Raw genomic sequence first — 288,358 nt, 5'->3', positions numbered from 1 at the left:
TCATTTTTCGTGTCGCTGCATATAATTCACTTTATCAGTAGCAGCATATTTATACATTAGCAACCTTTGGGATTATCACTGTCCACCACTGCACTACTTTGTATTTATTTTTACTTTTATTGCACACTTGCCTTTAGTTATGTTGGACTGCTTTGCTTCTATGTGTATTTGCTGAATTCCCTTCCACTTGAACAGATTAATCAGTAAGCCTCTTCCCTCAGAAGAACAGAGAAACATTTTAATTCCAATTTACTGTCCGAAATGTTTGTTTTATTCAGTCTTGTTCCAACCCTCCCATCTCCTACCTTTCCTTCAGCTATTCACCCCTTTATAAGGTAATCATTGCCTTTTTCTAGACATACACTTCAAAAGATTCAAACCCTAACTGTAATGATCACTTTTTCACTTATTACACTTATTTTTTGTCATAAATCAATTGGATACAAAAATGGGTTTTGGACAAATCTCTCATACGTGGTTTCGTAGACAATGAAGAAGGTTCAGGGCAATCTTGATCAGCTAGGTAAGTGGGTCGAGAGATGGCAAATGGTTTTCATTTCAGATTCGTGCACAATGTTGCATTTTGGGAAGTCAAATCAGGGTAGGACTTTCACAGTGAACGGTAGGGCCCTGGAGTATGTGGTAGAACAGAAGGACCTAGGAGTACAAGTACATAGTTCCCAGAAAGTGCCTTCACAGGTGAACAGGGTACTGAAGAATGCATTTACCACACTGGCCTTCATCAGTCAGGGCATTGAGTATAAGAGTTGGGACATTATGTTGCAGTTGTACGAGATGTTGGTGAGGCCACACTTAGTGTATAGTGTGCAGTTTTGATTACCCTGTTATAGGAAAGACATTATTAAGCCGGTAAGAGTGCAAAGAAGATTTATGAGAATGTTGCCAGGACTCAAGGGCCTGAAATATAGGGAGAGGTTGGATAGACTGGGACTTTATTCCTTGGAGCGTAGGAGACTGAAGGTGACCTTATGGAGGTACATAAAATTATGAGGGCCATCGATAGGGTGAATGCACAGCCTTTTTCCCAGGAAAAGGGAATCAAAACCAGAGGGCACAGTTATAAAGTGAGGGGAAAAGATTTAAAAGAGATCTGAGTGACAACTTCTTCACGCAGAGGGTAGTGTGTATATGGAAGGAGCTGCCAGAAGAAGTGGTTGAGGCAGGTGCAATAACAACATTTAAAAGACATTTGGACAGGTACGTGGATCCACAGTGACTTGATAGTTTGGGTTCAGAATTGGCTTGCCCATAGAAGACAGTGGGTAGTGGTGGAAGAGTATTATTCTGTTTGGAGGTCCGTGACCAGTAGTGCTCTGCAGGATTCAGTGCTGGGACCTCTGTTTGTGATATATATAAATGACTAGGATGAAAATGTAAATGGGTGGGTTACTAAGTTTCCAGATGACACAATGTTTGGTAGATTTGTGCACAGTGTAGAGGGCTGTCAAACAATACAGCAAAATATAGATCAGTTACAGATCTGGGTGGAGAAATGGCAGATGGAGCTTAATCCAAGCAAGTGTGAGGTGTTTTACTTTGGGAGGTCAAATGTAAGGGGAAAGTACACAGTTAATGGCAGGACCCTTAACAGCACTGATATACAGAGGGATCTTGGGGTCCAAGTCCATAGGTCCCTGAAAGTGACCATGCAAGTAGATAGAGTTGTAAAGGCATATTGCATGCTTGCCTTCATTGAGTATAAGAGTAAGGAAGTCATGTTGTAGCTACATAAAGCTTTGGTCAGACTACGCAGAGTATTGTGTGCAATTCTAGTCACCCCATTACAGGAAGGATGTGGAGGCTTTGGAAAGGGTGCAGAAGAAGTTTACCAGGATGCTGCTTGGATTAAAGGGTAAAAGCTATAAGGAGAGGTTGGATGAACTAGTGTCATTTTCCCTGAAGCGTTGGCGGCTGAGAGGAGAACTGATAGAATTTTATTAAATTAAGAGAGCCATAGATAAGGTGGACAGATTGAATCTTTTTTTCCAGGGTAGAAATGTGAAGTACTAGAGGACATGCATTTAAAGTGAGAGGGGGAAAGTTTAAAGGAGGTGTGCGGGGAAGATTTTTTTATACTGAGAATAGTAGGTGCCTGGAACGTGCTGCTGTGAGTGGTGATGGAAGCAGATACGATAGTGGCATTTAAGAGGCTGTTGGGTAGACACTTGAATATGCAGGGAATGGAGGGACGTGGATCATGTGCAGGCAGAAGAGATTTCATCTAATTCAGCTTTGTGTTTGACGCAGACATCATGGGCTGAAGGGCCTGTTCCTGTCCTGCCATGTTCTATGTTCTATGTATGGATAGGAAGGGTTTAGAGGGATATTGGCCAAATGCAAGCAAATGGGACTAGCTTGAATGGGCATCTTGGTCAGCATGGACGAGTTGGGCTGAAAGGCCGTATTGCACGCTGTATTGCTCTATGACTCTAGGACTCATTCCTGCAAAGCTTTAGTCAGCATCTGTGCAAATACATTTTGTGCTTTGGCAGATGTACTTATGAAAGGAAAAGAAGCTACATTTATACCTTACTTATCACATCCCATTACAGTGAATGTGAAGTGTTGTACCCTGGTAATGTAGGAAAGGTAGCAGCAAGTTTGCACACAAATTTCCTACAGCAGCAAAGTGATCATGAATTGTTAATCTCACTTAGTAATATTGAGTGAGATGCATTAACTATCGGTCAGTGTAAGGACCTAGGTCCTATCCTGGTCGGAACGTTATGCAAAAGCTAAGAATTTTAGCATCCTTTCAGTGCTGACCTCCAGTGCAAGAATAGATATTTTGACAAATGGAAAACTATACAATCTCCATCACTTCCACTCTGGAACCAAGTTCACTCCAGCCTCTGACATCGAGTTGCAGCATGGAGATGATACTTGAGTATGCACATGTTTGGAGACTGAGTTGCACGACATTGTTGACTTGTTCTCTGAAGCACACAAGTGGATGGGCATCACACTCAACATAAAACATAATCCTCTACCAACCTGCACCCACTGCAGTTTAATGCCCCCTGTCAATAAAGGTCCATAATGAGACCCTGGAAAAAGAGGATTAATTTCCCTGTCTCTGGGGCTACCTTTCAGTGAAGGCAGACAACAATGATGAAATTCACCATCACCTTTGGAGAATTAGCACAGACTTTAGCTGTCTGTAGAAATGAATGTTTGAAGATCAAGATCTCAAATCCAGCACAAAGCTCAAGCTCTGTCCTTTGGTACGCTCCTGAGACATGCACTGCCGACTGTAGGCACCTCAAAGCACCAGAGACTTACCTCCAACATTGTGCCCACATAATTTTCCAAATCTGCTGGCAGAATAAGCATACGAAGTTCAGCTTCCTGATCCAGGGTTACATCCTCAGCATTGAGGTTCAATTGCACTGCTGAGCAGGACATGTTATTTGCATGCCTGGCATGAGACACCTGAAATGGATAAATCTATTCAAATCTTTCCTACGGCAAGACTTTATCACATGGACAGAGGAAAAGATCAAGGATGTTTGCAAAGTCTCCTTGAAAAATTGCAACAGGTCCATCGACCTTGGGAATATTTGGCCCATAACAGCTCAAGATGTAGAAGGAGCATTTGAGAACTTTGAGTTCCTTTGTCGGGAGCACACAGAAGCCCAGTATAAATGGCTGAAGATTGGCATCACCTTGGATTTGCATCCCACACCACCCCATCAAGCAATTCTTGACATACCTATGGTAAAAATCTGCCACCTCAAAAGTCACAGAACTGGGTTGGAAGCAATTCACCCTCAAACCTAAGAGACTGCTTAAGAAGAAAAAGATTTGTTTTCATTGGGACTTGAACCCAAAATATTCTTATTTAGAGGCAAGAGTAAAGTTAGTTAATCCGTAACAAGTAGTGGTAAATGCTCAGGCTGTGACTATACTAAAGATACTGCAATATGAAAACTAACTATATATCCAAGTTAAAAATAAATGTTTGCTGCACGACTTAATGTGGGAGTATTAGTATAATGCCGGTTTTGCAAGACAATGGTCAATGCTTTAAACTGAATTGTTCTGAAAAGCCTTTCCTCACTTCTTAGAACATAGAACATAGAACAGTACAGCACAGAACAGGCCCTTCGGCCCACAATGTTTTGCCGACATAGCTAATCACTCCTACCTGCAGAATGCCTATAACCCTCCATTTTCCTCTCATTCATGTGCCCATCCAAGCCCCTCTTAAAAGCCCCCAATGAATTTGCCTCCACCACCCTATCAGGCAATGCATTCCAGGCGTCCACCACTCTCTGAGTGAAAAACGTACTGCTCTCGTCTGTTCTGAACCTACCCCCCTCACCTTAAATGCATGCTTTCTGGTATTGGATCACTCAGTAATGGGAAAAAGATATTGCTTGTCCACCCTATCTATGCCCCTCATAATTTTATACACTTCCTACTGTCACGAACCAGCAACAAAAGAAACACACTGAGCATGATTTAGTGTTAAAAACTATTTTATTAATCACTACTTATGATAATACGTAAAATAAAAGTAAAAATGTTAGTATGTTAGAATTCAAAAATGTTAAACCTCGAACGTTAACCCCAAAACTAAACTCGTCGTGTGTGTGTGTGACAAAGTCCAAAACTCCCAGTTCCTGAATGGTTCTTAAAGTTCAGTTCCGCAAGCCATAAGGTGAAACATGAGCAAGGGCTTCTTCAACAACCACCGTTGTCTGAAGATAAGATGTAGATGTAGAAAAATATAGAGAGAGTACATACGAAATCCAAATGTTCCACGATGGAACCCAAACGACACTTTAGTGTTTACTTGGTAGTGACTTCCTCACCCCGAAAAGCATCCGAACCGTGGTCGTCCACACACAAATACCTGTTTCCTTCTACAGGTCAGCAACAAAGTGAACTCCACCGGATTACTTCCAACTTCCATACATGGATTTCAGTGGCAAACACAGTTATTGTTTCTCATCCATCGATAGAGACAACAAGCAGGCTGGTGTCTCTCTCCCTTCTCTCTCTCTCTCCTTCTTCTTCTTCTTACTTCTTCAACAACGTCATTACGTCCTTTATCTTCTATTGACGTAAGCACGCCCCACACACACATACACACACACTCTCTATCTTAAAGGGACTTTCACTGAGTCCATAACACTACAGATCACCCCTCAGCCTCCGCCGCTCAATAGAAAAGAGCCCAAGTTTGTCTAGCCCCTTCTGATAGCACATGCCCTCTAATCCAGGCAGCATCCTAGTAAACTTCCTCTGCACCCTCTCTAAAGGCTCGACATCCTTCCTATAGTGAGGTGACCAGAAATGCACGCAATAGTCTAAATGCGGCCTAACCAGAGTTCTATAGAGATGCATCATAACTTCTTGACTCCTATACTCAATACCTCCCTTCTTCTTTCTAAACATCTGGTAGTGGAACTGTTTTGGAGAAATATGCTCTTCCAGCCCTTAATATAACATTCATTTAAAAGAATGAACAGAATCTTGTGAGTCAGAATATACTGACTTCAGGAGTCTTAATTTTCCATAATCCATTTGAATTTGCTTTTTCACCTTCTCAGTAGGAACAACCTTTCCTAAAAAATCATTGCCTATTGATAGTGGTAATAGAACAAATTTTGGAAGCAAAGCAGATGTTTAGTGTTAAAACCAGAGATGAATTTCTTTGGACCACTTGAAGGGGAAGATCATTAAATTAATACAGGAAATTAGGTGAGATCTATGTAAAAACAAGGTGCACAGCACATTGGTGCAGCAGTTAGTGTTGCTGTTATACAGCTCTAGAGACCCAAGTTTGATCCTGACCTCAGTTGCTGTATATGTGGAGTTTGCACATTCTCCCTGTGACCACGTGGGTTCCCTTATTCCATTGCTCCAGTTTCCTCCCAATTCCAAAGGCATGCTGGAAGGCTAATTGCCCACTGTGTTTATCTTAGTGTGTGGTGGCAGGAGACATGCTTGTGAGAGGGAATAGGTCACAGGGAAATACCATGGTTTGAAACTGATAAGAGTACTCTGAATTCGGCAAAGACTCCAAGGGCTGAACAGCCTCCTCCCAGTCATAAGAAAATATGAGTATAGGGAAACTGCAAGAAAATGAGAATAGAACCAGGAGGACACAATTCAATTCCATATGCCTGTACCATCATGCAATTATATTGTGACTGATATATACTTCAACTCCATTTGCTTGTTTTTGCTGCATGCTGTTTAATACACTCACCTGACAAATACTTACCAATCTCAGTTGAGTCATCAGCTGTACCCTTTTAGGAAGAAATTTATGATAATGGGAGATCAAGGGAGTGAGCCTAATCGGGTGACTCTTTCAAAGAGCTGGCACAGGTATGATGAGCCAAATGGCTTTCTTTAGTATGGTATGATTTTATGATTTTGTTAAATACTGGTAGGCAGGGCAGGATTGATGATCACTGTATGGCAAAAAATATCCAGAAATCCCAGGATCCTGAAAGTTCTTCTGAATTTAATACTAATTCATCAACTGTTTTTTTACATTCCCACCCAGCAGTTTGCCTGATTGGTAAGGAAAGCAGATATCAGAGCAGGAAGGCCAGCAGGACATAACTATAACAGGGAAATAGTCGATGATAATCAGGAATGACTGAGATACAGGTGGGGATGTTTGGAACCTGGGTATCAGAACCCTGATTTAAATATCAAATTGATGAGTCCTTCCCCTTTACAATGGGACAATAACACAGCATGCAACGTCCCATCTTAAAAATGGTAACGGGCATTTCGCAATTTTTAAATTTTAATTTCCTTTCTCCTTAACATGGGAGTGGGTGCAGATTTTGACCTTGATGCTTCTACAGTTCTGCGCTGACTATTTTTGATCAGCTTATGTTTGTTCAAGTGTTCCATCAGTTGGTTCTGGTTTATAATATTCAAAAACTCTGGCACACAAAGTTGTGAGAAACCTAGAGTTATGTGACACACAACTGTCGGATTATTTTTAACATAGTCAGTGCATTAACATACCATCTTCAGTTTCCTGTCAACATCTAACAAGAGGGCATGATATTAAAATTTGCCAATGATGGAAGCTGAAGCAGCTAGAGATGGGATAAAAAAAAGACTTGCCATAGCAGGCAGATAGTCAAAAGCTGCCTCCTACTTCAGAAACACCACACCATATATGGTCCTGGGCCTGGAGAGACAGAGGTGGATACTCTTTCTTGCTGGTGGTAGGATGAAAATAGGTGACATAAAGAAGGCCTGATTAAGAATAACCCAGGTGGCAAGCAGCAGGATAGTGATGTCACAGTCCTAGATTCAATGTCAGAAAGTGTTTCAATGGCCTAATCAGGGGAGTGTTAACCCATGTTCTGATGGACATTTAACCCTCTCATTCTGCCTTCCACTGCCAACTGCAGTACTTCACTTATTGCACTAAATTATCACGCAGGTAAACCCACCTTTCTGTCCTTGCACTTACTCACAAACCACATGCATCCATCCACCTCTAATACACTTTTGTCATGTTTGTCCCTCAACCAATGCTCTCCATTCATTGGCTGAAAGCAAGCTGTTCTTCTCATTCAGAGATCTCCTCTTTCCCCGCTTGCAGAAAGAGAATGCTGTTCACCAAGAGAGGCAGAGAACCAGAGGTGGCCCTAGCCAACCCTCAGTTGACAGCTGGAGACTGGCAAAGGTTATTACTGCCTGGCTATTGCAGTAAAGGGATACAGACTCCTTACTGAATTAAACATCAGCCAGCCACATGGCATAAAATGGTCAGCCATATAGGCATTGCCAGCAGCCACTGGAATATGCTTAATGATATCTTCAATTATTCTTATCTTTAAAACAGACAACCATGTTTTTTATATGCCATAAGGTCTTCAAAAGTACATGAAGGCCTCACCATAGATATTATGGTGGGAACTTCTGGCCAGTTACAACGATGGCAACTCCTCAGATAAGCTGCCTTCTTCTGAGTGTGCCCCAATTAAGGACTGGTGACAAACATGGGAATCACATGCATAGATGCAAGCCTTCTCCATGGATGAATAGTTTGAATGAATGAATTGAATAATATGACTAACACCCTCCCACCTTGGGTTTTCATTGCCTTTTGCATCCCCAGCAGAATCAGAATACCTCATGTTCCAATAGCTGACTGGAAGTGGAGATGTGAGTGGTGGGGCCTTCATGTACTCCCAACCCAACGTTGTGTGCAAGCATTTCAGCATGTATAGTAGTGTCCTGATTAGTAGCCCGTGACTCTGCTGATATAACAGTGATTGTACCATTTAGTAGTGATATGATAACAAAGACTAATGAATTATTGTTGCATTAAGATACACATGGTTGTGTTACACATTGATAGAACGTCAAGTGTCTGATTTGTATAGGAACTTTAATGTCTTGAGCCACTTTTAAGTCTTGTACATCATTGGCCTGGCAAATACCATTGACATACGTATGATGATGAATGAACATTCAGCTGGTTTCAGACACAAAGACATCTGGGAAGTTGTCTTGTTACAGGAGCAAAGCATCATGACATTAGTTGTTAAGTTATATTTTAGACATAAAGGTTATATTTTATGTTTGCACACCAGCTGTGTGTTGATGGAGTCGAAGTCCTTGCCATTAACAAACACCCTTGGCTGATCCAGGGTGCCTTAATTGCCACATATATTCAGCTAATGATTTCCTGTGTCTGTGGGAAATCAGAGTCCTAAATCAACTATTTGCTCATTCCAACCAATGCCATTGCAGAAACAGTTGGCACTATTACCAGCCTTGGCAAAGAAACCATCAATTATCTGTTTTGCACAGCTGTGTTCTGATGACTGTGAGATCCTACTGTCTTTAAGCAGAGCCATGCAAAGTTTCAGAGATAAAAATGTTGATGCTGGTGGTGCCTTTGACAACTATTGGAAGGGTGTGGCTATCAGGATCGGTTACCAGCAGGACTTGATCCAATAAGCTGCAAACCTCTGCCTAATTTGCAACCTTGAGCCACTTCAGACAGCTGTATTCCAATGAATTTGGACTGCTTATCCTCTGGGTGCAGAGCCTTTATGTTGCGTAAGACCTCTTGCAATTCCCACTTCTCACCTGGTCAGTGAACAGCAAACTGTTACTTGTGTAGTTCCTGCTCCTTCTGCTGCTAAAGTAGATCCTGCTGCCTCTGGTAGTCTTCTTGATTCATTTGAAGCTCAGAGGAAAGCACTTAATAAGCAGCATCCTTGCTGATCTGAAAACTTGAGACCACTGAACCTCCAAACTGTAGATGACGCCGGCAATGTGTAAAACATCCACTTGGCTTAGCACTGCAAACAAATCCTTGTATACAAACAGGTAATAAAATAGCTATGAGTACCAACCTATCATATCTTCAATTGCTTCAATTTCCACTGTTTATGGGTCTTGTTTTCCCAAGAAAATTTCCTGAAAGGCTTGAGAAACATGGACACAAATTTATATTGCAAGTAGCCTCCTAACTGAGTGATTAACAGGATATGCATTCGGAAGATGTGTAATGTGGAAGTCAGCAGGTTGAAATCAGCTTCTCCCTCTCTCCCTAAAGCATCCTAACTCGCTGTCTCATTCATATTAGATTTCCACTCTCTTTATCAGATCCCCACAACAGATCCCCACACATTAACATCCCCACAACTGATGTTAAAATGACAGATCTGTTATATGGCTCTCTTTACCTCCCTTTCCATATAAGAGAGTGGCATTTTCAAATTCCCAAACCAATCAAATAATCTGTGAACCTGGAGATGTTTGTAAAATTACAACTAATGTAGTTACTAATGTACCTATTTCATCTTTTAATAATCTGAGGGAACACATCAGGTCTTGCAAATTTATATATCTTATGTCTTATCATTTTTCCATCAAACTAAGCAACCTAGACTTAAGTGATCATGAACTGGAAGAAGTTAATCAGAGATAAGAACTGGAGGTAACATGAAAAAAACTCAGTAATTTGTTACAATCAGACTTCGATGATTATTGTTTCCCAGCAAAGCAATGCCTTCATTTTAAAATTCTCGGTTTCATTACTAATGGGCCAATGTGATGTTGAATCTTCCACACCAGGATGCTTTAAATGTCATTGTCCAGTCTATCTTGCATGAGATGTCTAGACATACTTTCTGTAATACATTTATACTCCTCCATTTCTGTCCTCTTGGCATCTGCAAGATTGATTGCTCTACCACCTACAGCTACAATTTCATCTTCCAAGGGTGCTGGAATTCCCAAATCTCTCTGCTTGGCCAACTGCATTGCTGCCCTTTAAGTTGCTCTTTGGCCCTGTTCTTGGTCATCTGGTCTGACATCTTGTCATCTGCCTCAAATGTTGCTTGATTTTGCTTCCTGGAAGCAGTGGGGGCCATTTTATTATGTTAATTTTGTCAAATAACTACAAGTTCCTAATGTTGTTGGTCCAGAAATCACAGTATGAAAGGGAATTGGATATGAATTACATAATGACTTAAGAGGGAACTGGGTAGAAACTGTATTTGAAAGGAGAAATATTTTAGAGTTGTGGAGAAATAAAAACATAATTGGAGTATTTTGATATGGCTTTTAAAAAGCTGGCCAGACAAAATAGGCCAAAGGGCTTCCTTCCATGCTACTCCATGCTGTGATTCCACAAACTATTCTGCTAAAACATGGAGTGACCTTGGCAATGCAAGCCTTTATCACTCTGATTAATGGGGCATTTATTTTAAGTGGAGGTCTAACTCATATGCAAGGGTGACTTATTCATCATTGTTTACATTAAGCAGCTTGATCGATATGTTCCATAGCCCTTGCAAATTGTAAATGTATAAAATTAAAACATGGCTCAATGTTGCATTTAGAACTAATATTGCAGTGTAACTTAGGCAGAAGAAAGGATGAGAGACTTTCTAATGTGTGACGTGTGCTTGAGTGGTTTTATCAATGTTAGGTCTTTACAATGTAATGAGTGAGCCACTTGTAGGCAGGTTCTCTGTGCAAGTACTTTTTGGAAACCAAGGATGGACCAGCAGTGACAAATCTCATGGTGCCAGCTCCCTAATGGTGAGTAGGTGCAGGCACTATTCACTATTTCTCTGAACCTACAAAGCAAAATGCTCCAGGTTTGATGGAGACACAAAAAACTGCAGATGCTGGAATCTGCAGCAACAAACAATCTGTGGAGGATCCTGAAATATCTTCAATTCCTTTCCTCCCATAGATGCTGCTCGAGCTGGTGAGTTCCTCCAGTAGATTGTTTGTTGCTCCAGTTTGATCACTGGTCTGTGCTCAGTTAGCTGGTTTAATGATTGAGGTTCTGTTTGGGCTCATTGTTTGTGAATAAGATAAGGGAAAACAAAATTACCAAGTATTCTCTCTCCTGACCACCATCCCTGCCAGAAAGCATGAAGACCTCATAGACAGAATTGGATTTGACTCTGATGCTTTCTATGGCCGATCAAGATTATCTAATTATACCTTGGATAAGAGTTGCCAAATCCTGGCCCAGGAAAGGTCAGAAGGATTAAATGTTTGAAATCCTGGCACAGAGTCTTCACCCATTGAAAATGCACATCAGGAATCTGGGAGGTTTCCAGAATCCCCACTGTGTGCTCCCAGTGGATGAAACATCATGCAATTAGAAAGGGAAAATAAAAACTGAATCCAGAAAAGCCCTTATGCTTTGCTGCCCTCAGTCCTCATGTGCCTGTTACAAAAATGCAGGCTTTTATCAGTCTTTAATACTGCATCCAATTGCACTGGTTACAAATTCAGGACACAATGAATATCAAGTATATTTGGATAAAATGTTCCAACATGTGGCTGGACTCAGCCAGTCACTCTCAGGGATTCTGGTAAAATTCTCCACTTAAAAAAATATATTTTAGGGATAAACTTTTTTCCCAACTATATTCAGACTTCAGTATAAATTATTAACCATTGCAAAGGTGAAGGGAAATTAGACTGTGCATGAATGTACAGCAGAATTATGGCTGCAGCAATATCAGGCTGTTTACAAAGATAAGTATGGCTGCAAATACCAATCTTATCTTGAAGCTCAAGTTTCCATAGATACTACAGCACCCCCTCCCCCCACCTATCACAACGTTAAATTATTGTGTTCAAAAGGACAGTGGATTGGAGAATCAGTTTTGCATTTCCGTAGTAGAGACAGAATTGTGTTCGGCTGTGTTACTCTCCATGGCCCAACATCCTCTGAATGTGGCATTTGAAATTTATGAATTTCCCTTCACGTTTTTCAATACCATGCATTAGTTAGGGTTGGACTCTTGCCCTCTCTGCTTCAATAGCCTTGCAGATAATTTACTTTCACCTTTGGATGAAGGATTGGTCAAGAGCATTACTTACTAGATGTTCTGGTATTACCAAGGCTACCAGGACCGCTCCCGAATCCAAGGCCTCAAGGAGAGAAAGGTACCAGGTGACACCTGCACTTAACGCGTTCCCTCAGGTATCATCCTGACTTGGTCGTATATCATCATTCCGCCATAGTTATGGAGTCAAAATCTTGGAATTTGCGGCAAGTCTTCACCACTTGGATTGCTGCAGTTCAAGAAGTCAGCTCATTATCAGCTTGTCAAATGCAACTATGGCAAGGAAATGATAACAATTGATTAAACAAAAGAAGACGTGTAAAAGTTTATCAAAAAGATTATCCCTGTGACTATGAAGTATTCCATTAAACTATTCATCTAGACAATGTACTAATGTAGGCATTGAACTTATAACTTTTGGACAGTGACAGAGAATCACTAAATGAACCAACTGGCCCATAGTGCTTGCGGATAATAAATTCTTAATGTGGATTCTGAAAGCCTAGTCACTATGGATGTGGAAGGTGACTCAACTATTTAGCATAGCACTTGAAATGTTGCCCCCATTTCAATATCATTGTTCAGTTTAGTTTATGTTCTTGACTGAGAATCTTAGAATTATTTAGAATAGAGGGAGGCCATTTGGCCCATTGCGTTTGGGCTGATTCAAAGAAAGGTTTATCCAACTAATCAAAGGCATATCCTACCCTTGCTCCGACTCAACTCGTAGACCTAAATTCTTTTCCTTTTCAAGAATATCTCAAATATCCTTTTAAGATGTTGATATTGAATCAGTTTTTACTGCATTCTCAGTCTGGATCATACAACCTGCTACATTAAAGAATATTTCCATTTCTTATCTAGTTCCTTTGTTAATTATCTAAATGTATGTCCTTTGTTATAAACTCTGCTTATTTACTTGATCAAAACTCTGCATAATTTTGAATAGCTGTATTCACCTTACACCTAACCATCTCTGTTCTAAAGAAAATAATTTATCTTTTTCACTGTCATTTTTATCTTAGGAGGGCTCTTCTCATACAACCCTACCTTTTTTCACTAGCATAGATAGGTCTTATCACTGTAGTTTTCCATTGTGTCTCAGTGACCAGAAATGGACACATCAGTCATTGTAGTCAACTTCATTGTCAAATGGTTTGGACCCTGATATCTGGCACTGGTTATACTTCTAAAGTCTTTCTAATACCTGCTTACTGCAGCTCTCTGAGAGCAGTGAGAATTAATAGCAAAAATAATTAACGTGGGATAGTATTTTAGCAGACTTTGCAAGGAAAATTACAAAAGCATAAAGCATGCAATCTATTAAAATGATTATTTTAATTTCAAGACCTCATGAGTCATTCCTGCTTTTGTGTGTTTAATGGGATGTAGTGCCTACACAGAATATTCACATCTATCTCCCTTAATTGTCCCTACCATTATACAATAACACGAGCCATACTTTGCATTTTGTTAAGCTGAGGGTTCAGGTAAGTGCTCTTTTGTTTTGCTGTTTAATTATCTTTAGCAAAGGATGTGCTGTGGTGCTACGTTTTGCTTGAACACGTAAGAATGATACTTCCACTGGAAACAACATTGAAATGAGGTGCAGAAAAACACTTGCAGTAAACTCCAAGGAAAGAATAGTGAAGAAAGAAAGGAAGTAACAGCACTTTCAAGGATTGGCACAGGCATGTTAGGTTGAAAGGCCTTCTCCTGTGCCTTAGTATTCCATGATTCCAGCTCTTCCAAATGTTAATATTTACCTGAGGCGATATTTTCACAAATAGATTATAACCTGTTTGTTGCTCCAGATTATAATATTCTATTTTTTCACTATCCATCTGTCTATTGTAACAAAATTGCTCGAGTATGAATGGAGAGCTTTAAATACGGGGGAATATATATTGTGAATTTATGGTTGTTTTGGTATGCAAAACGCTTGTCATGGAATCATATAAATAACGGTGCAGGTCACTGTTTATTCCATCCTACTAGTGTTGTTTCCATAAAAGGGTTGCCTATTGTAATTCCACTTTCTCACTCATTCACTCAGTGTTTTCCAACAAGTCCTCTCTTAGTTCCATATTTATTTTTTTAAAAATGTGGCATTGTTGGTATGACCAACATTTATGGACATGACCAGTTGAGCCAAGAAGGGATGGTGAACCATTGTAGCAAACTGTGGGATCTTGTTACTTGAGGAATTTGAGACAATTTAAATGTCTTGCTAGGTCACAGGTAAGAAGCAACTACATGGATTTGCAACTGAAGTCACACAGACTAGGTAAGGATGATAAGCTGGTAAGTAACATTTGTACCATACAAGTGACCGTTTCATGAAATAGAGATGGTCTATGTTCACCATGGTTTTCAATAGGGTTGTTATTTAATATATTACAGTTCTTACACCATATCTGGGCCTTAATCCTGAAAACTCTACCCAACAACCAGTACCTTCACCAGAAAGACTGCGGGGGTTCAAGAAGGTAGTTCATCACCTACTTCCCAAGGGCAATTATAAGCAGGCAATAAACAAAGAAATACTTCTCTCACAGGGTAGGTTCTTAATACCTAAGTTTTTTTTCAATACGGAGGGTGGTAGGTATATGGAATGATCTGCCAGAGGAAGCTGTTGAGGTGGGTGTTTAAAAGACATTTAGTCAGGTGCATGAATAGAAAACATTCAGAGGGATAAGGGCCAAACGCAGGCAAACGGGACTAGCTCAGATAGACATCTTGGTTGGCATGGACAAGTTCAGCCAAAGGGACTGTTTCTGTGCTTTATAACTCCATGATTATGACTTGACATGTTGAGATTTACATGATCTCTTTTTAAAACCAACTTTTTACTTTTAAATACGTTAAAGATGATTTTTTTTTGTAAACATAACTATTGTGCTAGGATATGATCTCACAATCTATGAATTATTGGTCTGGAAGCATAATTACTGCACTACTACACATTTGATTGACATGGAAAATTTGGTTTTAGTACAGATCTGTGTAAATTATTTCATATCCCAATAACTTCTTGCAAGCAAGGTCATTGTTCCAACCAACCCATGATTATTTTTTGGTGCTAATGCTTTAAGCTCTTTTGTTGAATAAAGGATGATGAAGCCAAATTTCCTTAGCTATAGAAATTCCCAATTATAATATTTTGTAATTTTTGTTTCCATAATGATTGCCTTCTCTGATAAAGTTCAGGCATGCCCCAATCATAAAACTGAAATCCAAAGAGGTTTAGATAAGAAAACAACAAATCCTTGTGGTATTGCTTTTCATAACTATTTATTGATTTTGCACTTATGTAATATGTTTTATTCACAAGAAAGGAACTGAAGTAGTTGTCAATTTCTCTTAATGTCCATTCTGTGAATTGTGCACATAAAATTAGAGGGCTATATCAATAGATCATTACCAAAACTACCAAATGCTGAGAACGATTCATTTGTTTATCATTCATTTAAAGGGCAATTAGTCCATTACAACAAAAGTTGGAGATGGCAGTTCTTAATATTTAGAGAGTGCAATCCTTTGACAAACTAGAACTGAGTGGTAGTGGCAAATCATCGTGTTGTATGAGAAAGGTTAATTGGTTATATTGGTAGACCAAAACTATTGGGTGAATAATTTACGAAATGAGTCTCAAACTCTTCTTGATAGGTTGAATTTTAAAAGCTTTCAAGCTGAGACTCTGATACTGATAACATTAGTGTAAAGCTGGTTTGATTGATTAAAAAGGATGGTGTTCTGGTATGTTTCAAGGAAAACCTGCCTCACTTGGTCTGACCCACTTTGACTTTTGCCAGACGTCACTGTTGTTAACTGGCAGGGACCATAGGATTAACTGGATTGTTCCTAAATAAAGCAGAAAAAGACTTGATGGGCCAAATGGCCTCTTTCAGTGCAGATTCTCACTACTGCTTCCTGAAGTAGCTTAGCAAGCTATAGTTGTTCTTTCAAGTTGGAAACATTGTCCACATCTTTCGGCATCTAGGAATGTCAACATGCATCAACTTTGCAGGGAAGCCAAGAAGTGGCCCTGTGTGAAACTGAACTGAGCATGCATGTTGGATTGTGTTACATACTGTTATTAAGAGACTCCCAAGACCTGGCAGATTTCTGGCACTGTTGCAATACTGTAAGTACCCTGCTGGTTTAGATACTGTACATAAATCTCATTAGTTATTTCACAACCTGAACCCAGCTCAAGTATGTTATTGATAGCAAATTCTAGTCTGCATTGTAGAATGGTGAAATGCATGGACATAGATATCAGAGATGATGTGAGTTTCTAGTTGCAGACGGATTTTGTAAAGGGCAAGAACAACCACAATTACAAGTTACTGGGAATGAAAGGACCACTCATGAGAGATATTGAGAGATTATAACATCTGTAAACTGGTTGCAACAAATTTAAACAGAATTACTGTTGATCAAGGGTAAATGATGCAAAAGGAAAAACCAAATATCCTAGAAATATGAAATAGAAGTGCACCATTGACAAAATGTAGGGTGGGTCATTCAGCATCTGAAAGGGGAATATTGAAGATCTTTCAGCCTGTGAACTCATTTTACAAATTCCAATCAGTTTCTCCAATATCATGAAGGCTTTTCTCCCTGATGGTGTTAATATTGACACAGCCAAATTTAAATAGGATTCTCACTGCTGTATCCAAAGTCTGAGGATTCAAGCCCTTGTTTAAACTTGACCTCCTCAATTAGGTTGATACATTAGTTCAGCAGTGCTGTGCTTTTTGAGATGCTGTTTCAAGTTATACCTTCATCTACCTGGATAATAAAGCTTGCATACACATTTTGGGGGGAAGAAAAGCACAAAGAGCTTTCCAAATGTCATCGGCAACATTCCTCCAGCAAACAGAAAACACGCTGATGATGGGGTCTTGCTTTGTAAAGATTGACTGAAACATTTTCTTGCATAATAAGAATGACTACTGTTCAAGATGTAACTGAGTGCTGTGAAGGTTTTTTGGAATGATTTAAAGTTGTTAAAGAAAAATTGGAGTGTTCTTTCCTGAACTCTTTGGCAGATTTTCTTAATGAGCTCTCCTGTTCCCTTCCAAATGCTAGCCCACCTCTTCTCTTTCAGATGCTGGCTAACCTGCAAAAATATAATCTCCTTCACATTTTTTCTATTATGTGATGTAGTGAAAAATCTTACCAGCTGAGGATGAAGTTTTACTTACCCACAAAGAGAATTGAATTGGTTTAACAGGACAACATTTACTGCCGCAAGCAGTGACACATGAATATCCCATAAATGTCCTAGTAGAAAAATTGAAAGAGTGCAGAGATAATAAATGATATATGGTTCTTTTTATGCATTTTCACTGAAATCCAATATACTATGTATTATATCATATTAAATCATGGATATTCATTATTTTTACCTCTTATGTTTTTCTTTTACTGAGTTAGTGGTTTGAATGGAACTGCAAATCTTAGAATCATAGAAAACTGATCACCCACAAAAGGAGGCCATTTGATTCATCGTCACTGTACCACATTGAAAAAGATCTATCCAACCTAATTCCCCCTTTCCAGCACTACATCTGCAGCCTACATCTTGATGTATAAACATGCGTGGTTGTATGTGATAGCTGAGTGGAACTATATGATTCTACTGCATCATTTATTGATGTGTGCCCTTGCATCTCTGCATTTGCCATGAATTTTTATTTTTAATAAAACATATGGAGCTGTAATTGTATATTAGAGTGGGAGCTCTTATTGATTAAATAAGGGCATATTGCTGCTTTCAATCATTTTCAATATGTTCAGACTAGGTTGTATTTTACGTAAATTAGGTCAAATGGTATCCAAGGTTGAGGAATCCTCCTTAATCTGTCATACTTCTATCATCAATCTCCACTTAACCTGATTATATGCAGATGCAACACACTTAAAAAATTGGATACCATCTAAGACAAATCAGTTCACTTGATTGACATTGAATACCACATCTGCAGCTTATACTGACTACAGGATGCACTGCAGAAACTTTAGCAGCATATCCTAAACCTTGAATCTTTACCACAATGACTGCAGAATGAAGCAAAGAGGGCAACTAAAAGTTGGCAATGTTTGCCAATCTGGCCAGCAATGTACACATCCAAAGAATAAAAAAAATTGGGTCGGTTTCCCCATTCCAGCATCCAGCTCATCTTTAATTTACATCTCCATCATTCTGGCTGACGTCCATTTCGATAGTTGTTCATAAGATGATCCTTCTGAAATCAGTTCCAAATATGTAGTTTAGAACTGACATCCCTCTTCTTCTTCCACAGTTTAACTTTCACATCAAACCCAGCTTTTTTTTAATATCTGGACTCAATTTTTCCAGCACTGCCTTGGCCTGTCTCCTACCTTCTATTCTTTGTAAACTTCAACTCATCCAAAACTCCCCTGCTCTAACTCCTTTGATACCCCATCCAATTCATTCCTGTGCTCCCTGATCTACATGATCTTCCAGTCCCATGGTGCCTCAACTTACTTACTGCAGGAGGCCATTCAAACTCATTGTACACGCTGGCTCTGAGCAGTGCAATCCCATCAGTCCCATTCCTCTTTAGTTTATTCTCTCTCACATGTTCATTAACTCCCTTTCCTTCTTTTGCCATTTAGCTTATCTCCCAGCATATCCATGGAACATGATAGGAAACCAGCAGAAGACACATAGTTAGGGGGAGAATGTGTAAACTCCACATGGTTAGCATGCATGTTCATGATTGAAGCTAAGTCCCTGTGAGAGACCAGTGCTATGCCATCATACTACTCTCATCCTTGTGTTCAAATCACTACATGGCCTTATTTCTCCCTATTTCTATAATGTCCACCAGACTTCTGAGATCAACAATCTTCCCTGCTTTTAGTGCATCCTCAGTTTCCACTTCCTCAATATTATTGGTTGTATTGACACCTGTGCAAGCTGTATGTTTTCTAATTTTTTTTTCTTGAACTTCTCTGGCTATCTACTTAAACCTTATTCTTTGAGACTTTAAGGACACTTAGGCACATCCTGTTGGGTTTAAACAAACTTACCATTTGCTGGCAGTTCCACAGAGAACCACCAGCAAGAACTTCCTCGCTGGTCAATTCACCTCAGGCTCCCGTGTCTGCATGTTGTAATGAGAAAGTCAGAAATGAGTTGGATTTCAGACACTTTACCACTCGACTTAAAACAAACGTTCTGAGTTGAGGGTCCAGATGCACTTCACATGTAATTCCCCCAGTTTTATGCCTGACGTATGTTACACAGCTCCATTCATTTGAAGTAAAGACAGAAAATGCTGGAAACACTCAGCAGGTCAGGTAGCATCTGTAGCAAAGAAACATCTCGGGTCTAGGACTCTTCATCAGAACTCAGCCCTACAATTTATTTGAATGCAGTCATCGACCTTGATTAAAAGAAAAATGCTTTCTTATATTTCATTATGTGTTTACTATGAGTTTTTCGCTATGTATTTAATTGATTTCAAGCATGATAAGGTACCTTCAAAAAAATTCATTACTTTTTACTGGTTATCTTTTCAAATCAATTATTTAAAAAAATTACTTAAATCTATTTAAATAGTTTTAAAATCCACTACTTATCAGACACATTTAAAAATAGTTCAAAGATCCTTTATAACAGCAAGCTGTTCAAAGGCCTTGCGAACAGTATGGGAATGAGACCATAATATTGACTGCCCACTCTTCATGGAAAGGTTAGGGTTAAGTGTACAAGATCTTGATGGATTTCGATGAGTTAAGTAGAGAGGAACTTCTCCCATTTGCAAAGATCTGGGATATGGACTCAAAGTTATGGAGTAAAGATACAGAGGGGATATGAAGAAAAGCTCTTTTTATGAATAATAGAAGGCATAAGAAATAGAAGCAAGAGTAGGCGAATTGGCTTTTCAAGCCTGCTTTGACATCTAATCTTGGCCATAATACTACTTTCCCATGCTATTTCCATATCTCTTGACTTCTTTGAAAGTGAATAAAATTGCAGATGCTGGAAACCTGAAATAAAAACTGAAAATGCTGGAAGCACTCAATTGTAGCATCTGTGGAAAGAGTTAACATTTCAGGTCAAAGGCCTTTTGTCAGAAGAGTGAAGGAGAGAAAATAAACTAGTATTAAGTTGTGGGCAAGATGAGAGATAGGTAGGACAAAATGAATATTTCTGGAAGATTAGGAATACTTGTGGCAGAGTGCCACAGCTAACAGAGCTGCTGCTTCACAGTGCCAGAGACCTGAGTTCAATCCTTAACTCTGTGTGGAGTTTTCACATTCTCTGTAGCTGTATAGGTCTTCCTGGGTGCTCTGGTTTCCTCCTATGAGATGGGTGTTGGTAGATTAATTGGCCACTGTAAATTGCCCCTGGTGTGGAGGTGAGTGGTGGAATCTGGAGGGAGTTGATGAGAATGTGGGAGGAATAAAATAAAAAATGGAATTAACATGGGAAATGGTTGGTTATTGTTCAGCATGGACTCGGTGGGCCGAAAGGCCTGTTTCCCTGTTGTATGTCTCTATAGTTCTATAAGTATAAATTAGATCATCTGGTCAATAGGTTAATGAGGACAGTTAGGAGAACAACAGAGAAAGGAATGTAAAAATTGAAAGATGCAGGGCTGCAAGATATGTTCAGCAGGTCAGGTTGTACTAATGCAGTGAGAAAAGTGGAGATTTTGTTGGATACAGACAGAGAAAGCAAGTTATATGAAGTAGAACTTCCTTGTAGTTCAAATATCTGTCAATCTCCTACTAAATACATTCAATGGTTCTGCCTTCATCTAGGTAAAGAACTCTGAATATTCATGACCCTCTGACGGAAGAAATTCCTCATCATTACTGTCTTAAATGTGCAACCCATTATTTTGAAACTTTGTCCCCTAGTTCCAGATATCCCCACTAGGAAATACATTCTCTCAGCATCCATCCTGTCAATCTCCCTCACGATCTTATATGCAGAGAGTTCTGATCATTTGAAACTCACTGCCTGTAATGGTGGTAGAAACAGAAAAGTGCTTGGAAAAGATAATTGGAGAGTGAGGGAAAATAATATCTAGGGCTATGGGAAAAGACTGGGGAAATGGGATTGACTGGATTCCTCTACAATGGTACAAACCCCAAGGTAGAGTCATCAAAAACAAGAGGGTGCAGGTTTAAGGTGAGAGGAGGGAGTTTTAAACCGGATTTGAGGGGTGAGTTTTTTTACAGAGGGTGGTTGATACCTGGAACTTACTGTCAGTGGAGGTGGTGGAATCAGATACAATCACCATTCTTAAGAGACATTTAGGTAGGTACTTCAATAGGCGAAGGCATATAAGAGTATGGACCAAATGCAGGCAAGTGGGATTAGTGTAGATAGTCAAAAAGGTCAGTATGGATGTGCTGGGTTGGATGGCTTGTATAGCTCTATGACTCTATGATAGCTGGCATTGACTTGAATGGCTGTATGTCTTCCTTCTTTATAATAATGATTTTTTTGATTGTGTAAATTTTCAAGCTTGAAACATCAGCTCTTTCTTCTCCACAAACATTTTCTGATCCACTGAATAATTCCAGAACTTTTTATTTCATATTTTTAAAATTCTGTTTTGGCTTTGAACTCTTCTAGTATATTTAGTTTGAATCTTGGCTCTTCTGGATTCATGTCAATTTAATGAATGTTAGATAATATCCATTTATTTTCATCTGCAATATTAATTCATCCATTTTGTTATGACTGTCTTGTGCTGGGCTATGATTGAGCTGAGAGTTGCCAATAGTTCTGCAGAGAGCTGCTGGCTGGCCGCTGTGTGCATGCCAGTGTATTTCAGATATCCACACCAGTGCATTGCAGCATAGAACACACTGCAGGTTGCATGGCAGAGCATCTGACCTTCTGCCCTGCTGCTGGTCTCAGCATTAGAGATCTGGCTCTCCAGCTTTTCCGGTGCCCTATTCATTTGAAAGGAGTCACTGATGTTCATTAAAAAGCTAACAGAAGGTAAATGTTCATTATTTTAAGTAATAATAATGTCATTAATTAATTTCTATAGCAGTACTTCTGAAGTTATTTTAAATTATTAACTCTTACTATGTTTTTATGTTGTAATTCTTTGCATTTTTTCTATTTCCTGTGGCCACAAAAGATAACAGCAACCACAGGTATCCTGCTAGAGGGAAACTCAAGAAGCCAGCCAGGTCCAGTAAGGTGTGGCCTAATACCTTCATTTTTAACTTTTTGGTTCCTATTTGCCTCCAATGTCATCTTAGTTGCCAATGTCCTATTATCTTATTGAAATCTCTGTCCTCTCCAGACCAAATCATTAAGCTGCTCAGTGTTGTTCTTTTTTACGTCTTTTGAATTTAATCCATAAACATCCATTTCCTCCACTGTCACAGCGAGGCTGTGCTGTGTACAATTGGTGAAGTGCACTGCAGTTATCCATCTGAGCTTCTCCAACAGCATCTCAAAAACCTGGGACCTCTATGACGAAGGAGAAGGTACCAGATGATGAAAACAGAACCACCTACAGATTTCCCTCCAATTCGTATGTTGGCCTGCTTTGGAAATGTATTTATGTTCCTTTATTATCATTAAGTCTAAATTCTGGAATTTCCTACTTAACAGCAATGTGGGTATACCTTCACAAGAGGGATGGCAAAGTTTCAAGAAAGTGGCTTGCCATCACCTTTTCAAGGACTTGGGTAATGAATGCTGACTCAGTCAGTGATATATTCATCCCAAAAAAAGAATAAATAAGTATTCTCCTAATAAGTTCCATCTTTCAACACTCTCACCTATTTCTTTTGTTTAAAGCCCTATCCAACATTCTAGTTATTCACCATTTTATTGGTATATCACCTCCATCTTAACATTCACTTCCTCCACCAGTGGCTCATTGTGGCTGCATTGTAAATGATCTACAAGATGCACGGAAACCATTTGCCAACTTTTCTTTTATAGAACCTCCCAAGCCTGCAACCTTAACCATTTGGAAGGACAAAGGCCAGTGACACATCAAAACATCACTTGCAAGTTCCTTGCCAAGTCACAGACCATTCTGGAAACGTATCATCGTTCCTTCATCACTATGGTGTCAAAATCCTGTAACTCTTTACCAATTAGTGCTGAGAGAGGACCTTCACAAGAAGATGGGCTCGACTCATGCCTCACAAGAACAATTTGCAATGGACACTGTACGCAATCTTGCAAATGAATAAAGAAGTGGTCAAAATTACTGCATCAGCATCTGATCATAATGAAATCAATAGGCATTTGTATCCTGGAACTTCTATTGAAAAAAACCATTAGCACAAACATGTACCCTGGCCTGCTGAGTATTTCCAGCATTTTCAGTTTTCATTATGCTCTGCTAGCTGCCTCCTGGTCAGGGGTCAGCAAAGCCATTAAACACAGCTAGAAAATATCAGTTTGGGTGCTTGCCTAATACAACAAAAATATCAGAAACTGATTCAACTAAAAACTCATACAGCTGCTACTCAGCAGTGTAAATGTTTTTCTCCCATGATATTTCCTCACAGAAAGGGCAAATATACAGTCCATCAAAGCCAGTTTTTCATTGACCATTAGAATATTAACTTGAAGGCTGGTGATTCACTCATATATTTGGCTTCTTGAGCCTTTGTATGTAACAATCTGTTTTTTTTCTTACATCAGAATTAAAAAACAAAAATTACTCTTGGCAATTTATTTCATTATTTTGTTAAATATATTTCTCAGAAGGCTGTATTCTGATCCAAATGTTTTGACAAGTGAATACTTTACTTTAGGGGGCATTAAATCTACCAGGTATGTAGGATTTGAGTTACATAAAGGCAATGCTAACTAAGGATCATTGCATTTCAGAGGGAGAATACTCAACAATTGGGCTTTTTAACATGTACAAAGATATAGGAGCAGAACTACTTAGCTGGGCTGCTAAAGAAAACCTTGGGGTCTCTGTTGATTCCTCACTACAGCCCCTTTTGTGATCTCCTCGTCCCCCTTCATCATTTATATGACAACTGGGATCCATCCCTGTGAATCCTTAGCAAATGCCTCCTGCTGTTGAAATTCCCACAGCAGCCTCTAGGTCAAGGTAGTGATTGCTAATGGCTTGGACCTTGATCTGTGAGTCTTCCAATTCATTGTTCCCCACCCTGCATTAAATAACGATTGCATGAGTTAAAATTGGAGCCTGTGATTACTCGGTGTAAGCTCTGTTATTTGTATTCCATGGTCCAACCTATATATTCTGCTTTCATTTTACTTCCTTTGACTGCAAAAGAATTGCCATTTTAATGTTAAAATTCAAGAAAAGTAAAGCCCGTTGAACAAAAAGCAACCCGGACATGCAGAAATAAATTACAGCACTTAGGCTTCTGCTGAGTAGTGGTTGAGAGGCTCATTTGTGGGATTGAAATGATAAGGGGGACAGACTTTTAGCATTTTCATACATCATCTGATTAATTACTACAATTATGCTAAAGGGTACTAAAGAAGTTACGCCGTGGGAGGAAAGCCCAGGGTTAACAGGAATCATGCTATAGATGCTAACTGAAACTATATTCAGAATCCTTCCATTGTGACTAACTTGGGAGCAGGAGCATGTAGTGGGGAGGAGGGAGAGAGACCAAGCAAGCCATTTGATGTTTAATTGGTATAATAAAGATCATTAGTTCAAACAGCACCATATCTCATTGGAGAGTAACTTATGCAGCTTTTATAAACCGACTGAACTCTGTGATTGTGCCAATGGCTTTAATTCCAGCATATTTGTGGGATGCATTGCAATTTCCCTTTAACCATACTCATTTTCCAGTATGAATGCTGGCTGATTTTATTCATTAAAAAAACTGTGGCCTACTGTGACATTCTGCCAGCAGCTCAGCGAGGAGCAGGGACAGAATCTGGCAATGTTCTAGACTTGGAATGTTCCTTATAGAATCAAGTTATTTTGTGCGCTAGGATACGGGTACAGTGGTCATAGTACTGGTTAAGTACTCCTGGCCCACTCCAGCGGACTATGAAATAGAAATTGTTGAATATTATTGCAATACCAGACCAAAGATAGGAATCATGAAGTTACTATAATAAACCAACCTACACAGAACAGTTGCCTCTTAGTGTCTCCATTGTAACAAGGGAAACTAATAAATGTGAGTTTCCATCAGTGTTACCCATATCAAAATAGTTAATATGTTGAAAATGTGAACAAAGGGAAACAGCCCCAATATCCTAATCTTTTTAATTGAACCGTGGTCCATTTTTCTCTATACTGTTCCATCAGTACAATCCTAATCACCAGCAAAGTGATAGCAGGTGTTGTTAGCAGTACTGGCTGGCAGGACAATGATCTTCTTATTGATGCTCAGTTTTGGTTTAGACAGGATACACTTAGTTCCAGGAGTCACTACAGCCTTGAACCAACCAAGGAAGAAGAGGTGATTTCCAGACATCTACCTAGACTACACCACTTCCCATCCTGTTTCTTGTAAGGATGCTATTCCTCCCTCGCAGTTTTTCCGCCTTTGTCTTACCATGCCTCAAGATGAGGCATTCCATTCCAGGTCATCTGAAGTGTCCTCCTTTTTCAGGAAATGTGGCTTCCCTTTCACTGTGGTTGATGAAGCCCTCACTCACATTTCCTTCGCTTCTTGGGCCTCTACTCTCACCCCACCTCCTTCTGAACTTTCACCCTACTAGCCTTCACATCCACCACATCATTCTTTGCAAATTCTGCCAGTGCAACAAGATCCCACCATTGGCCACATCTTTTCCTCCCTACCTCTTTCTGCCTTCTGAATGGACCACACTCTTCTTGAGTCCCTGGTCCACTCATCCCTCCCCACCCACCTACCACTCCCTGACCCCTGACGCTTTCCTTTGTCCAGAATGGCCGTCCCGAGTTCCCGGTTTCTTCCCAATTCCCACATCTATCTGTCCACCCTCAGCCTTCTCCACTGCCTGGGTGAGGCCCGATGTAAATTAGAGGAAAAACACCTTATATTGTGCCTGGGCAGTCTGCAACCCAATGGTATGAACATTGGATTTTCCAGTTTCAGATAACCCTTACCTCCTGTGTTTCTCTCTCCCCACCCCCACCGCCACCCCGCTCTCCTTCCGATCCACTTTTAGTCTTCCCATTTTGTCCCCTTTCCCATAACCCCCCCCAGCAACCCGTCACCCATTTTCAACCCCCTCCCCCTTCCGGTTCCATTTCACCCACCAGATCCATTCTCCATTTGGTTTCATCTGTCCTTCACATTCCCATTATCACCTTCCTTACTTATCAGATTCCAGCACAGGTAGCCTTTGTGTTCCCACTTATCACCCTCCTAACTGCCTCCACCTTCACCCCTCCACTCCCCCTACCTGGCTCCATCTGCCTTTTTCTGTCTGCTTCCACCCATCATCCACCTGCCTCTGTCTCCCAACTCCACCCCTTCCCCCCCACCCCACTCCATCTGTCCATCATCCTTCACCCCTCCCCAGTCCATTAATCACCTACTGGCCCTTGCCTCACACCTCCCCCTCTCCTCTTTATACTGGCTATCTTCCAGCTCCACTCTCTGACCCACTGCAGGGTCTTGACTCAAAACCCATCACCAATTCCTTCCTCCGCCCCAGAGATGTTGATCGACCCTTTGAGTTTCTCCAGTATATTGTTTGTTGCTCCAGACTTGGAATTATATCACCATATCTCCCTGGTCAAAATCAGGGAACTCCCAGCCATACACACCATTAATAAGTAAACTGCAAATGTTCAAAAAGGCAGCTCAAGATCACTTTCTCAAGAATGGACATTAAGTGCAGATCTTGCCATTAATGTTCAAATGCCATGAATAAATTTTTAAAAATCTAATTTTCCTGCCTTTTACAATTCTATATCTCACTCAATCTTACCCTACTTCTTGCCTTATGCCATGCATTTCAATAGCCCATCCAGTCTAATCACGCTAGCTAGACTGCACAATGTCCACACCATTTTAGATCTCACCCAGTCTAATCCCACTCTACTGCACCATTTTGCTGCCATTCTTTATCACATCCATTCAAATCCCACTCCTGTGTATGCTTCCCATTTCTTTTTCTATTTCAGAAAGCTTAATCCCACTATCTGGTAGAATCTTTGTATTTATTTATTAATCTTGCGGATATGGGCATTGCTGGCAAAGCTGGCACTTATTACCCATCCCTTGGGAAGATAATGATTAGCCACCTTCTTGAATCACTGCAGTTCTTCTGGTGAAGGTACTCCCATTGTACTTTTTGGGCAAGGAGTTCCAGGATTTTGACTCAGTGATAATGAAGGACCAGTGATATATCTCCAAGTCAGGATGGTATGCGACTTTGTGGGGAATCTACAGATGGCTGTGTACCCATGTACTTGCTGCCTTTATCTTGGTAGAGGTTTGGGCTTGGGAGGTGCTGTCAGAGTAGCCTTGTTGAACAGTTCCAATGCATTTTGAAGATAGTATACATAGAACCAACATGCACCAGTGATGGAGGGGGTATATGTTTAGGATGATGGATGGTGTCAAGCTTCTTGAGAGTTACTGGAGCTGCACTCATCCAGACAAATAGAAAATATTCCATCAAGCTCCTGACTTGCGGCTTTTGGTGGTAGAATGGCATTGTGGTGTAAGGAAGTGAATTATTCATCACAGGATATTCAGGTCTGATCTGCTCTTGTATTTATGTGACTGGATCAGTTATGGTCAATGGTAAACTCTTCACCAGGATGTTAATGATGAGGTACTGAATGACTGTAATACCTTGGAATATTAAAAGTAGATGGTTGGACTTTCTCATGTTAGAGATGGCCATTGCCTGGCACACTCTTTAACTTTTTTTCCTTTTAAACAATTAATGCAACCCTTTTAAAAGAGCCTTTGGACTTTGATTCCACGGTTTGTAAAAGTGCCCATATTCGTACAAAAAAGAATCTTTATATGATTACCACAAATTAATGCCTTCTCATTACCATGCCACAGACCAGGTGAAAATGTGCACTGCATTGGCCTTCTAACCCAATAAAGTCTTGAAGTTCTGATGCAGGGTCTCAACCTGAAATGGCAACTATCCCTTTGTATCCACAGATGCTGCCTGACCCACTGAGTTCTGCTGGCAGTTTGTTTTATCCTGTACAACCATCAAAGATGCCTTCTGAGCCATCCCTCGCCCTCACTTTGGTAAATCAGACCACCAGGCTCTGCTCCTTCTTCCTGATTGGAAACCATGGATGAACCAGAAGATCCACTTCCCACTGAAGTTGAGGACAGCTGCATTCCAATCAGGTGACCCTGATCTTTACAAGAAATCGAGATACGACCTTCGTAAACTATCAGAGATGTCAAGAGACAATACCAGTCCAAAATAGAGTTCCAGAGCAGCTGTCAGTTGTAGCAGGGCTTACATGCTATAACAGGCTACTAAACGGTGACAGGCAGCATTGCCAACACCAGCACATCCCTTCCCGATGAGCTTAATGCATTCTATGCACATTTTGAGCAAAAGAGGATTGGTTTGTCACCTCCCACCCTGAGAGCCTCCAATGCAACTGAACTCATGGTCATCGTCGAGGACGTAAGATCAGTCTTCCGGAGAGTGAACCCATGGAAAGCATCTGGCCTGGATGGTGTCCCTGGCCGTGTCCTCAGATATTGTGCTGCTCAGCTAGTGAGGATATTTGCAGACATATTTAACCTCTCCCTGCTTCAATCTGAGGTTCCCACCTGTTTTAAGAAGACCACTATTATCCCGGTACCAAAGGAAAACAATGTAATGTGCCTTAATGACTACCGACTGGTGGCTCTGACATCCACCATTATGAAGTGCTTCGAAAGGCTGGTCATGGCATCAAGGCTGATGCATCAATTCCAGTCTCTCAGACAACCTCAACCCACTGCAATTTGCCTGACATCAAGAAACTGTGGAGGGTTGTGGACACAGTTCAACATATGTTGGAAACCAGCCTCCCCTCTGTAGACTCTGTCTATACTCCTCACTGCCTCAATAAAGCAGCCAGCATAATCAAAGACCACACCCACCCCAGACATTTTCTCTTCTCCCTCTCCCATCAGGCAGAAGATACTGGAGCCTGAGGACGCATACCACCAGCCTCAAGGACAGCTTCTATCCCATGGTGATAAGACGATTGAACAGTTCCCTTATACGCTGAGATGGTCTCTTGACCTCACAATCTACCTTGTTATGACCTTGCACCTTACTGTCTACCTGCACTGCACTTCCTCTGTAAATGTGACACTTTACTTTGTATTCTGTTATTGTTTTTACCCTGTACTGCCTCAATGAATTGATCTGTACGAATGGTATGCAAGACAAGTTTTTCACTGTACAAGTGATAATAATAAACCAATATCAATACCAAAGCTTATAACATCTGTAGTATCTTCCAGTCCAGATAGATCCACTCCAGGTCTTCCAGGTCTGTCCTAAAGCAGTCACTTACCTTCCGGTCCAGGTGGCTCCACTCCAGGACTTCTAGGACCGACCGGATACAGTCATTTACCTCAGAAGCATGGTAAGAGGGCTGGGCTACAGGCGAGGCTGAAACAACATGGGTTCAAGACTGCCTCCCCAACATACTTCTAGCTAACATCCAGGCCATTGAGAACAAAGTTGATGAACTAAGGGCAAGACTGACCTACCAAAGAGAACTGAGGAACTGCTGTGTGTTGTGTCTCACCGAAACGTGGCTTACACCTGCTTCACCTGACTGTGTCATTCAACCTGAGGGCTCCTCAATCCACTGAATGGACCATACAGCGTCCTCGGGCAGAGGACGGGTATGGTGGAGAGGTCTGCTACTTAATCAAGAACTCGTGGTGCTCGGATCTGATGGTCCTCGTGAGTTCCTGCTCACCCAGCCTGGAATATCTAACGGTGAAGTGTCGACCATACTACTGCCATGGGAGTTCACTTCAGCTATCCTGATGGCAGTCTACATCCCACCCCAGACGGACGTGAAGCCTGCACTCAATGAACTGTACTCTGTGGTCAACAGCCTTGAAACAGGATACCATGAGGCCCTCTTCATCATTGCTGGGGACTTCAACCAGACCAACTTCAGGAGTGTGTTACCAAAGTACTACCAGCATGTCTCCTGTCTCACCAGGGGCCAACCACCCTTGACCATTGCTACACAACCATAAAAGATGACTACTGATCCACCCCCCTGTCCTCACTCTGCTAAATCTGATCACCAGGCTGTGATCCTTCTCCCTGCATACAAACAGAAGCTGAAACAGGCCGATCCAGTACAGAAAGTCATACAGTGCTGGTCTGAGGAAATAGATGAGCTTCTACGCGACTGCTTAGAGTCAGTGGACTGGTCCATGTTCAAAGACTCAGCTGCCAGCCTAGATGAATATGTCACCACCGTCACAGACTTTTATCAGCAAGTGTGTTGAGGACTGTGTACCAAAGAGGACAATATGGGCGTTCCCAAACCGGAAACCATGGATAGATTGTGTGCAGATCAGCTGGCAGGCTGATTTGCAGACATTTTTAACCTCTCCCTGCTTCAGTCTAGGTTTCCACCTGCTTCAGGAAGACCACTATCATCCTGGTACCTAAAAGTGACAATAATAAACCAATTCCAATTCTAATTTGCTATCTCCAAAATGGCTTTGAAACAGTATTTCAGTTTTCACATCTTTGAGCGGCTGCCTGTATTTGATTTCCAGCCCATGTGATTGATTTATTCTGAGCTGTAAAGTCTCTTTGAATATGTCTTGCAGCTGTTATTTTTTTTGCCTTTTAATATAACAGTTAATTACCATTTTACCTCAATCAGTGACACTTATTAATGGAACTAATGATCTGCTTTCATAAGCATATCCTTCATAATACCATTTTTTCAAGCAGTGTATACTCTGCTTTAAACAACTTCACAGCATGAATGGGGCATAAATTTGGATATGTGCCATTCTAAGGACAAACTCAAAAAAGGTCAGTTTGAATTTACCTCTTGAGCTCTGAACTTCTTTGGACTGTTTAAATGTTCTGAATCAGCCAAGACTGAAAAATAGTATGATTAAATACATAGTCAGATAATAATATAAAAGTCAGATGAAGTCACAGTCACACTCTAAACAGTGCCCATATCATTTGTTGTTTCCAAAGTTGTATATAATCAATATTACTAAAACAGTACTCAAACTTGGAACATAAGAACATTGGCCATTCATATCGACAGACCTATGTCTCAATTCATAATAGTTTAATGGTTTTTTCATACAGATTACAGATAACTTCCTCTCGCACCTATCCTCTGAGCTTGGCCTAAACAAGTCCAGTAGGGTAAAGCTAGTCAAGACTGACAGACCATCACAATCCAGAACACTTTAAAAAAAAACAAGGGTCAGGTCCTGATGCAGGATCTCGATCTGAAATGTTGACATACACCTTTTGCCTCTGAGGATGCTGTTTGACCTGCTGATTTCTTCCAGTATTTGCATTCTCTTTTGTCCTCTTAGGCCAAAGGTATTTTGTGCTTTGATATAGTTGAGTGAGACATTTCTACCCTTATATTCATTGCAAGACCATTTGGGTGTAACAGTAGCGATGTCTTGCTCAAATACATAGGCCTCGGCTGAGATCACACCTGGAGTACTGTTGTACAATTGTAATCTCCTTCCCTAAAGATGGATGTACATGCTACAGAGAGAGAGATTCACTACACTGGTTCCTGGGATGGCAAGTCTGGCATATGAGGAGAGATTGAGTAGATGATGCCTCTGTTCTCCAGAATTTAGAAGAATGAGATGTTACCTCATTGCAGCCTATAGGGTCGATGCAGGGATAATATTTTTCCTGGCTAAGTTGTCTAAAACTAGGGGGCATGTTATCAGAAAAGTGATTGGTCATTTAGGTCTGAAATAAGGAGAAATTTCTTTGCTCAGTGGGTGGTGAAACATTGGAATTCTTTAGAACAGAGGTCTGTGGAGGTCTAGTCATTGATTGCATTCAAAACAGAGATTGATAGATTTTTAGATTTTAGAGGAATACAGGGAAAGTAGAGTTGCTGACCTTGACCTTGTTGAATGGCAGTGCACATACAAGGGAATGAATGGCCTACTTCTCTTAATTCTCATATTCTTATGTTCTTATGTCAGTGATATCCACATCGCACAAGTGACCTTTTTTTACAAAATTCTGTTCATTACATTAGCCACTCCTTCAAATAAATCATTTTTGTCAGGATGGGCCCACAATGGATTCAATACATCTTGTTTGACAGTGCAAAATCGCATGACCATTTGTTTTTCTTAGCATTTTGTTCTTCCCAAATGAAAGTGTTTATTCACACTTAAGTAGTACGGAATTCTTGTTGGTGTTATTTGTTCATTTGTCCAATGTAAAATGAAACATTGTTGTTTTGAACTTTCAACTTTTGATCTATTTTAGTTCCAGCATATTTGATTACCTATTCTTCCACAAATGATATGTTCTCTTGCTCTTCTTACTCCTTCCTAAGACTTAACCTTCCTGATTTCTTTGTATCTTACCGTGTAATGTATGTTAAAATCCAAAGGGCCAGATAACCATTATTGCTTAATTTATGTTATCTTCTCCCCACGTCTTTTCATGGACTATTGCTCTTTGGAGACATTGATTCATTGCCAAGTCTTATCAAAACTAGGAAGAAACAAGAAAGTCATGGGAATTACAGTCAAAAATAACAAGAAGTTGCTGTATTGCTTTAATTGTAAAGTAAAAGGCTGCAAGAATTTAATGTTAGGACGTCATATTGCGCTTAGTTTATCTGCACTATCAAAGCAGCTCTGTCCTCTTAATTATTTGGAACATTGACCAAGTTTAGTGCCATAAGTAAATCTGTTATAAATTAACAATAAAGACACATATATTCTAATATTATGCAAATCTTTCAGGCATCCTGAGAATACATTATAGAGTTAGACCCTGGTGAATCATCGTTTGGTATCAAGAGAGACCAAGGTTGAGTATGCTTGATGAAGCACATTAGTGAATTTGTCCCTGGTACTGAATAATAAAATATTTTTCAAGACAACATTACTGTAATCAAATACTTCATCATTGCTAATTTTCTCCATAGATATAGTTGCTAAATAGATCCTTGTACATATGCTAACACATTAACAGATTCAATTGTGTTCTTTTTCTAGAGACTGCAGTAGAACATTTTCACATTCGAAACAGCAATTGAATAAAATACAGAGCCTGTTTATGTTTCCTGGAAATCCATACCATGACTAAATTAATCTAATTTGCCGCATTCCTTGAATGATTTGTATCTTTAATTTCTTGATTAAGATTGCCAAATGCCAATTATGTTGCTTTTAAAAGAACCCTTGTATTGTAGATATACATACATTTCAGTTGAGTTGAAATGAAGTAAATTCATTTCTTTCAAGATTCTTTTCGTCTCTCAAAGTTAAATATGTTCTATCTTTACTGTCGTACTGGATTTCACCCTGATGGCTCAAGAGAGCAGAAGAGAGTTACTGTGCCTAGATTAACCAGAGATGTGAGAAGACCTTGCCATCAAGTTTCCTCTTCTGCCAACTTGTACAGCTACCCATTGCCAATCTTTCATTCAGATCCTCTTACACCATCTTACCTTCTGTAATGTAGCCTCTCACTTGCTCCTTTCCGTGACTGGCCAAGTATGTGATGTATATGCTTTGTCCATAGCAATTTCACTATAACAAACCATTAATTTGCCACACACTCCTTTTCTTTTACACCTTTTTTCTATGAAAGTGTGTCAGACACTTGCTCACCATTAAGTTAGAAACAGAGGGGTTATGATATAGAAAAGACAAAACTTAAAGCAACTGAGGTGTGGATTCAGATCAAGTATTAGTCCTATTGTTCTTAAGAACTGATGAATGGACTAGTTGCCTTGCCTTCTTCTGGAAGGATGGCATTGGTTTTCTGAAATGTCAGAATGATTAATCACTCCCTGTATAAATGCCATCCATATCCCTTGGATCCTCTTTGTTCCTTTGTGAATTTATGATCCTTGCTGCTAGCTGAATATTAACCAACTGGTTCAAATTTTTCCTTCAATGCCCTCAGGGATTCTAAGTGGCAGAAATACCTGCTTACTTGTTGTTTAATTTTTGTAGGATATTTCTCCCTCTGCGGGGATGCACCTTATAATTTTACAGTCACCACAGTTGAAACATACACAAACTGCTAAAAGGATGATAAATTAGCTGAAAATTAAGACCTATGGACAACTGAGTGCACTTACATATAAAAGCAGCACTTATGCTACTTTAAGTATCCTTAATTACTAAAGAAACTTTTTCAATTCCACTGAATAACTTCAGTGATAAATATGCTAAAGAAGTTAAGCCCCTTTGAAACAATCACCTCTCAAAGCCCTGCTTTTATGATTAATGCCCTGTCAGTCAATGCAGCTGCAGCACCTAGATATATTAAGTGGCCTGATTGCTTCTCACCTTATCAGGTCTTTAGGTGACTGTGTCTGTGCTCACTAACTTATCCTCTATTCTTGGTCAGAATTGCTTTATTTGACTAACCTATATCGTTTAATTAGCATTAGACCTTTTCTTTACAACTATTCCTTGATTTGCATAAGGGACATTCTCCTGCAAAACACCTCATTAAGCAAAATTTCATAAATTGAACAGGCCGTTAAGGGAATTTTGATGAATTTTAAAACTCTTATAATCTGGCACACTCATGGCTTAGGTAGTGGATGACTAGCAGATTTTCTGGACTTTTGGGTTATTCCTATTGAAACTCAAACACATTTCTTAATTCAGTTTTTTAGATGTTACACTGTATTATAATAAATTTCCTAGTGAATTCAGAAGGTTTAAAAGGATCATGGGAAACAGGGCTGCAGTGAGTTGAAAGGAAGCATGGGAACTGGGGTTCCCATGAATGGAAAAGAAAGCAGGAACTGGGGCCCCAGTGAATCAGAAGAGAGTGTGGAAACTAAGGCCTTGGCAAGTCAAAAAGGTGCATGGAAACTAAGCCCCAGTGAGTCCAAAGGAAACGTGGGATCTGGTGCCCCAGTGAGTCAGATGTGAATGCAGCAAATGTTACCTGGTAAGTCAGATGACAAACCATATGGATTTCTGAATAATTGGATAGCAGATTATCAGAGATTGGATGTATTCCTATGGCTGGCATATTATTCACTATTGTGAAACACATTTGTTAAGCAAAGGCACACACTCCAAAGAGTTGATGGTGTTACAGCAAAAATTGATAGACCAAGCACTTATAAGTTACTGAATAACTGAACTTTCTTAGCATTCAGCCTTTAGGGAACCTTGGCTGATGAGAGATATTGATGCTCTGGTCAAGAAAAAGAAGGAAGCATACAGTGGGTTTAGGAGGTTGGGGACAAATGAATCCCTTGATGACTATAAAAAAGATTACTAATACTCTTAAGAGGGAAATCAGGAGGGCAAAGAGAGGGTATGGGATGGATCTGGCAGGTAAAGTTAAGGAAAATCCTAAGAGGTTCTATAGGTATATTAGGACTAAAGGGGTGGCTAGGGAGAGAGTGGGTCCCCTTAGAGATCAGCAGGGTTGCCTATGTCTTGAGCCACAAGAGATGGTTGGGATTTTTAACGAATATTTCTCCTCGGTGTTTACTCAGGAGAAAATCATGGTTGGTCAAGAGATAAGGAAAACAAGTGGAAGTGTTTTGGAGAACAATCATATTACCATGGAGGAGGTATTTGCAGCCTTACAGTGCATTAAAGTGGATAAATCCCCAGGGCCTGACCAAGAGCATCCTTGGACTTTGTGGGAGGCTAGAGAAGAAATTGTAGAGGCCCTTGCAGATTTTTCATTCATCATTAGCCCCTGGTGAAGTTCCCGAAGACTAGAAGGTGGCTAATGTGGTTCCGTTGTTTAAGAAGAGTAGCAAGGGAAAACTAGGGAACTATGGGCCGGTCAGCCTGATGTCAGTAGTAGGGAAGTTACTGCAGGGAATTCTGGGGGACAGGATCTACCAGCATTGGAATAGACAGAGTCTGATTAGGAGGAGTCAGCATAGCTTTGTGCATGAAAGTCATGTTTGATGAACTTTTTAGAGTTTTTTGAAGAGGTAAGCAAAAGGTAGATGAGGGTAGGGCAGTGGATGTTGTCTGTTTGGACTTTAGCAATGCCTTTGACAAGGTCCCGCATGGTAGGCTGGTCTGGAAGGTGAGGTCCCATGGAATCCAGGGAGAGCTAGTCAGGTGGATTAAAAATTGGCTTGGAGGTAGGAAGCGGAGGGTGGTGGCTGAAGGTTGTTTCTTGGAATGGAGGCCTGTGCCTAGTGATGTGTCGCAGGGGTCGGTGCTGGGACCCTTGTTATTCATGATTTATATAAATGATTTGTATGTGAATGCAGAAGGCTTGATTAGTAAATTTGCAGATAACATGAAATTAGGAGGTGTTGTTGATAGTGAAGAAGGTTATCATAGATTAGAGGGGGATCTTGATCAGTTAGGGAAGTGGGCAGAGGGGTGGCAAATGGATTTCAATACAGACAAGTGTGAGGTGATGCATTTTGGAAAGTCAAACCAGCGTAGTACTTGTACTATGAATGGCAGGGCAGCAGGGAGTGTAATGGAACAGAGGGACCCAGGAGTACAAGTGCACAGTTCTTTGAAAGCCATGCCTCAAGTCGACAGGGTGGTAAAAAAGGCAGTTAACATGCTGGCAGTCAGGGCATTGAGTACAGGAGTTGGGACGTTATGTTGCAGTTGTATAAGTCATTTGGTGAGGCCACACTTGGAGTACTGTGTACAGTTTTGGTCATCCTGTTATGAAAGATGTGGTTAAACTGGAAAGAGTGCAGAAAAGATTTGAGGATGTTGCCAGGACTAGAGGGCCTGAGTTATAGGGAGAAGTTGACCAGGCTAGGTCTTTATTCCTTGGTGCATAGGACAATGAGGGGCAACCTTGTAGAAATATGTAAAATCATGAGGAGCATAGATAAGGTGGACGGTAGCATTCCTTTCCCCAGGGCAGTGGAGTCCAAAACTTGGGGACATAGATTTAGGGTGAGAGGGAAAAGATTTAAAAGGGACTTGAGGGGCAACTTTATCATGCAGAGGGTGGTGAGTATATGGAACGAGTTGCCAGAGGAAATGATTGAGGCAGGTACAATAGTATCATGTAAGAAGCACTTTGATAGGTACATGTAGGAACGAGGCTTATAGGGATATGGGCCAAATGCAAGAATTTGGGACTAGCTGGGTGGACACCATGGACGGCAAGGACTCATTGGGCCAAAGGGCCTGTATCTGTGCTGTATTGCTCTACGACTATGACTCTATGATTAAGTTCTGCCTTAAGAACACATTTACAGCCATTTGTAAGGCGTGGTCTTACAAGTGGTCATTAAGGAGCGCTGGGGCAACATTCTATTGGGTGAGTAGTAAGTACAGGGCCATTTTGCACTCAATGGTAAATTGACTCTATTGGATAATCATAGAGTCATAGAGTTATACAGCACATAAGAAGGCCATTCGGCCCAGCATGCCCACACTTACAATCAAGCACCTATCTCTACTAATCCCATTTACCAACATTCGTCTACTTTGCCTTGGTGATTCACATGCTCATCCAGATGCATCCTAAGTGTTCTAGGAGTACCACTTTCTCATGTTGTGCATTCCAGATTGCAACCACCTTCTGGGCAAAAAAATTCTTTCCCAGATCCCCTCAAAATCTTCAACTCTTCACCTTACGCATACACCTTCTGGTCTTTGACACCTCTGATGTGGGGGAAAAGGTTCTTACTATGCCTCTCATAATTTTTTATACCTCTATCAGCCTCCTCTGACCCTAGAAAACAAACCCAGCTATCCCAGTCTCTCCACATAACTGAAACATTTCAACTCAGGCAACATTTTGGTGACATTTGGATAAGTACGTGGATAGGAATGGTTTAGAGGGATATGGGCCAAATGCAGGCAAGTGGGACTAACTTGGTGGGCACCATGGGCGAGTTGGACTGATAGGCCTGTTTCCGGGCTGCATTACTCTATGACTCTCCTCTGCACCTTCTCCAGTGCAGTCACATCCTTTCTATAATGTGGCAATCAGAATTGCACACAATCTTCCAGCTGAGGCTGAACCATTACTTTATAAAACTGAACCAAGACCTTCCTGCTTTTATATTCTATGTCCCAGGTAAAGTAAGCGAGCATACCGTATGTTTTGTTCAGTACCCTATCTACTTGTGCTGCCACCTCCAGGGATTCAGGGATTTTTGGATTTGTAATCAGTTAACTTACTTTTGGTGATGCTGACTAAGCCAAAATAACAGGAAAATCTCAAATTCAGAAAGGTCCATTGGATTATTAACAGATATTTTGTTGAAAGCTGGGCCCCTGTTTAATATGCTCAAAAGCTCAAACTCACAGCTTTCTGATAAGGAGGATACAGTGAGCTGACATTGAGATGACATCATGATGGGATTTTATACAGGAGGCTGCAGGATAATACTAGATGCTTTCTCCTAGATTGCCCCCTGCTTCAATCCTGAGCTTTTTGCCCTTTACCTCCATTGGTCTTTCAAAGCAGTTGCTAAGTTACAAGCCTTATTGATTTTCTATGAAATGGTTGAAGTTAAAGAGCAACCAACAACTGGTCAGTAGTTGTTGATTCTTGAGATCCCATCACCTGATCCTAATGTCAGTCTCAGTATGTCTCACATTGCCAGGACCACTGTAGGATTTAGCCTGAAAACCTTGTGTTAAATAGCAAGGGTCAGTTGAGTTGAGTGCAGATATGTACATGCCTGGTTGTAGCAGACCAATAGTTATGAGCCAAGCCTGATGCTCCTCAGGCATTGAGTATATTCTCACCAGAGTGCACCCTCCACCATGAATTAACTCATCAAGTAGCTAAAGTGATCAGTTATTTAATTTTGTTACCAAGGGCATCAGACCCCCAATAATACTTTACCATAGAGAATGGTTGTTTTGTGTAGGCTATGGAGAAGTGTGGGTGTAATTATAAAATAAATATGAATATTAAACAAGGATTCCACCATTTTTTAAATTGCTAACAATGTGTGCTGAATACTTCTGCAGTTTTTTGTATCATCTTTTTTAATTTCCAACTAATGATAATGTAAAAGCAAGCTGACCCTGGGGAATAAATGCCAGGGCACATTGTGTCTTCGCCTGATGCATGCAAAGATGGATATAATAGGAGAGGGAAACAGCTCTGATTTTTGTTTTCACTCCCTAATTCTCTGTTTTGTCAGGCATGGGTCAAAAACCCATCACGAGATCATTGCTGAACTAAGCTACTGGGAAAACTCAGCCGGCGGAGCTTTTGTTTACAATACGAGATACTGGGATGTAACAACAGGTTGATGGAAGCTAAGGGTTAGGGATGTTGATCTGTGTTTTGAGGCACTAATTATATTTAATCAGCTAAGTATTTGCAGCTTACTTGAACAGGGCGTGATTTCATGTCAGGAGATAAATTAAGAGAAAGCTATTCCCATGTGAAAGGTCCAGCGCTCCTGATTTCAATAATGGGCCAGTCAAAGTTGGGAATCTCAACAGTACCCTGCCTTAGTAAGGAATTCCTTACTCAGATACTAAGTCTGAACCTCTCACAAACACCTGGTGTGTTATTATGGAGTTAGCTGACTCCCGGTTTATTTCCCTCTTTCATTTGCTAAAACAGAAGTCACTGAGACTAACAACAGGATCACAAAGATTATTGTAACTGAGAGAAACTATTTTTAACTATATCATATAGTTTCTATGAACTAACTGTATACTCCCTGGCATGTTTGATAAATTTTAACAGTTAACAGGCCTCTAGTTACTGGGGTCAAGCTCTGAGTCACTCACTTTTGATAAGTAGCATGTCAATCTCCAGACTCTGGTTATTATTCCTTGCCTGGTGACTTACTCCATTTTTCAGGTTAAAACACCAACATGTTAAAGCCCTACCTCCATAACAATTGACCAGGAAGTGATAGTGGGTCACAGTCCTCATAGATGCTGGGCCCAGTGTCACACGAGGCAGCAGTGCATCTTGAACCAAGAACAATATCTGCATGAAATATGGTGTGTCTAAGGGGTCAGAGTCTCAGTATGTTTATAAACACCTGTACATTGCCCCCAGGTGATGCAGATCCAAGATATTGCTACTTACTATTTTGCTGTGATTATTGAAGCCAACATACTACTGATTGAAAGTAAAAGTCATTACCAGCATTACCAGTATATTTATCTACTGAAACAAGTTATAAAACTTTCCAATGGGTGAAAAAAAATTCCTTTCTCCCTGCATTATATTCCCTGCAAGTTATCTTTCAATTTGTTTACTTAAACTTTCCAACAGATGTTTAAAATTCAAGCATTTAATTTGTTCATAATGCTCTTTTTGGAAAATATGCTCTAGGTCATATGCAATTATAAATTATATTCTAATCCTTAGTTTCACTCTCAGAAACCCTCCAGCTTTGCCCAGAAATCTCCAGTAATTTCTGAAAATTACTGGTGCTCTTACGAGGGACACAAGGCTATTTAATTTTAGTAGGTAGTGTTCCAGCCGACCTCTTGCCAAAGATCCCCAGCATGGAAAGACAGAAGAACATATGTTCTCTCAAGTATACAGGTCCCCTCTGGTGTGGGAGTTTTACAACGCAGGCCTCTCTTCCCTGTCCTGGTATTCTTTACACGTGTTTCATATTTTCTTGAGAAGGCTGTTCAGCACATCAAGTCAATGCCAGCTCTCAGAGCAATCCCATTAATCCCATTCCTTCAATTATTTACTTGTGATTTATTCTCTCAAACATGCTCACTAACACAAACCACTTCCCCCTCCTGATTCTCCAACCAGAACCCTAACTCAGGATAATTTAGAGTAGGCAGTTGATCTATTAATGAGCATATCTTTAGAATGAGGGAGGAAACTAGGGCACTCAGAGGAAACCTACTTGTCCATGGGGTGAATGTGCAAATTCAACACAGAAAGCACTAGAGGACACAATTAAGCCCAGATTGTTGAAACTGTGAGAATGTTGCACTAGCTGCAGTGCCATTGTGCCAGATTCTGGAATTAGATGGTGGTTCTGGCAATTTAGGAAGAACTGAAATTCCAGCATAGCACATCTTAAATGAGGAAAATAGTGCAGAGAATTGAGGAAATTTTAATTTTTTTTTCAATTTTCCCAAGGGCACCCAAAATTCAGGAGTTCCCAAACACACTCATCACAGGTAGTACTGAGCCAGCTGTTGAGGTAAGACAAGAATGGGAGGACATGATTTTATACTTGCATACATAATGCATTCAGCTATTTAGGCCCTACACTTTACATTTTTGTTGCTCCATCTTCCTCTCCTCCTGTTGGATCCTTTTAGTAACTGAGACTAAAGTCTCATTTGGGCCAAGTGTCATTTTATGACTTTATGCAAGTGTGGATATTTTTTTCTAAAATAACTATATAAAGCGATGGATAAATCTATGTTTCCGGATGGCTTTGCTCACGTATATATTCCATGGAATAAATCATTTAGACCAAACAGACTTCAAGTCTTGACTCTGGTCTTCACTGGGTTAGTTGAACTCAGTGGTGGTAACCACATTGTTGAGTATACAGTACATCTGATCTGGATTATCATCCCTGGAAATATCAACACTCACACAAGGTACAGTCTGAGTTGAATTCACATGCTGTATATTTTTTTCTTATGGTTTAAAAAAATATCATTTGCAGTGATTTTGCTCATGGTTTTCAAGATAACAGGAGGACCCTATAATTGGCTTCAAAATCTCTGATCAGAGAGGTTCACTCCTGACACCTTGGATGAGTTATTGGTGCCAAGTTGTGCCAGTGTGTCCTTTTTCCAGTGTGAGTGACCTGACAAGAAGAGAATAAAAGAAGGTGGGAGGCAGGAAAAGTTGATGTGTAAAAAATATTGTCACCTGCTGAGTGAGCTTTGTCAAACATTAGTCTAACAGTCATGAAACCAACCACACAGAAATAAAATAGATGTCATTGAATAAAATAAAAGTTACAATTTTTTTCAAAAACAAGAGATGGAAGACAAGCAGTAATGAACTAATAATCATATTCAGATTCTTTCACTGAGTGAATATAATGCAGAACATTTCATGGGCAACTATTTCCAGAGATGAAAATTCAGACCTGATGTGCTGTGTTTTTCAATCTATTCATAGAATGTTTGCATCAGAGATGAGAGCAGCATTTATTGCCTGCTCCCAATTGCTTTGGAGAGCATGATGCTTGGCCTCCTTCTGAACAGCTGAAGTCGATATGTGTTTCAAGCCAGACAAAATCAAGTCAACTGTCAACTGCCATTTATACTTGTGTCCCTGAAGCAAAGGCGCTTCATTTCTTTTTGCAAGTCCAAATGAAATTTAAGTTTCTCAAAAGATCTCAAGTCAGAAATTGTGTCTTGTCTTCAGACTGCTGGGAGCTGGGCATCTGTGTGTTCTGGGAATATAGGAGGCTTGTAGAGGGGAGTACTCTGTGGCTGGAAGAGGGAAAGCTGGTCTCCAGGATGGGAATAATTGGTGGTTGGGGAAATATCACAGGCCTTAACAACAGGAGTATCTTGGGGAATGGGTTAACATCTTATAAGATTGAAAATGAAACAATCTATGTCCAGAAAGAAATAGACTTCGGATATGGGAGGAATCGCTGAGCAGTGGAGAATAGGAAGGTGAATTTTAGAGGTATCCAGTATGAGAGAAACTGGTAGTAGGAAGGAATGGCATCTTAAAGGTAAATGAAACTTTTACTTTGCAGGATACCTTTAGGGCTCCCAGTATAAAGGTCCCACAACTACACATATCTCCTGTCAGTGAAGTCCACAATATGCCCTTGCACCACCCCGATTACTTCCTATCCTGAGGCTCATAAGATCCCTTCAACCACAGATTGTGGTCATTCACTGTAATATCTGAACACCATTTGCTCACATCCCGAGGGCTCCACATATCTTTTTTAAGCATTTGTGTTATACTGGCTGCCAGTGGTCCTGACCACTGGTCACTGACCTGTGTGCTGCAACAGGTGAGCAGTGGCCTGAATCTGCAGCACCTTTGTACCTGGGCTGCTCTTGTCATCAGACCGCACCTTTGGTTGGGTTGGGACAACAAATGCTGCTCACAGTTTCTTTGAGTACAGTCAGTGCTGACACTGGATCCTAAATCAGATTTTGATATATATCTTGTAAAACCTGAATAAGACCTAGTTTCTACCCATTACTTTAACTTGTGTATATCCTTCCGTTTGGCTGTCTTCTCTCAAAATACAATATTCAACCAATTATAACCCTGAGCAGTCAATTAGCACAGTCAAATCATATATTTATAACACTCAGTAGATGTAAATAAGCAGGTAGATTTTTCAAGTTCCACACGGGTTGCCAGTGTAACCCATTTATTCAGATAAGTTTATTGTTCCATCTTTTGTATGAATGTTTAATAGGCTTTGTGCACACTTGGCTTGCCTCTTGCATGGCCACATAACTATGGCAAACACTTTACAGTGGAAACACAATGTGTGACAATACAAGAGATTTCCTTGAAGTCTTAATTGCTGATTTTACTCTTTGTATAACTGGGGGAATATAATTTGTTCAGTTAATAGCCTGTCAACTTTTCACAGTCCTTTTGTTTTTTTTTTCCCTGGCATCCGCCCTTTTCCCCATAATTGCTTAAAAACTGATCATTTCCAAAATATTCTAGTTCTGATAAAAGGTGACCAAAGTTTGTCCCTGATATTACTGGAGAGAGCTGGAGAGCAGAGTCAGAGGTGTGTGTGTGATGGGAGGGCAGAATTGTTGGGGTATGTGATGTGCAGGGACTGGTGGGGAGTGGGCTGATGTGCAGGGACCAGACATGAGTCGGGTGATGTGCAGGGAATGGTATGATAGCCTGGGATTGGAGATTAGCAATGGAGAAGATAAAGGACATCTGCCATTCCTTTTTCTCACTTTCCCAGTTGATCCATATCCTATTGTAGTCTTAGACAACCTTCTTCACTGTCCACTATACCACCAGTTTTGGTGTCATATACCAACTTACTAACCATGCCCCCTACATTCTCATCCCAATCGTTAATATGTATGACGAATACCAGTGCACCCAGCACCGATCCCTGTGGCACACCACCGTGGCCTGCAATCTGGAAAACAACCGTCCACTACCACTCTCTGACTCCTACCATCAAGTCAATTTCATTTCCAATTGGGTAGTTCAGCCCTGGATCCCATGTGATCTAACCTTCCAGACTAGCCTACCATGCGGGACCTTGTCAAAATTGACAATGTCAACCACCCTGTCCTTGTCAATCCTCTTTGTCACCTCTTCAAAAAACTCAGTCAAATTCATGAGACATGATTTCCCATGCAAAAAGCCATGCTGACTGTCCTAATTAGTTCTTGCTTTTCCAAATGTAGACAGATCCTGTCTCTCAGAATTGCCTCCAGTAAATTTCACACCACTGATGTTAGGTTTACTGGGCTGTAGTTCCCTGGTTTGTACTTGCAGCCTTTCTTAAGTAAAGGCACAATGTTAGCCACCCTCCAGTATTCCAGTACCTCGCCCATGGATTAGGAAGATACAAAAATCTCTGACAGTCCCCCAGCAATTTCTTCCCAGGCTTCCCACAATGTCATAGGTACACTTGGTCAGGCATGGAGTTTTTGAATCATAGAGATGTACAACACAGAAATGGACCCTTTGGCCCACCACATTCATGCTGACCTTTAGTCCGTATTGGCCCACCACATTCATGCTGACCTTTAGTCCGCATTAGGTCTGAATGCTTCTATGTCTTGCCTAATTAAGTGCCCGTTTAAATGTGTCTTAGGCATAGTGATTGTATCTGACTCCACCACCTCCTCTGGCAGCAAGTTCCAGATATCAACCATTCTCTTTGTAAAAAGCTTCCCCCTCAAATCCCTTTTAAAACAACTTCCTTTCACCTTAAACCTGTGACCTCTTGTTTTTGAAACCACTACCATGGGAAAAAGATTCTGACTATATGCTATGTCTATGCATCTTCTTATATACCTCTATCGGGTCGCCCCTCAGCCTCCTATGCTCCAGGGAAAACAAACCAAACCTATCCAATCTTTCCCCAGAACTAAAGTCCTCTGATGCAGGCAACATCACCAGAGAAAGCTCACCAGCGCCTCTACTTCCTCAGGAGGCTAAAGAAATTTGGCATCTCCCTTTTGGCACTCACTAACTTTTACTGATGCACCATAGAAAGCATCCTATCTGGATGCATCATGGCTTGGTATGGCAACTGCTCTGCCCAGGACTGCAAGATACTGCAGAGAGTTGTGGACACAGCCCAGCGCATTATGGACACCAGCCTCTCCTCCTTGGACTCTGTCTTTACCTCTCCCTGTCTTGGTGAAGCAGCCAGCATAATCAAAGACCCCACCCACCCAGGACATTCTCTCTTCTCTCCTCTCCCATCAGGTAGAAGGTACAGGAGCCTGAAGATACATGCCACCAGGCCCAAGGACAGCCTCTATCCCACAGTGATAAGACTATACAACAGTTCCCTTATATGATGAGATGGACCCTTGACCTCACAAATTACCTTGTTGTGACCTTGCACCTTATTGTCTACCTGCAATGCACTTCCCTGTAGCTGTGACACTTTACTCTGTACTCTGTTATTGTTTTTACCTGTACTACCTCAATGCACTCTGTACTAACTCAATGTAACTGCACTGTGTAATTAATTGACTTGTACGATCGGTATTCAAGACAAGTTTTTCACTGTACCTCAGTACAAGTGACAATAATATACCAATACCAATACATCCTGGTGAATCTCCTCTGTACTGTCTCCCACACAACCACAGCCTTCCTATAGTGTGGTGACCAGAAATGCACACAATACTCCATGTGCAGTCTAACCAGCATTTTGTAAAGTTACAACATGATGTTCCAAGTTTTATAATCTGTGCCCTGACCTATGAAGGCAAGCATGCCATATGCCTTCTTCACCACCCTTTTGACCTGTGTTGCCACTTTTGGGAACTATGTACTTAAACCCCAAACTTCCTCTGTTCACCAACATTGCTTGTGTCCTACCATTTACTGTACATGCCCTACCCCTATTTCACTTCCCAAAATGCATCGCCTTGCATTTGTCAGGATTACACTTCATCTGCAAAAGCTCTGCCCAACTTTTGATCTGACCTATATCCTGCTGTAGCCTTAGACAACATTTTCGCCATCCATATTACCACTAACATTTGTATCATCAGCAAATTTACTAATCATACCTTCTACAAATTCAAAGTTGTTAATATATATTAAAAACACCAAGGGACCAGAACAAATCCTTGCAGTACACTTCTACACCACTCTCTGCTTCCTATCACCGAGCCAATTTTGGGTCAATTCATCCTGCTCACTTTGGATAGTGTGCATGTGCATTAGCCTTCTGGATCAGCCTACCCTATGAACCCTTTTCAAATGCTTTACTAAAGTCCATAAAGACAATGTCTAATGACCTGCGTTCATCAATTTTCTTGGTTACTTCCCCAAAAAATCACAATCAAATTTGTGAGGCAGGAATCTCCTGTTCAGCCCCTGCTTTTACAAATGTATGTAAATCCTATCCCTTAGGATTTTCTCCAGTAATTTCGCTATCACTGATGTAAGGTTCACCAGCCTGTAGTTAGCCAGTGCCCTTCTTAAATAAAGGAGCAGCAATTAGTTATCCTACAGTCTTCTGGCACCTCACTTGTGGCAAAATCTCCATCAGGGCCCTAGCTATCTCCTCCCTTGCTTCCTATAGATCTCATGCAATGCTGGGGATTTATTAACCCTTATGCATCCTATGTTATTTAACACCTCCTCCTTCTTAATACTGACCTGATGTAGATTACTCACCTACTTCTCCTTGAAGTCATCATCCTCCACATCTTTCTCCTTCGTGAATACAGATGAGAAGTGTCTCATCTGCATTCATCAAGGAGAAAGATGTGGAGCCAGGCAATGTGGGCGAGGTCCTAAGATGACCTCGTCCACATTGCCTGGCTCCACACATAGATTATCTCTTTGGTCCCTAAGGGGACCCACTCTTTCCCTGGCTACCCTCTTTCTCCTGATATATTTATGGAATGTTTTGGGATTCTTCTTAATCTTACCTGCCAAGGATACTTCATGGCCCCTTTCTTACCCTCTTATTTTCTTTCTTAAGTTCTCTCCTACACTATATTCCTCAAGAGACTCAATCAATCTCGGTTGTCTATATCTGCCATATAATGCTTTATTTTCCTGATCAAACCTTCAATATCCTTTGTCATCCAAGGTTCCCCTAATGTTGCCATCTTTGCCTTTCACCCTTAGCGGAAAATGTTGGCCCTGCTAACTCTCTCTTAAAAGACTCCCACTTGCCAACTTTTGTTTTACTTGCAAGCACAATCTACATCTCAATCTACTTTCGCCAGGTCCTCTCTTACACTATTGAAATTAGCCTTCCCAGGTTCAAGACCTTAACTTAAGGACCAACCTCATCTTTTTTCATAACTACCTTGAAACTTACAGAGTTATAATCACTGTTCCCAAGTGCCTCCATCATCTCCCCCTCTCCCCATTCCCCACCACCAACACTTCCACCATCTGCCTCATGTCTTGTAAGATTCTCTGCATATGGTCTCAAAAAATCTTTTTTGGATACACTTAGCAAATCCCCTTACACTAAGGTGACCCCAGTTAATATTGGGGAAAGTTAAAATACCCCACTGCTATAACCCTATTGCTCTTGCACCTTTCTGCAATGTAGTAAAATGTGATAAAATGCACATTTTTAAGCTGGTAAATTTTATGTTAACTATACTCTCAACGTTGCATTGGGAGTTCCAAAACTTTGCATCAATGGTGATGGAGGAACAGCCATACATGTCCAAGTCCAGGTGATATGGACGTCCAAGAGACTGTCGAAGTTTTTGAATTTCAGAGCTGCACTCATCCAATCAAATGACGACTATTCCATCACATTGTTGTTTTGTGCCTGGTAGAAGACTTTGTAGATTTAGGAGGTGAGTCACTCAACACAGAATAATCAGAATGAATTTTCTGTAATTGAATTCAGGTGAAAAATTAAACTGTTGAACACATTATTTCAATAATGATCATCTGGTATTATCACTCATATTCAGTGTGAAATTAATTCTTACTGATCATTATGGCCTGTAGAACAGAGCTGACAGTAATTTGTAGGTACTAGAATAATCAGAAGCTTTATTTATAAGAATCAATTGCATTAAAATCTATAATTAAAAATGAAATTAAATGTCATATTTTGTATGGTTGCTAGGTTTGTGGTGTGGAGTAGTCTACGAGAAGCACATTTTCCTTTTGAATAGGAAAGAAAAAAAATCAGATATCACAATGATGATTCATGGAAGCAATAGGCTTCACGTTTGAATGTCTGCTGAACGTACAGTGATGCGGCAGGAAATGCTCTAGAAAAATGACCAGCTCCAGCGGGTTCAGCGGAGAAAGGAGTCGGTTGCTGTTGTGTGCCTGTGCTAACGATAGATCCACATCAGGATCCCAAAAGCATAAAGTTGGGCTACTGTTGGGAAACCTGAAATAAAAACAGAAAATGATGGAAATGTTCAGCAGATCTGGTAGTAGATCTGTTGAGAGAAGAACAGAATTAAAATTTCATCAGGTTTGCTGAATACTTCCAGCATTTCCTGTTTTATTTCCACATTGGTGTTTTCCACTGATATCCCATTTCCTTGTGGGTTGCTGCTGTGCTCATTTTTTTAATTTTTAAGGTGTATTCTTTTAAACAGCGTTATAGGCTTAGGTTATCTGAAGGCATGAGATTCCTGTGACTATTTTGGTATGAACCCTTCCATAAAGGTTGGAATGAAGTCTCAGCTTTTCAAGAAATATCAGAAACCTGAATTATTTTGAGAGGAGAAACTAATTTCAATTCCATCCAACATGTCAAGAAATCTATGCCACTATTCAAGGAAGAGCATGGGTGTTCTCCCTAATGTTCTGACCAATATTTATCCTGCAAATAACCTCACTAATGAAGATTACATGGTCTTTTCATTCCTTCTTGTTTATGAGATCTTTCTATGTTTAAAATTGGATTTCCTATGTTGCAGCTGGTTCTACATGTAATTATAGAAGCCACTGTAATTTATTGACTGTAGAGTGCTTTGAATCAGAATGAGAATCAGGTTTATTATCACTGACTTATACGTTTTGAAATTTGTTATTTTGCAGCAGCAGTACAGTGCAAACACATAAAATTATGATAAATTAGAAAATAAATAATTAGTGCAAAAAATAGGAATAATGAGGTAATGTTCATGGGTTCATGGACCGTTCAGGAATCTGATGGTGGAGGGGAAGAAGCTGTTCCTGAAATGTGTGGGTCTTCAGGCTCCTGTACCTCCTCCCCGATGATAGTAACAAGAAAAGGGCATGTCCCAGATGGTGCAGCTCATTAGTGATGGATGCCACCTTCTTGAGGCACCACCACTTGAAAAAGTTCTCGATGGTAGGCAAAGTTGTGCCTGCGATGTAGCTGGTTGAGACTACAACCCTCTGCAGCCTCTTGCAATCCTGTGCATTGGAGCTTCCATACCTGGCTGTGATGCAACCTGTCAGAATGCTCTCCACCATACATCTATAGAAATTTGCAGGAGTCTTTGGTAACATACCAAATCTCCTCAAACTCCTAACGAGGCTTCTTTGTGATTGCATCAATGTGTTGGGTCCAGGATAGATCCTCCGAGATGTTGATGCCCAAGAACTTGAAGCTGCTCACCTCTTCCACCACTGACCCCTCAATGAGGACTGGTGTGTGTTCTCCCAATTTCGCCTTCCTGAAGTCCACAATCAATTCCTTGGTCTTGCTGACATTGAGCGCGAGATTATTGTTGCAACACCACTCAACCAGCCGATCTATCTCACTCATGTATGCCTCCTCATCGCCATCTGAGATTCTACCAACAGCACTGGTGTCATCGGCGAGTTGAGATTGCAAATGATGTTGTACAAATTTAGGTTCTTTCTTCTTAGTAGATTGTCTAAAATACAAACATATTTAGCCAACCTGTTTCTTCTCCCACAGCCTGAAGACATAATAGGAACACTAAAGAGTCATTCATAATAACATCTTATTATATCCTTCTGAGAGAGATGATTGTGGCTTTAAACCATATTGCTGTGGAATGAAAAGTTGCAAAGGTTTAAGAACCTGAGTTGTTCTTAGCAAATCAGCTAAGTGGTTAAACAGCTAAATGATAAAAGATAATTGCCTGGATGAGGTGGAAGCAGACACTGTGCTGCTGACATTTGTTTCCGGCAATGATACTGCATTGACCATCTGTTACATTCCCCATTCGACATTTGAAGTTGCTAAAGTCAATGGTACCAATATGGAGTGTGGAATTGAATGGGTGGGAGGTACAATACCACCCACTTTATGCGACCACACAAAATATGTTTCGTCAAGTACCTATTTTCAAATCCTCAATCCTGTTTTCCCAGGACATTTAACATGTTTACTTCACTGTAAAGATATTCAAAGTTTTGGGAGTTGACTGGGAAAATCCTAAAGCAAACAATATTTGACTCATCCCAATCAGGTGATCTCCTTCAGTTTGCTCCTTGTGATAGTTTTCGAGCAGACCATCCATTTTGATACTTCAGCATTGAGGGAATGTTGGCTGTATTGTCTTTCATGTATAATGGTAAACTGAAACTCTGCCTGCACTGTAAGATAAGTATAAAAGATTCCATGGCTCTTGAAAGAAGAACTGGAGAATTCACCCCAATTTTTCTCTTCTTTCTTTCTTTCTAGACTATCTTTACTCCTACAATCTGATAAGCACACCAAGATAGATTTATAATAACGTCCTCATATCTTTCAACTATATGTTTTCAACACTTTCTATACTTATTTAATGCTCCATTAAAATTGCTCCCAACCTTAAACCACTCTGGACCACTAGAAAGATTTTAGTATTGGGATGGCTTAGTTAACTGTCATTCAGCTAAGAACTTTAGTTTGACTGTTAGATTAAAAATCCTTGCTTGACTCTCTGTGTGGTTCTTGTAAGAAATTTGCTTCATGTAACCTTTAAGATGAGTTGTCAGGAAGAGGTAGATAGAAGGGTGAGATTGATGGGGCAGGGAGGGGGAGATACCTACCAAGAATTTATCCTTTACAAAATGCCATGGTTTTTTAGATAAAAATGTCACTGCCATAAAGTATGACACTGACTGTAATTACAGAGGTTAGTGACTTCAGAATAAGTTTAGGTTCATGTTTTAAAGATAGTTATTTGAGGTCTGCAAAGTGAATGGTCATGGTGTTACATGAAGCCCTACAGTTGCTACTGTATTCTACAGAAGGTTAGTCACTTTGGTTGAGTGCTTTGATTTCAAGATAAGGAACAAATCTACCTCTTATAGCAACAAAAGATTAAACTTTTGGTGGAGTTGCTCTTTATTTAACTAAAGGAATCACTTTTTTATGCAGCCATTTCATTTTGCAAAAGATGTATTTGTTTTCAGTTTTTTGTTAAAAGTTCTGTTCAGGAGCAATAAAAAAATTCCTTTATTAAATGCCCATCACTTTACAAATTCCTGCTGTTGATTTTTATTGTCTTTGTTCATTCTCAGACACACCCACCTTCCACTCCTGTCTTCTTCCTTTTTACAGGGATAATTTCATAATACATTTATTTTCTTCTTCCTTCCTTCAACCTATTTAAATTTAGGACACAGCAGATAGAAGAAACAACAAAAGCAGAGGCAGACAAGCAGTTAAGTGGAACATCTATTCCCCGTACGTTCCCTCTCTCTCCCTCTCTCTCCCTCTTCCCCCCCCCCCTCCTTTTTGGCTGGCCTTATTTTATCTGTGAGATTATCTAGCTATGGACTATTTTTGTTTGGTTTTAGTCTGACACTCATGGCGCCATCACAGCATTTAAAGATTTTGATCAACCACTAAGTGAAATTTAGTGATTGATGGGAAAAACTGAAACACAAGCAGGAAATGCTGGATGTAGTCAAATGTGGAGAGAGAAACCAAGCGAATGTTTCAGCTTTATAATGTTATGTGGTTTCTCAGTCTGTGGTGAAGGAATGTGCAGATTGTGCAGAGTAACATGTGGAAAACACCAAGAGCTCCAAACGGTGTGTTTGGTTCTTCTCAGACTTCACGCACACACACAATGATAGATACGTGACCAAGTATGTCATACAGCAGCATCATACTTAATTACATATTTGACACTGTTCCCCTCTTTAAAAATGCAAAATTGAAATTAGAGTAACAACATCTACAAATTGTATGTTTAACTGATTCACTGGATTTTATATTCTTAATTGTTGTAATTGGAGACTCCATCTCTGTCCTTACAAACATGTCACTTCTTAAATCACATCAGTCATGTCTTATTATATTGGCACTGTTCAATGTATTCAAATATCAAGTAAAAACAGCACCTATGGTTAAGCAATTAAAATACATGCCAGTTTATGTTAGAAACCATTTTTATTTTGTGCGTTCATCCACTAGAGGGCATTGATAACAATAGGATTACACAAAAGAGTATGCTCTCCGTCAACTCCTTTTTAACAATATTAGCAACTTCAGTGGTAGATTCAAATTCGCAATCTTCCTCTATATTCTCTTATGAATCTTGCCCCTGGATCAAGTGGTCCATGTAAAGTTTTCTGAATTTCTCACCTGCTTTTATGCAATAATTGTTGGAATTGTGCATTTCAACATAATTGAAATTGTGTTGAAATACACAATTCACATGGCAGGCATGGTAGTGTAGCGGTTAGCGTAACGCTATTACAGCGCCAGCGACCCGGGTTCAGTTCCAGCCACTGTCTGTAAGGGGTTTGTACATTCTCCCCGTGTCTGCGTGGGTTTCCTCCGGGTGCTCCGGTTTCCTCCCACATCCCAAAAACTTACGGGTTAGGAGGTTGTGGGCATGATATGTTGGTGCTGGAAGTGCGGCGACACCTGCGGGCTGCCCCCCAGAACACTCTATGCAAAAGATGCATTTCACTGTGTGTTTTGATGTACATGTGACTAATAAAGATATACCTCTCACTCTAATCTCCAAGCAGCTTCAATATGCCATTTTTTCATTTCCAACCTGCCTGATGGTCTCAACTCACAAACCTTATTGTGTGATTTGAACCTGTTCTCTTTATAGCATGTGTTATGATATGTTCTTTGCCTTTCTTTAAGCTTTATTTCCAGATCTGGCTGAATCAGAATTAGTCACATTTCAGCAGGAGCGTAACTGCTCACAGAGAACACCGTTGATCTGTAGCTCAGAAGAAACTGAGAGTTGATGCTTTAAAATGAGATCTGGTCTGCCTTGCATGATTTGCTTCTTCAGTGCCTCTTTCACTGTACACAATATGTGTTCATCTTCTCTCTTTCAGGCTAGATGATAAGGAGATGTAAAGATCCAATTTAATTCCACAACTCAATCGAGTAGAAACGACTGAAATTGTGAACCAATTTTTGATACAATCTCCTCAGGAAGACCATTTGTCATGAAAATTGATCTGAGTTCTTCTAAAGTGCAATCTGTGGTGGTTCTTGGCTCCAAATACTTTAACTCAATTCATTTTGAATGAGTGTCCACTAACACCAGGAAGTTTTCAGTTGACCACATGGACATGTTGGAATGGTCTTGTAAGCAGGTTGCACCTTGAGAAAGGCATCTGTGGAGATTGCAATCTGCATTCTTGGCAGCCTATGCACTTGCTAGCTAGCTCTTCCAGATACCTACCTGCACCAAGCCAACTGAAAAAGTTGCAAAATATTACTTTCATGTTAATAATATTCAAAACAAGTGACCTATTCTTGCTCCAGTTTGATATTGGTTCAATTTGAGTTGAGTTCCTCTTTCATTCTGTTTCATAGTCTTTGTTTTGTGGACAGCTAATGTCCAGGATAAAAAGGCTTTATATTCTCATGCAATCATGAACCTAATTAAGTCCAGCCACACAAAGTGTGTTCATAAACTTACTTGATCCTTCAACATCAATTTTGCAACCTCCACCTGTGTTTTATGAAAATTTTACTCTACTTACTTTAGGATGAATATTTCATTTTCTAGGTTTGTCATGCAGTGCTGATAATGCATTCAATGTTATATTCTGATTGAACACAGAACATAGAACACTACAGCACAGTACAGGCCCTTCGGCCCACAATATTGTGCCGACATTTTATCCTGCTCTAAGATCTATCTAACCTTTCCCTCCCACATAGCCCCGTATTTTTCTATCATTCATATTGGATGCACAATAGCCAATATCATAATCACGTTAGGACACAGGGATTGTCCAGCACTGCATTTGGTGCGAATTGCGGACTTGGATCCAAGAATGTTCAATGAGGATTTGTGGTCAGTGACCAATATCATATTGGAGCAAGAATAGGTCACTTGTTCCTTCAAGCCTGCTCTGCATTTAATAAAATCATGGCTGATTTGATTGTAGTATCAACTCCACATTCCAATCTATCTGCAATAACCTTTACCATAAAATATTTGAGGATTCCACATTTGCCATTCATTGAGGGAGAGTGTTCCAAAGACCCTCTCAGAGAGAAAAAAAAAATTCTGACCTCTTATTTTTAAACTATGATGCCCTAGTTCTAGATTCTTTCACATGAGGAAACATTTTCTCCACATTGACCCTGTCAAGATCCCTCATGGTCATTTGTGTTTCAGTCATGTCCCTTCTCACTCTTCTGAAGTCCAGTGGATATAGGCCAAGGCTGTCCTACCTTTTGTCATAAGGCAAACCATCTATTCTAGGTATTAACCTAGAAAACCTTCCTTGAATTGCTTCCAAAGCATTACCATCCTTTCCTAAGTAAAGAGACTAATTCTGTAGACAATGCTGCAGATGCAGTTTTATCAGTGCTTCATATTGTCGAACCATACCCTCCTTACATTTCTATTCAATTTCCTTCACAATAAGCAATAACATTCTATTAGCTTTCCAAATAACTCGCTGTACCTGCATATAAATCCTCTGTAAATCAAGTACTTGGACATCTAGATCCCTTTGCATCACAGAAATCTGGAATTGCTCACCATATATGGAATGAGCTACCAGGGGAAATGGTTAAGGCAGGTACAATAACAACATTTAAAAGACATTTGGATCGGAAAGGTATAGAGAGATATGGGCCAAACTCGGGCAAATAGGATTAACTTGTATGGGCACCTTAGTCAGAATGGATGAGTTGGGCTGAAGGGTCTGTTTCTGTACTGTATTACTCTATGACTCTATATAAAACGCTTCTTTTTATTCTCATGAAACCTCTGGAATATGGTTTGAAGTATTTGTGGATATTTCTCTTCTGTGCCAGTTACAATCAAAACATTAGTTACTTATACAACTTTGGACTCCATTTAGAATCTTGTCCACTATCGGTTGAAATATTTTGTGAGATGACTTCACCCCAAATGACTGTTGATTATTAGATAACATTGGCTTTCTTTATCCATGTTTAATTATGCAAATGTATATGACCTGTTCAACTTGGTAAGGACCTTGGCCCCTGACAATACAGGGTCGGCAATGGTTATTGTTCATTGTCCATGATTCAGCTGACTGTTACCTTATAGTCCCTACAAAGCTGGATGGTCTAGTTTGCTACCTACTCACTCTGCGGAGATTTTACTGATGCGCCAACTCTCTCCTTGAGTCTTCTGTGCATATGATAATGGTCTATACTTGCAGTAAATTGGCTTGGAGCCTGGCTTAATACTTTGAACATAGATGCATATTGTTCCAGAAGGTTACCTAAATTATTATTTGGTGGTCACATATTCCTAAACACACTTTACCAATCTACTTATAATATTTTTAGCTAATCTTTTCCAAATATAGTAGGTCTTCTTGTGTAGTCGGCTACTGTGAATGATGCTTTCAGTTACTGAACTTAATGAGAAACTACACACTGCATCTGACAGAGCGTTTTCAGTATCTAGGCGGAATCTGTCTTCCACTTCAGCATGCTTTTGATGATAGCCCTTTCCCTTTGTTGAACTTCTTGATGTACTTACTTCTACCATAGGTGAGCAGTCAGTAGCTGTATTGACATTCATAAGGATATTCTGCTCTTTGACTATCAGTTTAATTTTAAAATTGTTGTACTTCCTATTATTACTGTTGGCGGCACATTTGCTGTTTAAGGTTTGCTCTTCACAATGATGATTAACTTCAATATTATACAAGCCTTATCTCTGTGGTTTCCTAATGTAATCATTGCTCTGGGACTGAGAAATTACTTGGCTGACATTATTCTGGCTTGCCACTCTGAGTCTAGTTTCACATATTGAAGACATATGACCTTTCTTTTTGCAACTGAAGAATCGCACTGCTCCAAATTATGATGGAAGATCTCCGCCACACTGATAGCAGTTTTCCCATTGGTGTCAGCTTTCATACTATACTAGTCATGTGACTCAGGCTCGGTATCATAGCTCCTGCTGTAGCTACTGCCATTTGATCTTATATCAGATTAACACTAATAATGGGAACTGACCAAAATTCTTTTGTGCACCAATGTGATGATTTCCCATGCACACTCATATGTTAAATCTTGAATATTTAATAATTTGGATTAAATATGCTGGTCTGTTAAAGTGCACACAAACTTGTCCCACTGCAGCTGGTTCAGGAAGGCACCGAGATTGATGTCGAGACAGAATTTTCACCACCTTGTAATCACTATTAGTCATGCCTGGTCCCAGGTATATAATTTTCTGAAAATGGCAGATTAAAGTGATTCTGAGATCTCTCTTTCACTTCATCGAATCAAACTTTTTTAATCTTGCATGATATCAGGAAGTCCACTAGAGTGAAATTGTCACAATTTCAATGCTATTGTTCACCCTGAAGAACATCTTTATCCATTCGTTATAAGAACTGAAGGGTTCATGCACCTTAGCACAAGTATCCAGGTTCCTGACATAACTGGTTTAGGTCTGAGCTGCCCTCTTGCACTACCTCTGCTTTAATTGTCACAATACTTTATTTCCAAAAATACACTTTATTCATAATATTTACAGCAAATACATTTGAGACATGTCATCATCCACATTCATTGTGCCAAGCAATTCAATACCCTCCCCTTCAATGTCAGTAATGTTTCATCCTTAAACAATGCATCAGTGAAGCATTTGAGGGGCTGTTACATAAGGCCCAGCTTCTCTGTATCCAGTGGCAGCAGGCCCTTATTCTATGGTTCTTCCTCATAAAGCTTTTGTGGTCATTGCACCAAGTTTCAGTGCATCCATTAGCATGTAGTCCTGTATCGTGGAACATACCAGTCAGCAGCATTCATTTGCAGACAGCCATCCATTGTAAGGTCATAACAAGCTTCAGGCAGACCAAAATGCATATTTCACAGAGTAGATGTTCAATGTTTACCTCAGTATTTGTCTCAGTAGGCAGCACGTTAGTGTAGCAGTCAGCATAATGCTATTACAGCATCAGTAACCTGAGTTCAATTCCTGCCGCTGTCTGTAAGGAGTTTGTACGTTCTCCCCATGTGAATGCGTCGGTTTCCTCTGGGTGCTCTGGTTTCCTCCCACATTCCAAAGATGTACAGGTTAGGAGTTGTGGGCATGCTATGTTGGCGCCAGAAGAGTGGCGAAACTTGCGGGCTGTCCCCAGCACATTCTTAGTTACACAAAAAGATGCATTTCACCGTGTGTTTCGATGTACATGTGACTAACAAACAAATAAATAAATAGTAAATATTTGTCCCTGGGATAAACTGGTAGATCAGAGTCCTCTTTTACGCAGCTGCTTGGGGTGACCCCTGACAAAGACCACTGCCTTCCCTTTCAGACCTTCTTGACAAACACGCAGTCTACAAGGAGGTGGACCACCATCTCATCTGCTACACAGCCATCTCAAGGGCCGTGTGCAGTGGGATTGAGACTCTGGCTGTGCATGAACAATCTGATAGGGAGACCCACTCTTACCAGTAACCAAATGAGGCCTTGGTGCTGGTGATGAGGCATTCTGCAAAATAACTTAGATAGTCCACTCGGGAGATCAGCCCACAGAATCCACTGCCTCCTTCTCCCTCAGGGCTTCCAGGACATTCTGTCCTGACCATTTCCTGATGAACTTCTAATGAAAGGTATTTTCCACAGAAACTTTTCTACGAAGGGCAGGTGGCGCCATAATGTCCAACTGAAGGCAACATTGCACTGCAACGAGGCCAAGCCCATTCTTCACAACACCAGGGACCGGTAGAACATCAGTGTACAGTGTCACTTGTTTGTGTACTCAGCCTCTACATACAAATAGATGCATGACACACAAAGCTGGCCATCAGAATGAGAGCTACATTGGGAATGATTTTCTCCCCTTTCCCCAAGGGGCATGATCCATGTCTGTATGTTCGCCATGGCATAGGAGACAGATGTTGGAGCAACAAGCATTCTGCTGGAGGAAGTGTGCCCACATGTTGTGAAGCCATATTGATCCTAAATGACCGCTGAATCACCAAATGAATGAACACAAGTCATCTGTATTTCCATGCCATCAGTCATTAAATTAAGGAAGGAGGAAGATGAATTTCAGAATGCCAAAGGGATCAAAAGATTGAGGGAGAAGGGGGCAGGAATAGGATACTGAAGTGGATGATCCATCATGATTGAGCTGAATGTTAGGCAGGTCCGAAAGATGAATAGCCTATCCCTGTTCCTATTTTCTATGTTTCTATGTTACCCAAATAAAACTAACCATCTGTAAGAAAAATAGGTCTCAGACTTGAAATATTAACTTTGTTTCTCTTTCCTCAGATGCTGCCTGGCCTGCTGAGTATTTCCAACATTTTCTATTTTTATTTCAGTTTTCCAGCATCTGCATTTTTTGTTTATCTTCATCATACCATTGTTGCTGTTATGAGCCATCTGGGGGTAGGTGGAATGGATCTCCCCACTCATACCCCACACCAATTCCACCCATCTGGAATGAGTTGACTTAAAAACTTAGTTGCATTGTGACATGGGGTATGAACTTGTTTCTTTCCTCTTCCATGTTAAGGGTAGATTAAACTTAATCAGGTCTCTGTAGTCCTTCAGCAACTATGCTAAATGCAATAAACAACCTCCATGTTGGGTATAGATGAACAAAGAGGAATTGTTTATCATGTGGGTGACCTGGGCCTCTGGACAACACTAATGCTGTTACTACTATATTATTTCTGACAAGAAAAGGTAAAGGGGTAAATCTTTGATAAGACTGCAGTTAGGAAATAGCATTCATTATGAAGGTTTTACATTTAGGAAGAATGTCAAGGTCATGTGAAGGATACACTAAGGTAATAACTGGGCTGAGAAGCATCAGTTATCGGGGAAAAATGAAAATAAATTCTTTTCATTTGAACAGAGAAAATTCAGAGGGCATCTGACGAAGGTGTTCAAATTATGGGTGTTTTGATAAGGTAAAATGAGAAAAAGTAATGTAAGTGAAACTCTGATAATCCAGCACCCTGGAGAATTCAGTTGTGCCACATCGGCAGATTTTCTGGATTACTGGAACGTTGTTCCCAATCCACTTTTAATTCACTTTTTGTTTAAAGATATTATACAGTAATATAATAAATAAAATAAAATAAAAACCTGGGAGGAGGGAGCTGCAGGCTGGATTGGAGAGAGCAAGTTATTGAAGAAAGGGTTGAAAAGGGAAGAAACAGAGGCTGGAGAAACAGAAGAGAGAGATCAGAGCCATGAGAGAAGTAAGTGGGAATGGAGCCTGAAATAGAATGAGGTGTAAGTCTTTAAACTTGGGTCTAAAACACATTCTGTAGCAACCTAAAATCTGGTCTAAAATTCTTTGATGGTCATACAAACAAGCAGAGGCAGGTGTGCCCACATGTTGTGATGTCACATTGGTTCTAGATGACCGCTGAAGCACCAAATGAATAGACACTTGTAATCTGTATCTCCGTGCCACCAGTCATTTAGTTAAGTACGCTTGGTTAATATTTTTTCCAAGGGAAGGGCAGATACAGGATAAAGTGAAATGAGGCTGTGTAAGATAAAGCATCCTTCAATGAGAAGTGGAAGGGACTGCTTTAAAAGCATGTTGACATTTTTAAATATTCCAAATTGGAAACTTTCTCTTAATTCCTAAAGAGTAAAAATGGGTTACAAACATTTTTTCAATATGCACCAATCAAAATTGGAGTATTGCCTCTGATGAAGAAAAAGGTATCCAAAGCAATGTCTAGTTGGAAATTACTAATGGTTTCTGCTGAGGGACTGGTTGTGCTATTGACACATAGACAACCTCCCAAGTCACACTTTCAGGATAAGGTTTGCAATATAACAACAAAGTAAGATGTAATTTGTACGTTACACCTATGAAAGTTACAACTTTCAAAAGTTTTCATTGGCTGAAGTGCCGATGATGTCCATTCTATTTCAGAACAGATCCCACTACTTGTACCCAGATTCACTTGGTATATCCATTCTTCTTTTTAAGTATGCATCCACAATCACCTCAGACAGTGCATTCCAGATCACTTAAAATCTTTCCTCTGGTTCGGTTGCCAATGCTCTTAAATTTGTGTCCTTTTTCAATGGAACAGTGGGCATAGTTTGTTCTGATTTTCTCCTATCAAAACACCTTATCATTTTGAATATCTCCATTTAATGCCTTAACTTTCTTTGTTCAACTGGAAATAGAATATAAAATATATGATAAGCAGCCTCAGTAATATGATGGAAATATGTTCAAACAGTGCTAATATGCAAGGTTTTCAAGCACAAGTAGATCTGATACCTGTGGAAATTTATTTGTTTACTCTGAAAGTAGAACATCTATGGAACACAAAGAAGAAAGCTTTTCTGTAACATCTTTTACAGTCTCCTAGGAACGTAAGAAGCAGGAGCAGGCCATTCATACCTCACTTGTTCTGTTATTAAAATTGTCCTAAGTGCTTTATGAGTAATATTCTAGAACATACCATATCAATTGTGAGTAACTTGCACCATTGTACTGTTAAAATGTAAGAAATACAGTGGCCAATTTGCACAAAACAGACTTGCACAAATGCTGACCTGATTATCTATTCTTATGATCATAACCAAAAGACAAATATTGATAAGGACATTGGGACACTCCTGCTCTTTGCAAAGCACCATGGGGGCTTTTAATCTAACGGTGAGGGCAAACAAAACTTCGGTATCATGTTCACCTCTAATACTACTGCAGTCCTTTAGTACTGCTCTGTGACTTCAAATTATATTCTGCTTTGAAGTCTCTCTAGTAAGAATCAAACCCACAACCTGAGATGAGTGCTATCAACTGAGCCACAGATGCTACCGAACTGGTAACAAGACACTAGAGTATTCAGGCAAGATACAAGCATGTACAATGGTGCAAATTATTCACAATTGATACATTGTATTCTAGCGATAGCTATTTCCCAGTATATTTGTCCAGAGGCAATGATGTTGGCAATGATGTTAGCAATGAGCCTATCCTGCATTTTGCATTCCTTTGTTTGTCTGGCTGGATTTTTGCATGATTCATTGACTTATCACATGCTAATTATCATCATAATCATTGTTGTAAGGATCCCATCACTGTTACGAAGGAAACAATGATGCCTAGAAAGTTTACATAGGCATGTCTTCCTTATGAATGTATAGTTCCAGCTCTCAGAGAGAGTGGTAATATGAGAAAATACAACATCAAAAACATGCATTTTTCAAGCTAAATTGCACTAAGAATTTTAACAACTGGATTTGATGATCTATTTTGATCATCAACAGTTCAAACACCCTGACAAGTAACAGTCTGCAGTTGGAGATCAGTTGATTGAGCTATAATTCTATTACTGATGCCAATAGTTGCGAACAGAATGCTGGCCAGTTCATTGCTAAACCGTACTGCTGCCGCAAAACAACAAGTTTCATGTCATTTAAGTTAGTGATAATAAATCTGATTCTGATTCAGGTTATGCTGGTTGGTTCAAGAATGAATGATTGAAGGGAAGTAGCTATTCTTGAAGCTGGTGGTGTGGGACTTCAGGCTTCTGTACCTCCTGCCCAATGGTAGCTGTGAGAACTTGGAGTACTTGGAGAGTTCTGAACTGTGGAGTGAATGTAATGACCACATATCACTAATTTGTGAAAGTGGATAGCTTTGCCCAGTGTGATCATTAATATTTAGCCCTCAAACCTCATCAGTAAAATATTGTTATCTAGTCGCACATTTCATTGCTGTGTGTGGAATCTTGTACAATTGTCAGTTGGGTTTCATACACCACAACAGTGGTTATGGTTCAAAATGTCTTGTGATGGTTGTAAAGTGTTTAGGGATTCCTTAAGAATCACAAAAGCGCAAGTGTTTTCTTTAAAGTGACTGTTTCTGTGTAAATACAATTAGGAGCCAATTTACAGCAGGATCTGACAAACAATAATCAAATTGCTAACTAGCTAGTAGCTAATGCATTTCATTTTGGAAATGTGGTACTTGGTTGTGATTGAACCATAGAACAATACGGCACAATACAGGCCCTTCGGCCCACCATGTTGTTCCACCCTTCAAACCACACCTATGACTATCTAACCCCTTCCTCCCACATATCCCTCTATTTTAAATTCCTCCATATGCTTATCTAACAATCTCCTGAACTTGACCAACGTATCCACCTCCACCACCACCCCAGGCAGCGCATTCCATGCACCAACCACTCTCTGGGTGAAAAACCTCCCTCTGACATCTCCCTTGAACTTCCCGCCCATTACCTTAAAGTCATGCCCGCTTGTATTGAGCATTGGTGCCCTGGGAAAGAGGCGCTGGCTGTCCACTCTAAATATTCCTCAATATTTTGTACACCTCTATCATGTCTCCTCTCATCCCCCTTCTCTCCAAAGAGTAAAGCCCTAGCTCCCTTAATCTCTCCTCATAATGCACACTCTCTAAACCAGGCAGCATCCTGGTAAATCTCCTCTGCAACCTTTCCAACGCTTCCACATCCTTCCTATAATGAGGCGACCACAACTGGACACAGTACTCCAAGTGTGGCCTAATCAGAGTTTTGTAAAGCTGCATCATCACTTCACGGCTCTTAAACTCGATCCCCTGACTTATGAAAGCTAACATCCCATAAGCTTTCTTAACTACCCTATCCACCTGCAAGGTAACTTTCAGTGATCTGTGGATATGAGCCCCCAGATCCCTCTGCTCCTCTACACTGTCCAGAATCCTGCCATTTACCTTGTACTCCGCCTTGGAGTTTGTCCTTCCAAAGTGTACCACCTCACACTTCTCTGGATTGAACTCCATCTGCCACTTGTCAGCACAGCTCTGCATCCTATCAATATCCCTCTGCAAACTTCTACAGCCCTCCACACTATCTACAACACCACCGATCTTTGTGTCATCTGCAAACTTGTTAACCCACCCTTCCACCCCCTCATCTAAGTCGTTAATAAATATCACAAAAAGCAGAGGTCCCAGAACCGATCCCTGCAGGACACCACTAGTCACAGCCCTCCAATCTGAATGCACTCCCTCCACCACAACCCTTTGCTTTCTACAGGCTAGCCAATTTTGAATCCACACGGCCAAGCTTCCCCAGATCCCTTGGCCTCTGACCTTCTGAAGAAGCCTACTATGTGGAACCTTGTCAAACGCTTTACTAAAATCCATGTAGACCACATCCACTGCACTACCCTCATCAATCTTCCTGGTCACCACCTCAAAGAACCCTATCAGGTTTGTGAGGCAAGATCTTCCCTTCACAAAACCATGCTGGCTGTCCCTAATCAGTCCATGTTTCTCCAAGTACTTATAGATCCTATCTCTTAGAATTCTTTCCAACAGCTTACCCACCACAGACGTAAGGCTCACTGGTCTGTAATTCCCTGGACTATCCCTACTACCTCTTTTGAATAAGGGGACAACATTTGCCACCTTCCAATCCTCCGGTACCATCCCTGTTGACAACAAGGACTCAAAGATCCTAACCAATGGTTCAGCAATCTCCTCCCTTGCCGCACGAGGCAGCCTGGGGAATATTCCGTCAGGCCCCGGGGACTTATCTGTCCTAATATTTTCTAACAACTCCAACACATCCTCTCTCTTGATATCTACATACTCTAGAACATTACCCTCACCTACACTGTTCTCAGCATCATCAAGACCCCTCTCCTTGGTGAATACTGAAGAGAAGTATTCATTGAGAACCTCACCCACTTCCACAGCTTCCAGGCTCATCCTCCCACCTTTGTCTTTAATTGGACCTACCTTTACCCTAGCCATCCTTCTGCTCTTTACATATGAGAAAAAAGCCTTGGGATTCTCCTTAACCCTATTTGCCAAAGCCTTTTCATGTCCCCTTCTCGCTTTCCTCAGCCCTTTCTTAAGCTCCTTCCTTGCTACTCTACATTCCTCATGAGCCCTGTCAGATCCTTTCTGCTTAAACCTTATGTATGCTACCCTCTTCTTCCTAACTAGTTGTTCCACCTCTCTCGTCACCCATGGTTCCTTCACCCTACCATTCCTTCTCTGCCTCACCGGGATAAATTTATCCCTAACATTCTGCGAAAGATCCCTGAACATCGACCACATCTCCATAGTACATCTCCCTTCAAAAATGTTACCCCAATTTACCCTCCCAAGTTCTTGCCTTATAGCCTCACAATTCGCCTTCCCCCAATCAAATATCTTCCCATCCTCTTTGCTCCTATCCCTGTCCATGACAATTCTAAAGGTTATGGAGCAATGGTCACTGCCCCCCAAATGCTCACCCACCGATAGATCTGTCACCTGACCCAGTTCATTACCTAAAACTAGATCTAATATGGCATTCCCTCTAGTCGGCCTGTCAACATACTGCATCAGGAATCCATCCTGGACACACTTAACAAACTGTGCCCCATCTAACCCCTTGGCACTAAGTAGGTGCCAATCAATATTTGGATAGTTGAAGTCTCCCATTATAATCACCCTGTTATTTTCACATCTCTCCAAAAACTGCCTCCCTATCTGCTCCTCAGTATCCCTACTGCTACTGGGGGGGGGTGCTTATAGAATACTCCCAGAAGGGTAACTGCCCCTTTCTTATTCCTAACTTCAACCCATATTGACTCTGGAGAGGATCCTTCTACATTATCTACCTTTTCTGCAGCTGTAACTGTGTCCCGGACCAGTATCGCCACCCCTCCTCTTCTCCCCCCCTCCCTATCCATTTTAAAACACTGAAAACCAGGAATATTCAATATCCATTCCTGCCCTGATGTCAGCCATGTCTCTGTGATAGCCACTATATCGTAGTCCCACGTACTTATCTAAGCTCTCAGTTCATCGCCCTTATTCCTGATGCTTCTCGCATTCAAGTACATGCACTTTAGCCCATCCACCCTACTACTTTTATAGCCTGTACTCTGCTTCTCCTTCCTCAAAGCCTCTCTACCTGTCAGATCTGACTTTTCCCCATCCCTTTCTTCCTCTGACCTACTCCTTTGGTTCCCTTCCCCCTCGCGATCTAGTTTAAACCCTCCTGAACCACCCTAGCAAACCTGGCCGCAAGGATATTGGCCCCCCTCAAGTTCGGGTGTAACCCGTCCTCTCTGTGGAGGTCCCACATTCCCCAGAAGAGATCCCAATGATCCAAAAGTCTAAAACCCTCCCTCCTGCACCAACTTCTCAGCCACGCATTTATCTGCCATCTCCTCCTATTCCTGCCTTCACTATTGCGTGGCACTGGCAGCAATCCCAAGATCGCTACCCTCAAGGTCCTGTCCTTCAGCCTTCTGTCTAGCTCGCTAAACTCCCTTTTCAGGACCTCCTCCCTCTTCCCACCTATGTTGTTGGTACCAACATGAACCACGACTTCTGGCTGTTCTCCCTCCCGCCCTAGAATCCTGTGGACCTGATCAGTGACATCCCGGACCCTGACACCTGGGAGGCAACATACCATCCGGGATTCACGTTCACTGCCACAGAACCTCCTATCTGTTTCCATGACTATCGAGTCCCCTATCACTACCGCCTTCCTCTTCTCCTTTCCCTTCTGAGCAGCAGGACTGGTCCCAGTGCCACAGAGCTGGCTACTGCTGCTAGGCCCCGCCAGGTCATCTTCCTCAACAGTCTTCAAAGCGGAAAACCTGTTATTGAGGGGAACAGCCTCCGAGGTCCTCTGCTCTATCTGACTGTTCGTTTTCTTTTCCCTTTTCCCTCCCCTGATAGTCACCATTCTATCTACTTCTTGGACTCCAGAAGTACCTGCTCTAAGGGGGGTGACCGTCTCCTGATGAACAGAATCTATAAAACTCTCCCCCTCCCTGATGCTGCACAGTGTTTGAAGCTGCAACTCCAGCTCATCGATTTTGAGCCGAAGTTCTTCCAGCCTCAAGCACTTACTGCAGATGTGGCCATCGTGGACCGCAGCAAGGTCCAAGAGTTCCCACATCAAGCAGCTGCAGCACACCACCATGTCCTCCATCTGAACTAATACCTTGTTTTTTCCTAGCTTTTCTACTTAAATATTTATCACAGATAACAGGTAACCTTACCTTTGCCTACCTACCAGCTGCTCACCTGCCTTATCCCTTTACACTGAAGCCCCTTGAGCCAAAGCCCAGAACACTCTGCTCCCACTCACTCTGCTGCCCACTCCGACGCTGCCTGCTGTATAGGCGGTTTGCTTTTTAAACTGCCTGCGCCGCGCCTGCGCAGTGCAGCCCCCACTCGACCACTAAAAACTTTTAAAACACTTATAAAAATACTAACCCTACTAAATTATAACCCTATTAACCCTATTGAATGTACTTTCACCACCCACTCCCCAGCCTTAAACATGAAGAGGCATCAATTCAGTTGGGTTCTAGCAGTCAGAAGACACCAAAATAACTTTACGTTAGCTTGCATTCTTTTTGGAAAGAATTTAGATACAAGCATTCCTTGCATTTTGCCTATTTCCATCAATTAGAACAATTCTTAAAAATGAGATGCTTGAGGTGTGTTGATGGAGATAAACTAAGGAGAGCTTGTGAGAGAAATACAGCAAGAAACTTTAATAATTAACTGTAAAGAAATTCATTCACCCGACTGCTTCATTGATCATAAATAAGAAACATAAAATGCTGCCAACACAAAGCAGGTTGAGAGGGAAATAAAGTTAATGTTTCAAGTCTAAGATACAAACAGAAAATGCTGGAAACATTCAGCAGGTCAGGCAGCATCTGTGGAAAGAGAAACAGAGTTAGTGTTTCAGGTTGAAGATTCTTTGTTGATCTGAAACGTTAACTCTTTTTCTCTTTCCACAGTTGTTGCCTGACCAGCTCAGTGTCCTTAGCATTTTTATTAAAGAATATCCAAAATGTATAGTTTTTTTTAACTCTTCAAGTGAACTTCTCAGAATCAGTACAATTTTATATCTTTGCAGCAGCAGTACAGTGCAAAGATATAAAATTGCTATAAATTACAAAAATAAATAAACTGCAAAGAAAAGGAATAATGAGGTAATGTTCTTGGGTTTCTTTCAGGGTTTTTTTTTGATTTTCATTAACTTTTCAGGTTGATAATTGTTATGAACTGCTTCAACCATCGAGTTACTTTAACAGTGAGTCCTAATTCAGTTCCTCAAATTTCGGATTCAACTATATTTACAAAATAACCCCAGGAAAATATAGTGCTGGTGTGTTTTCTACTTTTCCCTGTGATTAAACCTCATCTCTTTCTTCCACTAAGACTAGACAAAGTGAATGTCTACTGACAGAGGATAGGCATTCAGTGACCTAATTCTGTAAAGGTGGTTATCCTCAGCTCAAAGAGAATGCAACAATTTTTTTCAATCTTTTTCACCACATCCTCAGGAAGACCTTGCATATGTTCTCATGAATACATAAATCTGAGAGTGATCAGCTGGATTTCAAGTCAGAAGGCATTCCTTAATGGAGCAGGTATAGACGTTAGAAATGAACTATTTATGCATGACTGGTGCTAGTCTTCATGTTCAGCTTTCAATAAATCAGGGCTTATAAGAGAAGTGGATGTGACAGATATGGGGTACTTTGGATGCAAAGTTAAGAAGTTACATGTGATATTCCTTACAGTGACGTTTAGGTGGCCGCACTTGGGAAACACACTTATTACACAAGTGTTGTAAGATACAACACAAGTGTTGTAAGATAAAAAGACAACATATTGTGCTTTTCATTTCCTTGATCTCCCACAAGATCTACAAAGAAGCATCAGTACCAGATAATTTTCATTTATAATTTCTGTTTTCTTCCTCAAGATCATTGATTTTCAAATATTGAGCTAAAGGGATCATAGAAGGACATAGATCTAATGTGAACAAATGGGAATTGTGTAGATGGCAAAATGATCACCATGGACATGGTAGGCCAAAGGGCCCATTTCTGTGCTGTGCAGCACTATGATTCTAGATCCTATGAGAATATTGATAATTCAAGGACCACCTGTAAACATCAATTATCACGTATCAACATTTAGATTCACCTGGTGATCCTTTTCAAGAATTCCTTCCCTTCCAGGACTCTACAACATACAAGCACTTATGTCAGATTAAACTTAATGCAGGAGAAGCATCCTCATTCTTTGAATGAAGAGGAATAGCTGTGGGGATCTAATTTAAATATTTAATAATTTTCCTATTTTTGAATTGTTTGAGTTTACTTAAATGTTTTTGATTATTTTCAAGTGCATTGAATAACTTCTGATAGTTTTGAATGTTATTGAGATGTTCTGAATCATTCAAAGTCATTGCCAGATTTGTTGAGGTTCTGGTGTAGTTTGCTGTCACCAATTTTTCAGCTAATTGAAGAGTTATAGCTTGTTTTGACCAACACATGCAATATAAGTACATTGTAGAAGGCCCCACTGTGACTGATAGAGCCGCCATTGTAAAACTCTGGATAACCAAACCAAGTAAGTAGAGATCTAGTGCATAGGACTCTAGTGAGGGCAGGAAACTCACCACTCTTCACAAAATTTGGAGTTATACACTTCTAAGATGGTTCTTTATTGCCATTTAGTGATGCCAACAGAATTAATGAAAATTCACATGCACTATTTGATCATATTGTTATTCACTATTTGATCATATTCAGTTATTGTATATCCAACATATTCAATTTGTGGCATAGAAAGTACAAGTCTTATAAGTAGAAATTAGACTTTACCCAATTTGGTGTGCTAACTGAGTCCTGGAATGTTTCATCATGCCAAATAGAGGGTCATGAAAACTTTTGTGAAATTAGCATATCCTTACTTTACATTTTTGACATAACTCAGTTTATCTCTCTCCATCTGCTTGGCTTCCCCAGTATCCTACTTTAATTCAGATTTCCAGCAGCTTCTGTGTATTGTGCCTTTATAGATGCAGTTATAGTTTTTCTTTGTTTCAATCTCCCCTGTTCTCCCTCTATTTACACCTCTTCAAGACAATTTAGCTACCATTTACAAGCCGCCTTCACCATCTCTCAATTCTCACTAATCTGTGTCAGCCATTTTCTCTTGGTCTGTGCCCCTCACAGACATTCCCTTTGTTCTTCCCATTCCTCCCTCTTCTTTGGACCTTATAGCATGCTTGCTTTCTAAATTTTCCCAGTTCTAATGAAAAGTCATCTATCTGAAACATTAATTCTTTCATAGCCATTTACGCCCCACTTCTCCTGCCATCCACCTACACAAGGGGGAATTTAGAGTGGCCAACTACCAGCGTGTCTTTGGAATATGGGAGGAAACCAGAGTACGTGGAGGAAGCTCACACGGTCACAAGGAGAGGGTTCAAACTCTACACAGTCAACACCAAAGTCAGAATCGAACCCCGGTCACTGGAGCTTTGCAGCAGCAGCACTACTTGGTGTATCAATATCAACAATAGTCCACAGCTTTTCAAAATTTACTAGGATAGTACCAAGGGTCCAAGATGAAATTTATTCACAGAAGGATAAACAGAACATTTTATCAATGAAGCAGGTGTTTTTCCACTTGTGTGCAAGCCAAAAACAATCTTGTTCTTTGTTTGCCCTTCACATTTGAGAAAGAACTATCATTAATCACTTGTCATATCTAAGTATTCGCTATTCTCTAAATCATTGTTTCATCTTCAGGTTGAAGAATTTCAATGCATTATCTAATGATCCATTGACCACTACATCATTGAAATGTTTTTGATAACATGCAAAATTTCAAGAGAATGCAAAATAAGTTTTAAAAATTATTAACGAGGGGCAGAATACTGGTTAGAACTAGGAAGAGCTGTGGAGGAGCTGAAAATGTGAAGGTCCACATATGTAATGAAATGGAATACTTGTCATTTTCTCAGGGAGACTGGATATAAGAATAGGAGTTCACTGCTTAGATTGTACCTGGAGTATTGCATTCAATTTTGGGGCTTGACATAGGATATATTGATTTTACAGGGAATTGGGCACAGATTTACTGAAATGGCTCTGGGCTGAGTGATGAGGACAGATTGCTTTGACTAGGTTTGTATTTCCTTTAGTATAGAATGTGATAGTGCCTGAACTGATTGAAACTTTTGCCAAAATACCTGGAGAAAGACTGTTGAAGGAGTTTGGTATAAAGAATATTACTTGAAAATTAGAGCTTAGCTATTTCGGTGTGATGTCAGGAAGAACTTTTTCAGATTTCATATTTTTCTCATATTTCCTCATGGCTTGGAAAGAGGCCATTTAGCCCATGGAGTCTGTGCTGCCTCTCAGAGCAATCTATCACTCCCATTCTCCTGCTTATTTCCTATAACCTATTGACTCTCCATACCCACTCATCTCATCCCTAATTCTATTACCACCCACCTACACTAGTAGTAACTTATCAAAAGAAAATTAACCAACCAAACGGCACATCTTTTAGGATGTGGGTGGAAACCAAGGCATCTGAAGGAAAACCGTATGTGGTCAAGTAGGCAAATGCACAAATTCAATACCAACAACATCAGGGAATAAGATTAAACCCAGGGCACTGCAGTTATGAGATGGCAACACTACCTGCTGCACCACAGTGGAACTCTACCTGCAAGTTAACACCTGAAACTTCCAACTCTAAAGGTCATTGAGGCGATGTCAATTGTAAATTTCAAAACAGGAATTGATAGGCTCTTTTAAGTAGTTATACCAAGGAATATGGACACAGATGGGTAAATAGAATTGAGCTGCAGATCAATTATCATCTGAGTGGCAGAACAACTCTGAGGAGTTGATTATGTTAGGATATGTTGGAATGTGTGTAATAGATCTAAATCTGTGCCCAATTCCTATCAATGGATATTATGGTTTGATATTTCAGTTCAGTGATTGTCTTGGTAAAATTCATGTTTTCTGATGTATAAAAGAGGCTTACCTTTGAGTGGTTTCTTTGTGTGCAGTTTATAATCTTGTAGTTTACAAATTTCTCTCCCTCATCAGCAGGCAAAATTTTACAGGACTGTATTTTTCAATGTTAACAAAGTTGACAAACAAGCCTGTTTCTGTCTGCTTGTGAGTTTATTTGCAGGAACGGTAACTTTTGTTAAAGTTAATGTAACATGTTTGTAGATGCTTCAAAAGACAGAATCAGACAAAATTGAGTTTACCAGATTGATGAAAACTTTTTTAAAAAATGCAGATGTTGGATATCTGAAATAAAACCACAAAATGCTGGAAACAATCAGCAGGTCAGGCAACATCTGTGGAAAGAGAAACAGTTAATGTTCAGGTCAGAAACTAAGTTCTGACAAAGGACATTTGACTGAAACATTAACTGTTTCTCTTTCTGCAAATGCTGCCTGACCTGCTGAATGTTTCCTGTATTTTCTGTTCATAAAATGTTATCTGGGATGTGGGTGGATTGATGCCTGGGATAGCAGGTTTGTTGTAGGAGGAGAGCTTCTACAAATTGAGCCTGTGTTCTGTTGAGTTTAGAAGAATGAGAGCTGATCTCATGGAAATGTATAAAATTCTTACTGAACTTGACATGGTAGATGTCCTTGGCTGGGTGTCCAGAATTAGAGGTCATAGACTCAAAGTATGAGGTCACCCATTCATGGCAGAAATAGAAGAAATAGAAGCATCACCGCCTGGTACAGAGGCTCCAATGTGCAGGATCGAAAGAGGCTGCAGAGGCTTGTAGACTCAGCCAGCTCCATCACAGGCACCACCCTCCCCAACATCAAGGACATCTTCAAGAAGTGGTGCCTCAAGAAGGCAACATCCATCATTAAGGACCCTCACTACCCAGGACATGTCCTCTTCGTGTTATTACCATCGAGGAGGAGGTACAGGATCCTGAAGACTCACACTCAATGTTTCAGGAACAGCTTCTTCCCCTCCACCATCAGATTTCTGAACAGTCCGTGAAAATGTGAACACTACCTCTTTTGCATTATTTACTTATTTTTGTAACTTCTAGTACTTTTATGTCTTTGTGTCTTGCACTGTACTTTAGAATTCTTTACCTAAGAGGGCTGTGGAAGCTCAGTCACTGAATATATTCATAATAGAAATCAATAAATGTTCAGATATTAATGAAGGGGATATACAATTAGGGTAGGAAAGAAGCATTGAGGTAAGAGATCAACTATGACCTTATTGAAGGACAGAGGAGGCAAGAGTGGCTAAACTATCCAATCCTACTTTTATTTATTGCTCTTATGTTTTTAAAAATTGCCACTAAGCCAATGATTAAAGCACTAGGATAGGCAACCATAAGCAAATAGGTAGGTTCTGGGAAATGCAGAGGGCACAGGGGTAGAGGACCTGTGAGTTTAGGATACAAATCTAAGTGTATAATAGTTTTCACTATTAACTCACAAGCTCCCCAGATGTTTGGTTGGATCAAGTAAACTGGACATGCCTTTTATATATCTAAATCCAGCAAGCTCAACCATCTGCTCTAGTGGCTGAAGAGTTGTTCTCCAAACTGAAGCATGCATTCCACCCAAGGACATTGGACAGTATCACTGTGTGACAACTCAAGAGCAATGCAGGAGCTGTGTCGGCCAATACACATGACCTCTTTGGATGCCTTAAAGCCTTTAATTTCAACAATTAAGAGGGAATGTGGAGTATACTTGCTAAATCTGGCTGCCTGCAGAAATTCATCTCCATCATTTTTCTGCTGCTGACAGCAAGCAAGTCATGATTTTAACCACTGGGTCCACAATAGAGCCAATCTCAGTCCCCATTGGCATCAAGCAAGGCTACACTATTGCACCAATGATTTTCTCATCTTTTTATCACAACAGTACTGTTCAACTCCTCCCACCAGCTTCCCTCTTGAAGGAAACTAGTCTACAGGATAAATGGGAATCTATTCAACCTCTATCATGTCCACAAAGTTCACTTCAATATTAGTCATCAAACTGCAGCATGCAAATGATGCTTGTGCACGTGTCACATTTAGAGGCCTGAAGCATAAGAGAGAATGGGACTTCCACAAAATTCCACAAAGCAAAAGTCTTCCAGCAACCTTTCTCCACTGCACAATATCTCACAAAACAATAAAGGTCCATTATGAGACCATGGGCCATTTTCCATTTCTTGGGAGCTACCTCTCAGCAAAGGCAGTCTTTGAGGATCAAATTCACCAGACATTGGCCATTTGAGGAAAAAAAATCTGGTACAAAACTCATGGCTTCTTGGGCAGCAGTGGTCACTACCCTCTTGTACATTGCTGAGGCAAGTATGATCTACAACAGACATGTGTTGGCCTCTGGTGGGTGTGGTTGTATGAAGCTGTGCCTAGATCTTTAGTAGACAAATATCAAGAGGTCTGAAGATTGAGAATGGCCATGGAATTGCAGAATGTTCCTTTTGGCTGGATAGTGCCAAGCCACCTGCCCATTGTATAAAAGTTTGTGCTGAGGAACATCTCTGACCATAAATTCAATAAGGCACTGGTCAACAATAAATGTCCTTACAGCCCTTCAGGAAAATCTGATGGTGAATCCAGCCAGACAGTTCCCCAAGGAGACCGTCAAGATCATTTGCCAGAATACATCACAACCTAATTTTTCAAGCAAGCACCAAGACCTTACCTGGCTGGTTCTGGGAAGAACTGGCTATGTCAGATTCTTCATGCAGAACCAGAGCTTCAGCGCCAGTGCAAATTGTTCTCAAGACCATCATCCACCTAATTATGAAATGCACATTTGCCAAGAGGGTCTGGAAAGGGGTATGTCATCTGATTGTAGATTATAGTTTCTTACAACGATTTGATACAACTGCCTGGCTTACTAGGCTTTGTCAGAAGTAAGAGTTGATCACATATAAAACAAACCAGGTAGGAACAGCAGATTCCCTTCTCTAAAACATATTAATGAACAAGATTTTTTTAAGACAGTCTGCAAGTTTCATTGTCATTATCACTGATACTGGATTATTATTTAATCAGAAATTAAATTCTGCAGCTGAATTATGGTCCAGGAATGTTATTTCTTCTCCAGTCACACAGTCACTATGCCACCATTCCATTGAACTAAGACAAAGCTATTAATTCCATGTTATTTTTTACTTTTTCTGCCAATAGTATTGGCTTTTAAACATACCGTGTCTTGTGTACATCTTTTATTTGACTCCCTCTGCCTCCTGTTATTTTCCTTCCATTTAATCAACTTCTTTCCTTCATTTTGCAGATAATTCTACTCCTTTTCCTGTGTGCCTGTATGATTTCTTTTTCCCAGTGTGCTCCTTTGAATTAACATCCACCATTGTGGAAGGACCAAAGGCTTGAAAGATAAATTATTGCCTTTGGTACATTTATACATAATAATCAGTTTATACTCTGGTGAAGTACTGGGGTGGTACTATGTGGGAAGTGCCATCTTTCAGACTAGATGTTAAACAAAGACCCCTTCTGCTCTCTTAGGTAAAAGTCCCCATGTTCCTATTTGGAAGAAGAGCAGGGGAGTTATCTCCTAGCCAATTTTTATTCCTTATTCAATATTACTAAATTAACAGATTGCTTGGCTATTATCTCATTGTTGTTTGTAGGAGCACATAGCGTTCAGGTTGGCAGCCTCAGTTCCTATAAAATAGTGACTTGCACATCATTACTTCTTCATTGGCTGCAAATCACATTGGGAGTTCCTGAAATGGAGTTGAAATATGCTACATTAATATAATTTTTTTTAAATCTATGCTACCTTCAGCACTTTCCGCTTATTTCTCATTGATCCTTTGCTTTGTTTTGCTGCCACAAAGCAACAAAATTCACCTCATATATGTCATTGATAATAAACCTGATTGTGATTCTTTGTAAAATAAGTAAATATCCCTTTCTTGATCTTTCTGATTTGTCTGTAATTCACTGATTGACTAATGCGTCACTCTCTCAGTCAGTTATCTATTGATTCACATGAAGTTAACAGGAATAGATATTTGCTCATACAGACACCATTACAATCACCTAAACCATCATCTATACTCTTGCAATCATGAACACTGTCACTTAGGGTTGAACTCTCTCTCTGTATGATTCGAAATTAACAGATTAACCTTTCTATTAAAATAGTGTGGTCAACGTCTTTGCAAGCACACCAAAGGATGCACTGAAAATAGCACGCAACAAAAATAAATTGCTTTGGTATTTAATCACCACTGCATTCATGCATATAGACACTTACAGTTAAACATGGTTACCTATTGACTCACTTACATGGTTGATAGTATCATGTTTCACATCAGCTACAATGACCCACCTAGCCAGCTACTCAAACCCACACAATCCTCCACACTTAATTTGGTACCCATAGAGTTTCTTGTCCATTCATTCACCCACATCCATAATTCAAGTACTACGAGTCATATCAATTTTAGTCCACTTTAGTGTTGTTAGTCTTACTGTTGAAAATGAATCAGTCCAGAAAGGCGATCCATAAACTTAATCTATAAATTTGATAATGCCTAAGCACTTGTTATGATGGTTTGCTCATTATGCGATACATTTGTGCTGTTAGTCCTACTGGTAAAAGCAGAGGAAAAGGCATTTAGCCTCTATGCGAAATAGGTGTTCAGGCCCTTTGCAAAGACAAATATAAATATTTATTTGTGAACCCCTTGGTAAAGTTGGGCTGATTTGAAATAGAGTTATAGAGTCATGTAGAACATTGAAACAGGCTTTTTGGCCCAGCATATCCATGTTAACCAATGAACTTATCTATATCAATTCCATTAAACTGCACTTGGTTTGTAGCCTTCTGGTACTTTGAGAAAATGTGGCTTATGCAGTATATGGCCTAACCAGTGGCCCATAAATCCTGTTTGCTGAAAAAATATCTTGACAACCCCTAGTTAGTGTCTGCAGCTCACCACTCTTGTGTAGGTAAGTCCCAACTTCAGGTGTGCTTCCGGACGACTGTTTCAGCCATGGATGCTGGGCGAATCGGAACTTCCAGTACTGAAGATGACAGATTTTTGTTAGGTGTCAAAGGATATGGAGCAGTTACCAGATGAATGAAGTGGGGTGCAGAGCAGCCATGATTTAGCAGAAGGGCTGAACGATCTATATCTATCTCTACGTTCCCATGAAGAAAGTAATGTCCAAGCTAGGAACATGGGAGCAATTACATTTTATAAGTTGTTAGGTATGAGGACCAATATTCTACAGGATGCATATCATCAAGTATTCAAATACCTTTTACTTTTCTAATGCTGGAAAATTACTTAAGATAAGTCCATAAAAAAAGCTCACATTAATAAGAGATTGCCAGCATCAATTTGTTGAAGACAAATCATGTCTAACTAATTGAATAATTCTTTGCAAAGGAAATGAAAGTATTGATACTTTCAAAATGCATTTGAAAAGGTGCTGCTAAACAGGAAATTGAAACACATGGAATGTAAGGAATGTTGGTGACAGTTACATAACTTGCAGAGAGTATTGGCGAACTGTTGTTTCCTTCTATAGAGAGACATTGGGCTCCATGAGGGTCTTTATCACAAACAATTTTTTTCCTTGTTATATATAATGACGTAATCATGCTTATTAGGAGTACAATTTCAAAGTTTGCAGGTGATACAAATTTGGTAATATGGTAAACAGTAAGTAAGATAGAAGCAGATTTCAGGCGGACAGAGGTAGGCTGGTGAAATGGGCAGACACATGGCAGATTGACCTCAATGCATAATGTGCTGTATTTGGGGAAAAAAACATGAGGGGAGGGGTGGGGAGGTTGTTATATATTTTAAATGGTGCTGTCTTGAGGGAGTTGGTTGAGCACAGGGACCTCAGAATCAGGTTTATTATCACTGACATATGTTGTGAAATTTGTTGTTTTGTGGCAGCAGTACGGTGCAAGACATAAAGACATAAAAATTACTGTAAGTTACAAAAATAAATAAATAGTGCAAAAGAGGAATAACGAGGTAGTGTTCATGGGTTCATGGACTGTTCAGAAAGCTGATGGTGGAGGGGAAGAAGCTATTCCTGAAATGTTGAGTGTGGGTCTTCAGGCTCCTGTACCTCCTCCCCTGATGGTAATAACGTGAAGAGGGCATGTCCCGGGTGGTGAGGGTCCTTAATGACGGATGCTGCCTTCTTGAGGCACCGCCTCTTAGGGATGCTCTTGATGGTAGGGAGTTGAGCTGGAGATGAATATGAACAAATCTTTGAATGTAACAAGGCAATTTCAAAAGGATGTTAAGAAAATATATAGGATATTTAGCTTTGTAAATGATGACATTGAATACAAAACACAAGGAAGTCATGCAAAACCTTTACAAATGAAACAATGCACAGATGCCTATCAGGTGAATGATTTAATGTGATTTAATGTGCTCAGAAGTAAATGGCAGATGGCACATTTGAAATCCGTGTGGGGTCTCTGTAATCATTCTTCAGCAAGCTCAGAGAAGAGCAACGGCCATTTGGAAAGTAAATTCATAGAGTCTTTGTATTTTACAGCACAGAAGGAGATCATGCTGCCCATCATGTTTGTGCCAACTCTTTGAATGAGCTATTCAATTCAGCCTGAGCTTTCTTCTGCAAACTCATCCTCCTTTATTGCATGCCTTTAAAAAATGCTACAGGAACTGGTTTCACTACCCCTTCAAGTAACATCTTCCAGGTATTAATAACCATTCTTCAAAAAAGCTTTCCTCAATTTTACTCTAGTCTTTTTTTCTAATTACCTAAAGGCCAAGACCTTTGATTACTGAACCACTCTCCAGAGGAATTAGCTCTAACAAAAATCTATAACATTTTGAATACCTCTAATAGGTTTCTCCTGAATCTTCTCTGTTTAAAGAGGAAGATACTACCTCCATAAACCTTGCCGTGTAACTTAAGTTCCTCATCCTTGGTATCATTTTCAAGATCCTTCTTCAAATGCACTACTCAGAACTGTACACAATATTCCAATTGAGATCTAACTTGTTTTTACACTATACCGTCCAGCAGGATTGCAAGGGTACTGAGGCAAACTGTAGACTCCAAATGCTCATTTACTGCAACAGGAAATTTACATGATGTGGTTCCTCACGACAAAATCCTTTGGAAAGGGCATTTTTTAGTTAGAAACATTTAGAATTAAGATAATGCATTTGCCTGCAAGAGATATTATTTCTTTCAAACTTGTTTTCATGTGAGCACATGCAAAAGTTGTTATCTTCTCCTTTGAGAAATGACTGAGTGCTGTGTTGCCTCTCATCTTTAGTCTGTAACTGCTTCCAACCACTGACTTAATATGCTTTGTAGTATTTACCGCTGTTCATTTCACTGTTTGGCTCTGAGATTAGCTGATCTGAATGATCCTGCTGCCTCCTCACATCAGAGTCAGACACATTGCCTTCTTGCTGAGAAATAATCCCCTGATGTTCCCTTAGCAACTCAAAGAGTTGGATGTTGTGCTGAGTGTATTCCTTGACTGTTTATTGCAGGTTCTGTCAGGCAAGTCTCCAGAAAAAATGGATGTTAGCTCAGTTAGTTTTTGCTTGAAGCAACGTACTAGTTATTTTCCATTTTAGAACAAATTTAGATGGGTGTTTCTTCTCTCCTACCTCTGTCACCTGCAAAATATCCAGTTCAATTATTTGAAGGTGATTAGGGAGGTCTACAGAGGGACTTATGCTGTGGACCTCAATTTTAACACACTCTCAAATATGGGGAATGGTTTAAAGGAGGTTAAAATATTATAATTAAGCAATCCAACTTCATTCCCACCCATTAAAATTTAACAATGAAATTACGCAATCCACAAAGCAGATGGGGCATAATTTGCATTGAATAGCATCAAGCCAGTGATGCAAATTCAACAGAAGGCGATAGGAGTGCCCAGACTGCGTGACTCACAGCAGCAGGTTCAAGAGGGGGACATTCTCACTTGGCAAATGTAGGTGCCTTGTCTGTAAGGGATAGTATACCTCTAAGAAATGAATGTATTATGTGGTATGACTTTTGATATATCTTTGTACCAGCCATTATTGTGAGGTGGCTGTCTCAATAAATAATGATTTATTGGTATCTCTCCCTTTGTTGCTTGTCTTAGTAAGCACAGCAACAAAGTATCAAGAAACACCACACCAGCAATGAGTTTGAGATATATTTGAGTAATTACTAGGGCAGTAATCCAGTGTGACATTAGCGGAGTAGAGTGGTGATGATGGCAGGCAGTGGACTTGTGAGCAAAAGATAAACTGCTGGAAGTGGGTCAAGCAGCATCTTTGGAGGCAAAGGGATGGCATTTTTCAGGTCAAGACCCTGCACCAGGACTGGGTGGAGAGAGGAGGTAGCAGGTATCTAGAAGTGAGGGGTAGCTCTGAGACAAGAAGCTGGAGGTGAAAGGTGGACAGAGGGGGTGGATGATGGGCAGATGGAATCAGATGGGGGAGGGGCTAAGGAAGGTGAGGCAAAGGAGATGGAACCCAGGTAAATAGGTATTTGAGTGATGGGCAGATGGAACCTAGGTGGGTGAGGGTATCGAGTCTAGATAATGAGGTGGGGCAGGATGGAAAGGATGAACAAAGATAGAGAGAGAGAGAGAGACAGAGTATGGACTCGGGAGTGAGAAAGGAACACAGGGGGAGTGGATAAACTGAAACTTGAAAATTCATTGTTTACACCATTGATACGGAGACTACCCAAGCAGAATATGAGGTGGTGTTCTCCTAGTTCCTGTTTATCCTCAACCTCTATATATTAACGTATATAATTTATACATTAAAAATTTGACTCTACTAAAAGAGGTCTTTTATCTCCCAACAGTTGATTGCTATCCAAATATTGTAATTTTAAAATATTTTTATTCATAGCCATTTATTTGAAATTCATAATATGCAAATTATGTGAAATTTGCATTCTAGCTGACTAAATGAAAGGCATTAACGTTGCTGGGTATATCCAGTTTTTAAATTTATTTTAGAAGAAATCATGTTAATATATATTTTTTCCATTTATATCATGCTCCTTTGAGAATATAAACAAATAAATTCATTATGCCTGCATTCATGTATCCTGGCACTTGATAACCAGCTTTTAATACTGCTGACTTGGGAGGTGTGCTCCTGCAGAACCATATTATACCTGAATGCTGAAACCACTGCTAAGATTGCATAATCCCTTTTCATATTTCCTTTCTATGAATCTTGGAAGTAAATTTCTAACAGCTAGTTCAGATGAACTAATTTGGGATTACATCTCTTCTGTTGATTTCACTGAGCTCTGATGCTTAATGCAAAATCACAATCTGGGACTGAGAGTTTACAGATAATTTCATTGCAGAAGCCATCAAAGCTTTCCTGATCACAGTATTCCTAGAGAAATTTCACCAGACTAGATTTGAAGCTTTGCCTGCTCCAGGAAACTAAATAAATATGGAATGTAATGATATAACAATAAGAAAATGCTTGCCTATTAAACTGTTCATTTTGTTTTATTAATTTACATTAATAATAGCTTTATTATGTAACATCTTTTCTGCCACATTTTTATGTAATTTAAGAATTTTTCTCTCTGTTCCTTTGTTCTCCAATAATGACTGCCAGACTCAGGGCTCGATGATACAGGTTAAGGATGAAATCCTGGGAAACATGGATCACTTCCCATATCTTGGGAGCCACATTTTGACGTAGGCAGACATTGACGATGAAATTCCCCATTGCCTTCAAAGTGCTAGCACAGCCCTTGGTCAAAAAGAGCGTTTGAAGGTGAAGACCTCATTCCTAGTACAAAACCTGTGGTCTATTGGGCAGCAGTGATCCCTGCCCTAATACACTTTTGAGACCTGGGCTACCTATTCTACTTCTCTTTTCCTAGAAACGTGATTCACCACTCTAACGTTGTACCAATCCTTGCAAATAAGGGTGCCTTCTCATTATTTTGAATGGATCCATTGACGTTCTTGACCTTATGGATACTCAAATAAGCCATCACACTTTTTATTTGAACTTACAAGGATGTATTTACTTTTCTCCCCACCTACCACAAGAAAACCATAATGAGCCCTCTTGGGCTGTGGCAATCTTTGCATTGCAAATAGTTTCATGATGGCCTTGGGTGACAACATTCAACTATCTTCACCGAAAGCACTCAGTGGATAATATAGCTCAGTCTCATCCTGTTGACCTTTGCAAAAACTAGTATTCAGCCAAAGTCATTCACTTCATGTGATGTCAAGAAATAGCCAAATGCATTGGCTACCTGATCTGAGGACGTGGGCTCCAGAATTAACCATTAGTGCGGCTTCAGTATAAATGCTTCTTCCAATCACCTATAGTTCCTTCAGTTTTAACCTTTTTAAATTTTTTGGCTGACAGATATTCTGAGCTTTTGCTGATGAAGAAACAGGAATATTTGTATATGCCATTGTGTTGAGTGTGAGTTGGAAGGAAACATGAAGGTGATGGTATTGCCAGATATAGTTGTTCTTTTTCTTTCTGGCAGTGGTTGGAGGGCTGGGAGATACTGCTGAAGCAGCCTAAACTTAAGGCTGTACATAATTGCAATAAGACTTCTTTACTCTTTTTAATCCCTTTGCAATAAAAATTAACATATCACTTTTTTCCCTAATTTCTTGCCATACCTGCATGCTACATTTCCATTTCCTATGTGTTTGAACACATGGATCCTTTAGGAAACCAGCACTTCATAGTCTCTCATAACTAAACTGAAAATCCTAAAAGTATAATCATTTTCTTGTAGCAGCTGCAGAGGAAAATAAATATTTCCTTGTAATATCAAACTAAAACTGTGATGACTTATTTGAAAATCAAATGATGATTTAAACAGCATCTGTGAAGAAAGAAGCAGTTAACAATACTTCTGGTTCAACTTCACTTGCTTAACCTACTGAATATTATCGTCACCACTTTCAGTTTTTGTTTTGAAATTCCCAGCATCCACAAAATTTTGCTCTTGTTATCCAGTCACTCACCTTTCAAAGAATATTCTGATTTATCCTACCAAAGTGGATATACAGTAAATTATAAATAGCTGAGGCACAAGCAGTGATCTTCTTTTACAATGTGAAAACCTGTCAATGAACCATTTATTCCTACATTCAGTCTTCTACCCATTAACAAATCTTTAATGAATATTATGATATCACCCCCAATTTCATAAGCATTAATTTATCCAATAACTTTTTGAGTGGCAGCTTATCAAATGCATTAGATCTGATGCACTTAGCTTGATATAATTTGAAATATGGTTGTTTCCCTTCATGTGCTCCATTAGTTCCAACTTTATAAAAATGCTAGCAGATTTTTCAAACACATTATCCTTTTATAACTCTGTCTTGTCACAGCTGTATTATGATTTTCATCTTGTAACCGTGACCATAACAGCATATTCTGGCAATTTCCCTCCCACTGATGTCAATGGTAGTGCAAATGGTAGTGATATGGACAATAATAACCAGAATGTGGGAGGGGTTGGAAGGGACAGAGCATACAATGACAAGATGCAGCAGGAAATAGGATCAAAGTAATGGTAAAAGTCAAACTTAAAACACAACTGAATGCACAAAGCATCCATAACAAGGATGCATTAAAGGCACAAATAAATATTAAATGGGTACGATTTGATACTGACTATAGAGATGTTGTTGAGTTACCAAGGCTGGGAACAGAATATTCCAGGTTAATTAACATTTTAGAAGAACAGTACAATGTAAAAGAAGATGAAATACCTTTGATTAGAAGGGATGAAATTACGGCAGTGATGAGAAATGATTTTGGCTTTAAAAATCAAGAAATTGAATCAATTTAGCTGAAAATAGGAAAGACCAAAGGAAAGAAATCAATATTGGTTAATCCTATAGGCCACCTAACAATCAAGAAATAATGAGGTCTTGCATCCAAGATAATTTGGTAATCATGGGTGATATTAATATTCATATACATTGAAGTAATCATTTTGGCAGAGGTAATCTGGTGGATAAGTTCATAGAAAGCACTCAAGACTGCTGACAATGTATGATTCGTAATCTCTTAGAAAATTTTCCTCTGAGAAAGAATGATGATAACATGATAGAATTTCACATCCACTTTGAGAGTAACAAATATGAGTCCAAAACTAAGGTCTTGAACTTAAATAAAGGCTGAGATGGAGATATAAAGTGTGAGCTGGCTAAAATGAATTGGTAAACAAGATGAGCAGTGTCAGACATGTAAAGAAATATTTAATAATTATCAACAAAAATATATACCATTATGAAAAAGGAAAAGGGATCCATTGGGTAAATTTTGAAATTCAATATTAAGGAACTGGTGACAAAACAATTAGGATATCATAAAATGGTTCAGCAGAGGCAAAGGAGATCCAAAAGTGAGGGGATGACACCGTTTACAGGAAGAGGTGATCACTTGTACTGAGGACACATAAAGTGGACACTTCAGGATGACCAACAGATCTTTGCAGTTGATGTGATCTCAGAGATTAAGAAAACTACAGATTGATTGACCTTATAACTGATTGAATTGTTAACTGTGTGTACAATGTAAGAATTTGATATATTGTGTAAATTTATATTTGTAAAAGATATGCAGAAGATACAGGAGCCTGAGGGCACATACGACCAGGCTCAAGGATAGCTTCTATCCCACTGTGATAAGACTATTGAACGGTTCCCTTATATGATGAGATGGACTCTGACCTCTCAATCTACCTTGTTATGACCTTGCACCTTATTATCTACCTGCACTGCACTTCCTCTGTAACTGTGACACTTTACTCTGTACTGTTATTGTTTTTACTTGTACTACCTCAATGCACTCTGTACTAACTCAATGTACCTATGTAATGAATTGACCTGTACGATCAGTATGCAAGGCAAGTTTTTCACTGTACCTCGGTACAAGTGACAATAATAAACCAATGCCAATAAATAGGTGATGACTTGTATGAGTTTATTTCCTTTTTAAAGTAGAAGAGTAGGGTATATAAATGTCAGCATATATTTGGAAATGAGTTAACTACATGGTATGATTTTGATGCATTGTTATATCTGCCACTGCTGTTAGTAAAGAGTTTACTGCCTTCCATAAATGATGTTCTCTTGGTAAGTCTTTCTCATTCGTCTTCCTCAGTAAGCTGTTGCAGTAAAGAGCCTAGAGATGCTTAACCATTTATTAAAAGCTCTTTAGGGGAATCAAAACTTATGTGATCAGGCAGGAAAGCACAATTCAGAGCAATGATTAAATCAGTTACAATTTTATTGAGTGGTGGAGCAAGCTCGAGGTGTTGTCTATCCTTCTACTGCTTCTAATTCTTATGTTCTTACATTTTGTGAAACAACTAAACATGCTGAGACAGCTGAGCAGGCAGTTAAGAATTAACTATGCTAGTAGTGAACTAGAGCGATATATGGGCCAGACTGGGGAGAATTGCCAGAGCTAATAAAGAGCTAGTAAACCAGTTAAGATTTTAGGACAATCCACCACTCTTTTGCCACTTTTACCAGCCTTTTATTTCCAGATTTTGAAACATATGCAAATTCTCAAATTGCTCTGGTGGGGAGAATTTACCTCTTCAGGATTACTAGTCCAGAAACATAACAAATGCGCTCTAGGTCACATCATTCAGAGAATTCTCAAAGCACATATGTGATATAAATGACTTTGCTGTACAGTGAGGTTACAGGACATTTATTAACACTGATGGTTGTTATTGCCTTACCCAGAAACAGGAGTATGGGCAGAATTTTTATTTGCATGTTAAGGAGAAATTGATTGATATTTGAAAAAGCGAAAAGGAAAATACTGTGAGGAGAGAGCTGCCATGGGCCAAATATTCCCTTTTGTTAGTGTAAAGTTGCATATCCTTTAACTAAAGGGCCAGATTTCACTGGACTGGAACTAGTTTATGGAATTGCTGACTGTGGTACTTTCTCATTTGCGGTTGCTTATTCAGAATGTGGTATTAAATCCTGAACCAAGACTAGACTGTGGGTGTACACTGCAGAAGTCCAATCCCTGAAACACCCCGGCAGAAGGCAAAGCCAGGTGGAGTTAAAATAATTTTGAGAGATCACTTAAATTTCCCATTGCCTCCGAAACTTCAGGCCTAGAACATCCATTGATATCAAGAGGCTCCTGTAATGTAAATAAGCATAAGAGTACCTTTAAAAAACAAGTGCCCTATGTGGTATGCCTTTGATAGGCAATTATATTTGGTTGAGCGTGCCACTTGGTTGAGCAAGCCGCAATACGTTGTAGCCTATAGTCACTGTACTGGAGTGGGGTTTGGGATCTTTCTGCCTGAAAGAGTAGTTGTACAGTGATGCCACATGAGGGAAATAGAGAAAGGGAACCTCCAGGTAGAACAATAGTTATGGCAGGCAGTGGATTTTTGGGTTTTGTTGGTGAACTTGAGAGATATGGTTGAACTCAGCCATTTGGCCTAGATAATAGAATGAGTGGAATATTCCAGAGAATGAATGATAGAGATTTTCAAGAAATGCAAGTTTTTTCATGTGAAACCAGAGACCAAGATGAGATAGTTGGTGAATGTGAAGTCAGGCTAAAAGCTATAGTCAGACTTTTTCAAACTGGGTGCTGCATAAACATCTGATTAAACCACCTTATACAGTAAATCTCACATCCGAGGGAGGTATAAGCCGAGAGCATGATTGCGAAGTATAAGCAGAGAACAAGCCCACTGAAACAGCAATGATAATCTGGTCTTCTTTGTGGTTTAAACACTTGATTGATAGGTTTGTTAAGAAGCCACAAGGTCACATGAATGCCAAACACAGAGATCTGCGAATGCCAAACACAGAGATCACCAAAAGGTGGGAGGCCTTGTAATAGATGAGATGGGAGTGACTGGTCTTGGAATGTCTGTTTAAGATAACATGGTTCGATAATTGTCCTGGGGAAAGGTCAAGGAAGATTTCCTCTGGGCTATTGTACACATGGTAGAATCAGAAAGTGAAGAGGTTGAAACAAGAATGCTAAATGCTATTGAGCACACAAGGAAAGTGATAAGTATGGTATATTGTGATTGAGGACACAACTTTAAATATGCACATTGATACTGCATCATGACACTATTGTTGGCAAGGGTGTGCACCTGAAATACCTCTCCAATTTTCTATTCAGATAAAGCAAAATGTTATTGGGCTCTTATGCAGGAGGTGTTCTATAAGTTAGGGGGAAGTGAAGTGTTGGATCTCTGGAGGAGACATATGGGACCAGTTGTCTTTCATAGTAATGAACTATGAACATTCGGAAATTGTGAAGATACACTGCATTGAGTCACAACTGCATTTTTGAAAGGGACATAGCCATGGATCAAGGAGCCATTTGGTGGCAAGCCAATTGCTACCGGGGTAGCAATGGCCCCATCCTTGTAAACCATGTAGACTGCAGCTCCAACAAGGTAAGTATGAGAAATAGTAGATTGATGGCTGCTAAGCAACTACCTGAGACACTGAGAGAAATCTGGGATGAAAGTACAGTGAATACAATCAGCTCTTTCCAAGAGGGCAGGTATGGTGAGTGAGGTACAGGTAGTAATACACCAGCATCATTGCCAATGGAATTTGATGACGATCCTCTGTTGAGCAATGTGAAGAGAGGCAAGCCATTAAACTTGAGACCTTCCTGAGTGGAGGTAAGGCAAAAGCTTGGCTGAAGCATGTGTACATTGTATACTAAGAAATTCAAAGGAAATACTCAAAGTCGATCGAAAGGCTGTGGTAAATCAGTATGACTGTGAGTAGGAATGTGATATCTCTGGAAGTAGGTTTTGCAATGACAGTGGATAATATTGTCCACTATTATTGTGCAATATTATAAACGTTTAGGAATATAAAGGGTGTATTTTATGAGACTCATGGATTTACAGAGCTGACTGTTTGGGTGTCTGATGGCAGGGCATATGTCTACTTCAGATCAACAATCAAAGCAGGATTCGCAACATCATGGCAGTGGGATACTCAGGCAGAAAGTACCCACAGATGCCACCATGAATTTATGAAACAGATCTGCAAAGCACATTACCAAGCTGGCCAGACAATAAAATCAGGATAGGCTGTCCCAGACAAAAAGACAGTCTGCATCTAATTCCAGTGGAAGACGATCCATAATAAATAACCCAAATCATGCCAGCATTTGGACAATGATTTGACAATGTCAGAACAGTAGGAGTACTGAAAGATATTCATAGGCAAGCACTTCATAGGGAGAGTCCATTATCTGTTTGAACCATAAAAGGAAGCCAGTTTGCCAAAGTTTTAGAACAACAGATGTGCCTTTGTAATAGTTCACAAACAAAGTGTGAAGCAAAAGGCTCAGCACTAGGTGCTTTAGCAAGCCGAGTCTGGCACAGACTATGCTGATGGAAATGAGACTCCCTGTTATTTACAGGATTGCTAAATGGACTGAATCAAGTATATATTGAGTTGGATACTTTATGAGAGAACTCCACTGCAATATAATGCAGTTCCAAATGTGTGAAAATCCTATAATGGATGTCACGGCAGGCATGGGCTTTCTGGTCAGAGTGTGATAAGACACAGCAAAAGCCATCTGAGTTAAAAACCTTGGAGAAAATACAGAAAAATAAAAAGAAACAACTTTGCAGAAGTTGTTGCCACTGGATTTATAGTATCCAATAATATACAACTGTAATTACAATTACTAGGTGATAAAATTTTTTCATTGCTATGTTAAGTTTTTGTTCTGTGAACAATTTGTTTCATATGTTTGTTTCATTGGCACAAAGAAGATGATGGTCAAGAACACATTATATGATATATCTGCAGTTACGAAAACAATTATGTTGAAATTATAATTGCAGAACAAGATGTGGGGCTAGGTATGTGTGAGGCCTACATGGAGAAGTGACCCACTGGAATTAATAGTGTCAGGAGCGGATATTTCAGAGATGTCAAGTGCAGTTTGCAGTGATGAGTTCAGTGAATGAAAAGACTGAGTGATAGAGTGAATTTATAGTTGGTTGAATCTGCAATTGTATGTTGATGTAAATAGTTAATGATTTGAATGGGATTCTTTACTTAAAAGGGGAAGTGATGTAGTGTATATATCTGTAAAATCACCATTAAGAACTAGTGTATCAGACTTTGATATATTGTTGTACCAGATGCTATCATTTAATTCAGAATTACTGCCTTCAATAAAGGATGGTCTGTTTTTTTGGCTTAGCAATCCGTAACAGCTTAGAGACAGCCTAGGTCTCAGATCATGGGCCAGTTCTGACTGCACGTGTGCATTAGGTCCAGGATTTACTTCATGTTAAATGGCTGAATGCCAGCGGTTGCCATCGGTTTTGGTTTGTATTGTATGGGCAAGCACGGCGGTCAATCTTCACTTCCTCCAACAAATTCATCATGCCACATGCCATCAACTGTTCTTTTTGAAAAGGAAGAATAATATATTCCCATGCAACTAAAAATAGACATTTGGAGCCAGAACTCGTTCGTCAGCTCAACTGATTTGCTGTCTTGTAAAATATTTTCTCACACTCAGATAATCTACAGATAAAATCTGTCATTTATCTCATCCTCAAGTATTAGAAGTAGATGCAGGAAAACAGCAGCACTGATGCTCTGGAACGAGTAAAGGCGGTGAAAAGAAATGATTCATCAGCAGGAAGGACTTTCTTTACATTGTCATAGAAGCGTAGAGTCAGAGAGTTGTATCGTCCAGAAACAGGCCCTTCGGCTCTCCTTGTCCATGCTGACACGTTGCCCATCTACACTAATCCCATTTGCCTGCACTTAGACTTTATTCTTCTATGTCTTGATAATTTAAGGTCTCTCTCTAAATGACTCCTAACTATAGCAATGGTATCTGATTTCACCACCTCCTCAGACAACGATTTCCAGATAACCATTCTCTGTGTAAACAAACTTGCCCCTCAGATCTCCTTTAAAACTCTTCCTTTCACCTTAAACCTATGCCTTCTTGCCCTCAAAAAAGATTTTGACTATTTACCATACCTACGCCTCTTATAAACCTATAAAATTCTATTAGGTCACCCCTCAACCTCCTTCATTCCAGGGAAAAAGAGCTCAGTTTATACAATCTCTGCCCATGACTAATGGCCTCCAATCTTGGAGTTTGACAAAGAATTTCACTTACAACACCTAAGGAAGAGCCATAACTGTTTCATAAATATGTAGCAACCATTTTCACAGAGCAAGATTCTCAAAACCCGCAACAAAATAGATGACTGCTATGTTATTTTAGTGGTATTGCTTAAGAAAAGTATCAGCCAGGACAGTGAGAGAACTTTCAGCTCTTCCTCAGGTTAGATCTGCCATGTCCACATAAATTGAGGGCATTGGCTTGACAACAAATCTATTAGATGGCATTTTAAGAAATTTGCAGTGCATTTGACTGCTTCAGACCATTTAGAAGGTTATGGAAGTTTACTCCTGTGGAGATGTGGAGGCTTTTTAAAGATATTTCAGCTGTTTCTCCAAGACAAACATTTGTGGGAAATGGCTGTATCAGATGTTGCACCACTAGTTTCTCTGAACCGTGGGAAAAAGTGAGTAGAAAAGCTACCCCGCTTCCATTTGCCAACAAGAATAGTCTGAAACAACCTTTCTAAAGTGAAAGGAGGAGACTGACCATGAAAAGGATCAGAAGAACATCACACAGGATGAAAACAGAACATTAACCCCTCATTTCCCCAAAACAGAAGAATTTGACCATTCTGAACTTTGGTTATACTATCTACAAGCTTGTATGGACTGAAAACTTGTTTATACTTTAATTTTAATATAATCATTTCTGTGAAAATATTAAAAAGTAGGTTGATTTGTACTTCTGATTAACCTAAACAGCAATAAGCATTAAAAAGAAGACAAATCTAAATAGAGATACAAGAGAGACTGCAGATGCTGGAAATCTGGAGCAACACACACAAAATGCTGGACGAACTCAGCAGGTCAGGCAGCATCTAATGGAGGGAAATGAACAATCTCCATAGACACTGCCTGACCTGTTGAGTTCCTCCAGCATCTTGAGTGTGTTGTTATAAACAGAAGCTACTGGAAACACTCAATTGGTCAGGTAAGATCCATGGAAACAGAAACAGAGGTAACGTTTCAGGTGTTTAAGATGGCTAAAGACGTTTGATTTCCACTGATATGGTGGTGTTAGTAATGACAGGGTTAAGTATCGGTCAGGACAGCAGGGTTATGTCTTCTTCCAAATGATGCTATGAGGTATTTTACATTTACCTGAGTGGTTTAATTACTCATCTGAAAGAAAGTTGCCTAAAAATTCATTTTCAAAACACCGCATTATTTCAGCATAATACAAGTAAAAATAATCTTTCTATTAGGGAGTGAAATGTGATAATCAGCATTTCCAGGTCATCAAATTGAATCAGGCACATCCAGGTGAGAGTTACCCTTGAAGTGATTTCCGTGCAGGTTTGACCATATTGGCACCATTGTTGGGCACACCTGGGATAACATGTTCCCATGTCAAGACTGGGCTATTGTCCAGCTGAGTAAATGACTTACCTTCATCCTTTGTCTCCTCACCTCCACACCATACCAAGCTGCCTACTACCCCTAGTCTCACTCTTAACCCATTTCAACACATTGATGTCAGGCCCTTGCACCCTGATCTGCTGCACCTCATCTTCATGTTTACCTCCCATTCACACTGCCAGTTTTCGATTCTCCCCACTATCTTCTCCTGAACTGACAGAACCTACTTCTTCCCACCTCCTTCCAAATGACCAGACTCAGATTTATTGCCCAGTATCTTCTTTTGAACTGCAAGTTTCCCATATCCACCACACTGCCTTCTCCTGAACTGCTAGTTCCCGATTCCCTCCAATCTCCTTCTGAACCAGCAGACCCCAATTCCCTGCTCCTCCACTGATTTCTTCCTAACTTCCACTTTCTGATCCTTCTCACCTTCTTCCAAACTGTTGGTCACTGATTCCGAACTGTTGGTTTTTGATTCACGCTTTCCACCTTCTGTTGAACTGCCAGATTCCAATTCCCCTTCCAAATTACTGGTGTCCATTCCCACCCACTGAATTATCAGACCCCCATTTCCCACACCACCTACCACTCAGTCCTTTTTCTAAAGTACTGGTCCCTGCTTTGGCCCCCATCATCTTCTTCTGATCTGTCTCTTCTTGGTTTTCATCTCTCACCTTCCAATATTTGGTTCTTTACTTTCCTACCTTGTCTTCCTCCAAACTGTTAGAACCCAGTTCCTTCTCATCACTTCTTTCAAACAGTTATTCCTCATGTTTTATCCCTCACTTTCCTCTGAACTGCCAGCCCTTAATTCCCCTCAACTGCCTTCTTCCAGTCCTTGACTCACAAGATCACAAGACAAAGGAGCAGAAGTAGGCCATCCGGCCCATCGAGTCTGCTCCATGAGCTAAACTAACACTATTCCTATCTAGCCCCAATTTCCGGCCTTATCCCCATATCCCTTGATACCTTGACTAATTAGATACCTATCAATCTCCTCCTTAAATGCCCCCAATGATTGGGCCTCTACAGCTGTATGTGGCAAAGAATTCTATAATTTCACTACCCTCTGGCTAAAGAAATTTCTCCTCATTTCTGTTTTAAACCGGTACCCTCTAATTCTAAGATCGCACCCTCTAGTCCTGGACTCACCCGCCAGGAAAAACAGCTTAACCACATCTACTCTGTCCAGTCCTTTCAACATATGAGGTCCCCTCTCATTCTTCTGTTCTCCAATGAATACAGTTCAAGAGCCGACAAACGCTCACCATAAGTAAGCCCTTTCATTCCCGGAATCATCCCCGTAAATCTTTTCTGAACCTTCTCCAACTTCAGTACATCCTTCCTAAGATAAGTGGCCCAAAACTGTGCACAGTACTCCAAATGAGGCCTCACCAGTGCTGCATAGAACCTCATCAACACTTCCTTACTTTTATACTTTATACCTCTTGAAATGAATGGTAACATAGCATTCATTTTCTTTACCGCCGACTCCTCCATGCCATCCTTTTCCAATCCACCTGCTTCAAATTTCTCTCTTCTCCATGTTCTTTCAAACTGCCCTCCCAGATTTTCACCCCTCACCTTCTATTGGTGACCTGTCTGTCCCTTATTTCCCGATTGCAAGTTCCTATCCGCTGTTTTCTGATTCCGCTCCCCCCCAACCCCCCACCCCCTACCCGATACTCTCTTTTGAATTGGTGGCTTTCTGCTCCACTCATCAGCTTCTGAAGTGCCAGTGTCTGACACCAGCCCCTGCTTTCTTACAAATTATTGGGCTCCCACCCACATTGCCTTCTCTGAACTGCTATTCCTTGGTTTCCTGCAATCATCTTCTTCTGAACTGTTGGTCCCCAGTGTCCTTCCAAATTTCCATTTCCTTGTTCCGTTCTTCCATTTGCTTGTCCCAACCCATCCTTCTGCCTCCAATCTTCCAAACAACAGGATGCTCATGTTCCATAGTCCCAAACCAATGCTGAGCATGAGCTCATTTGGATCCTGTGCCTGCTGATCATCTTCATCCCAGCTTCTGAAAGGAGTACTATGTGGCATATTTTCAGTATCACTAAGTGCAAAGCCCACTCAATTGTGTCTGTGGCCTTTGACCTTGGATACATTGAGCCTTTCCAACAGACAACCAGCAATTGAAACAGTCCTCGTTGTCCCTACAGCATTGTCTATTAGGGCACACTGCAATGTCACAGGACTCTGAGAATGCATTATTCCTTTGGTACTTGAACTGGAATGTTAATTTACTTTCTGTATTTATGTTTTATTTTGGCTTGACTGGAACCCACAGCCTTCCAAACAACAAGCAAGTGTTATGGCTCCAGTGAGCAATGGTTAATGTGTGGCAAATGTGTGGGGTAGAATTCATAATGGAGAAGGCATAAAAGGAGTTGAATGGGCAGGGTAGAAAATATTATGGGGAAATGGGTGCACAGAATCCAGCAAAGGGTAGGTGGTGAGTAGAATGGGGAAATGTGACAGTGGCCAATTCAAACTTGATATTTTCTTGAGTTCAGATGGACTAAAATAACCCTTTGTAGCGGTTGCTACCGCGGAATAAAACAAGACTCTACTCGGAGGATTGCCAAACAGAACTGGTTTATTTTCCCGCCTTGTGCGGGCCCTTTAAGGGAGAAAAACTCCCGCCCAAAAAAACCGGCAATGACGTAAGTCCTACGTCATCAGGACTTTCCCGCGCGCGGGTTCTCCCCGTCGCTTGGAAAGACGAGGCTCGCCGCCATCTTGGGCCTCGTCGCTCCGACACCGCGCGACCCAACTGCCGAGCCGGTTCGCCCGACTAGACGGTGAGTCGCCACACCTTTCTGGTTTTGTGTGGTCTTATATTCCAAATGTTCACTTCACTTCATTGCTGTACTTTTTCTTTATTTACACTGTTACAATATTATATAATAGTGATCTTGATCATTCTCCTGCAAGTCAGACCATGTGGTGCTATAAGTAAAAAATGATTGCTCCGCCATTCTTACTGAAATTGTATGTGCAAATTTAATTTCTATTGTACTCATAACCACTCACACCCCCTTGGCCTTTGGCTTTTAAAGGTGTTTGATTTATTTGGAATTGTTACAGGTCATTACATTAATGTCCTTTGCTGCTGAGCTTCAAATGCTAGGAATGCATGTCAACAATTTGGGTAAACACTTCCAATGATTTCCTCTTCAGTGGCACCTGAAGGACTGGCCAAGAATCCACCCTTCCAGGTTGAGCACATTCAGCATGTGGTGAAGAAATGAGCTTCATTACCAATGTCTTCTTTTCCCTGCATAAAATGAACTTTACCAGTTCTGGAATCTGGCTGGCCCTTTGTTTATTTGGCATATGGGGTGTTCTGCATAGAAATGAGCCCCGTAGATTAGGAAGGCACAAACGTGGTGCTCAATGCATTCTCAGCCTGTTGATTTTAACTATGATGGTTGTGGCATGCCACAATTGGCCTCAATACTACTGACTAAAGACAGTAAAGATTGGCCATAATCAGACTTCCCAAGTCTATACAATCTTAGGCATAATGGGAAAATGTGGATGTCAGGTGTGTGTAGGAGCAGGCTTTGTTGTGATTCCTCACTTTCTTGGTGGCTGAGTTAAGAAACACTATTTTGATGTGCTGCCTGGAGGAAATTAGAATAGCCTGAGTTAAATAAAGGTAAAAGGAATGTTTCCAATTATAATGGCGATATTTGTCACAAGTATTAACAAAAGATAAATTGATAAGGCTTTTGGCATCCTGGCATTCATAAATCAAAGTATTGAGTATAGGAGTTGGGATGTTATGGTGAGGTTGTATAAGTCATTGGTGAGGCCAAATTTGGAGTATTGTGTGCAGTTCTGGTCACCTAACAAAAGGAAGGATATCAGTAAGATTGAAAGAGTACAGAGGAGATTTACAAGAATGTTGCCGGGTCTTCAGGAGTTGAGTTACAGGGAAAGATTGAACAGGTTAGGACTTTATTCCTTGGAGCGTAGAAGAATGAGGGGAGATTTGATGGAGGTTTACAAAATTATGAGGGGCATAGACAGAGTTAATGCCAGTAGGCTCTTTCCACCTGGATTAGGAGAGATAAGTACGAGAGGACATGGCTTTAGGGTGAAAGAGGAAAGGTTTAGGGGGAACATTAGGGGGAACTTCTTCACTCAGAGAGTGGTGGGAGTGTGGAACGGGCTGCCATCTGATGTAGTAAATGTGGGCTCACTCTTAAGTTTTAAAGAATAAATTGGATAGGTACATGGACGGGAGAGGTCTGGAGGGTTATGGACTGGGTGCAGGTAAGTGGGACTAGCGGAATAACGTTTCGGCACAGACTAGAAGGGTCAAATGGCCTGTTTTCTGTGCTGTAGTGTTCTATGGTTCTATGGTTCTATGATAATAACATGTTCATTGCTTTCAATTCAATGAGAAAATTCTAGTCAGAGGAGTCAACAGAATGTTATGCTTTCACTTCTATTGATTAGAATGCAATCTGTTCAGATAGAATGGCAAAATCAGGGTCGGGTTTGATTTACATTGAAGAGATACAAAATTGATGGTCCAAAATAAGCTGTTTTTACTTTGTAATAATCTGTAGCTTTTAATTCTATCTACTTGGCATCTTGTAAAAAGAGTTTGGGCAGCCTTTGGCACTATTCCTATTTGTGAATATTCAACTTTGAAAATTATTCAATGATTGAGCTAGCTAAATCTCACTGCAAAACCAGGGTGTAAATAAATTAGAAAAAGTGCAGTAGCTGGTACCTTTCTGGCCTTGGAGGGATTGCAATAATAATTAATTATTAAATTGAAATTATCATTAATATTTAGGCAAAACGATATGAACTTTGGCCAGAGACTTGGTTAATTTGGGGCTGCTTAAGTTGCATAATATTGTGGGGTTGAAGATTGTCCTTGGCAACACTTCATCCGACTTTGATGTGCTGTATCATAACACTGGATTGAAAACTGTGATTTCTGGATATGGCTTCTACATTGGATGCATGCGTTCATTCATACAATCCCAATTAGTTCACTGATGTCCTCAACCGGCCTGCCTACGTCTGCCTCCAGTCCACACCATTGTGATTAATTCTTAATTTCTCTCTGAAGTGGAGTAGTGAACTATTCAGTTGCATCAAATGTTAAAGAAGCAGCATTTCTTCAGTACAATAGGGGAATGTGAAACAAATGCCAGCTTTGCAAGTGATACTCACTTGTTTATTGTAGTAATAATATTGTATTAATAACATTAAGTATGAATCAACAACATCTTGGATTTTTTTTATAAAGCAATGAAAACAAAAGTCACACAGAGATAGTTCAGTGCTGCATCAAGGCAAGTTGTAAATAAGAACATAAGAAATAAGAACAGGAGTAGGCCATCTGGCCCGTCGAGCTTGCTCTGCCATTCAATAAGATCATGGCTGATCTGGCCCTGGACTCAGCTCCACCTACCTGCTTTTTCCTCATAACCCTTAATTCCCCGACTATGCAAACATCTATCTAACTGTGTCTTAAATACATTTAGTGAGGTAGCCTCTACTGCTTCTCTGGGCAGAGAATTCCACAGATTCACTACTCTCTGGGAAAAGCAGTTTCTCCTCATCTCCGTCCTAAATCTATTCCCCCAAATCTTGAGGCTATGTCCCCTAGTTCTAGTATCACCTACCAGTGGAAACAACCTTTCTGCCTCTATTTTATCTATCCCTTTCATAATTTTATGTGTTTCTATAAGACCCCCTCTCATTCTTCTGAATTCCAGAAAGTACAGTCCCAGGCGAATCATAGGCTAACACCTTGTCATGGAAGAATGTCGTGGAAGAATGACTTAGATAACCTTTAGTGAATAAGTTCGCTGGGAAATCAGCCTATTTGGTCAAAGCTATTCTTAGGTCATCCAACTATTTTGTTATAAATAATTTTGAAACTCAACAAAATATTGGCATGAACTTTCAAATAATGGTAATAGAACAAATTAATGGAAAGACATTCACAACATAAAATTAAATTGTGATCCATGTGTCGAAAATTGTGAGGATCTGAAACTTGAATACTTGTGTATTTATTGGAATTGAAACCAATCCAGACATAATTGGTATATAAATGAGAAAAGTTGCAATCCGCTAAAGGAATATTTTTCAAATTTCCTCTCTTTCATTGCTGAAGGCATTAGGTTATTGAGCGAGAGAGACCTAAAACCACAGCCAGATCGTGGGTTATTCACTCAAACTGCCATTCCCTATCACTGAACCTTGACAAGGCCAGTTGTCTTGTTCTTGAGCATAATAGGAGAGGAGAGATAGGGGGTGGGCAAGAGCTAACAGAAGCAAGTCCAATCAGAAATTTAGTTGATACCCTTAATCAGCAGAGAACACTAAAAAATACAGGATAATAATTTAAAAAAAACAAAAATTCTGTGCCCCAATGCCAATTATCTGGACAATATTTTGTTTCCAAAATGTGTTTCACTTTGGTGGTAGCAGACAACATCAAATGTCATGTGACTGAGAATTTCAGCCTTGCTCAGATAACTGCTAGAAATTTGCAATGTTAATTTTATCTCAGCTCTGTCATTTTGGAGCTCAATGCCCCGGCTATCACTTGCACTTGGCCCTACACAGCTGGGCATACATGGACTACCCCCCAGTGCTATTTTAATGGAATTAGTTGGAATTGCAATTGGTTTATTATTGTCATGTGTACCAAGATACAGTGAAAAATTTTGTTTGTGTGCATTCCAGGCAGATCATTCCTGCCATGCATAAGTACACTGAGGTTGTAAAAAAAAACAGAATGCAAAATATAGTGTTGCAGCTACAGAGAGAGTACAGCGCAAGTAAACAGAGATTAAGAGATTTTAAGAGATTATCCACTGTTTACAGGTTAATTAATGGTTAGTTTCTTTTGCTTTCCGGCAATCTGCAGGGAACAGTGTTGAAGGACTGCACTGAACTCAAGGGTTCTGCACAGATCAGTTGTTCCTAGTTATATAAATACAGAAAGCCTTTGGGAAAAGAAACATGACTGGAAGAATGAGCAGAGGTTATATGATCTAGGACAAGCTCAGGGCAGAGGTTGCAGTGGGCATTATGGCTTCTACCCTGAGGCCATATCCACCCTATGATTAAATTCTGGTCCCTGAACCTCAGTGAAAGATATTGTATGTGACATTCCTGTCTTTCCGTAAGAAAGTCCTTACTAAAATCTGCAGAAATATAACCTCAGAACAAGGCATATCCTCTTTACCAGTGGTTGTCAAGGTCTAAATGCCACGGATGTTTTAGGTATTTAGTACCACCTAGTCTAGATGTGGGGGCTCATACAGCACAGAAACAGGTCTGTTGGCCCATTACGTCCATGTCAACCATCCAGTCCTGGCTATACTAATCCCATTTATCAGAATTCGGTCAGTAGCCTACTGTGACTTAGTGATTCAAGTGCTCATCCAAATGCTTCTTAGATGTTCTAAGAGTACCTGCCTCCACCACCCTCTCAGTGTGAATTGGGTGAAAAAGATTTCTCCCTCAGATCCCCTCTAAACCACTTACTCCTCGCCTTAAACCTGTGACCTCTGCTTACAGACACTTCTGCTATAGGGATAAGTTTCTTACTATGTTCCCTATCCATGCCTCTCAAAATTTACTATACCTCTATCAGGTTCCCCCCTCAGCCTCTTCTGCTCCAAGGAAAACAAGTCCAGCCTATCCAGTCTCTCCTTATATCAGAAACATTCCATCCCAGGCAACATCCTGGTGATTGTCCTCTGCACCCTCTCTGGTGCATGCACGTCCTTCCTACAAGTGGGGCAACCAGAAACTCACACAATATTCCAGCTGTACCAAGACCTCCCACCATTCTGTGCCCTGACTAATGAAGGCAAATATCCCTTATGCCTTCTTCACCACCCTATCTACCTGTGCTGCTATCTTATTCAAAGGTACACCAAGGTCCTTTTATTCCTCAATATTCCCTAGGATTCTACCATTTTTTCTCCTACTCTTATTTGCAACTCCTCCCCCCACCACCCCAAGATGCATCACCTCACATTTATCAGGATTAAGTTCTATCTGCCAATGCCTTACCCAATTCAAAAACTTAACAATTTCATTTAGACTAAGACTACCCTTCTCACTATCAACAACAACACTAATTTCTGTGTCATCTGCTGTGTTTTGCAGTTTGGCACCTACCCTTGCATAAGGGAGGTCACCAGCACCCTTTTTGCAAAGAGAGATGACTTTTCATTCTTTCTTGCCGGTGGTGTAAGGAGAGCAGGCTTCTGCATAGTGCAGGGCGCCATTGACTGTGCTCCCAGAATAGGGTCATAGAGTCATAGAGTTATCCAACACGGAAACAGGCCTTTCAGCCCAACTCATCCATGCTGTTCAAGTTGCCCAACAGAGTTAGTCTCATCTGCCTGCATTTGGCCCATATCCCTCTAAACTTTTCCAATCCATGTTACCTTCCAAATGCCTTTTAAATGATATAATTGCACCCATCTCTCCCATTTCCTCTAGCAGCTTGTTCCATATACTCACCACCCTCTGTGTGAAAAAGTTGCCCCTCGGGTCCTTTTTAGATCTTTCCCGTCTCATTTTAAACCTATAAGCTCTCTGGTTTTGGACTCCCTACCTTGGGGAAAAGACTTTGGCTGTTCACCTTATCCATGCCCCTTATGATTTTATACCTTCTTAACCACCCTGCCTACCTGTGTCCCATATTCAAGCGACTATGTACCTGCACCCCTTCATCTCTCTGTTCTACAACACTCCCCAGGGCCCTACCATTTACTGTATAAGTTCTGCCCTGGTTTGTCTTACCAAAATGAAACACCTCAAATTTATCTAAATTAAATTCCATCTGCCATTCCTCGGTCCACTAGTCCAGTTGATCAAGATCCTATTGTCATCTTAGACAACCTTCTTCACTGTCCAGTATACCACCAATTTTATTGTCATCCACAAACTTTACTAATCATTGCCACCTACATTCTCATTCAAATCATTAATATAAAGGATGAAAACAGTGGACCCAGCACCGATCCCTGTGGCACACCACTGGCCATCAGCCTCCAGTCTGAAAAACAACCCTGCACCACAAACCTCTGTTCCCTACCCTCAAGTCAATTTTGTATCCAATTGACCAGCTCGCCCAAGATCCCAAGTGACCTAACCTTCTGGACTAGCCTACCCTGCAGGAGTTAGTTGACCATGAAGCTACTGTACCATTACAAAAATTCAACCGGTATTAATTCCCTTTGTGGAAGAAGATTGGCACCCTCACTGGGACCAGCCTGTCAACCTGAGACCACAACAATGAGGCTGGTGCTAAACTGCCCTCTGAAACGGCCTAACAAGGCATTTAGTTCTTGGGCAATTAAGGACTGGCAATAAGTCCTGGCCTTGCCAGCAACAACAATATCCTGTGAATTAGAGAATATTTCACTCTGTGAACCTCACAGAGATTCCACACGCCCTCAGTGCCCAGTGACCATGCACTACACAACATGCAGATGAATGGCCATAAACCTGGCAGCAGTCATGATACTCTCACATTGTATCAATTCACTGTACCTTCTGTATTTCACCATGAAAGTGAATGCGTTGGTAGGTGTAAAAGTCTCTTCCATGTTCTTTGACACTCCATGCAAGGTTGCTTCTAGGCTTGCCAATGTCCCAAGAATTTCATTGTGCAGAACCAACAGCCTTCTTCCACAGCTGAACACATCAAAGAGTTCACCTTTTGCATTTAATTTCAGCCTTTTCCTCTGGTGCTATTTGTCTTCTGCCAGGGCTGCAGGTCACTCATAAATTATTCCTCACCACGTTTAGATTTCACTTTTAACCTAACCTCTAAATTATGCACACAGCCAACATCTGAGGTGGTGACTACAAGTTTGAAACCAAAAGATGGGACTTCTTTGTCTTCACTGTCTTCTTGTTCTGAAGAAACATATAAGGAAAGGGCTATATGGAGGGGAGGGAAGTGTCTGCTTATACCATCTGCAGTTTCTAAATCTAGATGGGAGAGGAAAATCTGTGATATAAAAGGATTAGGTATGAGGATCCACCTTGTTACTGGCCACTGACCCAGTAATCCCTGCTTCAATGATAGTGAGCACTCCCTCTTGCAAAAGGACATGGTGATGCAGCTGTCCCTGTTGATTGGTCACTGTCTTCTGCAATCATGGTTACCCTGTCCTTCAAGAACGAAGGATGTCAGTTGTAGGTTGCAATACATCTGTGCGATGTGGCTGTTGTATTTGAATCGTTAATACCTCATTCAAATTATGAAGTGTGAGATTAAAGTTTACAATAGCAGACTTGTAAACTGTAGCAGACAAATGTTAGGTAAGAGCCTCGCACCATTTCCTTGTGAGAGGAGTTCTCAAGGGTTTCCTGCCCTTAACAGAAAATTGAACATGTATCCTTCCCTCCATCTTCTGCATTAGGTACTCAAATGCAGCAACGGAAGATTCCAGAGCATGTACTTTACTGTGTTGTGTCTTTCATGAATGCACATCAGACTAACCACAGCTATTAAACAGAAGACACTTACAATATTTACCAGGTCGCGCAGCATCTACATAGAGAAGAAAACTGGTTTCTCCCTCCACAGGAGCTGACTGACCTGTTGAGTACTTCCAGTATTCTCTGTTTTATTTCAGATTGTCAGCATCTATAGCACTTTATTTTCAGCTTTAAAATACCTGTCTACTCCTGAAGCATTGGCCACAGTGTACTTCTCCTTTAAACCTAATCTGGTTTTAAGTAGCTTTAACAGCTTCATGACATAAACAAATACTGGGGTTAGCTCCTACACCATGCTGAAATATAATGAAAATGCAGCTCATATTTGGTGTGCTGTCTGCATTGGAAGCAAAAGGCGAAGGTTAATCATGCAGAGCATTACATGCATCTATTTTTGATGGCTGTGCCATTTAACTCCCTGATGTTTTATTGATGTCTAAATGAAATAATCCCTATTGGGAATCCACTAATTGATGACTGATCTGGGGCAAACTATTTTACACTCTGCCTGATGCAAGTGCATTAAAATATAGCAAATTGGCAAATCGAAACACTGAAATTCTTAGGAAAGAAAAGTGATGATTAAACTGTGTTCAAAGCCTACTATAAAGCATGAACCCACTGGATGAAATTTCCTTCCTTGTTTGTTAGAAATTCATAATACAACTCGGTATAATTTAAATATTTCCACATTAGTTTTGCAAAGAATATTCAAATCCTTCTATTCTGAATTTTCAAATACTTTATACTTTTATATGATTTACATATAAATTTTGCACATATATTACAACCAAAAATATACATCTGTTTCATAAGATTGCCAACCTTCTTTCTTCCCCAATCTCATATAATTAGGATAAAATCAAAATTACACAACGAATGGTTTGTACAAATCATATCTCTCAGAAACACAACTGCACTGAGTAACTTGACTTTATCGACATAGAACCACAGGATACAGTTTTAAAATAAGCAAGGTTCAAAGAAACTGTCTGGGAATTTCCATGGAGCTGCTTTCACTCTTTTGCCTTAACTCCTCTTGAAGTGGGATCAAAACTCCACATTCCTGTGTAAATGGGCTTCTGGCAAAGACAGAATAGGAGGCTGGGAGAAGCTCCGAGGAAATCTGGCCTTCTTTTGCGCAAAGTAGCAGCTTTTTTGAATCAGACTCACAGTCAGAAGCATTTGAGGTTGTGTTATTAACTCCTTTCAAAGGAAGCTGGATAAAGATTTCTCTGGGAATGTAACTGGAGGTGATATGGATAGGGACAGATGGCAGTGATGAGATGCACTGTGGGACACAATGAGTCCTGTGTTACTTGGCCAGGACTGAAACACAATATAGGTGATTCGTATGAAGAGGATTTGAGAGGCAGAATGGGGTAGTGGGATGGCGGAGCTGGAGGTGAACATTGCGAAATTGCATTTGATTTTCTTGGAGGATCATGGATTAATACAGGAATTGCCTTCAGGAGATTAACTTGCTGAGATACAATCCATAAAATGTTAATTTCATGTGGCTGGGTGAAGATACTGATCTGAGGTACAAACGACCTTTATCCATCTCATAACCTAGTCAGGGGTACCGAATAATATTTCAGGGGATATAACTTTGTGCTTTTATGACTTGGTGCTGGAGAATGAAACTATTTCCCACTTAATTGATGATCAATTAATCACTCTCTGGTCAGGTACACCATGGTCATATGTATTGGAATGGTGGCCCAGAAATTTGGACACATTTTCAGTACTATGTGTTTAAATGTCACTTATTTCTACAGTGGAATGTGATCAGTTACATTGTGCCACACTGGGAATTTGCCTGTGCATTCCTGGCCACAAATCACCTTGTGGGTCTGACACAATTCCCCATTGGTTACACACAGGGTGACATCAGATTGCTTTGAGGTGTGCAAGTCATTGGAACAATGAGGTTTTCAGAATGCAATCCTTTACAGCAATGCAGCTTGGCGGAGGCCTCTTAGGGCAGGTACAAGCCCAGAGCTGGGAACCCAACCTAAATGGGGCCCTTGGTTTGAAAAACTAATCTGTTCTCTCCAGGCCCTATCACCCCCATGATCTCCCAACCACCCCACCAAAGTTCACAATCATTTGGCACCAATTACATAATCCTTGTTTTGCTCCTGGCTCTTAATCTTCATGCATTTCATTTGATCTCCCAATTCCCCATGCATTCCTCATGCATCTCCCCATTTTCAAATCTCCCCCAGGTCTGGACTGCAACCCACTCTAACCCACTGAAAGCCAAACAATGGAAGATGCTGGAATGCTGATACAAAAATAGAACATGCTGGAAATACATGGCAGGTCTGGGAGCATCTCTGGAAAAGGAAACAGATGAAGGGTCTTTGCCCTGAAATGTTAACTCTGTTTCTTTCCACAGATGCTGCCTGACCTGCTGACTGTTTCCGCCACTTTCTGTTTTATTCCTCCCCCACAACTTGGCTTTGGTCTCAGAATCAACATATTTTCATTTGTGCACCGTACAACTACCTTTCAGTGTGGGTTTAAAGATGTTGATGAATTTCCAGGCCAATGTCCCTCATCTACCCTGGAAGGAAACTACATTTCAAAGTAGAAAGAACAACTAAATTCAGATTAATTTGCCCTTAGGCTGGAGGAACATGGGAAGGCTAAGTGAACGTGATTTCATAACTTGAAATCCTGTGAGAGTTAGGAGAAAAGTTGGAGTTCTAATCTGAACACAGTCAGGATGCAGCAAGATAGCACTTGCAGTTTCAAAGTCACACTTTGTCTTAAATTAGCTTCAATAGGAATTGCTGATTTCCATGTGGATTACTGGATTTGTAAAGTGTGGATGGCAGTGGAGCATGCCTTAATGTGCCGTGATCCTAGTGCACTCCATCTTAAACTTAGGAACATACATGAAAATATAAATTTATATGCCTAAATGTCATGGCATGTTTTGATATAAATATTGTTACAATTGTTAACTTTGTATATAACAAGCCACTTTTAACATGTAGCACTGCTTAACTGCATGGGGTCTACTTCATTAAAAGAGCGTGACACTAAACCTCAAATGTAAAAAAAAGCATCTCACGTTAAATGTTCTGTAAGGCGTGAACTGCCTCTATCACAGTCACCTTGTTTGGGGAATGGCTGTACAGCAGGTACCCTTTATACCTAGGTGATTCATGTATCTTTTTGTATCTAGTTAGCTGCCAATAACAGGTATCCCCTTTGATGTGGTTGCTCCATGCTGCTGGTAATCAGGGTCTAGACATTCTGGTTAGGTCTGAACACCAATTACACAGACTCTGGATGGGTTCCACATAGTCAACGATTTCTGTTTCAGCATTGACCATAGTGTTAAATAAAGGGTTGTAGTTAGGTATTCCAAGAGCCTGGGTCTCTGAACAGAGGGAAATATCAATACAGCAACTCCCCATATGACCTCAAGGTGGTTAATTGAATAGTAACCAGCCATGGTCTGCAATAATTCATTAATCAAAATAATACCAATGAAATAGCATAGAAATTGTCTTCTTTCAGTAAAATTGTTTGAGCAAGATGTTGCCGCTCACACTGTTCATGCATTGCTCCCTCTAGTTCATGGAAATGATTAACTCTTCCATTTTCAGTTTCTTCTGTCTTTAACACAAATTCTTTGACAAACAGATCTCTCTCTCATATCATTTGACAGATGTGGTGTCCTTTTTCCACTTGGTATGCACTGTCCAGCAGACAGCATTGCATGGGCTTTAGAAAAGATAGTCATTCTTTCAGTGCTTTTTCTCAGTGGTTTAATATTAACAAGCTTCAGCATTCTTCTCGGTGCCATCAGGAATTAAGATTTCCTCCCTTTCCTCCCTGCACTATAGATTCCCAGTTGCCCAATCAAGGTGATGTTTCAGTGGGGAACCAGATTTCAGCACGTGAGATCAGTGATGCAAAATAAAACCTGGTAGAATAAAACTTTCAAATGGACTTCATTCTTGCCCTGAGATTGTGACAAGCTCTTTTAGAGCCGGACCATGGAATACGTTAAGTGGGCTGCCCTATTAATGCAGCCTCAATCGCTGTCCTGGGTCATTTCTGAGCTGCATGCTAGAACGAAAATTACAGACTGCTCCACTCTGACTCCCCAGCTTTGATTACTTGCAGTGAGACGTGGATTGTTAGTTTCTCTTATTCACCATCACGTGTTTTAAATGTGCACAACAATCCACAAACAAACAAATCACTTCAGGGTTGAAGGAAAACAATGAAAAATTCAAAAAGAAGGCTTCTCAGTATTGTCGGGTCAGACACCTGTTTGCTTTATGCTCTGAAAGCTGATTCTTGTGGGTGAGGTTGGTATGGACATAGCCCGTGCAACTCGTACTCTTAGAGTGTGGTTGTCTTGCCATCGATGCCACCTCTTTCTAGCAGCCGTGCGCACCTGAAAGCAAACAGATGGTTTAATTTCCATGATATCACTATTTGATACTTTAGCTACTAAAGCAGTTACTGGATCCTTAAAGGAACATTGACAGTTTGGGTCTGGAGATCAATGCATTTCATGCATAAAATGCATGATGTTCAGTCTCGGCAAAGTATTGTGGTGGAAAATTGAAGTTGTACTATTTATCCTTTGCGTTTTATGCTCTTCTCACTTTTCTTTCACGGAGAATTCTGTCTTAACATATCCTTCTTCACGCTTGATAATTGGACTTAGTGAGCCTGGTAACTTCACCCCAATACTTACAGAAAGAAGTTCATCCTCTTCTTTTGCATAGCCTTTAGTCGATTGAGGAGAAGGGTATTTTAAGATCAAGACCTTGAACCAGGCACAAAGCTCATAGTCAGTAATCCTTTCCCTCTTATATGCTTCTGAGACCTGAACTACCTTCAGTTGGCATCTCAAAGCACTGGAAAAATACCACCAACACTGTCTCTGCAACATCCGCCAAATTCACTGGAAGGATAAGTGGACCAATGTCAGTGTCCTCTCCCAGGCCAACGTCCCCAGTATTGAGGCCTTAGTTACACTCAGTCAGCTCTGTTGGGTAAGTCACATTGGTCTCATGACTAACACAAAACTTCTGAAACAGGCACTCTTTCCTGAGCTCTGTCACAGGAAGAGATTACCAAGTAGACAGAGGAAAAGATTCAAGGGTGTGCTCAAAACATCCTTGACTAAGCCAGAGACAGGGGTTGAAGTTGGGTTGCTGACAACATTTAAGAAGTATATCCAGATGTGCACTTGAATTACTTAGGCATAGAAGGCTATGGGCCAAGTGCTGGGAGATGGGATTAACATGGAAGGGCACCCACTGGTCAGTGTGGACAAGTTGGGCCAAATGGCCTGTTTACATGCTGTATGATTCTATGACTCAAAGTCAAAATGCAACATCCCTATGGACCTTTGGGAATCTCTGGATCAAAGTGGCAAAGAAGCATTCAGAATGGTACTGAGAACCTTAGGTCCATGGATCAGAAGCACAGAGAAACCTGCATAAATGGCAAAACAAGTGCTCCACCTCGCAAACTGTACACCACATTAAGAAACTTCTAACCCATTTATGAGAGTCATTAAAGCACACTGGCAAGGACCAAATTTGCACAGGTTAATGAGACTGCTGCTGTTCCAGATGGGAATGGTGGGCAATTCCCAGCACATTTCAAAATCATGGTGGGCCTAATGTCAGTGGGATCAAGAGTGCAGATACAATTAATTGTCTAGGCCAATAACTTTTGAATTCTCTCTCCAATCCAACTGGTCTCTCTACTTCTCTCTTCTCCTTAAAATCACTCCTTAAAATCTAACAGCCAATTTCAGGTAACCTGTCAGGCTCTGTGTCAAACTTTGTCTGATAAAGCTTCTGTGAAGTACTTTGAGGCACTCTTGTGTTACGGACTCAGTGAAAGTCCCTTTAAGATAGAGAGTGTGTGTGTATGTGTGTGTGGGGCGTGCTTACGTCAATAGAAGATAAAGGACGTAATGACGTTGTTGAAGAAGTCAGAAGAAGAAGAAAGAGAGAGAGAGAAGGGAGAGAGACACCAGCCTGCTTGTTTTCTCTATCGATGGATGAGAAACAATAACTGTGTTTGCCACTGAAATCCATGTATGGAAGTTGGAAGTAATCCGGTGGAGTTCACTTTGTTGCTGACCTGTAGAAAGAAACAGGTATTTGTATGTGGACGACCACGGTTCGGATGCTTTTTGGGGTGAGGAAGTCACTACCGAGTAAACACTGAAGTGTCGTTTGGGTTCCATCGTGGAACATTTGGATTTCGTATGTACTCTCTCTATGTTTTTCTACATCTACATCTTATCTTCAGACAACGGTGGTTGTTGAAGAAGCCCTTGCTCATGTTTCACCTTATGGCTTGCGGAACTGAACTTTAAGAACCATTCCGGAACTGGGAGTTTTGGACTTTGTCACACACACACACGAAGAGTTTAGTTTTGGGGTTAACGTTCGAGGTTTAACATTCTTGAATTCTAACATACTAACATTTTTTACTTTTATTTTACGTATTATCATAAGTAGTGATTAATAAAATAGTTTTTAACACTGAATCATGCTCAGTGTGTTTCTTTTGTTGCTGGTTTGTGACACTTGTAATATCAAAGTTGCTATATCAATTCAAATGGTTGTAGTCTTGGCAAAGGAGGTGAATCCTCATAGTGAAAGAGTTATAATGAAACTGAAATCAATCCTTTAATCAATTCAGTCAGAGCTAGTAGATAAGATAAGGTATCTTTATTAGTCACATGTACATTGAAACACACAGTGATATGCATCTTTGCATAGAGTGTTCTGGGGACAGCCCACAAGTGTCGCCACGTTTCTAACCCATATGTCTTTGGAATGTGGGAGAAAACTGGAGCACCCGGAGGAAACCCATGCAGACACGGGGAGAATGGACAAACTCCTTGCAGACAGTGGCCGGAATTGAACCCAGGTTGCTGTCACTGTTAAGCGTTACACTAACCGCTACACTGCCGTGCCTGCCTGGTATGAATTAGAAATAGAAAATGGTGGAAATATTTAGTAATACCTAGTGTGAATTAAGCTTGGACTGTCTCATTTCAGTTCTAGTAAATAAAGACCCATGCATCAGCTCAATATTGTGCCAGCCTGTGCTCACCTGTACAGGCATTGATACCACTGCTAAATCTGTAGGACCTTTTATTGTCATGGGAAGATGTCCAAAACAGATACAAGGAAATGTATGATTTAGGTTAAGGGCCAAATGTCCATTGATGGACTCCATTCAGAAACTAGTTGATGATGAACAGGGCAGGCCTGCACCTTCTTCTTGAGGGATTCTTCAGCAACTCTCACTGAATAATGAGGTCATATTTTACTTTAAACAAAAGTTACTCTGGAGCAGAGGAGCAGAGGTGATGTGCAGTAAGAACAAGGCTTGTTCTTTCAGGGGTGTGAAGCAATTATAGTCAGTTAATGGCCTTTATACCCATTATTAGATCTGGGAGCAAATAGATCAAAAATATATTACATTTCCCATTGGAAACTCAGACACCTAAGCTAGCAACTCGTCTATGACTGCATACATAATTAATATCCCTTTAACCAGCAAGAAGCTCTATATAGGTCAGGATATTCTGTTTCCTAGACTGTACAAAGCATTGGTGCAGAACACTGGTTAATGTGAAATATTGGTTTTGAACCAATGTGCAGGATTGGTTATACAGCTTGAACAATAAAGAGCATCCTAAACAATGACAATAGGATTAGAGGTCATAGGTACAACATTCACAGGCTTTATTCTATGTTGGAGAATAGGAAAGAAGCTACTTGTGCCACTAGACATTAGCCATATGGAAGTTTCCATCATCTCTTTAAAATGTAGTGATGCAGAACTCTGAATTCTAGATATGTTTCATGGATTGAAAATTAGAAAATTTTTAATTACTCTGCTAGCTTTCCAGTGGAGGAGACCTGAATCTATCTTAAAGCAGTGGGCAACTGTTTTGGTGGAGTGTATCTTTGATGATTATAATAACCTTATGGATCTCTAGTTGGAATGAGGACCTGGTAAAGGCTTGTCTCATCTTATTCTGATGTTCATTAACTCCTTTTTCTTCTCATCATCAATAGGCAGGCACGGTAGTGTAGCAGTTAGCATAACGCTATTCCAGCACCAGCGATCCGGGTTCAATTCTGGCCACTGTCTGTAAGGAGTTTGTACATTCTCCCTGTGCCTGCGTGGGTTTCCTCTGGGTGCGCTGGCTTCCTCCTACATTCCAAAGACGTAGGGGTTAGGAAGTCTTGGGCATGCTATGTTGGTGCCGGAAGCGTGGTGACACTTGCAGGCTGCCCCCAGAACACTCTTATGCAAAAGGTGCATTTCACTGTGTGTTTCGATGTACATGTGACTAATAAAGATATCTTATATTAGTTAAAGCATAGTCCTTACCTTAAAATTATTGTGTTCTGCATGAAAATATAGTTTAATATAAGAGTAGAAGTGAGGACAGTTGTTTGTTTTTTATGACATTTTGTGATGTTTTGTTACTTTTGTCATTGCTATGAATGGAAAATGATGGAAAATGAAAGAATGTTCTACTTTGAATAAGTCTACTAACTCATCCAGATCAAGCAGGATACAAAATGAAAGCCCTTCTGTTCTTCCCCTGTAGTATTCAGAAAGATAAAAGCTTCATTCCATCATAAAGGATTTGACTGAAAAACATGTTTCATAGCTTCAAGTTTGATGATAATGAATCCAAGACTGAATATTATTGGGATTAATCCTACACCATAATTGGTCATGCTTGATTTTCTAGATCTGTTTGTCTATCCAACATTAAACCTTCTATGTGTGCTGTACAGAAGATGCCTTTCAGAGATACAGTTTTCAGATATTCATACTTTAGCTTTGTTAAGGATTGAGAGTTGTTGGTGAGAAAATAAAAGATTGGTTGAGTTTGGATTAGTTTTGAAGCAAATTGATTTGGCACAAATGGTGTGTAAAAAGGCAATGTATGCCGTAATCAATCCAATCTCAAAATCAGAGGTCAAAACAGCACAGAAGTAGATAACTTGACCCTTTATACTCATTCCATCTCTTTGAAAGAGCTATCCAACTAATCCTATTTCCTCAATTTTTCCTCAAAGTCTTTACATTTTTTCCCTTCATGCATTGACCCACAAGTGTTGTACCTGATTCAGCTTACCTATCATTTCAGGCAGTTTAATCCATGTCACAACAACATTTATCGAAGAATTTTTAGTTGCTTTCTTTTGCTAGACCATCTTGGTTATGAATCTTGCTGCTAGTAGAAATAATTTCTCCTTATTTACTTCATCAAAATCCTTCATGATTTTGAACACATCTTCAAAATCTTCTCCTAATCCTCTCTGCTGAAGGATGAATAATTCTAGCTTATTTGTATATCTGCAGTCCTACTCTAAGGTATGATTCTGGTAAATTCTTTCATGCCCTCTGTAAGTCCTTGACACTGCTCTTAAAGTGTGGTGCCTAGAATTTCAGCTGAGACTTAACCAGTGTTTTATAAATGGATTAGGATGATATTTTTGCTTGTGTACACTGGACCCATTTTTTATGAAGCCAAGGATATTGTATGTTTATTTTTACAAATTGGCTTATCACTCTGCCCTGCTACTTTCAAAAGTTTGTGTACAAATACTCTCAGGTCTCTCAGCACTGGCATGCCCTTGGATTTCTCTGGGCTAGCATGCCTTTTGGATTATTTTGTTTAGTCAATATTGCCATATACTTCTGATCAAAATGATTCACTTGTCAATTCTCTGCATTAAATCTCAACTGCCAAATGGCTGCGTGACACCAGGTGCCTATGTACCTGGCATGCATCACTTTTTGCCATATTAACTGGGTACACAAATAGGAACAAAATAAATTTTGCCCCATGTACTAATACAAAATTTGCTAAGGAGGTCAGCTGGTGTGGGTTGAAAACAGACTCCAGCACAATAAATTTTGTAATGGGGCAGCATCTAGATAAATGGCATAGAAAGGGTAAATCATCAAAGTCTTTTTGCCATGTTAAGGATATCAAAAGTAAATGGGCATAGGGATCAGATGAGAGAAAAGAAATTTAAAGGGACTCTAAGAGGTAAATTTTTTTTTATATACAGAGAGTGGTTGATATCTGGAACTCACTGCCAGAGGAGGTGGTGGAATCAGATAAAATTGCTACAGTTAAGAGGCATTTAGAAAGACACTTAAATGGGCAAGGAACAGACATACAGTCTTGATGTGGGCAAATAAGGTTAGCATAAACAGGCCTAAAGTTTGGCATAAATGCGATGGGAAGAAGGGCCCATTTCTCTGTTGTATGGCTCTATGATTCTAAACAATATATTAATTATTCACCAATACACGTAAATACTATCAAAGGTGGTTTCCACTTGTTTTCTTATTTTGCATAATACTGAACTAGAAGCTCTGATTTTAAAGCAATATGACTAAAGTAAGTGGGATAGCTTCAAATCACATTACGTTTTTCACACTGCCAAGTATTACATCCTGTTGAAGCAAATGGAGGTAAAATTGGGAGTGTTATTAAAAGGCATTCAACATGAAAGCAGATGGGTTAGGTTGGGATCATGATCTCTGAATATCTGTGGGCAGTCAGTGGGAATGATACCTTGTATCTGTTTGGAACCTGAAATTACCTGAAGCAACAAGTAGTACAGTAACACTCCATTAATTCAGCACACTTGGGACTTCGGTGATAATGGACAAGCAGATTTTCTGGACTGTCGGATATTATTTTAATTATACTTCAACACTTTTAATTTCCTTTTTTTTAAAAGATGTTACACAGTAACATTTCAGTGGTATGTTTCAAGGGAGCACAGCCAACAGAACCAGGTGAGCTGAAAGGGAGTGCAGGAACTGGGCTCTGACGAGTAGAAGGAAGGGCTGGAAGTGGGGCCCCGGTGTGTGATTGCGGAGCACTGGAACCCAAACCCTAGCTAGTGGAAGTGAATGCAGGAACCAGGGCCCTAGCAAGTGGACAGGGTGTGTGGAACTGGGGGTCAGGTGAGTGCAGCCCTGGAATCTGAACCCTAGTGAGTGGAAGTGAGTGCAGGAACCAGAGCCCCTGGCGAGTGGAAGGGGAGAGTGGGAAGTAGGGACCCACTGAATAGGAAGGGGATGTGTAACCAGAAACCTGAGAGTTGCAATTGCAAACATCACTTAGTGAGCCAGATGCCTACCAGTGGGATTTCCAAATGGTTGGATATGCAGATTATTTGAGTTTTACTTATGTATGAATAGAAATGTTTGTGGACTAATTGTCAGTTGGTGGTGCTTCAACAATAGCAAGTTACACTCTAAAGATTTGTTCTGTCATTATGTTTTGATCACTTCTTATGAGTGTTCGGTAGTGTGATTTGAAAAATCACAGTAAAATGTCACATATAATTGTTTTTCCCCTTTATGCAATTAAAGTTCTCATCCACTCACTGAGATCATTTAGGTCTATGAAACCTGTAATATAGATCACTATATAATAATGAACCACATAACAGCAGGAGCACATTCATCTCTGCTTCTGAAAATCAGTTCCTTTGGAGTCATGGAACTGAATTTCAGTGGCAGAGTGCAATGTGCTTGAGGGACTATGTAATATGTTTATTCCTACTGGCCAAGGATGAACTTCTTTTCATTTTTATTTCACCATTTTTCTAATTGCACTTATAATAATACAATTTTTTTCTCTCTATTTAGGAACTGAGCATTAAGAATAAACACATATTTAACCTCCTGTGAATGCAAGTACACTTTCCCACATGCTTGCCTCTTCCCAGCACATTGAATCTTCTTCATACTACTCTCACTTTTTCCAGAGGTTTTAAAAACATACATATTACAATAACTAACTACAACCTGCTTTTTTTCCCTCACCTTCTCACAAGTATCATCATCATTTGTTTATGTTTCATAATCATTCCAAAAATATTGTTCTTTTATAGCAAGAAAATTTTTGAGTCCACTATGACAGAAACGTTTGGAGTGTGTTGGTGTTCAGTGCTCCTTTGCTCTTTCATTGAAGGTCTTTATTTCTTTATTCTGTGTTAACTTCCCTGCTTAGTTACTAATGATTAGAAAGAATAAAACATGATACTGCTTCAAAATTATTTATACCCAATACTCCAACCAGATTGTTTTCGATGAGAGTAGATTCAACTTACCTCTCCATTCAGGAAGCAGTAAAACACTGACACAAAGAAACCCTGTAAAACACAAGAGTGTTTGGTTGAGTTCTGAAGCATAGTGTAATAGTAACTCTTAGCTAAGCATCTAAATTGCACAATGCTTCAGGGAAAGATCCAATTTGAATTGCAAATTAAGGTGACAAATTGCATTTGGGCTCAGGTTATGAGATGTCAGACCATCTTGCCAGATTACCCACCTGAAAGGACTGCAGAAATGAATTGAAGTAGAGGAAAGCAACATATGAGATGTCATCCTTGCCTGGATCAATGAAGAACAGTATGTAGGTGATGCCGAGAAGGGGTAACAGAACTAAAATTGCCTTCACTGCCTTCCTGTAGGACAGATGGTGAAAAGAGAGAGACACAATTTTTTTATTAACATTGAAGGTGAAACTTATTGCATTAATCATGAAACATATTTCTGAACAGGCTTTAGCTTGAACCAGATGACGATGTACAAGACTGTCAATTACACTGTGTTGCTGCTGCAGTTGAGGTGTAAATGGCTCCTGTTCTGTACTTTCCGATCATGGCACGACAACAGAGCCAAGCTGTGTGATTCCATCTGCAGAAGAGAAGCATCTGATTTCGCAGGGAAATTCTGGCATTTACCCACATGACTACTGACATACCTCCTGTAATCATAAGCAACTTTACAATTTTTACACTTTGGTGATCATATCTGGGTGAAATTGAATAAATTAGACGGAGCCCGTCAGATGCAATAAATCATATCAGACCCCTATGCAGTGTTAAACTGCATCCCATTATTGGCTTCAATTTTTGGACCATCCTTCAAAAGAAATTAAACCTTCCATATTGGTGGAACAACCGTCATATGACAGTAATAAGAAAAGGAACACAAGCTACCAAAGTTCCCAGAGATGCAAATTAAAGAGTCTCCATTCTAACTGCAATAACATCCGACTGATTAACATTTGATTAATATTTGATTGTAGCACCAGTCAGGAAATGCTTTTTTGGGGACTTGCTGCCTTTTTCAGCTGTAGGAACATTGAGAGTGTGAGTTCAATTGTTCTACAACAAATTTTGCAATTTTTCAAGAGTATCCAATGCAGGGCAAGTGTGGTAAGTGCACCTAATTGAATTGGGTTCAATTTTCAGGCAACTGTTTCGAAAATAACAGTGTGTAGCAGTTGCTACCGCGGAATAAAACAAGACTCTACTCGGAGGATTGCCAAAGAGAACTGGTTTATTTTCCCGCCTTGCGCGGGCCCTTTAAGGGAGAATGTTCCCGCCCAAAACAACCGGCAATGACGTAAGTCCTACGTCATCAGGACTTTCCTGCGCGCGAGTTCTCCCCGTCGCTCGGAAAGACGAGGCCCGCCGCCATCTTGGGCCTCGTCGCTCCGACGCCGCGCGACCCGACTGCCGAGCCGGTTCGCCCGACTAGACGGTGAGTCGCCACACAACCCCCCCCAGAACCGGCAAGACAGTCCCCAAGGTCCGTGGGCTGTGCCAGCTGCTGCTTAGGGGGGCGGCCTCTGCGTCGCGGCGTGGCAACCTCGACAGGCTGTTGCAGATCCAAATGGGCCGGTTTGAGGCGGTCCGCCGTGAAAACCTGTTCCCTGCCTCCAATGTCCAAAATAAAAGTGGATCCGTTATTCCGTATGACTCGGAACGGTCCCTCATATGGCCGTTGCAATGGCGCCCGAGGTGTGCCCCTACGAACAAAAACAAACTTACAGTCTCGTAGTTCCTTGGGCTGGCAGGATAGGGCTTGACCGTGCCGTGAGGTGGGAATCGGGGCCAAGGCGCCGAGCTTCTCGCACAGTCTTTGTAGGACTGCTGGGGGTTGTTCCCCTTGGTCCCGAAGGGCAGGTATGAAATCCCCGGGGACAACTAGTGGCGCCCCGTATACAAGCTCAGCTGACGAAGTGCGGAGGTCTTCTTTGGGGGCAGTGCGTATGCCGAGCAGGACCCAAGGCAGCTCGTCAACCCAGTTAGGACCCTTCAGGCGGGCCATCAAGGCCGATTTCAGATGGCGGTGAAAACGTTCCACCAACCCGTTTGATTGAGGATGGTTGGTCTGGAAAGTGCATCAGCAACGACATTATCCTTTCCGGAGACATGTTGGATGTCAGTTGTGAACTCGGAAATGTAGGATAAATGTCTCTGCTAATGAGCTGACCAGGGATCGGAGACTTTGGAGAAGGCAAAGGACAGAGGCTTATGATCGGTGAAAGTGGTGAAAGGCCTGCCTTCTAGAAAGTATCGGAAATGCCGGACCGCCAGATACAGCGCTAGAAGTTCCCGATCAAAAGCGCTGTACTTCAGTTCGGGCGGTCTAAGGTGCTTGCTGAAAAATGCCAAGGGTTGCCAGCGGCCTTCGAGTAGCTGTTCCAGTACCCCACCCACCGCGGTGTTGGACGCGTCTACCATGAGGGCAGTCAGGACGTCAGTCCTGGGGTGTACCAGCATCGTGGCGTCTGCCAGGGCGTCTTTGGCCTTAACGAAAGCAGCCGCAGCCTCGTCAGTCCAGGTGATGTCCTTGCCCTTACCAGCCAGCAGCGAGAACAGAGGGCGCATGATATGGGCTGCTGCAGGGATGAAACGATGGTAAAAGTTGACCATCCCAAGGAATTCCTGTAGGCCTTTGACTGTGTCGGGGCGGGCAAAATGGCGGATAGCATCCACCTTGGCGGGTAGGGGTGTTGCCCCGTCGCTGGTGATTTTGTGGCCGAGGAAATCGATAGAGTCAAGTCCGAATTGGCACTTGGACGGGTTAATCGTGAGGCCGAAATCGCGGAGGTGGGAATACAGCTGGCGGAGGTGGGAAAGGTGTTCCTGGCGGTTACGGCTGGCGATCAGTATGTCGTCCAAGTAAATGAACACGAAGTCCAGGTCTCGGCCTACCGCGTCCATCAGCCGCTGGAAGGTCTGCGCGGCGTTCTTAAGGCCGAACGGCATCCGAAGGAATTCGAACAGGCCGAATGGGGTGATAATCGCAGTTTTGGGGACGTCATCCGGATGGACCGGGATTTGGCAGTATCCCCTAACGAGGTCCACTTTGGAAAAGATGCGGGCCCCGTGTAAGTTCGCTGCGAAGTCCTGGATGTGAGGGATGGGACAGCGGTCCGGGGTGGTGGCGTCATTCAGCCTGCGGTAGTCACCGCAGGGCCTCCACCCTCCGGTGGCTTTGGGGACCATGTGCAGGGGGGAGGCCCAGGGGCTGTCTGACCTGCGAACAATCCCCAGCTCCTCCATGTGACGGAACTCTTCCTTTGCCAGGCGGAGCTTGTCTGGAGGTAATTGTCGTGCTCGGGCATGAAGGGGTGGCCCTGTGTAATGATGTGGTGTCGTACCCCGTGTGTGGGCCGAGAATTTGTAAACGAAGGTGCCAAAATCGATGGGAATTCGGCTAGGAGCTTGGCGAAATCGTCGCCAGAAAGGGAAATGGAGTCCAGGCGCGGGGCTGGTGGGCTGATTTCTCCCAGGGGATAGGTCCGGAGAGTGCTAGAGTGGACTAACCGCTTCCTTCGCAGGTCGACTAACAGGTTGTGGGCCCGAAGGAAATCGGCCCCTAGGAGTGGTCGGGCGACGGTGGCAAGGGTAAAGGTCCAGGTAAAACGGCTGCCGCCAAAGTGTAATTGAAGCATACGGGTGCCGAAAGACCGTTTCGTTGTACCGTTGGCGGCATTGAGTAGAGGACCTGGTGGCCTGTCACGAGTGTCGCGGCCTGTCGGGGGCAAAATACTGACCTCCGCTCCAGTATCAACGAGGAAACGCCGTCCAGATTTCCTGTCCTGAACAAAGAGGAGGCTCTGTCGGCGGCCAGCCGCCGTAGCCATCAGCGGCGGCTGGCCCTGGCGTTTCCCTGAAACTTGCAGGGTGGGCGGCATCGACGGGCCTCCGCACCCCAGCTCTGATGGTAGAAGCACAGCTGGTCACCCGTGTCGTCGTCTGTGTTCCTGGGGCGTGGCTGCTCGGTTGCCGGGGCCGGGCGAGGCGGGCGTTGGGCTCGCGGCCTGGTGACTTGACTGACGGATGAACCGCTCTCGCGCTTGGCCCTCCACAGGACATCTGCCCGGGCGGCCACCTCACGGGGGTTGCTGAAGTCGGCGTCAGCTAACAACAAGTGGATGTCATCGGGGAGCTGTTCGAGGAAGGCCTGTTCGAACATCAGGCATGGCTTGTGTCCCTCGGCCAATGCCAGCATCTCATTCATTAGGGAAGATGGGGATCTGTCCCCCAGGCCATCCAGATGAAGCAGGCGGGCGGAGCGCTCACGACGGGAGAGGCCGAAGGTCCGGATCAAAAGGTCTTTGAAAGCCGGGTACTTATCTTCCTCCGGAGGCGACTGGATGAAGTCTCCAACCTGGGCGGCTGTCTCCTGGTCCAGAGAGCTAACCACATGGTAGTACTTCGTGGAGTCGGAGGTGATCTGCCGAAGGTGGAATTGCGCTTCGGCCTGGTCAAACCAGACGCTGGGCCGAAGTGTCCAAAAGGTGGGCAGCTTGAGGGCCACTGCGTTGGCTGCTGCGCTGTCGTCCATTTCGCGGGTCCAAAAGCCGTTTGGACCATCGGGGTCACCAATGTAGCGGTTGCTACCGCGGAATAAAACAAGACTCTACTCGGAGGATTGCCAAACAGAACTGGTTTATTTTCCCGCCTTGCGCGGGCCCTTTAAGGGAGAATGTTCCCGCCCAAAACAACCGGCAATGACATAAGTCCTACGTCATCAGGACTTTCCCGCGCGCGGGTTCTCCCCGTCGCTCGGAAAGACGAGGCCCGCCGCCATCTTGGGCCTCGTCGCTCCGACGCCGCGCGACCCAACTGCTGAGCCGGTTCGCCCGACTAGTGAGTCGCCACAAGTGAAACATTTGCTCTTTCCTCCCTTGTTTTTTTTTAAAATGCTGGGATACATTTCATCCAGACCTGCTGATGTATCTACTTTCAAAGATGCTAAATCCTTTAATATTTCCTTCCTCATTATGCTTATCTCATCTAGTATTTCACATAAACCTTTCTTAATTACATTGCATGCATCATCCCTCTCCTTGGTGAGACTCAATATTTATTAAGAAATGTACCTACGCCTTCTTCCTCCACACAATAAAACCCTACTAGAATTCTAGCCCTTCCTTGCCACTTATGTATGCACAAAACATCTTTCAGTTTTCTGTAATATCATTTACCAATATTTTTACACCATTTCTTTGCTTTCCTAATTCCCCTCATAATTCCAACCCTGCTTTTCTGTAATTTTCTATCACTTTCCAGTGTTGAGCTCTGTACATGTCATTAACATAGAAAACAGAAAAACTACAGCACAATTCAGGCCCTTCAGCCCACAAAGCTGTGCAGAACATGTCCCTACCCTAGAAATTACTAGGCTTAACCATAGCCCTCTTTTTCTCAGCTCCATGTATCTATCCAACAGTCTCTTAAAAGACCCTATCGTATCCGCCTCCACCACCGTTTCCGGCAGCCCATTCCATGCACTCACCACTCTCTGAGTAAAAAACTTACCTGACATCTCCTCTATACCTACTCCCCAGCACCTTAAACCTATGTCCTCTTGTGGCCAACATTTCAGCCCTGGGGAAAAGCCTCTGACTATCTACCCGATCAATACCTCTCATCATCTTATATACCTGTTAGGTTCCCCCTCATCCTCCGTCGCTCCAAGGAGAAAAGGCCGAGTTCCCTCAAACTGCTTTCATAAGGCATGCTCCGCATTCCAGGCAGCATCCTTGTAAGTCTCCTCTGCACCCTTTCTATGGCTTCCACATCCTTCCTGTAGTGAGGTGACCAGAACTGAGCACAGTACTCCAAGTGGGGTCTGACCAGGGACCTATATAGCTGCAACAATACCTCTCGGCTCCTAAATTCAATTCCCCGATTGATGAAGGATAGTACACCATATGCCTTCTTAGCCACGGAGTCAACCTGCTCAGCCGCTTTGAGTGTCCTATGGACTCGGACCCCAAGATCCCTCTGATCTTCCACACTGCCAAGAGTCCTACCATTAATACTATATCCTGCCAACATATTTGACCTACCAAAATGAACCACTTCACACTTATCTGGGTTGAACTGCATCTGCCACTTCTCAGCCCAACTTTACATCCTATCTATGTTCCTCTGTAACCTCTGACAGCCCTCCAAACTATCCACAACACCCCCAACCTTTGTGTCATCCGCAAACTTACTAAACCACCCCTCCACTTCCTCATCCAGGTCGTTTATAAAAATCACAAAGAGCAAGGGTCCCACTACAGATCCCTGAGGTACACCACTGGTCACTGACCTCCGCGCAGAATACGACCCTTCAACAACCACTCTTTGCCTTCTGTGAGCCAGCCAGTTCTGGATCCACACTGCAATGTCCCCTTGGATCCCATGTCTCCTTACTTTCTCAATAAGCCTTGCATGGGGTACCTTATCAAATGCCTTGCTGAAATCCATATACACTACATCTACTGCTCTCCCTTCATCGATGTGTTTAGTCACATCCTCAAAAAATTCAATCAGGCTTGTAAGGCAGGACCTGCCCTTGACAAAGCCATGCTGACTATCCCTAATCATATTATACCTCTCCAAATGTTCATAAATCCTGTCTCTCAGGATCTTCTCCATTAGTTTACCAATCACCGAGGTAGGACTCACTGGTCTATAATTCCCTGGGCTATCCCTACTCCCTTTCTTGAATAAGGGAAAAACATCTGCAACCCTCCAATCTTCCAGAACCTCTCCCGTCTCCATCGACGATGCAAAGATCATCATCAGAGTCTCCGCAATCTCTTCCCTCGCCTCCCACAGCAGCCTGGGGTACAGCTCATCCGGTCCCAGTGACTTATCCAACTTGATGCTTTCCAAAAGTTTCAGCACCTCCTCTTTCCTAATATCCACATGCTCAAGCTTTTCAGCCTGCTGCAAGTCCCCACTACAATCCCCCAGATCTTTTTCTGTAGTGAATACTGACGTAAAGTATTCATTAAGTACCTCCGCTATTTCTTCCGGATCCATACACACTTTCCCACTGCTGCACTTGATAGGCCCTATTCTTTCGCATCTTATCCTCTTGGTCTTCACATACTTGTAGAATGCCTTGGGATTTTCTTTAATCCTGCCCGCCAAGGCCTTCTCATGCCCCCTTCTGGCTATCCTAATCTCCTTCTTAAACTCCTTCCTATTAGCCTTATACTCTTCCAGATCTCTAATATTACCTAGCTCTGTACCTTTTGTAAGCTTTTCTTTTCCTTTTGACTAGATTTACTATAGCCTTTGTACACCACAGTTCTTGTATCCTCTCGTGACTCCCGTCTCATTGGAACATGTCTGTGCAGAACTCCACACAAATATCCCCTGAATATTTGCCACATTTCTTCCGTACTTTTCCCTGAGAATATCTGTTCCCAATTTAATTTTCCAATTTCCTGCCTGAGCCTCATAATTCCCTTTACTCCAAGTAAATACCTTTCTAGTCTGTCTGTTCCTATCTCTCTCCAGTGCTAACGTAAAGGAGATAGAATTATGATCACTATCACCAAAATGTTCACCCACAGAGATCTGACACCTGACCAGGTTCATTTCCCAATACCAAATCAAGCATAGCCTCTCCTCTTGTAGGCCTATCTACATATTGTGTCAAGAATCCTTCCTGAACACACTTAAACTCCTCCCCATCTAAACCCCTCACTGTCTGGAGATGCCAGTCGATGTTTGGGAAATTAAAATCCCCCATCACAACAACTCTGTTATTCTCACACCTTTCTAGGATCTGCTTCCCTATCTGCTCCTCAATATCCCTGTTACTATTGGGCGGCCTATAAAAAACACCCAGTAAAGTTATTGACCCCCTTCCTGTTCCTAACCTCCACCCACAGAGACTCCATAGACAGTCCCTCCACGACGTCCACCTTTTCCGCATCAGTGACACTATCTCTGATCAACAGTGCCATTCCCCCACCTCTTTTGCCTCCCTCCCTGTCCCTTCTGAAACATCCAAAACCCGGCACTTGAAGCAACCATTCCAGTCCCTGAGCCATCCAAGTCTCCGTAATGGCCACCATGTCATAGCTCCAAGTATTGATCCAAGCTCTAAGCTCATCCGCCTTGTTCACAATACTCCTTGCGTTAAAATAGACACATCTCAAACCTGTCTGAGCACGTCCCTTCTCTATCACCTGCCTATCGTACCTACTACTAGCTTTCTCTATTTGAGAGCCAAACGCCTCTTCCCCAGTCTCTCCAGTTCGGATCCTTTTTGCCTTTTTTTTTACCTTTCCTAAAGGGACTCTAGATTTGAGAGTTCCATGCTTTTTCTTAGTGGTACCATATTTAATACACTTTATTATCTCCTCCTTGAATATCTCTCCCACTCCCCTGATGCTAATTTATTGTCAAGTGGCCACTTCAAGTCCACTTTTTCCAAGTCATGTCTCAAGCTCAACAAAACTGTCCTTTTTCCATTTGATATCTTCTGACCTTTGTCCATTTCAACAGCCTCATCTAACTGAATTATGATCACTTCCAGCAAATTGCTCTCTAACTTATATCCTCACTGTCAAGTTTAATTTGCCAAATCTTCTCCAAAATTGTCCTCTCCTGTTGAACTTGTAAGAAACGAGGTAAAAAAATGTTTTCTTGCAGATATCTTAAAAAATATCCGCCACCTATCTTTTTTCTATGCCAGGTAACATCAGTGCCGTTGAACTCTCTCAGGTACTGCAGCAAAGCACCAGGTTAAATTTTGTGAATGTCATACAGAAGTACTTGAACCCATAACATTCTAACTCAGGGCAAAAGTGTTATCATAAAAGAATTTTTCAAAGTCCATTACAATGGTGAAAACAAGTTAACTGGATTTAGCCCATGATGACTGAGTCATGATTTGAAAGACTTTTGAAAGAGACGATAGAGGTAGCAGAATCAGAAGATTTCTGATAGAAAACTGAACTGAAGCCTGAATGGCGGCCTCTATAAAAACAGAAAATGTCAGAAACACTCTACAAATACCCAAGTCACTAACTTTGTTTCTCTTTTCAGAGGCTGTCTGACCTGCTCAGTGTTTCCAGCATTTATATGTTTTAATTTCAGATTTTCAGCATCTGCTTTTTTTTTATTTTCAATTGCTATGAAGGAAGATTTGAGAGCAGGGGAAATGAGTAGCAATTTAGAATCAAGCTGCATAGTTTGCAAAGATATCTTATGTGCAGCAGAACAAATTGTCAACAGGTTTGAAAATATGTACAATGATCTCGAGGTTGATTAATGTCAGTGAGCCAGCAGAGATTGGATGATTGAATGAGTTAAAATTCAGTGAGAGGAGTCAGACAGCACTGTTCTGTGTGAAGGGTTAAAGAGAAAAATTGGAATTATTGAATTCCGGAGATCAATCCCTGATGCAGTCAAGGATTGTATACATTTTTTTGCCAAAAGAGAGGTGAAAGCAATGCTCCAAAAATGAAGAAAGAATCTTAATGACTGAGGAGATTGTAATGATAAAGTCCAGGGGACATTGCATGATCTGTGTCTCAGCATGTTTCGTCTAAAGGGCTACCGTAGATGCCTTTAAAAAAAGTTCTCACAAGATGAGCTTCACTTTAGAGCCAATCCCTTGCTGTCCCATTGAAAAGTGAGGCATTAAGAAACAATGATGTAGTATTGAAATCAGCCACTGGCTGTTCACCACCTCTAGTGAAGAGTCAGGTTATGAAAATAAAAAAAATGCAGATATTGGGAATCTGAAACAAAAACAGAAACTGCTAGAAACACTCAACAAATCAGGAAACATCTGTGGAAAGAAAAACAAAGTTAGGGTTTCATGTCCAAGACACTTTATCAGTTTACTTGGTGCAGGTTATTGCAATACCATTCTATATCTGGTTCCATGTGAGCAGCGTAAGATAAGGGTATGACTCCCATGTTCCTTTTTACTGAGAATCAGAGCTATTATAGCACATTCCAATGCAAAAACAGTATGCTTTACAGATCAAAGTTGATCAGGTATTTTTCTTCTTATGAAGTAAATAGTCTAATCTTGCTCTTTTCAAATGGTTACCTATTCATTATGAATCACTTTAGGCATTTCCCTACATCACCATGCCAAAGCTGGCAATTCAGCAGAGGCAGGGAATCACGTTCCATCTGTGAAACATGGGCAGAATGAACTTGTAGTTTCTCTACATCCACATATGGGTGGCACAGTGGTGTGGTAGGAGAATTGTAAGGGCAGGGGAGGGGAGGGTGTAATGGGTATGTGAGAGAATAGATTACAGGAAAATAAGTAGAGGAATGGGATTAATGAGAATGCTCTGAGAACCTGCAATAGACTTGATGGAACAAATGGCTTCTTTCAATGGAAATTGCTGGTTGAAAATTTGATTTAAATCTCTTATCTCCCTGTGTAGAGAATCACAGGGGAAGGATTACTGAACATATTACCAAGAAAGTCCAATTCTGTCTTGTCTCTTCTGCAAAAAATTACATGGAGGTTAGGAGAAACTATCCACTAAACTTAGATTGTATAGAAAAGAAATAGGCATAAAGTAAGCCCATGTTAACCAAAATTCATTGTGTATTATTTGAATGTTGAACGAATAGGCAATACTTTAGGAGCTCAATGATAGAAACTATATCTTTTTTGGTTTAGATCACTCCCTTAAAATATTTGTGCCTTCAAAATATTAGGCAGAGGTCACCATATCCAGATCACAAGTTTTTAGAAAAGTTAAAATTTCAGTAGTTAATTCTAAACTATGACGTATGAATTTTGAATGTCAATCAACTGATGATTTTGCTCATTCAGCTGCAGACCAGCATGTGTTAAACCTGACACCATTAGACTCATGAATATTTTTCATTAAAGTTAATCTGCTGAGTACCGAATATGAATTGCAGTTCTGACATAATGCGCATGTTTTCTATAAACTGAAGATGTAAGTGTCTGATACCCATCACAACTAAAAAAGAGGGAGGTCAAAGCCAGGTCAATGTATGCATATGATGTTCCAAAGTAAGGGATGGTTTGAAATCCCCAATAACATTTCTCAGGATCATTGCCAGCACTGATCGCCGATCCCACGATGTGCAAGAACAGCTTTTGTTTATACAATAAAGCAAAATACCGCAGATGCTAAAAGGACATTAACTGGAAAACTTAACATTGTTTGATCTCTCCATAATGTTTGATCTGTGAAGTATTTCCAACAATTTTTGGTAATATTTTCACTGAGGACCTTTAATATGATTAACATTCAAGATGCTTCATGCTAAATTATCAAACAGAAGTTGACATTGAATCCCAATAGGTATCAGAATGGCAGGTGACCTAATGTTATGTGTTAAGGAGGTTCTGAAAAGTAGAACGGTAGAGTAGGAAAGAGATTCAGTGAGAGAACACGGTAGCATAGCGGTGTGGGCGGCATGGTAACATAGCGGTTAGCGCGACACTATTACAGCGCCAGCGATCGGGGTTTGATTCCCGTCGCTGTCTGTAAGGAGTTTGTATGTTCTCTCATGTCTGCGTGGGTTTCCTCCAGGTGCTCTGGTTTCGTCCCACATTGCAAAGACGTACGATTAGGTTAATTGGGTTTTAAATAGGCGGCGCGGACTACTTGGGCCGGAAAGGCCTGTTACCACGCTGTAAATAAAATTTTTTTAAAAATTAAATTTTAAAAAAACATTTGGTAAAACCATTTAAAGCCTAGAAGGGCAGCTACCTTTAATTAGTTTGGCACATCATATGCTGAAGAGCCTGTTCCTGTGCTGTTCTATGTCCTATGTTCTATTTCAGAGGTTTGCAGGACTAGAGGAGACTAAAGTGGGCCTGGACCAGGGAGGAACTGAAAGCAACAATGAAAATTTTTAATTCAAGATTTTCCTTTACTGGGAGCCTAACATGGATCCACGGGAGGTCGGTTAATTGGACTCGGTTAGAGTTTTTGTTGACTTCAAGCTTAGGGAGGCTAGAACAAAGGAAGCTGTCTAGCAGTGCATTAGCATTATCATGCCCAGAATAAAACTGAATAGAGGTGACAACAGCAGGGAGGTTGAGATAGGTGGAGGCCTGTGACGTTACAGAGTGGAAATAATTTGCTTTGGTGATAGCACACATATACAATGTGAAATTAATCCTGGGGTCAGAAACATAACACAGTCTGATTCAAACTTAAACAGCTGTTAAGGTGAAGATGGAGTCAATGGCTAAGGAATGAAGTTCATGGCGTGGAAAAAAGACAAAGACTTCCATCTTCCCAAAATTCATGAGCCAATTTTGAGGTGGTGGAGAGGTCAGGCAAGATGGTTATGAGGCAGAGCTAGTGTTGACAGTGCAATTGATGCTCTGTTTCCAGATGAGGTGCTTTGAAATGGCAATTACTATCACATGGAAGTGGACTCTTGTAAAGACCCTATCAAGTAAAGACAATATATTTCTGAATGTTGAGTTTTTAAGACAAGTTTGGTGGTTTCATTTTTGCTGAATTTTAACTGAACTTAAATTCTCAAATAGTTTGGTCTAATATGAATTCACCTTCTCTGGATCATGAATCTAGGATCATAAATACAATTTTATATGATGTCACAATATTTCTCCATTGGATTTGGCCTCACAACTGGTTTCAAGTTCCAGAACCACTCTCAGTTCTGATGAAGCATCAACCTTGTTAGTTTCCCCCTCTGCAGATGCTGCTCAACCTGCTGAGTATTTCCAGCATTTTCTTTTTTATTTCAAATCTAGTTCACTGTGGAGGGATGAAATTTTTTTTTCTTGACTAGATGTAAGCATTTCCTCTGGAAGGAGAATCTTGAACAATGATACAACATTTTAATCATTAGAGCTAAGCCATTCAGGATGGATAACAAGAAGCACAAATTTCACACAAAGGGCACTGAAATATGGAAATCTCTGACATCAACTGAAATTTTCAAGATAGAGATAGATTTTTGTTCAGTCACAATATCAAGAAATCTGGATTAAATGCTGCTGAAATATTGATCAAATATGACCAAATTGAATAGCAGAACAGAGTAACTGAATAGCCAAGCAAGTCTTGTTTCTATATTCCAGGGGATTCTTCAGGAAACTAGATCGTAATCCACCCCTTAACATGGACAACACAAGATAACCCTCAACCCAATACATGACATGAAAATCTATGGCTGGACATGTTACATGGATAGGTTGCTTTTTTGAGGCTTTGATTGGGGAACAGAACTTTACAAAGTAACCCACACCTTGAATATTTATACTGTATACTTGATGACATTATAAACCTGAATTTTCAGGAGGCATTTGGCTAGGTTTCATGTCTGTGGTTAATGGATAAGGTAAAGTGTTACAAGTAGACACCAGATTTGATGCATTATACCAGCTGGTTTAAAAACAACAAACAGTCAAATCACAAGCAGTAACTTTTCAAGGACAGAGATTGAGTGGGACATTTATTAATGTAAGGAGAAAGGAAGTATCATAGATAGATATGATGGATTATGAGAGCTAGAAATAAAGGATGTATTCAGCTTCAGCAGAGATCTCCTTGATTTTCACTTTGATTAGTACAAACAGATGGTGATTCTAATCATTAATGATTCATTTTGTCAGCACAAAATGAGTTTAAGCTCAGTACGTATATAATGGATGGTTTGTATTCATTTACCTATACTGCATTGTCTCAGATGTGGTTGATGCCCTCAATTTTGTCATCAGGATCCTCACAATGTTGAAGAGAAAGATAAAATTCACCTGTTCAAAAAACAAAGGGGTATAAGTATATCTTATACTGGAAAAAATTTAAGACCTTGCTATTACAGAATGTAAATTATAGTACATGAAAAAGGCTTTCTTTGAAATTCCATTCCTTTTGCATTCTAAAATTCCCTGATTATAATCTTAGGACATCCTAAAATCCTTTACTGCTAAATGATTTAGTGATGTTATTTCATGGGGAAAATGGTATTGTCCTGGCTTTATATTAAAAAAACTTGGTAAATTATCAGCAGTGGTGGCATTACAATAGACAACACTAAATTTCAGGTCACCTACTTTACCAATAGTGGTGCGTACACAGTGAGAGGGGAGGGTGGGTAGTGTTCATCATAAGTGATTGGAGTCTTGCAGAACTGTCAAAATCATTCCCGGTCGCATACCACAATATAATTTTTCTTTTATTTGTCTTTTTGATGCCTGCCATTCAGGGCAAATAAAATTCCCTGAACATCTGAAAAGTTGGCTAATCCAATGACAAACTTCTGGTCATTTGGTAAAGACATAAGTATGTTTCTGAAGAGCACGCCTGGTCAGTAGCATTAAATGTGCTAAATAATACCAAAAATCTGAAGTTCAGTTCTCTCAAGGTCTTACTGCCTATTAACAGAACCCCATAATGTCCCATGAGGGACAAGAAATCAGCAAGGCTCTAAACCCAATTTTGAGTTTATGCAGCATTAACTCAGTTACAATGACAATAGGATCCTTCTCATTTTCATGCTTGCACAGTTTCTTTATTTTGTGCTCCCTCCATGGGTGCTGTGGGCTCCACAAAATGGATCCAGATCAGGATTGTGAGTTATAGTCCTGCTCCAACCCTTTTGAGGTAAGATGGGTAAAACCTAAGCCCAAAAATGAAACCTGGGATCATTTGATTTGTACTATTTTACTGGGTGTGAAATTCAAATCCTATATTGTACTTATCATATTCTTTCACTAGGAAGTTAATTCTCACTGTTGATTTCCTTACACTAGTAACCTCCCCAAGCAGTTTGTTCAGACTAAACTGTGTTCAGCTTTACTCCTGTTATTAATGCGTTACTAGGTGAGAGCTTCACTGCTGGTGTTCTAGATTATTGGATGAGATATTAAACTGTGACTATGGCTCCTCTCCTATGTGGAAGTAAAAGACCTCGTGACACAGGGTCTCCTGCAGTGTCTCTACCAATACCCTAACCAACATTAAGTTACAAATTATTAGGTGATTTATTCTCAAATTTACCGCCATATTTGCCTATTTTTCAAAGTGATAACAATTTAAAAGTGCTTCAATAATTGCATAGCTTTCAAGGACAACACAAAAACACCCACAATGGGCTAATTCTCCACTGCCACAAAATCAATGACCCCTGCAGCACATTGCTGTTGCAGAACAGTGCCAGCACGGTCTTCCACTGAGTGCCTGGTTCCCAGCACTTTGGTGTGACGCACAGGCAACCAACTGGACTCATGGAACAACATCGACAGCTGGTGAGGCCCCACCCCCAACACAGGCTCACCGGCTGCCAGTGTCGTCAGGGCCTCTCAGTGTGTGTGTGTGTGAAGGTCTCTGACATATATAAACATTCATGCCTGGGGCATGTAAAAAATTAAAATATTGTTAAAATATTAAAAGTGGTAATTTGTTCATACTTAAATGTACATTCACCTTTAATTATTTTCAAACAATTAAACCAGTAATAAAAACACAACTCCTTACTTTGTTTTTGGGAGCTGAATGTCTCCCAATCATTTGAATGGGGATTGCTGTGCTTGTAACGGGTTTAACCTAGCACATGATAAGTGGGCAGATTCCCTGAGCTGGGAGGCTTGTAGAGGATCAGGCCACCCATGAGGAATCCTCCATAGTCTGTGTGGAAGAAGCCACCATTGATTTAGGTTAACAGCAGCTCATGTAAACAGGTACCCAGCTGAGTTCCAGCATTAGTATTGCCATTGGTGTGGGAGATCTCTCCCAATGAGTTCCATCCCGCTATTAGGATTTGACCGATATTCCTTGGGAACTTGTAAATTTAGATAACTTTTCCTGGTGTGGCTTTTATTTCAGTCTAAGTTCCCAGCCTGCTTTCTGGTGGTCATTCTCCAGTTGCAGTTTAGTAGCCCTCTATAGACTCTTATCCACTCAGTGAAATGATGACAAGAACTATAAACTGCATTAGTTGAAGTCCAAGCAAATTGCTCCTTGTTTATTTTGTTTCATCTATGCAGACAAACTGAATATTGCTGATGCTGAAGAAAAAGGGATCTTATTTGCAAGTTACATTATCATCATATTTATTAAAGGCACTCTTTGTGCAAATTAACATTTAGTAGCTAGCTAAATGAAAAGAGTTCTAAAAATGTGCCTTCACAAATCTCATTCACAATTTCCCTCAATCGATAGCTGGCCATACCTTCAACTGCTTCAGACCTGAGCTCTGGAAGTTCCAACTTAGATTTTCACTTCTCTATATCTTTCTCCAGTCAGTTTTAAAACTGATTTTTTTCAATCAAATCTCTGGTCTAATGCCTTGAGGTAACTTGGTGTCAAATTTGTCTGAGGATATCTCAGAGAAACACTTTGGGTTGATGAGTCACTAACTTAAAATAACATTTGTCAAATTAAATATATTTTACATGTTAAAGCAAATGCAGTTTCTGTTATCTATATCTCATTTCAGGTTCAACGATTTCTGTCAACCTTTTGCGAAGGTTAATCTGGAAAGTTTTATTGTCAATAGGTCTCAACTGACTAAATCCAAAAATATGGAATTTAAAAGAAATTATGCTGGAATTACAAGTATTTTATCAATCGTCATGTAAAAGAAAATAGGAACAATGTGGACTCTTGCCTTTTAAATCAAAGTGATTTGCAGTTCAGACTAGAAGCACTAAGTTTTAACTCGTTAGTTTATCTGTGAGTCTTCATTAAATACCTGGATGGCCAAGGTATCAATCAATGCATACCAGTGATGTCAACAAATTAAGTCCATCATTGTAAGTACATGCACTGACATAAAGCACAGATTGCTACTTTGTTCCATTCCATTAACTCAATGGTTTGTTCTATTCTACCTTTCATACTGCTGTAATAAATCACGATGAAGAACCAGCTAAAACCTCTCTTAGAGACTTTCTATCACTGATTATATACCCAGATTGGGAACTAAGTGGGATGGCCTTTTCTTTACAGAGACTAAGATTCATATGTAGTTTCTAACTTGAAGCGTCCTCCTGAAATTGGCATAGACAAGTAAAGGTATGTTTTAACACATACATTTAAAAATGAATTGGAGAGACATTTTAGAATTGCTAGTAGAATAATAACCAAGGGCTATCTTCTTCACCTCTAATCACTCTGGTTGTCACATGGTAAACGATATTAGAACTAATTAATCATAGCGATCACTCACTGTTTATTAATGTACAACAGACCCAAAACTAATACAAGGCAAATCTCAGCAGTGTATCTGCATGGAAGGAATTGGTAAAAATGATCTTCTCCCCCAACCTTGTTTGCCTAGAAATTTGATTGGATATCCTTACATTATTTTGATTAAAAATTAATTTAGCCCAGAACAAGCAGATCATCACACCTATAGGGAAATTTGACTGGGTGCTTCTGGTCATCAGTCACAAGTTCCACATCAGGGACGCAAATGATAAGATGGTTCCGCACGCAATGTTCTTTAATCCACAATGCTAGTCTGGGAGATTTGCAGGTAAATGGAAAACTGGCCTAAATCCTCATTGCACCCACATCACTGAATGGGCTACCCTAATGACCCCAATTTTTTTCCTACTCTTGACACCCCCCCCCCCCCATTCTGTAATCCATTCACATTCCCCTCTCTTATGTTATTGCTACTGACACCAGTCATTGTGCTGATCTCCCAAATCCCCTTCCCTTGACACTGGCCCTGATACCTCATCCCTGAAGATAGCTGCAATACAACCCTCCCCTGATGCTAGAGAAACAGAGATCACTGACATAGGTGGGAAGGGGTTGGACCAGGATAGTTTCCAGGTCGGACACTATCCTGTCCCCCCTGATGCTTCTGGCTATCCTGTCTCCCCCAGTATCCATAGCTGGCCCAATCCCAACCAACCTACTTACATGATATGTTCCAACACCAAATATACCGCTGCCCCCCCCCCCCACCCCCTGCCCACTCTCCCCTCCAAATACTGCAGATCAAGCAAGAATCTTGGCTGCCACTTGAACACAGCCTTGGAAGAATAACACTTGTGAATGAAACTGTGCAACACCCAGAAACTTGGAGCCAAAACAAAACACTCACTGTTCCAATGTATTAACCCAATGTCAATGCATCCTTTACAGAACCTCTAAGCAGTTATACCTGCAAAAAGTCAAATTACTCATGTACTGTACTCACAATTTTAGTTTTCTAGTCTGTACCTTGTCATATTAATAAGCTGATCCATGAAATGCAAGCAACATTCAAATGGATTAACATGTGTTTGCAAACTTTGAGGCATGATTTACATCACTAGAGGAAACTCAGCCATGTCTACCTCATGTGAAAAGGCTCTGTTCCCTAAATATCTCATCATGATGAGCACCAAGGCTTCAGAATACAAATCCAACCAGAATTCATTTGGGTTACAGATCAAAAACAAATCACATGGAACAGACCAGTGATTTCCCTATGTAGAGAGATGATACCCCTAATTGACCATAATTCAATCAAATTGGCACCACTGCATTCACACACTTACCAGCAGTACCAGTACAACTGGGCCCTGAACGATGTAGTCCATACGATGTCCCGCTACTTCTCCAAACCAACATCTGTAAACATCAAGACTCATGTAAATTGCCACTCGGCTTTGTTCCAATGCAATCTTGTGGTGGCAATCTGAGTTACTTAGCTGCAGCAGTTTTATAACAAAAAATGACAAAGTTGAAGGCAAAGTGGGAGGAGGGTGTTAATTACATTCAGTACTGTAACTTATGTAAATATCTTGTTAATTACTGAAGTGGGAATTTCTATAGTCATTTTGTTAATACAGCAAATAAATCCTCTTCACCATCTAACAATGATGGTTGGTGGCTCAGTTACAAACCACTGTTGCTACTCAATAAACATTATGCAGAGCTCACTAATAACTGGCAAAGGCATCACGTACTTTCTATGCAGAGCCAGAAGATAAAGGTCTGTGCTGTTAACTAATGTTAGTTAGTTATGTTTGACCTATGGTAAATCTGGGTTGAACAGCAAAGAAATCAGCCAGGGATGCTACTTCTGGTCCCTGTTGGAAGGGTCACATGTAGGCCTTGCAGGAAGAGAACAAGGAGCAGGGATATTTGTGATAACGACCACAGTCACTTAACCTGACAGTCTTTATCTGGGTTTACATGGGAAGAAGCTGGGTGCTATATCAAGGAAGTAAGAATAAGCAACAGGAGGAAAACTGCAGAAGAAAGAAAAAACTTGATGGAAGAACCAATTGTCACTTGTTTAATAAACAGTTAGTATCAAATCACATCTTCAATTTGTTTCCTTTTTCTAATATTTGGTCTATCTTACTGGAAAGATCCCATCCCAATCAGACTTCTTGAAGCATCTTTATCATCTTAGTCAGGTTTGGATGGTGTTGACTATTTGATTTGAAACAAAAAATAACCATGCCTCAGTTTAATCTTTGTTATGCTAGACGTTTGAGGAACTAAGAAAGTGTGTCATTCTTTCACAAGTCATTGATGAATAATTGCCATTTTAACACTGGATTCACTAACTTCTTCACCTGTACCATCAAAGGAGAGGAATCTAAGATCTGAAACCATTCAATGCTTTGTTCACCACCCACCTCACCTTTTCTGAAGGCTCCGATTCCTTGCTAGTTATGGGTCTATGGGCATGGGTTGTCCTCACTGTTACTCACAGTATCTTCAGGTGGATAAAGTGACCATTATATTTGCCTATGTGACAATAATGTTTACATTTCAAAAATACCTCGAAATGCTTTAGAACTTAAAAGATCTGTGAGTTGCAAGCAAGCAATAATTCCTTCTTAGTGTCAAATGGATATCTATCTAAATTTTTATCATCAACTTTCCTTCTCCTGTGCCAAAATCTTACACCCATAAGTTTATCAGAAGATCAGTAGATTTATGTGCGTAAACAGGGTTTCTATTGCATGTGGCAATGCTAAGGTGGGAAGCAGAGGAAAAACAGAGCTCTTGGTAGGACAAAGGGTATTTTTCAATCAGATTATACATATAGTTCCAGTTAAGGAAGTAGTAATGAAGTACAAAGTCTTTCTTCTATTGTGGGAGCTAGTTATGTTTCTAACTAAATGATAAATACTGAAGGATTCTAGGGTAGGGGATTTCAGTATTTTACCTTCCATCCACATCTTTTCAAATAATATTTAAGGCATTAATAAGCATTTTCTTGTGAAAGCAGAGGCTGGTAGGCAACTGGAGAACCATGTTGCATCAATGGAATCTATGCTTTAAATCCTTACAAATCCCAACAACTATCAATTTATCCTCATCCACAATAATACAACCTCTGGAGCAGTATTTTTTTATTCACCCATTCTCTGCACAGCTTCACCCTTTGCTCTTTTGAAACCTTCCCAAGTGTGTTCTTGTCTCCTGCAGTTCTCTTTCCAAAATACTTTACCTTTAAATATATTTCCAGTTAAAGGAACTAATTAAATAGAAATCTGCACTGCTGCTATTACCACTTTAATTGTCCTTTGCATCTCTCTTTGGTCAGCCAGCTCTTGTTTTAAGACTTGGCAAGACATGGGAAAACTAGAATATCCATGTCTATGAAAAGAGAGAGTTTTAACAGAACATCGGGTTTTTCCTTTGTGCATTAAAAAAACAAAAAGAGTATTATAAAACACACAAATACCCTTGACTTCTTGGTATAGTACTTACTCTTCATTTTCGTAATAAAGTTTGCCTATAACCCAGGCTACAATGATGGGACAAGGGATACCTATAGAAGAAAAATACCTCTGAGTTCAACTGAATGCAAGCAGTTTTTGACAGAATGGATCTCAGCTGTAAAATGATACCACATAAGCATACCGAACAGAGGATAGATTGTTAATTGATGTTGACAACAACGTATGACATGGAAGGTGTGACTGGAACTAAGTGTGACATTTTAGAACTGCATGTTATCAGCAAACTTTATAATATACAGTGCTGGATCATGCTTCACAGTGGGCAATGTTTCCACAGGGAATCATCATACAGACCCTCTGCTTTTCAGTGCATCTTCAGCTCCCCTCATCTGCCACTGCATCATGCAAGTATGGTGCACACTGGGGGGTGAAATATCATCACACTTCACCTCCTGCTTTGCTGTCCAGTGGGTCCAGCATCAGCTCTAGAATGTGCTGAGCTGAGTGGCTTTTCAACTTTACACCAGCTATGGCTGATTTACAATGTGACCATTTATTCAAATAGGGTCACCAATCTTCTTTGAAAATGTGCATTTAGCTAAGACTTTTTTGTTTGATATATGTACATTTTTAATTCATTAACTGTAATGCAATGTTTTAACTAAATGCAATTTTCAAAAAAAACTTTTAAATTATGCTCTTAATTATACTTATAATCCATTTCAACATAGTTAAATGTCCCTGGAAGTTCATTCATTAGGACTGTGCTGGGAGCAGGGGTTCAGGATCCACTGATTGAGGCCTGGTTGCCATTTCATAGATAGGCAGTGGAATGGAGACCTCCCACATGGCCCACCTGCAGGATAAGTAAGTGCATCTGTAGAACAAGCACGGGGGCTGAGTACAATAAACTGGATTGATCCTAATCTGGCCCACAATTCATGTGCACGCTTCTGTGTACAGTATGTTTATCTTACATCAACTATATCTATGTGCCTCAATCAGACCATCAAAAGATCCCTTACTTACACCATCCAATGAACAGAAATTTCCACTTGCGCATTTTGTCTGTGGAGTAGGTCATCACTATAGCTGTATGGAGATAGCACCCCTCCACAAACATCCAGAAGAAATTAGTCACCACAAAGTAGTTGTAGATTGTTGTGACAAGACGGCACCAGGGCTGAAAAATAAATTAAACAATTCATTTTACACACAGGGACACACGCACATGGCGTGGAGGCCCAGCAAATAAGCTGTGGATTGGTGATTTGGGGGCAGAGCTCAACAAGCCCGGTTTGAGACTCCTGCCACTGTGCTGAACTCCACACCCCATTCTCATATCGGCACTCCTGCCATGTGAGCTTCAAATGCCCAGAGTGAAAACTGGCATCAGGCATAGTTACACTGAGATACATATTTATGCTTATTTCTTAACACCCGTTTACTTCTCCAAATTCTCTTTTCTACTTCTTATGTCCTTCTTCCTCACTATTCATTTTCCTTTCCACTGCTGCATTTGTCAAGCGCCAGCTGATCTTCTGATAACCTCCCAAAGTGTTCTTTAATTATAGGTTGTCCAGATTGTAACCATTGACATGCCTTTCAACCATGGAGGGCATTCTAACTAAGTTGCTGAAGATTTGCCTGTGAATCTCACTGTAGAGCTTTTGTGCAACTTCACCATAGCCAAGGGATTGTTAATCCATTCACATGCACCCACAGTACCCTGGTTGAGACCGAATAACTCAATATAAAATGGGGAACTGAGGTTGGTGTCCTCCTGGCCTGCAGAGGCCTGTACTTCAATAGATAGTGAAATTGATTGTTATATCCCTAGAGAAGCATTTTAAAATATTCCAGGAAAGCAGGGCATGAATCCTGAGAGATCACCCGTTCACTTTCCTAATCCAAGGACAATTGTGGTACTTGGTACTGGTGACCCTTGCTGACATCTGCTAACTCAGTACAGAGCAGCAATGGGCCAAAAGAGAGTCTAACCTGTAATGCCCAGTTACACATTAGCCAGGCATTTACCAATCTGAGCTATGTTGCAAGAGCTTACCTCATTTCTCTCATGTATTTCTTCATCAATCATTTGCATCAGGAACCACAGAATATTCCTCAAAATGAAAGTGGTTATCAGATTCCAATGAATGATATTCCGAAGGCATCTAATACTCCTGTTCCAGCCAACACAAAGAAAGACTGATCAATTAAAACTGTACTAGGCTTCCTCAAGCATGTGGTGTAAAGACTAGGCATAGTTATTTATAAGAAGGTTTACAAAACAATGGAAGGTTTAACAAGGAAATAAAAATTGATGGATATAGTAAAAGTTAAACTGCTGTGAACTCTCAGTGAGGTAGGTTTGTTACATTCTCAGGCCATTTCCAATTTGCAAATAGAAAATAAAAACAGAAAATGCTGGAAATTCTCAGCAGGGGCATGCAACATATGTGAAGGGGAAAAAGAGTCACTGCTTCAGGTCAATGACCTTTCATAGTTTCTCATTTTCTGCACAAGCCATTTTTTATTTGATGGTTCTTCTATCCACATTTTTTTCTTTCAACAATCTGCTGTAATTATCAGGAGACACAAGAGACTGCAGATGCTGAAATATGGAGCAGCAAACAATCTGCTAGGGGAACTCAACAGATCGAGCAGCATCTGTGGAGGGAAAGGAATTGTCAATGTCTTGGGTCAACACTGAGGTCATGATGCAGGGATTCAACCCAAAATATTGACAAATGATTCCCTCCACAGATGCTGCTCGACCCACTGGGCTCCTCCAACAGATTTGTTTGTTACTGTAATTGTCAACCTTACATATTGATCATTGAGGGATTAGATAGTAGAATGGGGGAGATAATGGGCTCCACATTCAAACTCAAACTGATTGGATCCTAGTCCCATCTTTGATAGCTGCTAGAGAGACCTGGGGTAGGGCACATGAACTGGGAAATGAGTTACATGGGCCAGACTGGGGGATGGGAGGAGAGCATTCTGTAATTGTCTTTCTGTTCAGTCCAAAACAGCTGACTGAAGTTATTCCAGTGGCTTCTGAAAACTACATGAGGCAGTGGAGACTTCTGGCATCTTCAATTGGTTTATGCATTTAACATGAGATCAGGCCATTCTCTGACACAGTGACTTGGTCCTGATTGAAATTCTGCAGCTATGATAATGTAATGTGTGCAGTTGATTGATGCAAGGACTTTAAAGAAATAGGAAAATATACAAAGCGGGTATGTTTTCCTAGTTCTGATATTCTGATGTAATATCCAGAGATCGCAGTAAAGAGGAATAGGAAGGGGGGGGGGTGAAGGGGGAGCTCAGGAAAATTACAATCACCACGGCAGTGGTACTGAGCAATTGTCGGAGCTGTGGGTTGACAAGTCCCCAGGTCCTGATGGACTTTGTCCAAAGGTCTTAACACAAAAGCTCATAGTGTAGAAGATAAGATACTGCTGCAGATGGAAGGTTTGCTGGTTAACATGAAGCAGAGCAGAGCCTCATAAATGGGTCTTTTTTCTGGTTGGCTAGAAGTAAAGAGTGATGTACTACAGGGATCGCTGCTGGGGCCTCAACATTTGATAATTTATAGAAATGACTTGGGTAAAGGTACCAAAGGCATGGGTGCTAAGTTTACTGATGACAAAAACAAAGGTAAGAAAATAGGTTCTGAAGAAGACATGAGGAAGTTACAAAAGATTGAAGAATAGACTAAGTGAAAGGGCAAAGACATGGCAAATGATGTATAACATGGGATAATGTGTAATTGTCCATCATGGCAATAAAAATAAAAAGCTGAGAGACCATGGAGTTCTGAGATGTAGAGGGTTTTCCTGGTGCATCATTTATAAAAGGCTACAACGCAGGTACTGCAAGTACTTACAAAAGCTAATAGAATGCAATTGTATATTGCTAGAGAAACTGAATGCAAAAGTAGGGAGGTTACACTTCAATTATATAAGGACCATTGATGGGACCACACCTGGAGTACTCTGACAGTATTGGTCTTCCTGATTCAAGCAAGGACATTTATGCATTGGAAGCAGTTCAGAGAAGGTTTACTAGACTAATACCTGGAATGAATAGGTTGTCCCGTGATGAAAGATTGGACAGACTGCTAAGGTTCAGAAAATATGAAGGGTGACTTGATTGAAAAATAACATTCTGAAGGATCTTGACAGGATGATGTAGGGGAGATTGTTCCACTTAAGAGAATCCGTAATAGGAATCATTGTTTAATAGTAATGGCTTGGACATTTAAAATGGAGATAAGACTGAGGCGAGTTGTTTTCTCTAAGTTGGCTGTGAGTCTTTGGAAGTCTTCTTCAAAGAGCAGTTGAAGCATAGTTATTAAATATCATTAAGGCAGAGATAGGTAGATCCTTTGTGTCTCCTAGGTAGATCATTGATAGGTGAGGGGGGGGGGTGAAAAACTATCATGGATGAACGGGAATGTGGGAGTTGAGATTGCAATCCATGATGTTATTGGATGGCAGATTTGAGGGGCCAAGTGGCCTGCTGGTACTCCTAATTTGTATATTCACATGTTATCAACCTGGAATATTAACTGTTTCTCTATCCACAGATGCTGCCTGAGCTGCCAAGTATCTCTAGCACTTTGTGTTTATACTTTGGATTTCCAGGATCAGCAGCTTTTTGCTTTTCTAATTAAACAATAAAATAGCCTTCACGATTTATTTGCTTTAAAGCAATGCCATTGCAGTGGACACCACCGCAGTGGTTACCTATATTGCTAACCACTTGTCTTCACCAAAGGTGTCTGCTGTAATGGCATTTTGGACATTATAAGAAAGAGGTTGTAATGGTGCAGATTGTAATTGCATTGGGGTTAATATGAGAGAAGAATCCATCTCATTTCGGTTTGGGGTAATGATAGTCAAGGGCAACATTCATGAAATTACGTGTTTGTGTCCAACTGCACAGTGAACACTGTTGTAACAGCTCAGTCTCTCTCAGTAGGTTCTTTGGTTCAGTTTGCCACATGAATGCAGCTGGTATCTGAATAACATCAATTTAGAAATGTCAGATTTCATAACAGCGCAGCAACACATTTCCCTCAAGAATAGAAAATGCATGAATGAAACGATGCAGGAGTACACTTAATCACCATGGATGAGGCTTATAGCTACCATCACACAAGAGACTCCTTCTGTCCAATATGCAGAAAACCCTCTTCCGGGTCTCAGAAGGACATCTTTGCACAATTAGTTAAGCGACAAGTTCAGTAGAAGTTGATTATTTCCTCCAGAAGAGTTATGAAGAATAAAGGAACAAAGGCTGACATTTTCAACTCAGTCGGTTACAAACAAATCCAGAAGACAATCTCCACACTGAGTTATATGGTTTGCAATAACATAGAAAACTTTGGATACAGAATCAGTTGGGTTGCTTAGAGGAGAAATGGTTACGAATGGGAAATGAGAACATTAATGCATGCAGAGAAAGCAAGGGGGAATTTTACAGTAGACAATATAAAGCAAGACATGCTGAATAAGAGGAATTTGCACATTTGTGTTCTATGTTCTAATGATGTTGCTAGTCAGTTAAATCAGGGTGGTTGGCCAGTGGCAAAATTCCAGCATACTTTGTTAGTTACCAAATAAAATAATGTTAAGTTCACAGTGAATGTTACATACCTTAAACAGAGGAAGAGTACAAAGGCGATTATTAGGACTCCAGTAGAGATAGAATGACCCAGATAGTTGATGATGAGGACAATCTTATAGTGGACTTCATAGACTTCATATGTTTTCTGAAATAAAATGTGAATAAAATACAATGTTTTTATTTAAATGAAGCTCTTGCCCACTTTGTAATTACTTGATAACCAAATTCATCAGGTCAATTAGGTAGAATTGGTCATTGAACAAATTTAGGCAAGCAAGAAACCAGCATACTAAAGCCCAGGATTTGACTCTAGGTCATCAAATATTTAGACTCTGAATTTTGCCGATCTTGCCGATCTCCTGATGGAATTTGGGAGATTGGCAGTCTCTCCCGTCAATGAATCTCATGCCACACTGGTGTCATGGGCATGGTCATACGACTTGCCATCAAGCATGCTGGTAATATTAGCATTAAAAGGTACCCTCACAAGAAACTGTTTCTTTCAAGTGTAGGAAGAGCAAAAAGGTGTATCATCGTACTACCAACCTGTTCATGTTTATCATTTCAATGGGCAAAACTTATATTTATTCCATGTTGGAAGTGAACATAATCTGACATAAACATGTCTTAAACGGAATCATATTGTATTTCAAGCAACAACAAATAATTTGACCAGCCTTTTAGTGTTACTTGAACATTTACACTAGAATATAATAGAACCCTGACAACGTATATCTGTTGTTCATGGTGAGGAACAGTTAAAGAAAGAGGGGCCTGCTGAACATTTATCAAAGCATCTGATATCATTATGTTTAATATTATAATAAAAGCAAGATACAACTTGGTCATATTATTTTGTTAATACATATATTTTTTTCAAGCAGCAGTGGCAGCTAGTTCATTGATGATTAATGACCAGGGGCCAATCAAAGTCTTTTATAATCTTGGTCAGTTCCACACTGCAGGAATCCTGATCCCATCCTGACATATGACATTAGATGTCCCAGTGCTCCTGTCAACTGCTGGTTCTCTGTGGCTAAATGTGAGATCTCTACCTGATGCCCACATACTAGGCATGAATAGGAATAAAAGATTACAGGACACTGGTACAAAATGGTTGGTGTTATTGTCAATCGGTGGTCTTAAGGTATGACTTGTGCATTATGCAAGGGTTCAATAAAGTGGATGGGGTTTCAGCGGAAAAGGCCAGATCTCTGTTAACATTCACCTTCTTTCCCTCCTAGATGCAGCTCTTGGGTTAGGCAGACTCTAGTCCACAGGTGACAGATAGGGCACCAGAAAAAGCCAAGGTCAGGGTAGAAGACAATGATTATTTCACTTACTGAATAAACATACACATCTCATGCTTTGTAGGTGGACAAATGTTGGATACCAATCTCTATGATAGAAACCACAAAATAAACTACATAATTAACAGCATTTCCCCCCATCTCCTACCATCCCTGTCCCAGAATGAGCCTGTTTGTACCTGGGATTTCACTCATTCAGAGGCTTCAAGTCACTCAGCAGTGCAGATGTGCTGAAAAATCTTGTCAGAGCCTGGATTCCTACATTGGAGGTTGCCTAATGAGGTAAAGGCCAGGGGATTCCTGCCCAATGCTGGAGCAAGTGGTCTGCTTTGTGACAAGTAGTTTGTTGGCTCAGCAATCAGATCTTGCACTTTTTAACCTACAGTGAGCTAACTGACTGGCAGTAAGTGTGGACAGGATAGATGGAGGTCAGGAAAACCTCAAGAAAACTTATAAAGAGAGCTTACATTTAATTTGCTAGACCAGATTCCTTCTCAAATTACTTTTTATCCTCTGTTGAGTCCTCACTACCTGAGCCCAAAGGCATTATTCAACTTTAGTACTGCAGTTACTCAGAATGAGGTAGAACAGAAGTCCAAATCCCCACTCCATCTTTGCTGCCCATTGTCTTGTTTCTGCCAGACTTTGCACTGGCCTCTGCCAGTGTTTCTCCTATGCATCCCCAGCTATGTTTATTTCTAAGTTCACTCATTTTTTGGATGGTGACATTACTGTCAAGATTGGCACTCGTCTGTCTCTAGTTTCTCTTAAAAGTTGCTGGTCAGCCATCTTCTTGATTAATTCCTTCAGTGTGTGTTAACATTACATTGTTTGAAATTGATTCTACTATGATGGGTTCACTTGGAATTCATTTTTCCATTCTTTTAAACAAGGAAATTTACTGGGTTTTCTAACACACTAAGGAACAGTGATCAAACAATGAAAATGTTTAACAGAACATGGGAATAAAAGAAATTCAAGACAAGGCCCCAGACACATAAATTTAAGAGGCTAGATAAAAAAAGCAACCAGAACAATATATTTGAAGAAGATTGCAACACCATTTCAGTAGAAGACAACTGAAATATCTTTAAAGGTATAATGCTAATTCTGCAAAAGAAATACAATCCCATAACCAATAATCTGATAATAAGCAAATGTTAACCCATATGTTTAACAAATTATAAGTAAAACATCTAAACAAAAAATGGTTGTATAAATTCCACAGGAAGATGAAGGAACACATTGATATAAATAAGCAAATCAAGAAATATTTTAAGAGTGCCAAGAGAGAAGTGCAGTCCGAGACAACAATTACAAATGAGGCAAAGCATAACAGCAAAACATTATTTCATCATGGGAACAGTCACAAAAGGCCACCTGAAAATAGTAATTACTCAGAACTACCACTTTCTCCAAGTATTCACAAAATGAGACATAAGGAAAAAGCCCCATTTAAAGGCAGGCTCGATCTATTCAATCATCGCACTTGACAAGTTGGAAGACATTGACAGGGTAAAAGGCTCAGACTAAATCTGGCCCAATGAGAAGGAATATCTCTCTATCAGCGCTGTGCAAGACTAAGAAGGAAGCTTTGTGAGGCCCTGATAAATATTAGGCAAGAGTCAATACTCTGAGTGTAGTGCTTGTTTTTAAAAAAGAGTGACATAATGGACACCAGCCCAATTATCTTACTTTCATTCAGTGTAAAATAATAATCAACATTATTTTAACATTTAAAGTGAGTGTTTCAATGGAGTCTCATAAATAAAATAAAATGACTGGGCTCTCATGATAAGCATGCAACTACTAGTTGAACATCAGTGGATCCTGAGATAGAAGGCTATTTTTCTGCAAGTCTGAGCAAGCTGGATTAATTCTCCATGATGATCTGCAAATCCCCTTTTGCTCTACAATCTTGGGAGCAATGAATTGAAGGACTTCAGCAGTCATTTCACTAAAGTTTCATTTTATTGGTTGAAGTAGATTAATGTCAGGCATGTTCTGAGCAGCCATTTTCACTTTACAGCAGCATCTTGGGGGGGGGGGTGGTGGGGGAGGTGGTGGTGTCCTGCTTTAGAACTTGATTCATCGAATAATTAGATATTACAGTGCAGAGGCATCTCAGGCAGGTTATCAAGTCAGCACTGAATATCGCACATGTTAATGAACCTCTGGAATTCTCTCCCATGGAGGGTTCTGGAGACTAAATCACTGGTGGTATTTAAAGGGGCAGTAGATAAATTTTTGAAAGACGGTGGAATTCAGGGCTATGAAGCCTGTGCAGATCAACCATGGTGGGGCAGGCTTAAAGGGTCAGGTGTCCTATTTCCCTGTGTTCTTGTATAACAAATGCACACTTGTTAATAAATGCACACCTTTATTATGCAGCTTTGATTAGCAAATATGTACAACAGATACTAAATGCACCCTCCTCCCACAATCTGTCAGATAGTGTGCATTTGGACATTCAGACCAGAATGTTGAAATTCATAAAATTATGATTTACTTCAAAAATAAGAATATAGTATCATGATGTTCTTTTAAGTACAAATAAACAGAAATACATATTAGGTGTGTGTTTTTCCTAGTTAAATCCAATATAGTTCCTCAAAAATGGATATTTTGCACTTATTGTGACTTTAAGACTACTGAACTACCTACACGTATATTTGTATATTTACAGCTGTGTATGTATGTCTGTATGCATATATATATATATATATATATATATATATATATGCATTTTTGCTTCTGTATGTATTGTAATAAGAGTGAAGAGCTTACAGAGTTCTTTACACTTGGATTATTTGTACAGCTACCTCTAACACTAGCCCATCAAGCTTATTTTATCCTAAGGAATTCCCTAGCTAAGACCCAGCTTTCATCTTTCTCCTGTTTGTCTCTTATTTCCCCTTTGCTGTTTTTAGAAATGACCTAGATGATGGGATAGGAAGCCATGTGCTCCAGGCTTGCCAATAACACAAAGATAAGCAATGTTGTAAATAGTGTAAATAGAAGTATTAAATTACAAAGGGATATCGATAAATTGAGTTAATGGACAGGACTATAAAATGTGGATTTTAATGTAAGCATGCATGTGAGTGAGAGAGAGAGCAAGTGATTGAGAAACAAGAGTACTCATTTACCCAGCACACAGACACTAAAAGTGTTGCTTCCTCTATTATTGTGATCTTGTCATCTCTGGGCTTGCTATGCTGCTACATGACAGAAATTGGTCAAGCACTGTGAAATCTATTAACAGTTCTCTTATTGATTTCTGCCAACTGATTGTGTTGTCATTGCTATTGAGCCAATAATTAGGCTTCCATTTTTTGTGGAAAGATTTTAACCCTTATATTTTAAAGATGGAAACTCATGTTAGGTTAGAAATGATAGAACCTGTGGAAATATGTAATAAGATGGCACTGAGCAGTGGTGTCATGCCAGTTTCTTCCAGAGCTTGTGGGGAAGCCATTTTTGAATGTACTGGAGAAGGAATTTGTGGATCATCCAAAATAATGATGTTGTAGCACTCCTTCTGAACCATGCCAGACTATCAGCCCTTAAGTCTGGAGTGGACTAGATCTTACAACTATTAGACTCAGATAGAAGAGTGTTAAGGATGGACAAAAGATGTAGCACAATTAGTCATATAATTTCAATGTTCACTTCAAATTCTGAAAATGCTCTTTCTCTAGCACACTAATACGACATGTACATTTACCATTCTAAGCAGGGTCAGTAATTTGGAACAATCTTGCAATAAGTCAAGTGGTTTCAAACTCACATGGCACTTTCACCATTTGTTCTACCGGCGCAATGTGCTACTCGTTGGAAGTGTATAATGGTTACCATGGTCATCGTTTTCAAGCCAGTTAGTCAAAGAGTCATACAGCATAGAAATAGGCCCTCAGGCTCGCCATGTCCATGCTAGCCGCTCTAATTTCTGACATGTACTTCTGACTACATCTCCACTGCTGATGTGACAATTCATAAAATTCCATTGTATGCTGCTGCCATCACATCATTGGTTAATTTAGGATCCTTGCAGCACTTCTAGCTCTGCAAAGATTGGCAGTCCATGCTTGCAAGCAGCAAGACCTAAGCAACATTTGGACATAAGTGGCCAGAAAGGTGCCAAGAAATGAACTTCTCCAACAAAGTGGGCCTAACCAGCTAATCTTAATACATACAGTTCTTGTTATCCGTTGACATGCTATCCCTGGATCTGTGTACTTGTAAGGTCAGCCTCAGGCCCCATTTTGATTTTTTCAAACAAATATATTTAAATGCATGTCTGTCAAATATGATTCTGAGTGCCCAGCTAACATGCGTCAAGTAGCTCCCTACTGCGCAATGTTCTCATAAATAGTGGTCTTTATTTACATAGCTGCACTTGTGATTTTAAAACCTATCACTGCTTGTAAGTTTCAATACATTCAATGGAAGTAGATTGTCAATGTCATTTCCTTTTAGAGATTTAAACATTTTGATGTACTCATCGATGTTTATTAATGTGTGTTAATGCTCTTAGAACATTATAGGGTATATGTTTATTTGGGGGTTGCATTAGCTACAAAGTGGAGAACTATAGTGCTATCCATGTTTTTTGGTATCCTTGGAAAGTTCATGCCCCAATCTCGCTCAGATAATGAGGACTTGTGTATTCAATGACATTAGCATTGCTGTGACCCCACCATCAACATTCTGGGACAATATTGGCCAGTAACTCACCTCCTCACACTTCAAAGCCATCCACGAGGATAAAATAAGGAGACTGATAGAATTATGTCTTCTTGCCTGGATGAATGTGGCTCAAAGAAACTTGGCACCATTGTAAGCAAACCAGCTCATTTGATTGGCATCCCATCCACCATCCTAAACATTGGGTCCCTCCAGCAGTAGAATAGAGTGGCTGCAGTGTTTACCATAACAAAATGCACTGCAGTTGCATGCTTGGGCTACTGTCACTCCTGTGACCTACAGCACCAAGAAATACAAGGGCAACAGGTGCATGGGAAACTCACCACCCTCAGGCTTTCATCCAAGCTGCATGACATTTGACTTGGAAGGGCACTGTTGTCCATTGATGATTTCAGCATTTAAATCCTGGAACTCAGTGCAACAGTATTGTGGGGAGTCCTTTCACCTAAAGGCCTGCCGCAGTATAAGAAGGTAGCTCACCTCATGGGCATTTGGGCATGGACAATAAAAGTTGGCCAAAGTAGTTATGCACATATTGTAAAAAAAATTATTGCCGACTCAACTGAGTTTGCTTCAAATAAGGAGCAGAAAAGACATAGAACCACGTTATTTGCCCAACTCGTCCATGCTGACCAGTAGACACCCTTCCTGATACTTCAGTTGAACTCTGTAACCAAGATCATCACAGTGACAGTGCCAGTAGAGCAGCTGCTTCACAGCTCCAGTGACCTGGGTTCAATCCCGACCTCTGGTTCTGTCTGTGTGGAGGTTGTTTATTCTCTCTATGTCTTCATAAATTTCCTCTGGGAGCTCCAATTTCCTCCCACATCCCAAAGCCATGCAGGTTTGTAGGTTAGCATGGACTTGAAGGGCTGAAGGACCAATTTGTGAGCTGAATGACTCTGAAATGCAACACTAAAATTACATCAACCTTACAGATAAAACCGACTTTTTTTATCTTTTTGCTTCAGGGTATTCCTTGTTGGGACAAGTTTGAACATATCCTTGGGTTGATTCAAATCACAAACAATTTATGAAAAAAATATAATGTCTGTCAGAGGAAATTACTTTCATGTTGAGACTAATTCTGTCATCCTTTGAGATGGACTGTGAAGTACTACTTCTGCTCAGGCTGTCCCTTGGGGTGAGGGATCACATGCTTCTGCTCCAGTTCTGTGGTTTCTCCTCATGTGACTGCTGGGGCAAACATGGAATCCACAGACCCTGCCAGGATGGAGCAGGAGGTACTTGATAGGGTGGGTGGATGGGTAGTTTTGAAGGTGGTGCGGATCTTCTGTCATCTGTGCTGGGCTTCGGTATGCTCCCAAAGCTACCTTAGATTTTTAATGTCAGTCCGAATGCCCCTTCTCCATTTTAAGAGGTCATTGGCCAGGGATTCCTAAAGTCAGATGGGAAAGTTTCACTTTTTCAAGGAGACTTGGAGAATAACCTTGAACTGTTTCTTCTGTCCACCTGGTGATCTCGTGCTGTGATGTTGTTTTTGGCGTCTAATATCAGACATGCAAACAATGTGACCCGCCTATAAGGGTTGACTGATTGTTATTGAATATAGAACATAGAATACTACAGCACAGTACAGGCTCTTCGGCCCACAATGTTGTGCCAACATTTTATCCTGCTCTTAGATCCATTTAATTGGGGCATCAATGCTGGGGATGTTGGCTAGAGAGGACACTGGTTCATTTATCCTGCCAGCTGATTTTGAGGATTTTATGGAGATGGTGTTGGTGGTACCATCCAGTGCATTGAGGTGCCTGATATGGGTAGCCCAAGTCTCAAAAAGATCTAAGAGGCCAGGGTCACTGCTACCTATGAACTCCATGCTATTACTTCCCACTGATCTTCTGAAGGCTTCTTTTGCAGCAAGGCCAACATCATGTGTGTCACACCAGCTCTGATAATGGTCCAGTTTGCTGATGCTTTCAATTCCCATAACACTTTCTATAATGTGAAGATTTCTGCAAAAGGCATCTGAATATACAAGGAGATGAATTAGGAACAGTAGCAGGCCACCATTTAACAAGATCACAGCTGATCTGAATGTAACTTCAACTCCAGATTCCCACCTACCACATAGTCTTTCACCCACCTGCTTATGAAGAATCTATCTACCTCTGCCTTAAAAATATTCAAAGACTACTTCCATTGCCATTTGAAGAAGAAAGTGCCATCTTAGGGAAAATAATTCACCTCTGTTTTATCTCTGTGAAACTTGTATTAAACAGTGACCCACTAGTTCCAGATTCTCCCAAGCAGAAACATCCTCTTCACATCATCAATCCAGACCACACAGTTCTCTAGTCATGTTGTAACAACTTGCCATTGGACTAACACCTTGGTCTGTCAAGCCTGTGAGGTGGATAGCGTGCAATCAACCTCTCATATTAAAAGAAATCATGCACAGGTAACATGCACTCCTCAATATGAGACAAGGGTATTGCATATTAAGCTCCTTAAGAACATCTTTCTGTTATCATTGTCTGAGAGCTCAATGTTTTGATGTTGACATTGCTAGCCTCAGTGAGCAATGAAGGGCAAGAGATGGCCAGCTCAAAGAATACTATGGTGGGTACATTTTCCTCTGGTAGAGCAAACTAGAAGCGGAATGTTGTAGTCATGGGATGGGTTTGGTGTCAAGAATGAGCCAGTTTGGCATCTCATCGATTCCCCTTGTGCGATAAGTAAATGTCCCAGGACCCTCTGGCTCACTGCAAAGTAGAAGTAGCACACTAGAATAATCAGCACATACACCCCAGTTCTAGATGCTACTCTGACTTTGAAAAAGCCTTAGCCCCCCATCTGAGAAAGACATAAAGTGATCCTCCTGGGAGATTTCAATATCTGGGTCTGAAAGGATGTAATCCTCTGGAAAGGCTTAAGTAAGGAAAGTTAATTCCAATGGTCCTCCTCCTGACAGTGTCAGAGCTTGGCAAGAGCAGAGCAAAGAGCATGGTTTTGTCATAACCAACACTCTCTTTTGCTGTAGATTCCATGGCAACATCCACAGTTCAGGCATTGGTACCTGTTAGATTATGTCATCATCCAAGCAAGAGACCACAAGAATGTCCACATCACCTGCACCATGACAGGTGCAGGTAACTATTGGACTGACCACTGCCTAATATTCTTTTCTCTCCATCAATTTGACCCCCAAACAAAGAAATGCTGCTTCAAGAAAATCAACATCGAAGATCTCAAGGACCTTGCATAAGTGGCTCATCTCAAATAGAACCACAGCCTGACAACCCCCAATCAACAGGAGCTGCAGAATGTTGACAATATCTGGACTCTCTTGAACTCCACCTGTGAAGAAACTCTTGATTCCCTTACCAGAAAACACTAGGACTGGTTTGATGAGAATGACCAGGAGATCCAGGAGCTAATTAACCACAAACACAAGACACTCTTGGATTGAGAATTCCGGCCACACTTCTAGGGGAAAAAAAAACATCTCTGCAGATATTTGAAGACTAAAGTCATAAGAAAACCCTTGACCTAAAGAATAGATGATGGATGGAAAGAGAGCAGAAAGTGTAGCAACCTGATGATAATCATGATATTCATGAATTCTTCAGTGCTGTCAAGACCATCTATGTCATGGCATGAATGTTCTTAACTCTGTCCTACAGCAAAATCTCTGGTCCAGCCATGCCACCACTCAAGACTGACAGGTAGTCCAAAAGGCCACATGCTACATGCCAAACAAGGAACAGCAAAGCCTTGGGAGCAGACTGCCTTCCTGCTGAACTTCTAAAACTTTCTGCTACACAAATTGCATCATGTATAGTTTTATTCACAAAGATGAAGTTAATATTATGGAACATAAAACACAGAACATTACAGCACAGTACAGGCCCTTTGGCCCATGATGTTGTGCCAACATTTTATCCTGCTCTAAGATCTATCTAACCCTTCCCTCCCACATAACCCTCCATCTTTCTATCATTCATGTGGCTATCTAAGAGTCTCTTAAATGTCCCTAATGTATCTGCCCCCACAACATCTGCCAGCAGTGTGTTCCACACACCCATCACTCTCTGTGTAAAAACCTTACCACTGACATCCCCCTTGTACCTTTCTCCAATCACCTTAAGATTATGGCCCCTCATGTTAGCCATTTTTGCGCTGGGAAAAAGTCTCTGACTGTCCACTTGATCTATGCCTCTTATCATCTTGTACACTTCTATCAAGTCACCTCTCATCCTCCTTTTCTCCAAAGAGGAAAGTCCTAGCTCACTCAACCTATCCTCATAAGACATGCTCTCCAATCCAGGCAGCATCCTGGTAAATCTCCTCTGCACCCTCTCTAAAGCTCCACATACTTTCTATAATGGGCAATCAGAACTGAACACAATACTCCAAGTGCGATCTAACCAGAGTTCTACAGAACTGCAACATTACCTCACGGCTTTTGAACGCAATACCATGTTGTGAGAAAAGGTTCTTTTGAGTCTCAAAGGCAGTGGACTCTGGACACAGTTTTTGGATTTTGAAAAAAGGTTTATTCACAAAGACAAACGCGGGAACAGAATAAACAGGAACGGATGCACACGCACACACACAGGTGATCACGGAATGTGAGGGTAGTCGCAACAGGGGTGAAGTGCACACACACACACACACACACACACACACACACACAGAGTGAATTAGTTACAAATGATCAAGGAAAATGCAATACGGTGACTGAACCCCCTGACTCTGGACAAGCATCGACTCTTTGGTCCCAGGAATCCTTAACTAATTACCCTTAAGTAGTGCACAGCTTACCTCCACATCCCTCAGAGACAAAGAGGCAGCATGCCAGCATGCGGCACTTTTTATACTGCTGAAGGGCTGGGGGTGGAGCCAGCCCAGGTGATTCACAAGCCAATCGCTCAGGGCCAGGTGCAAAGGTGTTTTACAAAAGCCAAGGTGTGCCCAGAGGGGCAGGGGTGGAGCCAAACCTTGATTGACAGTGGTGTCACTTCCGACCCGATAAGCAATGCCGTCATCCAACCAGAGGGGTCAGTGTTGTCACTGTCACATGACAGCCATGATCTTTCACACTTCACATGACAGCCATGACCTTTCACACTACAATACCCCAACTAATAAAGGCCAACACACCATACGCTTTCTTAACAACCCTATCAACCTGCGCGGCAACCTTGAGGGCTCTATGGACGTGGACCCCAAGATCCCTCTGTTCCTCAACACTGCTAAGAGTCCTGCCATTAACCTTGTATTCTGCCTTCAAATTCGATCTTTCAAAGTGTATCACTTCACACTTTTCTGGGTTGAACTCCGTCTGCCACTTCTCAGCCCAGCTCTACATCCTATCAATTTCCTGTTGTAATCTGCAGCAACCTTCTACACTATCCACAACACCACCAACTTTCGTGTCATCAGCAAACTTACTAACCCACCCTTCCACATCCTCATCCAAGTCATTTATCAAAATCACAAAGAGCAGGGGTCCCAGAACAGATCCCTGTAGAACACCACTGGTCACCGACCTCCAGGCAGAATATGCTCCATCTACTGCCACCCTCTGTCTTCTATGGGCGAGCCAATTCTGAATCCATACAGCCAAGTTTCCCTGGATCCCATACCTCCTGACTTTCTGAATGAGCCTTCCATGAGGAGCCTTATCAAATGCCTTACTAAAATCCATGTACACCACATCCACTGCTCTTACCTTCATCAATGTGCTTTGTCACAAATCAAAGAATTCAACCAGGCTCATGAGGCATGACCTGCCCCTCACAAACCATGCTGACTGTCCCTAATCAGCCTATGCTTCTCCAAATGCCCATAAATCTTGTCTCTAAGAATCTTCTCCAGTAATTTGCCCACCATTGAAGTAAGACTCACTGGTCTGTAATTCCGAGCGTTGTCCCTGCTCCCTTTCTTAAACAAAGGAACAACACTTGCCACCCTCCAATCATCTGGCACTACTCCTGTGGCCAGTGATGACGCAAAGATCATCGCCAAAGGCACAGCAATCTCTTCCCTTGCTTCTCGTAATAACCTTGGATATATCCCGTCTGGCCCTGGTGACTTATCTATCCTAATATTTTTTAAAAGTTCCAGCACATCCTCTTTCCTCATATCGACATGTCCCAGCATATCAGCCTGTTGTATGCCATCCTCACAAACATCAAGGTCTCTCTCACTGGTGAATACTAAAGCAAAATATTGGCTTCTTCCTGTATTTTACAGAGAAGCAAAGAATAGTCAACTTATGAATGCCATGACAAGTGTTTTCAATTATCCCACATGCTTCAGCTCTTCAGGACAGATATAATAAAACAGCCACTACATCTACAACTGATACCTTGAGATCATTTGGACATTTCTGGTTATGCCAGACTGGTGGGGAAATTACGAGCAAGGAGGCAAACTTTAAAATTAAAGTCTAGATCTTTGTATGTGATATCTGGAAACACTTCTTTATTCAATGGGTGGTGGAAACCTGACACTGCTCTCTAGAGAGCCATTGCAACTTTACAACTGATATTTTCAAACTGACATTGATAGATATTTTATTAAGTACATTAAAGTTATGGAGTTAAGGTGGTAAATAGAGTTGCTTTGCAGATCAGCATGATCTGATGGAATGATATAACAGGCTTGGAGGACTGAATAGTCTACTCCTGAGCTATGAACTGAATTGTATTCTGAAAGGGGAGGCGAGTTTGAGTGGAGCTGCCGTAAATGACATTGTGTTGGGAAACTGGTTCCAAGCAGCCAAAACCTACATTTGGTTGGAACTTGTTAAGCTCGGTGCACAACTCCCTTGGGAGAGGTGGGCTGTCAATTTCCATTTGCTCACTCAATTTGAGCAATGTTGACACATTGTTTCGATGATATTGGACTCACTGAGCTCCTCGCCTTCCTGAAACTCAGCAAGATCAATGTGACTGTATCCATACTGACAATTTAAGGGGTTGAAGAAATCTCTGGCAAAGTTATCAATAAGTACCCTGTACCAAGGCCTGCAAAAGTTAGGGAGAGCACTTTCCATCCACTGCACCACCAGCACCCCATCCCTCTGCCCCTCCCTACCCCAGACCATAATCACCTGAAAGATCAATATTTCTGCAGATTGATTTGATGTGTATAAAATGCTAGTTTAACATACACCTCCAAGGAGGTCAAATGTAACTTCCAGTGCACACCCCATTCTATACTCACAGTTTCTTCCTTAGTGGCTATCCAAAAAGTTTGTGTTCATTGTTTTAATTAGAAAGTACTTTATAAGTCATTTTCTTCCCCTCTGGAGTTTAATTAATCACATTTGGATGCATGCCAATAGTGCTGCTTTAGATTAAATTCAAATCATGACCACGATAACTAACAGTACAACCAAACATCAGCATTCTATAGCTTACTGCCAGCAAAATCAGTAGGGAGGACACCAGCAAGGCAATAGCAAAGCAGCTCACAGAAAGCACTACAATGCGGTGAGATTCATTGGCGAGTTTTAGGAAACTTCCTTGATAATTTGAACACTAATAGCCCAGACATCAAACATCTACAGTCTCCTAGTGGAGAGGCTATGACCAATTGTACCTGATGGCCATACATTACCAGTGGCTGTGACAGTCACCACCATCCTTAACATTGTTTTGGTTCTGGATCCTTCCAGGGCTCTGCCACAGACATGTGCAAGATTTCCATGTCAGCCGCCTCCAAATTAATTAGACAGTTCACTAATGGTTTGCTTGCCAATTATGTCAACTTTCTCACTGACAATGACAGTTTGAGTGAGCAGCCCGTATATAACCTTTGCAGTTCTGTCTGGCTTCTACAGAGCCACCAACTATACATGTAATACAGGAAGCCCAGGAGGATTCACCAACTACAAGTGCTCCCAATCCATCAATGTGCTGCTGGTGGGAACAGAAATGTTGCTGTTGGTGTGTGCAAGATTTCCGATCAGCCAGCACAATTCTTTCATCATGCAGAAGTCAAAACACCAGGATCCCTCAGGACTTGGTAGGGCAATTGAGGAGAAACTAACCAGGGATGGGATTCCCAGTGCAAACTTGTTTCATGATATCCAACCACACTGAAACCTAACTGTGTGGGTTCCCTCACATCATGACCAAATGTGTGAGTGAACTAGCCATTGACATGCTCAAGGTGTGCTTCAGGTGCCTGGACAGCTCCAGAGGTGCCTTTCGGTATGCACCAATCAGGATCTCCAGTTTGGTCACGGCTTATTCTGCACTGCACAATGTCCTGCTGCATCAAAGCCTGGAGCTGCAGGAGAAACAAGGTGAAAGGCTATATGCGAAGAGGGCAGAAAAGAAGATAATAAGGGAGCAGCAGCTTCTCGACACTGCAGGATATAGCAGCAGATTCACCAATATTCACCAATATAGTCATGTCACCAAAAATGCAATAGCTACTCTGATTCCTACACCTCCATTCCTTATCCCACACTCAAAGCTCTTGACATAAATCAGTCCTGCAACCAATCAAGGAACCCTTAAACAAGCCTCCTTCAGTCCCCATCAATTAATATCATCATATTACTAAACAAGGTAGAAGACAAGAAAACATTCAAGAGTGTTGAATGACAAGTGGTTAAAAAAAGGAATATTTTTGAGAACTAACTAAAGAACAAAATGACCACGTGCAAACCTTTGTACAGTCCCTGTGTGGGGTAACCACTGTGGATTCAGAAGGGGTACGGGCAGGCTGTTCAGATTCCTGCTCCAGTACTAAAATTTCTCAACAAAGGTCCTCTGGTTTAAAGCTCATGAGGACCATTTCATGGGCTGTTTCACTTGAACATGTTTCAGAACAGTCTTGGCTATTGGATGACAAGCCAGCAAGTGGGTTGCTGGACAAGAAATCTGATCTGCTGTTAGTGAGAAGTGGAAACTCTCTGAGTAGAGATTCCATTCCATAACCACGTTCAGCAATATCTCCTAGGCCCAGGTATGCTTCACTACTAGAATCTACTTGGAGTTGATAAAATTTGGTTAGAATAGGTAACAGGAAAAATTAGTGGGGAATGGGATGACACGGACTTGATGGGCTAAAATGATCTTCTTCTATGTAGTAAACCAAATATGCAGAATCTGCCATTCTGCTCTCTGGTGCACTGTCTCCTTGAAGCTGATGGCTATGCAGCTTCAGAAAGTCTTGAATCCTTTGAGTAATCATTGTCAGTAACTTTCAACCAATTAACGTTTCATACATAAGACCTTGCCAGATATAGTAGATGTAAATTTGTTCTGGCAAGGCAGGAATATGTTGACATTTATCACTATTAGCTTATTATTAGGAAGGGATTGTTGGCTTTTATTGCAAGAAGATTTGAATAGAAGAGTAGAATAGTAGAAACTTCTTGCTCCAGTTATCCAAGAGCTGATGAGCCCACACCTGGGATTTGTGTATAGATCTCCCGACTGAAGGGAAAATATGCATGTGAGAAAGGGAATTCAACAAAGATTGATTCTCGAGATGCTGGGTTTGGCAGATGAGAAGAGATTAAGCAGGTTGAGCCCATATGCTCTTAGTTCTTATATATAATTCAAGCCAAGCCTCCCAGCTGTGATTAAAAACTCAATGCTTTATTTTTCAACCTGAATCATTATAATGAAAATCCCATTTCAGTAGGTAATGAAATTTAAAATTTATCAATTGTACTGCAATGGTGATCACTAATCCTGTCTTATAGTGATGCTACACGTTCTGATTTGCGCATAGGCTTTGGTAGGAATGAAGATTTATGATGACATTTAACTTTCTGAAATGCTGACACAAGGAGACTGTAGATGCTGGAATCTGGAGAAAAAAAAATGAGCTGCTGGAGGAACTTGGTGGGTCAAGCAGCATCTGTGGAGAAAAAGTGACAGTCGATGTTTCGGGTCGACACCCTCCATCTGAACTGAAATGAAGGGAGAGAATCAGAATAAAAAGCTGAGGGGGAGGGGTGGGGCAAGAGCTGGCAAGCAATAGGTGGATGCAAGTGAGGTCTGTGTGGGAATGGGAAGAGGAATTTAAATGGCTTGCAAATGGGAGCTCCAGATGGCCATGGCAGACAGAGTGCAGATGTTCGGCAAAGCGGTTCCCTAGTCTGCGCTTGGTCTCACGATGCTGCCTTACCCACTGAGTTCCAACAACAGCTCATTTTTCGTTTCTGAAATGCTTCCTGATTCTGTGCTTAAAACAGGATAATTTAGGATATAATCCATAAATCACAGTCTGACATGTAATGAGAAACAGAGATTATTATTTTCCCCTTTGTTCTAATGCACGCACTCTTTGGTTTTCTGATAAATTTTCTGGTGCTGTTCCCACAGCTTTAACTTTGTCCCTTTCTTCCACTTCACTTACATGTGTTCTTTCCTTTCTTGCCCTCTTTTCCCAATCTTAGTCCCTGTAATCCTTTCTCTTTGGCCAGTCTTTCCCTTTTGTTTTTCCCATATTTCTCACACATTATTTCTCTCTTTTCAAGGTCAGATCAACAGCAGTGATATGAATGACTGGTTATTTTGTTCGTAGTCCGGTAGTTTAAGGGCACAATATTGAACAGAAAGTTACACCTTCTGGTATATATTTGTTTGCATCTAGCTGAGCAGGTGGATAAAGTAAATTTTTACATCCCATGTTAAAACAAAAATCTCTAACAGTAACACACTGCAAAAATATGTCTGGGGTGAATCTTGAACCCATGATCTGGGTCCAGAGTCATGGAGCCATATATCATGGAAACAGGCCCTTTAGCCCACCGAGTCTGTGCCAGCCATTAGGCACCCACCTACACTAATCCCATGCCATTCTTCCCACAGTCTCATCAACTCCCCCAAGATTTTACCACTCACCCACACACTAGGGGCAATTTACAGTGATCAGTTAACCTATCAGCGCACAGATTTTTTGGGATGTGGGAGGAAATCAGAGAACTGAGTTCTGTGTCACTGTTCTGCTCTACTGTCAACTCAGAAGCAGGTTTACACTAATTGAACATTGATATAAGAAGGATTCTTGAGGAGTGGAAGTAATGACAAAGCAGTACATAAAAATTGAAATGCTGCAGTCTAATACATGGCAAAATTGCCTACTCTGACATTATACACGATGAAATCTAATGAAACATGATAACACAACCAAGAAAAATGTTAGTGGGCAAAATAATAATCTGATGATCATTTTATCTTAATAGTACTTGTCTAGTAAGGAATCGATGCAACTCATTACATACTGTATTGCCATCAAGTTATGATATGATAGATCTAATGAAAGAACTTCTGCAGTCCCTTTTAATTTCAGCAAAAGCATCTTAGAAGCAGTGACACCAGCCATTAATGTTGTTGGTCCTGGGAGCAAAATACGCTGAGGTTCTACAGCAGGGAATCAGAACAGCTGCTGAAACATGTTATCAATTCATAAATATGGTAAAGAAAAAAAATCTATCGGTATAACTTGACAACTCATTGATGGACAAGAAACAAGGTGTAGGATAAATGCATGCTATTTGTATTGGCAAAAGGTTGAATGTAGTATATCACCAAGTCTTGGCCAGGTGTGGCCCAAAGAACAATAGTATGACCATTGTAACTTACATCCATGATACCTAGAATCATCTTGGTCACTTCTATCTCTGGGTAAGTTTTAACTTTTTTCCTATGATTCTTGATTATATCTACATAATTCAGGTAAAGGCTAACTGATCCTGTAAAGAGTAACATTAATTGATTTTCTGCCTTGAGAAACTGTCACTAAACTTTGTCTTCTATTGTAAAGATATTTCTAGCATGTGGTTGCCTATAATTACATCCTCTGCTCAAGTATTATCCCCTGGAAATGAATCCATGAGGTCTGATTCTTTTTCAGTTCATAAGACCAGATTTTTGCCCCATGTAGATGAAGCAAAATATGCTAATCGTTCAAAAAATAACAGTTGCACCTCACTCAACCATGTCCAAAAGCAATATCTCTTGATAAATAGTAATGCTTTCCTAGCTGACACACCACTAATACTAAACTGAAGACTTAACAGAGATAATTATAGTGGGCATAGAAGCTACTCCAGTAAAAAACAAAAGAAACCATGATGCTTCTAATGCTTTGCTAGAAGGTTGGCAGCTCTATGAATATCATGTTGTTTAAGCTTAGTTCATGGTACGTCTACTTTGTTTGACAAAAAGAAACTACTTTAGGAACTATTTAAGTTAAATGTATGTTTATTCTATTTCTATGTAGCCACATTTCAAAGGTAGGTTAATTGAGAAATTGTGTGTCTAAGATGAGGAGTTTGGGGAGATAGGTGCTGAGGAGGAAATGGTCACGGCCAAAGATTATGGAGGGTTCTGAGGATGGTGGGGGGAGGGGTAATGCCTGGTTAGGTGTTGGTGAGTTTGGAGACTGAGGTTTCCAACTTCCACAACCACCTTTGGGCGGGAAATCAGAATGTAGACGTTCAAAAGGTTTGGAGGGTTAGGTTAGGTGAATTGGGTGAGTGGGAGGGTGATGATAGAGTGGGAGAAGATGGTACAGAGATGGGACGTTTGTAAGGGACTTGTCTGTGCCTTTGCTACAGGAAATAGTTCTCCAGGGAGTGCTTGGCTATGGGTGAACAACTTTATCCAAGTTCCCCCACTGTATAGGAATGCTGTCATCCTGTGCAAGACTGACACAGCAAACAGGTTAGGTATGGAAGTGTGACTCGTGCCTGGAGATCCTTAGTCAAATATCCAAAGTGATATGAAACAACTCAGAAAGGGCTCTTAACACATTTTAATTTGGGAAAAGAAATTAAGTCTCAATTGCACAAACACTGAAAAATAACACTACACAATTGAATTTCTAAGAAATAACTCTCAAAGACTGCAGCAGCTAAGATTCTTATGTTAATTCTGAATCCAATAAATTAACTGAAAGAGATGAATTACAACAATCAGACAAGAATTTGACTATTGGTCCTACCAGAATGGCAGAGAGTGAATTAAATGGACCTAAATGTGGCTAGATGGTGAATTATCAATATTCATGTGAATGATGTTTTGACTTTGGTTCTCAGAGAGTAAACTTTCCCACAAGCGTAGCGGTTAGTGCGACGCTATTACAGCACCAGCGATCAGGGCTCAATTCCCGTCGCTGTCTGTAAGGAGTTTGTACGTTCTCCCCGTGTCTGCGTGGGTTTCCTCCGGGTGCTCCGATTTCCTCCCACATTGCAAAGATGTACAGGTAGGTTAATTTCGGTTTAAAATGGGCGGCGTGGACTCATTGGGCTGGAAGGGCCTGTTACCACGCTGTAAATAAAATTAATAAAATTTTAAAAAAAATTAAAAGAAGTTACACATGGAGATCTACTGGTACCCTTCTATGAGATGTCCTGAAGGTTGAGGCCTCCATTGGGTGGGAGAGTTAGATGGTCAGATGATCGAGAGGACTGGAAGGTTAGGGGTTAGGTGGATCATGATTAGTGAAGAGTGATGATAGGTTGGGAGGAGGAGGCTACAATGAGTAAAATTAGGAGGAAGCATGGAGTGCATGAGATGTTGGATCCAAACAGCTCTCAGAGCTTCAGCTCAGGGCTCCTGCACTGAGGTGGGAAAGTGAAGTAAGGGAGAATTGAGCACCAAGGTTCTTTACCGTTGACAATAATGTCAAGAATAGATGAAGATTGGAACCCCTACCTAGGCCATAATTGCTAGTTCATGGCTTGGAAATGATAAATGGGATCTGTGCCTTCAAATAAACAGAACTGATTACGATGGAAGATCTGCTACAATTCACGATTTTAAAACTTGCACATAAGACTAACTTGCTCCATCAAGATGGGTTCGCAGTGGGAGTAATTGATTCTAGAAGCCCATGTTCCATTTCTGGTGCATTCTCTGTATACACTTCCTGTAAAAAAGGCAAAACAAAAAGTTTGGTCAGTTCATAAATGTGAAATCTCATTGACAATAAACTTACTACAAGGCATAAAGTGTTTATTGTAATGGTCAAATCATAGATTCATGGAAAATTACAATATAGGAAGAATCTTTTCTGCAATTACGTCCATGACAGACAATGATGTGCCACATAGCTGAATCCCACCTTCTAGCACCAGCTCTGCAGCCCTGCATGTTCTGGCTCTTCAAGTACAAATCCAAATACCTTTTAATTGTAATGCAGGTTTTTGCCCCCTACACCCTTTCAAGCAGCAAGCTCCAGACCACTACCACATCTGGGTAAAAAAAAATCCTTACTTCACCTTTAATCATTCTGTCAATTACCTTAAATCTATGTACCCTGAACTTAGGTCCCTCTCTAACAGAAATGCCTTTCCTCTTTACTCTTTCTAGGCCCTTCTTCTTAAGATTATGTACCTCAAAACTTTCACTTCAGCCTCCTCCGTTCCAAAGAAAACAACCCTAACTTTCCCAACCTTTCTTCACAGCTAACATTTTTCCAGTCCTAACAATTACTGTAAATCTCTTCTGCAACCTCTACAGTACAAAGACAACCTTCCTGCAACGTGGTACCAGAACTGAGGGCAAGAATTCAAGGTTTGGTCTAAATTGCATCTTTCACTGTGCTGGCATAAATGCTGTGCTCTTACATTCTGTCTCAACATCGTCCCATTTATTGTACATTTCTTTGCCTTGATCTCACTTCTCTTGATTAATTTCCATTTGCCAATTTTCTGCCCAACTGACCAAATTATCTATGTCTTTTTTAAGTCTAAAGCTTTCTTCTCACTGTCAACCACACAGACAATTATTGCATCCTTTGCAAACTTCTTCATGTAGCCCCTATATTTCAGTCTAAAATCATTAATATATGAAAATGAGCAACAAGGAACTGAGCACAGAGTCTTGAAAAATCCCATTTGTGATGGCCTTCTTGTCACAAAGACGCCTGTCAACGACTAACCTTTGCTTTTTGCCACTTTGCTAATTTTTGAGCTAATTACCACTCTCCCTTAGATCCCATGTCGCATTACATTTTTCATTAACCTGTCATGTGAGGTCTTATAGATTCATAGAGAGACACAGTACAGAAACAGACTCTTCGGCGCACTGAGTCTAAGCAACCATTAACCACTCATTTACGTTAGCCCTATTTTAGTTATTCTCCCCAGATTCTATCACTCACATACACACTAAGGGCAATTTACAGTGGCTATTTAATGTACCAACCCACATACCTTTGGGACATGGGAGGGAACCAGAGCACAAAAAGGAAACCCATGGGGCCACAGGTAGAATATGCAAGCTGCACCCGGGTAACACCTGAGGTCAGGATTGAACCCTGGTATCCAGCACTGTGAGGCAGGGGCTCTACTAATACCTAGCAAATTGTTGGAATTAATTCAAAGAAACAAAATAAGCATTCATTTAGAAAGGTACAAATTAATCAGAAATGGCATCATTGTGCCACCCTCAGTAAACCAGAACACCTAAAGGGAACCCACAGGGAGAACATGCAGACTCCCAGAGACAGCACCCTGAGGCCAGGACTGAATCCGGGTCTCTGGCACTGTGAGGCAGCGGCTCTAGAACCTGCACCACTGTGACACCCTCTGTCAAAAGCCTTACTAAATTCCATGTACACTACATCAAATGCACTGCATTCATAAACCCTCCTTGCTACTGGCTGAAACAATTCAATCAAGTTAGTCAGACATGACTTTTCTTTAACAAATCCATGCTGACAGTTCCTGATTAATTTGTACCTTTCTAAATGAATGCTTATATTGTTTCTTTGAATTAATTCCAATAATTTGCTAGGCATTAATGTTAAACTAAATGGCCTATAATTACTTGGTTTATCTCTTCATCCTTTTTATACAAAATTAGCAGTTCTCCAATCCTCTGGCATCACCCTTAGAGACAAGAAAAAAATGAAAGATAATGTCAGAGCCTCAGCAATTTCCACCCTTTCTTTTAACAGCCTGGGAAATATTTTATCCAAGCCTGGCAATTTTTCCTCTTCCAATGACAATAAACTCCTCAATACTTCCTCTTTACTATATTTACCCATCCAATATTTCAAATTCATTCTTCCAAACTATAGCATCAGCCCTCTAATAATAAAAACACCTACACACATAGGTCACCTCTCTGATCCGTAGTTGCGCTACTCTTTCCTTCGTTACTCTTTTTGACTGTATTCAAAACATCTGTGGACTTTCTTCAATTTCACTCAACTACTGCTAGAAATTTGCCTCTGCACTTGCTCTTTCATACCCTTTGAAAGAGGATGAACTGAATGGAGGATGAACTGAATGGAGGTCTACAGCAAATTCCCAACAGTAGGCTGAATGGAGGTCTATAGTATATTCCCAACAGTGTGATTGCCCCATCGTTTGTTCTTCAGTCCACTCAGTTTCATCTGATCATCCTTCTAACATTGCATTATTTATCAAAGCTGCAATTAGTTCTTTAACCAGTATTGCCATCCTTACTACTTTTTATTCCCCACTTCATCTCATCTGAAAACCCTGCAGCTTGTCATTAAGCAGTCAGTCTGGAGGAGATGTCCAGGTAACCCTGTTAAAGGACAAAGGGAGTTTAACGAATGCAACCATAAGTATCCCACTCAGGTCAAGTAACCGGCCATCTTTCAACACGTTGCAGTCATAGTTAAAACATTATACTTTCATGTGAATATCAGGTATTGACTAAGCTTCCTGCATTTAGGGTATATACCATTAAGCACAGTCAGACTCCTTTTTTTGTCCTGCCCTGCCCTTTAACTTTATTCCTTTTGAATCTTTGTTCAGCTTCTCATCGCCTTGCCATGTTAGTGTGAACTCTCCCCCTTGGTATTATCAAACCTGCCAATCAGAATAATGGTCCCAGACCAACTGAAGTATATCATGTCAGGCCTGAACAGTACCGACCTTCCCCTGAACCACTCTGAATGCCCCAAGAATCTAAAATCTTCCCTCCTGCATTATTCTCCAACCACACATTCATATACACTTTCCTCCATTGGCACTTGGCACTGGGAGTAATGCAGTATGGTGTCATGGTCTTGGCTCCACGGGGAACCCTCTCCCCAACTAAATATTGGTTAGAGGACAACCCACCTGCTCTCTTCTGTCCATCTGCCAGTCACCCAGTTTCTCTCTGCCTCTAACATCTTGAGCTGCGAAGTCACCACTTCTTGACACATGCTATTTGCAAAGCAATCAGGTGGCACATAGGTAAACAGGGTGGTGAAGAAGGCATATGACATGCTTGCCTTCATAGGTTGGGGCACAGAGTATAAAAGTTGAAACACTATGTTGCAACTTTACAAAACACTGATTAGACCGCACTTGGAACATTGTGTGTAGTTCTGGTCGACACACGAGAGGAAGGATGTGGTTGTACTGGAGAAAGTGAAGAGGGGATTCACCAGGAGGTTGCCTGGATTAGACAACTTTAGTTATGGGGAGAGTTTGTTTTCCTTGGAGTGAAAGAGGCTGAGGGGTGACCGAATAGAGGTATATGTAATTGTATTAAGCATAGGATAGGGTGTTCACCCATGACAGGAGCATCAAAAACAAGAAGGCATAGGTTTAAAGGTGAGAGGATGGAGTTTCAAAGGAGATTTGTGTGGAAAGTTTTTTTATACAGAGAGTTGTTGATGTATGGAACTTGCTGCCAGAGGAGTTGGCAGAGTTATATACAATCATGATGTTTAAAAGACATTCAGATAGTCACTTAAAGGCAAGGCATAGAAAGATGTGGATCTAGTGCAGGCATATGGGATTAGTGTAGATAGGAAAAAGGGGCATCATGGATGTGGTGGGCCGAAGGGCCCATATCTGTGCTGTACAACTCTCTGACTCTAATCATCCTCACCAATGGTCCAGTGACTTTAGCTGTTGCACAAGCTCTAAAACCCCTGCAGCTGATGATATGTCCTCATCTGCTTTTCTAGAGGACAGAGGAGTTTCCACATGATACAGGATCTGCATTCTACAGGTCTGAGGTGCCAGGCCATTGTGTATTTGATCATCCCACAGTTTCATATTCTGATGGAATAGTACTCCCTGGAACTAGGCTCCATGCAAACTAAACACTCCTGTACTTTTGTAGCTAGAAATCCAGTGACATGAGTCAGCCTGCACACAGTAATTAGCTGGCAACTAATTGTAAACAGTCATCTAATCAACTGCTTAATGCCAACTGTAAGATGTAACTAAATTCCAAAAAAAATCAAAGTCTAAAGTATTAAAACTCCCCCTTCCCCAAAATCCTGTTTTAACTCCATAGAAGAAGAGTAGACTCCATTTACCTACTCAAAGTTTTTGTATTTTGGTATATTTTAACCTTTTAAAATGTAGGAAATACAGCTGGGTATTTAAAGAGAGGGAACTCCCATAAACAGCAATGAACTAAAGTGACCAAATCACTAGTAAGAGGTGATGGTGGAAATATTAATGTTGATCAGGACACCAGGGAGAACTCCCGCATCCATTTTTAAAATTGTGCCATAGGATCTTTTACATCCACCTGAAGGGGCAGGAACGACCTCAATTCAATGTTATATCCAAAAGAAGGCACTTGCAACTGAGTCATTCATACTCACTCATAACTGGACTAAAGTGCCAACTTAGGTTATGTGCTCAAGTCCTATGCTAGCTTGAACCCACAACTGTCACTGAGCCACAACTGATATTACAACCTAGTATGCCTCAAAAATCACCCTCCACAAATATAAGCAACAGCAGTTGTTTTTCACCCCTTGCAATTTTTTTTTGCCATAGCAAAAACAGGACTGCAATGTGAGGCAGTCAATTTGCTATTGTCTTGTTGCCCATAATCATTTTTTCCTTATCTTTCTTTTCACTTTTTTCAACCCTGTCTTTGCCCTTCACTCAAGTCTCTCAAGGTGTCTTTCCTAGCATTAAAAGTGGTAAATATATCATCTTTTTCTCAAAACAATGTAGAAATGTTGAGCAAAGCAGAATTTTCATCCTGACATTACATTTCTTTAGGAATGCATAGTTATTATGATTAAATTGTCACAATTTCTTGCTGTTCATTGCTCTTTACAGGCATACGCTGCTGATCAATGCACTTTGCAGTAATGCTTAAATTATTCCATGCTTTTGAAAACATCTCAAATCTGCCTGCAACAGAGAAGAGTGGTAGTATGTTAAAAATGGGAGTGACTTTCAGGCTGACTGCAACTCAGTTTTAAAAGGACAGGATAGTCAAAATAAGGTGATTGCCATCAACATGCGACTGTTTATAAGGTTTCTTCAGTTTTCTATTTGGAACAATGTGATAGACGTGTATTCAGAACACAATGGGGTCATTCACAGTTTCAAACAGGGGTACTAACTTGGCAGACGATCATGTGCCCTCAATTCCATTGATAGAGTGGAAGTAGGGCAGGTTCAACAGTGATAGAGAAGTAAAATTCTGTGGATGCTGGAAATCTGAAGTAAAAACAGAGAGCACTGGGAATATTCAGCAAGGAATGGAAAAGAAATGCACTTAACATAGCAGGTCAATGATTTACATCAGAATTGGAAAAGAATAGAAATGAATAGATTTTAATATTTAATAAAAGGAAGGGGGAGAAGAGAACAGAAGGGAAAGTTGGGGAGAAGTTAGGAGAAATTAAATGACAAAGGGGCAGTGGAACATGGCAAAAGGCAGTGTTAAATGAGAAAGCAATAAAATAAAAGAATGCCTCTAAAAGGAGATGCGAGTGGGAATAGCAGAACTCTTGCCTGAAACTGTTCAAGTCAGTGCTGAGTCCTGAATGTTGTAATGTCTGTTGCTGTAATCTCCTCTACATTGGAATTGGGGTGACCAAATGCAAATTCACTTGCCACTCTGTGAAACAACATCTGCTTCTGGTCACCTGTCACTTTGACTCTTTATTCGCTCCCACTGTGACCTCTCTGATCTTGATCCCCTACACTTTTCTTACAAGGCTCCATGAAAGCTTGTGGAGCAGAGCCTCATCATTCAATTCAAGTACAACATTCGAGTCTCAACCCTACACCTTTGCATAACGATTCTGCTGTTCCCATCTAGATTCAGCTTCTGTTTCTTGTCCCATTACAAAATCCTTTCACCTTGCATCATCATCCCTTTGATGTTTAATCTACTTTCCATCCTTCCCTCCCCTCTCTTCTTTCATTGCATCTCAACACTTGTTTTATCTCAATTTATTTTGATGACTTGAAACATCTGCAAACCCTACCTGATTTTCTGAGTACTTCCCGGCTCAGCAATGATTTAATTACAACTGGATCCAAAGTCTGGCCAAGTTTCTCACCTTTATTTACCATTTTCCAGAATGGGTAAATCTCAGGCTTGTGAAAGCCAACCAACACTTGGTGTCATTTAGATGCAATACCATCAGTTTGCACCTTTGGAACCACCCTTCTATTAGGTGGCAAAGGAGGGGAAAAATATTCCGCAATGTAATAAGGAAAAATGTCATAAGGTTGCTGGTGAATATAAGTATTAACCAATGGCACACTTCACAATACATCAATGGTTATTTCCATCAGTGCATATAACCTTTAAAGCTCTACAAGGTCTCACTTCAGTGACCCTTACACAGTTAAGTACAATTTTCTGTTTGAAAAATACCTTTAGTCATCCATAATCTCAAATAGGCATCTAGCGTCTGTATGTCAATTTTGTTTTTAGACAATAATGGGTAGGAAGTCACTGTTTCATTTAACCTCGAACACAAGGCCACGAGAGAAAAAAAATATTCGGGATGAAAGACAAGTGAAAGGTACAGTCTCTCTGCTACAATTTTCCTGGGAGGGATGATAATACAAGGGGTGGAGCTGTAGCCTTCCATTAAGTAAGGCGGCAGTCTTGCTTTATGGTGGCATTTACACCATAGAGCGAGACTGCAGCCTTACTTAATGGAAGGCTACAACTGCAGGCTGACTGGCTGTCTAGAACTCCAGTGACAGAGACTGACAGCTCTAGTTATTGATAACCAGGATACAAGATTCCAGATACTCATCTGGAGCAGCTATTTTGGATGAGGTAAGAAATGGCAGCCCCGTGTTCCAGGGCCTGCGTCAATCATAAGTCAGTGCTTTTGAAGATCAGCAGAATTATCAAGAATAACCTAGACAAAAAAAAGCTGCTTTTACTTTTTTTTATTTAAAGAGAATCCGTTTAATCTCAGCTGCTCTGCAGGAAATTAAAGAAATCAAATCTAACTTCCACCTTTGATATTTCCAGTTTTTGCCCCATTATTTTATCCCATGTATTAACTTTGCATGATGAAAAAAACTAGTACTATCTGTCTTACACTTCCATTTTATTTGTCTGAACCTATTGCCCCAGTCTTTGCCATTCTCTTAATTGTCTTACATATCTCCATGAGGTCACCTCTGGGGTGTATCCTTTACAGACTAGAAAATATATAAAAGAAATTGTATCCATTAGCATGTATTTTTATATGCATATCACATATAAAAAACCTTATATTTTAATATGCCTATTTCCATTAGACATCTCATCCAATCAAAACATTGAACTTGGCACTTCCAGGTGCTATTTACCCTGGTTTAGCTGCCATTTTCTACATAAAGGCACTTAATGACAGCACCAATGTATAATTCACTCATCTCAGACTTATTGACAAAAATTGCCATTTATGGCATTTGTTTTTAACTCCTCATGAAACAAGGAGCAAACCCATCAGCAAGCCAGTGTCACTATGTGAATTAAAGTGTTCCCTCTGGGACATAAATGCTTTGGCCACAGAATCTGCCGCAACCAATTTCCATACTACACCTTTGTCCATGGGGATCACTGATGGCAACTTTGCTGCATTGTGCACCTAAGTGCCAATTCTGTGATCTTAGGCTCCTTGCCTTACAGTTGCTTGGGACCACTGAGCGCATGGAGATGGTGCTCCTTCATGATGTTCATCCTGAGCAACAGTGTAACAGATTACTCTCTGGCCTATGGCTGTTCCCAAGACAAAGTGCTGCTGGAACATCAACTCAAGTGAAAGATGCACTTTGGCCAACTTGAAGCTTGTTATTCAGCCAGTACAACCAGATGTCTGTAAGGGAGTGCTACTGCATGGCATGTTTCAGGCTGGAGAGGCACCTGCTAAGGGATGCACTGAAGCTTAGTGCAAACAATGCAAAGGATTTGTGGAGAAGGATTACAATCCAAGATCCTGCTGCTACTAGACACTGATGGGCTGGGTCCTGTGTAACAGCTCTACAAACACTTAGAGCCACAGACTCATAGAGCAATACAGCATGGATACAAGCCCTGCAGCCCAATGAGTCCATGCCAACCACAATGCCCACCCAACTAGTCCTAATTTCCTGCGTTAAGCCTGTATCCCTCCAAGCCCCACCTATATCCAACTGGTTCTTAAATGATACTATTCTACCTGCCTCAACTACTTCCTCTGGGAGCTCATTCCACATACTCACCACTCCCTGTGTGAAAAAGTTGCTCCTCAGGTCCCCTTTAAATCTATCTCCTCTCACCCTAAATCCATGCCCCTAGATTTGGACTCCCCTACCCTGGGAAAAAGACTGTTACCATCCACCTTATCTGTGCCTCCCATAATTTTAAACATTTCTATAAGGTCGCCCCTCATTCTCCTATGTTCCAAGGAATAAAGACCTAGCCTGACCATCTCCTTATAACTCAGGCCCTCTAGTCCTGGCAACATCCTTGTAAATCTTCTCTGCACTCTTTCCAGTTTAACCACATCTTTCCTATAACAGGGTTCTACACTGGTTTGACTTTCCAAAATGCATCACCTCGCACTTATCTGTATTGAAATCCATTTGCCACTCCTCGGCCCACTTTCCTAACTGATCAAGTTCCCCAGTAATCTACAATAACCTTCTTCACAACACCTCCTAATTTTGTGTCATCCACAAACTTACTGATTGAGCCCTGTGCATTCTCATCCAAATCATTTATAGAAATAAGGAATAACAAGGGTCCTAACACCAACCCCTGCATCACAGCACTAGTCATCGGCCTCCATTCCCAGAAGCAACATTCAACCACCACCCTCTGCTTCCTACCTCCAAGTCAACTTTGAACCCACCTAACAAGTTCTCCCTGGATTCCATGGGACCTAACCTTCCAGACCAGCCTACCAAATGTGACCTCGTCGAAGGCCTTGCTAAAGTCCAAACAGTCAACATCCACTGCCCTTCCCTCATCTACCTTTTTGGTTAACTCTTCCATGCACAAAGCCATGCCGACTCCTCCTAATCAGACTGTCTATCCAAACGCTGATAGATCTTGTCCCTCAGAATTCCCTCCACTACTGATGTCAAGCTGACTGGCCCATAGTTCCCTGGCTTGTCCTTGCTAACCTTCTTAAACAACAGAACAACATTAGCCACCTTCCAGTCTTCAGGAATGTGTAGTATGTATAGTCCAAAGAGGCCACACGAGTGGCATTGGTGCTAGAATATATTATCCCGATGACACTATAAATGTATAGACCTGACAATACTAAACATTTGGTGTAGAAGGCACTATGAAAGTAAAGAACGCCATGCACTGTGTTTTTTTATTCCTTATATACATATTTTTATAAATAAAGTTTATTTTTGTTATAAAATAAAAGACAGCGCCGCTCAGGATACCATCACCTACATGTAGGACATGGGGGGTGGACAGTTGCATAGTCAATTTGACCTGAAGAAGGCCTTTGACAAGATATCACACACGTACATGATGGACTTGCTCTCCAAAATGGGGAGGGAATCAGGAATTGGATCCAACTGTTCTACACAGACATCAGCAAATCAGTCCAAGTTAATGTATGAGAGACAGATGCTTCCCCATCAGCTGGAGTCATGCAAGGCTGCCCACTCTCTTGCCTTGTTTGTGTGTTGCATAGAATCCTTTGCTGAATCCATCAGGAAAGAATGGGCATAAAAGGGGTGATGATGGAAAGCAATGGGGGCACTCAGATCAAAGCCTTCTGCTATATGGATGACATCATCATCTTCTGCTCTGATCCACAATTGGTCCACAGATTGATTGATGTCTGCAGTCAGGTTGAGTTGGTGTCAGGGACCAGGATCAATTGCAGAAAGAGTGATGCTATGTTCTTTGGCAAGTGGCCTGACTGATCCTCTGTTCCCTTCACCTTATGGAGATCTGATTCAGAGAAGCCAAGGGGTGCAGCAAAAACCAGCTGGAACAGATAGGTAAGGTGCAATAGAAATTAGGCAGGTGAGAGCAGTGCTCTCTCTTGATGGAGGGCAAGAACCCAGTTGTCAGGTGTGAGGTGCTTTAGGTGTTGCTGCACATGGTGCAGGTATCACCTGAGCCATCTTCCACTTCATCTGGGAAACTAAGATGGAGTAAATCCAATGGGTCATGTTGGGTCACCAGTGAACAAGGAAAAAAGCGTACCCAACATTGCCCTTGTCCTGATGGCCACCTTTGTGTGGCTGTGTCAAGCCGTGCCTAGAACTGAAGTACGCAAACTGGCACAGTGGCACATCTCGTAGAGCTTTGCCCCATAGCTCCGGAGACCCAGGTTCAATCCTTACTTCAGGTGCTCTGGTTTCTTCCCACATCCCAAATACATGCAGTTTGGTAGGTTAATTGGCCACTATAAATTGCCACAAATGTGTAAATGAGCAGTAGAATCTGGGGAGAGTTGATGGGGATGTGGAGAGAAAAAAATCAGATTAATGTAGGATTAGTATAAATGGTTGGATGATGGTTGGCATGGACTCAGTGGGCTAAAGGGCTGATTCTGTGCTGAATCTCTATGTTTCTAAAGCTTATTTTCAAAATAAATAAAAATGACCCATCAGGTCAGACGACTGCACTTGCAGAGCACGATATCTCCCCTACCCCTCCTTATGCTACTGCAATGTGACTGCTAGGGTGAGTGTACTTTATGGGTCTGACTTGCTTCCTAGTGGTCAGCCCAGGAACAACATGACAGCTGCACGCTCTGAAGGCAGCCATCACGGAAGTGCACAGGCAGTATTTAATGAACGATAAAGGGGGAACATGGTTAACAGCTTTAATGGTCTGAATGAACTTTTTCCTTCGGTTTCCACAAGATGTCTTGCCTAAGTGATGCTCCCCAAGCATGAGCTGAAGCAAGCAAATATGTAATGTACTGCATAAAATTTGTCCTTTGACAAAGAAACTCATAAGAAAGTAGTGATTATTGAACATTTTGGGCAGTCTTTAAGATTTCCAGTTCATTAATTTTAATGGTGAAAAATATTACAGTAGTCCCTTAAGTGAGTTTTGATATGTGAATTGAGAAGTTGCAAAATTTATCCAAGGTCATCGACATATACACATAAAGTACACATAACACAGAAACACTTTTCTGTTCTAGAATTTTCTAATTATAACCATTTATTATAGAGTTTTAAGTAGGTGAGAGTCTATATCAAGAATGCTTTGTCAACTGCCTAGTTCAGAAGTCACAAGACTTACCCAAAAACCATGGCAAATAATGCAAAAAACAGTTTAACCACATTCAGCTTAAGCTTTTTCAGAGCGATTTCTGAAACTTAAAGGTCCAATAATTCATACCCTTCTGGATTTCTCATGTAGTATTATGTCAGTTTCTGTCAGTTTTAGTGCTGCATTTTGAATTTGTATGTCTGCTGCTCTCTGCCCAAGGAGAAGGAGAAGATTTATTTCTTCCTTGATCAGAGACCATCTGTTACCTGAAAATCTAAAACCTGCAGATGCTGGAAATCTTAAATAAAAAACAGAAAATGCTGGAAGTACTCAGCAGGTCAGGCTGCATCTGTGGGAGGAGAAACAGAGTTAATGTTTCAGGTCAAAAACCTCCACCTGATGAAGGTCTTTGACCTGAAATGTCAATTTTGTCTCTCTGCCCACAGGTGCAGCCTGACCTGCTGAATATTTCCAGCATTTTTAGTTTTTATTTTAACATCTCTTACCTTCCTTTTTGCAATAATGTGCTGGAAATTGGGTGAAATCAACAATTGGCCTGAAATCACTGGCTGTCTGCCCCTGGATCTGTCTCTATCAGTGTGCCTCCCCTCCCTCCCTTGGCATAGTCATCTGCTGGGTGCTCCCAAACTTACAGCACTTCAGAACAACTGAGTGCAACATAGGCCCTGTCTCAGTGCTAGCTGCGCTCAGAACAGCCTTGACAGTTGATCAGGCCCTACTTCCAAACTCACCAGCTATCAGTTTTATTGAGACCTGGCACTTTGGTGCTTTTTAGAATAGTGCATTACATGACACATCCATGTGGTTTAATTGATGAGTACAATTGAAGTTATTAAATTTACAGGATTTCACATTTGAGCCATGGGATTGAGAAACACTAAAGACGCAAGGTACAAATAAGCTGTGGTTTACAGTCAGAGCAGTCATGAAAGCTGAAACTCCAAGGCAGAGTACAAAGCTTGGGGTGATACTGGCGCAAGTAGTTGTTACACATGCAATGGAAACCATCCATTGCATGTATGACAATTCAAAATGTAAAAATGTTTTAATTGCCAGAAAAAAAGGTACATATGCAAGTCTGCACCCAAGATATTTAGCCAATGCAACTTTAGTAGTGTGACTTCTTTACAATTGGGATAATTTCACAGTTAGGAAGCTATGCAACACTGAAAACAATGGCAAAATTGGATTATATAGAAAATACAGGTAAATCGTCAGTGAATCAACACAGCAACAGATTGCTCAATTGTTGAGAAGAATACAAACTGAAGTAAGTTAGCCACAAACCACTGATGAAGAGTCACGCGAGCTTGGAAAAATATTCAGGTGAAGTTCTGAAGACTTCAGGCCAGATGAAATGTTCATACTACAGTTAACAAGTAGAGGGTCTGTGGCTGGTTAAACTAAACAACCAACATTAATGGGCAACAATTGGCTCAGAGAATAAAGGTAGATTGAAAAGAAGTGTTCAGCATGGAAGCTTCAAAACCATGCTTATACATATAACTGGGAAAGTACGCAGAATTGTTGCAGGATTCCAACACAGATATTAAAGGTGTATTAAAGATTATAATGTCCATATTCATTACAAGCCAAATATAGACATATTCCACTTTTTAGCCACAATCTGTTCCATATGCACTGAAGATGCAGGTAGAGGAAGAATTTAATCTATTCATTACTTGGAAGTGAACCTCATAGTGCTGGATACTTCTCATACCCTACACAATTTTAACTTCCAGTTCCCTGGTCCCAACTGGCTCATCTTTACCATGGAAGTCCAGTCTCTACACACCTTCATTCCCTATCAGGAAGGGCTTAGAGCTCTCAGTTTCTTTGTTGAACAAAGACCAAACCAGTTCCCCTCCACTAACACTTTCATCCACTTGGCAGAACTTATCCCTACACTCAACAAGTTCTCTTTCGATTCCTCCCACTTTCTACAGATCAAAAGGGGTAGCCGTGGGCATCGTGTAAACAGTAAAAAGAGTGCACCTCCTGCCAAACTACCCACCTGCTCTAATAACTCCTCCTGCCCTACCAATGGCAGAGTCTGCAGGTCTCACTTTGGTCTCATCAGCCACTTCAGAAACCACAGATCTGGAGTTGAAGCAAGTCATCCTTAACCATGAGGGGTCTGCCTAAGTAGAAGAAGCCACAAGTACCTAAGAAGACAACCTCAGCATATTAGGAGTAGTGCCCAATGACCACGTGAATTCAGTGTAAAGCTCAAAAGGAGTAAGTGTGCATTCATATCAAAAGAAGTAATTTATCTTGGGCTAAAAGTAGATGCAAGTGGATTGTAAGAAAAAGTAAAAGCAACCTTGAAAGCAGGGAAATCTGAAAACATTCCAGATTACAAATCCCAGTTAGTGAACACAATGGGGACACAAGAGACTGCAGATGCTGGAATCTGGAGCAAAATACCAACTGCTGGAGGAACTCAGCAGATCAGGCAGCATCTGTGAAGGCAAGGGCATAGTTAGATTTTGGGTTGAGATCTTGCATGAGGACTGATGAGACCAAAGTGAGACCTGCAGATTTTGTCAATGGAGGGTCAGGAGAAGCTCCTGATGCAGGGGTTTACCCCAAATGTCAACGATCCCTTTGCCTCCATGAGTTCCTCCAGCGGTTTGTTTTTTGCTAGTGAAGACAAGGAAACCTTTTCAAAGAGTCTACATTGACTATTGTGAGAAAGAAATTGACAACTTCTTAGTAATCACAAATAATCAGATGAAATGGATTGAAGTGAAATACATTGGGTTCCATGTCTCAAATGAAGAATTTTATGTCATGGTTTACCAGAACTGAACAAAACTGAGGATCATTTCTATTTGAGTGCTTTATGAAACAAAATGGTATGAAGCACAGGTATTTACCATATCATCCAGTGACAACTGGTGCAGCAGAAAGATCAGTGAGAATTCTCAAAGATGCATCAAGGGAACAAATATTACAAGGGTGTTTGATTTTAACAATGAGGCATTGATTAGCTAACTTTTTGGTAAATTACATATCCATGTCACATTCCACAACAGGTTATCTTCTTGCTAAGTTATTAATGCGTAGAAGACTCAAAACACATTTGAGTTTACTTCAGCCAAATCTTGTGGGGATAATAGAAACAATGCAATTGAGACAGGAACAAAATTATAATTTAAGACATGGAGCGAAACAATTTAAACAACATGACAGAGTCCATGTTAACACCACGTAACAAATTTGACATGCTTCAGCTTTCCAACAGTTCTTTCTGTATATACCACAAGAAATATGTTGTGAAAACAGGAAATAGAATTAGAAATTTATATGTTAATCTCTTAATTCCTGCAAAAGGAATACAAGAAAATATTGAAGAGTATTTCTACATTCCAGAAATTAATCCAATGGAGACTGTGGAAAAAAATGACAAAATTCATAGAACATAGAACATTACAGCATAGAACAGGTCCTTTGGCCCACAATGTTGTGCCAACACAGCTATTCCCTCCTACCTACAGGGTGCCCATATCCCTCTATTTTCCTCTCATTCATGTGCCCATCCAAGCCCCTCTTAAAAGCCCTGATGAATTTGCCTCCACCACCCTATCAGGCAACACATTCCAGGCATCCATCACTCTCTCAGTAAAAAAATCACCCCTCACATCTGTCCTGAACCTACCCCCTCTCACCTTAAATGCATGCCCTCTGGTAGTGGATCGCTCAATAATGGGAGAAAGATATTGCTTGTAGATTCCTCTGGAATAAGTCAAGAAATGACCTTTTCAAGCCAGCACCATTGACATCAATTCCTTTGAGATGACTAATGATGTTCAGAAAACTTGTTGACAAATTGATAATGTGAAGTGCTTTATTTCAAAAATGATATTCATGATGTGTAAAGAAATTTATGAAATTCATGTGTAATGTTGGAGTATGTGGAATGACTAACATTTTATTGTTCTATTATGTTCCTTTCTTGATATGCCTTTAGGAAAAGAATCCACAAGTATTTTACTAACAATGTGCACTTAAAATAGAAAATTGGAAACTAATTGCACTTGCTATACTAACAAAACCAATGCCAAACAGTCAAATTTCATTGCCAATATTTTAATGAACGAGCAGGCAGTCAAAGTATCAAGTTCACAAAGGAAATGGTGAAAGCATGGTACTGGTTCTTCACACACATAGCATAGAATTCTTCCAGAAAATACTACTTTGGGATAAGCTATCAGTAAACTGAGAAAAGATATGATACCTGCATTAACATTTGTACCAATGCTGCCTACAGTTTTCCAGCTCTGGGCTTTTCATTGCCTTGTGCTGCCAGAGATTAATTGCTGTGATTAATTAACAAATACATTATCATCCTTATCATCCCATACAAATACCTAGTTAATATGTGCACTAGACACCTCACAAGCTTTCTTTTCCTAGCGATCAATATACTTGGAGCCATTGTAATTCATATCAGTTTGTAATTGACTGAACTGAAATTGTTGAGCAAACTTTCAGAAAAAACACCTGTGAAGAACTGCAATAGCTAATCAACCTTGAGATAAATGATAGTTGGGTCACCTGCACATATATAAAAGCAAGGCACTTCAGAGTTCCGTAAAGATTCATGATCATCCTATAACAGCACATTGTTTAGAAATTATAAAATTTGAGCCAATTTGCGATGGTCAAAACATTTTGATCAAACTCATCATCTACTGTTCACCATCAAGTGTCTTTCCCTCATATCCGCCTCCTCAAAAATGCTGTTTTTACATGTTCATTGTGGTACCCGAAAACATGGATGAGGTCATTTGTGTCTTAGGATCCCTTAGAATTTCCCAAATGTGCAAAAATCCAATTAATGGCCACCAACCAAAAGCAGGAAATGTTTATTTGAGGAAAAAAGATATCGGATGGGGTAGGAGTCTATGTCCTCTTTCCACAATAATTCACAACAGAATGTTGCCACCCAACCACCTCACTCTTGGTCATTACCAACAGGTCAGCAGGGTGTGGCAAGTTGTGGAAAGGACAAGCTGCAATGTTAAGGCATGACCATTGCTGGTAGCTTGCGCAATAGATTGAAACAAAATCTCAGATTCCCTCAGAACAGGTGAACCAAACACTGTCCAGATGAATCACCATCTCTCAATGTTTCTCAATAAATTTCTGCTTTCTAAATTTTCTGGAAACATGGAAGTGAATGAAAATGTATCAATTTAAATACAAGGCTTATTATCAGTCCATAAATTCAATAGTTACAGTGGAGGTATCTGATCATCCATCTAAACATATAAGCAGTTGTAATAAATATTGAAGTGAATGTATCCAAATGTGCCAGAACCTGGAGAGAAACAGCGCAAAATATAAAAACAAAGCTATCTCAATATTTCTGAAATTGTGCTGTTAAGTGACAGTTTCCAGAAATAATTTCATACAAATATGTCTAAATGTTTTAATTACAGTATTAATAGAGGAAAAGTGCACTTAAATATTCCAGCAGATGTGTTTTAGCATACCAAATTAGAATCAAACACAACTAAAAATGCTCGCAACTGTAATCAAGGGACGGCTTGAAGACAGAACAGTTAGTGATGCAGCCTCACAGATCCAGGGGCTGGATTTGATCCGGACGTGGGTGATGTCTGCTCTGAGTTTGCATTATTACCCTTGTTGGTTGCGACCAAGTGATTCAATTCCCTCCCACTTCCCAAAGACATTCTAGTAGGTTAGTTAGCAATAGTAAATTACCTCTTGATGTAGTTAACTGGTAAAATAATTAAAAAGTAATTGATGTGCATGTGAGGGAGAAAAATTTGCAGAGCTACAGGAAAAGTAAGGAGGGGCAACGGGACTGATGGGATTATTCTGCTGGGAGATTGCAAGGATTCAATGAGTTGAATGGCCTCCTTGTAATAAATAAGTGAAATGCAAAGAGAGGCAAATATACCTAATACATCTAATTCTTTTACATGGACACAGATAAATTAGATAGCAAGTCAACCAATGTAATAATGCAATTTATTATCAATAAGCTCTCCCTGTTATAGTCAGTTTTTGACAGAGCCCGTATGATTCAAATATTAGTTGTTACTTAACAGCCTCAGTCTGGATGTTATCCAGCGTGCCGTTAAGGGTAGATTAATCTTCAAAGTTAGATACCAACAGGTCCACCCCGATTCCATAAACTACTCAATTCACAACACCTCTTTCACCTTTCTGCAATAACTATCAGTGAGTCCCGTATACTATATTTCACGTATTTTACCTCATCTTCACAATTTTACCACAGTTGCAAATCTTGACCCACAACTAATGATAGGACCTAAATATATCACAAGATATTCAAGGACACACTTCCCTTGTCCTTTCAGGGAAAGATGGGATATAATAATCAGCAGCAAAAAGCAACTGGATGAGACTATGAGCACTCAATTTTTTTTAAGGCCAGGTAGTCCAGGCAATCAGAGAAAGGCACATTGCTGATGTTGCAGAGGTCAATAATCAGGATTTCTACAACCCTAATCTACCCGTTCTCATCACAATTTTCCTTTTCATCCCATAATCTCTTATGGCTCACAAACTGCAGCTGGAGTAAACACAGACTCTCTCCAGTATTAAAGAAGACAGTCTCATTAGCTCAGTGATTGCTATTGTGTGTACTTTAGCAGACAGAACACGGGACTGGTCTACATAAGGGGAAATGCCAGAAATCTAAAATTAAAATAGAAAATGCTGGAAATACTCAGCAGGCCAGGCAGCATCTATATAAAGAGAAACAGAGTTCACGTTTCAGGTTGAAGACCCTCCATCAGAACTGGGAAAGAGAGTAAACAAGTTAGCTCTAAATTGCAGAGAGGGTAGGGGAGGGCTGGACTGGACAAAGGAAATATCTCTGATAGGGTGAGGTCAGGATTACTGTGGACAAAAGCTGTTGATGGAGTCATTATCAGAAAGTATATAAAGTGCTGTTCCTGAAGTTTATGTTGGGCCTTGTTATAACAGTGCAGGAGCCTAGAGACAGATAGGTCAGGATGGGAGTGGGACGGATAATTAAAGTGGCAGCAACAGTAATATCACTATTGCCCGAGGCCATGGCAGGTATTCCGCAAAATGTTTACCCAGTCTATGTTTCGTTTCTCCAATGAAGATGAGACTATTTTCTGAGTACTGATTGTATTACACTAGATTGGAGGAAGGGCAGGTGAATCATACGAAATTACTGTCTGGGTCTCCAGATGATGGAAAGGGAAAAGGTAAATGGACAGGTGCTGCGGTTGCATGAGAATGTACTGTGAAGTTGTTGGTGGAGATGGAAGAGCAGAGCAGGGAGTCAGGAAGGGAAGGGTCCAATGGAATTCTGAAAGGGGAGGGGAAGTTGTGTCTGGTTGTGGAATCTTATGGAAGGTGGTTGATGATACAGCAACTGATCAGTGATGTTACAGTTTCCATTATAGCTCATAACTTGTATGCAAAGTACATAACCTCCATCAAAATGCATTTCGAATACCATTAGTTGAAACTTAGGACTGAATTGCTGTAAAATTCTGGACAATGTTTATTCCAATCAAACTGTAGGTAATCATACTGCACAGAAGGCCATTCAGCTGACTGAGCGTGTGCTATGCCTTTGAAGGATTTGGTCCCATTCCCCTGTAACCTTACAAATCTGATATTTTGTGGGATTTATCCAACCTTTCTGAAAGCTCTTAACAAAACTACTTCAACATTCTTGCAAGCAGTACATTCCAATATTCACTGCTTAAAAAATAACTCAGAGTTTATTGTCATATGCACAAGTACATGTATGCACAGATGCAATGAAAAACTTACTTGCAGCAGCATCACAGGCACATAGCATTATATAAGCAGCATTCACAAGAAAAACATAAATTAAATATAAATTATACACAATTTTTATAAGAAAGAACACAATTAGAACAATAAAAAAGTCAATTTTAGTGCAAAGTGATCAAAGTGGTCATAGTGCTGCTAAACTGTAGTGATTGGGGTTTTGCCACTTGGTTCAAGAACTGAATGGTTGAAGGGCAGTAACTGTTCTTGAACCTGGTGGTGTGGGACTTTAGGCTTGTGTACCTTCTGCCCAATGATAGCTGTGAGAAGATGGCATGGCGTGGATGGTGGGGATCTTTGATGGCTGATGTTGTCTTCTTGCCTCCTGTAGATACTACCAATGGTGGGGAGGGATGTGCCCATGACGTATTGGGCGGAGTCCACTACTCCCTACAGCTTCTTATGTTCCTGCGCATTCGAATTGCCGTACCAGACCATGATGCAACCAGTCAGGATACTTTCAACAGTGCATCTGTGGAAGTTTGTTAGAGTGTTCAGTGACAAGCCAAACCTCCTTAACCTCTTGAGAAAGTAAAGATGCTGGTGCGCGTTTGTTATGATTGCATCTATGTGCTGGGCCCAGGGCAGGTCATCCGTTATATTAACACCCAGGAATTTAAAGCTGCTGACTCTCTCCACTACCAATCCTCCAATGTAGACTGGCGCATGTTTGCCCTCCTTCCCCTTAGAATTCAACAATCAGTTCTTTAGTTTTCCTGACATTGAGTGGGAGGTTGTTGTTGCAGCACCACTCTACCAGGTCTCCTATCTTGCTCTGGTAAGCTGACTCATCGCCACCTGTGATTTGTCCAACAACAGTAGCAGTGTTGGTGAATTTGAAGATGGCATTGGAGCTGTGCTTAGCCACACAATCATGTGTATACAGAGAGTAGAGCAAGGAGCAAAGCACACAGCCTTGAGGTGCACCTGTGTTGATGATCTCCTCACCTATCCTCTGGTTCTTGTGCTGCTGACTTAAACCTGTCCTCTGAATACCAATCCTCTTGCCATTTAAAATGCATATTATTTACACTGCTCAAACAATTTGTCGACAATTTCAGATACAGGTGTATACTGATTCTGGACATGTGAAGTCTGGCCAAATATGTTTCTGTATTCCTATCTCTTCTTCCTGCTTCTTTTATGGGCTCCCTTAGCCTTCCATCTCTGACTTTTTCTATTTACCAGCCTTAACTAGTTTTACTGCAAACAAAACCTAACCTGACTCCTTATTTGTTCTTGCACCTTTCTCCTCAGTCTCAATCTGGACTAAATGATTGCCATTTCAAAGGCAAAGCTAATCTTTTTACATTAGTTTCTGGGCCTAGATATTCAGCTGATGATTGACTAAATGGACTGTTTGTGCTTTAAGGGTTGGAACTAAAGCTTAAAAACTTTATCTCTTTGATACAACACACTTCACTGAAAATAAAAAAAACTAACCAAATAAGTAGTGCTTGAATGTTACTGCCTGTGGTCATAACATTTACTTGAACTGCTGAATTTACTTAATCCTTTCAGGCACCACATTGACTTAATCTTTCTATGTTCTGTTCAGAGCATCTTCATTACTTGCTTTCCAAAATCTCTCTTCCTTTTTTGTGCTTAAGGTTTTCCTTGATAATGCTTTCTGGCCAAACATTTGTCACCTGAACCTGTACTATCTTTCCAGGATTGGTATTAATTTTGAGACACATGAGACTGCAGATGCTGGAAATCTGGAGCAAGACACAAAGGAGCTGGAGGAACTCAGTGGTTCAGGCTTAAAAATTGACAATGCAAATTGTTGTTATTATATTCCAACCCCACCTAGTACTCAACTGCAGTGACATTGTAATATTTTAATCCGGGAGCCAGCATCTGGCAAGATGACAGGAACCATGTTCAGTTACCTCACCATGGCTCCAAATTCCTAGAGTTATCTACCTAGAAATTGAAAGGAGCAATTACTGTATCAGTACATGTCAGACCAACTAGTGTTCGGTCTGATAGCCTACTAATGGGAAGTTCAGTGACTTCCAAGATCCAAAATGTGATGAGCCGCTGAGCAGGACCTACACAAAGTCCTTCCTTCACATGCTTTAATGCTGAGGTCCAGAATTTGCAGAGTATGGCACATTAAGATTTATTGGGGTCCTAGGTAAATGAAGAATTGGTGGCTCACACACCTCATTGTTTTGAGCAGAGTTTGTGGGTAGGGGTTGTAGGACAATCTTGCGATACATGACCAGATACCTGGAGCAACACAAGTTCAATGGAACAAACTGCTTCCTGTGGCAAAAGTGGAAATATTCAGCTGCAGAAGCAGAAATAAAGTTAGTGTTTTAGGTTGATCTGATGGAAGGCTATCTACATGACCTATTAACTCTGCGTCTTGCTCCACAGATGCTGCCCATCCTGCTGAGTATTTCCAGCATTTTCTCTTTTTATTTGTTTCAGTTTCCAGCCTCTGGAGATTTTACTCATCTCCTGTAATCATGGACATAGTTGAGAAAGGCAATGAATTAGTGAAAGAGAACTAAGAAAATATGGGATCAGTCAGTTACTTGCTCCTGAAATCTGACCCTTATTTGAAAGCAGCCCTTAATATGTGTGTTATTACATTCAGAGTTAAACTCTGAAGACTATGAGCACAGTAGTGTAGCGGTTAGCGTAACACTTCACAGCGCCAGTGAGCTGGGTTCAATTCTGGCCACTGTCTGTAAGGAGTTTGTACATTCACCCTGTGTCTGCGTGGGTTTCCTCCGGGTGCTCCGGTTTCCTCCCACATTCCAAAGGCGCATGGGTTAGGAAGTTGTGGGCATGCTATGTTGGCACCGGAAGCATGGCGACACTTGCGGGCTGCCCCCAGAACACCTGACGCAAAAGATGCATTTCATTGTGTGTTTCGATGTACATGTGACTAATAAAGAAATCTTATACTCCAGACATTTCAATAAAAACACATAAAAGTTAAATGCTTTCTCATGGATCACACCTTTTCCCTTCATTTCAAAGAACTGAAATTTCCACTCCCTGATTGCCTCGGTAAAGCAGCTAGCATAATCAAAGACCCCACCCACCCCGGACATTCTTTACTCTCCCCCTCCCATCGGTCAGAAGATATAAAAGCCTGAAAGCATGTTCCACTAGGCTCAAGGACAGCTTCTATCCCACATTTATAAGACTATTGAGTAGATCCCTAGTAGGATAAGATAGACTCTTGACCTCACAATCTACCTCGTTATGGCCTTGCACCTTAATGTCTGCCTGCACTGAACTTTCACTGCAACTGTAACACTTTATTCTGCATTCTGTTATTGTTTTACCTTGTACTATCTCAATGCACTATTGTAATGAATTGATCTGTACGAACAGTATGCAAGACAAGTTTTTCACTGTACCTCGATACATCTGACAGTAATAAACCATTTTACCCATGTAATTTACCAAGATGGACAAATTGCTTCCCTGTCCAAAAACAATAACCATTGTACTCAGCATCAGCTTTAACCAGGATTTCTGCAAATTCATGTACAGACGACTATTTCCAACTAGACCAAAATCTGAGAAGGAGGTCATTGCAGAGATGATAATTCAAAGAAACTTAGTTCCTAAAATACCTTTACCAGCTCTTCAAAGGATCATCTAGAAACAACAGTTAGCACCAGAGATGTATTCCAGCCTTACACTATGACAAAACTGTATCCCACCTGTACTGTACTGATAGAGCAGAGATGTTTCCCAGTGTTATGTAGTGGAAACTTTATAGCACTCATACTGCAGCCTTCCTATGGTGACAGTCATGTGCCCATCAGTACAGTCAATGAGTCTAGGGCCATGCAGAGTGAAAGAAACAATTTCACGGGACATTTGAAAGTAATGAAATACAAATCAATATTCTGTTATACTTTTAATTTCTTTACTTTCAAATGTCTACCAAGCACATTTTAAATGAAAAGAATGAAAAAAAGGCATTCATTAAATAAACTTGAGCACTTACACCGAGAAAAACTGCCAATGCTGGAAATCTGACATTAAAGGAGAAAATGCTGGAAACACTCAGTAGGTCAGGTAGCATCTGTGGGTAGAGAAACAGGATTAAGATGTCATGAGATATCAGGAAGCCGTTGAGGGTAGAACTGAGAAAGTGTGGAAATGAGTTAGTTTTATGCAGCAAAGAGGGAGGGGAGGGATGGATAGGACAAGAGAAAATCTCTGTTGGGGTGAGGACAGGTTTGTGGAGCTAATTCCAATGATTACTGAGCCATCTGGTTAATAAATTAATGAGTGTAGTTAAAGAGAGAAAGAACAAACAAGAGGACATGTAAAGCTGTGACCTGCTGAGTGTTTCCAGCATTTTTTGTTTTTAATTCTAAATGCTTATATTAGCAGGAGATCAGACAATTAGCTTTGTTCAAAGCAGTAATTGCTTCACAGTAGGTTCTATATTCCCTCCTCCTCTCTCCTTCCTTCCCTTACTCCCATGCTTCTTTTTCTTTATTCCTTTCCATCTCTCTCTCTCTGTCACTCTCTCTCTTACTCATATGCACTCTTTTCCCTCCCTGCCACACCCCCTTTCCCCCTCTCCCAAGGGATCATTGCCCAGCAGATCACAACGCTGAAGGCTTTAGACCATAAGATATAGGAACAGAATTAAGCCATTTGGCCCATCGAGTCTGCTCTGAAATTCAATCATGGATGATCTTTTTTCAACCCTATTTTCCCGCTTTAACCCCTTTACCAATCAAGAACCTAGCAATTTCTACCTTAAATACATTCAATAACTTGGCCTCCACAGCCCTCTGTAGCAATGAATTCCACAGATTCACCACCCTCTAGCTGAAGAAACACCTCCTCATCTCAGTTTTAAAGGGGTGTCCCTTTATTCTGAGGCTGCACCCTCTGATCCTAGACACTCCTACTAATGGAAACATCCTCTCTACATCTACTCTATCCAGGCCTTACAGTATTCAGTAGGTTTCAATGAGATCTCCCCTCATCCTTCTGAGCTCCATCGAGTATAAGCTGAGAGCTATCAAACACTCCTCATACGGTAAGCCTTTCATTCCTGGGATCATTCTTGTGAACTCCTCTGGACACTCTACAGGGCCAGCATATCTTTCCTTAGATACAGGGTCCAAAATTGCTCAATATTCCAAATGTAATCTGACCAATTCTTTGGTTGCTGGACACTGGTAGCTCAGTGCTGCCTTCATACCTAAACCACAGGATTGTGCTGGGGCAGTGGGGAATTGAAGTGGGGTGGACAAAATCAGAAAATGGCAGGTGGGAGGGGTAAAGGTTGGGGTGGATACTGTCCAACAGTATGGAGACGGCTGCAACAGTGCAGTGAATGAGCTGCATGTGCCATAGACTGAGAAAGACTGTTCTGGGCAATAATTTCTCCAAGTATGGCACTCAGCTGGGAGTCCAGAATTCTGGAGTTATCAGTGAGGAGTCAGTGGATGGCATATATTTCCCTACCTATTTGCAGTTTTAGCTCACAAAATTAACAAAGTATCAATGAATGATGTTACTAAATCTCACTGATTAAATTATTACCTGCTTTATTTGTACTTAATTACAATATTTAAAAGACATTTGGACAGGTACATGGATAGAAAAGTTTTAGGGGGATATGGGCCAAATGCAGGCAGATGGGACTAACTTGGATAGACATCTTGATCAACCTGGCAGCATGGACAAGACGAGACAAGGGGCCTGCTTCCGTGCTGTATAACTCTATGACTCTAACAATGTACATAGTCATGTTATGTTGCATTATTACAACTGCAAACATAGTTGGGTTTGATTCCATTCTGCTAGAGTATTTGACTGCATAAGTGCAGTCATATAGATTTTTTAGATATTGATTTGTTTTTCAGGATCTGGACATTGGTCAGTAGTTATTGCCCATGCCTCATTGCTTCTGAGGGGTGTGGTGAGTAGGAAAGAAGAGCAAAATTTTATCACGAAGCTGCAAGCTGCTTCTCGTAATGCTGTTGGAGCTGGAAGAAACTGAAGTCTAGCTTGCAGAAAACAATAGAAGAAAGAACTTTATAAAGCAAATTTTGCTGCAGCAGTGCATCTAATAGCAGCTGTCATTAGATTTGCCCCAGATACTTCAGCTCAAATATTGCTGGAAGTCTGAACTAACAACAGTGAGGCAAATGAAACAGGACATCTGCCACTTGATGTGCAGTATAACCCATGAAATTAAATGAATGAGAAATAAGCAAAACCTGAGAAGGAGAATAAATTAAAGGGGACAACTTCAGGAAATAAAGAGGAAGAGAAAGAAAATTATACAGAAAAATCAGGATGTTAAAATAAAACCTGATTTATAGTAGCAATACTACTCCTAGATAAAAAGGTGACAAACGGATAAATCCACTGTCAATCAAGCCAGTTGGCCAATTTGCACTGAATGAAGTTGATTTTATGCACATAATTTGCATGTAAATATCCTTCACATAACACACTTTCCTGTAGAAATTACCTTATTTTAACTGTTAAAAATTGCTGTAATTTCTAATCTGTTTCCTCTGTTATTTAACAGATTTCTGTACAACAGACTTCTGTGATCTCAGATATATGTCCTACCCTGTCTCCATCTTGGTAAGAGAGAGACATTTCACTTATATTTAACATTGCGTAATTGAGCAGTCCCAGTATCTTTTTTTGGATATTTGCACAACTGCATATTTGATGTTTGCCTGAATTTCCTTTGCAATTTATCTATAAATAACAGCATACGTTATTTAAACAGCAAAATCTCATTCACTGTCCTTCACATGTTTCAGTACCTCTAATTAATTACTTGGATATAAACTTAAGAAGGAAAAGAAGGGCTTTGGGATAAAGCACAAAAATGGGACAAACTGGTTTATTCCTTTAGAGGAACAAAAGGCCAAAAGGCCTCCTCCAATGCAATTCCATTCCATGATTGTTATTTTGTAGGCCAAAGTAATATGTGCAATATGTGCACTGGAATATCCCACGAATAGATACAAGATGAACAGCAGTCAATTTGTTCTGTTTCTCTGGTGTTAGTTGAGGAGTGAAGGTTGGCCAGTATAAGAGGGAACTCGCATGTTTTTCCACCTGAAATCTTTTACATGCAGCTGAATAGACAGATGAGTCCATAGTTCAAAAGGCTTCACTTCTGCCAAGGAAACAATCCTTCAAGTGCATCCGTTTGTGGAGTTGAATTTCACAAAGGTTTTTTCAGGTTTTTTTTTTGCTGAGGTTTCTATGATTAGCAGTGAAATACCCTCTCTTTGTAAATTAAAGCTTTCTGTCATAAAGGATTGGTTTCAAACCTACCCAGAGGTGATGGAGTTACCTATTCAGCAATGCTGATATACATAACAATAGACCATCATGCTTTCAATATTAGTACAGTTTTTATTATGGCTTGATGTTCTGTGATTCTGAGAAGTGAAGCAAATAAGATGCACTATTTTCATTGTGATATAAATAATAGATTATTAGAGTGTTTGACAACAACTAACTCCTAGGTGTTTCACAGATGAATGCATCTGCTGTGAAAACACGTCAGATTGGAATTATGGAGGAGGCACATGGAAAAGTAAAAGGAAACCAAATTATTGAAATAAGGAAAGGCTTGCATTTTGATATTGCTTTTCACAATCATAGGGCCTTCAAAAGTGCTCTGGAAGTGTAATCATTACTGCAATGTATGAAACACAAAAGCCAGTTGGAACACAGCAAGGATCCATAGAGAAATATAATAGTGATCAGATAATCTGTATTAGTGCTTTCAGAGGAATATATACTTCTAAGATTATCGGGGGGGACTTAGCTGCTTTCCCCCATGTAGTATTACGAGATATTTTAATTCCACTTGAATGCACAGTTGGACTTCAGTTTAATGTTTCAACAAAAGGAACAAATAACTATTACAGTGTATATACATTGGTTTGTGCCACATGTAGACTAGATGTGATGTGGAACTGTAACTTCAGTATCGGTGGGGTCGTCGTCAATCTCGGAAGTGTCATACGGTCAATTTAGTGCCTTCTTCAGTTCTATTTTAAATCGCTGACTGACACAAAAATGGCATGTTCTCCTAGTCCATGTGAGTTTTTATTTTACTCCGCAGTATATTTGCAAGAAGAATCCAATATACTACAGATACCATGAACATAATTTAAAGTTTGTCTTCTACATGAGATCCTGCTTCCATTTACTGGCAACATCTCAGATGTGTTGACAAGTTACCGTTCCATAACCATCAGACGCCTACACTCCATCAACTACCAGAAATGGGAGTCTCAACAAGCTATTGAAGAGCAATTGAAAGCCTTTGAAAATGAAGCCCTTTAAATGTCAGTACAGTAATAGCTAAGAACATAACGTGGATGGAACAATTTATAGACTGATGAATAGTGAGCACAGATGTATTTTCTTTTCAAACTTCACTGCACCTCTACCAAAGGCAGCTGAATTTTATTTTAATTTGGATTTGTGGGTGCCATTGGCCACTATCCCTTTGCCCATTGGCTACTGATCATGCACAAGGTTTGGCAGTGTTAAGTGAGCTATCTTACCACTAGAAAACATCTTTAACTTTGCATTACCAAATGATCATAAACATTTAGGGCATTAGTTGAATTTTCCATTCATTTGCCCAAAATGATCCACAAGTTGAAACAAAACATATTGTAGCTAGACTGATGGTTCTCCCCTCCAAAAAAATATTTCAATTCTTCTACAACCTTCCTAAAAAGTGATTAAATTGTTTTAGTAAATAATTAACCATTTAAAAATATTGGGTTTGGACTAATGTGGGTAGTGAGATATTAGTGTTGGTCTGTTGGCTATAATTCCCAAAAATCACTAAAGGTACCATGTACAGATTCCTTAGTACACATAGAGTATGACATCACTGACTTTTACAGTCCATCTTATGTCAGTGGCTTCTTTACTGATGAAAAGTTCCAAAGAACAGACAACAAAGGAGTGTACTTGGGTCGCACTTAGCCAGGCCAGGCATGGCATCCAGCTACTCCAGTGGTATCATGCCATTTGAACAGCCAATACTGTAATGCACCAAAGTATTTTTTAGTCAGGGACAGCACTTTGCTCCTCCCCTATCTGCTGAAATCCACATCCATCCTTTTAAGGCTAGTCTCCTCCGGTTTACTCCTGGCCAGTCCTCCATTTTCCACCCTTACACCTAACCATCTGTCCCACACCTTATGTCTGTCCAACAAACATTTTATTTGAGGGCCTGCTGCAGCAAAATTCAACTGTGGAAGAGGCCCAAGGGGTTGTGTGTCATAGGCTTAACACAATCAAGGGCCTGTGGAGAGAGAAATAGAGTTAATATATCAGAGTAATGATCTGAAACTGAAATTCCGATTCTCTCCATCGATATTGCCTGACCTGCTGAATATTGCCAAAATTTTCAGTTTTTATTTCCGACTTCCACCTACTCCCCTCCCATCACAAAGATAACAACCCGCCCCTTTGGACAATATCTATGTGATAGGACAAAGGACGTTCTGTGTATCAGTACATAACAGTGATGGGACCAAAGGAAATTTGTGAGTTATTACCCTAACAGTAAGGGCACTCAATTGGCTCCGTATCAATCAGTGATAGAGAAGGAGGAACTCAATTGATCAGTATTGATTAATGATTATATTCCACTATTGATTTACCTTTTACTGATTTACTTTTGTCTCTGAATAAAATTAGGAATGGACATGACTTTCCAATCACTATCTGCAACTTACCAAATAGCAGGTTCTGCCAGACTTCAAATTTTTGAAAATTAGATTTCCTTACAGGTGAGAAAGCATCAAAGTTTTCATTTAAGTTTCATTATTTCTATTTTAGTTTGGAGAAATCCATGCCATAGTATCGTGGAATTGTACAGCATAGAAATGGGTATTTCCAGCCCACCTCTTGCATGCCAACTGTGATGCCTACCTACTCTAATCCCATTGGCCTGCATTCAGCCCATATCCCTCTTTTTCTGTCCAAGTGCCATTCCAAATGCCTTTTAAACATTGTACTGTATCTGCCTCTACCACCTATTGCGGCAGTTTATCCAGATAACTACCATCCTCTGAGTGATAAACTCCTTAGATCTCCTTTATATTTTTCCCCTCTCACCTTAAACCTGTGTCCTCTGGTTCTAGACTCCCCTACCTTGGAAAAAAGACTCTGACCATCCATCCTATCCACACTCCTCATAATTTTGTAAACCTCTATAATATTTCTCTTCACTCTCCTATGTTTCAGTGAGAATAAACCCAGCTTATCCAATCTCTCCTTATAACTACAGCCCTCCATTCCAGGCAACATCCTGGTGAACTTCTCTATTGCTATCACATCCTTCTGACCACCAGAACCGTACACAGTATTCTGCAATATGACATCCCAACTTTTACACTCAGTGCCTTGGCCTATGAAGGCAAGTATACCAAATGCCTTCTTCACTACCCTATCCACCCGTGTCTCCGTTTTCAGGGAACCATGGACTTGCACTCCAAGGTCAACCTGTATATGTAGTCAATTCTCCTATGTTCTTTTTGGATTGTCCTATCAAATTAAGGCTACTTACATTTCCACCCCATCCTGCAAATACCCAGGAGCAGAAGATAAACTATCCTAAATTCCTTTCACTTTAAACTCCATGAGCTGTCAGTGAAAAGGCACTATCATCCTATTTGTGTGTCTGCGCTCAATCTGACTTTTGGTTGTTGGGAAACACAGAATGTAACTAAGTATGTGCTACAAATTTTGCAGCTCTTTAAATGACCCTCTTATGTTAATTATGTCACTACAAGTCCATCAAATCTAGTGGAACATATTTCAAGAATGCTTCACCTCAAGACTGGACAGAGGGTTAGTGTTCGCAATAAGTTATAACACCTTCAAACTTGTGACTGCCTTCATTTAGCTGGAATGCCATTACCTTCAAGTCCCCCTCCAATTTGCATGTAATTCTAACCTGAAATATTTTGCTGTTCTTTAATTGTTGAGGGATCAAAATTCGTCACTCTCTACCTAACAGCACTCTGCAAATACCTTAACTCTATGGATTGTAATGATTCAAGAAAGTGGCTCACCACCACCTTCAGGGGCAATAAACACTCACTTTGCTGGTGATACCCCCACATATCCTGAGTAGTACATAATTTATTCTTTAAAAAAAAGTTCTAGACCCAACAGAATATGTGGACTAAAATTTGTTGACTACAGCTAGTTACAAGTGAAAGGAATTCAGAATAGCTTCAATCTGTCTTAGACTGGGGGTGCTGTCATGACATGCATCTGCCCTTACTTCAACATAACTCAGAAAGCTCATGAGGAAGTGAAAATCTACAAAAAAAGGGAAAAAAAAGAGAAAATGAGGCAAGTTTCTGGCAACAAGGTGAGGTATATAGAATGGTAATGCAGAGGGAGGTCCATTGCATCACCTTTGATTCAATGGTTAGAAATTTTGGCTCTTAAGTAAATTACCGTGGGAAATCCCATACCAGAAATCTAAATGCAAAAATCTAGGCTGATGATCAAGTGACCTTCTGAAGGAATGCTGATCTATTGGATGTGCTGTCTTGGAATGCTAAAACCTGAGGTGCTGCCTGTTGTCTTATTTTGACATATTTATATATTTATATTAAAAAAAATCACATGGCTCTGTTTAGAAGGAAAACAGGGGAGTCCTCGCTGGGGTCCTGGCCATTATTTATCTTTCAACCAGGAACTAAAAATAAATTATCTAGTCATTACAACATTGTTAGTTCTGGCACCCAGCAAGGTATAAAACATTTCCCTCCTACATTGACTACATTTCTAACAGGACAAAATTGGCTGTAATAAAAAAACCTCTGGGGTTCCTGATTTCTCTTTATTTTATTTGAACGTGTACAGTTTTCAATAATTTAATTATTAAATCATATTGTTGTTTGTGAAATTTTGCTGTACATAAATTGACTGTTGAAGTTCCTAAATTGTAACAATAACCACTCAGGCCTTTGATGTCTTGGGAGATCAAGGTTGACAAAGGCAGTACATTGACGCAATTCTCTCTTTCAGAAATCTTCCACACACAGCTCTCCCTGACTGGCCTCTACAATTACCAAACCCCACTATTCCATGAACTGTGGCACAATTCTCATCCTGCATATGACTACCAGAGTCATAAAGCTCTGATGAAGGATCAATAACCTTAAATATTAACTCTGATTCTCTCTCCACAGATGCCACTTGACCTGTTATGTATCTTCAGCAGTCTCTGTTTTTATATCAGATGGCCTTTTTCTTTATCTGAAACATGAGCAATGGCCTGACTAGTGCAGAGTTCTTCATTAGCCTGCACTGATGCAGTAATGTCCTCATTATAATATGACCTTAGTCCCAATATTTAGGGAGAATTAAGACTTGCAATTCTGTACCCATTGCACCTACATAAAAATGTACAAAATATTGTGTCACTATTTTTTTTAACAAGATCTCTTGCAGCATTGCTCATTATTTGTCACAGGATGCCTTGAGTCAAAATAACATGCTATACCTGGTGCAGACCTGTATTCCATTATTAAGATGTTGCTCTGGATTGCCCCTTTAGTTAATTTGCGACAAGTAGAAACATTAAGCTCACAGAGTCAGTGGGCTGGATTGTACTCAATCCAATTCACTGCACAATGAGCAATACCCACCCACCCAGACTTGTAGAGGGCCAAACAAGTTAACAGTCACACCTCAGAGAATACAACCATGCTTACCACTGTCTAAGGTTTTTAAACGGCTTTTATATATGATAGAGCAATTTGATAATGATTCAGATAGATTTAAAAATTCAAAAAATTAAATATTCAAATGAATTAAAAGCACTTTAAATACCTGGTAACTAAAAAAGAGTAAAAGAAGACAAGCACTTACCTGCACTTAACATTTTCCATAGGCTTAGTGACACATTATAAATGAATGGGGTTATATTTGCAAGCCAGTCATTTCTAGCACTGAGGGCCAGATGCAAACTGCAACATGTCAGTTCTCTACCACTTGGTAAGATCAACGGCGAGTCCATCAGTGAAGCAGAAGATCAGATGTGCCTTCTCGTAACCTCCAGGTCATCTTGAACTTCCATGTTTGGTTAAATATGCACAGAAGTTTGATAGAGGATGAGCCATGAAAGGACAATGGCTGACAGCCAATGGTTCCAAAGGGAACAATACGATATCAGTCAGCTCGGTCTAGCCCAATTAGTTGCACTGATGAAAAGAAATAACTGCATTTGTGAAAAACACGACGATGCTGGAGGAACTCAGCAGGCCAGGCAGCATCCATGGAGAAAAGCAGGCGGTCAATGTTTCGGGTCAGGACCCTTCTTCAGGACTGAAGACAGGTAAAGGGCAAGTCCAATATATAGGAGGGTAAAGCAGAGCAGTGATAGGTGGACAAAAGAGGGGAGACGGGGTGGGCGCAAAGTGGCGATAGGTAGATGCAGGTGAGAGATAGTGATAGGCAGGTGCATGGGTGGAGGGGAGAGCAGATCCACTGGGGATGGGTCAAAGGTAAGGAGAGAAAAAAAGGTAGAAAAAAAAGAGGCTAGGAAAGGAAAGAAGAGAAGGAGCGTTGTGGGGGGGAGGGGGGGATTACTTAAAATGGGAGAATTCAATATTCCGTTAGGCTGCAAGGTTCCAAGACGGAAAATGAGGTGCTGTTCCTCCAGTTTGCGCTTGGAATTCTTCTGGCAGTGGAGGAGGCCGAGGACAGACACATCAGTGATAGTGTGGGAGGGGGAGTTGAAGTGACTGGCAGTGGGGAGATGCAGATCATGGTTACAGACAGAGCGCAGGTGTTCTGTTAAACGGTCACCTAGTCTGCGTTTGGTCTCATCAATGTAGAGGAGGCTACACTTGGAGCACCGAATGCAGTCGATGATATTAAGGCAGGTGAATCTCTGTCTCACCTGAAAGGACTGTTTGGGTCCCTGGATGGACGTGATGGAGGTGGTGTAGGGGCAGGTGTTGCACCTATGGCGGGGGCAGTGGAACATTCCCAGGATGGGAGCAGGATGGGTGGGGGGAGGAGTGAACTAGGGAATCGTGGAGAGACCAGTCCCTGTGAAAGGCAGGAAGGAGTGGGAAGGGGAAGATATGCTTGGTGGTGGGGTCCCGTTGCAGATGGAGGAAGTAGCGGAGAATGATGTGTTGAATACGTAGGCTGGTGGAATTGTATTTGTGTCCTAGCACAAGCATACCACGAAGAACCAATTAAGTGCTTTAAAGTATCGCCATTACATAATTAGGCAAATACAATTACCAATTCTTGAACAACAAACTCTCATAAACAGTAGTGACTATATAACTCATTTTGGTGATATTTGATGAATGAGCTAAGCATGTGAACAGCCAATCTTGAAGAGAAAGGGCTGCATCCACCTTCACCAGTGCTAGGTCTAAATCCAGGAAGTCTCTACAATAAGACTGTAAGATATAGGAGCAGAATTAGGCCATTCAGCCCATCAAGTCTGCTCTGACATTCTATCATGGCTGAACTTATTTTCAACCTTATTCTCCTCCCTTCTCCCTGTAATCCTTAACTCCCTTACCAATCAAGAAACTATCAACCTCTGCCTTAAATACTCCCAATGACTTGGCCTCCACAGCCCTCTGAGGCAGTGAATTCCAAAGATTCACCACCATCTGGCTGAAGAAATTCCTCCTCATCTTAGTTTTAAAGGGACACCCCTTTATTCTGAGGCTGTGCCATCTGATCCTAGACTCTGCTACTAACGGAAACATCCTCTCTACGTCCACTCTAGCCATCAAACACTCCTCATACAGTAAGCTTTTCATTCCTGCGATCATTCTTATGAACACCCTCCGGATCCTCTCCAGAGCCAGCACATATTTCCTTAGATACGGGGCCCAAAGTTGCTTACAATATTCAAACTGCAGTCTGACCAACACCTTATAAAGCCTCAGCAGTACATCCTTGCCTATGTGTTCTAGTCTTCTTGACTGTGGAGGTACCTCACAAAAAGGATTGCAATGGTTCAAGACCTTCTCAAATTAAGGAAGAACAATAAATGCTGTCCTTGCTAGACCCCAAAAATGAATTAAAAACAAAAGTTAGAATTGGAGATACTGACTTGAGGGAATGCAGATATTGGATTGTTGAAGGCCATGCAGTAATCTAAAAATGAGGGTGAATTTAAAGACTGAGACATTGACAACTGAACAACCAGTTTAGTTTAAAAAGCATTGGAACTTAATGCAGCATAAACCATGAGGAGCTGAGTTTTGAATGATATTTAAGTTTCTCAATCTGTGGAGTACGGGCATACCAACAGCAGTATGTTGTTTGTCTACAACAAAAAATAGGGTTATCTTATGCAGAACTAGGTCAAAGTGGGAGAGAGCAACATTTAATCCTGCATTAGGTAATTATCTTTCATTGGCTCCAGATGCCATTGCAAAACTGAGTCACAAAGTGGACCTCAAGATCTCCAGAGATCTGTCACATATTTTACTACCATAAATACAAAAATAAATATCTTTCCTACCTTGGGTGGTGGATATGAGTGCAAAAATAAGCATTAATTGTTCCAGTGCAATTCCATTGACTTCGTAAAAATTCAATTTTCAGGATGGAGATGTTGCTGTTAACACCAGCATTTATTGTTCATCCTGATTTACCTTTAAATCACTGCAGTAACATAATAGTTTTGGTCATAACTGAATGGCTTGCCAGGAAAGTTCAGAAGACATTTTAAGGGTTAAGCACATTGCTGAGGGTCTGGAGTCACATGTCAATCACACCAGTTAAGAAGAGCAGATTTCCCCTCTTGAAGAACATTGGTGAACTGCTTAGATTTTTAAATTGACAATTCAATGGTATCATGATCACTATTATTAATCATGCTTTTTCACCTACAATATCCAGATTATTTTTAATTGAAGTTAAATTTCGTAGCCATAATGGTGGAACTTGAAGCCATGTCCCTGCATTATTAACCGAGGCCTCTGGATTACTAGTCCAATAAGTTACCCATTGTGTTACCACAATAGCTATGCTGTTGGATGACAATTATATTTGCTTTAATGCTGTACAACACCTTGATACAAATTGGAATACATTTCTTCAGGTTTCTCACAAACATGAAGTACATTATATTTGAGGCATATAAAGAACATTAAACGTTTCTTCAGCTACAGTCTGCAATTATCTCCAGAAAGCAAGGTAACAATCTGGAACAACTTTAATCAATCGTGTTAGCAAGTGAAGTAGTCAATAGCCAGAGTGATGATCAACTTTTATAAGCTGCTTATATATTCTTTTCATGCCATGCCAAGATGGGGTGGCTGTCATTCAGCTGATAGCTGGATAACAGAAGAAAATTCCTCCATGACTGAATTAAGCATCTGTCTGAAAATAGGTTGCAGGCTTCATTAATCTTGGCCCAGGTTTTACAGGCAGTGGGAAGCCCCTCAAAGTTCCATTGGCACACAAAATGTATTCATACTTAAATTGTGTAGATCTCCTGAAATCAATTTGATGCACAGACCCAGCTCCATCCACTACAGTAAAATCCTGTGCAGCATTCTGGGTATAAATCTCATCGCATGAGGGATGGGAGATAGGGTGGGACCACACTAGCTTTGTCCATGAAGGTGCTGAAAAAACTTTGCCAACCAGATGATTCAACCAGATAAGATCAACTAATAAATACTTAATTCCAGTTTAGCTGGCTGTCAAATTGACAAAACATGAATTTTCAGGACAATTCTGACATTCAAAACCATTCCAAAACTATTAAGCATTCAAACAAAAGATCAACTAATAAATATGTAATTCCAATTAAAAGCAGTTGAAAACAATAAAGCATTTAACTCAACAAGAGAAATTCACAAAAAAAATAATCAACACTTGTCTCTTAAGCAATTCCTCTTCATTCAAATAATAGATTTTTCTTTACAACTTGCACAGTGGATTCCCCAATGTAAGTGCTGGGGAACTGTTTCTACTTTGGATTCCATTGCTGAAATCCATGAGCTCTAGCGTCCATTAGGAAACTACTAGGGAATACTTGCCTTCCAATTCACTTGTGTTCGTGTGTGAATAAGCAGAAATTCCAAATTGGCAAAATAAATATTTGTGCATGGAACTTGTGTTTTCTCATAAAATCTGCACCATTATTTGAGAAGTTATTCATGTCATCATAGACTAGTGGGCAGGCTGTAGGGAAAGGGAGCCAGGAGGAAGAACAAGGCTAGGCACTTGCACAGCACTAAACTTAATGCTGAAGCAACTTTACAATATGTTAAAAAGTGTTAACAAATTCCAAAGGATCAAAGTTGGGGAATGACATTGTTCCATGTCAATCCCCATGCAAAGCTTCTTTGGGAGCACCAAAGAGGAACTTAGTTAAGTTATCGTAAGAGCAACCATCAATAGTTAATCAAGTGTTGGATTGAGATGTTCGTAAGACAAGTCCTTTACTTAGCTTTGATCCTTTTCATGAATATTGGGTTAGTTGTAGCAAGGGTGTCCTGATGAATTTCCAGAGTGATGTGAAATAAAACAAACACAATCATTATTGCATTTCGCTCTAGTGAGTCAATTTTCAGTCATAAAGCTCTGAAATTAAACATGGTTAAGTGATTGAATTCAAGGTGATAATGGGAGCCTGACTTCCATTTGTGAGACAAAACAACAGCTCATTGTCCAAGATGGCACAGTTTGGAGGGAATCTCATGCAACAACCCAACATAATGGGGAATCATAGGACCATACTCACAATATCCATATACTATGCTACATTAAAGTTATCAAATGAAAATAATGGGTCATTGTATCTCCACTTTCAAACTATGTTTCCCCCAAGAGAGTATGACATTGACTCATTTCAGTTGTGGTTGATGCGGTGAAGCATTTCTCTAGATAAACAGTTTGTCTGAAGTGAATTCACACATCCCTTAAAAGGGATGGAAAAGAATTTCGGATAAACTCATTCTAGTCTTCTAAATTCCCTCACCATTGTATCTGCAGCACAACATATCTACAGAATTTAATGCAGACACTCAGGAGGTTACTTTAACAGCATCTCCCCTCTTTCAACCTCTGCCACTCAGAAGAAGAGGAGCAACAATTTTGCAGAAATGCCATCACTTCCAAGTTTATCTGAAAATCCCATATACAATTCTACCATTCCCTCAGCATCACTGGGTCAAAATCCTGAAATCCCCTGCCAACCATCACTTTGAAAGCTCTGACGTTTCAAGAAGTGTAACAATTGAAAGAGAATGCACAGCTCCGCTACCGATAGTCAATAAATAGTGTCAGATAAACCCAGTGTATTTACTTTCTGGTGCTCAGCATAAGTAAGCTGAAAATTTGAGCCAATACAAAAACAACATGGCTTAGAAAATACAGTGACATTTGCACTGGATGCTAATTGTTACTTTAAATTATCAAGATAAAACAAACCAAGTGGCTAGAATAGTCACATCCATTCCTATCTGATCTGCAGACGTATGGACCTCAATCAATCAAGGAGTAAAAGGCAAGGCAAAATAAGAACTGTGTGTGGTCTGCCTTTGTTAGATCAGCAACTGCTGAAAAACCTTGAAGTATAAACAGTGGTATATAGAACAGAGAGAACTGAAGACAGTGCTATACAGTCAAAAAGGAAATCTACAGTAAGACACTAGCTTCAATTGTGCATTGTCTTCTGTCTCCTTATCCTTCCCCCATCCCATCACCCATTATGTTTTGTGCAAGACAAGCTCAGAGACACTTTAGTGTTGAGGAATAGACTAAGCACTGACAGATCTTACATCACATGTGTCAGATACAGCATTGAAAAGGTAGGCATTCATTTACTTAGTACTTTTGATATTCCTTTTAGGATATCCCAAAGCACTTTAAAGTCACTGTTGTAACATAGGAAATGTGATAGTCAATTTGTATATGGATAGCTACAACAAAATAACAAAGTGATAATGACAAGATAATCTCATTTCTCATGTTAGTTCAGGGACAAATATCGGCCAGATCACTGGAATCATAACCCTGCTCTTCGAAAGAGCGCCATAGGACTTGAAAGCAGGCATGTCTCTGGTTAAAATCTCATCTAAAAGATGGCATTTCATCTATGCTGCAGTCCTTCAAGGTTGCACTGGAGTTTCAGTCTGTGTGCTTGCCTCTGGAGAGAGTTTTGCACCAATAACCCTTAGATTCAATGGCAAGAGTGCTATCAATTGAACTACCATTGGCACATTAGTGGTGGGATCAGAGTGGGAGTATAGGCTGATTCTGCAAGAAGCTGCTGACAAAAGGCTTGTAGGTTAGTACAATATGGAGCCGTATACTTCTTTTGTGGGGTGCAGAGGATGTGTAATGTCTATTGTCCAGTAAGAATCAATACTTGGCGATGGGAAGAAGGGATAAAAGAGAAGAGTCAAGCATTGTATCAAGGGAAAATTGAAAACTGAGAGGTCAAGTGCCAGTTAGGGTGGTTGTGAGTAACACTGTTCAAATTAGTGTTAACTGTCTGCTCAGGAAGAATATTTCTGTATTTTGTTTGTATCAGACAATCTCAAAAAAAAAGTTTGCAATGACACTGGATGCATGAGAGAAACAATCTTGACATGAGGATATCTATCAAGTATTCATGTAAACATACACACAAATACTCTAACATCTTCTTCAGGTGTGGCAAAAAACCTTTTGTTTGCTCTTCACTTAAATGAAGTGACACACTTCTATCAAGAACATATTTCGCATGAGAGTAGATCAATTTCTTGACCATTAATTGTTAAGTAAACAAATAACCAGATTATCAACAGAAAATCTTGAAATTATTCAAAACATTTAACATGAAACATTACCTTTGCTTCTCTGTCCATAGATGCCTCCTGACCTGGTGAGTGTTTCCAGCTTGTTGTGTTTTTATTTCAGACTTCCAGCAACTACATTTTTTTGAATTATTACCACATCATCAATTGTGGCTTTACCATCTTTCTTCATTCATTACTGATAAGCTTTTTAAATGTTAATCACTATCATGGGATTTCTTGGAAAACTTACTTTAGTCATTTTAATTATAGATCAGCGTCAACAGTCAGAATCTTTCATTACATGCTTAACAAAAGCCAGAAAGTCCACAGGAAAACTGTACACACTAAATGTTTCAGATATTCCATTCACTTGGTTTTTAGGGACCGAAAGTGCACTAATCCTTTATAAGCCTTGTTTGGAGTTTGTATAGTACGTTTAGTCATGGGTCAGACACACGGAAAAACCAACAGTTTCTTTTAAGAAAATTAATTAAAAATAGATTGTGAAGGGATTTCTTAGTTATTGCAGTTGGAAATCAGATTACTGCATCAAGTCATATTTTGAGATAGAATTTGTGATTAATTTGAGACATATGGCAAGCGTAGCAAACTTGGGAAGAACAGAAGATTTTAGACCTCTGATTTTCAAAGCTCTCCACTTCTGAAGGTTTTATCAGGTCAAGCTCCATTACTATGATTCATTGACTCCATTACCCATGGGCGGAGAAATGGCAGATGAAGTTCGACCTGGCCAAATGTGAAATGTTGCACTTTGGGAGATCAAATGTAAAGAGAGAGTACACTGTTAATGGCAAGACCTTTAACAGTGTTGATGAGCAGAGGGATCTTGGGGTCCAAGTTCATAGCTCCCTGAAACTGGCTACACAGGTTGATAGGGTGGTAAAGAAGGCATATGGCATGCTTGCCTTCATTAGTCAAGGCAATGAGTTCAACAGTTAGGAAGTTATGCTGCAGCTTTATAAAACTTTAGTTAGGCTGCATCTGGAGTATTGCATTATTGGAAGGATGTTGAGGCTTTGGAGAGGGTGCAGAAGAGGTTTACTAAGGTGCTGCCAGGATTAGAGGGCATGTGCTATGAGGAGAGGTTGGACAAACTTGGGTTGTTCTCTCTGGAGTGGCAGAGGCTGAGGGGAGATCTGTTAGAGGTTTATAAGATTACGAGAGGTATAGATAGAGTAGACAGCCAGTATCTTTTTCCCAGCATTGAAATGTCTCATACCAGAGGGCATGCATTTAAGGTGAGGGGAGTAAGTTCAAAGGAGATGTGCAGGGCAAGTTTTTTTACAGAGAAAGTGGTGGGTGCCTGCAATGCGCTGCTTGGGGTGGTGGTGGAGGCAAGTACGATAGGGGCGTTCAAGAAGCTCTTGGATAGGCACATGAATGTGAGGGAAATAGTAGGATATGGACACTGTGTAGGCAGAAGGGATTAGTTTAGTTGGGCATTTTATTACTAATGTAATTGGTTCGACACAATATTGTGGACCGAAGGGCCTGTCCTGCGCTGTACTGTTCTGCATTCTATGTTCTATGTTCCATGTTCTATCTTCTATGTTCTACCATTGCATTAAGTCACTATCATCTAAGAGTTCCAGTATTCCCACCCGTACAATTTGCAGTTGGTTCACTTATTGTCCTTTTTAGTCCCTCTTGTTTGACATTCCTTCAGACCATGAGAATTAATAAGAAGAAAATACGATTAAGTCATACAGTTCCTTTCTTCACACATGAACTACCACTAACTTTGTTACATATTTCCCAATTTCTTCCTTCTTCAAATTCACATCACAATTCTCCAGAGCCTATTACTGGAATGCTCATAAAAATTGATTGCAAGTGGAGCAATTCCAATAACAGCAATTCTCACATCAAATCTATTTCCAAGAAGTTTGGTCCTGCAAATTTGCAGGTTTTATTCCATAACATCTTGACCTACAAGCTTCTAACTGGAAGCTGCTTGCAGAATCAGCCTATACAATCAACTTCCATCACTGTTAGCTTAGCTGCAAGCTTTCCAAGATTAAATAACCCACTAATATTCACTGTCTAGGCTTATAGTAGCACCTTATACCCTCTTTAGGTGGAAGCAGAGGATGTATAATATCTATTCTCCAGTGTGAATCAATATTTCAGGATGGAAGGAAGTGATAAAAGATCAAGAATACTTTCTCCACAAAAGTAGAAAGAGAAAAGGACAATGAGTTTAATGGAAAAAGATGGGGATGGAATATCTGAAAAATCCATTGATGCTTTGGACAACAATGTTACTGTCTATTTTTCTGTAGCTATTAATAATATTCTGCTGCCACATATTGAACTCTCATCAATTTGCACAGTAACACAGCAAGCACTGTGTTTTAAAGTACTGTTGGTTTCTATATTGTTTAAATAGTTTTTTTTACTATGAATCAAATTAAGGATTAATGCAGATGGTGGATCAAGCGTATTGAATGACACGCCAACTGAAAGGAAGCAGATATTTCAGTTTCATCAGTTTTAGAACAGAACAGAAAGGGGCCACGGTCTCCTGCAACACTGAAAGAACAGATTAAAAACCCAGAAAGCAAATCCACTCAATACTGTTATTGAAATACAAAGTGGTTAACCCTTGAAGTACTCAGCACCATTAGCTACTGTAACTGTGTGTTCAATTAACAGTGTGTGACTGTAGCAATGGCCATGTTGGTTTTCTTCTTTGCAGTGCCTGGGTGCATGTTCAGGATGACGACACAACAAAGAGGAAAAGGTAATGGTGACTCCAGCTACTGCAGTCAGTTTCTATTCTGAGATTTTCAAAATGTCAGCATTGAGTTTGTGCCTCGAGTATGCTACTATCAGTGCTAAATGAGGGAGAAAGGGCAATTCTAGTTCCACTACCTCATTTTGTTCTCCGTTCATCCATGGACTGCCATAGGGCAGCACAGCGATTAAAAACCCAGCTAGTAGAACTACTGCTTCACAGCTCCAGTGACCCAGGTTCAATACTGATTTTTGGTCATAGAGTCATACAGTACAGAATCTCTACGACTCAGTATTACTCTAAGACTCTATGACTCTTTAACTCTATGAATCAGGCCACTTGGCCCGACAAACTCATATTAACCATCATGTACCTATCTATACTATTCCCATTTACCAGCACAATCCAAGTGCTTCCACCACCTTCTCAGACAGTGTGTTCCAGATTGCAACCACTGTCTGGGTGAATCTCCTCTTTACCTCTTACTCAACTTAAACCTATGCCCTCTGGTCTTAGATATCTCTGCTGGGGGAAATTATTCTTACTATCTACCCTCTGCAGTGCAATCACATCCTTCCTATAGTGTGACAACTGGAAATGTACACAATATTCCAGCTGTGGCCAAACAAATGTTTTATAAAGTTGCACCAAGATGTTCCTGCCCTTTTACTCTATGCCATAGCTAATGAAGACAAGCATTCCTATGCCTTCTTCACCAGCCTTTGTACCTGTGCTGCCATCTTCAGAGATCTTTGAATGTGCACCTAGGTCTCTTTGTTCCTCAAGACTCCCTAGGGCCTTACTCTGGTGTTGTCTGTGTGGAGTTTGCAGGTTTTCCTTGTGACCACATGGGTTCCCTCATAGTGCTCTGGTTTCCATTTGCATTCTAAAAATATGCACATTGGTATCTGAATTGGCCAATGTAAATTGCCCTAAGTATGTAGGTGAGTGGTGGAATCTGGGGATGGGGTGATGGAAATATGTGTGTTCGGATAGGATTAATGTAAAAATGTTTTTTGATGGTTGGTGTACACTTGGTGAGCTGAAGGGTCTATTTTTATGATGTATCTCTCTATAACTATGACTGCCCAAATTTAGATGTGCACCTTCATAAAACTGACTCACACCAAGAAGTACAGAGGGATCCCAAAACATCTTACTGATCAAAGTGAGTTTACCCTTACCCACCCCAGCACTAAATCATCAGGAGTTAGGGCCGATTAATACCACTGGTAGTCCAAGACTGTGCCCATTCTAGGAGCATGCTCAACTCAGGGCATCAGAGGAAGATTAGTCGGTGTTAAATCTAAAGTATAAAAAGATTTAAAACAGAATCATAAGCATGCCCTCTTCACGTTACTACCATTGGGGAGACCCACACTCAACATTTCAGGAATAGCTTCTTCCCCTCCACCATCAGGTTTCTGAATGGTCCATGAACTCATGAACACTACCTCGTTATTCATCTTTTGCACTATTTATTTATTTTTATAACTTATAGTAATTTTTTATGTCTTGCACTGTACTGCTGCCACAAAACAACAAATTTCACAACATATGTCAGTGATAATAAGCCTGATTCTGATTCTGAGTTTGAATAAACCCACTTGCCGAGGAATGATTCAACTTGGGAACACCATGCATCAGCTACATTATGTATCAGCTACTTATTTCATTTACTTCAAGCAGATCCCAATCGCTCTGATGGCTGGATACCTGCTCAGCCACCTTACAGCAGCCACTGTAAATTAAGCGCAACATTAAACCCTGTAATATCTTCCTATTAATCATATTGTCTTCCCCTCTCTCTCACTGTAACATCACAGCCAGTAAATAAATACCAATGTAACTTCAGAATGCTTGTCTTGTTGCACAGCTGCCAAATTGTGTAGCTGAGGGAAATAGCTGTCATTTCAATCTTCTGAGGGCCCTCTGGAGAAGGTTGTAAATGTAGCTTAGCAGCTATCAGCACGAAACCTAGGCTGTGAAACTGACTGGGCATTGGGAATCAGAGACCCTGCTGGGGATATGTACAAAGCAAACCTGTCAACTCTTCGATTGAAAAAAAACTTGAGGAAGGTACCGCAGATATAGGATTACTTAAATTTGCCATTCTTTACAATCAACAAAGGACTATCCTTACTAACCTGTGATTAAGCCTCAATGCAGTTGCTATAGAAGACAACTGCATCTCCCTTGGCCAAGCACCAAACAGATCTTTATCACAGCCCAAAATCTGAGAAGTTAGTCTAAAGGTACAGGTCAAGATGGTTGCAAAATACCTCAGTTGTATCTTTTGTAACTTATAATGAGGGCCAAAAATTGTTCTTCAATTTAAGGACCTTATTTTAATGGCATCCCATGATAGAATAATCAACAGAATTCAACATTTTTGATTATTTCTGTATCTTGACACAGAAATATTTCTTATGAACAGTAACATATTAAATTAATTCAAATCATCAAAGGGTACAGCACAAATAAAGGCATCCATTCTTTTTTAATTCATCCAATCAGTACCATTTCCTAGTTACCTGTTTCAATGCATCCAATCAAATAATCACAGTTCTTTCACTTTCAATACCCAATGAGAAAATATATTCCTTGTGCTGAGTCCCAATTTTGTGAAGAAGCTTTTATTATCAGTCCTAAATTTGTCTATTGTTATGCCCTAGTCAAACTTAGTTTAACATAATTTTCTGGAATTAGCTCTCCTCGCCATTTTCTATCTCTATAGTCACCACAAGAACAAGATGTCTCTAAATAATAGTCTTACAATAAAAACATTTTAGGAATTACTGGACAATGAAAAGCTGTTTAATTCTCCTTCTACCATCTTGCTGGTTACATGATACATCAATACTAGAATTACGATAATTGGTCTCTTATCAATTAGTCCACAATATATCCAGGCACAGGAAGAGGGAACTGCCCAAAGGTGGTGACCTTTGGGATGAATACGTCCAGAGTCATCTGCTCTCCCAGATCATGCTAATTACCATGCATCTTATTTCAAGTGTTCTGCACCGCATATAACACCCTAAAGTGATACATAAAGATAAAATGGACATTGAACCATCAAAGAAATTACAGCTTGGTTCAGGTTACTGGCCTTTAAGAAGATGGTTAAAGATAGAAAGTTGTGTGTTGCTAAAGATGGAAAGTGATGGCAGCAGTAGGAAATTATAAGGAGGGAGTTCCAAAGACTTAGAACTGAGGTGGTCACAGGGCTCTGTCACAATTCATGGGAGAAAGGGAGAGGTCAAAATCAGGAGAATAAAATATTTGGGAGCATGTATGGAAACAGAGATTGCCAAGACTTCTGAGCAATTTATAGATGATGATCAAGGTCTTATCAAAAATGTGATTTTGCAGAAATTGCAGATTCTGCATTATTATGTCTCTCCTGCAATTTTTTTGGCTTGCTTCATCAGTGAAGTGTACCAGCCCATTTACACACAATGAATCTCATGCTGACTCTGTTCCTGAGTCTGGTCTGGAAAGGAGAGAAGGAGAGATAGTGGCAGCAGCACAGGGGAGAGGGTGGGGGAAGGTGGGGAATGCCTAGAGGAATTAAGGCACAGGCTCATTGACCATCAGAGAGTGGGGAAGATGGAGGGGATCTGTTTTGGTGGACTGTCTGCGGAGTCAGCCAATCCTGCTGGTGAGGATAAAGAGACATGTCGCATGATGGAAGGGACCACACATCTCGCAGCCCAAATGTGAGGTGGAGCAAAGCAGCATTCCTCATACCTCTGTGGCATCAGTACTGAGTGCCACCGAGCTCACTCCCCAGTCTCAGTGAAGACGTCTGATTGCTGAGGAAGGACAACGGCTGGCTCTCAACATGAGCCATAACTGTGCCATTATGAGCAGGTACACAATGTTTATAAAAACATATGGTGATGACCATTATTTTAAACTGTTCCTGCAAATCCCAAGAAATGAATACCTCCTGTCTTTTTCAAATTATTATGATTTATCAAAAATTAATATTACTTTTCCTCAATTTTGCCTGTCTTATTTGTAACTTAGCCATAAATTTTTGAAGATCATCCTTTAATTAGGTCAGACTTTAATGATGACATAGGTTTGAAATGGATTGAGTTTTCCATAAGTTCGATTTAATGAAGAATCGAGAATAGGAAGACAGTAAAGTGAGCATTAAAATATTCACATCTGAAAGTGGCAAAGACACACAAGTGTTTCAGTGGTGAAGGAACTTGAAGTAAGAATGAAAAAGAGCTATGATGCAGGTCTCAGTGGAGGATAAAATGATGCAGGTCTCAGAAGGATAAAATCAAAGGTAGTGGAAATTTAAAATGAGCCACAAAGAAAAACAGGGAGGTAGTTTTATGAATTGTTTCAATGAGTCAAATATGATGATACATTGGTAGACTTCCAATGATGGAGATGAACTGTAATCTCTGATACAAAGTCACAGATTTGGATTTGAGTAAATCATGTAAAACTGACAAACTTTTGAAAGTAAATATTAGGATTCAGTGTGTGATTTTTCTGCGCCTGCTCATTGCATTACAGGTAGCTTATTAAATAGTTATCTTCATTCAACATGCTCAACCACCCCTTTTGTCATTTATCTCTCTTGCCCTACCACCTCATCATAAATTATCTCATTCTCTTCTCCCGTCTCCCTTATGCTGCATCTTAAAATCTGATTTATTGTAGGTTTTCCCAGTTCTAATGAAAGGTCCTTGATCCAAAACATTAATTCTGCTTCTCTCATTGCAGCTGCTGCCTGATCTGCTGTTTCCAGAAATTTCTATTTTTATTTCAGGTTTCTAGCACATACAATATTTTACTTGTGTTAAGTTGTCACAGCCTGTTGCTTTAAACAAAATCTGTGTGCAGCCAATTCTACTCACATAGTTCTTTGGCTAAATACATCAGTGAAGGCCTGATACCACCAGCAGCCATTGATGTTCTCATATCTGACTGCTTGCATAAATTAATCTCCATCTTACATCTGCTACATAATGTCACACAAGCTGTAATCTTAATCAATGGGTCCACAATCACAGTTCACACTGTGTCAAGTGAGCTATATAGTTGCCCCAACACTTTTCTCAATCATTCCTCAGCTTCAATGAGCTGAGGAAAGATTGAGTAGAACTAACCCATGGGATAAATGGGAAACTGTTCATTTTCCCACCAGAATCTCTGTTAGAGAAACTGTCTGATTTAGAACAGTCAGTACGGCTTTGTACGTGGGAAGTCATGTCTGACAAATCTTCAAGGAGGCATCCAAGAGGGTAGGTGAGGGTAGGGCAGTAGATGTTGTCTATATCGACTTCAGCAAGGCCTTTGACAAGGTCCCTTGTGGCAGGCTAGTCTGCAAGGTTAGATCGCATGAGATCCAGGGGGAGATAGCTGATTGGATTCATAATTGGCTCAGTGCAAGGAAGCAGAGGGTGATGGTTAAGGGTTGTTTCTCGGACTGGAGGCCTGTGTCTAGTGGTGTGTCACAAGGGTCAGTGCTGGGACCTTTGCTGTTTATAATTTATATAAACAATTTGGATGTAAACGTACAAGACATGGTTAGTAAGTATGCAGATGATTCTAAAATAGCTGGTGTTGTAGACATTGTAGAAGGTTATGAAAAATTACAAGGGGATTGGGATCAGCCAGGTAAGTGGGCTGAGGATTGGCAAGTGGCTTTCAATCCAAATAAATGTGAGGTATTGCATTTTGGGAGATCAACCAGGGTAGGACTTATACAGTGAATGGTAGGGCACTGGGGAGTGTTGTGGAACAGAGGGACCTGGGAGTGCAAGGGCATAGTTCACTGAAAGCGGCATCTCAGGTAGATAGGATGGTGAAGAAGGTGCTTGCCACACTAGCCTTCCTCAGTCAGTGCACTGAGTATAGAAGTTGGGAAGTTAGATGGCAGTTTTATGAGATGTTGGTGAGGCCTCACTTGGAGTATTGTGTACAGATTTGGTCACCCTGTTATAGGAAATATGTTATTAAACTAGAAAGAGTGCAGAAAAGATTTACCAGGATTTTGCGTGGACTTGGGGGCCTGAGTTACAAGGAGAGGTTGTGTAGACTAGGACTTTATTCCCTGGAACATAAGAGATTGAGGGGTAACCTGATAGAGGTATATAAGATCATGAGAGACATAAACAGAGTGAAAGCACATAGTCTTTTTCACAAGGAGCAGGTGCTAAAAACAAGAGGGCATAGGTTTAAGATCAGAGGCGTGAGATTTAAAAGAAACATCAAGGGCAGCTTCTTCACACAAAGGGTGGTGCGTATTTGGAACAAGCTGCCAGAAATAGTGTTTGAGGCAGGCACATTAACAATGTTTAAAAGCCATCTCGATAAGTACATGGATAGGAGAGGTTTAGAGGGCTATGTGCCAAACATGGGCAGATGGGATTAGCTCATTGGGCAACACAGTTGGCATGGACATGTTGGGCCGAAGGGCCTGTTTCCATGTTGTAAGACTCTCTGACTCTACATCTCTATGATTCTAACTGAAGTCACTCCAACTTCAGTCACTGAGCTGCAAAACGCAACTGTTTGTTCACGTGCATATTTGGAAACCAATCTCCATGTCATTGTCCACCCATTGACTGAAGTGTCTAAGAAAATGAGATTGTTCTAAACAAGAATATTCTGCCAAATTCGACCCACTTTGTCACCCTCCAACAAGAGAGGCCCATAATTAGATGCTGAAAAATACAACCCTCTTCCCAGTATCACGGAAACCATCTCTCAACAAAGGCAGATATCAAGAATGAAATCTTGTTGGCTTCAGTGGGCAAGTCTGACACTCAATTCCTGATGTTCTCAAAATCTCCTTGAAAAAAGTGTAAGATCTCCAACAATTTGTGGTGATTCCCAGATTATGACTGCTCACTTTGAGATGTGGACCTTGAGTCCTTTCACTGGAAGCACTCAGAAGTCCTGTATAAAAATGGCTAAAGGGGCACACAACCTCTTAAAGCATCTATCTACCTGCTCCGTCACACACTTTCTGCCCACCTGTGGGCCACACCACGGTCATGTCAGCAAACTCCGAACTCTCAGAACTAGAGTGCAAGCAAGTCATTCTGAATTCCAAGAGATGTTCCAAGAAGAGAGCCAAAAGGCAGCCTTCATTTTTAAAGGGAAGGTATTTTGTAGCTGAAAAGAGGAGAGTCAAACCACATCAATAGAAGGTCCTCCAGATACAGAAGAAAGGAAAGTAGCACTGATGGACAGCAATGCTCCATCAACATGGATGAAATGCAGGAAGAAATCCAACAGCAAGTATCAAATTATGTGAGATCATTTTTGAATGACGTAACTTCCCAGTATACCATCGACCTGAAACACTACACCCCCTTTCTGACCTACTAACAATCATTATCAATCAGTACTCAATCCTAAAATTCTCGTGCTTTGTCTTATCCTCGCAAATTTAGTACTTTTGCAAACACACACACAGCTCACACACACTGACAGTCACACCATCCAAAAATATGCCATGGCTTTACCGGCACACCTCCCCTTTCCTGCAAAGGAAATTTATAACAGAATGCAGTGGGAAAATTTGGAGGGCAAACATGCCTCGACTGCTGTGAAGGAGACAATATTGCTGGTCAGAGGACATCTCTGAGACCTTGTCTATTGGTAAGGCTGGCAGTATGTATGATGACTGTACCTGCAGAGCTAATCTACCTCCTCTCATTCTCAGACTCACAGAGTCGTTCAGCACAGAAAAGGGCCTTCGGCCCACTGGGTCCCTGCCAAACTTTTTGTCCAGTGTAGCGATTAGCGTAACACTATTACAGTGCCAGCGACCCAGGTTCAATTCTGGCCACTGTCTGTAAAAAGTTTGTACGTTCTCCCCGTGACTGCGTGGGTGTCCTCCGGGTGCTCCTGTTTCCTCCTACATTCCAAAGCTGTACGGGTTAAGAAGTTGTGGGCATGCTATGTTGGCGCCAGAAGCGTGGCGACACTTGCGGGCTGGCTTCAGTACATTCTACGCATTTCACTGTGTGTTTTGATGTACATGTGACTAATAAAGATATTTTATCTTATCTTATTTGACTGCATTGGTCTGTTTCCTTCTATGCCTTGCCTGTACAAGAGCCCTTCTAAATGCCTCTTAAGTGCAGCAATTATGTCCGATTCCACTTCCTGATCTGGCAGCAGATTCTAGATATCAACAACTCAGTGAAAAACCTTGCACTCTGATCCTCTTTAAAACTTCTCCCTCTTGCCTTAAACTCATTCCTTTTTATTTTTGACAGCCCTACCATGGGAAAAAGATTCTGACTATCTACCGTCTATGCCTCTCATCATTTTACATACCACCAGCAGGTCACCTCTCACCTTAAAACACGATGATGCTGGAGGAACTCAGCAGGCCAGGCAGCATCTGTGGAGAAAAGCAGACGGTCAACGTTTCGGGTCAGGACCCTTCTTCAGGACTGAAGATAGGAAAAGGGGAAGCCCAATATATAGGAGGGAAAAGCAGACCAGTGATAGGTGGACAAAAGAGGGGAGGCAGGGTGGGCACAGGGTGGTGATAGGTAGATGCAGGTAAGAGATAGTGATAGGCAGGTGTGCGGGAGGAGGGGAAAGCAGATCCATTGGGGGATAGGTCAAAGGTAAGGAGGGAGAGGGAAAAAAAGCGAGGAAAGGGAAGAAGAGAAAAAGCATGGTGGGGGGGGGGGTTGTGGGGAAGGGGGTTGGGGATAACTTAAAGTGGGAGAATTCAATATTCATGTCATTAGGCTGCAAGGTTCCAAGACGGAAAATGAGGTGCTGTTCCTCCAGTTTGGGCCTGGAATCCTCCTGGCAGTGGAGGAGGCCGAGGACTGACATATCTGTGATATGACAGTGATATGGTTCTCCTGCCAGGAAACTTTCAGGCACTAACTGGAGGAACAGCACCTAATTTTCCATCTTGGAACCTTGCAGCCTAATGACACGAACATTGAATTCTCCCACTTTAAGTAATCCCCGCCCCACTTCCCCATAACCCCCCCCCCCCCACCTTCTCTTCTTCCCTTTCCTAACCTTTTTTTCCTCTCTCTCCTTACCTTTGACCCAGCCCCTGGTGGATCTGCTCTTTTCTCCTTCCCCCGCACCTACCTATCACTATGTCTTACCTGCAACTACCTATCACCACCCTGTGCCCACCCCACCTCCCCTCTTTTGTCCACCTATCACTTCTCTGCTTTTCCCTTCTGTATATTGGGCTTCCCCTTTTCCTATCTTCAGTCCTGAAGAAGGGTCCTGACCTGAAACGTTGTCGGCCTGCTTGTCTCCCATGGATGCTGCCTGGCCTGCTGAGTTCCTCCAGCATCATTGTGGTTTTCATCTGGATTCCAGCATCTGCAGTCCTTTGTTCTCTACCTCTCACCTTGAACTTGGCCCTCTTGTTTTTGATACCCCTATCATGGGAAAAACATTCTAACTATCCATCCTATCACAGTTTTATAATTTATGATAATCCCATAATTTTATATATGTCTATAAGGTCACTCTTCAGCCTCCTTCACTACAGGGTAAACAAGCCCAGCCTATCCCATCTCTCCCTGTAACTAAAGTCCTCCAATTCAGGCAACATCCTGGTGAATCTCCTCTGCACTCTCTCCAGCGCAATCACACCCTTTCTATAGTGTGGCGACCAGAACTGCACAAAATACTCCATGCCTTGGTGCTTTAACCTTTTGGACCAGTCTACCATGACGGATGTTGTCAAAGGCCTTACTAAAGTCTATGTAGACAATGTCCATGACCCTACTGTCTTTAATTTTCTCACTTAACTCCTCAAAAAACTCCTGGGGATTTACCCATCCCTGTGCATTCCACCTCTACCTTCTTAAGTATTGACATGCTCAAGAATATCAATGTACTGCTGTCTGAAATCATTATCCTTCTCCTTTGTCAATACAAATGAGAGATATTCATTTAGGACCTTGCCCACATTCCCTGGCTCTGAACATATATTACTCCTTTGGTCCCTAAGAGGACCTACTCTTTCCCTAGCTACTCTCCAGGCTCCTAATATACTTACAGAATGTCTTTGGATTCTCCGTAAACTTGACTGCCAAGGATATTTCATAGCCCTTTTTTGCCTTCCTTATTTCTTTCTTAAGTTCTCTCCCATACCCTCCATATTCCTCAATGGCTTCACTTAATTGCAGTTGCCTGTACCTTTCATATGCTTACCAGCACATTCATATTTCGTTCAGATGAAGGGTCTTGACCCAACATGTCAACTGTCCATTTCCCTCAACAGATGCTGCCTGATCCACTGAGTTCTTCCAGCAGTTTATTTTTATGCTCCAGATTCTAGCATCTGCAGTCTCTTGTGCCTCCTATTATATACTTCCTTTTTAATTTGATCAAGCCTTCAATATCCTTTGTCATCCAAGATTCGCTAACCTTTCTCCCTTACCATAACATGCTGGCCCTGAACTTTTACTAACTCTCTTTTAAAAGACTCCCACCTGTCAGATGTTGTTTTACCCAAAAGGATCTGCTCCCAATCTACTGCAGCCAGGTTGTTTCTTACGCTATTGAAATCAGTCTTTCCCCAATTCAGGACCTTAAGTTAAGCACCAACCTTATCCCTTTCCATAATGATCTTTAAACTTATAGAATTATGGTCTCTGTTCCCAAATTGTTCCTGCACTGACATTTCCAGCACCTTCGCAGTTTCAGTTCCTAAGACAAGGCCGAGTACAGCTCCTTCTCCAGTATGACCACCTTCTTGATGTCTCTTAAAACTCTCTTGGATGCACTCATGTATTTAGGCAATCTTAGTCAATATTGGGAAAGTTAAAATTCTCTACGTCTATAACTCTATTGCTCTTATACCTCTCTGCAATTTGATTACATATTTGTTACTTTAATTCCCACTGACTATTGAGAGGTCTATAATATAGCTCCAGCAAAGTGATCACCTCCCTCTTATTCCTAAATTCTAACCATATGACCTTGTTAGACAATCCCTCTAGGACATCCTCTCTAAGTACTGTCATGATGTTCTCCCTAATCAACCACATGAATCCCCGTCTTCTTTTTCAACCCCTCTGTGAGATCTGAACTTTTATACCCTGGAACATTAAGCTGCCAGTCCTGCCCATTCCCTCAATCACTTTTCTGTGATTGCAATAATATTGGAATTCCGTGTACTGATCCATGCTCTCAGCACATCTGTCTTACCTGTGAGGCTCCTTGCATTAAAGTAAATACAGTTGAGCCTACCAGTCTTCCCATGCTCCTCATCCTGCCTCTGTCTACTCTGCCAACTGCACTTGCTTGATTTATCGTCTATATTTGAGTCAACCTCCCTGCCTGCTGCACTGCTACTATGCTTCCCATCCATCAGCCAAATTAGTTTAAATTTCCCGAGTAGTGTGAGCAAACCTGCAAGGATATTGGTCCCTTTCCAGTTCCAGTGCAACCCATCCTTCTTGTACAGGTCCCAGCTGTCCCAGAAGTGATCCCAATGATCTAAATACCTTAAGTCATTCCCTATGAACCAGTTCTTTAGCCTCTAGGTATTGGTATTGGTTTATTATTGTCACATGTACCGAGATACAGTGCAAAGCTTGTTGTTTTGCATGCCATCCAGACAGATTATGCCATAATTATATTGAGGCAGTAGAAAAAAAACAGAATGAAGAATATAGTGTTACAGTTAGAGAGAAAGTGTACTGCAGGTGGACAAAGAAAGCGCCAGGTCTACGACAAGGTAGATTGGGAGATCAAGAGTTCAAGAATTCATCCTTCATTGTATGAAAGGTCTGTTCAAGAGTATAATAACAGTCGGATAGAAGCTGTCCTTAAGTCTGGTGGTTCATGCTCACAGGCTTTTGTATCTTCTGCCCAAAAGGAGAGGGGAGAAGAGAGCATGACTGGTGTGGAAGGAGTCCTTGATTATGTTAGCTGCTTTACGAAGACAGCGGAAAGTGCAGACGGAATCAGTGGAGGGGAGGTTGCTTTGTGTGATGGACTGGGCTGCATTCGCAACTCTCTGCAATTTCCTGCAGTCTTGGGCAGACCAGTTGCCATACCAAGCTGTAATGCATCCAGATAGAATGCTTTCTATGGTGCACTATTGTTAAGAGTCACCGGGGGGACATGTCAAATTTCCTTCGCGTTCTGAGGAAGTAGAGGTGTTGGTGTGCTTTTTTGGCCGTAGCTTCCACATGGCTGGTCTAGGACAAATTGTTAGTAATATTTATACTGAATGAATCTATGAAAAGCTATGGAGGGTTTAAGTATGGATTTATTCTCTTCTCTCCTCTCCTCACCAAAACCCAACACTTGTTTTTCATTTCAGACACCAAAGAACTGCAACCTTGCCAGTTAATAGAAGAAGTATAAAAAGATAGTGAAGGTATAAAAACATTGTCTCTTGGTCTTATACTTGCAGCCAGAATTTCAGAGACAGACACAGTAAATCTTCCAGAGGATAAGACAGAGGTCGAATCTGTACCTTATGTTAAATTGTACTCACATATAAGAGCTGGTAGTGGGAGTAAAGTATCGTGTAGGCCCACTTTACAAGAGGTCAAGATCACAGGCTAAAGTCAGAAAAGTCATTGAGGACTTTGATAGGTCAAGCTAAACAAAAGATTTGATGAGTGCACATAGCCAAGTACTTGATGCAATGGAACCGCTGCTAATTTCAGCTCTATTTATCTGTCAGGATTCCTGAAGCCTGGCATTTCATGTATTAAAATAAAAGTCCAGTTAAAGTACAGGGACATAAATTTTACAGATTGACTCACCTCCTACGAGAAGGTTGGTCTCTCACATCATTCATACACCTCATACTTCTAACTTGCTTTGTTTAGAATTGGAAGTGGGAGGGATAAGCTAGGTTTTGAGAATTTTTAGATTTGTACCTTTCTATCCATACCCAACCATCTGTCCTTGGGACGCCTCAAAGATATTCCACTTGTCCTAGTTTCAGTGATACTGAGCCAATCTGGCAACCTATATCTTTTAGCTTAATTAATGTCCCTTGTAAAGAACCTGCATCTTTTATGGAAGTGTGAATAACTAATACTGGAGGCATCACTATCCATTTAACCTGAAATGAGCTACATGTTGTGCCATCCATGGGCCTGTTATAAATGGTATCTCTATGGTTACTGCTCTCAAAGCTTGTTAGTCATTATAGTCTTGTTGATATTTGATTATATTCTCTGTTGAACACCTTTATCAAAAGAAGGTACTTGTATTTATATGGCACATAATCCTGTTCTCAGTGATCAGACCATTTGGCCCATCATGCCAGTGCTGGCTTTTTGAAATAATTATTCAATTAATCCTACCCTTTATTTATTTTCTATGCATTAAGGTTTTTCCCCTTCAAGTATTGATCCAGTTCTGTTCTGATTGTTATTATTGAATCTGCCTCCACAATTCTCTCAGGTAGTGTAATCCAGATCACAAAATGCTATCTGCTGTCTCTAATTATTTTATGAATCACTTTAAATCTTTGACTCTTCTAATTCAGAAAATTGTTTCTTTTTTTTTACTCAGTCAAACTCATTCATGATTGTATACCCCTCTGTCAACTATCCTCCTGGGATATTTGCTTCTGGGAGTAAACCCAACATTTCTATTCACTCCATAATACTAAAATCACTCATTCCTGGTAAATCTCCTCTGCACCCTCTCTGGCTAGACATTATTGCTAAAGTGTGCCCAGAAACAAATACAATACTCCAGTAGAGACTTAATCAGTGTTAAAAGTGAAGGATCCTTAATTCTTCATAGCAACTGTTATTAATTAGACCAATGCAGATCACAATACCAGAAGTGGAAATAAACAAATATTGTGAATGACAATTTAGTTCATATTTCAAATAAGCATAGGAGGAATCTTGTTCAACTGCCACAATCTTCTACACACATATGTACAGACATGCCTTAATTCTTCAACTGACAAAACATTCACAGGTACCACCGCATTCACTCAGCTTCTCATCAATTTGTCAGCCTACACTAAGCATGCAAGAGGTGAGCCTATTGATTCAGAAGACAAGGGTACCACCACTGAGTTGACAGAATGATGCACAAGACATCCAATGTTTTTACTAATACTGACAAAGTAAATTCCAATCTGTTACACCCAATGCAGCACTAAAACTAAGATTTACCAACAAAAATACCTAATCACTGCTGCATCAAGCACAGTAATTGCTATTCAATACTAGTTTTATTCTGATTTATTTCCACTGAGACTTAACTCAATCTCTAATTCTGTAGCCTGCTGATATTAAGCACTTAAAATTACAAGATGCTATGTATTCCTGTGCTCCATTTCAATCTTTTCTGAAGGGACAATTTATATCCGCTTCTAAGCATTAGAACAATAATGCAAACACTTTTATTCCTCTGTCATATGAAGCAGAATGCACTTCTCTCCAGCTCTCTTCATTTCTTCGTTACAGGACATATATTCCCCAGGCTACAAAGACATAATCTGAGCTGGCACACTTAGTACTGCATTTTGAAGGTAACTTTTGGAGACTGTTAAACTGAGGTCTCTTTGGTTTTCCCAGCTGGATGCAAAAGATCCCAAATTTCTAATTCAAAGGATCGTATGGAATTATCTTCAGCAGACTTGTCAATATTTATCTCTCAATTAAGATCACAAAGTATATGTGGACATTCGGACAATGTTGTTTGTGGGAGCTGGCTGTGCCATGCTTCCCATATTATAGAATAATTCAACTTCAGAAGTATTTTCTTTGCTAAAAAGTGATTTGGGACGTTCTGAGATCAGGAAAGGCACTGGGTAAATAGGAGATTTACTTTGTTCTCAGATGGTGCAAAAGATCTCAAATTATTCAAAGGACAGTACCTGAGACAACATTGCCCCTTCAACATAACATGTCAGTAACATAAAATATAATAAATGTTATCTGTTGAGCTTTCTCAAGGTCACATTTACAGGGTTATGCAGCAGTTAGTGCTGCTACCTCACAGCTGTGGTGACCTAGGTTCAATCCTGATTCTCAGAAGCTGTACGGAGTTTGCACATCCTCCCCAGATCTGCTGAGTGCTCCAGTTTTCTTTCACATCCCAAAGATGTGCTGGAACATTAATTAGATGCTGTAAATTGGCCTTCAGTGTAGGTGAGTGGCAAAAAGAATCAAAAAAGGGTGGATGCACATGTGAGAGAGAATAAATTGAAGGGCCACAGGGAAGTGGCTGTCAGGATCTCCTGGTTGCCAGCCATTTTAATTCTCCCTCCCATTCCCACACCGACATGTCTGTCCTCAGCATCCTCCACTGCCAAGTTGAGGCTAGATGCAAACTAGAGGAACACAACCTCATATTCCGCCTGGGCACCCTATAACCTGGCAGTATGAACACCGAATTTTCCAACTTCCGGTAACTGCTCCCCCCCCCCCATCCCTTTTCTCTCCCCTCCTGATCTAACTGGCCTCCATCTCCATACCGTTTCCCCTCCTCCCCACTTTCCAACTGCCCATCACCCACACACTCCTCCCATTGCCTCCTCTCCCCCACTGCTCCCCTTTGCCCTCCCCACCTCCCTCCCTTTATTCCATTTAAATTACATCATTTTCAGCCCTTTGTCACTTCCACCTATCTCCTCTCAGTTTCTGCTGCCATTCCCACTCTCCCGTCCCCTATCTGCCTATTAACTCACTTCACCTGGACCTACCTATCACCTGCCAGCTCTTGCTCCACCCCTTCCTTCCACCTTTTTATACTGGCTGTCTCTCCTCTATCTTTCAGTCCAGATGAAGGATCTCAACCTGAAACATCGACCGTCCATTTTCCACCATAGATGCTGACCTGCTGAGCTCCTCCAGCATCTTGGGTATGGATGCAGGGAAGGAAGGAGAGGGGGAGTGGGACGTGGGATTGCTCTGCTGTGGACATGGACCCGACGGACTAAATGTCATCCTTCTGTGCCTTGGTAAGCAAAGACATCAACAATGACTATTTTTTAAAAATTCATTGTTGGGTATGCCATCACTACAAGGTCGAATGTATCGCACATCTCTAGTTACCCATCTCTAGTTGCTCTGTTTAGTCTTGTCCTTGACTGATAAACTCCATGTGGTGAAGGTACTCCCACAGAATTGTTAGTTAAGAAGTATTTGAGAGCTACTACAGATCTAAAAGGAGCCACAATATAACTTTCATACCAAAGAAAAATGCAGCAGCTGCTGAGAAACTGAAGTAAAAGCAGAAAATAACTGAAAATACTCCAGAGACAAGGCAACATAAGCAGAGATAACCTTTCATTGGGGATACACCTCTCTGCTTGTACAAATCACAATGCCTACTCTCCTTTGTAATTTACAATTTGTGAGTCAGCATTTCACTGAACTGTTGTTTGGGTGGGGGGGATGTTGAGGGGGGAGCTGGTAGTGAGAGAGGTGAAAGAATTCCCACTGAACAGGAACTTGTTCACACCCAAAATCCAAATTCATGCTTTTCAGCGGGATTGTTTGGGTAGAAGGCAGAAGCACCAACACAGACTGATTTTTCTACACGTCATCTCATCAAAACCTGCAATTAGATTGTTTCATTAATACTGTAGAATATTCCAGCCCAGCCAGAGGTGTGAATACTTAAACAGGAAGAAATTTCAGGCCATCTTGTATTTTATTTATGAGATTTCTGGGAGATTAAATCAAAAGCCTTGTAGAAAATATAATGCTGATGCTTATGGGAAGGTGTATCGTGTGGAGACCAGGGAGCTGAAAATGGCCAAAGAATCTCATAAGGCTGGGGTGTGTTGACCCTTCTGGATTGAGAAGCTGGATCTCATGTTATTTTCATCTCTTTGCCACCTAGCAGCTGACCAACTTGATAGACTGGAAGGTGCTGGATGGGAAAACCACTGCCAAAGGGTGGTAGAGTAAAAGTCCAATAATCTGCTATCTGATTATTTGGAAATCCTATTAGTTCAGCATCGGGCTGACTGGTGTTATTTCCAAGGCTCTCCTGAGACTCACCAGGGCTCCAGTTCCAGCCCTTCCCGAAACTCACTGGGAACCTAGTTCCCACACTCCTCTGTAACCCACTGGGCCCAGGTTACCCAAGCGCACTTTAAATTTACCACATTCACTGAAAAAAATCATTATAATATCCAGATCTATAACATCTAGAGAAAATGAATTTTAAGTATGTTGGGGTACTAGTAGGAATAACATCCAGTCCGGCCAACCAAATATCCTAAACATGCATGATTATCAGGGCTTTATTGTTCCGCTCCTGGTGACATGATTAGAGGGAGGAGGATTTACTTTGAGGCTTATTGGTGGTGTTATCCTTCACTTTGTTTGACATAAGGATATTTATATAGTGTATATTGGGTGAAAGAGAATTCACAATCAGCAGAAGGGAGCCTCAAGAGGCAGGATTTAGTGGTTGGGTTTGGGGAGCATCTCTGTTCCTCCTGTCCGTAAGGGTTGCTATAAATCTCCAGGCATCTCCCAAGTCCTGGGGAAGCTGCAGAGCAGTGATTAACCTTAAATCAGGCTTCCAAAAGCATTATGAGAGACTGATGTTACTTCTAAACAAGTGACCCAAGATATCACTGTGCCAACTGCTGTATAACTGGTTACTGGTGAACTCATCAGATTGGGATTTTTTTATCTTTTGAACTTTAAACGGCACTGCTAACCAAAGTCTTCCCATTCATCTTGTGGGAACCCAGAGAACATTAAGCCTTTTAGCTTGTAAAAAGGTATCTGAGAGAAGCTTGAGAAGGGCTGAGTGGCCTCAGAGATGCAACACCAATTATGGGGCAAAGATGGGTAGGAATTACATAAAGTACAAGGAGCACTGAAACCAATTGTTTCCTGTCAACTGGGACCTTGACTAGGAGTGGTTAGTTTTGCACAGACTTTCCTGTAACTGAGACATGAACATGCCATTAATAGGATGGGCATTGTGGACAAAGCCTTTGAAGATTACACTATCCTCATGCTGAGATCTCCTTCTCACATTCTACCTTGTCTCAGTACACATTTTCTTTGGATTTAAAAGCTGCAGGTGGTGCAACAATGCATGTGGTAATTTCCCCTCTTCTTCTACCATAACCTTACTCTTGGACATTTTCATTTCAGGTATTGAAGGAGCACAACTTGTCCAACAGTGATGAAGATACATTCACACTTATTTTCACAATCAAAGCCACCGATTCTAATAGTGGCAATGTGTAGAATTTAAGAGTACTGAATAGAGACAGGATTTCCACATGGTGAAGCAGCAGGTCAGAGTGGCTTGCAACCAGGCAGGGGCAAAGATAACACAAGTAAGAAGACCAGATTACACTCTAACATAAAAACAGAAAAATCTGGAAATACTCAGCAGGTCAGGTATCTTCTGTGGAGAGAGAAACAGAGTCAATATTTCAGGTCAATGATCTCTCATCAAAACCAGTTTGATGAAAAGTCGTCACTTTGAAACATTAACTCTCTCTCTCTCTCTCTCTCTCGAGAGAGAGAGAGAGAGAGAGAGAGAGAGAGAGAGAAAGAGAGAGAGAGAGAGAGAGAGAGAGAGAGAGAGAGAGAGAGAGAGAGAAAGATGCTGCCTGATCTGCTGAGTGTTTCCAGTATTTTCTGCTTTAATTTCTGATTCCCAGCATCAGCAGTTTCTTTCTTTTTGCTTAACTCTAATTATCATAGAGGCTTAGAGTCATGCAGCATAGAAACCCAGTCCTTCAGCCCAGCATGTCCATGGTGATCGTTTTGCCCATCTGTACTAACCCCATTTGCCTGCATTAAGTCCATATCCTTCTCTGCCTTGCCTATTGCAGTGCCTGTCTAAATGTTCCTTAAACCTAGTGATTGTATCCAATTCCACAATTTCTTCTGGCAGCACATTCCAGATATCAACTACTCTTTGTGTAAAAAAGTTTTCCCCTCAGTTCTCCTCTAGAATTCCTTCCTATCACCTTAAACTTGGCACTCTTGTTTTTGATACCCCCATCATGGGAAAAAGATTCTATCTATCCTATCATAGTTTTATAATTTATGACAATCCCATCATTTTATATATGTCTATAAGGTCACCCTTCAGCCTCCTTCACCACAGGGTAAACAAGCCCAGCCTATCCCATCTCTCCCCATAACTAAAGTCCTCCAATTCAGGCAACAGTTTGGTGAATCTCCTCTGCACCCTCTCCAGCGCAATCACATCCTTCCTATAGTGCAGGAACCAGAACTGCACACAATACTTCAAGTGGGGCCTAACCAGTGCTTTGTAAAGTTGCAACATCACATTCCAACTGTTATATTTTATGCCCCAATCTATGAAGTCAAACTTGCGATATGCTTCTTCACCACCCTAGCTACCTGTGTTGCAACTTTCAGGGAACTATAGACTTGAACTCCAAGGTCTCTCTGTTCATCAACATTCATTAGTGCCCTACCATTTACTGTATACATCCTACCCCTACTTACTTCCCAAAATGCATAACCTCCAAAACACCACCAAATTTTGTGTCATCGACAAACTCACTATCACAAACAACAAAGGTCACATCACTGATCCCTGTGGTACACCACTTCCAATCAGAAAAGCATCCCCCTCCATCACCATTACCCTCTGCCTCCTATCACCAAAGCAATTTTGGATCCAATTAGCCAGCTCACCTTGGATCCCAGATGTCTTAATCTTCTGGACCAGCCTACTGTGTTGGACCTTGTCAAATGCCTTATAGAGAATGTCTACCACCCTGCCTTCATCAATGTTCTTACCTGCCTCCCCAAAAAACTCAATCAAATTAGTGAGACAGGATCTCCCTCATACAAAGCCATGCTCACTATCAGCCCCTGTTTTTCCAAATGTACATAAATCATATCCTTTGGAATTTTATCCAATAATTTCCCTACCACTTAAGTAAGGCCCACCAGCCTGTAGTTACTTGACTGGTAACTGGTCTGTAAGAACTCAAAGGAGAGCTTTAATGGTGCGGACTACAGAAGAAAACTAACGGGCATGCACAATAAAATGGCTAGCGAATTAAACAGCCTGCCAGAAAGCTCATGTTCAATATCAAAAAGCATGGATGAGGCACCAATGTGACAAAGGATGTGCACAGAGTTTGGAGACCATTCCTTCTAGCACAGAATAACAATCAACTCCATTCACAATGCCAAGGGGTGTTAACACAACCGGAATGTAGATTATGACGGCCAATGATGCAGCTTCTATTACAAAACAAGCAGGAGCCATCAAACATCTGAAAGGTTTTTCTGCAAGGTCAATTCCTTGTCATGCAAATTAAGATTACAAGCACCATCGTTCTGGATTACAAAATGCAAAAGATAATCCTTGCTGCTGCTGAAAGCATTTTCAGTTATTCGAAGTTGAAAGAGATATTAGATCCTTAAGCTCCAAAGTGGCAGTTCTATCATCGAATCAGAAATGTACACTGATTGACACCATCATTTTTCTGCTCTTTCAAATTATAGTAGATATTAATTCCACAACGCTAACACCCTTACCAATATGGCATCCAGCTCCAGGCCACACTGAAAGCAGGGTCTTAAAATATTTCAGATATACTGTGCTGTCTCACAGTTTATTGTTTGCTTTTATAATTGAACCAGTATTGTTTTTTTCAACTACTTCAGGGGGAAAGTAGAGATGCACCATAACTACCATTTTGAAGCTCTAAGCACAAGTTCCAAAAAAGAAGAAATACTAATGATCCTATTTTCTTTACATTTCTTCCACAGCATTTTCTGATTGTGATTGTGATTGTGAAGGTGTCTCTCTCTGCATTCTTTCGGCATAGTTTAACTGACTGTGCCTGGGTCGATTATCACAGCATTCTGATGGCTCTGTCATGTAATAGACAACACAGAAAATCTACAATACTTCAAGATCTTGCATGCAATGCAATATGGAATTCTGCAACATAACATGAAATTATTTTAATAATTATGTTAAACTGAATGCATTGCACCAGGTGTGACTGGAGGCTCTTTGATGTTATTACCATTATTATCACATCTTCATGGACATCAAATGATTGAAGGCTTTTAAAGCGACCAAGGAGTAGGTTTAAGCTCCATTAGGTTATTTGAAATGACTGAAGGGCACTTCTGTAAAATTTGAAGTCATACTAAGTTAGATGGCAGGAAGCAAAGCTTTTCACAGAGACTCATCATCTGCTGGAATAAACTGTCAAGCAAGTACTCAGTAAAAAGTCGCTGCAGACGTGAAAGATCAGCACATTTCTAATTATAAAGAGCAGACAATTGGTTATTTGTGACCTCAAGGAGCTTTGGACAACTTCTATATCCTGAATCAGATGGCTTTCCTGGAGCAATATGTGAATTGGCCACTCATGTGTCTTTTCTTTATGTGTTCCTCAAGTAATTAGGTGGCAGGATCACTAACAGAATAAGCTTGATTGACCAGTTGTTCTTCAACGATTTTTGTGTGTAAATATTGTCATTCAGATATTTAGTAAAGTCTGAAATGCATTTATTATAGTGGCTGTGCCCTTATAAATGGAGAGAAGGAGGATGTGAGGGGACTTGATAGGGGTGTACAAGATGATAAGAGGCATAGGTCAAGTGGACAGTCAGAGACTTTTTCCCAGGTTTTGTTGGCGCCGGAAGAGTGGCGACACTTGCGGGCTGCCCCCAGCACATTCTTAGCAATGCAAAAAGACATATTTCACTGTGTGTTTCAATGTAATTGTTACTAATAAATAAATATCTTATCTTATATCTTATCTTAAATGGCTATCACGAGGGGGCATAATTTTAAGATGATTGGAGGAAGGTATAAGCGGGATGTCAGAGATAAGTTTTTTTACACAGAGTGGTGGGTGCGTGGAACGCATTCCCGGCAGAGGTTGTGGGGGCAGATACATTAGGGACATTTAAGACACTCTTAGATAGCCACATGAATGATAGAGAAATGCAGGGCTATGTGGGAGGGAAGGGTTAGATAGATATTAGAGCAGGATAAAATGTCGGCACAACATCGTGGGCTGAAGGGCCTGTACTGTGCTGTAATGTTCTATGTTTTATTTTCTATAAGCAAACATTCACAATACCTCTAGTAGTTTTGTTGATCCTGAGCTACAATGATCAGAAAGGACCCCCGTTTGTACCCTGACCTCAGATTAATTGGGAACATACAAAAATACAGATTAGAAGCAAGAGTGGGTAACATGGTGCCTTGAGCCTGCTCCAATTAATATGATCATGACAGATCTGACTGAAAGCTCAACTGCACATTCCCACCAAATCCCCCATAACCTTTCAACCCCCAATGGTTAAGAATCTATCTATTCCTGCCTTAAAAATATTCAAAAACTCTGCTTCCACCACCATTTGAGGAAGGTAGTTCTGATGATTCACAAAACTCAAGGAAAAAATATCAGCTCATCTATGTTTTAAGTCAATGACTCCTTATTTGAAAACAGTGACCCGTAATTCTAGATCTTCCCACAAGAGGAAACATCTTTTTTACAATCACCCTGTCAAAACCCCTTAGGCTGTTTCAACTGAGTTGCCTCTCATTCTTCTAAATTCCAGTCAATACAAACCTAGCCTAACCAATCTTTCCACAAAATACGATTTGCCCATTCCAGATATTAGTCTACTAAATCTTCCCTAAACCACTTCTAACACATTAATATTCTTTTGTAAATAAGCAGACCAATACTATGCACAGTATTCCAGATGAGTTTTCACTAATGGTCTCCATAACATGTTTTATGCAATTGGTCTCAGACCATAGCTTGGGAAGTTAAGAGGGAACCCAGTCTGTTAACTATCCATTTTCCAATGTCATAAAGTACCTGAACTTATAAAGTGCTTTTTGTACCTACAAGAAGCTCTTTGCCAAAAAGTTATTGAGACTAGTTCAATTGCAACTTTCAAAACTGAAGTCAAGGTTTTCGTTAGGTAAGAGGTATGGTTCAAAACCAGGTAAATAGAAAGCTATAAAGAAAGACTTGCATTTGTAAAATACCTTTCAAAGGTTGGTATTGTTACTGTTGTGCTATGCAGGGCTGTACTGACAATATCTGACAGCTTTGGCAGCTGGCCAAGTCAGCTGTTAAAAATTATCTGGGAAGATCGTGCTCCACCTCATTGGGAATGATTCTCTCAGCGATACTTAGAAGTTCTGCTGGGAGGATCAGTACACGGAAATTTTGAATTTGCTTTTGGAGGCTGAGAGTGCTCATGGCTGACTGATAAATCCAAGTGTTGTGTGTATTGGGTGATCCCCAGGACAAAACATATGCCTGATCCATTCAGCTTTGGAGCTGACCAAGGTTCGATCTTCAGAGACTTGGTACCCGGAGTAAACAAACAGCCAAATGACAGTTGGTAAAAAGGGCACTGTCACTGATTTCTTTGGTAGAGTCAAGATTCCACTTGTTCTTTTCAGAGCACCTCAAAGCACTTCACAACAGGGGAAATACTTTTGAAATGCAGTCACTTTTACAAAGCAGGAAAAATGGCAGCCAGTTTACACACTGCCATGCTGCACGCACAGCAATGTGATAACAACTAGATAAATGTGAAAACATAGTCACCACAACACCAGGAAGAAGTGCTTTGATCATCTTTAAAATGGTGCCATGGGACCTTTTACATGCACCTGAGACAATTTACAGAGCCTTGGTTTAAAACATTACTCAAAAGATGACACCTGTACCAATTCCTCAATAATATTTTGGGTATCAGCTCAGCTTTTTATGCCTAAATTGATAGAGAGCAATGTGATTCAACAACCTTCTGACTCAGATGCAAGTACTACCAACTGGGCAATACCTGACCCCTCATAATGGAATTGTGTTGTTGTTCTTAGGCAATCCCACCTTGTGGCTTCTGATGTGGTGATTGAGGCTAATGTAGGAACTGCAGATTCTTCCAGACATGGGCCAGAAGGTGATTGATTAAGCCATGTTAGATGGGGAACCAAGTACTAAATAATTTACCAATGTTACTTTGTTCTAAGGAGACACAAGAGACTGCAGATGCTGGAATCTGGATCAAGAAACAAACTGCTATCTCCCCTCTCTCTTTCAGTCCAGATGAAGGATGTCGACCCAGAACGTCATTTGTCCAGTTTCCTTTACAGAGGCTGCCTGACTTGCTGAGTTCTTCCAGCAATTTGTTTTTTACTTTGTTCCAATTTGAAATTCAAAGACAGATCAGACTCATACGTAATATCACCAATTGTTTCAACTGCCTTTCATTAATAAGTGCTTAGGTTCACACATTAAGACTGGTGAGATACTTGAAGAGCAATAAATACCTATGGACTTGTACTGAGATAGAGAAAAGAAAAATATGGAAAATAAAATTACTAATGAAGGAATGAAGAAGTTATATTTAGGTTTATGCAGACACAATGTCAAATTTTATAATTGTTTTTCAAGACAAAAATCAATAATTCTCTTGATGATGCATAAAGTGGTCTTCAATTGTACTGACAGTCCTGCACTCTCTTACTAAAGGGATCTTCCTTCCATCTCACTAGTGTGTTCCTTGAAACCTATTTGCAAACACTTTGCAACACTTAAGTTAATGTTTCAATATAAATACAAGCATTTGCTGTATGGAGCTTAATTCTCTCTGAATCCTGCCTCCACTTTGGCTTCTACAGGCATACTAAAATGTCTGAATGACACAAAGCTGTGTAATCCCCTTCAGCTTCCCTCTGGGCAAGAGTGATGGAGTGACAAGTCTTGATCTGGGGCTACCGATCCATCACTCCTCATCTAACAGGTGCTGAAATAAATTATGCAATTTTTTTGCCATTTTGCCGGTTTAGTTTATCTTAGAAAATAAATTTCCTCTTCATAGAATCTGAAACAAGAGTCTCAAATGTACCATTCGCCAGTACCAGTTCTGTTCTCATTACTATCTTATGCAGTCTATTTCTCCTGCAACTAATTGAATAGCTTTTCCAGGCTTTGCTGGAACTCAGACATTGGAAAGTCATATTTTTGATCAGTGAGCTTAGCTCCAGGGCGACCAGAATGTAATTGTTGTTTTACCAGCAGTTTGTAAACCGCATACTCTTCCTCAAAATTGCATCGAAATGATATGTGATATTCATCTTACAATGTTGTTTTCATATGATAAAGACAGTCAGAAAAACAAGAGTTCTGCAATATAACAGCACCCATGAAGGCACGTTAGCCTGCCCCAAAATTAAAAGTTGTATTTTTAATTTCTTCTCACTTCTTCACTGATTCTCTCAATCATTCTATGTTTTGAACCTGATCTGTTGAGTTGGTGATCTCACACACAGTTGAATTCTTGATGGTTTTTGTTTAACTGTATAAAGTTGTTGACTTAAACAAAATCTTCTCTGAAATGTGTTTCTAGGAAAAGTTTAAATGCTCACCCACTTGTTTCTGGGGGTTTATAATTGTTTTTTAATGGGACCAGTTTATTGACCATTTAACATCATTCTTTTTGTACCTGATGGATCCCACAGCTGAACCAAGCGTATTGTGAATGTCCCTGTGTGCTTGTCTTGTGATGAGCACTTTGTTTTTCACCTTGGCTGGTGAGCAGTTTTGTTTAGTTAATGTCAACATTTCAACACAGACAGACTTCATAGGAAAAAGGAAACAATGTAGTCCTACAATTGACATGTTCACATTTTCAATGATGCAGCAAATGTTAAACGTTAAAACACAGAAGAGGCCAGTTGGCCCATCATGTTTGTACCAGCTCTTCGAAGTTGGTATTCAATTAGCTTCACTGCCTCTACTCTTTTACTGTACACCCATTCTTTTATTTCCAAATATATATCCAACACCATCCTGAAAGCTACTTCAGAAGTTTCCACGATTCTTTCCGGGAATGCAGTCCAGATCACAAAGACTAGTTGCGATAAAGAAAATCTCTCTCGTTTCCCTTCTGTGTATTTTTTAATCAATTATCTGGTTATGGACTCTCCCATTAGTGATGATGTCTCACCTAAGTGCATCTCTCTCACATCACTATCGAGCATTTCTAAACACCAGTTGTACTTGCACAGCGAAAGCACAGTAAACGCTTTGGCAACCAAACTTTTGGGGACGATATTGTCTCTTTAAGACAGGTTTTAGTGAAAGCCCTTTGATTTTCATTCATTATGTGCTGCATCTGATCAGGACGGAACGACCCTTTCCAGCAACAATGACAGCTGATGTCACCGTCACCTACAGCCGCTGCTGCTTTTTCCTCTAAAACTGCTCATCGCCTTTGGTCGGTTCGAACTTGAACTTCATACTCATTCAAGTTTAACAGCCTCGCCTCCAGCACCAACACTATAAAATACGATTTCCACCAACTAAATTCACACCGATTCGGAACATTACCATGCAGGACGTCATTAGTTGCAGCCAAAAGAGGACCCCACTGCAACATGAATGGAAATTTAAAAGCGTTTTAACTGTACAGTTTACTGAAAGCCAACTGTGGAGCAAAATATTACAACCTAGTCTTACGAAGAATACTATTACTTAGTATTTATACTAATTCACATTAAAACAGTTCCTACTTGTAGTATTGTACTTGATTCCATTGAAGTATTCAGGACAAGGTCGCGCCACAAGCTGCCCCGCTGTCGTTCTCGGCCAGCAAGTTCCTATTTCATCGGTTGTTGAGTTGCAATAAACACCTTAGGAGAAGGTTATAAAAAGTCAGGATTAAAATATGAAAGGACAACAGGGAAAAAAAAGTGAAATCAAATGTAATCCAGAAATCTACAACTTAAATCTACAATTTCTTGCTCGGTCTAGACTGTCATACCAGTCAGATCAACAACAGGGACAGGTTCAGTTTCGTAGAAATGATCCTGGAGAGCATCTAATAGGCTGCAGTTAGGGTCAAATTCGTCGATGATGATCTGGAAGATTGTCGAGTCCATGGCGCAGGCTGGAATCGGGACCGTAAGTACACTGGTGTATCTGTGTGTGGGTTTATTCTTGCAGTTACCACGGCTCTCTTCCTTTCTGCCCCCAGAGATGTACGCGGAGCGTCTTGGTTTAAAGCCTCACCTCTCCGTTACATTCGCTCCACCTCTTTGGCCAATGGGAATGCTCCAGCTGCCTACGACTGATCAATTATATCGCTAATTTGAGGGGTCTACTTGCTCTGTGAATTCCAGCTAATGTCCTATGCCACTCCCTCACATTTTAATGATAGAATTTCTCTTTCAATCTATGCTCCCTCCTCTGTCTCTGCAGTCACTTCTCTACACGCCAGTCCGCCTTTTCCTTTTCGCGCACTGTATTCCTTGGTATCTCTATCTCCTTCACTTCGTCCACTGTCTCTTTCTTTCTAGCCTCCCTCTCTCAAGTCTCCCAGGCTGTTTTCCCCCTCGGGTCTCTTGCTACTGCTTCCCTTCACGCTCCCTGTTTATATTTGTTTCATTTTTCATTCTCTCCCAGGCTTCCTCCGTCTCATCATGTTGTGTCAGCTACTTATAATTTTTGATCAATTATTGTCACTGGTGATGTGTTACACTCTATTTTTGTTTCATACTTTTGCTACCATTTTGTTTCCAAACATTTTGAGGCTTTTTTTCTGTTCCGGTGAGCATTTTGGTCGCTATTGCACTTGAATAGTCCCACTTTCAGAAGTATCTTTCAGTTGCAGGACGGGTTTACCTCTTATTCTACCAGGATGGATCTCTGATAATATCTCTTCCTCTCTCCCAGTTGGTCTCTTTTTCTCGGGTTCTCTCTGTTACTCTGTCACTTTCTCCCGGTACCTCCCCAACTCTTGCCCGCTCAGTATCTTTGTCCCTTGCTCTCCTCGTACCACTGCTTCTTGTTTTTTTATCTGCTTCCCTGTCAGTATCTCAGTAGCTCAATCTCAGAATCCCTGTATTTTTCAGCATCTCTTTGTCCTTTTCTCTGTACGTTTGTCTCCCGCTCTCTCATGATCCCTGTCTATCCCTCTCAGTATATCTCTTTCTCTCTCTCTCTTCCTGTCATTATCTTTGCATTTTACTTTTTTGTTATTTCTCCCTCTCTTATTCCGTTCCTCTTTTATCATTGTGCTTTTTCATAATCCATATCTTTCTCTTTCTCATCACCTTTGACTCCTCTCTTTCCCAATCTCTCTCTCTCTGTCTTTTGCATTTATCTGGCAGCTCTCTCTCTCAGTCCTTTTCAGACTCGTGGTTACACTCTCAATTACTGCCCTTATCAGCTATTGATAACAGTAATTATGAATGCCATACCCTGTGCTTCAGTCCGCTTCCTAAGCATTGCAGAACAAGGGGCTGCTTCAAAGCTTTACATTCACCTCAAATGAATATTTAAAAATAAAACCCAATGAATGCTGCCGACTGATGACAAATATGAATCAATTTGGAATCAAGTCTAAATGCTGATTTAGAAACCCACTTTAGAACTATCTCTAACCAAACATTACATCTCTAGTCATTCATAGTAATAAAGCATTGACTCAAATGTGAAATTTATTGAGGGACAAAAAATGTGTCAGTTGTAAAAACACTGGATTTGTGAAGCCTTCAGTACCTTCGGGGTAATTCTGTCATTCATTAAGGCAAGGCATCTGGCTACTTCACCCAGATAACAAACACAACTTAACTCCAACAAACACATCATGGACCTGTCAAAAAACATTACAGTTGGATAAGAGATCTCCCCAGGCTGCTGATGTACACATAATGTAGTAAATGGTGTTGAGTGCTCTGAATTTTCTGTTTATTTTAGATCTTCCATGGATTAGAAATTAATCGGACTGAATCTTGAAAAGTGAATCTTTGAATTAGATTAGAATTTAACATTGCGTTAGCCATAGCCCAGCTTGGATCACTCTTGCTTCCAAGTCAAGAGACTGGGTTCTAAATGCCAAATCTACACACAAATGTCAAGGCAATATGAGGGAATGCTGCACAGCTCTGGGTGCTGTGTTTCATTTGTGATTTTTAAATTGAGGCCCATCAATCGGATGTAAATGATGACATGACGCACCATTTAGAAGAGCTCTCCCTGGTGTTCTGGATAATGTATATCTCTTAATCAAAGATGCCATAATTATAATCAACATCAAAATTGGTTCAAATCAGACTGTGGTAATCACAATGATGTAATTGCTGTTGACTTCAGGGAAACTCATTATCAAGGTTCTCCTCAGCCGTTGCCCCCACTCTCCCTTTCCCCACACCACCCTAACCCCTACCCCACACCCCACAGCTCCCAAGTGAACAAAGAGCTGCTTCCCAAATTGTAGTTTAGATTCTGTTCATCCAGAGGCACAATGGACATGATCTTCACTGTGCGACAGCCCCAGTAAAAAGAGCAGGGAGCGGTATCAATTATAATGCATGGCCTTCCTTGACCTCACTATATAACTTTTATCTCCTTCAACTGAGAGGAACTGGAGCATTCTTTACAATTCTACCTCTCATGGAAAGCAGACAATGATGATGAAATTCACCATCTCCTTCAGTGAGCCACCACAAACTTTCGTTACTTGAGGAAAAGAATGCTTGAAGATCAAGACCACAAACCTGGCACAAAGCTTATGGTCTACTGGGCAGTAGCAATCATCAGCTTTATGTATGCTTCTGAGAAATGGACTGTCTACAGCAGACAATTCACAGTACTGGAGAGACACCCCCCCGACCCTGTCTCTTCAAAATCCTCCAAATCCATTAGCAGAGTAAGCAGAACAATGTCAGCCTCCTCTCTCAAGCCAACATCTCCAAAACTGATGCCCAAGTTACACTTGGTTGTTGTGCAAGCAATGTTTTTTGCATTAAAAAGATATGCTATTCACAGCAAGAAAATACCAGGTGGCCAGAGGAAGGTATTTAAGGATGTTCTTAAGACCTCCTTGAAAAAAGTAAAAAATCTGTACTGACTCACAGGAATCATCTGTACATGAATGCTCACAATGGAAAAAAAAGCATTTAGGGTGTCATTGAGAACTTCCAGTCAATGCATCAGGAGCATCTAGATCTACATAAGTGGCAGAAGGTTTGGACTACCTCCCAAACTTCACACCCACCTGTGCCATCAACTTCCTGCCCAATCTGTGACAAAATGTGCAGATATCAAGTCAGCCACCTCAGAATTCACAGATTTAGAGCAGAAGCAAATCATTCCCAATCCCAAGCAGCTGCCTAAGAAGAAGACACAAAAAGGACTTCACTTTTAGGTGTTTTGGATGTCTTAAGATGCTTTTATATCGGTCAGTCTTCTTTTCTTTACACATTTTCCTATGTAAAGATGGGCCACTTAACTCTGATACTGGTGGACAACTGGGTAATGAGAATACTCCATATACATGACAGTGTTTAATGCTAAGAATATACTCCAAAGTACCTAATGGGTAGTTAAGAGGCATACATACAAAGTCAGAAAGAGATAATAAGAGAAACAACCATAGCTTGATCATGGACTTAAGTTTTGAAAAATGCAAGGTAAACCACTGTCTTAAATCTAATGTTTTAAAACAAAGATTTATTTATCTTCAGGGCATCCAAAGGCACCATCTAGCCAATGTATTTTTGATTTTTTTTATCTTCTTCCAATATAGGAAAAGAGAACTAATTTGGACACAGTGAGTTCTCACAAACAGCATTTTGATGATGACCTATTAATCTGTTTTAGTAAGTTTGAGGGCAAGATAAATATGAGCCGACATTGGTGATAACTCCCAGCTGTTCCTCAAAATAGTGCAATATCCACCTGAGGCAGCAGTCAAAGTTTTGGTTCAACATCTCATCCAAAGGACATAACAGCCTTCCCTTAGTACTGCCCAGCAGGTTAAGTCTAGATTTTGTGTTCAACTCTGTGGAGTAGGACCTAAATTCAGAACTTCCTGATGCAGGTGCAAGTATTCTACTAACTTTACCTAGATGCATGGTGCTAGTTTACATTAGTACCACATTTCTCTGCCAGGCAATGGAGCAACTTTGGCAGGTACAAGCCATTTCTTGAAACTTCTCCTCTTTGGCAATGTCAAAGAACTCATTGTTTGCCATGAAAAAACAAATGTGAGGAAAAAAGTTTCTGCTTGGATTAAGTGGAAGGACAGGCTTCCTGCAAAAGCCTTAGGTAAAGGATGACTATTAGCCCTGAGGTGGCTACAATACTAAAAGAATTTCAGTTTGTATCTGTTTATTTTTGCTTTGACACCAAATCAACCTGATAGTATCTTGTGATTCAAAATACATAACAGGGCAGCAGAATCAACTTCAGAGCACAGAATCTGACTGGGAGATATTTAAGCAGAACATAAGTCTGTACATGCAATAGAGAGATATATAAAACAAGATAGTTGGATATTGATATAAATAGGTGAATATATAGATAGTTAAGTAGTTAAAGATATAGTGATACAGATATTGAGTACTAGAAAGTAAGTAAAGGCAGTTAAATTGAAATAGATATATGGCAATGGAGATAATGGAAATAAACATAATGTAAAAGATGTAGAATAAGAAATAAAGCTTGCAATGTGATTGATTGATTAATTAATTGGGATAGATACAAGCATTCACATTTAGGAAGTATACATAGAAAGCATTGATATTATGAAGAAAGATAAATAAAACATTTTACATTAAGAAGGATACAGCCAGAAAGATTGTATTTCACCTAAATGATTATAAATAAAGCAGTAATAAAATTGGAAGTTGCTGGAAACAATCAACAGTTCAGGCAGCATCTATCGTAAAAGTAACAGAGTAAGTGTCAATGATCTTTCATCAGATCTAGGAAAAAATTGGAAATTAATTAAGTTTTAAATTAGAGATTGAGAGGAGTAGGATTAGGGAGAACTGTCAAATACCAGAGGGCATGGCTTTAAGGTGAGAGGGAAAAGTTTAAAGAAGATTTACGATGCATTTTTTTTTACATAGAGAGTGATAGGTGCCTGGAATGCACTACCATGGAAGTGGTGGAAGCAGATGTGATAGCAACGTTTAAGAGCCACTTAGGCAGGCACATGAACAGGCAGGGAATGTAGGGATATAGGCTATGTATAGGCATATGGGCTTAGTTTGGATTGGATTGGCATCATGGTTGACACAGACAGTGTGGCTGAAGAGCCTGGTCCTATGCATTACTGTTCTACGTTCTAGAACAAAAGGGAGAGTCTGTGATAGGACGGCGACTAGGAGGGACTGAATGACACAAGTGGTGGTGGTGTCTGGTAAAAGAGTGGTTGAGGTATATCTGGCGAACGTGGAAATCAAAGGATCACAAGATCACAAGACAACGGAGCAGAAGTAGGCCATTTGACCCATCGAGTCTGCTCCATGAACTAAACTAAAACTATTCCTATCTAGCCCCAATTTCCAGCCTTATCCCCATATCCCTTGATACCTTGACTAATTAGATACCTATCAATCTCCTCCTTAAACGCCCCCAATGATTGGGCCTCCTCAGCCGTATGTGGCAAAGAATTCCATAATTTCACTACCCTCTGGCTAAAGAAATTTCTCCTCATTTCTGTTTTAAACCTGTACCCTCTAATTCTAAGATTGTGTCCTCTAGTCCTAGACTCACCCACCAAGGGAAACAGCTCAGCCACATCTACTCTGTCCAGTCCTTTCAACATTCTAGATGTTTCTATGAGGTCCCCTCTCATTCTTCTGTACTCCAGTGAGTACAGTCCAAGAGCCGACAAACGCTTATCATACGTAAGCCCTTTCATTCCGGGAATCATCCTCGTAAATCTTTTCTGAACCTTCTCCAACATCAGTACATCCTTCCTAAGATAAGGGGCCCAAAACAGCACACAGTATTCCAAATGAGGCCTCACCAGTGCCCCAAAGAGCCTCATCAACACTTCCTTACTTTTATACATTATACCTGTCAAAATAAATGCCAACATAGCATTCGCTTTCTGTACCGCCAATCTGACCTGGTGGTTAACCTTTAGGGTATCCTGCACGAGTACCCCCAAGTCCCTTTGCACTTCTGTACTTTGAATTTCCTCCCCATCTAGATAATAATCTGCCCGTTTATTTCTTTTTCCAAAGGGTACAACGGCATATTTCTCAACATTGAATCTCATCTGCCATTTCTTTGCCTATTCTCCTAAACTATCTAAATCTCTCTGCAACCTTCCTATTTCTTCAATACTCCCTACTCCTCCACCTATCTTGGTGTCGTCTGCAAACTTAGCCACAAAACTATTTACTCCATAATCCAAATCATTGACGTACAAAGTAAAAAGAAGTGGCCCCAACACTGACCCCTGCGGAACACTACTAGTAACTGGTCGCCAACCAGAACAGGATCCCTTTATTCCCACCCTTTGCTTTCTGCCTACCAGCCAATGCTCCACCCATTCTAATATCCTACCTGTAATTCCATGACCTCTCATCTTATTAATCAGCCTCTTGTGCGGCACCTTGTCGAAGACCTCTTGAAAGTCTAAATATACAACATCCACAGCTTCTCCATTATCCACCCTACCTGAGATTTCCTCAAAAAACTCCAATACGTTAGTCAGGCAGGATCTACCCTTCACGAAACCATGCTGGCTTGGACCTATCTTGCCTTGCACCTCTAGGTATTCCATAACCTCATCCTTGAGGATCGATTCCAATAACTTTCCAACCACCGATGTCAGACTAATAGGTCTGTAATTTCCTTTATGCTTCCTCCCACCTTTCTTATACAGCAGAACTACATTTGCGGCCCTCCAGTCCTCCGGAACCATTGATACCTGGAAAATTATCACCATTGCCTCCGCAATCTCTAAAGCCACCTCCTTCAGAACCTGAGGGTGCACTTCATCTGGTCCGGGAGACTTATCTGTCTTTAGTCCATTTAGCTTCCCTAGCACCTTCTCTCTAGTAATCTTGACTGAACTCAGTTCTATCCCCTGAGACCCCTGACTATCAGATATATTGCTGATGTCCTCCACAGTGAAGACCGATGCAAAATACTCATTTAATTGCTCTGCCATCTTTCTGTTATCCATTATAATCTCTCCCACACCATTTTCAATTGGTCCTATATCAACCCGTGTCTCTCTTTTACTCTTCATATATTTAAAAAAAACTCTTAGTATCTTTTTGAATGTTATCTGCCAACTTCCTTTCATAATTCATCTTTTCTGTCCTAATGACCTTCTTAGTTTCCTCCTGTAAGTTCTTAAAAGTTTCCCAGTCTTCTGTTTTCCCACTAATTTTTGCTTCCTTGTATGTCCTCCCTTTTGCTTTTGCTTTAGCCTTCAACTCTCTCGTTATTCACATTTGTGCCATTTTTCCATTCATAACCTTTTTTCTTGGAATATATCTATCCTGCATTTTCCTTATTTCTTGTAGAAATTCAATCCATTTCTGCTCTTCCGTCCCTCCAACTAGCTTACTTGTCCAATCAATTTGGGCCAGTTCCTCTCTCATGCCACTGTAATTTCCTTTGTTTCACTGAAATATTGACACACCTGATATCAGCTTCTCCTTTTCAAATTTGAAACTGAACTCAATCATATTGCGATCACTAGTTCCTAATGGTTCCTTTTCCTTTAGTTCCCTAATCACCTCCAGTTCATTACACAGCACCCAAGCCAAAACAGCTGATCCCTTGGTGGGCTCATCAATAAGTTGCTCCAAAAACCCATCCCGTAGACACTCCACAAACTTGCTCTTGTGAGATCCACTGCCTTCCTGGCTTTCCCAATCCACCTTCATGTTAAAATCCCCCATAATTATCTTGACGTTGTCTCTCTGACACACTTTTTCTATTTCTAGCTGTAACTTATAGTCCACATCCCGGCTGCTGTTAGGGGGCCTATAAATAACTGCTATTATTGTCCTTTTACCCTTGCCATTTCTTAGCTCCACCCATACTTCTTCTGACCCTATGTCCCTTCTCTTTATTGACTTTATATCATTACTAACCATCAGGGCCACACCACCCCCTTTACCTACCCGCCTATCTTTCCGATACACTGTGTACCCCTGGACATTCAGTTCCCAATCACATCCGTCATTAAGCCATGACTCAGTGATTGCCACAATGTCATATTTTTAAATCTGTAGCTGTGCCACTGTCATCCACTTTATTTCTAATGCTACGTGCATTTAAATATAGTACATTTAGACCAGTAGCTGCTACCAATTTCACTGTATTTCTATTGTTCAGCAAATTATCCTGTCTTTTCACCTGCCTGTCCTTCTTACCATCTTCACTGCACACTGTCTTGGACTTGTTTCTATATACCTCTTCCTCTATCCTAACATCCTGGTTTCCTTCCCCCTGCCAACTTAGTTTAAACCCTCCCTAATAACTATATTAAACATTCCCAACAACTGTATTGATGAATGAAATTGGAAATATCAGAACAGGAGAGAGAACATAATGAATGCTAGAAGTGTAAGGTAGCAGATAGGAATTGCTGATTATATGAAATTGTTGAATTTGGTGTTCCCTGTCACTTTAATTCTCCATCCCACTCTGACCTCTGTCCTTGGCCTTCTATCTGCACTATAGCTGAATGTATATTTAAGGAATAGCACCTCATCTTCTGACTTAGCATATTAGAGCCTTCCAAATTCAGCACTGAATTCAACAATTTTAAATCATTAATCATTCCAGTTTGTATCTCAAATTTCCAAAAATGAGTTTCTCTCTCCCTCCTTTTACCGTGTTTTAGAATTTATTCATCTCATCTTATTTATACCTTCCCCATACATGCCTTTACCACCTTCTTTCAGTGGGCACCACCAGTACTTGTTATCTGGGAAACCAATCTCTCCTGGTCTTCACTGCTTCACATACCTTCTCTTTTGTTCTCTCCATCTTTCCCCACAACATAAAACTTGTTTCATTTCCAATTCTTCTGAACTCTGATGAAAGATAATCGATATGAAATGTGAGCTCTGCCTTTCTTACGAAAAATGCCCGACCTGCTGAGAATTTCCTGCAACTTCTGTTTTTATTTCAGATGTACAGCGTCTGCAGCATTTTGCTTTTGAATGAGTAAAATTATTTGTGACACCACAGAGAATGCAAACACATGAAAATACAGTGAAAATTTCGGGAGAGGTAAATGGTTATAGCCACATGCTGCCGGATTGAAAGCACTAACTATAAATAGATAGATAAAAAGACTGGGACACAGATAAACAGATGGTGGCAAATCTGCCTTATAGATAGGTGAGAGATCCAGAAAGAAATAGATAAATCACAATGTAGAAATAAAGATATATAATAGATACAGACTGAACGAAAGATAAAACACCAACCAGGAGAGAGCAAAATTGATGTACAAAAGATCGCAATATACACAAATTGAGTTTTATATGAATAAAAGCAATGAATAAATCAATACACTAACACAAAAAAAGATGAAAAGGTAACCAAACAGAGGCATGAGTAGGCATATACAGAAAGAGCTATAGAAAAGTGGACTGAGATGGATATTGGATAGGACAGGATTTGAACATCAGAAATCTAGATATTGTAAGCCGATTTTCAAATGTTTACCTTAATCATAAATGTATAAAAATTGCAATCAAAATGTCAAAAACTTACTTGAAAAACATAAGAGAGCAACATGTGTGTTTGTATGCAAAAAGAAAATCAGAGAGGGAAAGAAAAAGAGAGGTAGTGGATTTCTAACAAACTTTTACTATGTTGCAATTAGTTGTCGACATACTGAAAATGATTCTGGCCAGGTTGTTGGTCCTATTTCGGTCACTTTCTATATTAACTAGCAGAATGGGTAAAATCACTCATTACAATTTCTACTTTTTGTTGATCACAGTTTTATTTACCTAATTTCATACAAGTTAGAGCTGGTGAGTTTCTTTATCCTCCTTCAGTCTGGCTGGCAGTTTACAAGAGCATCAGCACTAGGCATTACTCTTTTTTTCATGTTACAGTGGTGTAATTAGTTTTTCAATCTTTGGACAAGTGTGTGATGAGGGGAAGGTTGTACCAAAAACTATGGAATTGCCGTCGAATAAAGCGAGATCCTTGATGCTAAATCCATCAGTCTTCCAGAGATTGAACCTGCGGAAAGCATCTGACCGGATGGTGTCCCTGGTTGTGTCCTTAGATCCAGTGCAGATCAGCTGGTGGGGGCTATCTGCAGATATTTTTAACCTTTCCCTTCTTCAATCTCAGATTCCCACCTGCTTTAAGAAGACCACTATCTTCCCAGTACCTAAGAAAAATAGTAACGTGCCTTAATGTCTGCCGCCTGGTGGCTCTGACATTCACCATCATGAAGTGCTTCGAGAGGCCGGTCATGGCACACATTAATTCCAGCCTCCCAGACAACCTCGACCGACTGCAATTCACCTACCACTGAAACAAGTCTCCTTGGCCCTACACTCATCTCTGGAGCATCGGGACAGTAAAGACACCTACATTAGACTACTGTTTATTAACTACAGCTCCACCTATATACTATAAATCCAAGCAAACTCATCTCCAAAGTCCGAGAGCTGGGACTCAACCCCTCCATTTGCAACTGGATCCTTGATTTCCTGACCCACAGACCGCAATCAGTAAGGACAGGCAGCAACACCTCCGCCACGATTATTCTTAACACTGGTGCCCCACAAGGCTGCGTCCTCAGCCCTCTACTCTATTCACTATATACTCACAACAGTATGGCCAGATTCTGCTCTAACTCCATCTACAAGTCTGCAGATGATACTACCTTAGTAGGCCGTACTTCAAATAGCAATGAGTCAAAGGATAGGAAGGAGATAGAAAGCCTAGTGACATGGTGTCATTGACAACAACCTTTCCTTCAATGTCAGCAAAACAAAAGAGCTGGTCATTAATTTCAGGAAGGGAGGCAGTGCACATGCTCCTGTTTACATCAATGGTGCTGAGGTTGAGAGGGTTGAGAGCTTCAAGTTCCTAGGAGTGAACAACACCAATAGCCTGTCCTGGTCCAACCATGTAGATGCCATGGCCAAGAAAGCTCACCAGAACCTCTACGTCCTCAGGAGGCTAAAGAAATTTGGCATGTCCCCTTGGACCCTTACCAATTTTTATCGATGCACCATAGAAAGCATTCTATCTGGATGCATCATGGCTTGGTATGGCAACTGCTCTGCCCGTGATCACAATAAAAACTGCAGACAGCTGTGGACACAGCTCAGCACATCACGGAAACCAGCCTCCCCTCCACAGCTTCTGTCTACACTTCTCATTGCCTCAGTAAAGCAGCCAACATAATCAAAGACCCACCCACCCTGGACATTCTCTCTTCTCCCCCCTCCCATCAGGCAGAAGATACAATAGCCTGAAAGCACATACCACGAGGCTCAAGAACAGCTGTTATAAAACTATTGAACGGTCCTCTAGTACGATAAATTGGACTCTTGACCTCATAATCTACCTCGTTATGGTCTTGCACCTTATTATCTGCCTGCACTGCAGTTTCTCTGTAACTGTAACACTTTATTCTGCATTCTGTTATTGTTTTACCTTGTACTACCTCAATGCACTGATGTGATGAATCGATCAGTATGGACGGTATGCAAGACAAGTTTTTCACTGTACCTCAGTACATGTAACAATAATAAACCAATTTACCAACTTACATAATAAAGCCACAATGAGACACAGTAAAATGTGGACTATTTCCCATATCTCAGAAGCCACTGCTCAGGATGGCAGACAAATTCACCATTGTTTCCAGATTACCAGCACAAGATGTGGCTGTCTGAGGAAAAGTGTGCTTGAAAACCTCAAATACTGCACAAAACTCATGGTCTGCCAGACAGCTGTGATTCCTGTGCTTCTGTACACTTCAAAGACATGGAATCCATGTTCAGGATAATATTCGGGAAAGGGTGATTGGATGGTGATCGAGAGCAGGATAAAAATTGGGAGCACAGGTAACTGAATGGATATCAGAATCAAGGTTCACTGTATCAGAGCAGGGAAGCACAGAGCGAAACTGTAGGTAGTGGATCACTGGACAGTAAGTCTCACTGATTAGTCATGGACAGCTGGGTCACCAAATGGAGATCAGGAACAAAAAGGTCACTGGATGACTACTGGCATCAGAGGTCACTGGTTAGAAATCAAGTAGTGAGTTATTGACAAATATCAAAAGCAAAATTACTGGATAGTTGACTACATTAACCAATGTGATTCCCACCACCGGCCACATCTTCTCCTCCCCACCCCTTTCCAGCTTCCACAGAGACCACACCCTTCGTGACTCCCTGGCCCGCTCATCCCTCCCCATCCAGCCCTCCCTGACCCCTGGCACTTTCCCCTGCAATCGCAGGAGGTGTAACACTTGTCCTTACACCTCCTCCCTCACCACCATCCAGAGACCTAAATAGCCCATCCAGGTGAAGCAAATATTCACGTGCACGTCCTCCAACCTCGTCTACTACATTCGATGCTCCCGATGTGGCCTCCTCTACATCGGTGAGACCAAGTGCAGACCGGGCGACTGTTTTGCAGAGCACATGCACTCTGTCCGTAATCGCCACACTGAGCTCCCAGTTGCATGCCATTTCAATTCCCCTTCCCTTCCTGCACTGACCTGTCCATCCTCAGCCTTCTCCGCTACCAGGGTAGGCCTCACACAAACCAGAGGAACAATACCTTACATTCCGCCTGGGTAATCTACAACCCAATGGCATGAACACCAACCTTTCCAATTTTAGGTAACACTCCCTTTGGATGTTTTTTCTCCCCCTTCCCCTCCCCCTCTTTCTCCTTCAGATCCTCCCCCAGTCCTTTCATTTTTGTCCCCTTTCCCACCCCTACCCTCTCCAGACCCACCACCCCCATCACCCATCTTCATCTCACAAACCCTTCTGGTTTCATCACCTGCTACACACATAGTTCACCCATTGGCTTCTGCCGCCCCACTCTTCCCCTACGTGACCCTGGTTCCATCTGCCATTCACCTCTCCTCTCATGGTTCCCATTATCACATCGGATTCCTGCAATGGTTGCCCTTTGCGTTCCTGCAGCTGTCTCCGGCCTTCACTCTCTAGTCCCCACTCCCTCCCCCCTGGCCCCACAACTCACTCCATTTGTCTCTCGTTCTTTTCTCTCTTTGTCTGCCTCAGGCTATCATCCACCTGCCACTTTTTCCCAAACCCATTCCCTCACCACCCTACCTGAGGCAACCCGCCCATCATCTTTCATCCCTCTTCAGTCCACCAATCACCCTGTGGTCCTGTCTCACCACTCCCCCTTTCCTCTTTATACTGGCCATTTCCCCTCTCCACTCTCAATCCTGATGCAGGGCTTTGACCTGAAGTGTCGACAATTCCTTTCCCCCTACAGATGCTGCTCGACCTACTGAGTTCCTCCAGCAGATCGTTTGTTGCTCCAGATCCCAGCATCTGCAGTCTCTTATGTCTGCATAAACCAATTGTTCTCAATCTTCCTTAATACCTCATGAGACAACCACCTCAGCACCCAAATGAATTATTGAATCTGTGCTGCACAATCTCTAAAGCAAGTACAGTATATCCTTCTTGAGGTAACAAGACCAAAATTGCACACAGTACTCACCCAATGCCCCATACATGCTCTGTAAGACCTGCTTACTTTTGTACTCCCACGTCTGTGAAATAAAGGCCAGCACACTATTTACTCTCCTAACTGTTTGCTGCACATATTTCTGCATCTGTTTACTTTTTGCACCTCATGAACCAGGGCACTAAGATCTTCTTATATACCAAGGTTTATTAATTTTTCATCATTGTAAAATATTCAATTTTTCTATTTATCTTACCTAAATGCATAAGCTCAGATTTTCCTAAAGCATAGCCAGTCTTCCATGTTCTTGATTCCCCAAACTGTCTCTATCACTTCTCAGACTCTTGGCACCTCCTTATGTCTCCCCCATTTTGGAACTTCCAAAGGTGCAAGATTGCCAATGAAGTGCAGTCCCTCTTGTATGGTACTTACCCAGTGCTGCTCCAGTACTCAGAACATTATGTCATGGTGAAAATAACATTGTGAGCAGACAACAAATGTCACAGAGCCAATGTGAGGAGCCAAGCATGTAGCAGATTACTAATTTCAAGACCTTCCCAAATGCAGACTGAATCCATTCTACACAAGAAACCATAATTGAAAATTAAGGAAATATTTTCAATTTATTTAATATATTTTATGTCACAGTCTGTCTCAATGCATGCTATCTCCTAGTAAATACATGTAATGCACAAATTGGCTGCCAGCTACACAAGACATACAAATGGCTAGGGAATAACTGGTGATCCTGATCGAGGATTAAATATTGTTCAGAAGTGCCCAGCTATTCTTTGAAATTGTGCCAATGGAATTTTTCACATCCACCTGTGAAGGCAGATGGGCCTTCAGTTTATTGTTTCATTCAATGACAGCACATCCAAGCCTTCCTCAGTGGTGTGCTTTAAGTGCCAGACTAGTTATCTGCCTCCAGAGTAGGATTTAAGTCCACAATCTCTGCTACCACTGAGTCACAGCTGACACAATGATAATCCAATTTTTGACAAGGTTGCTGTTTATGCAGTTTCAACTGAGATCCCATTAACTTTCATTGAAGAGAAAACAAATTTGGGCCAATGTTCCATTCTGAAGTGCATGTCACTCTGCCTTAATCTCAACTGCCCCCTTGCCTTGAACTCTGTTGGCCCTGGTCATCCTGCACCTCTGGAAGAACCATAATGCCTTTGGTATGGCCTGTTTGACACAGGCAGCAGCAAGCATACAGGAAGTGGCCCTCGACATGGAGATAAGAAGGTGGAAATCAATGAGCAGGAACAATTACACAAGGCACATGACCCCAACATGCACAGGAGTTGCTCCAGGTGCAAATTAGTGTATAAACTGTAACTTCTCCCACTTAGCACTGCCACTGGTCTTATTGCAATTAAAATAAATCCCAGTCACTATTTATCACTGAATTGAAAACTTCATATAAACAATTATTCCCAAACAGAAAGTGAAAGTTGTGACCTGCAGGTTCCAGGCTACTTTCAATATGTATTGACTCTGGCTTCAGGGATCAAAGCTCAATGGATGCTCAATATTAGGATATTGCCAGGTCAGTTCAAATAGTTATCTCACAGGAAGCAAAGGATGAAAAAATAAAATTACATACAAAATGTTTCAATGCATAAGGTATGCTTGATTCTTGTGGCATATCAATCCACAACAGCAGTTTACTTTATTGTTATTGCCTTCATTTATTCAGATTTTTTTAAAGTATTTTTGCTATAGAATTAAAAATTATTTAGGGTGCAAGGCATCTCATTGTATGTGTAAACTTATTTCCCTGATTGTCTCTGCAGTTTTTTGTACCATACAATGAGGTAGGAGACCACAGATGCAGGAGAAGATCCAAGCTCTGAAGACTGCGCTGTTCATTCTCTATAATCTAGCATTGCAATGCCAGGCCTAGAATATTAGTGTGGCAGGAAGCATAAGTTCAGCTGGGCAGTATGCACATGTGCTTATCCGGGGCCCCCAAACTTCTGCATCTTTATGCTGATAACTGGGTGAAGATCCATATGTTTTTGTGCAAAAGAGCTGCCCATTAAATCTGTGATTATTTTCTATTAACCTCAGTAAAGAGTGGGACAGTTTTTACCTCTCCTGACAAATTCACTCACAGCCCGCCCTTACAACACCACCAACTTCAGACCACTCGGAGAGATAGCAAAAACCAACACAATCAGTCCAAATAAACAAGTGATGCTTTGGGACTCATCAGGCAAAAGAGATTTTGACAAGTTAATTACACGCATCAATTCCATTAATCACATTTGAGCCACAATATAGGAAACATGAGGAGATGTTTCTTTGTCAGCTTAATGACTCTGATCTATTTCCTAAGGTTATTTTGTAATAGCATGCAGTAATCTACGCTTCAGTACAGTCTACATATATAGAGGATGCAGAAACACAATTGTTAGAAAGTATTTTCATGTAAAATGAAATCAAGAAAGTCAATTTATAAGAAAGGATATCTTAAACCAATGCTAACTTTTTGTTTGCCAAAAATCCCCTGGTGGGCAAGAAAATACTTGCCAGTGTGTAATGTAGACTTAATAAGAAGCAAGGAAATGCTGTTTAGAATTAAATTATTCATTATTACTAACTGAATGTCTGAAATTTAAGGAGATCACTTTCACAATAAGAAGATTGCAAGAAAATAGTAAAAAGAGACAAGTTTAGCAAACTTCCAACAAGTAAATTATGTACTATAGTATTAACCAAGCTCCTGTGGTTTTCCTCTTGTCAAGTCATTAGGATTATGACACTTCATAAGGAATGAAATCTTTATTAACGTGTGGCAGTGAAATTGTGACAGGAAAGAAAGTGTGACTCAGGAAGTGTACACTCTGTATGAGACTTCTAATAGTGTACAGATTTAGACATTTTCAAAGTCCATGAAACACTAACAGATATAATACAATGGACCTTTTTTTAAAGCATGTGTCTCAGATTGATCAGGTATTGGAAGCACAGAATTTTAAAGAGTATTTTTTCTATTAGGTGCTCTTGTATCCTCAGTTCTTTGTTACAGAACTCAAAATTATTCCCATTGCCGTGCCTTTTCCCTGTGGTATGCAATCCTCCTTACCCTGGTGTGTTATGCGATGAAAACATTTATCTCAAGCGACAATAATATAAACTGGAGAAGGTTATCCTTCAATTGTCCAAAGGACCACTTTCAATTTTGACTATGCTGCTTTTCAACAGATTTATTGATAGAAATTCACCAGAAGGTTGTCAGAACTTCAAGGGTTAATTTATGAAAGCAGGTTGCATAAACTTGACCTGATGCATTCCCTTGAAAGTAAAAGACCGAGATCTGATCCAGCTAGGGTACTTAAAATGCTAAATTCTGCTGGGGTGATTACATCATAATTATTTCTTCAGCTGGGGAAATTCTGAACAAGATAACATATGCTCAAAATTAGAGCTAGTTCATTCAGTACTTAAAACAGGAAATAGAACTTTACACAAAAAGCAATAGTCTGGAACTCTTTTCTGCATCAGACTGCAGATTTTGGGATAACTGAAAATTTCAACTTGAGTAAACTTCAGGTAGGTAAGGATATGTAAACAAAGGGCTTATGTGGATGTGAGGTACAGATTGGCCATGATCTAACTGAACAGTGAAGCTGTTTTAGGATTCCTCCAATTTCTGTATTCCACAAAAGGAGCTGCACATCCAGAACTTGTATATCCAGAATAGATAATACATGCATTCCTCTGGTGTTATATCAAATTAAAACATTTATTCCCCATGAGTATAGGAACATGCAGTGGCCTTATGACTACTCCAGTTATGACTTTTCCAGTCATCTTTGAAAATAAGTACGCAGTAAATACACACAAATATCACACACATATAGAAACATAAAGGTGCTCTAAACTGTTAAAACTTTTTTTTAACCTTAAACCTGGATTGGATGCAAGTGCATACATACTGTATGTGATCAAGTGCAGATGTGGACATACCTATATACTATATGCATGAGCAATTCCATTAAAATAAATATACACATTTACAGAAACACATTGAGAGAGGTGCAGAGCCTGCTAAGAAGATTGTGGCGATTTAAAGCAGTTTTAGAGAGCAAAGGGATCTTTGATTCTCATCAATTAACTTGAGGAAAACCTGAACCTTTGGTCTAAAATTCCACAAAACTTGATCCCATATATAAAATTTCTGCAAAGGGACTTCCTTATACACTTACCAAGAGACCACATGAGCTTAATTGGCTTGGAGCTATGAAAGTCAATGATATCAATTTATTTGAGGAAAAAGCAGTGAAGGCTGTACCTGTCTTCCAATGAGATTTGAAAATGGGTCTCAGATTGAATATCAGAAGTGCTGAGGGAACGTTGAGGACATCAATATGTTACGTTATCCATGCTTATCATAGATTGTATTTGACGACATTAGAGTTCAAGTGCAATCCAAACCAATAGAGCACACATCTCCATTGTTTGTTTGAAGTCTCAGTATCATAATTATAGGCTACAGTACAGAACTACATCTAATGTAAGACTAGCAAAATCAAGGATAAAGATTGGGAGAATATCGGACTGATCCTCTTGTGAAGTTTCATAGAGGAAGCTTTACCATGCTACACCTTGCTTGGTCCAAATGCTGACAATGGGAAAGTATACCTTTATCTTGCTGAACAAAAAATTAAAAAGTGAAATGCAAGTCAATACACAAATGGGTCTAAATGGTGAGCACATTCAAAGTCACCTTGTTTGAAGCATCTGCAATAAATTAGTGTACAGTCTAACCAAATGCTTTATTGAGCTGCAAAAGTGCTGGAGTGGGATTGCCAAAATCAGCTTGAGGAGTTAGATCTTTATAAATTAACCTAGACACTTCTTTGGTATCTTTATCAAAATGTCTGATTCACATCTGCAACACAACAACCACAAGATAAATATCGTCCATTTAAGTTCACCAATCAAAACATTGATAGCCATCAAGGTAGGCAAAATTTTCAGTACCTAATGACTAATTGATACAGAAGGGCAATTTATCTCAAACCCAGAAGGATATAAATCCATCTCCTTTTACTGTTAAGCTCATAGACTCATTTACTTTGGCAAACAGAACCTATATTTGATAGTTATTAATACTTGTTTTTCATTTTCTTATTAAAGCAATAACTCACATTCCAGGATGTCTGCCACATTCTCTGCAACATCCATAAATAAAACCAGATACTTTTAGCTGATTTCTATAACTGCCAAATAAGGTATATTTTAAAATTATGAAAAGGGAAGGTAAGCGTAGGCACTGATTTTTTTTGTTTCTAAAAAAAGCACTGCCTACACTTACCTTCCCTTTTCATAATATTGTTTAAAGTACATTGACTGAGTTCCACACGAAAAAAACAAATAGAAGTATCCTGGGGATGACTGAGGTGGTAGAAGTGTGAAGCAAGAATGGTGAAAGAAGGCATTGGATTCCACAAAGAAGTAATTTATCTGGAACAGACAGAGCAGGGAGCATCATTTCTGTTTGATGTCAGTATGAAACTGGGTAGTTTCAATTCAATTCCTGGCTGGCTTCGCCTACCATAAAAAAATGTGTTACTAATTTTCCACAACTGGGCAGTCTCACTCATGGATTAACAACCTTTGAAAAGCTTTCTATCACAAGTACTGTATTTGCTCACAACAGATATCATCCTTTTATTTCTTAAAGAGCACATATTTTTTCTATTCTTGATATTTTAACATGGCCTTTAGTTCGCACATGATAAATAGCTCAAATCAACTCAAGCATTGATTCAAAAGTGTTGTTAAAATTATCTCCTTGAAGTTTTCCTTCACCCAGAATCCAATCAGTTGGATAGTTGGATATAAGAGTAAATTCACTTAAATAGTACCTCTATAACATCATAAAATATAGAACATAGAACAGTACAGGACAGTATGGGCACTTTGGCCCACGATGTTGTGCCAGCCGATATAAACCTTATCCCCATTCAATCTATCCCCTCTCTACTTCACTTCCCATAACCCTCTATTTTTCTTTTATCCATGTGCCTATCTAAATGACCCTATCTTATCAGCCCCTGCCACCACTCCCGGCAGTGCATTCCAAGCACCCACAACTCTCTGTGTAAAAAACCTACCTCTGAAATCTCCCCTGACTTCCTCCACACACCTTAAACAGGTGACCTCTAGTATTGTCCATTGCCACCCTGGGGAAAAGATGCTGGCTGTCCACTCTGTCAATGCTTCTCATAATCTTATACACCTCTATCAAGTCTCCAATCATCCTCCATCGCTCCAAAGAGAAAAGCCTTAACTCTTTCAACTTCTCCTCATAAGACATGCCCTCCAACTCAGGTGGCATCCTTGTAGATCTCTTCTGCACCCTCTCCAAAGCTTCAACATCCTTCCTATAATGTGGTGACCAGAAATGAACACAATATTCCAAGTGTGGTCTAACTAGAGTCTTATAGAGCTGTAACATTACCTTTCGGCTTTTGAACTCAATCCCCCAGCTAATGAAGGCCAGCACACCATACGCTTTCTTAACCATCCTATCCATTTGTGCAGCAACTTTGAGGGATCTATGTACTTGGATCCCAAGATCTCTCTGTTCCTCCACACTGCTAAGAATCCTGCTATTAACCATGCACTCTGCCTTCAAGTTTGTTCTTCCAAAGTGTATCACTTCACACAACTCCATCAGCCACTTTTCCACCCAGCTCCGCATCCTGTCTACATCCCGTTGCAACCCAGGAGAACCTTCTTCACTATCTACTACACCACCAACCTTCATGTCATCTGCAAACTTACCAACCCATCCTTCCTCTTCCTCATCCAAATCATTTATAAAAATCACAAAAAGCAGGAGTTCTAGAACAGATCCCTGCGGAAAACCACGAGCCACCAACCTCCAGGTCAAATACCCCTCTTCTACAACCACCCTCTGCTTTCTGTAGGTAAGCTAATTTCGAATCCACACAATCAATTTTCCATGGATCCCATACCTTATGACTTTCTGAATGAGCCTACCATGAGGAACCTTGTCAAATGCCTTGCTAAGATCCATATATATCACATCCACCACACTGCCTTCAACAATTTGACCTGTCACTTCCTCAAAAAACTCTATTAAGCTTATGAGGCATGACCTGCCCCTCACAAAGCCATGTTGACTATCCTTGATAACACTGTGCTTCTCCAAATGCTCATAAATCCTGTCCCTAAGAATCCTCTCCAATAGTTTGCCCACCACTGATGTAAGACTCACTGGTCTATAATTCCCAGGATTATCCCTTTTACCTTTCTTGAACAATGGAACAGCGTTTGCCATCCCTCCAATCCTCTGATACCACCCTGTGGCCAGGGAGGACTCAAAGATCATTGTTAACGCTCCAGCAATCTCTTCCCTCACTTCCCATAGTACCCTGGGGTATATCCTGTCCAACCCCAGGGATTTGTCTATCCTAATGCTTTTTAGTAGCTCCAGCACTGCTTCTTTCTTAACCTCAACATGTTCCAACACATTTTCCTGTTCTATGCTAACCTCACATTTGTCTAAGTCCCTCTCCTTGGTGAACGCTGAAGCAAAATATTCAGTTAAGACCTCCCCACCTCCTTTGCTTCCAGACACATTTTTCCCTCCTGATCCCTGAGTGGTCCTACCATCATTCTAGTCATCCTCCTGTTCCTCACATATGTGTAGAACACCTTAGGGTTTTCCTTAACCCTACTTGCCAAGGCCTTCTCATGTCCCCTCCTAGCTCTCCTAAGTCTCCTTCCTGGCTGCCGTATAACTCGCAAGAGCCTGATCTGATTTTTGCTTCCTAAACCTTAAATATGCTTCCTTCTTCCTCTTGACTAAACCTTCCACATCTCTTGTTAACCATGGTTCCTTCTCCCTACCATCCTTTCCTTGTCTCAGTGGGACAAACCTATCTAGAACCCCATGCAATTGGTCCCTAAGCAACCTCCACATTTCTGTGGTGCATTTACCAGAGAACATCTGTTTCCAGTTTATGCTCCCAAGTTCTTGCCTAATACCATCATAATTTGCCCTCCCCCAATTAAATACTTTCCCATAATGTCTGCTCCTATCTTTGTTCATGGCTATGTTAAGGGTCTGAGAGTTGTGATCACTATCCCCAAAATGCTCGCCACCAAGAGGTCTTTCACCTGACCAGGTTAATTGCTTAATACCAGATCCAGCATGGCCTCTCCTCTAGTCTGTTTGTTTACATACTGTGTCAGGGATCCTTCCTGTACATACCTAACAAATTCTGCCCCATCTAAACCTTTTGCACGAAGGAGGTGCTAATCAACATCGGGGAAGTTGAAGTCACCCATGACAACAACCCTGTTGTTTTTGCAGCTTTCCAAAATCTGCCTACTTATCTGCTCCTCAGTGTCCCAATGACTATTTGGGGTCCTATAGAATATGCTCAATAAAGTGATTACTCCCTTCTTGTCTCTGACTTCCACCCACACTGACTCAACAGATGAATCTTCTATGATGTCCTGCCTTCCTATAGCTGCAATATTTTCTCTGATTAGCAATGCCACCCCCACCCCTCTACCCCCTTCCCTATCCCTTTTGAAACATCTGAACCACGGAACCTCAAGCAGCCACTCCTGCCCTTGCAACAGCCAAGTCTCTGTAATGGCCACAACATCACAATGGCCACAATATCCCAAAGATCTTCCTGGAAATGTGATCAGAAAGAAGGGCACGTAAGGGAACATCAGGTAACTATAAACATGGTCTTAAAAAGCTTCCTAATGGAGAGACGAGTGGAAAGTAGATGGAAGGTTGGAGGTTTAGTGATGGGATTCTAGAGTTTAGTTGCTAACTAAAAGTACAACTCACAATGGTGGAATTTAGCTTTTTGGATGGTATCTAAAACGATTCTGTCAAATGGACTGGCAATATTATTCCTTAAAATGTCAAATCCATGCTCTTATGAAGCAGTTAGAAATATTGGAAGAATTTTATAAGACATAACTAACTTGCTTCTCTCCACTCTTCAACATTTACTATCTCCTTTTGTCTCAGAGTGGCCTCGTGGCTGTTGAAGTAACCAGTCATAACAAAGTAAGAGGTTTTGGATAATTTCTGTATAGAATTGATGAATTGACTGGAATTCCATTTATTCACACAGAGAGAATATTTATCTTGATTTTTTTTCAGATGCATTTGTACAGAATGGTGATGGACGCTCAAATACAAGTGAGATTTATTTACTACGCTGCAAGTGTCTTCCATTAAAATTAATTTAGGCAATAAGCTCTTTATCATCCCTGTAGCCTTCAGCCAATTCTGTTTTATCATTCATAAATTGTAGCCATTCTTAATTGCATCTTGCATTGTGTGGCTTAAATAGCAGTGAAAAGACCACTATACGATTGTCATTCATGTATAGGCAGATCAGGTAAAAACACAAGAATTCCTTCCCTAGAGACCCAAATATATTTTCATAACATTTCATTAGTTTATAGTAACATTGCTAATGCTATCTTTTTAATTCCAGATTCATTTAATTAAATGAATTTAAATCCCCCCATTTGTCATGGTAGGACTTAAACTCAAGTCTCCAAATCATCGGTATTGGTTTATTATTGTCACTTGTACCAAGGTACAGTGAAAAACTTGTCTTGTATACCATCTGTACAGATCAATTCATTACACAGTGCAGATACATCATACCAGGCCTCCAGACCACTGGTCCTGTGGATCAACCAGTCTGTTTCCATGCCCCATTGAATAATGCTGAATTAAAACACTATCTCCTGCTGTAACAATGTTCTTCCAGTTCCCTGTCTGAAGTCTGTGAGTGAGATTTTCAACTGAGCAGTGACTACAGGTAATCTTCTGACATGGCTCTCTTCCCATGAACTGGAGACAGTGCAGTGTTTGAATGTTGTACTTGCAACTGGCTGATTACTCATGTACTAACTCAGGTACATATTAAATCCTAATGTAACTGACTGAGGTACATTAGGATTTACACAAGGATTGGTTTAACTCACAACTAATAATCCCAATTAAATAACACTTTACTTAACTCAATTTGCCAAATGTCATTCATTTGAAGTGATTCTTACTGACTCCTTTAAAAAGATTACCTTATTTGGTGTGACCTTATTTGGCTTGGGAATGAATACACTCCATGTGCTTAAATGGAGATCATTTAAAATTCTCTCACCAACAGATCCCAGACAACAGCCATGATATAAGGCAGAGTTGGCTATGTCAGGATTTATATATAAAGTAAAATGTACCTGTAACGTTGTATAAGGATGACAAGACCTCGCAATACCGTTCTAGCAAAGATGTGAGCAATGATGCAAAACAAGGCAGGGCTATCTGAAAAGGGAAAGAAAAGAATCTGTTTACATTTAAATTCACTTAAAAGAGGAACTATGCACAGTATATATCTGAACATCACTTCCCCTGCCCCTCCCACACCTTCACCACCAACCTCGCTACTCTTAGGCTACCCACGTTGCCCTTGGGTTTTTGTCATGTAAAGAAAGAACTTACATTTATAAAGTGGCTTTCACAGGCTCAGCCTATCCCAGGGCACCTCACAGACCACAGAGAGCTTAAAGTGTGGGCATGTTGACTCCTACAGAATGGAATGCTGCAGAATATTCCATATAGGTATTGTAGAGAGTGCAGAGACACTTCATCAAGAATGAACTCGTCAGTTATATAAAATAAAAGAAAACTGTTGCAATTGTTGAATTATATATCCTGGCTTGCGGATTATTAAGTTAGTAACATAATCACCATTCTCTTGTAACCACAAAATTCCTGGAAATGTGAAAGCATTAAAAGTTTAGTGTCACTCCTGATTTATTTGGGAAGAGAATGTTTCCTGCTGAGAGGCTGTGTAGAATCACAATCTTAGCCCTTTATCCATTACTTCAAAGCCTCCTAAACTGCTTACATTTTTCTTTCAATGTTAATAACAACATGTATTTATATAGCACCATTAAAGTACTGAAACATCATAGGAGCATTATCTCATTAAAGTTGGTAATGAGTTATGAAAGGAAATATTGTGAGTAGTAGTCAAAAGTTTGGTTAAAATGGTAAGTTTTAATAAGTGCTTCAAGGAGGAAAACTAGGGTAGTAAAAATATTTCAGGAAGGAGCTGCAAAGTTTAGGGCTTAAAGACTGGATCTATAAAAGTCCAAATTTGGAGGACTGCAGTTTTTGAACTAGGGAAGGTTACAGAGACCAAGGAGAGGTGAGGGAGAATAAGAATATTAAAATTATGGCTTTACTGAACCAGAAGCCAATGTGGATCAGGATAATGGGTGAACTTGATTTTGTACAAGTTAGAATGTGAGCAGCAGTTTCAGCTCCTGTTTATGTAGGCTGCAAGATTCACGGTCAGCCAGGGGTACACTGGCAATGGCCAAAGGCTAGCAAAGGCACAGACCTGGCTTTCAGCAGCTGGTGAGCCAAGTCAGGGAAAGAATCAGGTGATAGTACAGGAGAAATTGAGCTTGGCTCAGTTAGTGTCTTTGAGACAGTTCAAACCTTACTCCAGGACATTATTCAGATTGAGATAATTTGTGCATTATGCTGCATTGCATATAGATCCCCTTATCCCTATAAGATGTTAAATCAATATTTCTAGTCCTATCACATTAATCAAAGAGCCGGGAGTACTGATGTGGTCCTGGCCAACATTCTCTTTTTAACTGATACTGCCAAAACACATTAACTAGTCATTCATCTCATTGTGGCCTTTGTTTCTATATAACCTCAGCTGGATTTCTGGTCAGAAGAACACATAAAATCATTGAACAATACAGCACAAAAGGAGGCCATTCAACTCTATATGCTTGTGTCAGCTTTTCGAAGGAGCTATCACTTTCTATCTATTCACTGATACCTTGCCTGAACCTTAGAATTTCTTTTCTTGTCAAATGTAATTCCAACTCCTCTTATAAAGTAATTATCATATCTGCCTTAGATCATTAAAACTATTTTGTAACAAGAAAATCTCCCTGTGTTCTTTCAGCAGTCCTTTTATGTCATCTAAAAGGAAGGGGTTTGCAGAACTATGGGTAGAATGTGAGGGCTGGATTGTCTTACAGAGCCAGTATACACTCATTGGGCTGAATGGCCTCCTTCCATACTGCAGTAACAATGGAATCATATTCTCTGTATTTATACAAACAAAATGCTTCATAATTTTGAACACTGCTTTTAAATCTCTCATTACCCTGTTCCTTTCTAATGGGATTAATCCCAGTTTCTTTCTCCTTATAACCGAATCTTTTTAACCTCAGCTTCATTCTGTCTCCACCCTCCACCTCATCAGCCTTTACATTCAGCAGCCCATCTTTTGTAATTATTGACCTCAAACATGATGTCACCACCAGATATTCCACTGTCCTCTTTTCTTTCAGTATTCCAAAGTACCTGTTACCTCTATGACACTATGGTTCATTCTTCTGCAGCAACTCCCCTTCTCTTGACACCTTCCCATAACAACTGCTGTATATGCGACACCTTCCTTTTTACCTCCTCCCTTCCTGTTGCCCAGGGATCCTAACATTCCTTCAAGGCAAAGCAGCAACCTGGTCATACCTCTTCCAATTTAGCATTGCACATTTATTGCTCATGCGATAGTGGTGCTCTCTTCTACATTGGGGAAACCAAATGCTGATTGCTGACAGCTTTGTGGAACAACTCTGCTCAGACTCAAGGGTGACTGACCTTTCAGATGCCCATCACTTGATTCTGCATCGTCTTCCACCTTCTCTATCTCAGTTCCAATGAAGCTCAATGTAGTTCGAGGACAGGATCTTTTCTGACTTCGCATATTACAACCTTTAGGACTCAACATCTAAAGCTTGTTTAACTATCTCACTTTTCACAATTCTGATCATCAGCTCAAAATATTAACTCTGTTTCTCTCTCTACAGATGTTGCCCAATCTGCTGAGTATTTCTGCCTTTTACCATTTTTATTTCATATTTCCAGCGCATGCAGTTTTCTGCCTTTGGATCATTTTCAGAATCAGAATCAGGTTTATTATCACTGACTTATATGACATGAAATTTGTTGTTTTTGCAGCAGCCTCTTGCAATCCTGTGCATTGGAGCCTCCATCCCAGGCTGTGATGCAACCAGTCAGAATGCTCTACAACATACATCTATAGAAATTTGCAAGAGTCTTTGGTGACATACCAAATCACCTAAAACTCCTAATGAAGTCGAGCCGCTGGTATGTCTTCTTTGTGATTTCATCAATGTGTTGAGCCCAGGATCGATCTTTCGAGATGCTGGAGCCCAGGAACTTGAAGCTGCTCACCCCTTCCATCCATTGTGAAGACCGAATACAGTGCACTAGGTGAGTACAAGAGAATCACTGCTTCAGCTGGAAGGACTGTTTGGGTCCCTGGATGATGATGAGATAAAAGAAGCAGTATGTTGCACCTCCTGTGGTTGCATAGAAAAGTTCCATGAGAAAGGGAGTAGATGGTGAAGACAGAAGAGCAGGGTAAAGAGCTATGAAGGAAATAGTCCCTTCAGAATGCTAAAAGGGGAGGAGTCAATGTGGCTGGTGGGGATATCTCATTGAAAGTGGTGGAGATTGTGATGGTTGATCCACTGAATGTCGACGCTGATTGGGTGGAAGGTGAGACCTATGCGATTACAATGAGGCCCAATGTAAGGAGCAGCATGTCACTTCTTTCTGGACACCTTGCAAGTTTCAAAACTCAATATTGAATTCAATAATCTTAGATAACTTGCCTTGTTTCAAGACTGGTCAGTTCTCTAGTGAGCTTAGTCATTTGTTATGTAAACTCAGTTTTTCTCTCTCCACAGACACTACCTGATCTACTGGGTAATTCCAATATTCTCCATTTGGTTTCTGGTTTCAGAAACTGCTCTGACCTGCATTTCACATCTTTAACATGTCATTTTGTTTATTCTCTCTTTTGCTCTCTCTCTCCCTCTCTCTCTCTGTCTCTCTCTCCCAGCCTGTATGTCTGACTCTCTCTATGTCTCTTTCTATGCCTTTCTCTCTCTGTCTCTGTCTGTCTCTCTCTGTCTCTCAGCAGCCTCATTAATCTATTAACCAGACTGCTCCGTAAACATCAGGCATCAGGATTATCTGGGCAATCCTGCTCTCACCCTATTTGAGATACTCCCTTTGTCCTATCCATCCTCCCACTGCCCCACCTTCTTTACAATTTATTTTCTCACTTCCTGGTTTTGATGAAATGTCCTTAACCTGAAAGTTTAATTTTATTTTCTTTCCCAGATATTGCCTGCCCTGCTGAGCGCTTCCAACATTTTCTGTTTCTATGTCAGATTTCCAGTTTCTGCACTTCTTTTGATATTCATAATCTTGGTTTCATATTTGGTCCTGAGATGAGTATCAGGCCGTGTATGTGTGCCATCAATATGTTCATCCTATAACACGCCCTTGCCTCAGCTCAGGTGCTCCTCAGATCCTCATCCATACCTTTATTACGTGAATACTGCTATTCTGATGCACTCCTGGCCAACTTCCTATTTCTAACTCTGCATAAAATTGTAGTCATGCAAAACTTTGCTTCCCCCAACTCTTATTTAGTCATCTGCCTGTTGTTCTACTTTGGCTCACAGTCACATGATGCTTCAATTTTAATTTTCTTACCTTGTTTTAAACACTCTCTCTGGTTTTCTTCCTCTCTATTTTTGCAATCTCCTGGAGTTCTATTACCTCAAGTTCTATTGGCATTCCTCTAATGATAGCCTCTTTATTTCTTTGTTTAGGTGCTCCACCACTGGTGGCCATTAATTCAGGTGTCAAGGCCTCAAAATTGGAATTTGCACTTGAAACCCCTCTGCATCTTTAGATCTTCTTCTGTCAATAAGATGTACCTTAAAACTTGACATTTTGACAAGCCCTTGAGCATCTGCCCAATGTAGCTCATCTTCAATTTTTGTTTTGCAATATAGTATTCTTGTGAAACACCTTGGGATAATTTCACTTCATTAAAGTTGCTGTATGGGGGAGAACTGTTGTTGTTGTTGCCTTGGCTTTATCAACATCCTGCCAAGGTTTATGTAGGTGAACTACAAGGTTCTACATTCCCTTTAAAACTGTAGCACTTGGTTTACATTGCCTCTCCTTAAAAACACACCATTTGGCATTTCCCTGTGATTACATTTCACCTGCCATATGTCTGCTCATTTGTCAATCTGGCAATGGATCTCTGGAGTTTTTAATAAGCTCCTTACTGTTTACCAGATTTCCAGGTTTTCTATCATTTCCACACTTCGCAATGCTACATCATTAACAGCAATTGTCCTAACATCAACTTCTGGAGGTAGCATCCCTCTATGCACCTCTGCAGTCTGAACAAACAACTATTCACCACTACTCTCTGCTTTCTGTCAAGTAAGTTAATGAATAGCTAAGGTTTGGAGATGCTTTGAGGTGACTAAGTATTAGATAATAACCAATATCCTTTGCATTTTGAGTAATGCAATACATGTAATGGACAGTAGGTGTCAGGTTTCTCAGCAACTCCATTGTTATAAGCATTGCCATTATAGTAATAACTGTATTTAAATAAAAAGCACTGGTAACATTTACAACACAGAATTTTTAATTAATTACAGGTCATGTTTTGCTTTCCAAAATGCTTTCTGTTTTACATTTAAATTATAAAGACTTCGCGGCCTACAAAACATTACATTTTCATTGTGGGCCTGCAACTTTGAAATTAGGCCTTACAATAGCAAGAGGAAGATCTTTGAGGCACTGAAGAATGCTAAGTAAAACAAACTGTGGGATTAGTTAAGGCCAGTGTTCGGTGAGTTACGGTGGGGTTAGTCAGCACCTGTGTTCAGTGAGTCAGAGTGGGACTATTTGGGGCCTATAATGGGTGAGTCAGTGTGGGGTTAGTTGGGACACCTAATGGAAATGTTGGCCAAAATGATTTGAGACCACACTCTGCTGCAGGGGTCAAAGAAAGAGGATCATCTGTGATCTATCCTATTTAACATCACCATGGACCCTGTCATCTGATCACTGCCGACATCAGTATATTGCATTGTACTGGCATTTGCAGAAGCTCGATAATCAGCGTCTCGTCTGCAGAAACAGTAGAAGGCATCAGAATATTACAGAACTTCTGCAAGAGCACTGGTCTGGAAATCAATATAAAGAAAATCACATGATCACCAAATGCAAAATATATGTCTATGATTCAAAACAACTGGTTCATTAAGAAAAAGCTGACAGTGTTCATCAAACTAGGGGAATTGATCCAGGGAGGAGTCTCAGCAAGGCGGACTGGAACGGAAAGGTTAATGAATAGTTCTCAAACCTAAAGATGGTCAAGCTGTAGCCGGGTCTGGCTTCCAGTTGCCTAAATTCCCCTTGCCACTGGATTAAGTCCTCCCTTCTGAAGCCTGTGTGTAGTTAGTGTGCAACGGCAAGCCAACATTAAAAGAAACCAACTTCTGCTTCACCGTATGAATTTCAGGATCTCGAATGTTAGGACCCATATGTATAGTGCCAGTAGTGACAGACCTGAATGCCGCTCATAGAAATTAAGGCAGTTTGACATCGACATTGCCATATTGGGGTGAGACACATCAGGCAGAAGATGGCCAGTTTAAAGAATAAATGCAATGGGTACATCTTCTTCTGAAGAGACGAAAAGGAATGTCGTCTTCAGAGAGTGAACTTTGCCATCAAGAATGGGACAGTTGGCAGTCTCAGCAACTCCCTCTGTGGAATTAACAAATGCCTGATGACCCTTTGGCTCACTATTAGTTGAGGTCTGTGAGTTGATGGGACTGCTGGGTCAGGAGAGAGTCAGTAAGTAGGATGGGGCAATGATACCAGGGGCATTTATTGAGTCTGCTTGTGAGATTTGTGGGCCACAGAGATTGCTATCGTACAACTGAAGGAGAGGGGGTAGCTCAGGGAACTGTCCTGAGTTAGGCTCTCATCACTGGGCTGGCACTTGCTCAGGTAGACCTGCTTTAGGTCGAGAGTGCCCAATGGTCAGCACATTTTAGAGTCACATTGACTTAATTATCCTGCCACTCTTCTTGAAAAGAAGAAATGATGTCAACATGCAAAATGCTTGATCTTCGCTAGACTGATGCATGAACAGAAATGACCTGTCAGATTTGCAGTAATGTGATTTGTTCTGGAAACCATTTTAGTACAGGAAAAAAATAATTTTCTTTTGCCCAGCAATGAGATAGCCACTACTCCATCCTTGAACTTCTGGACCATCACAAGCACTGCATCGTTCTGAGTTGTTTTTAGCATACATTTGTGATTCACTGTTTATCACTAACCATTCCATACATCGATACTGTAGATAGGTATGCATGCACGTGTGCTAAAATGTAATGCATGTCATAGCCTTGACACTAAGTAGATCATGCTCAATTCAGCAGATATTCACCCAATTCCACAGGGCAGGTATCAGGCGTTGTTAATTATGCTGTGTAAATGAGAACTAAGATTGAACTCTCAAGCAATTTTAATTGAAAAAGAGAAGCAATATTACTACTGAAACTTATGTTAACCCAATGCAAAATGTGCTGATATCCCACAGGTTTTCTTTTTGTTTTAAATGCTTCATTTTATTTTTCAAAAACTTTTTTAAGCAAGTCACTCATTGGGGCTTGTTTCAGGGCTGCTGTACTATATTATGATACAACTTTCTTCATGTCTTACCTAGAAGTGATTTACAGGATTTAATATATGATTAGTATGTAATAAGTAAAAGAGTTAAGGAAATTAATTAATATATATAAATTAACTGCCAAGACTTGAATGTTTCAAAATGTCAAGGAAATAAACTTACTTATTTTTATTATTAAAATTAAAATCATTCGCCCACCCAACCAGATGAGGGCCATTTTTACTTTCAATGGAAATAGATTTAGTTGGGGGCAATGGGAGGAGGTTGGTATAACTGGGTGCTTGTCTGCCACTATTATTCTACTACTGAGGCCTCTCCTCTCCACCATACAAGGAAGTACAATTGCCTTCCTTCCAGTCTTGGAATGTGTGTTTACTTTCTGATGTAAGCCATCACTGCCAATAGTGAGACATACAATCTTATCCCCATCACAGACAATTATGTTATCCCTAACAGTGTTTCCAAATCTACAGCCCCCAGCCACCTCATAATGGAAGATCACCAACAGAAAACACAGATAATTACCAAAGGGATACAACAAAGCTCTTTCTACCATTTCTGAACATTCCCATGTACCGGCTTATAATTAGTTTCCCAGGAACACTGGCAGAGATCTTCGAGCTGCTGACAAAATGCAACTGAGGAAAGGTTAAATACCTTTAAACAAGATCCTTGGCTTTGCTCCTTATTACATCTTTGAGAAACAGCAAATCACTAAGTGGTAGAATTTATTCAGAACCTGCACTTAAAGTGAACATGATGGTTATTTTGCAGAAATTGAAATTAGTTGTCTATTTCCCTACAACCATTTATCTAATTTTACATTTGAGATTCATTGAGATACGATTAGTAACCAAGAGAAATCTCTACCCTTTTCTCAAAGAGGATTTTGTGTCAGAAGGTAAACAGAGGGTTTCCTGTTATAAAAACAGTGGTAAAAGTATTCAGCAGTTCAGGCAGCATCTCTGGAGATCACGAGTTAATTTTTCAAGTTAATGGCCTTTGATGATGAAAGGTCAGTGATCTGCAATATTTATTCTGTTTTTTTTTCTCTCATTTCCATTTTTATTTCCAAGTTTCCAGCATTTTGCTTTTGAAAAACTCTTTGTATTCAGATCTCATTCAAGGTATTCAGTAATCTAATGTTTTAACTAAGGATTGGTCAAATGCAATATTCTGTTAAAGATTTTTCTATAAGATGACTTGCAAATCCCAAACACCTTTTAGGGTAAATTGCTGGAACTGTACAGTTACTATTTTCAGATAGATGATGCCCATGGGTGACTCTCCACATTGGGAACATAAAAACTGAGAATTACTTCTGTATGAAGTAATAACAGAAATGTTTGAAATGTGCAATGGATCAGGCAGCATCTGTCGAAAGAGAAACAGGGTTAACGTTTGCATATTTCTAATAGACTTATGTATAGAAGAAAAGTCAATGGATGAGGCACTTGGCACAAAACTTGCATTCAATGCTACTATTTAGAAGAACTTGTTTCAGTTCTTTTTATTAAAAGGCATGACTGAAATGTACAATTTTAGAAAAGTGAATTTTCTTTGTTATATTTGATTCATAGTACAATAAGTACCAAAAGGTCCCTGGGGCATTGTTAAATGTGCTTCCCAAATACAATGTCAGAGACTATTGTCAAACTATTGGGGCCCCTCCTCCCCTCCCTGCAAGGAAGTTCAACTACCTTCCTTCCAATTTCGTTATGTGTGTTTGCTTTCTGATGCTTTTTGTACAGCGAATGCAAAGCAGACCCATGAGGTTGCACATCCTGTGATGTTCAGTGTTCAGTTATATTTAACTGATCATTCATTTCAATCTTTGCTTTTAAGCCTCTTGGGAGCTATAAAGCTTTCAGGTCACTGCAATTAACTCTGATAATAGAAATCTGCTGAATTGTGGCTCATGAGCATTCTTTCTATTCCCTGTGCCTCCCCATATCTTTGCCCATGGTTTGGTAGGAATATGAAAAGGAATTAGCCAAACTTCAAGGGGAAATTTTGCCTTCTGTGTACTTGGCTAATGGACTACCTTGTCCAATCAGTTGTTAACCTGATGCACATTTTCCAAATAGTGAAATTGGGGCCTTTATTATCTGCATCAACCGCTAAGCACAAATTGTTCACATTAGTATCTCATACAGTAACACCTGTATTTGCTGTATTGGAGTTGTAGGCAAAAAATCCTAGGTTACAACTTGAACTCAGAGGATTTATTTTTCATTCTCTTGATGCAGCTTCTTTGGCAAGATCAGCATCTATTGTTCGTCCCTAGTTGTTTTTGAGAAAGGTGAAGGTATTTCCACAAAGATGATATTTATTTATCCAAGTCAGGTTGGAGTAATAACATTGATGTGGACCTAGGTGGTGGTCATGTTATTATGTTCTTGTCTTTCTTGGTAGGTCCCAGTTCTTTAGGTCGTCATATCAACCACATTTGTCTTATACCACAGCAGTAAGGCATCTTGAGATATGCTACTATGTTAAGGCTGCTTCATTATTTGATTTTTTTTCCCTGCAGTGTACAGCAAGAGCTCAGTTTTGCTAAAACCTACTATTTGCATGTTTGAAAAACTGCAGTGGAATCCCATGTTAAACAGTTGACATAAGTTATTTCCCAAAATTTTATGTTTCCATAGCAATGGGCATCAGGATCACTTCTTCTGTTCTGACACCCATTATTATGAAAGAGGCAAGGGGGAGGAATTTCAATATTATAAGTTCTACAACTTAATCATAGGTCAGTCAGTCACAGTCAGTCACTGTGCCAGCCTCAACATTTAAATTGAAACTCAAAGAGTTTCCTTGAGTCTATTTGGTCCTCCTGAGTACATATCAGTTATTTACGTGGAGTTTCAATGTACAAATGAAGGGGATCTGAAAGCTTGGATTCCCATTCCCCAGCCATTATAAAATAATAACCCACATTCACAAAATAATTGCCTACATGCACATAGCATTTATCACATTGGAAAACATGCCAAGGCACTTCACTGAAGCGCAATCAGACAAAGAAAAAAGATGGCATGCCAAGGATGCTTCTTTTACATTCCCAAAGCAGCCCCTTTGAACAAGAAGTTTACTCATCAATATCAAATTGATTAATTGATGAAAATCATGTCATTTCATCTTCTATAGGTCATGAGTAGGTTCAAACTCTGCCAGAGCTTCGGTTCAAGTGCCATTGAGGCAGAAATTAAAAACTATATCTTTGCATCCTGATTGACCCGAAACAACAATCATGGAACTCTTTCCACAGATGTTGCTTGAGCTTCTGAGTGTTTCTGGCATTCTATGCTTTGTTTCCAATTGCCAGTAAATGAAACTTTTTGCTTCAATCTCTGAATCTTATTTGTTTCATGTTTATCAACTTCTTACTCCAAATATATTCTATCTTGTACTTATGTGACATTTAGTTAAGTTCTTTCATGTGGAGCTTTGTGAAAAGCTTTCTGATGTTCTAAGGAATTTATATTAGAAGAAATGTTACTTTAATACTTCCAAAAATATAATTTCTCAACTAGAATAATATTCTCATAATCTGTGCTGTATTTTTCATATATTTCCTTTCAACATAGAAGGATTCACTTGGCCAATTGACCTATGCTGCCTCTTAAGGCAATTCCATCAGTTTCATTCCCCCACTCATTTCCTGATAACTTCTTCTCTCTCACATGCCCATCAACTCCTGCTCCTGTAAGGAGTTTGTACGTTCTCCCTGTGTCTGCGTGGGTTTCCTCCGGGTGCTCCGGTTTCCCCCCACATTCTAAAGACGTACAGATTAGGAAGTTGTGGGCATGCTATGTTGGCACTGGAAACGTGGCGACACTTGCGGGCTGCCCCCAGAACATTACGCAAAAAGATGTATTTCACTGTGTGTTTCGATGTACATGTGGCTAGTAAAGATTTTATCTTATCTTGCTGCCACCCACATAAAGTATGTTTCCAATAAAGATATGGCTAAATTGTACATTAATCTAGAGACTGTGGAACAGGGTATCCACCTGAGAGTTATGACATTAAATTCCACCTTAATATGTTATGAAACAAATCCAACAAATTGTGAGCTGATATTGGGTGAATGGATCATCCAAGATGCCAGATCATTCTGAATATCCAACTTGATTACTGTGGAAAGGTCTTCAACTTGAATCATTAACTCTGCTTTTCTTTTCACAGATGCTGCCTGACCTGGTGAATATTTCCAGCATTTGTCTTTATTTCGGGTTTTACTCACCGATGTTTCCTGAGTATAAACAGCAAATTTAAATGATACATTGAAGGATTAAAATTAATTTTGGAACCATTTCCTTTAAATAGTGGACCTGTCGTATTTATCTGTTCCTATTTATCAATCACGTGTTTGTAAAATTCAGATTTTAAAATTCCACCTCAATTCTTCAATGGCCTCTCCACTCCCAAATTCTGTTGTTTTTCCAAGCTTGAACTTTCTGAAAATTCTGTAGTTCTCCAACTCTCACCTTTTGTACATTCCCTGGTTCCTTTGGCATAGTATTGATATCCATTCCTATTTAGACCTTACATTCTGAGGCTCCCTGTTTACCCTCTCCCGTTCTTTCTCTTTCTTTGGTTCTCTTTAAAACCTCTCTGACCAAGAACTGTATTAACGTCTATGTCTTTGGCTTGATGTAAATTTTTGCCTGATTCCAACCCTGCGAAACAACTTACGTTTTTTTTAACCATGTTAAAGTTATATAAATGTGTGTTGTTTTTCCTTTAATCAGAATCAGGTTTATTATCATTGACTTCTGTCGTGAAATTTGTTGTTATGCGGCAGCAGTACAGTGCAAGACATAAAAATTACAATGTTACCAAAACTAAATGAAATAGTGCAAAAGAGAAATAACGAGCTAGAGTTCATGGACCTTTCAGAAATCTGATGTCAAAGGGGAAGAAGCTGTTCCTGAAATGTTGAGTGTGGGTCTTCAGGCTCCTGTACCTCCTCCCTGATGGGTTCTTTCTATCAAAAGCTTTAGTCTTCCAAAATTTTCTGCTTTTCTTTGCACATCTTCGTTGAAAAACATTTACACGCGCTTCAGAGATAAGATGGGCAGCGCCTTGAAATCGCGCCGTGCGATATCACGCCGCAAACGCTTCGAAGGCTGCGATTGCAGTCCGCCCTCCACTATTGAACGAAGCCGCTAACTCCTTCAATTTAAATAGCTAGGGTCTTTAAAACAAGAGTAGAGCAATTCGACACCGAGGTGTTGTACTTGTGTTCATTTGACACGGTGACATTATCAGTCTCTATCAATCTTTCAAAATTTCTCAGCAGGATCTTACTGGTAGAAACTAAAGCCAAACTAACACACGAGCAGGAATAAATATATAAAACACTATATGCAGTTATAATGAGATACAAGAAAGATACATAAAAACATATATGTCATAGGCAAGTAGATAAGATCTTTCAACACCAAACCTTTTCTTGATAAGTGTGTGCGTGACCCAGTTGGATAAATGTAATAACTTTTGAAAATCCATGTATTGATCATGATGAGGATCACTTAAAAAAAACTGCAGCGATCTCCCCACACATCCCGGACAATTAAAATGAAACTTACGTGAAGTGATACAGTCCAGAACATCGCCCTCTGAAGAACCATGTTGTTAGGCAGGGCTGTCCGAGCACTCTTCTTGCCCCATATCCAGTTTTGCTTTCTCTCCTAACGCTGGACTCTTGGTGTTTAGAAACTCCCGGTTAGATGAAAAGGAAGGAGTTAATCCCTCACCAAGCGTGTGTGAGCGTTTTAGATCAATACCCTGCAACTTTTGTTAATGATTGTGCAGAACTGTAACTGTCCTCACTGATCACTTAAATCCTTGATTTTGCGAGAACATCCCAGCTTCTCTCTCTCTCTCGCTCTCTCTCTCACCCACTCCGCCCTCCTTCCCCGCCCATTCCTGGATAGGGAAGCCCCAGTTTAAGCCTCTCCTCCAGCGGATCCCCCTCGGTGCCTCTGTCCGGCACGAACATGCTTCCCAAATTCAATCCATCACACGAGCTTGGGTTAACTTTACTGTCCCAGGGCGTGTTGCCATGGATCAGGTTTGTGTGTTGTGGAAGGGGACGGGTTGTGACACAGGAGAATGATCAGTGTCTCTTGTATGCAGATTTTTATTTTAAAAAGTCATCCCCTACGCAGCACCTATTTTTGATCTGGCACAACATTGTATTGATCCAAGAATGGATGCCACATTCCAATACCATTCTTATACATAGTAATAAAAAGTCGCTGCGGAATGAGAGACAAAATTAGTTTATTTTCAAACATTAATTGGCGTACTCCTTAACAAGGCAGCCTGAGATTATATTCCGCAATGGCCGTCCTGCTATCTATATCTCATTCTGTCTGCAGTGTTGGATTTCAGAATCTTTGCAAAGGTTTGGAGAAATCTTTAAAGGAATGCACGTCGGGACAGACTGTGAGGGTAATTGGAGGACCAAACCAATGCTTTAATGTAAAACATGTTCCTCACATTTGAGTAGCACCATTGGCATGGACTAGTTGGCCTGTTTTCAAGTTGTGGTGCTGATGGTTCCCCATGTTGAAGCCATAAGGTCAGTGCAGAAGCAATGACTTGAGCCTCTTCAGTATAATTTTTTTTTGTTCATTAGAATCTAATGAAATTTATGCCTCAGCTTTGTACTGTTATGGAAGTGACCAGGTATTTAAATCATCCCCACTATTTTAATTCTGTTTGAGGACATTCATTTTAAACAAGATTGCAATAACCTAGCCATTCTGGCAAACAGATAACATTCCATGGATATTGGGTAGAGTTTCTGTTTTGCACACCATCAACATTCAGAGTGCAAAGTGCACTCAAAGGTACACTTGTTTTCTAAAGTGATAGTTTAAGTTTCTGCTCTTATTTGCATAATCATAAACTTAAAGCTTTCCAAGAAGCAGCACAATCGGTGTTTTCAAAAGTAATAGTTCACTTTTTTTCTCCCTTGCATGAAAAAAAATTCTTGATACAATTAAGAGCGGCAACCTGGCACAGGTTTAATACTACCACTGGAATTGGGTTCTCAGAAAAGAAAACCATTCCTAAGGTGTCTAATCCATAATATGTATAATCCAATTTAAATAACTGAAAGTGACTAAAAAAATTCTCATACTGAACTGCTTGCTAGTTTTATAGATGTAGGATAGATGGTAAATTCATACTTTAGATTTAAAATCTTTTGAAACATAGTTATTAATGCCCTTGAGGCTTAAAAGTAGTGCATTTGTAAAGTCTCCTTATACAGCTGCAAACAGGCACAATTAATGGAAAGTTGCTATGGAAATTAATTTAACCCAGGGCAATAGTCTGGTTTTCTGGATGGGACTGATTTTCATAAAACTGCCATATGACTCTTATTGATTTTTGAATTGATCTCCCTTGTTTATTAATTAACATTGTTTTGCAAATGAAATCTACTTCTAGGGAACAATACAAAATATGAAAGATCATAGAAGAAATTTGTATTATTATAATCACATTCATTACTGTTATCTGCACTGTCAACAAGTCAATAACAAAAAATATCCATTTTACTATACCATCCTTGATGTTATAAAACCATAAACTAGAATTTCATCTTCCACATTATGACACAGAAAGAATTGTTTAAATGGACTTGTCCTTTAAAAGCTGAGCTTTTGATATTAAGTTCTTTATAGAAAATTGCTAAGATCCAGTAGCTAAACTGTACAGTCCAAAAATAGTGTAACAACGTCTTTTATCAAGCTCTTGCTTTCTTTTCAACATTTTAACAGTGGAGAGATTACTTATTCAAAATATAGTAAATGGGTGTCAAATCCTTTTAATTCCTGATGATCTAGAATGTAGTAATCTCACATTAACCATGAATTAGAATTGATAAAATAAGATATCTTTATTAGTCATATGTACATCGAAACACACAGCGAAATGCATCTTTTGCGTAGAGTGTCCTGGGGGCAGCCTGCAAGTGTTGCCACGCTTCCGGTACCAACATAGCATGCCCACAACTTCCTAACCCGTATGTCTTTAGAATGTGGGAGGAAACCAGAGCACCTGGGGGAAACCCACGCAGACACGGGAAGAACGTACAAACTCCTTACAGACAGCAGCCAGAATTGAACCTGGGTTGCTGGCACTGTAATAGCGTTACATTAACCGCTACACTACTGTGACTGCAGTTAAATTGAGACTAGTGCATGTCCAGATGTTTCATAATTGCAATGATTACAACTCAGTAAGGTGTCAGCTTTAGCTCAGTGGGTAGCATGATTATCTCCAACTCAGGGGTAGTGGGTTTAAGTACAACACTGAAGGTTTGAGCAAATAGCAAATATAAGCTAATCCTCCAGTGCAGCAGTGTTGAAGGTGCTGTCTTGTTGATGAGATGTTAAACCGAGGTTGTCTGTCATCACTGGTAATTGTAAACAATTCCAGGGCATTATATCCAAGAAGTTCGGTGGAGTACCCCAGCATCATGGCTGATTCTTATCTCTCAACCAAATCACTTGGAAGATAATTGTGTATTAGCATCTTAACATGTTTCTTGTGGGAATTTCCTATGAACAAACTGACTGTACCTTTTCCTATATTAGAGCATCAATTCTGATGAAGGATTATCGATCTGAAACATTAACTCTTTTCTCCTTCAGCAGATGCTGCCTGATCTGCTGAGTGCTTCCAGCATTTTCTGTTTTTATTTCAGATTTCCACCATCTGCAGCTATTAGATTTCCAATTCTTCTGCTTCTTCTTCAGCAGCCCCTCAGGATCTTACATACTATTACACAAAAGGAGGCTATTCAGCCCCTTAGGTTCATGCCATTTCCTGATACAGTAATCCCATCAGTCCCATTCCTATTTCCATGTAGCCCTGTAGCTTATTCTCTCCCACTGGCCCGTCAACTCTCCTATGATTCTTTTGCAAATTACCTACAACTGAGGAATAATTTACAACAGCATGCCTTTGGGATGAGGAAGAAAACAGAAGACTTCACAAAAACCCACATAGTCACAGGAAGAAAGTGCAAACTCCACACAAATAGCACTGGAGTCAGGATCAAAGTTGAGTCACTGGAGCTGTAGGGCAGCTGGACTAACGGTGTGCCTCCAAGGTCTCCCATGAAGGATATTTTTCATCCTGTCCAGTTTTGTTCATTCTAAAGTGAAAGATGATGTCAATAAAGGAACTGCAGACTCTTCCACAGATGGGATTTGAGATGCCTGACGTGATGGGGAGAGGGAGAGGGGTGCCACTGGGTAATTTGTCAGGTGGTCCATTGCATACATAGGGCTTCTGTGTGCTCCTGATGCACAGGTCTGAGGTTCTCAATACCATCCTGAATGTTTCTTCTCCACTTAGCACGATCATGAACAGTTCCCAAGAGTCGTCAGGGTCGTTACATTTTTTTCCAAGAAGATTTTGAGCACATCCTTGAATCTGTCTGCCTAATTCCTCTGTCTGCCTGATTATCACTTCTCATGATCAAACTCAGAATAAAGTTTCTGTTTCTGAAGATTGATCTTGGCTTTGTAAACAATGTGGTCTGCCCAGCAAAGTCAAATAAGTTTAATTCAGGATGTTGGCCGCGAGAGGACACTGACGACCGTACACCTATCCTTTCAGGGAATCTGCAGGGTTTTTGCAAATGATTGTTGTACTGACATGCCTGCTGTGGATAGTCGTACCTCAATATATTGGAGGGCAGGGGTCACTGCTGCCGAGTACATCATGATCCTTTGTGCCAGTTCTGAAGTCTTGATCTTTAAATATCCTTTTCCTCATTCGACCAAAGGCTACACTGGTGCACTGAAAGTGATGGTGAATTTCATCATCGACGACTGGCCTCATTGTGTGATGACTCCCAAGAAAACAGCAGTTATGCTTCAGGGAAGGTACAGGTGGTAAGACCCTGGGTTGATCAGAGGCAGTGAAAGGCACCAAATGAGTCATTTTTTTAAACTATCATAATGCTGTGTGATAAACATTTCATTTAAAAAATTTCCTGTATTACCTATATGCTTCTTATACTTTGACCACTTTGCACGATAATGGACAGCAGGAAGAGGCTATAAAGAATTCTCAACACTCATACCAATAGTAGAATTTGGCAGAATTATGCTCCATGGCATTTAGCAATGGAGTGTGACTTAAAATGACCTCTGAGAAATTTCAATCAATGCTCATGATGGAAAGATTGTGATTTATGAAGGAAAGAAAGTAAATTAGCGTTAAACGGGGTTCCCAGGTTATGGAAAAACAGTTATGACAAATACTGCAGCAAACACAGTAGACAGCAAGGTACCCAAAACAGTGTAATAAATGTCTTGATTATTTGGTTAATTTGGGTGAGACAGGAGTATTAGCCAGATCATCAAGGCAATACCTTGCTCTTCTTCAAATATTGTTTGAGGATTAGTTACATCTACTTGAACAGGATCATAGGGCTTGTGTTAAATATTTAATCTGAATAATGACAGCTCCAAGAGTGCAGCACTGCCACAGAACTGCAGTTTCTACAATTAGTTAAGCTACTAGAAAGCTGTGACCTCAACGGCCTTCTATCTCTCATATTTTTCCCCTCCACACCCAACTCCATCTGCCCACACACTCCTTCCACTGAGTCCCCTGCCCCCACTGTTCCCATCTGCCCTCCCCACCTCCCTTATTTGGTTCCACTCTTCACCTTCCTTTCTTATCATATTCCATGATCTGTAGCCCTTTGTTGCTTCCAGCTATTGCCTCCCAGTCTCTATTGATATCTCCACCCTTCCCTCTCCCACCCTCTTCCCTCTGCCCTCTGCCTATCACCCCTCCTTATCTGGATCCACCTATTGCTTGCCAGCTCTCGTACCACCTCTCCCCCTCACTTCTTTATTACTGGCTATCTCCCCTCTACTCCTTCAGTCCGGATGAAGGAATGTCAACTGTCCATCTTTCCCTGCAGATGCTGCCTGACCTGCTGAGTTCCTCCAGCAGCTTGCTTTTCGCTCCTTCAAATTCCAGCACCTGCAGTCCCTTGTGTCTCCTCTGTACAGATTAAGTTCAACATCAATGTGCAGCACCATCTGTTGACCCATAACCAAATCTATTGCTTAAATGTCATTCCCTGAGGACAATACACAATTGCTTGCAAAAACTTTGTTATTCTCACACTCTAAGGCATGTCTATCCAATTATTAACTAAAAAGATATTGCTCCCTCACAAGACCCAGGAAAAGAGAATATTGAGAAAAACAAAAGATTGCATCAACTTTCAGTAAGAAGATGGCTGTGCCCTTCAAAACAAAGGGTATCTTTTCCAAAAGGCTTACTAGCAGAATTGTTAAATATCTCAAGGAAGGACGTAATAACAATATTCATTCACACAAAATGAGTAGAGTAGATTTTTGTCTTATAAAATATGCTTCAAATGTTTGGACCATATGCTGGTGCTTTGGAGTATGACATTGGACATATCTTGGCTGCTCACTCTATTGCTATTTATGGGAGCATGCTGCATTCAAAATGACAGACATTTCTGCAGAAAGAACAGTCATTGTATTCCAAAAGCAGATCTCTGTGTGAAGCACTGAATTATTTGTTAGAGACACGATAGACCATTTCAAAAGTACATAAGTTATCTTCATTTTAAGTAATCATTCAGAATATTTGTGAATAGAACCAATTCCACAACTTGGTTCAAATTAACAAACATATGTTTGTATTACAGGCTCCAATAATTTAACATCAAATTACTTTGCTTCACAAAGGATACTAATTTTAATATCCTTTGTGAAACAAAATAATTTGATGTTAAATTAATTGCATGATCGAGATTTTCTTCATCAGTGCAATTTCAATCCAGTGTTAGTCCTTGCCAGTTAGCCTACAAGACTGTGATAAACTGTAACCAATGGGACATTAATAACTGGTTTATTATGATTTCCCATCTAATAACCCTGATGTAACATGGAATGTAAAATATAATATGCATCGTTCTTAGCTTCCACATGGTACTATAAACTCTACACTCTCAGTCAAGTCTATTGATATAATAGATAGATTATTTGAAGTGCAGTTGCTTCCAGGATCACATGGTTGGCATGGAAAGATTGGAACTAAGGCATTTCCCATGGCAGCTTTAGTATTGGAGCTAGGTATGGTGTTCAAGGGCACAGTTCCTGATTCATTACGGTTCCTTGGCAATGTTTCAAAGGAATAGACACAATGTTTCTCAAGGTTTTTGCTCTTAGTCCCTGGTAACCCTGAAATTTAGTGTTCCTAGCATGACAGAAACTGAAAAAAAAATCGCATCCTGATACTGCTAAACTATGCAGAATTAGCCAAGTTGAAATCCAATATAATTCTAAGAACACCTACAGAACCCAAATCTTTGACTTCTGTTTACCTTCCTGAACCCTCTGTGTTGAATTCTTGTAGGAAGACATCATGGATTCCCTCATAAATAAATAGGCACTAGTCAATAATTTTGTAGGAGTTTGGCTTGGAGACTTCTAATCATAGTAATTAAATCTCACCCTTGTGAAAAACCCATATGTTGATCAAAGATATTGGTTGTGAAGTACAGCCTGGTTTATGTTTGATCTGATAGAGTTTGACACTGAGAATAAAGTGAAAGTTGAATTTTCTGGATTTCATAACAAGGGTTGCCTGACAATTGAACAATTTCCAATGTAACTTTACTCAAAGCATTAAGACATTATTCACACCTCCGGTGATGGAACAAAAGTTCAACTGTGTTCCAAGTTTACATTTCATTACTGGAAAGCAAAATTAAATAGAGCTTAACTCAAAGTTTAACAAACAACCATGTTTCCACAAGTGTTGTCCACTCTTAGATAAACTTTAATTCAATTTCACCATTCCTTCCCTGAAGTACATTTTTAACATTAAGTGCAAAATGATTCTAATAATTACATTTGAATACAGTGCATGTTATTGGCCCGAACTTTGCTGGATGAAGCTATTGACTCTGTAGGGAGTCATCAGTACTCAGCCATTTGACTTGAATTAAGACCCGAACTAATGCGCAAGCACAGTGAATTTGGTGTTAACTGACAAATTCAAGATATCTATGGAGTTAGCTGAATTATCTGACCATTAGCTGAACCTAGTCTGGCTGAGATTATCCTGGGGAATCACCTCACATTCAATGTCAGTTGGACCTGACCAGATCCTGAGATCCCATTGATTTTAGTGGGCATTCCAAGCTGTAGATTCGGAAGTAAAGGGGAAAGTCAGTTGTTTTTATTATTTTGCTTTAGTTGAATGCTTTAAGTGCTTTCATGTGTTTTGTTTTATATTTTAAAATTTTCATTAATATTTAATGATTTATTTCAATTTTAGTGGCTTTAAATAACAAAAGGTATTTAAAAATCTGTTAAAATCCCTGACAGCTTTGACAGAGGACATAGCTTCCTATCCAGCCTTGTCATTGGTCAAAGTCTGCCAGAATGCCCCTCCACATCTGGCCTAGGTAAGTGGGAAAGTGCAGGGACTATGATTCTGAGTTGCAGGCCTAGTACAGAAAAGTTGAGCTCATGAAGTTTTTAAGTTAAGGCCTAACAATGCAAACACTCAATGGTGGCAAAGGTACCTCCAATCCTTTTCTCTAGAATGCTTAGCTTATTATTTTCATTATCTTTATAATTTGACAGCCCTTGCTAAAGCACAAACATATGAAAGTTGTATGAAAATGGGATCACAATTGGCTATGAGAACACTGACAATCCTGAACTCAGATGCTGTCTGTGTGGAGTTTGCACACTCTCCCTGTGATAACGTGAATTTCCTCTAAGTGTTCAGGTTTTGTCCCACATCCCAAGACATACAGGTTGGTGGGTTAAGCAGCCACTCTACATTGCCCCTTGTGTAGGTGAGTGGTAGAATCTGGGTGAATTTGATGGTAATGTGGGGAGATTAGGTTACAGAGAAAATTAGTGAGGGAATGGGATTGCTCAGTGAGCCAGTACAGACTCAAATAGGTCGAGTGGTCTCTTCCATTGTCACGAGGAAATATAGAAATCAATTGTGAGGACAATGCTTTCCATTAACAATCATTGACAGGGATTGAGTTTCTAGGAAAGGCAGAAGAGGACCTCTTATGACTTTGAAACGATACTTCACTTTGGATGTTCGAACATGGATTTGGAGCCTTGAACTGATTAAAATATCAGAGTAATAGCATCTTGACTTTGTGTGCTTTGCACTCTTGTTGTATGTTCACAAAGAGAAACAGGGTACATCCAACAGTTGGACAGGAGTAAGTTCAGTAAGCATGTGAATAAGCTTACACTTTAGGTTGGGAATCATATGGAGGACAGCAGTAATAGACCAGGTTCTAATCATTCAATAGAAGAAGCAAAGAATAAACAATGGGCTGCATCAGCAAAAGCAAAATAAAGTGATCATGGTACTGAATGTGGATTGAGATTTATGGGCTGAGAAATCAAATTTTACTTGTATAAACACAGCAGCTGCAGTTCAAAGTGATTAATCATGTGAAGTCCTTTTAAACATTTATAAAACATACAACAAGCATTTAAAAGAATGGAAATTTGTCTTTACTGTGGGCATGAGGCCATTAGGATTTTCGAAGATGAGAGAAGGAATCCTGAGATCAAATGGTAATAAAAGAATTAAATTTAACTGGTGATGGAGAAAGGCTACAAGACTGATTAAGTGAAGAAGTAAAGTAAAGTGAACGTGGTGTCATGTTTTGTGCAAAGTCATATGAGGAGAAACAAGGGACATTAAGCTGATGATTGAATCGTGTTATGTAATTTGATTTTTTTTTAATATCCTTAATACATATGGGAAATTTAATCATCGATTTACATGTTTAATTTCCCTTGTGAGTCATGAATGTTTGAAAAATAAGTTGTAATTTCCACAACCTCTCATGAGATTTGGCAGTCTTGTACAAGACCATAGTAACTACAGAATTACAGAGACTGAACAAGTCATGTTCCATTTATGCTACATGGAACTATCAACTTAAGTTGGTACTGGGAGATTTTCCCAATTTATTTGCTGAAGTTTTCCTCAGAGCACTAGATTCTATGATTAGAGCCTATCTATTTATGGACTGCAGATAACTTCTGAAATGAGTACTTACATTATGTATGTTTTGGTTACGCTCAATGGAAAAGTTGTTTGATCACATACTGCTGAACCATATAGGTGAGGATTCTGTTACAGGTCCTCATTCAATGCAAGTGGGGACTTGATGGTCAATGGGTTGAATCGTAGCAGTCCCAATTTTTTTGTTATTATAAGTGATCCTCCTCAAAGTTTAAGAAAAGAGGAGAGGCAGATTTATGGATGAACTCTAGCAGTAGAGGTTCTCTCTGCTGGTACCTTCCTCTCATGGAGGCAAATGTTTCTTCACCAATAAAACCGTAAATCCAGTTTCCTTTTCAACCAGCAAAGAGTGTGAAAGATAGACTCCATTGTAATTTAAGAACAAGGAGTAAATGGCTGCCTCAAGCAACAGTGGAAGAAAAGAGAGCAAGAAAGTGCAACTTTGGATTTTGGCAATTATATAAAATAAACCATTCCAGATTGATTACTCTTGATATAACCCTTCCAACTTTTATTTCTAATGCCCATTTAAAGCAATTTCCCTAAACCTAAAAATAACCCTAGCAGATAATCTATTTGTTTTTTCCTACCCTGTTCAGATCATTGAATTTCAGAGAATAGTGGACTCCTGGGGATATTTACAAGGCAATGATAAAACATGCCTACTTTATAACTACTGCTAGTGCCTCTCACTGAGATGGCAACCTAGAAATACCCTAAGCAGTTTCTCTGCGTGCATTGCAGAGTTCAAAGGGACTCGGGTATTTTGCTTCCCTGTTTTTCTTTCTCCATACTGAGTTATAATTGCACAAACGTCGGTTGCTTGACAGCACCTTGTTCAAGGTTGGTTATATTTTACATTTTAGAATGTGCATACAAGCCACTTACATTTCTTTCTGATAGTCCAGCCCCGAGCACTTTACTTATGAGACAATGAACTGGTGTAAAAATCTTGGCTGATCTTTAGTTCAATGGCAGCACTCCTGCCTCAGGGTTTTATTCAAGGCACAGTCTATGGACTTAAACAGACCATCTAGAGTCTGCTTAATTTGAGAACCCAACAGTGTTGCTTTTCAGATGCAAAGTAAAATGGAAGCTGGAAGTGAGAATTAAAAAAAATTGCTGATGTTAGAAATCTGAAATAAAAACAGAAAATGCTGGAAACACTCAGCAGGTCAGGCAACATCTGTGGAAGGAGAAACAGTTTACATTTTGGGTTCAGAAACCTTCATCGGAAGTGGAAAGAACGAATAACAAGTTAGTTTACAATAGGAGAGAAGGTGGGGGAACAATGGGTCGAACAAATTGAGGCTGCTTGTTTCAGTGGAAAGAAGAGATCACAAATGCTGCTAATAGAAGAGCAGAAGACTGGGCATCCTAGGCCAATATTTGTTCTTTAAACTACATTTCTAACATATAATTGCCATATTGCTGTGGAAAACAGTGATGTCACTTCAATATCACAGAGCACAGAACATAGAACAGTACAGCTCAGGAACAGGCCCTTAGGCCCACAATGTTGTGCAGAACCAATTACATTAGTAATAAAATGCCCAACTAAACAACTCCCTTCTGCCTACACAGTGTCCATATCCTACTATTTCCCTCACGTTCATGTGCCTATCTAGGAGCTTCTTGAATGCCCCTATCGTATTTGCCCCATCACCACCCCAGGCAGCGCAGTCTGGGCACCCACCACTCTCTGTGTAAAAACTTGCCCTGCACATCTCCTTTGAACCTACCCCCTCTCACCTTAAATGCATGCCCTCTGGTATCAGACGTCTCAACCCTGGGGAAAAGATACTGGCTGTCTACTCTATCTATGCCCCTCATAATCTTATAAATCTCTATCAGACCTCCCCTCAGCCTCCAACGATCCAGAGAGAACAACCCAAATTTGTCCAACCTCTCCTCATAGCACATGCCCTCTAATCCAGGCAGCATCTTGGTAAACCTCTACTGCGCCCTCTCCAAAGCCTTAACATCCTTCCTATAATGGGGCAACCAGAACTGAATGCAATACTCCAGATGCTGCCCAACTGAAGTTTTATAAAGCTGCAGCATAAATTCCTAACTCTTGAACTAAGTGCCTTGACTAATGAAGGCAAGCATGCCATGCACCTTTTTCACCACCCTATCAACCTGTGTAGCCAGTTTCAGGGAGCTATGAACTTGGACCCCAAGATCTCTCTGCTCATCAACACTGTTAAGGGTCTTAACAGTGTACTGTCTCTTTACATTTGATCTCCCAAAGTGCAATACTTCACATTTGGCCAGGTTGAACTCCGTCTGTCATTTCTCCACCCATATCTGCAATTGATCTATATCGTGCTGTATCCTTTGCCAGTCTTCTATGCTCTCCACAATACGACCAATCTTTGTATCATCTGCAAATTTAATAACCCACTCATGTACATTTTCATCCAGGTCATTTATATACACCACAAACAGCAGAAGTCCCAGTATGGATCCCTGAGAAATGCCACAAGTCACAGACCTCCAGCTAGAATAATGTCCATCGACCACTACCCTCTGTCTTCAACGGACAAGCCAGTTCTGAACCCAAAAGGCCAATTCACTTTGGATCCCATGCATCTTAATCTTCTGGATGAGCCTCCCATGATGGAGCTTGTCAAACACCTTACTGGAATCCATGTAGACAACATCCACAGCTCCACCTTCATCAATTACTCTCATCACCTTGTCAAAAAACTCAATCAAGTTAATAAGGCATGACTTGCCCTTCAAAAAGCCATGCTGACTGTCCCGAATTAGGCTATGGTTTTCCAAATGCTCATAAATCCTATCGCTAAGTATCCTCTCCAGTAACTTTCCTACCACTGACGTGAGACTCACCGGTACCAGGATTATCCCTGTTTCCCTTCTTGAATAATGGAACAACATTAGCTATTCGCCAGTCCTCCGGGACTTCACCCATGGCTAGAGAGAACATGAAGATATTGGTCAAGGCCCCAGCAATCTCATCTCTTGCCTCTTTCAATAACCTAGGGTATTTCCCATCAGGCCCCGGGAACTTATCCACCTTAATGCTCTTTAAGAGACCTGATGCTACCTCCTCATCTTGAAATGCCCTAGCATATTAGTATGCTCCACACTGATGCAAAGTACTCACTGAGGACCTCACCTACACCCTCCGCTTCCAAGCACATGTTCCCTCCTTTATCCTTGAGTGTTTCTACCTTCTCCCTAGTTATCCTCTTGCTCGATGTATGTATAGAATGCCTTGGGGTTCTCTTTAATCTTATTTGCCAAGGACTTTTCATGGCCCCTCCTGGCTTTCCTAATTCCCTTCTTGAGTTCCTTTCTGGCTTCTTTATAATCCTCAAGTGTTCTGTTTGATCCCAGCTTCCTAAGCTGTACATTCTTTTCTTTTTTCTTCTTGACTAAATTCACCGCCTCCCTCGACATCCAAGGTTCTCTTACCTCGCCATTCTTGTCCTTCCTTCTTACTGGAACATACCTGTCCTGTACTCTGTGCAGTTGGTCTTTAAACACCCTTCACATGTCAGATGCAGACTTGCCCAAAGACAGCTGTTCCCAATTAATTCTCCCTAATTCCTGCCTAATGCTCCCGTAATTTGCCCTGCTCTAATTTAATATTCTCCTGCAAGGTCCATACTTATCCTTATCTATTGCTATCTTAAAACTTAAGGAGTTGTGGTCACTGTTCCCCAACTGTTCTCCCACTGAAAGGTTGGTCACCTGGCCAGGCTTGTTACCCAACACCAGGTCCAGTAAGGCCCCTCCTCTCATTGGACTATTGACATATTGATTTATGAAACCCTCCTGGATGCATCTAACAAATTCTGCCCCATCTAAACCTCTTACACTGAGGAGGTCCCAGTTTATATTAGAGAAGTTGAAGTCCCCCACGACAACAACCCTATTAGTTTTACACCTTTCCCTAATCTGCCTGCATAACTGTTCCTCAATGTCCTGGTGGCCATCGGTGGGGGGGGGGGGGGGGGGGGGGGGGTCTGTCGTATAATCCCATCAGAGTGATTACACCTTGCTTATTTTTGAGTTCTACCCATATGAACTCAGTGGACGAGCCCTCCATTATGTCCCCTCTGATATTGTCCCTGATTAGTAGTGCAGCTCACTCCCCCTCTTTTACCTCCCTCTCTATCTTTTCTAAAACATTGAAACCCTGGAACATTAAGCACCCAATCCTGTCCCTCTCTCAACCAAGTCTCTGTTATGGCCAGAACATCATAGTTTCATGTACTGATCCATGCTTTAAGTTCATCACCCTTACCGATAATACTCCTTGCATTTAAATACTCACACTTCAAACAGTCCGTCCCATTGTGTCTATTACTTTGCTCCTGCCTGTATTTACTGGCCCTAACATCTAACTTCCTCTCAACCCCTCCACTTTCTGACCCGGTGCTCTAGTTCCCATCGCCCTGCCAAACAGTTTAAACCCTCCTGAGTAGCACTAGCGAACCTCCAGGCCAGGATATTCATTCCCCTCCAGTTGAGGTGCAACTGGTCCTTCTTTTACAGGTCACCCCCTGACCCAGAAGAGGTTCCAATGATCCAAGAATCTTAAACCCAGTACCAGTACCTCAGTCACCCATTCATCTGTTCTATCATCCTATTCCTGCCCTGACTAGCACGTGGAACCAGGAGTATTCCAGAGATTATTACCTTGGAGGCCCTGCTCTTCAGCCTCTTTCCTAACTCCCTATACTCACTGCACAGGACCCCTTCCCCTTTTCTACCTATGTCACTGGTGCCAACGTGCACCATGACCTCTGGCTGCTCACCCTTCCCCTTGATAATATTCTGCAGTCGCTCTGAGACACCTTGACCCTGGCATCTGGGAGGCAACACACCATCCTGGTGTCTCTTTTGCGGCCACAGAATCTTCTGTCTGTCCCCCTAACTATCGAGTCTTCTATCACTATTGCTCTGCCTGACTTTACCCTTCCTGCTGAGCTGCTGAGCTGCAGAGCCGGTCACAGTGCCACTGACCTGGCTGCTGCTGCTGTGCCCTGATAGGTCATCCCCCCCAGCAGTATCCAAAGGGGTATACTTGTTGCTGAGGGCTTTGGCCACAGGGGAACCCTGCACTGACTGCTTACTCCCCTTACTTCTCCTGGTCATCACCCATCTATCTGAGGCCTGTACCCTGGGTGTGACCACCTCAGTAAAAGTCTCAGCTGTGAGGTTTTCAGCTTCCCGGATGGTCCTGAGTACATCCAACTCCAGCTCCATTTCCTTGACCTGGTGAGTCAGGAGCTGCAGCTGGGTGCACTTCCTGCAGATGTAGTCATCAGGGAGACTGTGAGGTTCCTTGACATCCCACATCTTACAGGAGGAGCATTCCACTGCCCTAACTGCCATCCTGCCTACACTGAATCAAGGACTAAGGATTTACAAACAACAAAATAATGACCTTACCTGTTCTTACTTGTTTCTTCTAACTGAAACTTTTTTTTAAAGATCTGCTCGCACTCCCCTCACCTAGATTACTTACTCAGCCTCTTCTCGCCGGAGCCTCTTCACCCAAAGCCTCAGTCCCCCACTCTAACACTGGTCCACTCACACAATGGCCGCTCTGCTTAACCCCAGCTTCTTTTTATTGGCTGCTGCCGATTAGCTAATTAGCCACTTATTACTAACAATATGCGTGTGCCTCTTCAAAGGTCCTGCTCACTGAAAAAGAACACCAAGTACAGAGACTCACCTCTTTTGAAAACTCCTGCCCCTCGTTCCAAATCCTTGACTCGTTCCAAATTATGTCATTCACTTTTAAATACTGAGGGATATGGTTGTAATGAAAGGAGCCACAGAAATCCACACCCTTCCTTTCACTCCAGGATTTAATTAAATCATCTCAATGATCATTCTAGATCAATGCTAAAGGTGTTCTATATTGTCTAGGATATTGTACTATTGATGAAATACTAAGCTGAGGATCTATTTCATGAGTGCACCTTAATGTTCCTAGGCATAATTTGAGGTATATTAGTAAGTTCTTATGGACAACATTGCTTTCTTAACCAAAAACAGGCCATGAAATAAAAACAGAAAATTCTGCAAATACGTAACAGATCAAGTAACATCTGTAGGAAGAGAAACAATGTTAATATAATGTTTTTAAAAAAGCAGAGGCTGGTAATCTGAAATAAAGTAAAAGTTTGGAAGTACAGTAAGTCAGACAGCATCTGTGGAAAGAGAGTAAATGTTTCAGATCAAAAACTTTTTGTCAGAACTAGGAAAGAGAGAAAACAAGTTTGTCTCAAGTTGCAGAGAATATTCAGAAGGAATGGATAGGACAAATGGAATATCTCAGATAGGGTGATGACAAGGCTGCTGGAGGGATAACCTGTGGATTAAGTCATCTGGTTGATTGGTTCATGAGGGAAGTTAGAAAGAGAGAGAATACAAACAAATAAATGTAAAAGCTGTGAAATACAGAGTTGGAGATGCCCAGCAGGTCGTGCAGTCACAGCTGAGAGGCAAATGCTGATGGATAATTTACTGTGGAACTGGACAGTTCTGATACAAACAGAGAAAATGAGCTACTGAAGCTATTGAATTCAACATTGAATTTGAAAGGCTGCAACATGCCCAAATGGAACATAAGGTGCTGCTCCTTAAGCTTACATTGGGCTTCATTATAAAACTGCAGGAAGGCACCACCAAATAGCTCAGAATGGGAGCGGGATGAAGAATTGAAATGATGAACAACAGGAAGCACAGGGATATCTGAATGCAGGTGATCCGAAAAGCACTTGGTTTCTCCAATGTAGCGGAGACTCTTGAATGGACCTCTTGTGTGATAAAGGTGAACTCTGCTCTCTCAATCTACCTTGTCATGGCCCTTGAACCTTACTTGTCTACCTACACTGCACTCTCTCTGTAACGGTAACTGTAACACTATATTCTGCATTCTGTTATTGCTTTTCCATTTATACTCCCTTGATGTACATGTTTGGAATGATCTGACTGGATGGCATGCAAAACAATGTTTTTCTGATTGGTAATTGATTTATTGTTAATTGGTTTATTATCGTCACATGTACATGCAACAATAATAAACCAATTACCAATAAACCAATTACTATATTGTGAACATCAAATACAGTACACTGGATTGTAAGCAATGCAAGTGAATTCCTTTTTCATCTGGAGCCCTAGATGGTGGGATAAGGTAAAGGACAGGTGTTACGTTGCTTGTATTTGTGCATGGAAAAGTGTCTTGAGAAGGGAAGAAGAGTGGACTGAATAACTGTAAAGCAAACGGTACTTTTGGGTTGCTGGGGGTGGGGGCGGGGGGAGAAGAAGGAAGATGTATTAATGTTTCAAGCAATAATCTCTCATGAGAATGAACCACACATATTATTTGGGGATTTTTATTCATTTCTCTGTTGAACGACAGTAACACTATACAAGTGAGATCCTTCAAACCTTTGAAACTTTATGAGTACATCTCAGCGATGTGTTGTGCTTTACAAATTTCGACCTTTCATTCTTAACAATTGTAGTAATGAAATTATTTCTGATCATCTTAGCTGCTACTTATCAGGTGACATGTGAATCTTGAAAGATAATGGGTAGTATGATAAGATGGACTCTTGACCTCACAATCTATCATGTTCTGGCCTTGCACCTTATTGTCTGCCTGCAATGCACTTTCTCTATAACTGTAACACTTTATTTTGCACTCTGTTATTGTTTTCCCTTGTACTACCTCAGTGCACTGCTGCACTGAAATGATCTGTATGGATGGCATGCAAGACGAAGTCCTTCACTGTACCTCAGTACATGTGACAATAATAAACCATTTTACAATTTATAATTTAGTATGGCGAGGAGTAGTGGTTCACTGAATCAAAAACCACGCAGGAAATTCTTTACAGAGTGCTGAAATTTGGAATTCATTGCCACACAGATTGGTTGAAACAGATTGGATTTAATACGGAGGGCAAAGGGAGTAGAGGAGTTGGAAGGATATGTGGAAGGGCCCAGGTAATATAATTACCATATAACAGTTCTGTATTGCAACTTCTGTATCCACAAATATGCAAAAGCGTGGACAAGAAAATAGATATTATTTTATTCCCTATATTTCTTGGCTCCTTATTATAACTGTTCAGATCCTTAAAGGGCATTTTTATCAGAATGTTTTGAAGTTTAGGGAAAGGAAACGGGGTCAATTAGTTGAAATGAGGCTTTAGAGTTTCCTGGGGAACAGATGAAGAGATTCATTCTGAGACACTTGCAAAGTGAAATTCTAAGATTGAATTCACTTTCAAAAGATACCCTGCTGAAAGAATTTGCAAGCAGGTCTTATATCATCTGGTTCTTCATTTGTGCCATGTTCTTTTCTGTCTCAAATTTTCAATTATGTATATTGAAAAGTTATCTCACTCTGCATTTTAGGAATAATTAAAATTACAACCAAGGGGATGAGCAGCTGATTTTCAGATACCCGGGCAACTTTACTGCAAACATACAGAAAAGAGCTGGCTTCCAGACCATGAAAATGATTGTACTTGATTTTAAGGATTATTTCACGGAACTTGGCATTGAGTATCCCAAGTAAAATTGATGCCAGGGGGAATTGGGAAAGCACTCTCCAAAGGAGTCATGTCTGGAACACAGAAAGATGTTTCTTCTTTTTGAAGACCAATCACCTCAGCTACAGAAAGTGCCTCGGGGTCCCTTATGGCAGTTTTGGAGGTCAATCAATTCCCACTATCCTAAAGTCAGATGTGGAGATGTAGGCTGAGGTTGCACAATGCAGTACCTACAACACAGTTATACTGCTCCCTACTCTACGCAATGCATCACCATCACTCACCTAGCAACAATCTCTATCAATCAGGACTCCCACCTAATATTAAAATGCCCCTTCCTTAACTTATTCATTGTTCATCTCTAATTGCCCTTGAGAAGGTGTGGTTAAGGTTCCTTCTTGAGCTATTGTATTCCTTCTGGTAAAGTACTTCCACAATACTGAGATAACAGGATTTAGACCCAGCAATGAACAACAATATATTTCCAAATCAGAATGGTGTGTGTCTTGGAGGAAAGCTTGCAAGTGGTAGCATAACCATGCACCTGCTGCCTTTTCCTTACTTGTTGGAGAAGCTTCTGGTTTGGGAGGCGATGTTGCAACAGTTTGGAACATAACTGCTGTGCTTTTTATACTGTATATAAATAAATAAGAAAAATATAATGAGCAGAGGAGAAATGGAGAGCACTAAAGGGAAGGTGTGTGCTAGGGTGGAGGCAGGAGAGTTTGAATGATGTAACTGATTGAAGGAGGTAAAACTGATGAACTGATGGAGCTGATTGAAAGAGGAGGTCAAAGGCTAGTGATACCAAAACATTTGCTTAGGAGGAGGTACTAATAGGAGGATCTCCCTTCAGGGGTACTGTCACAGACTATCCTTTCCTACCCGCTGTGGCTGTAGACCACTTATCTGCACAAATTATGACTTACAGGTCTTGCCTCTAAACCAGTACATGAAGTGTCATCATTAGCACCTGTGATTAATGAGCTGGTATCTACTTACTGTGGGGTCATATTGGAGTACTCACTGGAGTGAAGTAGTTCTCAGTAGAAATCAACACCATCAAGAGTGAAAAGAAAATGAATAGTTTCTGTGATGCTTAAATCTTGTGACAAAATGCTCAACTTTTTTTGATGGCTCAACTTGTTTATTCAGCAGTCATGCTTTCTCTTACAATGGTATCACAGCACTTCAATTGTTTAACAAAGTGTTTATGTTCAATGTATTGCACTGTCTACAGGGACACCAGAGGACTTCCATGAGATCAGAGTTGCTATCAATGATAATTTCAGCAACAATTTTCACTAATGGTGATGATCCATTGTAAATTGTACTCAAAATATACACTGTATCAATTATTGAATCATGGTGGGATCTAACCTCATGTTTTTTGATCATTAATCAAGTCTTGTGGATTATTATTCTGGTAATAATACCACTGTGTTACTATATCTTTAAATGACTGGAAAGAATATATATGCTGATGATTTAAAAATCGATTTCTATATTTAATTATTTTCCCCACCAGGATTTTTTGGTTAAGGCACCCTGGTTAATGGCAGGGCTAGGCTTTTAATCAGGCATCATTCATTCACAATGCAGTTCAAGAATCAATATACTTTGCCTGATTTCCAGGGCTAGTCTGGGGATATGCTGATCTCAAAGGAGGCTGCTCAAGCTCTGAATGGGAATCGTAGGGCTGTTTAGATTTTACTTGAGAGAGAAGTCTCCTTGGAAAAGCACTGACACTATTGATGATGGCTGGTAGTATGTGATCAAGTGACCAGATATTATGTGGTCAAGACTTCTAAAGATTTATAAATATACGTTATTATGTTAACTGCATTTCATGGGGAAAAAAATGTTTGCATAGGTATATTTTTCATGAAACTGAGTGATCTCTGATTTTACTTTGTGGAGGGAGATTGACAATGGTAGAGTAGTAGAGATGAAAACATGTTTAAATTTTCTGGAGCTTTATTATCATAAGTTAAGTAGGACAAAAGGCATAATAGGTTGCATGTGATCTGGGGCAGGAGCTGGGATGCTGGATTGAATGACTTCTTTGGTACTATGCTTTGCTCTTGTTTCAGAAACATAATGGCAGTGGAAGTATTGAACCTTTCTGTCTTAATGAATAAACATGACCTCCATACCACACAGAGTAACATTAGGTTAATTTTCTATGCTCCATAACTGGCATGGTGCAACAGGATGGCCATTTGTTAAACACAACTTAACTGTTTGATTTTACCTGAGAGAGAAATCTCCTGGGAGAAGCACTGATACGATTGATGATGGCTGGTAGCATGTGATCAAGATCAAGCTTAATAAAATCAAAATTTCAATAGAATTTGGGTCTCAGGTTGGTGCAAAATGATAGATGGGGCAATTGTTTTGCTCTGGGTGGGTCCAAGCTGTCAATCTTAATGTCTGCCACCTAGCGTGGCCTGGTAATACCAGTGCTGATCAAACTGGTGTCCAATGTTGCGAAAATAACTATCTGACATCTTCACTGATCTACCTGTTGCTAACAAAGTAAACATATGCTGGTGAAGATACAGTCTCATCCTCAAAGTGGTTTCCCTTTATTGTATAATTTGACACTGTTGTCATTACTCTTTCCTTCATCAATAAGTTGGGAAACTGTTGAAAAGGATCCGGATAACAGTCAGAGCTTCAATCCACTGTGGCTAATGGTCATGAAAAATATTGTGTTAAATTGCACAGATATTTTATGTGTGTGTACATATACAAAAAATTTAAAAAAATGTATGTAGAGCTAAAGCTCAGCCATATCCAGTCGAGAATAGTAGGTATAGTAGGTAGAAGGAGGAACATTCATATACATCTTCAGTCTCAGTTATGGTGGTACCTGTGCATTATCCAGTCTGTATAGAAATACAGCCCTTCTGTACTCCAATAATGCTTTCACAGGTGTAAAAGAGTTCCCTCATGGTACTGTCCTAATGTAAATTGGGACCAACATTCCATAGAACTTTCAATAGAATAGGGCAAACACGGTAGTGTAGCGGTTAGCATAACGCTACTACAGTGCCAGCAACCTGGGTTCAATTCTGGCCACTGTTTGTAAGAAGTTTGTACAATCTCCGTGTATGTGTGGGCTTCCTCTGGGTGCTCCGGTTTCCTCCCACATTCCAAAGATGTACGGGTTAGGAAGTTGTGGGCGTGCTATGTTGGTGCCGGAAGCGTGGTGACACTTGCGAGCAGCCCCCTGAACATTTTATGCAAATGGATGCATTTTACTGTGTGTTTTGATGTACATGTGACTAATAATGATATTTGATCTTATTAAAAAAGGTATATTTTTTTACTTGGACAGTGCAACCCTTCCAGTTAACAGAACCAGGACAGTCTCCACTGCTCTTTCATTACTTGTGTTTACATTGCTTGAAACTGTATCAGACAAATCTGAATTATTCATTGTCAGAATAGGTAGCAGGTTCCAACTGCAATTGGTTGGGTACAGCCTCACACCAAGTTCTCCTCGTGCTCTCCATCCATTTGATCTTAATGAACTCAGTTACTTAAATTAATTAGTACTTTATCTGTTCCATTCTTCAGCCAATACATATATATTATTGATAAAGGTTTTAATAGTTTCTTTTGCTAGATTCAATGGTAAGTTAATTTATCAAGATGTTATAATGTCAGCTCACAATAGAAGAAGAAATTGGCAATTTGATTCTTCTGATCTGTTGAATTTTATCTGTTGGATTTTGTGTTTTGCACTGCAGGGCATGTAGGTGCTGAGAAATGGAATGTGATCCCATTGTGCAATCAATAATGGCCAGTATGACTAGATGTAATAGAGCACAATTAGATACTAAATAAATCCTTTCTACCAATAAATGTATTCCCATGCAGTTACCATATTTCATATTAGCCTCAGTGCAAAATACTTGCCTTCAAAATTCATTTAGTTTCAGAGGCACAGTAAGATACAGTGGTGGTACTACACAGAGCATTTTGCATATTGATCTGGGATGAATTTCCAGACATTTCCACTTAGATTCCATGCTCAGAATTAGGAATGCAATCTCTGAGCTAAAAAGAATCTAATCAATCTGGCAGTGAAAGTGGTGACATTGGTCCAAATAACATCAAACGGCAGGGGGTTGGTAATGTGTGAGATATGGGAAAAAAAGGTTAGCTGCATAAACAAGCAAATTTTTGCATTGTCTATTTAAATGTCATAAAGGACACCACAGATAATTATAAACATAATGCATTCATAAAATTATAAAGTCCCAGATTGTTTGTTGCCTATAATGATGTTCATCAGCTGAGATGCTAAAAGCATAGATTTCCTGTGTAACACTGTCATGAGGAAAATCAATTAGCACCCAAGAGAACATTGTGTGTTTTTACTGAAGAAATAACTAATATTTGAAGCTACCACCCTCT

At 40.5% G+C, this 288,358-nt stretch overlaps 1 protein-coding gene across 4 annotated transcripts; it reads right to left on the bottom strand.

Annotated features, from left to right (window-relative positions):
* Positions 1–102,583: 102,583 nt before the first annotated feature.
* LOC127574405 (corticotropin-releasing factor receptor 2) lies at positions 102,584–266,144 on the bottom strand. 4 transcript variants are annotated; one of them, XM_052023404.1, is made up of 13 exons: positions 265,862–266,144; positions 252,853–252,937; positions 228,660–228,779; positions 160,121–160,206; positions 140,341–140,456; positions 136,734–136,851; positions 135,698–135,851; positions 134,697–134,757; positions 132,521–132,593; positions 127,692–127,777; positions 114,261–114,396; positions 114,040–114,081; positions 102,584–106,283 (listed from the first exon to the last, which is right to left on the bottom strand). In XM_052023404.1, exons 1-13 carry the CDS (start codon positions 265,901–265,903, stop codon positions 106,146–106,148), a joined length of 1,257 nt encoding a protein of 418 aa, XP_051879364.1. In that variant the 5' UTR covers positions 265,904–266,144; the 3' UTR covers positions 102,584–106,145. The 4 variants fall into 4 exon arrangements, with proteins under 4 accessions (XP_051879364.1, XP_051879365.1, XP_051879367.1 ...); XM_052023405.1 differs by lacking the exons at positions 252,853–252,937; positions 265,862–266,144 and adding an exon at positions 228,911–229,470; XM_052023407.1 differs by lacking the exons at positions 160,121–160,206; positions 265,862–266,144.
* Between the last annotated feature and the right edge of the window lie 22,214 nt (positions 266,145–288,358).

The sequence above is a fragment of the Pristis pectinata genome, chromosome 9 (assembly GCF_009764475.1).
Source record: "Pristis pectinata isolate sPriPec2 chromosome 9, sPriPec2.1.pri, whole genome shotgun sequence".
Lineage (NCBI taxonomy): Eukaryota > Metazoa > Chordata > Chondrichthyes > Rhinopristiformes > Pristidae > Pristis > Pristis pectinata.
This window is presented reverse-complemented; position numbering and strand designations above follow the sequence as displayed.

What these genes read in the sequence shown, in the direction of transcription:
- LOC127574405 (XM_052023404.1), bottom strand. Translation starts at nt 265,903, where the DNA reads ATGGTTCTTCAGAGGGCGATGTTCTGGACTGTATCACTTCAC. An exon ending in ATCCTTATACAACGTTACAG is followed by an intron (nt 228,780 to 252,852) that starts GTACATTTTACT and finishes CCTTCTCCTAAG; the next exon opens with GTGTTTATTGCAACTCAACA. An exon ending in AATCAAGTACAATACTACAA is followed by an intron (nt 160,207 to 228,659) that starts GTAGGAACTGTT and finishes CCTTTTTTACAG; the next exon opens with GAAGTGTATACAGAGAATGC.